The sequence below is a fragment of the Cnephaeus nilssonii genome, assembly GCF_951640355.1.
Source record: "Cnephaeus nilssonii genome assembly, chromosome: 7".
NCBI lineage: Eukaryota > Metazoa > Chordata > Mammalia > Chiroptera > Vespertilionidae > Cnephaeus > Cnephaeus nilssonii.
This window is the reverse complement of record NC_137078.1, coordinates 26516303-26804660: the sequence shown is the minus strand read 5'-3', so window position 1 is coordinate 26804660 and position 288358 is coordinate 26516303. Positions and strand designations below refer to the sequence as shown.

General features: G+C 39.1%; 1 pseudogene across 1 annotated transcript; it reads left to right on the top strand.

Annotated features, from left to right (window-relative positions):
• Positions 1 to 61961: 61961 nt before the first annotated feature.
• On the top strand, positions 61962 to 62333 carry LOC307103653 (ubiquitin-like protein FUBI; annotated as a pseudogene). Its single transcript has one exon. The product of its transcript is annotated as a ubiquitin-like protein FUBI (transcript).
• Positions 62334 to 288358: the final 226025 nt, after the last annotated feature.

Here is a 288358-nt window from a genome sequence, read left to right as displayed (position 1 = left end):
GTAGAACCAGCCCTCTGATGGGCCTGATCTCTTTTCAAAATATTTCTTACAAATTCATATATCCTGGGATCCTTTATGTCATTCTTCAATGACCATTGCCAATTCACAGAGAAATGGTCTTAGCCCAATAGAAAGCACAAAAATTTTACAGAAATAGTAATAGCATCATTGATGGTGATATGTAATTAAGGATATGGGAAAGAGGGTATTCAAACTTTAAGATGCTCCTTAAGAACCTTCATCTATGTGGGCTAATGGTTTTATAGATAAAATAGGATACAAAATGCAACTCTTCCTTTTGACTCAAAGGAAAACGTGAAATAGGACATAGTACTTTACAAGTACTTCTAGACACAACTTATCTCTTAGCTTGAGCATTAAAAAGTTGTCCAGGCTAAGTATCTTAGTCTCACTCAGAGAAATAATCAAAACTGAATGCTTATCCGATGTAAAAGTTTCCATTATTCAAGATGAATGTGTTCTAGGGATCTACAACCTAGTGCTCATAGTTAACAATAGTGCATTGTGCATTTAAAAATTCGTCAAGAGAGTTGATCTCATGCTAAATGTCCTTACCACAATGAAAAAAAAATGTTCCCTCCCTTAGATCAGACCACTTTTAGGCTGAGAAATTGATGAGGAAGTCCAAGGCACATTCAGTTTCCTTGCTCTTAACTAACCCTAACCCTAGTTCTAAACTTTTCTCCACCTCCTTGCTCATCAATATGTCTAATTTCTGTCTCTGTAGGGGCTGGATTGCAAGAAGCACAGAAGCTGAAGGGTTAATTGTGCCTACTTGCAAGAAAGGCAGTGAATCCCTTAGTATCCATAAAATTGCCCAAAAGATAGACTCTCTTTTGGACATCTGCCAAGTCTAGGTGGCACCAGCCGAAGATCACAGAGGTACCAGGTAGGGAAGACTCTGCCCTTCCCTATTAATTCCCTTATCATCCCCTCCAAAGCCAGAGGGGTTAAAAACTACAGCTAGGAAGTATTGAAGAAATGACCCTGTTTTTTCCCTGTACTCTAGGTTCTCATGCCTGGGTCAGGCCCAAAGTTGGCAAAGGAAGAAGATTTACTTGGATGTACAGTTGAAGTCTTGATTAATATTCTGGACTGGACTGGAGTTGTGTGATTATTAGATCAGACTGAAGTTTTAATCTTCAAACAAGGGACCATTTGTTTATCCTCTAAAAGGTAAGACCTGCCTAAGGGTTCATCCAGGGGCAGAAAAAGAACTAATCCATAAAGAGTGCTTGAAGGAGCTGAAGACACAATTTGAAAGGAAAATTACATTGTTTTATGTTTGTATTCTACAGAGTCCAGATTATTCAGTGAACCAGCTACACCTTTATTTCATTTTGGTGGAATACCTGCCAGCACAAACTAAAAGCACATTCTCTTCTTCATTTTCACTCAACCATCAATACCTCCCCAAACACCTTTTCACACACAAAAAAACCCCTCTTTAAAACCCCACAATTACCTGTCTTTATTCTGCCTTTATAATAATATGGGCATGCTTAAATTTGGGAACTCTAATAGATTAAATAAATGGACAAAATGTAAGTACAGAATTGTAAAGTTAAAAGTTGTCTATATGTTCATTCTGGTTTAACCATACTTACGGAAATTAGGCTACACATACACTAAGAAACCGGCTACTGAGATGTGATCATGTTACAATGAGGAAACGGGAGCTCAGCTAAAGAAAGACATCAGAGCGTACACAATAGCAGCTTACCACAGGGTTTCCTAGTCTAATAACCTTGCTCCTGCCTTTCTTTAGTTCTTTTTTGCACCCATTAAATTTTTTATTTTATTTTTTTGCTTCTTGCCAGGAGTGTGCAGTTTAGACCACACATGCAATAGAACTATAGATTGTTTATGTTCTTATTGTCTAAGGCAGAAACAAATGTGTATATATATATATATATATATATATATATATATATATATATTTCCTTCCCTATGGTTTAGACAACTGATCCTTTCAACAAATCATAATGTAGTGAAGTGTTTACTAAGGGGAAACTCTCTATGCAAAACTCCCAAAGCACTGTGCTCAAGACACCATTGTTAGAGTAGCAAGAGTGCCATTAGGCTGCCATTTTAGACACGGCACATAATGTGCACATAGATCATTTCTGCCCTGAGTACCCTATAAATCTTGCCAAATTAGATTTACTTAGTGCCAAGTTTATGGGTATTGCCAATTTCTCTCTCACCCTGGAAAATTATAGGATTTTCTTTTTCTGATGAAAGAAAGGACTCGTAAGCAGAATTGCGAGCACCTGCATCCCGTTCTTGGCCTGCCTCTTGCCTTGAGAACCACCTTGGCTGGCCTGTAATACCTGTGGGGGCTTCAAGGACCATGGGCTCTATGAACATTATAATATCCATCCTACCTGCTGTTGTTGTTTTGTTTTTTAAAAAAATTCAAAATATAACCTGCTTAGAGGAGAAGTAATTTCTTTCAAATAATTGAACATCTGGGGATTTTAGTGGGGCATTTGGTATCTTTAACATTTTCAAACATAATGTGTTATTCCAGTTCATTACTAAAATAATATGCGCAGCAATTTATAAAGTGATAACAGAGCAGCTATTATGCTTGGAGACAGAATCTTTGACTGGATACATAAGTAGACCTGAGTCAAGTGCAGTGTCAGTGTCCCTACTCTTTAATACTGTAAGCCACTGATCTCTTGGACATCTTTAAATTTTCATGTATTTGGACTGGGGCCATTTGGTTCAGGTAGCCTTGTTAAAAAGGGATTTGCAGGTCTTTGCAGTGTTATAGCCCTGCCAAGTTAGGATAACTCAAGACAAGGTCAATGTCTAGGACTCTCTTGTATTAAATCAGCAAGTAAGCTTATATGCATTGCAGATTCCTTGCCCATGAGATCTCTTGTCTAAAGCAATCTGCTGAAAGGTGATAGGGTTGAAGCATGGGCTAGACAACATGCATATGGCAGAGAGTTTGTAATATTCTAAGTGGCATCAACAGTGTCCCCTTGGGTCAAGATAGGAACAGTATTGGTAAATCAATAGTTTAATACATCCAAAACAAGATTATTTATCAAAACTATTTCTTATTAAGCAGAATTCTGCAAAACAACATCCTTTGCTGACTTAGTTGTCAGGAGCCACCTTGGATCATATGGCATATCCTACCCACACTGAAATGCTAATCAACAGCTACAATCTCCTTGCATTTGTGCTCTGACAGAAGGTTTGCTAAACAGACCAAGTGTTTCCCTTATGCTTAGGCACATGGCTAGTAAGTAAATTCTGACAAATTAAATTGTACTTATGGAAGATTTGGAGAGTAATGACATTACTGAAATATTAAGTCATAACTCAAATCATTAAATCACATGCAACATTCAAATAATTTTCTGAAATATACAATGGTTCATCTGTAACTTAGAAAGAAAATGTCTTTATATAATGATTGGCCAAATATATGGAGAGAGAAAATTTAAAACAGTCTTTATAATGAAACCTGACTGGTTTTCTAAACAAACAAAAAACAGGGTAGGGGGAGAAAAACAAAGGGATAAAACACTCTATAGGTTCTCTATTGGTTCTAAAATATTCAGTGAGTTTCTGTAAAAAGAATAAAAAATTAAAACATTAGTTTTTATATATTGGAAACCTTTCCTGAACTTTCATTTTCTCTAAAGAATGAGAGATTAGTGCAAAAACAAAGAAAATCCTCCTAGTGACCTTATAAACCAAGAGCAAGTTTCAGTGGCAGATTTCTCAGTAGATTGATTTCCTCACATCTCACAGCATCTTCCATTCTCTGTGCCCATGGCTGGGAACTACAATTACTGCTGAGGGATAGAATTTTTTGAACTTCCTCCAAGGTATCATTCTGCAGGGAGCAAAACAACCACAGTCACCCTTATAATTCTACGTATGGGCAAATTATTCTCTCTGCTTCCCACCTCACTCTCTTATAAACTTCTATCAAGTGAATATTTCTCAACAGGTACAAAGGACATAAGCTTTCCAAGACATTGAGCAGCTGAAGGTTTACAAATTATGTCAGCCACACTGTAACACTAACTCTGCTCTTGCTACTTGAACAAGAATGTGGGTTTGCTGATGATACATTTGGTTCAAGGATCAGAAAAGCATATTGTTCATAAATATTCCTTTAAATTTAAGACAGATGGTTAATGTAAGTTCTTCAACAAGGGAGATATTGGAGATAGAAGCCTACATAAAAAAGGGTAATAGCCCAACAAGAATTTATCTCCTTTCTCAATCCTGATGGGATTTTACCTGCTTAGCATGCGTTAGCAGCGGAGGAATGTGAAGACAAAGGAAAATCCTTTGTCAAAAGATGAGTTGCATTTGGTCCTACACTGTGTAGCCTTCTCACTGACAGGAAGTTCTGTATCACTGCCTAAATAAGCCAAGTATCCATAGTGTTTTATGCCAAGTATGTATGTATGTGGTGATGGTGGCAGTGGGTTAAACTTAAGAACACTAGAAGGGAAATCGGGTCAAAATGACTCAGGAAACTCCATACTGTTTTCCACAGTGGCTGCACCAGTCTGCATTTCCACCAGCAGTGCATGAGGGTTCCTTTTTCTCCACATCCTCACCAGCACTTGTCCTTTGTTGCTTTGTTGATGATAGCCATTCTGACAGGTGTGAGATGGTACCTCATTGTTGTTTTGATTTGCATCTCTCAGATGATTAGTGACTTTGAGCATGTTTTCTTATGTCTCCTGGCCTTCTGTATGTCCTCTTTTAAAAAGTGTCTATTGAGGTCCTTTGCCCATTTTTTGATTGGATTGTTTATCTTCCTTTTGTTAAGTTGTATGAGTTCCCTATAAATTTTGAAGATTAAACCCTTATCAGAGATAGCATTGGCAAATATGTTCTCCCACGCAGTGGGCTTTCTTGTTGTTTTGTTGATGGTTTCTCTTAAAAATGGGACTCCCATTTGACCTAGTAATCCCACTTCTAGGAATATATCCCAGGAAATCAGAAATACCAATCAGAAAGGATATATGCACCACTATGTTCATAGCAGCAAAATTTACAATAGCTAAGATTTGGAAACAGCCTAATTGCCCATTAGCAGATGAGTGGATTAAAAAGCTGTGGTACATCTGCACAATGGAATACTATGCTGCTATAAAAAAGAAGGAACTTTTACCATTTGCAACAGCATGGATGGGCCTGGAGAACATTATGCTAAGCGAAATAAGCCAGTTGGAGGAAGATAAATATCACATGATCTCACTCATATATGTGATATAATGAACAACATAAACTGACGAGCAAAATAGATCCAGAGACAAAGAAACACCGAACAGACCATCAAACCTCAGAGGGAAGGCAGGGGAGGGGGGGTGAGTAAGAAATCAACCAAAGGACTTGTATGCATGCATATTAGCATAACCAATGGACACAGACACTGGGGTGGTGAGGGCTTGTCCTGGGGGGTGGTAGTGGCCAGGAAGGGGTCAATCAGGAAAAAGGAAACGTGTAATACTTTAAACAATAATAATAAAAAAAAGGACTGAGTATCCTTGGAAGAGTGGTGTGAAAGATAGAAGAGATTCTGTTTCTGTGTGAGGTTGTAAAGTTTTGAAGTTGATTAAATGGTATCACTCTCCGAATATGTGTTATCAATAGCTTAAAATATTTGTTACCTCTGTAAAATACAGGGGCCTTGGCTCCATTTATGGCACCCTAGGAAGAACTCTGTACACAATGCTAAGTCAAATTAAATTTCTCAGGCAAGTAAGATTGGTATTATCTCCTTCAACTATGTGTATCCTGGGTGTACCCAGATTTATAGCTCAGGAATCACCCAGATGAAAGATTCATCGAAAATAAATAATTTGAGAATTTCATACTTTTATCTTCTGGAAATCACATTAGAGTTGAGCTCTAGAATTAGAGAAAAAGCACAGGTATTTATTCATATCTCCACTGTTAGCCTTCGATGTTCCAGCAGCAAATGCTTATCCCTGCCCTGTTCTTCCTAGTCTCTTTCAGACCCTCTGCATCCTGAGTTCCAATTGCAGCATCCCTGTAATCACTGAGCATCAGTGGCTGGGCAAACCCTAGCACACTGTCAACAGCTTCCCAGTTTCTAGAAAGATTAAATGCCCAGTTCCTCTATTTTCTGGTTCTGGAAGCAGAGGAATCAGCGATTGTTCCCTAGTCTAGTACTGGATCTCACAGTCATGTCGCATCCACCATTTACCAAGTGCGTTCATGAACATTTTCTTATTGGTTCTTCACACAAATTCTGTGAAGTAGATATGGTCATCTCTGCCTTATGAATAGGAACACTGAAGCACGGACTCAGACCCAGGAAATTTGACAACAACTCTTCTACAACTGCCTCTCATGTGTCAGAAATCCTCAGTTTATTTACAAATAATTGAGTACACTGTGGTTTATGCTCAGTAAAGATGTGATTCTAAACTGGATTTTCTTTGGTAAATTATAGTTTCTCTGGCTTCCTAACCTGCTTCCACCCTTAGTCAATTTGTGCTCAGGCAATACAAGCAAATTCACTTTATCAGTATCATAAGCAAAATTTAATCATGAAGGTAAAAAAAAATCATGAGGGAAAAATGGTTCATACAAATGCATGAGAGCTCATCTAATCTTTACACTGGTAACAGCTATGGAAAAGATGGGATTCCTTCCATGAAAATATGTACCTCTAAATCATCTCCCCCAAATAGTTGTGCACAAAATAATTCATTCATTGGCCAATAATTTTGAGTATTGGAGTACTGTCTTTTTTAAATATGTTTTTATTGATTTAGAAAGAGAGAGGGATAGTGAAATAGAAACATTGATGAGAGAGAAACATCAATTGGCTGCCTCCTGCGTGTCCCCTATTGGGGATCATGCCCACAACCCGGGCACGTGCCCTGCCTGGGAATCAAACCAGTGACCTCTTGGTTCATGGGTCAAGGCTCAACAATGAAACTGGCCAGACTGGAGAACTGTCTTAAGTACTAAGATATAACAGTGAATATAATATAGTTCCTGCAGTCAAAGATCTATAGTCCAATAACCAGGCAACTGGAGTAGAGTTATACACAGAAACCACCCCAGGGACCACAAGTACAGACAGAAAGGTCCTGTGCAAGTTTTTGAGGGTCTAAAAATAAATGGCCAGAAAGCCATGTTTGCGACAGGAAGAACACATAGTAATGTGGTATGGAAATGGGCAGTGGGAAGCTGAAGCTGAGCTTTTTTCAGCTTGGATACTAATCTGTGGCCCAGGTATTTCTCTCTTGGCTGCACTCCAACTTTCACCAGCCTGGTTTTTATTCCCATTTTATAAACTAGAAAAGGCATACTAAGAGAATTTGAAAGACTTATCCAAGGTCACATAGCTAGTGAGAGATCCAATAACTAATACCAAGTCTGTAAGACATTATGGTTTTAGAGAAGAAAGCATCAGACTTAAAGTCAGGCAAATGGAATTCTATTCTGTCACCAAATCCCTATACAACCTTCAACAGGTCACTGAACAGCTATGCTCTGCTTCCCTTATCTGTAAAATGAGAGGATTTAAACCAGGTGACCTCTAAAGTTTCTGAGTTTTCAGTCTGATACATTTAACTCTTTCTTGTCTCCTGCTCAGATCAATTCAAGTTCAAGAAAATCCTGAAAAATAAAGAGAAACTGCTAACCATAATAATAGATATAAAAGCAATAACCTTCCCTTTCATACACATAGAGGGGGAAATATACCACAATTCTCTCTAAAGCCCAATGTAATTTTTGACATCATGGATGTGCCATTTTGGACTAACCACTCTTTTAGATTAACAGAGGTCATTGCAAAATGATTACAATATGATTATATTTCACTTCTACCATTGTTTCAAGATAGTGAAGGGAGCACCTGAACTACCAAGAGATTTTTGTGGCTACATCTCATTTGTTAAGTTTTGCTATGTTTTTATTTTTAGTTATTAGGTAGGCTGTGGGAAAACCAACACTCTAAGTATAATGAATAAGATCTTAAGCTTCCTTGAAAAAAACTCATGTACCCAGGCAAATAAATTATTTAAACACATAAAAATGAAAGAAGGCAGAAAATATTTGTTCAAGAATGTTTATGAACAGTTGAATTTTAAGGGTTGTACTGGAGATCATTTTTTAAACTAAAATCTTGTTATGAACTATTTTTTAATAATCAAAAGCATTTATAACAGTTTTAAATTTAGCTTCTCCTTAACACTGCTTTAGAAATATATATTTTAAATATATCTTCAGACTTAAAAGTTAAAGTAATCTTTATATTTCTATAGCAATTCATCCTGATATAATAGATGTCAGAACATTTTTCACATGTATTATCAATTTTTTACTTTATAATATCATGGTATTTAGGTAATGTATTTGTTTCCTAAGACGGCTATTACAAATTACTAAAAATTGGGTGGCTTAAAACAACAGGATTTAGCCTGGCTGGTGTTGCTCGGTGGTTGAGCATCGACCTATAAGATCTATGAACTAGGAGGTCATGGTTCAATTCCCAGTCAGGGCAAATACCCCAGTTGTGGGCTTGATCTCCAGTAGGGAATGCCAAATAGGGTGTGCAGGAGGCAGTCGAACAATGATTCTCTCTCATCATTGATGTTGATATATATCTCTCTCTCCCTCTCCCTTCCTCTCTGATATCAATAAAAATATATATATTTTTAAAAACAAACCATTTATACTCCCATAGTTCTGGAGGCCAGAGTCAGAATTAAGGTGTCCTCCAGTCCATGCTCCCACTGAGACTGTGGGTAGGATCCTTCCCTGTGCCTTCCTAGCTTCTGGTGGCAGGCTTTGATCTTTGCTGTTCTTGGTCCACAGGTGCCCTACGTCAGTCTTTATAGTCTACATGGCCTTTTCCCTGTGTCTGTGTCCCAATGTTCCTCTTCTTATAAGGAAAGCAGTCAAATTCAAGTAGAGTCCACCTTAATGACCTCTTAACTTGATCACATCTTCAAAAACCCTATTACCAAAAAATGGTCATAGTCACAGTTTAAGGATTCAATATATTTTTGAGGATTATAATTCAACCCATATTAGGTAGCCTTGGTGTGGTTATTATTTCCATTTTTTAAATAAGGAAACTAAGACTTGGACACATAAAGTCATACAGAATGTTACTAGCAAAAAAGACACGGGAGATTATGTCTTCTAACACTTAAACTAGGCTTATTCTATCAAAGAAGTATTAAGGTTTTCAAACAAGTTAATTATTTGCCTAGAATCAGAACTTACATCACTCACTTATCTAGACAGATGTCTTGCCTCAAGTCCAAATTGCTTCAGGCTCTTGAAGAACGCTTGGGTACATGCTAAATTATTATTTGTGAAAATCAAGTCCAGTCACCTTTGAGTATAATTGTACCTCATTATTGGGAAAATATATTTTCTTGCTGAAATAGATTTTATGGTGTCTATTTTCAGCTAATTTATGCACAGAAATAATAGGTCATTCTTTAACTGCCTCCATTAGTAACCCCAAACATTCTTTGGCTTCTATAAATTGTGCTGAAATAAACCTGGAATATTCTGCGGTAAATGGGACATGCTGGAACCTTTCTCTCAAGCACATATGCCAAGAAATACTTAATTTGGGATCATGGAATAAGAGCAGCAAAATTAAAACACAGATGCTTCAAGTGCCAGCATAGGTGTCCCAAGGAAACTGAGTCATCTTTCCTTTCTCAACTCTCTGCCCTATTTGTCAGCAGTTCTCTCTAGCCAGACAAGAGTCTTCTTTTCATAGGCATCCTACTCCATTCTGGGATTTCATTTATTTACTGCCGTGTTGGTCCAGCTGTGAAAAGAGGCTGTGGGCCAGGGTACAAAACATAAATTAAACCATCCCTTGGACTCGCCTCTCTAACACATGTGATTGTTTTCTAATAAGAAGCTATTTGAAGGAAATTCCCCTGAAACCTCTTGGCACATGGCCAACTGCCTGCTGGTCAAACGAATAACTCCTGATTGTATGGAACTTCACTGTGATCCTGGATGTTCTTCTAACCTAGAGATGCAGCAGCAGAAAGAGGTTCGGGTGACTAACAAGATACTAGTACTAATGGTAAAGATCAGTAAAGACAGTAAAAAATTAAAACTCTACATGCCTTTTGATTGTGTATCTTACTGGCAAGTCTGGATCAATTGACTTTTCATGATATCCTGTAAGCTGTACTTAATTTTAATAAATAGCCTTTATTTCATTCATTTATTAATTCCTTCATGAACATATATTGAGAATCTACTACATTTCAGGCATTATTCTGGCACTGGGAATGCAGTGGTGAATGAAAGAGACAAAGACCTTCCTTTTATGAAGGTAGACACTTTCCATTCCAAAAAAAATACTGTAATGTCCCCCACACAAGGAAGGGTGAGATAGAAAGGTGACTCATCTGGGAACTGAACAGCCTGCCTCTGTCACTGTCCGTGTGCCCTCTGCTCTCTGGAGCTTTGGTAATTTGTTTACAAAGTGAGAGAAAAGATTTTTTTTTTAAATTGAAGACTTCCTTCCATTCTTCCCCTCCTATTAGCTACTTCTCTACCGTACCCGCACATGCCAGATGCAACAAAGTGTTGTGAATACCAGGAGTTTACAGTAAGGCTTTCTCCAGAATGCAGACATTACAAGGAGGCAAGCAGCACTCAGAGCTTAAAGTACAAAGTCAACACAAAGGTATATAAGCCCCTCCTCCAGGAAAGAGTATTTCTCCTTGACTACTGTAATAATATTAGTTGAGACTGTAACACTGCTTATTAATAATAGCATATCATAAACATGTATTACAAAAATAAATGATCCTTTTAATCCAAAAATTATATGATATTATGGCATTGCATAAAGGTAGCTTTTTAAAGGAAAAATTTATTTAAACAAAAATACCTTTTTATCTCAAATTTGATTACTTCTTACTTTCTAAAATAAAAGACTATACTATTTGGTTATTCATAAAATTACCATGAAGGTAAGGACTGTGTAAATCTTGTTCATCACTAGAACCCAAGACTTAAGATAGCTTCTAGCACTCTGGAGATATTGACAGAATGAATACGTTAATAATAACTAATGAAAAATAATCATTTACAAACAACATCTCAAAGGCAGCTTGACCAGTCCAAGAATCATTACAATACCTATATAATAAAAACCTAAGTGACCTTTACGGTAGAATGACCAGTCGCTAGGATGTGCATGACCATCAGGGAGCAGACGCTCAATGCAGGAGCTGCCCCCTAGTGGTCAGAGTGTTCCCAAAGGGGGAGCGCCGCTCGGCCAGAAGCCGGGCTCATGGCTGCAGAGCACAGGGGTGGTGGTGGGAGTCTCTTCTGCCTCCACGGCAGAGCTAAGGAGCAGCGAGCAGGCGGGCAGTAAGGAGCGAGGGGTCTCAAACTGCGAGAGGGATGTCTGACTGCCAGCTTAGGCCCACTCCTAAGCCAGCAGGCGGACATCCCCTGAGGGGTTCCGGACTGTGAGAGGGTGCAGGCTTGGCTGAGGGACCCCCCCCCCCCCACCCCACCCCTGTGCACAAATTTTGTGCACTGGGCCTCTAGTTCTCTTATCAAAGGCCAAAACAAAATATGCTGAAACAATCTTAAATATATATTTAAACAGAGATTTTAACACATGCCTTGCTCTTTTTTCCCCTTTCATTCCTACCTGCCCAGTAAAGGATTCTTCCCCATTGCCTTCCAGTGAGGTCTGTGGGGCCCTTCTATAGTGCCTGCACAGCCAGCTGAGGGACCCAGAGGGAAGTCAGAGGCAGCCTGCATCCATTGTCGGTGCCAAGCACTTAGAGGGCTCCTAGTTCTCAGTTCCCTGTTCACCAATATTAGGCCTTCTTATTAAAAACACTGATTTCATACTCCACTGTGTCCATGAAATAAGGTATAAAAAGGTCCTTAAAGGATTTTGGAGAACATTATTTAAATAGTGAAGAACTAATTTCTAGTCAAAGGTCTCATAAAAGATCAAAGACATGAATATATAGATACAGATATGTTATCAATGTACCCTCTTGTTTCTATAAGGGTCCTAGTGCAGACTTACACAATGTCCCTAATCTAGTATAAATACCCCATTATACATCACAAGATGTGGAATCCAGAGAGAGAATATTTAAAATCCTATATCTGGTCATTGTAGAAGTCTTCAAGGTATCCAGTTAGTTACACGGCACTAATTATTCAAGAACCTGCTTTGTAACTATCAATATGAGTAGGCTAATTTTTTAAGACAAAAATTTATGGTTAAAAAGTGAGACCTCATTGGCTGTATTGCCTCCACAAATTCTATTTATCAGGAGTGGAGATTCTTTGGTCCCATTTCTACATCTGTAGGAGCATCTGCCTTGATGCAAGTCAAACCCAATTGACAAATAGAAATTTTCCAGCATGCTTGTCTGTACTTAAATCTAGTTGACCAGCAGAACAAGTAAAAATAAAGACCTTACCTTTTGTCAAACTAACAACTAAATATCTATTACTTTTTCCAGCATGAAAGTGCATAAAGTAAAGACTGACCTTGATTTGTAGATAGAGAAAAGGAAAAGTAAGTATGAACTAACAAAACAAATGCAAAGACAAAGCACACAATGGACCTGGTTATTGATCCTGTATTTCTTTCCACTAGTGTAGATCTTTACGGTATTACTGTCTGTTGTGGCTACTGAGGTATGAGTTAATACTTTAAGAGTTAATTCATTAATTATCACTCAAAATAATGTTGTTTAGAGTATTGGGCACAGAACTTTATAACAAGAAAGAAATACTCAATATATGCTTTTAATTAGAAGAATCTAAGACTAGTTGCTTATTGGAAGATGAAGAGACACGGTGAGGATAGCATTATCTTCTATTATTTAATCCTTTCAAGTTAAAAAATCAACATTTGGTCATTCTTAGAGAGACTGTTACTTGGTGGAAATCATTTAGACTGGGGGTCAAATAGACTACGGTTAAAATCTCAGTCTCTCACTTATTTTCTCTAAGCCCTTAATTCAATTCTCATTTCTTATCTATTAAATGGGAAAGACACACCTACCTCCCTAAATTGTAATGATTAATTCCAAGTGAAGAATAATATAAAGCATCTACTACATAAGTGTTTGGTTTAGAGATGTGATAAATAGAGTATCTATAGTTTTTATACTTTTGGTTCCAAATAGCATAATTAGTGATGCTAGTGGGAGTATTCAGAGGCTCATTTCAGCTCAGTGAAGAAGATAATTTCTAAGACTTAGAACTGCCCGAAGACCATTTTCAATCAGGTTGCTTATTATGAGGTGGTGACTTCTACGTCATTGAGAGCCTTCAAGCAAAACCTAAATGACCTTTACCAGGCAGGCATGATTAATAGGGAATTGAGTATAAGGCTTAAATTCTACACCCTTTTCAATACTAAGTCTCTATGATGCCTTGAAATTTCAGATAGATTCTGAAATGATGAACACGATTTTTCTGATTATTCTTGAAAAGGAAAGATAATGACATTAGACAGAAGGGGGGAAATTTGTCATGAAGCATTGAGTTTGACTTAAATTGTATCTTTGCATGTCCAAAAAATTAGTGTTCAGATTCATGATTTTTTCCCCCAGCAACAGGCTTTAGAAAAATAGAAAGGTCTAAATGTTCTCCAGCCTCTGGCTTTCAGTTGTCAATTTAAATAGTTCTCACTGTTCCACTTTATCTTTTTCTCTCTAGTTGAGAAGCAAACAATGCAAAGGTAGTTAAGCAAGTGCTGTTGATTAGCCCTAGGAAAACAACCATTTACTTCTAATTCATCAGGATATGTCCTGGGAATTCTTTTTCTCCAACCCCCTCAGTTTCTCACTTAAAAGTTCTGTCTCTTCTTTCTCCAACCAGAAAGAGGGAAAAAAATATCTTCTTGTCTCATGCACAGTTTTCCTCTCAACTCTGAAGACTCAGTGCACGCAGCCCTATAGAGAATTGCCGAGGGTCTCTCAAGGCAGATTCCCAACAAGACTATTCTGTTACCAAATGGAAGTGTCATACCACCCACCAAACCAATACTACAAGACATGTTAAAGGGCCTACTTTAAAAAAATAAATTAAAAACAGTAATAATAAATAATAATTAAAAAACAAAGATAAGAATTGAACAAATAAATCACAATACATACGTACCTATCAATAATCATTTTAAATGTAAATGGCTTAAAAGCCTTAGGGCAGCTGAATGGATAAGAAAACAAGAACCATATATGTACAAAAGACCTACCTTGAAACAAAAGTTGCACACAGATGAAGAGTAAAGGGATGGAAAAAGATATTTCATGCAAATAGAAAGGAAAAAATAAGCTGGGGTAGTAATATTTATATTAGGCAAAATAGACTTTAAAACAAAGTCTATAGACTTTAAGAGACAAAGAAGAACATTATATAATGATAAAAGGAGCAATCCAAAAAGAGAATATAATCCTTGTAAACATTTATGAACCCAACATAGGAGCCCCTAAATATATAAAACAATTATTTATGGACATACAGGTAGAGACTGACAGTAATACAGTCAAGTAGGGAATTTTTAATACCCCATTGATATCAGTGGAAACATCTTCCACATAGAAAATCAATAAGAAAACAGTGGCCTTAAATGACACACTAGATCAATGGATTTAGTTGATATCTTCAGAGCATTTCCATCCAAATCAGCAGAATATACATTCTTTAAAATGCACATGGGACATTTACTAGGATAAACCATGTTAAAACACAAAACAAGTTTCAAATTTAAGAAGATTGAGATCATACCAAGCATCTTCTCTGACCATAATTATATGAAACTAAAAATCAATCACAAGACAAAAACTGGAAAACACTCAAAAACTTGGAGGCTAAGTAACATGTTACTAAACAATGAATGGCTTGACAATGAGATCAAGGAAGAAATCAAAAGGTATCTTGAAACAAATGAAATGAGAACACAACATCCCAAAATCTAAGGGACATAACAAAAGTAGTCCCAAAAGGGAAATTCATGGCATTACAGACCTACTTCAGGAAACAAGAAAAATCTCAAATAAACAATCTAACTTTACACTTAAAGGAACCAGGAAAAAAGGCCCAAAGTAAGTAGAGGGAAGGAAATAAAGATCAGAACAGAAATAAACAAAATAGAGTAGAAAAAAAAATAATACAAAAGATCAATGAAATCAAGAGCTGATTCTTTGAAAAGATAAACAAGATTGACAGACCTTTAACCAGACTCATCAAGAAAAAAAGAGAGAGGACCCAAATAAATACAATCAGAAATGAAAGAGGAGAAGTAACAACTGACACCATAGAAATACAAAGGGTTATAAGAAAATATTATGAACAATATATGCCAATAAATTGAACAACTTGGGTGAAATTGACAAGTTCCTAGAAACATACAATCTTCCAAAACTGAATGAGGAAGAATAAGAGAATCTGAATAGACAGATAATTACTAGTGAAATTGAAGCAGTAATAAATTAAATAAATAAATAAATAAACAACTCCCAACAAACAAAAGTTCTGGGCTGATGGCTTCATGGGGGAGTTTTACTAAACATTCAAAAAATAGCAAATACCTATCCTCTCAAACTATTCTAAAAAATTTCAAGGGGAGTGAAGACTCCCAAGCTCATTTCATGAGGCTAACATTATCCTAATTTCAAAACCAGATAAAGACACTAAAAAGAAAGAAAATCATAGGCCAATATACCTGAGGAACATAGATGCTAAAATCTATATATATAAAGAGGTAATATGCAAATTAGCCAGGACACCATAACAGTCACGACCGGCTCAGGAGGAGTCTGAGTGTGCAGATGGGAGGGAGGGGACTGCATGCACGGTGAGTCAAGCCACGGATGGAGCAGGCCTGGAGCAGACACACACAAGGGGGCCTGCCCCAGCTGCTGTGGCAGGCCAGCAGTCCCGCCTCTGCAGAAGAAACACCTTTTCTGACCGCTCATTGGCTAAGCTCCCTGTATGCCACTTGCAGTGTTCTTGGTAACTTGGATAATAAGAATCCAAGAAGATGATCTAGGGTTTTTCCACCTCACTGATAGAGGAAAAAATGAAAGTCCGCTGCTAGAGGGGCTAAGAAATGTCATATCCTGCCCTAGCCAGTTTGGCTTCGTGGATAGAGACTTGGCCTGTGGACCACAGGGTCCGGGTTCGATTCTGATCAAGGGCACGCACCTAGGTTACAGGCTCCTCCATGGCCAGGGCCCAGGTCAGGGCTCATGCAGGAGGCCACCAATCGAAGTGTCCTTCTTGCATTGATGTTTCTCTCTGTCTTTCCCTCTCTCTTCCACACTCTCTAAAAATAAATGGAAAAATATCCTCAGGTGAGGATAAAAAAAAAAAGAAAGAAAGAAATGTCATATCCTATGAAAGAGACATCTTGAAAACACCTAAAGAAAGTTGTCATTTTTTTTGTGGTGAAGGAACTGGAGTCCATGTTGATGAAAACACCTTGGCTGCTGCGGTGGCCAGCAGTGGCAGCAGCAGTGGGGTGATGGGGGTGGCACCTTCCCCTGATCAACCCAGTCACGTCCTACAGAGGGAGGCCATCAGTAGGACATCCCCTGAGGGCTCCTGGACTGTGAGAGGGGGCAGGCTGGGCTGAGGGACCCCCTTCATGCATGAATTTTATGCACCGGGCCTCTAATTTTCAATAAAATAGCAAACCAGATCCAGAAATACATTAAAAAGATTATATACCATGATCAAGTGGAATTTATTCTGGGGATGCAATGTTGGTACAATATCCATAAACGTAAATCAGTAAATGTGAACACAAAATACACAAAATGAAGAATAAAAACCACATGATCATATCAATGGATGCAGAAAGAACATTTGATAAAATCCAGCACTCATTTATGATTAAAACTCTCAGCAAAGTGGAAATAGAGGTAAATGCCTCAACATAATAAAGGCCATATATGACATACCCACAGCCAACTTCATAATCAATGGGCAAAACTACAAGTGTTACCCTTAAGATCAGGAACAAGACAGGAATATCCACTTTCAACACTCTTATTCAACATAGTACTAGAAGTCCTAGCCACAGCAATTAGACAAGAAAAACAAATAAAAGGCATCCAAAAAACTGGAAAAAAAGAAATGACATTGTCATTATTTGCAGATGACATGATACTGTTTATAGAGAATCCTAAAGACTCCAACAAAAATCTATGAGAACTGATAAATGAATCTAGTAAAGTAGCAGGATATAAAATAAATATTCAGAAATCAGTTGCATTTTTATACACCAATAGTGAACTTTCAGAAAGAGAAACTAAGAAAATGATTTCATTTATGATTGCATCAAAAATAAATAGATATAATACCTAGGAATAAATTTATCCAAGGATTTAAAAGACATATATTTGGAAAAGTATAAGACACTGAAGAAAGAATTGAAGAAGATACAAATAAATGGAAGCATATGCATTATTAAAATGTCTATATTACCCAAAACAATCTATAGATTCAACACAATTCTTATGAAGATACCTATGGTGTATTTCACAGAACTAGAACAAATTTATATGGGACCACAAAAGAACACGAATAGCCACAGCAATCTTGAGAAAGAAGAACAAAGTTGGAGGAATCATGCTACCTGATAACAAACTAAACTACAAAGCCATAGTGATCAAAACAGGGTGGTATGGGTTTAAAAACATACATATGGAACCGAATAGAGAGCCCAGAAATAAACCCACACCTTTAAGGTCAATTACTATTCAACAAAGGAGGCAAAAACATACAATGGGTTAAAGATATTATATTCAATAAATAGTGTTGGAGAAATTGGACAGATATGTGCAAAAAAATGAAAGTAAACTATTGTCTTAAACCACACACAAAAATAAACTAAAAATGGATTAAGTATTTAAATGTTAAACTCAAAATCAAAAAATCCTAGAAGAAAACATGGACAGGAAAATCTCAGACATTTCTCATAGCAATAATGATTCTGATATATCACCTCAAGCAAGGGAAACAGAAGAAAAAAATAAACAAATGTGATTACATCAAGCTAAAAATGTTTTGTATAGCAAAAGAAACCATTGACAAAATGAAAAGATAGCCCATTGAATGGGAAAACATATTCACCAATGATACATCTGATAAGGGGTTAATATCCAAAATTTATAAAAAAAACGTATACAACTTAACACCAAAACCACAATCCAATAAAAAAATTGGCAAAGGACCTGAATAGATGCTTCTCTAAAGAAGACATACAGATGGTCAATTGACATGTGAAAAGATGCTCATCATTACTAATCATCAGAGAAATGCAAATTAAAACCACAAGGAGATATATCACCTCACACCTGTCAGAATGGCATATCAATAAATCATCAAACAACAAGTGTTGGCAATGATGTGGAGAAAAGAAAATCCTCGTGCACTGTTGGTGGGAATGCAGATTGGTGTAGCCACTGCGGAAAAAAATTAAAAATGGTACTGCCTCATGATTCATCAATTCCACTTCTTGAAATATATGGGAAGAAACTTGAAACACTATTTAGGAAGAATATATGTACCCCTTTGTTCATTACAGCGTTGTTTACAATATCCAAGATTTGAAAGCAGCCCAAGTGTCCACCAGTAGATGAGTGGCTAAAAAAACCTGTTAGATTTACACAATGGAATACTTCTCAGCTATAAAAAAAAAAAAAGAAGAAGAAGGAAATCTTACCTGATCAACCGTGTGAATGAATCTGGAAAAATATTATGCAACATAAAGTAAGAGTATTATGCTAAGTAAAATAGATTCATATATGAAATCTAACAAACAAAATAAACTAACAAATAAGATACGAAACAGACTTATAGCTAGAGGACAGACTGACAGCTCTCAGAGGGGAGAGGAGTTGCAGGACTGGGTGAAAACGGTAAAGAGATTAAGAAAAGAAAAAACAACAACAGTATGGTCATTACCAAAGGGAAAGGAGGTTTGAGGGGAGGTAGGTAGCCGAAAGTAAAGGGATGATAAATGGAGATGGGAGACTTGATTTGGGGTGGTGAACACAATACAGTATACAGATGATGTATTATAGAATTGTGCACCTGAAACCTATATAATTTAATTAACCAATGTCACCCCAATAAATTCAATAAAAAATAAAAAAGATGGTTTATTACTAATGTGACTGACATCTCAGCCACTCTCTCTCTCTCTCTCTCTCTCTCTCTCTCTCTCTCTCTCTCTCTCTCTCTCTCAGAAGAACATGTTGCTTGGGCTTCTGAAAGCACTGTTGTCTCAAGAAAGTCACAGTTCTTGCATGATGCTGGCTTCTAAGAGGGTGGAAGCAGAAGCTGTCAGGGAAGAGCTACACCCAGAACTGGCACAGTCACTTGTGTTGTACTCTTTTGCTCAAAACAGTCAGCCAGCCTGCCCAGCTTCAAGGGAGAGAGGGAATACACTCCACTTGTTGACATAGGGCTGGCAAGGTCACATTGCAGAAAAGTATGTAGGATAGGACATATTTTTGCAGTCATCTTTGGAAAATGCAATCTGCCACACTTGGGTTCTCATCCCAGACAACTGTAGTCAACCTTTTGTAATGCTCCCAAGTCACTCCTACTACCTGCCACCTACTCTTTGATTAGAAAAAGCGGAAATTGAACCAGAGTTCTACTTAGGATTCTTTTATTGCAAACACCAGGGAGTTAAGTTATCGTAAGAAAAATATAATTCACATTGGAAAACACAACAGATTGCCACTAAAACAAGCAAACTCTCAGGCACCAGCTATGGAACGTTGGAATGTGTGATTTTCCTCTTGGGAGAGTGGTGTCCTATAAATCTCTTTTCATCTTTGTCCTAACATTTCCTCACAAGTCCTCATTCGGTACAGCCTATCAGTTTTAATGCCCACCCCAATTTAAACAATTACATCCACTCCCAGTTGCAGATTAAAATTCAACAGAAAATATATTGCCCCCTCCCCTACCCCTTTACTCCTTCACATCTTTCTACTATAGGCAATCGCATAAACCTCTTGCTACTCCAAGGATTGGCTCCATTTTTGTCATTTATATCTTTTATCTAATCAGCAGTAGCGGTTAAGGGGTGGTTGGGATTGAAAATAAAGATTATATTACTTGGTACAAAAAAAAGGCCATCTAGAAAGCATGGGGATCCATGAGTAATACAAGTAAATAATCTCCAAAGTCATTCCAGCTCCAAGTGTATATGGATTTTGTAAGGGTAATTTCCATTAGCTTGTGCAGTAACACAATAGCCTACTCATTTCACAATGCCTCACAGAGTGTTCTAAAAAAAAGGAGCTACTGAGCAGCTTCCATTCCCTAGAGAGAAGAAACAGTGCTCTGGGGACCCAGCCTAATTTCCTATAGCCATTCTATTATCCCAGCTGTATCTCTGGTTTCTATTAGCCCTTCTGTGCTATTGATCAGCCTGGTCACAATGAAAGAGCTTTATTGAATTCCAAGTAATGGAAACTCATTACATGGCCTAGATAATTAATTATCAATTCTTTCCTTTTAGTGAAATTGAAACTGACTGTGGAGAGCAAGCTGAGTAAGCTCAGTAATGCAGCCTGTTTGAAGCTTTATTTAATGTGTATGAAGAACACTCTACACTGGCCTTGGAGATATGTTTGATCTACTGCAGACCCTTGATATAACCCAAGTACTTTCTTTTAAAATAAACCATCTTTTCAACAATTGGAAGGAAGACTCACTTAAACCATAATAAGTAAAAAATCAAAAGAAAAATATAAATCATATAAGGATATGAATGTAGGCATCACGTCACCAGTACTGTTAAAACAAGTTAGCAAAATGTTTGTGTTTGTGTTTGAGTAAGTTGGATATAGGAATTGGGTTCATATCTTCAATCTGTCCTTTATTCTCCCAACCATATATGGCTACTAGGTACATTGTCAATGTAATTTTCAAGCAGGTGTTAATATCTAAGATATGTAGAGAACTGATAGCATCATCATTGGATGAATTAAAAAATGAGGAAGGTGGTTAATAGTAATAGTTGGTATGGATTGAATGCCTACTATGTGCCAGCCACTGCATGAGGCCTTTTACATATATTATTTTATTTAATTCTCTGTAATCTAGGTTATATTAATATCTATTTGGGAGGTGAGGATAACAAAGCTCAAACTGCCTCAAATCACAGGGCTATTATTCCATAAATCCAAATTTAGGTCTGCCTGAGTAAGCCCACTCAATCCATTATGCCGTACTATCTCTCCCAGAATTAGTATGATATGAAGACAAACCCTTTCAAAAATCATTTACAGGAAATACTGAAAAAGACTTATATAGAGAGATCAAAGTGAAACATAGAACAGGCAATTATGCCTAAAGTTTGAAGCATAAGAGGAAATAGTTGTTATTACCATCTCTTCCAATGGAGAATACTGGTGGCAAAACAAAATGTAATGTTAATTTGTTTTGTAAAACTTGGTCGTAAAATATTGAAAGCCTGGATGGCAAATATAAAAACTAGAAATGATAGACTTCCAAAGCCCTTTTCAATCATATATGTTATAAGAGGTGGATATTTATAATTATACTGATGAACCTAAAGACATTTTTTCCCTAAAAGAAACACAAGTCAGACTCCAAGAAGCATTGAACTGGCTTTGATGTTCTTTCTCTGTTTCAAACTGCATGATAACTATGGCACATTGAACACTTGCAGATAGTATGCTGGTCTTCTCCCCAGTACACTGGCATTCTTCTGCTGCCACCATGTAAATTCTCTGCTTACCTACAGTCAGTAAGTGTCTCCCCAACACTGCTTATACCAGTTGTACTTGTTTAATTTATTATTATGTAAACCAATGAAACGGGAAGTGTGAAAAGTAATAGTGTTGGTTATGCTGAAATAGCAAACAAGGTTGAATGCTTTGCAACACATGAATATTATTTAAAATACTAGAGGCCCAGTGCACAAAATTCATGCACAGGTAGGGTCTCTAGGCTTGGCCAGTGATCAGGGCTGACCTGTGGGGCAACCAGCAGGGTGAGCAGGGGGCCCCTGCTGACACCACCTTGGCCAGCCTGGCACCGCAGAGTCTCTGGCCCTGGCCCCCCGCTGCTGCCGCTGCTGGTCACCTTCCTCTGTGGGAAGCAACTAGGGGGATGATCTGGGGGAGGCGCTGGCCAGCTCGCCAGCCAGCCCCACCTCCCACCACCACCTGGGGTCTGCAGGCTAGGGGCAGCTCCTGCATTGAGTGTCTACCTCCCCGCCCCCGGTGGTCAGTGCACATCATAGCAACTGGTCGTTCCACTGGTCATTCTGCTGTTTAGTCAATTTGCATATTAGGCTTTTATTATATAGGATTGCTATTGAGTTACATGTGAGTGAGACGACTGTTAAAGATTAGAAATGATCTCAAAATATACAATCACTTCTTACTTAAATGACTTTGCAGGTACTTCAAAGGGTTCACGTCACTTTAAAGGAAACAAAATTTTAAATTGACTAATAATGGGTAGAGTTTATGTAATAAGATAACTCAGATATTTTATCAGTTTACTCAGCTCATTCATAGTCCTTGGCTCTACCTCAAGGTATGTGCTTTCACTTCATTTAAAATAAAAACTCTTATATGAAACACTAGAGACCCGATGCATGAAATTCGTGCACAGGTAGGGTCTTTAGGCCTGGCCAGCAATCAGGGCCGATCTGTGGGGCAACTGGCAGGGCAATCAGGGGGCCCCTCGCTGGTACCCACCTTGGCTGGCCTGGGGCCTGCGGGCTGGGGGAAGCTCCTGCATTAAGCATCTGCCCCCAACTGGTCAGTGCATGTCATAGCAACTGGTCATTCTGCCATGCAGTCAATTTGCATATTAGGCTTTTACTATAGAGGATGATTTTAATCCACACAATAACCATATATTTTTAAAAATTAATCAACCTGTTACCAGTCCAGCTTGTCTGGGCTAAGAGGATTTTTAATATGTCACAGATATTTAACAAAGGTTTCTTCAGAGGAAGCAAAGTAAGACTTTATATAATACACACTTTAAAAGAATTCCTAACATCCTTTATGGACATCTTTTCCTTATAGGTCCACTCCTTCTTGCAGCTGTCATATATCTATCTAAGTCCCCCAACTCCTCATTCCTCAGCCATCTGACTGTCACTTGCTTTCTACCTCCTATTGTCTCTCCTTCACCTTTCTCATAGAGATCAACTGAGGTGCTATGGCTCTCTCCAGTTATCCATCCCTGCCAAGTATCTAATTAGCTTAAGAAAGAACAAGGAAGCCCCCAAAACATAAAAACAAAGGATCTTCTTTTAAAAATGAAATAAAAGAAAATGTCACACCTGCATATATTTTAATATTTTATCTCCTTTACATTTGAATAACTTATTTGAGCAACCTCTATTCATTTGGAAAAGCCTCCCCAATGGGCCTTTTGCTTGAAAAATATAAAGCAAAGACTCTTGCTAAAATAAATGTCTTTGAAGAAATCTGTCAACATTAAGTAGCCCAAACTCTACTTTGAGGATGAGGTGAGAAAATTCAAAGGTACTCTGAGGGAGAGAGAGAATTACATGCAGGAAGAATAATATAGCTTTTTTGAAAGATGAATCAAGTGGTGAGGAGAAAAGATCAGGGAGGCATTGACCTGGAAGCTTCTTAGTTGAGATCTAATTTCTAATGGTTAGAGTGGCAGAGGCCAGAAGCTGACAGAACAGCCCTTGAAGGATTTGCTGTAGTTCTTGACATAAGCAGGCTTGGGGAGGAAAGGAATATCTGCCAGGAAGGTGGAGGAGCTTGTAGATGTTTTCTAGTTTATAGAACGTGGATGAGGGGCCTGAAGCAAGATGTGATGAAGAGAGCCAAGCAGCTATTTAGATATCTCTGGGAAGAATATCTCAGGCAAAGACAACTCCAAAGTGCAAATATCCCAAAGCAAAAATGAACTTGGTGTGTTTGAAGAACAGCAAGGAAGCTGAGGTAGACTGAGCAAGGAGGTTAGTGGCAGCAGAAAAGATCAGAGAATGGGGATGACCTAGCCTTTGTGGGCCACTGTAAGGCCACTTTTACTATGCTATAATCAAGAAGACTTTAAACAGAACTGTAATACAGATTTCTAAAAACCATGTAAAACTGGTCAGGCCAGTATGGCTCACTGGTTGAGCATCGATCTATGAACCAGGAGGTCACGGTTCAATTCCCTATCAGGGCACATGCCTGGGTGGCAGTCTTGATTCCCAGTAGAGGACATGCAGGAGGCAGCCGATCAATTATTCTCTCTCATCATTGATGTTTCTATCTCTATCTTCCTCTCCTTTCCTCTCTGAAACCAAAAATATATTTTTTTTAAAAAAAGAACACACATAAACTGAAAGATGAAAAAAGATTTTCCATATAAATAGAAAACAAAAAATGTAGGGTTAACTATACTTATATCAGAATAAATAGATTTAAGCCAAAGACTATAACAAAAAATAAAGAAGGTAATTAGTATATCATGATAAAGAGGGTCACTTTATCAATAAGATATAACAATTATAAATATTTATGCACCCAACATTACGGCACCTAACTATGGAAAGCATATATGAATTATCCTAAAGGGAGGAGAAATAGACAGCAATACAATAGTAGTAGGGAACTTCAATACCACATTTATTGAAGTTAACCAGACAGAAAATCAATAATAAAACATTGGACATGACCTATACTTCAAAATGGACTTAACATATATTTACAGAACATTCCTTCCAACAACAGCTAAATATACATTCTTCTCAAGCACACAAGGAACATTATCCATGATAGATTATATGTTAGGCCACAAAACAAATCTTAAAATTTAAAAAGACTGAAACCATAGCAAGCACCTTTTCTGACCATAGTGGCATAAAACTAGAAATCAATAACAGGAAGAAAACTAGGAAGTTCATAAATAAGTGAAAGTTAAACATGCATGAACAATCAGAAGGTCAAAGAAATAATCAAGAGAGGAATAGAAAAATATCTTGAGACAAATAAAAATAGAAGCACTACATAAACTTCCAAGTATTGAACAGGAGGAAACACTTCCAAACTCATCTTATGAGGCCAGCATTGCCTGAAAACCAAAGTCAGACAAGTATACTAGAAAAAAAGTATAGTCCCGTATCCCTCATGAAATCATATGTGAAAATCCTAAAGAAAATATTAGCAAATTATATTCAACAGCACATTAAAAGGATTATGCACCATGGTCAAGTGGAATTTACCCCTGGGAGGTAAGCATGGTTTAATATATATAATTCAATAAATGTGATATTAACAGTAAAAAGGATAAAAATGATGATGTCAATATATGCAGAAAAAGCCTTTAAAAAATGCAACATCCTATCATAATAAAAACTCTCAACAGATGAGATGAAGAAAGAATATACATCAACATAATAAAGGCTATATATGGCAAGCCCACAGCTAAAATAATATTCAATAGTGAAAAGCTAAAAGCTTTTTGTCTAAGATCAGGAAAAAGACTAGGATGCCCAGTCTCACATAGTACTGGAAATACTAGCCAGAGCAATTAGGCAACAAAAAATATATAAAATAAAATAAAAAGCATGCAAATTGGGAAGGAGTAAAATTGCCTTTTTCTATAGATGAAATGTTTTATATACAGTATACAAAATCAATCTACAAAATTCAGTTGCATTCCTATACACTAACAATAAAATATCTTTTATATAACTTAAGAAACCAATCCCATTTATAAAAGCATCAAAAACAATAAATACTTAGTAATATATTTAACCAAACAGGTGAAAGATATGTACTCTGAAAACTCTAAAAAACTGAAAAGAGAAACTGAAGCAGACACAAATAAATAAAAAGATATCTCATGTTTGTGGAACAGAAGATTTAATATTGTTAAATTTTCCATATTAGCCAGGCCACTGTTGCTCAGTGGTTGTGCATTGACCTATGAACTAGGACGTCATGGTTCTATTCCAGGTCAAGGCACATACTCAGATTGTGGGCTCAATCCCCAGTAGGGGGCATGCAGGAGGCAGCTGATCAAAGATTCTCTCTTGTCATTGATGTTTCTATCTCTCTCTCCCTCTCGCTTCCTCTCTGAAATCAATATATATTAGAGGCCTGATGCACAAAATTCATGCAAGGGGCTCAGTCCCCACCTCGGCCCTCGCAACCCGGGCTTCGTCTGGAAGGTTGTTCGGAAAGATTCCAGAAGGATGTCTAGTCTAATTAGCATATTATGCTTTTATCCTATATAATAAAGATGTAATATGCAAATGATTGTTATGCCATGAATCATAATGACCGACTACGTAATGACTGGATCATGGATCAGCAGGAGGGTTGGACAGCAAGCTACAAGCGGGCAGCGGAGAGCTACAGGAGGGGGCAGGGCAGCAAGCTATGAGGGGGGCGGGGGCAGCGGAGGGAGCTACAGGAGGGCTGGGCAGTGGGTGGAGAGCTACTGGAGGGTGGCAATGAGCTAGCGGGCAGTGAAGAGCTACAGGAGAGGGCAGGGCAGCATGCTATGAGGGGGGAGGGGGCTGGGGAAAGCTACAGGAAGGAGAGGCAGCAGGAGGAGAGCTACTGGAGGGCAGCAGCAAGCTACTGGCGAGCTACTGGTGACTAGTTACTGGGCTACTAGATATATATATTAGAGGCCTGGTGCATGAAATTTGTGCATGAGGGGGATGTCCCTCAGCCCAGCCTGCACCCTCTTCAATCTGGGACCTCTCGAGGGATGTCTGACTGCCCATTTAGGCCCATCCCTCTCACAATCCAGGACTGCTGCCTCCCAACCGCCTGCCTGCCTGCCTGCCTGATTGCCCCTAACCGCTTCTGCCTGCCAGCCTGATCATCCCCTAACCACTGCTCTGCCAGCCTAAAGGATAGCCTTTTCAAAAATGGTGTTGGAAAAGCTATATATCTACATGCAAAAGAATAAGAATGGACCACAATAAACAAACAAATGAATTCTAACTGCTAATAAGAAGAGAGAAAAATCAAAAATGAACTCCACTACTATCCTTTGTGCAATCAGACAAGCTTGGGTTCTTTGCCATTTAGTAGCAGTGTTACCTTGATTACATTACTTACTTTTACTGTTAGCCCTATACTGTAATATAAACTGTCTTCATAGTTTTTCCATACCTTGCACATGCTTCAATTCTTTTATTTTACAAGCTACAAATTATAAATGAGTAGCTACTTGATTTCCTAGGTCACTTGGCTAGTTATCAATAGAACCAGAGCTAATATTCTGATTGTCGAATTCTTAGTTCTCTTTCTTCTCTATTATGTTTAACATGAAATAAAGTTGTGGACAAATTGCCATAGAGATAATGATTGAACAGAAATAGATGATTTATTGCTGATAAGAAGCAGACCAAATCAACGACCAGAGCTCTAGGAAAACTAAGAAATTGGAGGCATCTGTCACCACAGCAAAGTGAAAGCTTAAATAGGGAATTGTATAAAAGACTGTAAAGAGTAATTGGACCTTTAGGTTATCATTGCCACTCAAGATAGAAGGCAAAAACTCCACCCCACATTGCAGGAGAAGATGTATAATCACTAGAGATCGTGAGCCAGAGAACTCTGGATCCTGCAACATCAGCACAGGGAAGTTTGTGGTTGAGGCAAGAGTCTGGAATCAAAGTCAGACAGACAAAAGAGTAAATTTTGTATAATTCCATTTATATGAACTTCAAGAACAGGCAATACTAATCTAGAGAGATAATCAGAATAGCCAATGAGATTCCTGGCCAGGTACCATAAGGTTGTGGGTAGGACTCCCCAGTCAATGCACATAAAAGAAACAACCAATGAATGCATAAATAAGTGGAACAAGTCAACATCTCTCTCTCTCTCTCTCTCTCTCTCTTGCTCTAACTGAAATTTTTTAAATAACCAAGGAGAGTGTAATCATTGAGAGGAAAAGGACCTAAGGAAACTCTCTTGGAGGCTAGTAATATCCAATTCCCAATTACTTGGGTGCATGCCTATGTAAAAATTTGCGGAGCTATGCACTCAAGATTTGCATATTTTGCTAAATATAATGCAAACCTCAATTTATCTTTTAAAGAAAGGATATAGGATTTTTACTAAACTGTACAAAGCATGGATTTTTGTCAGGAAGTACTTCTTTTTTTCTTTTTTTTTTTAAATTTCTTTATTGATTAAGGTGTCACATATTTGTCCTCATCCCCCCATTCCCATCCCACACACCCCCCACGGAAGCCGCCACCTCCCTGTTGTCCTTAACCATTGGTTAGGCTCGTATGCATGCACACAAGTCCTTTGGTTGATCTCTCCCCCCTACCCCCACCCTCCCTCTGAGGCCCGACAGTCCGATCGATGCCTCCTTGTTTCTGGGTCTGTTCTTGTTCATCAGTCTATGTTGTGCATCATTTCCCCTAGATGAGTGAGATCATGTGTTACTAGAAATATACTTATAAGAACCGAATGTGAGATGAGCAATAATAGTTATGCTGACAGGAAAATGAATCAGTCTGTAGTGAGTTTCTTTCTGGACCAACAGTTCTTTTGAGACCCAATTTCAATGTCCACCAGTTCCTTATGTGTACATGTTGGCACTGACTTTTCAGTTCTGGATGGTGGACAAATGGTGGTAATGCAGGTCCGACTCCCTCTGGTTTGGTCTCGCCTGGATCCAGGGGTGTGGCCTCACCTGGACCCAGGAGCGCATGGCCTCACCCGGACCCAGGTGCACGCGGCCTCACCCGGACCCGGGATCCAGCCTCACCCGGACCCAGGGGTGCGTGGCCTCACCCGAACCCAGGGGCGCGCTGCCTCACCCCGTCCTGGGGGCACGTGGCTTCACCTGGTCCCAGGGGCGTGTGGCCTCTCCCGGACCCAGGGAGGAAGTACTTCTTGATATCAGACTTAGAGCATATAGAGCAGGCATCCTCAAACTATGGCCCGCAGGCCACATGCGGGTGTTTTTGCCGTTTTGTTTTTTTACTTCAAAATAAGATATGTGCAGTGTGCATAGGAATTTGTTCATAGTTTTTTTAAACTATAGTCCAGCCTTCCAACGGTCTGAGGGACAGTGAACTGGTCCCCTGTTTAAAATGTTTGAGGACCCCTGGTGTAGAGATTAAACTTTCTACGTCTGAGAGAGCCAGCATCAAATCTAAGCCTTTCAAGATCAGTAAAATTTTCAAAGAAACATAAGAAAAGAAATTCCCAACTATAATTGGTTCCCTTGTTTTGGTTCTGCTTTTTACCCAGAACACTTGGTTCTCAACTTTTCATAAGTGGGAAAACTTTTTCCTGAGCTTATTAAGTCACCAGTCCTTGTTATCCCAGAACTTTCTTTAAAATTCATAAAAATTAGTACATCACCATTCTATTTCCTCAGTCCTAACTATTGCTTGTAATGATATTTAAATCTACAAGTTTTGAAAGAATATACATGTTATTTGTGACCTCTAATAAGCCAATCAGGACAAACTTCCCTTTCACTACTCACTCCTTTGTCAAGGTAACTACTATTCTAACATCTGTCACCATAAGTTAATTTTGCCTGATATTGAACTCCATATAAAAGGAACCACACAGCATATACTATTTGGTGCTTGGGTTCTTTCATTCAATTTAAGAAAGAAATAGTAGCTTGATATATACAGACAGACAGACAGACTCAACTGTACAAAACTGGAAACTCAGGAGACTCAGAATCTAGAGTGAGTTCTACCCAGTGTTATACAGAAGGTCCCGAAACACCTGACCCACAAGGTTCTGTCACTAAACCAATTTGATGTCTCTAATATTTCATTCTAGATTCAGGCCCCAAGTAAAATCATTTAAAAATCTGAGGGGACACAAAAACTCTTAAGTTATTTGAAGTTATTTTATTTTGTAGATGGGAAAAGAAAACAAAAAAGTAAAATATAGGAACTTTCAGATTTGTATGTTTTCCCAGTTAAAACATTGCACAATAATTTGGTAATGTCTAATTTTAAGGTACAAAATTTTCTTGTTATCTTTCACATTTATCCACATAGGGGCTTTATCATTATTTTTGCAGAAATATAATTATTTCAATGTTGCTCTTATATTTTTACATTTTTTATGATTTCCTTCCTTTGACAATAGAATGAACTTCCTAAATTCATAATTTTAAAAGAACATTCTGTGGTTTAAAATCTTGGCCATGTGTATTTATAACATAATTTGTTTTCTCTTCAAAAACCACAACATACTTTCAAAAGTTAAGATATTTTCACAACCATCAGTATATTATAGTTTTTCCCAATGTCACATTATTAAGTGTTCCAGTTCCATGATCAGTAAGTAGGCCTTAGGTGTCAAAGCAATAACTTTGATATAATATCAAAAACAAACATACCACAAGGACTAACTGACAGTGTTTCCGAATCTACTCGGCCATTTTACAGTCTCTTCTCTATCTCCTTTCCATAGATGGTAGGGATGAAGTTTTGTGTTGATTAAACACTGCCTCCACTGTTGTCAAGTGAGTAGCAATAATGTACAATCTGAATGTGACTCACAGAGGGTATGAATTATTCTGTCCAATTCAGAACATATCAGTGATCCAAGAGAGATAGAAAATGCCTTACTTCTTGGTGAGAAAAAGAAGGTATGTTCACCTCTACTTGAATCATACAAAATCTCACAGAATCTCTGAGACTCGGAAATTAATATTTGACTCATCTGGATATAGAACAAGAAATAAGACCAGTAGTGTTTTTCTTATTATTAGTATACGAGGTAACACTGTAGTCAATTTTGAATTCCTAATTAAACTACTCTTGGTTTTGAAATTGTTTTGTTCTTTAGTTTTACTGAAATACCCTCAGGAGGATTAAACTTTGCTTAGATGAATTCCAATTATCATAAAACTTCAACAAGCCAACTTATGAATATTTAGTTTTCTCCTGATGTTCAAAAACATCCAAATAAAGATGATAATATAAAGAAATGGCCCCTAACAGGCATGATTATCAACTCTCAAGAAATGTCAGTGACTATGGATTTGAGTTATGAAATGTATTTAATATTTAAAAGACTCTTTAACAAGGTAGGAACTTTCTTCTTCAATTAATTATTGATCCAGGTACTTGTCTCCCTTTCATTTGAAACTTTTAAACAACGTGTCTTAAGCATGTGGGTTTGGTACAAGAGGAGGAGGCAGTCATTGATGAGCTGTTTGGAGATGTGATCAGAAAGGGGTTTTCACAATGTGAAAAATAACCTGTACAACCATCTTCCATTATTCCCACATTCGATACTGCTGGTGCCATCAAGCAAACACTAAATAACAACAAGCAAATTCTGTTGAAACGTTTAGCTAACTGGAACCAAAACAGTCACAGTAGATAATGTTATAAATACATTAATTAGAAAGGTCTTCAAATAGCATGTGATTTTGAATTATTAACATAAAACACTGCATTATAAATGACTGCAAATTGCATTCCTAGTGTTCTCCATGCTTAATTTATTATGCCGTAGGAAAATTTTCAAATTACTTTACTGTCTCATACTTAATGGCTAGTTTTACGTGTGTGTTATTACTTTAAGATAAAATTAAATCACAGTGTACATACGTGATTTTGGCATAAAACAAACAATACCCAAAATTGGGTTAAAAAATGGCCAATCTCCCTTTTATATGAGTCCTTTGCTTTTACAGTGATTAGTTTTTAAGATTTCACTTAAGCTCAGGCCACACTCCTCTGTCTCAGCACTCTCTTTTCTTTCCTTAATATGCAGTCCATTCATAATAGTACATGATTTTCACTAACCTGTGTAAAGTATGGGTTTTTGTCAGGAAGTATGTATTGATAACATACTTATAAGCATATAAAGATTTAAGTTCTCTAAGTATGAAAGAGCCAGGAATCAGGCCAAATTTGTTGGATGTTCTCATTCACCTTATGTGGAAAAATTCTGAATATATTTCTTTATTTGAGATTAACAGTCTGCATGAAAATGTTTAAATATTGTAATTTACCTATGCAGATACCTTTCCACTTCCCTACTTTTTATTATTTTTATTTACATTTATATTGCTGTTTTATCCAAATGCTTTCTAAAAAGTGGTTTTCCACTTATTCTCTCTCTCTCTCTCTCTCTCTCTCTCTCTCTCTCTCTCTCTCTCTCTCTCTCTCTTTAGCTTTAGAACACCTTTATTATGTAAAACTTAAAGGCTACTAATCTCAGTCTCAATGGAGTAAAACTTATCCAGATATTTGAGAAGCTAACATAGTATGGATTGTAAAATTATATACAAAAATGATTTAAATGCATTTTGGTGTATGCATCCAAAGAGGCATCTTCTCCAGGTTCTCCCTTCTAATACAGGTTCTTTTCCTCTTCTAGGGATACCAAGATATTGACTTGCCCACATTTCTATAGAGTGGTCACTGTAGTTATAAAGCCTTGCACTGCACTGTGGTTTTCTACTCATCTTCATCTTCCACCTGTGTTGTCAGAACTATAAGGTGAACTCCACTCCTCTCTTTGTCTTGGATACATATTATAACCAGTGGTATTATTCAGCTCTTAGTTACAGGACAAGAAGAGGCCCTCGGGCCTTATCTAATATAGGCCATATGCTCCAGCTCAATTCACTGGTGTCCTGAAGTAGAAACTCAGATGTAAACCAAGCCAAAAATGGAATGTTTTCCTTTAATATTGAGTTCCAGGCAATTGATTATTCATTATCACAATGTTTTAACTATTACAGGGATTTTAAAATAATTATGATTAATATACTAAAGTATTGGGGAGGCGACTGGGCAACGTTTATAAACAGATGAGAAATGTAAGAGTAAAATGGAAATACTAAACAGAAAGTAATTATAAGGAAAATGAAGAACCCTGTTGATAGGCTAATCAATAGGCTAGATATAATGGAGAAAAAAAATATTGAACTTGAGAAAGATCAAAAGAAATTATTCAAACTGAAACACATAATTGTGAAATGAAACAGGGTTTCCAAGAGTGAATATATATACAAGCAAAGACAGAGAGCAGGCAAAAGAAATATCTGATGTGATGATGGCCAAGAAATTTCATTTTTATAACATTCTCAAAAGGGATAACTATAGAAATAGAAAAAGATCTGTGATTGCCCAGAGCTGGGAGTAGAAGAGGGAATGACTACAATGAGCAAAGGGTATATTTTATTTAATCTATGTATTGATTGTAATGATGGTTACACTGCTGTGTATATTTGCCAATTCTCACAGAACTGTACACTAAAAAGAGTGAATTTTACCATATTTTTTAAAGAATAAAAAACGTATTTAAACATGTCATTATGAACTTATAGATGCAGATCTGGAAAGAGCATTGCTCCCAATGTTATGACAAGAAACAAGCTAAACAAAACTGAAAATTAATTTTTATTGAACAGATGGGTCTGACCCTAAACCCACGAATGTAGGGTAAATAACAAAACCTGAAATATGAGAACAGAGAAAGCCAGGGAGAAATAGTACCCCAGTATTTGCTAACCTAGGAAATCTACTACTGGATACCATATAAGCTAGCAAGATTCAGCTAAGCTTTTAAAAGAATTTAAAAAATACAAGAGCATACTACTGTGAACCACTGGTTGCTACAGGCATATGAAGCTCTAACCCTCTTGAAGACTTTTCATCCACAAATATTACCAGGTATTCACAAGAAAGATTGAAGAGAATCTTGAGAAATATTTCTTCAAAGTGCTGGCTGGGAAAGGAGAATTAGCACCCACAGCTGAAAGTCCACTAGACCCATCCTTCCTCTCTGCCATCCTATATAACAAAAGGCTAATATGCAAATCGACCGAACAGTGGAATGATCGGTCGCTATGAAGTGCACTTACCACCAGGGGTCAGACTCTCAATGCAGGTGCTTCCCCCTGGTGGTCAGTGTGCCAGAAGCCAGACTCACAACTGGCAAGTGCAGCAGCAGTGACGGGAGCCTCTCCAGAGCTCCGCCGCAGAGCTAAAGATGTCCGACTGAAGGCTTAAACCCACTGTCTTCCAGGGAGTGGGCCTAAGCCTTCATTCGGACATCCCCAAGGGCTCCTGGACTGTGAGAGGGTGCAGGCCAGGCTGAGGGAACCCCCCCCCCCCAAGTGCACAAATTTCGTGCACTGGGCCTCTAGTATTGAATAAAAACCTTAATCTAGAGAAAGGAGATCACCAAAATAATAACCTTAGGATAATAATGGCACACATTAAAGCTATGGGAGGGAAAAATATACTCTACCACTAGGGAAGAGGCAAGCATATGTGGTGCTAGAACCAGTATTACATTTAGAAGAGAGGCAGCAATACTTGTGAAAGCCATCCTGGATATTCAGAGTCATAGTGCCTGCCTTAGACTGAAATTTCATTGGAGCATTAGAGAACTTACCCTCCACTACTCTCCATCAACACATTAACAAGCTTCAAGTAAAACTGACTGTGGAAAACAGCTGGTAGAGCTGCATAAGACAAATTCAGGGGAGTAAAGCAAAGGGAAGTCACAAGTAAAGAAGAGACATTAAGTAAATTGTCTAGCAAACTAGCCTACATGCTAAGCACAAGATATCTCTGAGTGATTTGAAGTTTGTTGTTCACAGCAGGTAACCATAACAACAAAAATTTCTATCTCAGCTCACCTCTATATAAGATCAACATAAACTCCCAAACTAAAGCCTTACCATAAGTAAAGCCATGCCTATACTTATCCTCATCATCACTAAGAATAAAAACCATTTAATTCAATACAACATTTCCAGCTTTTAACAAAAAAATCACAAAGCATACAATAAAAGCAAGAAAAACTATCAACAGAATCAGACACAGATATAACACAGATGTTGAAAATATCTTATAGAAAAAGTAAAATAATATTTAAATTAATATGTAAAATGTCAAATAAAAAAAGGTAAAACTATGCATGATCAGATTGTCATTTCACTAGAGAGATAGACACTATAAGAAAAAAATCAAATGGAAATTCTAAAAATCAAAAACACAGTAACAATGACAAAGAAAGCCTTATTAATAGAGGTAACACAACTAGAAAAGAACCTATGAACTTGAAGAAATGCAAAGAGAAACACAAAGAGGCAAAACAAACAAACAAAAAAATTGAGCAGAGCATCTAAGAGCTGTGGGGCAGTATCAAAGGGTCTCTAACATATGCATAATTAGAATACCAGAAGGAGATGAATAAAGAACAACAGAAGAAATATTTTTTAAAATAATGAGAGAGAATATTCTAAATTTAATAAAAGACACCAAACTTCAGGTCAAGCTCAGAAAAAAAAAATCAAACTGAATAAATACCAAAAATAAAACATAGACATTGTCATATTGAAAATGCTAAAAACTGCCGAAGCCGGTTTGGATCAGTGGATAGAGCGTCAGTCTGCGGACTGAAGGGTCCCAGGTTCGATTCCGGTCAAGGGCATGTACATTGGTTGCGGGCACATCCCCGGTCGGGGGTGTGCAGGAGGCAGCTGGTCGATGTTTCTCTCTCATCGATGTTTCTGGCTCTCTGTCCCTCTCCTTTCCTCTCTGTAGAAAATCAATAAAATATATATTTAAAAAATATATATTAAAAAAAAAGAAAATGCTAAAAACTCAAATAAAAAGAAAATCTTGAAGGATTCAGAAAAAAAGGATATATAGAGAGAGGAACAAAGATAAGAAATACAGCATAGTTCTCATCATCAAGCATTCATGCAAGAAAGAATGGTGTGACATCTTTAAAAGTGCTAAAATAAAAAAAGTTTTTACCCAGGAAAAACATACTTCAAAAATAAAAGAGGAATACAAACTTTCTCAGACAAACAAAAACTGAAGGAATAAATTACTTATAATATTATATAAGAAATATTAAAGGAAATTCCTCAAGAAGAAGAAATATTATATAGATCAGAACCTTGGGTCTACACAAACAAATAAAGAACTCTAGAAATGGGACATGCCATTATTCAATCTCTTAACAGCAAAGAAGAGATTCAAGAATGATTGGGTGCATAAAACTTCAGAATCATAGGTCATCACATGTTTCATCAGCAAAAGTAGATATTAGAAGACAGTACAGTGAGTCTTACTAAGAAGAAAACATACTTTTAATCTAAAATTATATATCTAGCCAAACACTCAAAACTTAAATCAGAATAAAAACATTTCATTTTTTCTCAGGATTTTTTTTTTGATACATTCCTACAATTCTGCAAATAAAACAAGGCAAAGAATGATGGGATCCAGTAAACAATGTATAAAACCAAGAAGAGTAGTCAGTGACATTCCAGGTGATATTCATTCAAATCCTAAAGAGCATCCAGTCCAGACAGAAGCAGAAAGAAATATGTCTAGATTTAAAATAAATCGAAGGGTAAAATGATTAACAGTTTGGGAGAATTTGAGATAAACTAGCTGATGGATTGTATAACAAAATGAAGTATTAGTAGGAGGTCATTTTTCTATAAAATGGTGGAAATTTTTTTATTTTTGTTAATCCTAACCCAAGGATATTTTTCCATTTATTTTTAGAGATAGTGGAAGGGAGGGGGAGAGACAGAGAGAGAGAGAGAAACATCAATAGTAGAGAGATACATTGATTGGTTGCCTCCCGCATGCCCTCTGACCAGGCCCCGGGCCTGGGGAGGAGCCTGCAACCAAGGTACATGCCCTTGACTGGAATCAAACCTGGGACTCTTTGGTCTGCAGGCCAATGCTCTACCCACTGAGCCAAACCAGCTAATGCAACAGTTTGTTTTCAAAAGCAAAAAGTAGCCCTGGCCAATATAGCTCATTGGTTGAGCTAGGGCCCAGCTTCATTTTCTAATTTTATACTAGAAAAATTCTCATTTAAATAGCACTGAGCCCATAGCAAAGAAAATACAATCCTACCACACTATGTAAAATAGAAGAACAAAATAATCTGACTAATTTTTTAAAGAATTACTAAATGGATATGCTAATTGTATATATGAATCATAAGAAGAGAAATCAGGTTGACTATATAAATTTGAATTTCAATAGCATATAGATGCAATTTAAAACCATAAATTGCTAAAAAAAAATAAAATATATTTTTATTGATTTCAGAGAGGAAGGGAGAGAGAGAGAGAGAGAGAGGAAGAGAGGAAGAGAGAGAGAAAGATAGAAACATCAATGATGAGAAAGGATCACGATAGGCTGCCTCCTACATGCTCCACACTGGGAATTGAGCCCGCAACCTGGGCATGTGCCCTGACTGAGAATTAAACCATGACCTCCTGGTTCATAGGTCCACATTCAACAACTGAGCCACACTGGCCAGGCTACCTTAAATTTTAAATAAAGTCAGAAAATATATTTTTTTAAATATATTTTTTTAAAATTATTAACTGGGTGAGATCATCTGGGAAAGTCATATAGCTGGAGATCAGAATGAATAACAGGATTGAGCCTTGAGACATTCCACATTAGAGAGATCAGTTAGGTAAGCCGAATCAGCCAGTGAGGGAGGAGGGGCATCAAGTATCCTGGAAGTGAACAACAAAATGGTTTAAAGAAGTAATAACCAACTGTGTCAAAACTAATATGCATGAAGAGGAAGACTAACATGAGACCATTGTATTTAGCAGAGAGAGATAAATGATAATCTTCATGAGAGCGCTTCTGTGTTGTGGTAAAAATGAAGACTGGAGGGGGTTCAACAGAAAATGGGAGGAAAGAAAGTAGAAAAGCAAAAGAAGTAGAATATACAGCTCCTTTTTATGTACCAGCTTTATTGAGATATAAAATTCAAACACCATACAATTTACCACTATAGAGTGCAAAATTTAATGATTTTTATTATATTCTCATATACAACTATTTCCAGAAATTTTATCTTTAGATAAATGGAAAATTGGCTTGAAAGATAAGTCAAGAAATGAAGTTTTAAAAACTTACATTTAAAAAGATGTAAGAACTTATAGATTGTGTGTATGTTGATGCAGTGATTCATAGGAAAGACTATGATGTAAGAGATAGAGGGGACAATTAATTGTTGGAGCAATGTCCTGAAGTAGGAAAAGGCTGATTGTGACTAGGATACAAGTAGAGAGGCTGGCTTTAGATAAGAGCACAGAGAGTTCATTCATAGTCACAGAACAGATACTGGTAAGATGATGGTCAGAGCCTTTAGAAAGTCTCTTGCCATTGTTTATAATTTCCTAGTGAAATTAAAAATAAACTAATATTTTGAGAGCAGCTATGAAGGAGTTGAAGAATTGAGGGCAAGATATAAAAATAGTGCTTATAATGGTAAAAGTATCAATAAGCTGTGGAAATATAATATGATTACTGGGCAACAGTAAGGATATCCTATATAATAAAAGGCTAACATGCAAATAGACCGAACAGCAGAACAACTGAACAACAAGTCATTATGATGTGCACTGACCACCAGGGGGCATGCACAGAACATGATGGGTGTAGGCAGCAGGTGGCAGAGTGCAGAACATGGCAGGCATGGGCCATGACGGGATGATGGAGCAGGTAAATGGGGGCGCCAGACCAAGTCAGGGTGCCAGTTGCTGTCATGGGGTGAGCCTCTGGTGGTTACTGAAAATTCTTTGCTCCCGTGCACCATGGTCCCGCCTGGCACTCACACCTGCTGCCAGCACCCGGCACCAGTCCCGATTGCTTGGTGCCATCAGTGGGTGCAAACAGCAGCTGCCAGCCCCAATCGCCCCTGAGGGCTTCTCCACCTTTCCCTGCTCCTGAGGGGCAATTGGGGCAGCAGCCGCTGCTCACACCTGCTGATGGCGCCAGTCCTGCTTGCACCTGCTGCTGGTGCTGGCCCTAATCACTCTGCTGTCAGCAGGTGTGAGTGGCGGTGGCAGGAGGGGCTGGGCGGGGACACAGAGGATGGGTCGAGACCCGCCCCTGTGCCCACAGCAGCCTTGCGGCCCACAGTTCCTTTCAAGGTGCACAAATTGATGCACTGGGCCCTTAGTCTATAATAATAAAAGCATAATATGCTAATTAAACCAGACGTCCTTCCGTACAACCTTCCAGATGAAGCCAGAGCTTTGAGGGAAGCCCAGGTCCCAGGTGCCAGAGGGAAGCTGGTGCCAGCAGCCAGGGGAAGGAAGGCCTATTCTTGCTAGAATTTCATGCATCAGGCCTCTAGTATTGTATATTAGTGGTCATAAAAGCAGAGTGAGACCATTCACCTCAGTTGTACATTTACCTTCAGACATGTACAAGCATGCAGGTACTGACAAGAGCAGGTGAAGATGTAGATATAACCGGGAATGAGGCTCTGCTGTATGAGTAAGACAAAGAGAAGAGAGGAGAAAATTATAAAGGGGAGTTGCTATCATGATTAAATCTAAACTAGATAAGTAAAGAATTGAATCTAATCAAGCTAAGTAAGGAATTGTGGCCATGAGGGATAAGTGAAGGTGAAAAGATAATAGAATCAAAACTCTGTAGTTCTCAACAAAAATAGTGGAAATCACAATACCAGAGGGAGTTGATGTTCTATAGTCAACTAATAGGAAATAGTTACAGTACAAAATAATAATGTTAAAAAGCTTGATTCTATACACGCAAAGTTAGAGCTGAAGAAATATTTAAAGTAATAAGAAGGATGTAAGGTGGAAAGAAAGCAGGATATAATAGTCCACAGAATATAAGTTAAGAGGCACTGCCTATGGTTAATGGAAGAATAAATAGAAACTCAAGTGTATCTTTTGAAATTGTAGTGATAGTCAGTATAGAAAGACTGCATAATTTGAAAGGGAGGAGGAAACAAGTTGGGGTTATATGAGGAGGTTAAGTCTTCATCTATTATTATCACCAATAGATAATATCAATTTAATAAAAATGTATCAGCATGTTTGGGGATAAATAATACAATATTATGCCTAAGAGTTATCCTTCCATATGGCTGAGAGAATAACTAAAACCAGTGTTTTCCCCTAAGAAGCAGGAAAAATGGCAAGAATGGGTAAGACAAGAGTATGTTGCTTTTCATGAAAAGGTCGTTTGCACTATTTGAAGTTCAGCCCTCATAAAGCATTGCTTTAATTTTTTAAATGTATTTTAAAATTCACAGATCTATAAATCAGCAGTCAGATCGATGATTCAGTTGAACTTTATCTTAAATATATAGAAAGAACACACATTTTCTGATGTTAGAAAAATGCTGTTTCATCTTGAAACTAAGAGAATAAAGTAGGCTGAACTCATAACTCTCTTATTTGTCTAGTCTTATTAAGAAATCCAAAGACAGTGTCTTCATATCAAGTTCTTTATTTCACTTCTTATTCATAAGGGAGAGTAGGAAAGGTTTTGGCAAATTTCTAAGAAAATTTTTCTAAGAAATGTTACTTAGCAAATAGATTTTACCCACAAACATTTTGATGAGTCCCATAAACATTTTGATGAATCCAGTGGAAACAAACCAAATGTCGTAAAAACTAAATGTGGTTTGTGAGGGTAAAGTGTTAGAAAAACACATCTTGCTTTTCCTTATTGCAAAATATTTGAAAACAAATTTGTGACTTTGTTGAATGTGCAGCACAAGTAGACTCTCCACCTCCAGCTTCTGGTTTGTTTGCTATATGCCAGGATTTGGAGAAGAAGAATATGGGAATTATTGGCATATGGGATATAAGACTGTTATCATGCCATAAATTCATCGTATCTCTCTCAAGAAAAATCTGATTGTTATTTTTTAAATTTTATTTAAAAGTTCCAAAGAAATACAAATTTAAAGAGAATGGTATAATGAACTTCATGCACACATAATCCAGCTTAAGCAATTATGAAATCATGGTGGGTCCCTTTTCAAATATACTCCCACCCACACACCATATTTTCTTATTTTAAAGTAAACCTCAGACGTATAATATTTCCTCTTTAAATATCTCAGTGTTTATTGCTGAAAGCTTAAGTTTTTTAACTTAACCACATATTATCACATAAAAAATTAGAAATTTCTTAGTATCATCAAATATTTAGTTAGTGTTTACTAACCGCAAGCCTACAGTTTTTTAATAATATGTTCAAATTAGAATTCAAATAAAGACCATATATTACAGTAAGTTAATATGCCTCTTAAGACTTTTTCATGTAGAAGTTCCCAGTAAACCTCTTTTCCCTTGCAATTTTTTTGTTGAAGAAACTCAGTTGTTTGTAGTGGTAGCATATGTCACCATTTTGATATCACATTCCAATGGAATCCTTTAAACAAGTTTCTCTCCTTTAAAATGACAGCTCAATCTAGAGGTTAAATCAGATTCAGCATCAAAAGTTTTAACAAGATTAAAACACCACAGTAAACAATCCTCTGGATGCCAGCTAACCTACAATTCAATTCATTTCTGACACTGTCTCTTGGAAATTGCTTCAGATTCTACAGGTTCAGCTCTCACTCCCACAAGATTGCCCCCCTCTGCCGAAACCGGTTTGGCTCAGTGGATAGAGCGTGGGTCTGCGGACTGGAAGATCCCAGGTTCCATTCCGGTCAAGGGCATATACATTGGTTGCGGGCACATCCCCCGGTGGGGGTGTGCAGGAGGCAGCTGGATGATGTCTCTCTCTCATCGATGTTTCTAGTTCTCTATCCCTCTCCCTTCCTCTCTGTGAAAAATCAATAAAATATATATTTTTTTAAAAAAGATTGCCCCTCTCAACTTTAGACACCACTGGAAAGCCCAGATTATTAACTGCGCCTCTGACTGACCAGCTACAAGTTGGAGGTTCCAATGACCCCTTCCAGCTCAGGATGCCAATCTCAAGTCCAAGTTGTTACCTGTACTTTTGACTGAATGGCTATAGCAATAAGAGGTTCCCATGACCCCCTCCTCAGGTTCTATTATTTTGCTCACAGTACTCAGAAAAAGTTTACTTATATTTATCAACTTATTACAAAAGGATATGATAAAGAATACAGTTGAACATCCAGATGGAAGAAATTTGCAGGGCAAGGTATGTGGCAAGGGTGTGGAGCCTCCATGTCCTCCCCAGGCACACCCCTCTCCCAGCACCTTCACATGTTCACTCAGCCGGAAGCTCTCTGAATTGGTCTTATTTAGGTTTTCATGGAGGCTTTATTCCATAGGCATGACTGGGAGGTCTGAGGTGAGACTCAAAATTTCAAAACTCTCATCTTACGGTTTACCCATTTTATTCCTTATGACAAGCCTATAAAGTACACATGCCATTACTGATTCCACTTCTCAGATGAAGAAACTGAGGCACAGTGAGTTTAAATAAATTGCTCACGTTTACACAACTATTGTAGTAAGTGGCAGAGCAGAGTAGCAAAATACACCGAGAATTCATCCTCTCAGTATGAACAGAAAAATAAACATGCTTAATTTAGTAGATAATATACATAGCTCCTTGCACAGAAGGAAACACAGGCTCTGTACTATGTTCCTATTCATATCAGGTCATATGAAGATTTGGAGATATTTCATCTTTTATGGGCCTCTCAGCAGTGTCATATTGTTTCCTACATTTACTGAATCATTTGACCTAGTCTTTTCTCATCACCACTGCCGGACCTATTCTGATTCCTAAACTCCTGCTTTGAATCATCATCAGGACTATCCCATCCATCTCTTCTCCTTGTTGACTCTCAGATCATTCCCCATCATTCCTGTACCTCCCAGCTCACTCTTACTCTAACCTCCACTCCTGGTCATGATCCTTTCAGTAGTCTGGCCTCTCCATTCCTTGTATTCCTCTGCACAGAGAGCCTGTCTTCCTATTCTCAATCATGCATTATCGCACCCTCACCTTGTCTTTAGCAATAATTGCAAGTACTTTTAAAATCTTTACTCCCATATACCTCTATTTTACCCCAAGTTCCTAACTTTTTCAGTTTATTTTCCATAACATACCTAATACCAATAATCTTTAAACGACATTGTGACAATCTAAATTAATGATCAGTGTCCCCTCTCATTCCTTACCCAGATTAAATTCCATGGTTAACCACTACAAAGTAGCTTTTTGCAAACACTCTCAACTCCTTTATTCCTTTCTCATTTTAAGGTATTAGCTTGATAAACCACATTTTTATTAAATTCAACTGTTCATTATGTGTCTAACATGGTTAAAGCAAACCGCACAGCCATTATGTCAGGGCTCATGAACCTCAAGTAAGACCTTACTACAGCCAGAATTCATACATTTTCCTTGGCTATTGTCCCCTTTTTTCCTAACTGACTGTTCCTTTCTTCTCTTGTTCACACCCCCAACACTTCTTATCTTTATTCTCAGCAGATGACCAAACTTTCCTAAGAAAATTGAAACAATCACAAGAACGTATACCGTCTCCCACCACCCACACATCTACCAACCTACCAGATGTGCGCCCCCATGCTCCTCCTTCACCTTCCTGCTGTTACTGTGCTCCTAGCACCAGTCCAGCCATTATTGCCGTCTTACCTACTCAAGGATGCCAAAACTCAAGCAATTTTTCTATCTTCATGTTATATTTTTTGTCCTTTTCTCACCTATATAAGACTAGTGACCTGGTGCATGAAATTCATGCACATTAAAAGGGGATTAATTAGAGGAAATAATTTAATATTGCTATTTGCACTTTCTCTATAATAGAAGTGTCAGAGATGAAAGAAAATTAGTAAAATGTATATGAAAACCTTCCTCCTGTCAGAGTCTGGGGCTCACCATGGGACCCAGAGTCAAGTCCCCACCTACCCACATGCACCTCAAAATCACGTAAGACCCAGACTCGGCTGCCCCTGCCCTCCCCCACATTAGGCTAGATCCAGACCCGGCCAGTCCCACCCTGGTCAAGCCCTGCTGGGCAGGGGGCATAGCCTCAGGTCCCCTGGCCCAGTGCCAAGATAGGGGGCATGGTGTGAGGTCCCCCAGCCCATACTGGGGCAGGGGACATGGCCTGAGATCCCCTGTCAAGCCCCACTGGGTGGGGAGCATGGCCTGAGGTCCTCCATCAAGCCCCGCCAGGCAGGGGGCGCAGCCTCAGGTCCCCCAACCCAGCACTGGGAGGGGGCGCAGCCTCAGGTCCCCTGTCAAGCCCCACCAGCAGGGAGGCACAGCCTCAGGACCCTGTCAAGCCCCACTGGGCGGGGGCGCGGCCTGAGTTCCCCCAACCCAGCACTGGGGGTGCACCTTGAGGTCCCCCGTCAAGCCCCACTGGGTGGGGGGCATGGCCTGAGGTCCCCTGTCAAGCCCTGCTGGGCAGGGTGTGCAGTCTGAAGTCCCCCGGCCTGGTGCCGGGGTGGGGGATGTGGCCTGAAGTCCCCTGTCAAGCCCTACCTGGTGGGGGACACGGCCTGAGGTCCTCCAGCCTGGCGCTGGGGCGGGAGGAGCAGCCTGAGGTCCCCTAGCCCAGCACCAGGACGGGAAGTGCACCTTGAGGACCCCCATTAAGCCCCGCCAGGTGTGGAGGTAGCACAGCCTGAAGTCCCCTGTCAAGCCCCACGGGGGCAGGGGAGGGTGTAGCCTCAGGTCCCTGCTGATTGCTCGTTAATGCTCCTTATGGGAACTTGGCCTCAGCTGTGGGTGCAGCCATCTTTGTGATAGAGTGATGGTCAATTTGCATATCCCCTCTTTATTATATAGGATATTTGACTCCTCTGAGAACCTGGTATAAATAAATTCTTTAAAAACATAATTATTCTTAGCTACAGTTTTAACAGTTTTTATGTTAATGATCATAGAATCAATACTAAAGTTAGAGTTCCATTATGCAGGTTATTTAGTGCAGGTAGCTCTGTAGCTGATTAACTTCAACAGTAGGATGGGACAGCTAAATTACTCACCAGGCTCTGAGTCTGAAGAATTTCTGTGAATCCTTACAATAAACGTGAAGTCAACAATCCTTGTATTTACTCAACAGACACTGGATTTTCATTGTGTCCACCTACCACAGTAGACTTTGAAGCACAAAACAAAGATGACACAATTACCCAGGAGTCAGAAGCACACACATTATGTCCCAACAAGGAGACACTGGATTATTTTCACTACTTTTTCTTTTTTTCCCCTTTTTCTTTTTAAAGAGACATTTTGACTATAATATCACCATTGCTTCCATAGTACTTATCCTGTGGAATTAGTCTTCATAACTAGTGCTCTGAGGAAACTTGAATTATCTGCACCCGTGTTAAGGAATGTATTCAAAACAATTTTCAACTTCCAAAATGCTGTTAAAAGTTACTAGAGCCAGCTTTGACTCATTTGTGACACTGAGTTTAGCTTCTAAAGAGTATACTCATCAGCCCAGTCAGTATGGCTCAGTGGTCAACAGTTCTATTCCTGGTCAGGACACATGCTGGGGTTGTGAGTTCGATCCCTGGTGAGGGGCGTGCAGGAGGCAGTGGATCGATGTTGATGTTTCTCTCATCAGTGTTTCCATCTCTCTCTCCCTCTCCCTTAAATCAATAAAAATATTTTTAAAAGAGTATATCCATCAAAATTTAACAAGTTTCTGAGGTCCCTGAGTAAATGAGCATAGTCAGACTGATTAGTGAATTGGCTTCATTCAGATCATGCTCTAGAGAAGGTCAGACCTCAAAAATATCTACTTGGTATTACTTTGTACGGGTCTCTTAAAGTGGACAGTAAAAGCCTTACACACAGGGCACCCAACAAATGTTAGATTTTATTTGTCTATATCAGTTGGTCTCACACTAAAAGGAATCCAAATCAGGGACCTATCCTAACCCTTGCACCTGAGTCAGTGAAATTTAGCTTTCTTAGCAGTAGATATTTCTATAAAGGGAAAAGAGGCAAAATTGTTTTTGACTGTATGGACAAAGTAGAATGTGACACCAATCATGTTTGCCCTCACAATGTTAATTCACCCTTCAAAAGTCACAAGACAGCAGGATTACACAGTTGGGTGGCCTCTACAGGTGAGTCCCTACCAAGCTTCTGTCCAGGAAGAGGTGAAGGGCTTGAATTCATTGTAAGGGCATCTTCTGAGTAAGAAGGATATGCTGGTCCTTTAGGCAAAACTCATAGCTGTGGCTCAGATTTCATATGTTCCTTCTTCTGGCTTTACTCTATCAAAACTAGGTCTGGCCGTGGCCGAGGAGCTCTGTTGGTTAGAGCATCGTTCTGATACACCAAGATAGCAGGTTCTATCCCTGTCCAGGGCACATATAAGAAGCAACCAGTGAATACATAAATAAATGGAAAAACACGTTGGTGTTGTTGTTGTTTTCTCTCTCCCTCTTTCTAAAATGAAATAAATAAATTTTAAAAAGAAACTATGTCTACACCTCCCTGGTCCATCTTCCCAAGGTTGCTATGTCAAAGTGGACTTAACTTCTTCACTTCAATTAGAAGAAGATGGAACATTCTCAAGGATAGACCATATATAGGGTAACAAAACTAGACTCAAAAATTTAAGAAAATTAAAACCATACCAAGTATATTTTCTGACCACAATGCTTTAAAATTAGAAATCAACTGCAAAAAGGAAGTAAAGAAACACACAAATATATAGAGATTAAACAGCATACTACTAAATGACTTGGTCAAAGAAAAATAAAAGGTGAGATCAAAAGATACATAGAAACAAATACGAATGACAATGCGACATATAAAAACTTCTGGGATGCAGCAAAAGCAGAAATAAGGGGAAGCTTATATCATTACAGGCCTATCTCAAGAAACAGGAGAAATTACAAGTAAACAATCTAACATTATATCTTAAAGAACTAGAAAAAGAAGAACAAAAGCAACCCCAAATTTGCAGAAGAAAGGAAATAATAAAAATTAGAACAAAAATGGAGTATTAGAAGCCAGTTAAATAACTCTTAATACTTCTAAAAAAGATTCGAGTATTTAAAGAAAACATGGTATCTTTAAAAATTTAATGTTCTGCCTGGCCAGCATGGCTCAGTGATTGATAAAAAAATAAAAATAAATAAAAATTAGAACAAAATTGAATGAAATAGAGAACAAAAAGACTATATAAAAAAATAAGACAACAAAGAGCTGGTTCTTTAAAAAGATTGATAAAAAAGAGAAAAGACTAATATAAAAAAATCAGGAATGAAAGAGGAAAAGATACCACAGACATCACAGATATTCAAAGGATCATGCTAAAATACTATGAAAGACTATATGCCACAAAACTCAATAATCTAGAATAAATGGATAAGTTCCTTGAAATATATAACCTTCCTAGACCAAATCATGAAGAATTGGAATATTTAAATAGACTGATCAACAGTGAGTGAGGAAATTGAAACAACCATCAAAAACTCCTCAAAATAAAAACCCAGGACCAGATGATATAACTAGTGAATTCTACCAAGCATTCAAAGATTTGATGCCTATCCTCAAATTCTTCCAAAAAAATTGAAGAAGAGACAATATTTCCTAACGCATTTTATGAGACCAACATAACCCTAATACTAAAACCTGGCAAGTATAACACAAAAAAAATAAAACTACAGACTAAGATCTCTGATGAATACAGATGAAAAATTCCTATACAAAATACTAGCAAATCAAATACAACAATACATTAAAAAAATTATATATCACAATTCCAGGGGCATAAGGATGGTTCAACATATGCAAACCGATTAATGTCATACACTACCTTGACAAAACAAAGTATAAAAATCATATGATCTTACAAATAGATGCATAAAAAGTATTTGTTAAGATACAACATTCATTTATGATTGAAACACTCAATAAAATAGGTATAAAAGAAAAGCACCTTAACATAATAAAGGCCATATATGACAAACCCTCAGCTAATATCATACTCAATGGTGGAAAACTGAAACCTTTACCTCTAAAATCGTGAATAAGACAAGGATACACACTCTCACAACTCTTATTCAATGTAGTTCTGGAAATCCTAGCCAGAGTGATCAGGCAAGAGGAAGAAATAAAAGGTATCCAAGCTGGGAAGGAAAAAGTAAAAGTGTCATATTTTTCAGATGACATGAGTCTGTATATAGAAAACCCTAAAGACTCCACCAATAAACTATTATAAACAATAAACAAATACAGTAAAGTTGCAGGATATAAAATTAATGTACACAAATCCACTGCATTTCTGTATACTAACAATGAAATTTCAGATAAAGAAATGTAAAAAAACAATACCTTTTGCAATTGCAACAAAAAGAATAAAATATCTAGGAATAAACTTAACAAATGATGTGAAGCATCTATATTCTGAAAACTATAAAGCATTATTAAAAGAGATTGAAAAAGATACAATAAAATGGAAAGATATTATGTGTTCATGGACTGTAAGAGTCAACATAGTTAAAATGTCCATATTACCCAAAGAAATATACATATTTAATGCAATCTCCATCAAAATCCCAATTTCATTTAAAAAAAATAGAATAAGTAATCAGTAGATTTGTATGGAATCACAAGACCCAAAATAGCCAAAGCAATCTTGGGGAAAAAAGGACGAAGCTGGAGGTATCACACTACCTGAGATCAAATTATATTACAGAGCTATGATAATCAAAACAGCATGCTATTGGTAGAAAAACAGACACACAGACCAATAGAATAGAATTTGGAGCCTAGAAATAAAACAATATGTATGTGGGCAAATAATTTTTGACAAAGGAGCCAAAAATACACAATAGAGAACAGAGAGCATCTTCAATAATTGGTGGTGAAAATTTTGGAAAACCATATGCAAAAGAATGAAACTAGATTATAGTTGGTCCCCATGTTCAAAAGTTAATTCAAAATGGATCAAAGACCTAAATATAAGACCTGGAAAAAAAACAATAAATGACATTAAAGAAAATATAGTACTAAACTTATGGACCTTGGTTGTAGAGAACATTTTATGAATTTGACCCCAAAATCAAGGGAAGTAAAGGCAAAAATAAATGGGACTATATTCAACTAAAAAGCTTGTGCACACCAAAAGAAACTTACAACTAAACAAAAGGGCAACTAACTGAAAGGGAGATGATATTTGCAAACAACTCTGACAAGGTATTAATATCCAAAAATACATAAAGAACTCATACAACTCAACAGCAAACAAACAATCCAATTAAAATATGGGCAGAGTACCTCAACAGACACTTCTCCCAAGAAGACATACAAATGGCCAACAGATATGTGAAAAGATGCTCAACTTTAGTAAAATGGAAATCAAAACTACAGTAAACTATTAGTAAAATGGAATAAAAACTACAATAAGATACCACCTCACACATGTCATAATGACTATTATCAACAAGACAGGTAATAAGTTTTGGATTGAGGAGAAAAAGAACTCTTATACACTGCTGTGGGAATGTAAACTAGTACAGTCACTTTGGAAAATAATATGGCAGTTCTCATATGAGCCAACAATCCCTCTTATGGGTATCTACCAGAAAAACTTGAAAACATTTATTTGCCCCTGTGTTTATTGCAGCACTAGAGGCCCAGTGCATGAAATTTGTGCATGGGGGGGGTGCCCCTCAGCCCAGCCTGCACCCTCTCCAATCTGGGACCCCTCGAGGGCAGTCAGACATCTCTCTCACAATCCATGACTGCTTGCTCCCAACCGCTCGCCTGCCTACCTGCCTGATTGCCCCTAACCACTTCTGCCTGCCAGTCTGATCATCCCCCAACCACTTCCCTGCCAGCCTGATCGACGCCTAACTGCTCCCCTGCCAGCCTGATTGCCCCCAACTGCCCTCCCCTGCTGGCCCAGTCACCCCTAACTGCCCTCCCCTGCCAGCCTGGTCACCCCTAACTGCCCTCCCCTGCCAGCCTGGTTACCCCTAACTGCCCTCCCCTGCTGACCCAGTTGCCCCTAAGTGTCCTCCCCTGCAAGCCTGGTTCCCCCCAACTGCCATCCCCTGCAGGCCTGGTTGCCCCCAACTGCCCTCCCCTGCAGGCCCAGTCACCCCTAACTGCCCTCCCTTGCCAGCCCGGTCGCCCCTAACTGCTCTCCCCTGCTGGCCTGGTCGCCCCCAACTGCCCTCCCCTGCAGGCCTGGTCCCCCCCAACTGTCCTCCCTTACAGACCTTGTCCCTCCCAACTGCCCTCCCTTGCAGGCCTGATCACCCACAACTGCCCTCCCCTGCTGGCCATCTTGTGGTAGCCATCTTGTGTCCACATGGGGGTGGCCATCTTGTGTGTTGGAGTGATGGTCAATTTGCATATTACCTCTTTATTATATAGGATTATTCATAGTGACCAAGACATGGAAATAACCAGTGTCCTTCAATAGAGGATTAGATAAAGACTTTATGGTACATATATACTATGGAATACAGCCATAAGAAAAGATGAAATACTGCCATTTGTGACAGACAATATGGAGGCACCTTGAGAATATGCTAAGTGAAATTAGTCAGTCAGAAAAAGCTAAGAACTATATGATTTCACTTATAAGTTGGATATAAAACTGAAACACATAGACACAAACAACAGTATGGTGGTTTCCAGAGGGAAGGGGGATGGAGAGGTAGTAAAGATGAAAGGGGGGCAAATATATGGTGACGCAAGATGATTTGACTTTGGGTGGTGGGCACACAATGCAATAAATGTACAGATCTTGTATCATAGAAATGTACACTTGAAACCAATATGATCCTATTAACCAAGGTCACCCCAATAAGTTTAATTTTAAAAATAGAAGAAGAGGGAAGCAAACTGGCTTATTTTGCTAGGCAATAGAAAATCTTGAAGTAATAGAAGAAAATGCTCTTATAATCAAATCTTGCAGACCAATCCAAACTATCTCTACAGGAGTATATTCTGAAGCCTAAGTTAATAGCTCACATATATTCTGTTCTCAAGATAATCACAACAATGATCTTTAATAAAATTCCCCATTAACCTTTCTTCTTTCTTAATTTTCCCCATGACTTCCTAAAGAAACCAATGATAAATAAAGGCTCTTCTTCCCAAAATGGGATACAAATAGGCTACACAGCTGGTTTTGTGTGTGTGTATGGTGTGTGTGTGTGTGTGTGTGTGCGTGTGTGTGGTGTGTGTGTGTGTGTGTTTTCAGATAACTCATTTGTTAATCATTACAACAAAATATGAGGCTTCTTCCTGTATTCAAATATTTTGGGGAAAAACACTTAAGATTAGAACAACCATGAATGCATGGTTAAATAGAATGGAAAATTCACATTAACTGTTAAGATAAAATATTAGACTTCAAAAACATTTTTTCTCTGCTGCAGCAGCTGGCTGCTGACCACAATCACCACTACCCCCCTCCATTCTCTGCTCTCTTTTCTCTGCCATTGAAAATGCTTTAAGATTACTTCAGTAGAAAAGTTTGAAAAACACAGTTTATGGTAACATCTTAAGGTGAATAAGAGCATTGTAATTTTACCATGTAATCTGAGACTTTTGGAAGACATATAGAAATCTGAAGACCAAAATGTTTCCTGAGTATTTTATCTTTTAGCCTTTGACAAGTCCTAAATTTTGGGGAGTTATGTAAGCTTGCATTTTAATGTCTGCACATTGATCTCTGTGAGGAAATTCTTAATTAATTTTAGCTACTTTTCTTGTACTTTTGCACAATTTTGGACATGCAACACACACATATACTCCTATACAGACAATTTTTGAGATAATAGGCCCAAGAGAGTAAACGTGGAAATTTAAAAGCTAAGGCCTCCTGATGAACATAGATACAGAGACATAGAAGCATCAAACAGACTGTCAAACCTCAGAGGGAAGGCAGGGGAGGGTGGGAGCAGGGGTGGGGGGGTAAGAGATCAACCAAAAGACTTGTATGTATGCATATAAGCATAACCAATGGACACAGACAATAGGGGGTTGAGGGACATGTGCTGGGGGGTGGGAACGGGTGGGGAGAGGTCAATGGGGGGGGGGGGGGAGGAGACATATGTAATACTTTCAACAATAAAGAAATTAAATTAAAATAAATAAATAAATAAATAAATAAATAAATAAATAAATGCTAGGGCCTCACGAATACTCTGCTAAAGAGAGTGGTGACCTACAGCGAAAACATGAGTCCTGTAACACTGAGCCCTAAGAGTTTTCAGGAAATGTTTTCCTACAGCTTCAATGTTTCTCCCCAACCCTAAGCAGCCATGCTCTGCCTGGCTTCCTAGAGTCCCTAATGCAGCAGAACACCAGGACTCCAATAGACTTTCTTACTCTTCACCCTAGTTTAAAATGTATCCATTGTGTGACCTAGTCAATCAGGACACTGCTTTCCCTGGGTTATTAACAATGCACGGTCATATTTTGCCTGTTTTTATTTTATATTATTTTATTTTAAATATAAAATATGTCAGTTCCTACTGATGTATGTATTAATTTGTTTCCATTCTACAGTGCCATAATTCTCAAAATGAAAAAACAAGCATACCTGCTATACACCATGGAGAGACAAATCAAAATCTCTGGCACAATGTTGAAAAATTGGAGGTAAAAGTGACAACAGATTTTTAAAAAGTTATTTCACTTTCTGTGGGGCCAAAAAGAACTTGAATTATCCTGGGGAGAGGGGTGTTGGATATCTTAACCTATTCTCCACTTCCATCCCCTATTCAGAAACAGCACTTAATGATTAAGGTTACTGATGAGTATGTTGCCCATAGGAATGACGTGATGGTAGAAAATTAAAGATTGTGACTGAAGTCTATAAAATATTGAGCATTTCAGACTCTGATTTTCAGTCAACAGAGCCTTTTGATATCTCATACTTGCCTCTAAAAAAATGCCAGGCACTTATTAACTGCTCAATAAATTTTTGATGGAGTAATTCTACCTAGAGTTATACAGAATTTAAACACAATAATTAACCACTACCAATAAACATGAAGGCAAAAATGACAATGTTCTGTGAATAAAATTGGCAAAGCTGGAATAGTAAGAAACCAACCCAAATAACATATCTTCTGAGAGAAGTGATTGAAAGTATCTCTGGCCACCACACAACATAACATGCCACACAATCTGGGACAAGGAAGAAAAATGATAAAGGAGATAAACAGAAATGGGTTTAAATGAAATTCAGATGGATGACTTCTTGTTTTTCCATTGCCACTGACCTGATTAATTAAGAGTGTAGGCTCTATCCCAGGAAGTACCTTCCAAACTGTTCAAAGCTCTAAAATCTCAAAGTCTACTGCCTGCTTTGGAAAATCTCAAAATCTGCTGTCTGTTTTTATCAACTATTTCTCTTGCACTGGTATCTGGGAGAGCAGCTTGCCCTGGAGCCCTAAAATTAGGAAAAAGAAGTCAAGTGGGAACATTTCTCCTATTTCTATAACCTGAGGAGGTATACTGTGTTGTAGGGGGAGGGAAGGGACTTTAATCCATTTTAGATTCTTGATACAGATGGTAGAGTTCAACATCAGCTGTCCCAGTGGGCAAAGTTAGGCTGATGTAGTAGATTCCTGTGGAATAGGGCCTGGAGTCTATAAAGCAGCAATTTTCAACCAGTGTGCCACAGACACATTGGTGTGCTGCAATAATTTTTAAAATGTGCAATGCCTGACCATTTAGTCAGGGGCGCTGACATCCTTTCCCTTAGATTGTCAAATGAAAAAAAAAAAAAATAACAACAGCTAATACAACAATAGCCATCCAGTATGAATGAATCAAATTATAACTAATTTTTTGCCAGATCAGCAAAAAACAAATGTATTTCTTGGTGTGCCACAGAATTTTAGTAATTAGTTTATGTGTGCCATGGGATGAAAAAGGTTGAAAATCACTGCTATAAAGGATTATCAGGAGAATGACAGGACATCTCCTCCTGTCATTTCAATTCTACTTGAGCTCTGTACTCAAAAAACTCATGCAAAGGACATACCACAATGGTGCTTCAGTACAATATGAACTGAAAGGTACAATACCAAGCATAAAGAGGGCCTGATGGGTTTGTTTGTTTGTTTGTTTGTTTGTTTAATTTGCTATTGGTGTATTTGGATGTTTGCTGTCTCTTTGACTTTCAACAGTTATTTATTAAATCAACTTGACCTTAAATCCCAACTGAGACTGTCTATGAGGCTGGGGTTAGGTTTACTGATGGCCTTGCAAATCAACCAGTAAGACCATTATCCTGTCAAAGGGGAAAATCCGGGTTTATACATCCATAACTCTCTATACGCTTTGATTTCATAAGCTCCAAAACCCTCAAATTTTTTGCCTTCCCCACCAATTTACTCTCCCCCAAATCCCACTACTAGAACATCATGTTTTTAAGTGTAATGTAGTTCCTTATAAAAACCCAGTGAGGAGTGACAGTGCAAAATGTTTCAGCCATTTTAATTTGCTTTGCATTCAGAGAGCTGAAGAGCAGGCTTTGGTCGATTGGAGAAGAGAAATGAGATATTCAGCTCTACGGAGGAAGGAGCTGAAGAAGACAATCAGAATGGGACGCAGTCAGCAATGAAAATCTATTTCTTATGTCCCATTTGTAATGAAAATACGAATATCTAAGAGGGATGGTATGCCCAAATCTCTAATACATTAGGCAGCAGCATATTACCCCCAGAAGAACAGACCTGCCTAGAATATATTCTCAAGGTCAAGATATCAATCCTATATAATAAAGAGGGTAATATGCAAATTGACTGTCACGCCCTGACACAAGATGGCCGCCCCCATGTGGTCACAAGATGGCCACCACAAGATGGCTGGCAGGGGAGGGCAGTTGTGGGCGATCAGGCCAGCAGGGGAGGGCAGTTAGGAGTGACCAGGCTGGCAGGGGAGGGCAGTTGGGGGTGATTGGGCCAGCAGGGGAGCAGTTAGGCATCGATCAGGCTGGCAGGGGAGTGGTTAGGGCAGTGATGGCGAACCTATGACACGCGTGTCAGCACTGACACGCATAGCCATTTCTGATGATACGTGGCCGCATGCCAAGGATGAAACATCTGCTACTCCTGAGGATGAAACATTTGCAACTAGAGTCTTGGAGTTAGTTTTTTCCTCAAAGTGACACACTACCCGAGTTATGCTCAGTTTTTTGGCGAAGTTTGACACACCAAGCTCAAAAGGTTGCCCATCACTGGGTTTGGGGGTGATCAGGCTGGCAGGCAGAAGCGGTTAGGGACAATCAGGCAGGCAGGCAGGCAGGTGAGCAGTTGGGAGCCAGCAGTCCCAGATTGTGAGAGGGATGTCCAACTAAACCGGCAGTCGGACATCCCCCGAGGGGTCCCAGATTGGAGAGAGTGCAGGCTGGGCTGAGGGACACACACCCCCATGCACAAATTTCATGCACTGGGCCTCTAGTACCATTATAAGTTTTATTTTATTTTGTGCATAATGTTTTGGATCTATTAAGACATATAACAGTATCCATAACAACCAGAACTTATTGAACTAGTTTCTCCTAGTAAGTTACCTCCTAGGAGTAGGACCAGGTATCCTGGGACATCTCATGAATTCTTTTAGACTCCCAGGGTCCCATTAAATGGATTACTAACTCTCTCTCTCTCTCTCTCTCTCTCTCTCTCTCTCTCTCTCTCTATATATATATATATATATATATATATATATATATATATATAAAAAATATGCAAAGAGACTGAACTGTGGAACAGTGGAACAACTGAACAACCAGTCGCTATGACGTACACTGACCATTGGGGACATGCATGGAACATGGCGGGCATTGGCAGAAGTGGGCAGAGCGAAGAACATGGCAGGATGGTGGACCAGGTGAGCAGGGGCACCGGACCTGCTCATCGGGGCAAGCCTCTGGTGGTTACTGAAAATTCTTTGCTCCTGCGCACCATGGTCCACCCATCAGCAGGTGTGAGCGGTGGCTGCTGGCCCCAGTTGCCCCTCAGGGCTTCTCCACCTCCACCTCTGCTCCTGAGGGGTGATCGGGGCTGGCAGCTGCCTCTCACACCCACTGCCGGCGATGGCCCCGCTTGCACCCGCTGCTGGCGCTGGAGCCGCCACTCTCACCCCCTGTTGGTGCCCAGCGCCCGTTCCAATCGCAGCCACTTTTTTCATATTCTTTCAGATATCATCTCCAGATATCATCAAAGCAGGAACCTGCATTTAAAGCTGTTTATTATTCTGAACAATGTAGAAATTCAAACCACTTTCGTTTTCTTGTCCTCTCAGTCTGCCTTTCAGACTTGTTTTTAAACCAAATCCCTTAAGCCTTGCGCCTAAGTACCCTGGATATCCTGTTTTCATGGAAGCACCCACACAGCCTCTCATCTCCTTTTCTTCGCAATTCCCACAAAAACCTTCCATCACTTCCGTGTGGTATTCTTTGCTCAGCTAGCCCAGCAGCTAGCTTGTTCTTGGTAACAGAAAGTAAAGCAGAGAAAACCCTTTCTCAGAGAAGGCTTGCTTGCTGCAAGGCTCAGACATAATGAACACACCCTTTGAGTTTCACTGTCCTCCACAAGCATCCAGTGCTGTCTGTTTATTACCCTTTAAAATTTTTTTGGAATGTGGTATGTTGTTGTTGGTTTTTTGTGGGGTTTTTTTTGTGTGTTTTTTTTTTTCATTTTCTTGTCTCTTTCCCACTCTTGGGTGATTTTGTTTTTATCTTACCCTCTTTTTTCTATCTTTCCTCTCTCTCCCTCTTGAAAACATGGCCCCTTTTTTTTGCTGTGAAATATAATTACTAAATAACGTAAAATATATGGCCATGTACATTCTAAAGGAACAGCTGCAAAATTGCTAATATTAGGTCTAATTTAGCTACAATAAATTAGCAAATGTGTGGAAGCACAATGATGACAGCATAATTATAACAAAAAGTCGATGTGTTGAAGTATATGGATGACAATACATACTAATTTTAGAGAAGGAAAAAGAACCCTACACCAAATGAAATGCATGCGATGAACAGACGGGACTAATAGCTCAGACACATATACTTAATGTGGCCAGTCACTGTAAAAACAAAAAGATGGATGAAGCTGTTCAAAAATCTAGCGCTAACAAGCGATGCAGTCTGAAACCATTAACTGTCAGGGGTAATAACACTCCAAGTGTTGAAGTGCACTAACAGCAGTGCTTTCCAGGGCTGGTGGCGGTGGGACCCGTGCACACCTGTGAAGAGGGCGCTGAATCCATCCTCGCATTCATTATAACAGAGGGAGGAAAAACAACACTAATAATGTAAAGTATAAACGGAAATAGCAGACAGCAGAGAGTGACATTTGCACGGTCCCAGTCAGCTTGTTAGCTGAAGTGGGTTTTAATTAGCTATTTTCCAGCAAGCAAACGAGCAAATTAGTGGCAGCTATAAACAAGAAGAGACAATCAGGCCCAAAGAAAAGGAAAAAATGATCAGGGTGCCTTTGCAGGGGTTGGAGAGGGGAGGGCATGGAAATACAAAGCTTTTATAGAAAACGTTTCTCAATCATAGAATTAAAGAATCTTTTCTCCTGAACACACCTTAGGTGTTATCCAATCTCTCCTTCTTTTACATGTGAGGAAACTGAGGTCCATAGGAGCTAGCTCACTGCAAGGTCACACTTCTGACCAAAAAAAAATTAATAAATAAAACAAAACAAACAAACAAAAAACAAGGGTATCTTCCTAGTTTAGGTTTTCTAAACGTCTGCCTTTATAATAGTGTCAGTGGATCAACCCCTGAAGAACAGAAACAAGTACAGAATCATGTGTAAAATTCGCATGATAATTAAGGTGTATTACTGGCTGTATATAAATTTAGGTTCAACTATGCTGAGATAGGAAACAAAATGAGAAATATAAGAAACAAAATAATGACTCCTTCCCAAAGCCAAAAGCACCTTTGAAAAAGTTATTATTCTGGAAGGAGATTTGACTTTGGGTGGTAAACACGCAATGCAATACACAGATGATGTATTTACAAAATTGTACACTTGAAGCCTATATAACTTTCATGAAGCAATGTAACTCCAATAAATTTAATAAAAAATAAACTGATTTCTGAAGATTAAAAAAAGTATTGTTCTGAACAAATACTCATCACATAACCAATGAGCGTTTATTCTGTGCTAAGCACAATATGAAATGCTGAGGATGAAACTTTTGCTATCTAGTAGGATGTGTAGACAAGTACACAGACTTTACAAAACAGTGGGATGCAAACCCTGCACAGCAGGAGAGAGTGCTGCGGGGACCACCAGTGGTGCTGCTAAACTGAATTTGGGGAGTGGGCAGGATCATTTGAGAAGAAAGGCCATCAAACCAGGACCTGAAGGATGCACAGCAGGATCTGGCCTCCTCATAATGCCACAGTAAGTAAGAGCCTATGTACTTAAGGCAGCCATCTCTGCCAAATAAAACCACCATTTGTCTCACTGGACTAGATAAGAGAGGAGCTCCCAAATGCATATACAAAGGGATGCATTATAAGTTTTAATCTAATCTGATTCACATCTTGAAATATGCTGTTAAAAAAATGATTGGGAAATAGATGAAATCTTAAGGGGGATAATAGCAGAAGCCAGTGGATTTAATCCAGTATGCCATAAATTTGATTGATATATTAAGAAGATTTAAATGTTTTGAAGCATGATATAACCCAAACGGATGTAGAGAGGAAATATAATGACCAGGATAAAAGACTGAAGCAAACATCACCACAAACATTTGTTAGTGTTGTAGATAATCAACTCAAGGAAAGTTTATATAAAGACATTAGGAAACATGGAAGCTATATTTACCAAAAGACATCAACCTCCTAATCATTATAGCTTGCATATCCAGAATCACATCTGTAAGGGAGATATTGCACAGGAAAGAACATAGGGCCTGCTTCCAGACTTCACTTATCCAAAGAACAGCTTCACATGTGAGGTACAAAAAATATGGATTGATATTGGAAAATAAAAAGAGTGTATGAGACTGCCATATCTTAAAGGGAAGGCAGGGGTGGGTGGGTGGGTGGTAAGAGAATTAACCAAAGAACTTATATGCATACTAGAGGCCTGGTACACGAAATTCTTGCACGGGGCAGGAGGGTTCCACAGCCGGCCTGCACCCTCTCGCAATCTGAGACTGCTGGCTCCTAACTGCTCACCTGCCTGGCTGCCTGATAGCCCCTAACCACTCTGCCTGCCTGCCTGATTGCCCCTAACCCCACTGCCTGCTGGCCTGATCACCCTTAAACTCCCTCTCCTGCTGGCCTGATTGCCCCTAACCACCTCTGTCTCAGCCCCCACCACCATGGCTTTGTCTGGAAAGAGGACTAGACGACCAGAAGATGTCTGGTTGACCCAGTCTAATTAGCATATTACCCTTTTATTAGTATAGATATGCATAACCCATGGACACAGACAACAGTGTGGTGAAGGCCAGGGGGGATGGGGAGGTGCAGGCTAGAAGGGGTCAATAGGAAAAGAAAGGGGACATCTGTAATACTTTGAGCAATAAAGATAAATTTTTAATAAAAGAGTGTATGTACTCTGTCAATGGCACAGTTAAATGGGATGCATATGCAGTGTCATTAATTTTTCATTCATCCACCAAACATTTATTGAGCTCCTACTCTATACAAGGCATTGGATTAGACACTGGACATACAGACATGAATGATTCTAAAGGACATTCAGGCATGTCTAATTCCTCTCCCACAGATTTTCAAACACTGAAGACAGTCATCATGTTATTATTATTTTTATATTAAAAATCATATTCATGTCATCTTTTTCCATAAAATATTCCCAAGTGCTTTTAGACTCTTCTCTAGCATTTAGGAAATTGTTTTGTTTTTGTTAATCCTCACCCGAGGATATTTTTTCTATTAATTTTTAGAGAGAGTGCAGGGAGGGAAGGAGGGTGAGAGAGAGCATGGATGTGCACTGATTGGGTGCCTCCCAAAGGGCCCCAACTGGGATGGGGATCCAGCCTGCAACTCAGGTACATGCCCTTGACTGGGAAATCAAACCCAAGACCCTTTGGTGTGTCAGCTGATACTCTAACCACTGTGAAACACCAGCCAGGGTTCAGGAAATTGTTTCTATTCTGTCAAAATCAGGATGTTCAGAATAGTATTGTCTGTGTATTGTGAAATTAAACATAATTTCCACATCCTTTGGTTTAGGTATTACTTCATTAATCTAACGCATAATCACATCTGCATCTTCAGCAGCCACACACATTAACTAACTTTCTGTTTATTATTAACCAACTAGAGGCTCAGTGCACGAAATTCATGCTCAGGGAGAGTCCCTCAGCTTGGCCTGTGCCCTCTTGCAATCAGGAACCCCTTGGGTAGGGTCCCTAGGCCTGGCCAGCAATCCAGGCCTATCAAGGCTTTCCTTCCCCCAGCTGCCAGCAGCTGGCTCTGCCCCCATCGCTGCCACTGCTTGCCATCTGTGCAGCACTGTCCCCCCTCCCCCACCACCAGTCGCCTCCTTGTGCAAGCGACAGGCATGGGGTGCGATTGCTTGGCTGCCCTGGGCCTCCCTCTGCAGGGTGATTGCTGGCTGGCCCTGCACACCCGCTACAGTGTTGCTGGCCGATGGCCTGGGCCTCCCTCTGAGGGGTGATCATGGGGTGATGGTGGGGCCCCCCCGACCAATTGCATCACACGCACCTTGGCTGGCCTGGCGCCAGTGCGTGTCATAGTGTGGTCATCCAGAAGGTCATTCTGCTGTTCAGTCATTCGTTTGATTTGCATATTACGCTTTTATTATTATAGATACATCCAAAATTTTATCAAATAATGATAATCACATATTTAAAGAGACTCAATTACAGGGTCTTAAGATATTAATGTAAAATTTTGTTAGATTTTATCCATTTTCCAGCCTATTAAAAACTGCGTGGCCCCCGGGTCTGGGTGAGGCTGCGCACCCCTGGGTCTGGGTGAGGCCACGTGCCCCTGGGTCCGGGTGAGGCCGCGCGCCCCTGGGACCGGGTGAGGCCGCGCGCCCCCGGGTCCGGGTGAAGCTGAATCCTGGGTCCGGGTGAGGCCGTGCGCCCCTGGATCCGGGTGAGGCTGGGTCCCGGGTCCGGGTGAGGCCATGCACCCCTGGGTCCGGGTGAGGCCATGTGCCCCTGGGTCTGGGTGAGGCCACGCGCCCCTGAGTCCGGGTGAAGCCGTGCCCCTGGGTCCGGGCGAGACCAAACCAGAGGGAGTCGGACCTGCATTACCACCATTTGTCCACCATCCAGAGCTGAAAAGTCAGTACCGACATGTACACATAAGGAACTGGTGGACATTGAAATTGGGTCTCAAAAGAACTGTTGGTCCAGAACGAAACTCAGTACAGACTGATTCATTTGCCTGTCAGCATAACTATTATTGCTCGTCTCACATTCGGTTCTTATAAGTATATTTCTAGTAACACATGATCTCACTCATCTAGGGGAAATGATGAACAACATAGACTGATGAACAAGAACAGACCCAGAAACAAGGAGACATCGATCAGACTGTCGGGCCTCAGAGGGTGGGTAGGGGAAGGTGGGGGTAGGAGGGAGAGATCAACCAAAGGACTTGTGTGCATGCATACGAGCCTAACCAATGGTTAAGGACAACAGGAGGGTGGGGGCATCCGTGGGGAGGGGTGTGGGATGGGAATGGGGGGATGAGGACAAATATGTGACACCTTAATCAATAAAAAAATTTAACAAAAAAAAAAAAAGTAAAACAAACAAACCAAAAAAATCTATGGTAGCCCAGTTGGAGGATTTGGCTCATGAGAGAAATCACAATTGATGGCATCTCCCTGGTTCCCTCCCCCCGCCCCCACCCCATACACACCCCAACTCCTTCTTTTCGTTCAAGTGTACTTCTTTGAAACCACTATCACACCTTGTAATTAAATACACACCTTGTAATTAAAAATAAATAAATAAATAAATAAATAAATAAATAAATAAATAATAAAATAAAAATAAAAACTGCGTGGAGTGGCATGAGATGCAGCAGCAGGCAGCTAGGACGTGTGCGCCCTTGCTCCTTAGTCCTTCTCGACTTCCTCTTCACGATAGGGGCAGAGGCCACAGTTCAGTTGCCAACATGCAGCACTTTGTCCTCACCCAAGAGCTACACACCCTCGAGGTGATGAGCCAGAGGATGGTTGCCCAGATCAAGGCTCATGCCTTGCCAGAGGGCATCTCTCCAGATCAAATCTGCTCCTGGCAGGCATGCCCCTAGAGGATGCCGCTGCCTGGGCCAGTGTGGGATGGAGGCTCTGACCACTCTAGAAGTAGCCGGCCACAGCATTGTTCCCTGGCCTGGGCTGGGAGAGAGAGAGGTAAGACTCCCAAGATTGCCAAACAAGAAAAAGAAGAAGATTGGTTGGGCCAAGTGGCGGGTGTAGTACAACCGGCGTTTTGTCAATGTTGTGCCCCCTTTGACAAGAAGAAGGGCCCCTATGCCAACTCCTAAGTTCTCTGTAATCCTGGCTCTTTCTAATAGAGCCACTTAGTGTAGTTTAAAAATAAAATAAGCGTGGATCCTGATTCTGAGTGTCAACTAATATATTCATTATATCTCTCTTAAACCAGTGCTGTCATCTTCAATTTTGTTAAGAAACTTTCTCTATATTTATTCAGGCATTGATCAAAATTGAAAAAGGTGAAGCAAAAATACCTTCAAAGGGTATAATTAGAAACTGATTGTAAGCCCAGTGCTGTGGCTCAGTGTTTGCATGTCAATTTATGAATCAGGAGGTCACCGTTTGATTCTGGTCAGGGCACATTCCCAGGTTGTGGGCTCAATCCCCAGTAGGAGAGTGCAGGAGGCAGCAGATCAATGATTCTCTCATTGATGTTTCTATCTCTCTCTCCCTTTCTCTTTGTCTCTAAATTCAATAACAATATATTTTTTAAAAGAAAGAAACTAATTGTTAAACATGACTTACATAACCCAATTAGCAGTAACTGGTTTATGAAATGATTCAGTTATCCTAGAATCTAGCCCATAATTTTCCATGTCTTAGGTTGGCTTCTTCCAAGAAATAGACCCTAAGACTAGGATTTGAGGAAAGGTGGAGTAGTGGGGAGGTTTCCCTCAGAAAGCGCTGGTGGAGGAGAGTGGTAAGTGAGACAAGGAAGGAAGGAAGCTCACATAAGATGCTCTGTGGAGGGATGAGGAACCTGGGGTATGGAGCCACGGAGTTGTCTCTCACTAATTGAGTGCTATTCACAGGGGGTGTTAACTCCCTGACCTGTATATGGGCCAAGCACACTGCTGGGGACAGAGAAGTCCTCAGGCAGAAAGTGGCAGGTGTTTGCAGTAATGAGCTATCAGAATGCTGAGTACTGAGGGGATATGGACGGAGCACCAACATCTGCTATCTGCTATGCTGCAGCTCATCTGGTAAAACTGCACAAGACTTCTTTTCAAATGTCTCCTTCAAATTGAGATGCATAATATCAATCCCATCACACATTCTCTCATTCACCCACTTAAATTTGCTGAACACTCTTTGTTACCTAATATAGTAGATGCAATGCTTATGTCTGGTGTTCTATTATATGAGTGACCTTGTCCAAAAATGATATTTATCTTATAACTTATATTAAATATTTCGATTCTAAATCCTCATTCTTTTTTCTTATTTATTTCCTACTAACGTGTATAATATTCCATAGATCTGACAAAACATAATATAGTACCTATAGGATACTTTTTTGTTTATTATTTTTATAAATTAAGCATCTCCATTATTAAGTATTTATTTTGATCTTTTAAGTTTTAAGTCCCCAAGAGTATGTCTCTTTCAAAGATTATGACAGACTTGGTATTTCCCCATGACAAACAATTAAAGAAACTAGAATTTCTGAGGGAATAAACATAACGAATATCCTAATAAATGCACAGCTGAACTCTCAGGAACCAAGATGCTAAAAATCAGAGTGCTGAGCAGGCTGTAAATCTTTGACTTCTTTGAGAGTATTTGTTAATCTCAGTAGTCAGGAGGCTTGGACTTTATGGCATATGATGGATAGATTTTAATGGAATACTGTGGGAAATTTGGGCTCACACAAATTGATAACTTGAAACTACCCCCTGTTCCCAACTTGAATTTAGCTTCAGAAGGCTAGACCCTTACTCAAAAGTTTGGCTGGATAAAAATTCTCCTTGTCACCAAAAAGAGATGAAAAAGACAAACAAACAAAAAAAACCTGTTCAGTCTCATCATGCAATCTAAGTACAATAAAATGGCCTCCTTTAATAATTTGAACCTTGCAAGTTTGGGGCTAAAATATACACTATGACCCCAAAAACCTTAAGGCAGTATAATTACTTTACACAATATTATAATGGCAGATACATGTCATTACACACATGTCAAAACCCAATAGAATGTACAATGCCAAGAGTGAACCCTAATGTAAACTATGGATTTGGGGCAATAATGTGTCAATATAGGTTCATTGATTGTAACAAATGAACCACTCTGGTAGGGGATATTGATAGTGAGAGAGGCTATGCATATGTGGGGGCTGTGGTATATGGGAAATCTCTGTGCCATCTGCTCAATTTTGCTGTGAGCCTAAAATTGCTCTAGTTAATAAAGTTTTTTTAAAAGAAAAGAAATAAAATTATAACCATTAAATGCATTGATTTAAAAGGGTTAAAACCCAACTATACCAAAAAATAAATAAAAATTAAAAACTGAAGTCTGAATAATTATAATGTTGCTTTAATCAATCAAGGAAAGATAAAACTCCAATTTTTACATAAACTGTTCAAGGAATAAAAAATAAATTTTAAAAATAAATCTACTTTAATTAATTTTATGAAGTAGATTGTACCCTGACACCAAATAAATAAATAAATAAATATATAAATAAATGATTCCCGAGTTAAAAAAATAAAACAGGTTAATTTGGCTTTTAAAAAAAGATTTTTTAAAAAAATCCTAAATACAATGAAACTAACAATATATTAAAACAGCTACCACACATCATGGCCCAGTTAGATTTATACCAAGAATGCAAGAATTTATTAAAATTTAAATATCTGTCAATTTTTACCAGTTGAAATAAGAAAAAAACACACTAACATCTTAATAGATATAAGAAAAGCAAGTCTAATATTCTGAGGTCTATTTGTGTTTAAAAAGAAAGTCCTAGAAACTGAAAAAAGGAGAAAAATTTATAATCTCATAAAGAGTATCTCAAAAAAACCACAGCAGACAATTGTTTAAAGGTTAAAATTTGGAAATGAAAATGAGGGATGAATGTTCTACCCAGTTCAAAATCTTTAAAAAATGTATTAGAAGAATTGCAAAGAAGTAGCAAAATGTCACTTTCCTGACAACAACAACCAAAAAACAACATTTTTAATTTAAATTTGAATTAATAAGAGCTCAGCAATGTCATGGAATCAATATACAAATTTATCTCATCTCTATAGTTCAGCAAAAAAAACACAACAGAAAATATAATATCAGTATCAAAATATCAGCAGCCATTCAACAATCACAGTAATATGACCAGTGATGGCCCTGGGACAGAGTGTTTCTAAACTGGGAACTTGCACTCATTTTTGCATTTGTATACTCATGCTCTCTTTACTTACAGGCTTCCTTCCTTATTTTGTATCCTGCTACTTTACTGAATTCATATTTCAGTTCCAGTAATTTTTTGGTGGAGTCTTTAGGGTTCTTTATATACAGAATCATATCATCGGCAAATTAAAGCTCTATTCTTCCTTTTCAATTTGGATGCCTTTTATTTCTTCTTCTTGTCTGATTGTGTGGCAAGGAATTCCAGTACTATGTTAACTAAGCGTGGTAAAAACAGACATCCCTGTTCTATGCTCAATCTTAAGGGAAACTCTTTTAGTTTTTACCATTTTACCCAACAGCTGAGGGTTCGTGATGTATGGCCTTTATTATGTCAAGGTACTTTCTTTCTCTACCCATTTATTGAGTGTTTCAATCATAAATAAATGTTGTATGTTATCAAATGATTTTTCTGCATGTATTGATAAGATTATGTGATTGTTAAACTTTGTTTTGTTAATGTGTTATATTACATTGATTGATTTGCATATGTTGAACCATCCTGGCATACCTGGAATAAATTCCACTTACGCATGGTATATTGTCTTTTTAATGTATTACTAGATCTGTTTTGCTAATATTTTATTGAGGAATTCAGCATATATGTTCATCAAGGATATTGGCCTGTAATTTTCTTTCTTTGTAGTGTCTTTATCTGGTTTTGGGATTAGGATAATGTTGGGCTTGTAAAATAAGTTTGTGAGTCTTCCTTCCTCTTTAATTTTTTTGAATAGCTTGAGAAGGTTTAGTTCTTCTCTGAATATTTGGTAACATTCACCTGTAAAGCCATAGCATTCAGGACTTTTGTTTGTTGGGAGTGTTTACTGCTTCAATTTGATTAGTTGTAATCTGTCTACACGTATTTTCTGATTCCTCCTGATTCAGTCTTGGAAGATTTTATGTTTCAAGATTGTCCAATTTGTTGGCATATAGTTGTTTGTAATATTTTTCTTACAACCCTTTGTATTTCTGTGGTGTCAGTTATTACTTCTCCTCTTTCATTTCTGAATATATTTATTTGGGTCCTATCTCTTTTTTTCTTGATGAGTTGGGTATCAGCTGAGGGTTTGTAATGTCATTGATCTTTTAGACTCTATTTTGCTTATTTCTTCTCTGATCTTTATTATTTCCTTTCTTCTACTCACTTTGGGCTTTGTTTGTTGTTCTTTTTCTAGTGGCTTTAATTGTAAAGTTAACTTGTTTATTTGAAATGTTTCTTGTTTCTTGAGCTAGGCCTGTATGATATTTATTTCCCTCTTAGGACTGCTTTCGCTGTGTCCCATAGATTTCGGGTTGCTGTGTTCTCATTTTCATTTGTTTCATTTGTAATCAAGACACTTTTGATTACTTCCTTGGCCTCATTGTTAACCCATTCATTGTTTAATAACATGTCATTTAGCCTCCATGTCTTTGTGTGCTTTTTCGTTTTTTTCTTGTGATTCATTTCTAATTTTTATACCATTATTGTCAGAGAAGATGCTTCATATGATTTCAACCTTCTTAAACTTACTGAGATTTTTTGTGTGTCCTAGCATGTGGTCTATTCTAGAAAATGTTCCATGTAAACTTGAAAAGAATGTATATTCTGCTTCTTTTGGGTGAAATGCTCTGAAAGTATCAATTAAATTCATCTGATATAGTGTGTCACTTAAAGCCCCTCTTACTTTGTTAATTTTCGGTCTGGAAGATGTATCCATTGATGTCAATGGGTTGTTAAATACCCCTACTATGACTGTGTTACTGTCAATATCTCCCTTTATTTTCATCAAGATTTACTTTATATATTTAGATGCTCCTATGTTGGTTGTATACATTTTTACAAGGGTTATATCCTCTTGTTGGAATGTCACTCAAATTTTGGAGGTGGGGAGAAAAAAAAGACAGTAAGGATAGAGAGTTTATACATATCAAGCAAAACTTGACTTTTAAAATAAGATAATACACAGGAATGTGAACACTTTGACCATACTTTCATAACTGTCCCTAGGTGAATAAAAAATGCATTGTTTAAATATTTTTCATGACTCAAAGTTGCATAATTTTATAACAATATTGCCTTAAACAAACTTTCCCAAAATTGTCGGCTCTGTGGAACATTTGAAATGTTTATTTACAGATGCCAACTATTTATCTACATACCCGTGGTCTCAGAGAACATAAGCCTGTGCCTATGGCAGATACAGTTAGAATTTTACCAACATATAAATGTTTTTATTCAAACCAAAGAAGAGTAATTGGAAACAAAAGGAAAGTATATTTAATATGTATCAGGACCCATTGCCAATCATATCTTGTTTTTGTTTGTTTTGTCACCAGATATGAACTGTGGTATGAAAGTTTTTAATGGGTAAGAACTATTAAACCATGTAATACTTTTACAAATTCTGGACTGTTTTATAAAAGGCATTCTTTAAAAATACACTACAAAAAAACCCTCTTGCCTATAAAACAACCTAGACTGATTTTTGAGCTCTATAAAATACAGTCATATGTTAGAGATGCTTATACCTTCTTCAATAGATATTGAAGGATGATGTCACCAACACCAAAAATGTTTGAACAACATGGACTTTAATTAAAATTCACTCTTCCTTCTGCCTAAATTTGAACAGAATCTTCATCCACAGCATACAGCTAAGGCAATCATAGTATTCAAGGGCTGAGCATGTTTTAGTTTTATTCCTGATATTTTTTTCATTACTACTCAGAAAGTATAGTATGCCAGATCCAAATATCTATATATATAAAACCCTAATATGCCAATAGACCGAATGGCAGAACAACCGAACAACTGAACAACTGAACAACTGGTCACTATGACGTGTGCTGACCACCAGGGGGTGCATGTGGAACATGGCGGGCACCGGCAACAGGCAGGATGGTGGAGCAGGTAAGTGGGTTGCCAGACCAAGGTGGGGCAATGGTCGCTGTCATCAGGGCGAGCCTTTGGTGGTTATTGAAAATTCTTTGCTCCCACATGCCACAGTCTGGCCTGGCTCTTGCACCTGCTGCCAGCACCGGCCCAGCTCACACCCGCTGCTGGTGCCCAGTGCCGGTCCCGATCGCTCGGCACCTTCAGTGAGTGCAAGCAGTGGCAGCCAGCCCCAATCACTCCTGAGAGCTTCTCCACCTCCCCCTGCTCCTGAGGGGCAATCGGGACAACAGCCACTGCTCACACTCACTGATGGCATCGGCCTCAATCACTCTGCGTAGTCAGCAGGTGCAAGCGGGGCCGGCACTGTCAGCACATGGGAGCAGTGGCGACAGGAGTGGGGCTGCTGGGAGATAGGGGACCAGGGGCCACAGCAGGAGGAGCGTGTAGGATGGGCCGAGACCCACCCCTGTGCTTACCGCAGCCTCATGGCCCACAGTTTCTTTCAAGGTGCACGAATTCCTGCACTGAGCCCCTAGTATGAATATAATTTAAATTGTTTCTGAAATCTTGAATGCAATTTTGTTTTTTTAATTTAATATGCATGCTTTTATAGTTAATTTGATGTTTGCAATCTCTTTTCTTTTTTCTTTCAAATGTCACAGCCATTCTGTATCTAAAATTTTGTAGGTTTTTCTGTCTCTCAGGATAAACATATTTCCAATTGCTTCTACATAAGTTTTGGAAAATTAAGGAATGCTATTTATGGTGGAAAAGGAAAAATGCATATACCATTTATTATATCTAGCATTAATATCTCATTTTCCATCATGTGCTGTTACATAATGATATAATTGTGAGGTTATTTTCATAACTGATATTATTTGCCCTAAAGGCCATAAGTTTTCTGTTATGGCTCCAAAGATGTTCCTGATAGCTATTATTCTGGTCTATTAGGCATTGTAATTATGTAATTAGATGTTCTTTAAAAACTATCTTAGGTGCTTCACAGATTAGAATGGGTCCACTGAAACATTTACCAGGTCTGTTATGTAATTACATAATTAAGTCCATGTAGTAAAAGTCTTAACAAAACTCTTTAAAGAAATAAACAGTCTGCACTGAGGCAACAGATGATTGAAAGTGGTAAGAAAGTGATAATATATCCAATGTCAAGAGTAAAGGTCTCTTAATAATAATTTTTATTTTTGGAGCTCACTCCTCAAAGGAAAGTCAAGGGAATTGGATCTGTCCTCTGACTCATCCAGAGCATTGGCTGATGGTTTCATTAACAGCACTTCAAGAGAATTTCCTCTCCATAAATTTGTCAATGAAGACTGTCCTCAGAGACTTTCATAAACTCAGTAGAGTTTGGGAGCCACCAAAAATGACAAAAGGTGGCTAAGACAGTACTAAATAAAATGAAATTTCTTTACATTGTCATTTTGTATAATTTTAAGTCAATTAAATTCTGACACATCCTATGTAGCCCAAACATATAATAATCTTGTTTTAAAATATATTTTTATCAATTTCAGAGAGAAATGGAGAGGGAGAGACAGTCAGAAACCTCAATGATGAGAGAGAATCATTGATAGGCTGCTTCCTGTATGCCCCCTACTGGGGATTGAGCACACAACCCAGGCTTGTGCTCTTGACCAGAATCAAACTTGGGACCTTCAGTCCGCAGGCCGATGCTCTATCCACTGAATCAAACAAGCTGGGACACCCAAACATGTAATCTTAACTGCCAGTTACAAATAAAGCAAATTAAATAATAAAATAAAATGTGTAGTTAGTACACACCCTAAAACTCACAAGATGATATTTTTTAAAAAACACCATTGGAAGCTAAAACATATAGACATGTTAATAAATTACCTTAATATAAAATCAATATATGTGAAATATATAGACACTGCCCCTAGATATTGTCCTTTATGGAACTATATGAGACAGAAACAAAAATCTATCAATCAATCTATAATAAGACAGACAGTCAAAACAAAAAGGTGTTTAACTTTTCATTTTTTCTTCCAAAACATCTTATCTCTTAGACTCCCCAAATCCCCAAGCCACCTCAACCCTTGACATGCATACTGTACCAACTGATTCTTAATGACTACGTGACCAAGCCTCTTTCAATTCTCTCTGCCATCAACCCCATGTGAAACCTTATGCCCTGCTCATTTATTAATTGCCTTTCACTTCTCCACTCTCATCATCAATTAATTTGGAAATGTTATCTTCTATGACTTCATTTTGACAAAAAGTATCAGTGACAGAGCCAAAATTTACTTGCTGCAAATTTTCAAAGAAGGAGTATTTCATTTGCTCTCTGTATTTCCTCTGTATTAATTCATTGTACTGATTTTCTGTTACTACACAACAAACCATCCTAAAGCTTTATAGTTTAACAGGGATGGGGGATGTCCCTCAGGCAATATAATGCCCACAAAATCATTTGGCCTGGCCCTGAAAAGGCATTAGGGGTGAGTTAATTAAATGTTGGACCAAATATACCAAACTAATCTTTAAGTTGACAATTTTGTATGGCCCTTCAATGATGTTATAAATATCCAAATAGCCCTCGGCAGAAAAGAGGTTCCCCACCTCTGATTTAAAACAATGATTTGTTATTATTGCTTATGGTTCTGTCAGTTGACTATGTGTTGGGGAACACACGAGACTTGGTTGGAAAGTTTGTAAGGAGGACATTTTGAGATAAGAGAAGTTTGCTGAAGGTGGCCTGTCCTGTTTATCAGAATTCTGACTTAGGGGAGTGCTGAAGGAGGTGCCGCTAATTATTACTTGACTTTTCCAAACAAGTCTGTACATGTGCAGACCCCTGGGTGTTTACTGGAATCCTTATGCTTAATCTTTGGGTGTCCTTGCTTAAGGGACACTGCAAACACATGTGTCATCCCAAGATTACTTACACTACTGATTGTATCTAAAAGATAAACTTTATCTCAAACTGCTGTTACAATAAAAGCCTAATGAGGCAGGCGATCAAGGCTGTCTGGTTCCTTTAGCCAGGCCGTCCCTTAGCCCTCTCTTTCACAGCAAACATTGTGTCAAAGTAATCATTCATCCATTGCTCAGGATCTGCTAGTCAACCCTGGCAACTATTCTCACCTGGGTTGCTATCACTTATGTTCTTTCCTTTGGTCATGGTTATACAGTGGCTGGAGCTAGGGTTAAGTGGAGATCTGACTAGACTTTAATGTCCAATGTGGCTTCTACATTCACCTTTCTGGGGCCTCAGTTATAACAATTGGGAAAAATAGGAGCTGGATAATTCTCTCTCTACATGGCTAGCTTGGGCTCCTCATAGCATGGCAGTTTCAGGGTGATAGCTGGCTTCTGACCAGAGTGCATATACCTTCCAAGAGTCCAAGGTATAAGCTGCCAGTCTTGTTATGACCTACCTCAGAGGTATGCAATGCAACACCACTCTGTCACATTCCAGGGAGAGGCTATAAAAGGGTATAAGTATTGGGAGATGTGGTTTCTTTGGAGATCACATTTAGATAAATGGGTGGTCTACACTCATTAAATATGTTACCTTACTCTGAGTATATGACAAAACATGATAAACAAGCTAAGGAATATGATAAAGCAGAGAATAAGGTAGTAAAAACATCCCTGAAGTTGGCAGCATAATGATAAAAACATTTATAAAAATAACAGATCCTTCCACTTGGTATGAGCATACAAACTGCTCCAGCCCCATTGATGTTGGAGTAAATCAATTTAGTTTCTCATTTATTTATTTCTAAGGATTTAAACAGTGGCAGTGGTATAGATATTTTTTAAGAAACCTGAACTCATCTGGAATTTGTGTGACTCCACATACACACTACTTGTTGGTAAAAGTGTGGTGAAACAGTTATATTCATACCAGGATGATAGAAATATAAATCACTACAACCACATTGGGAGGAAAAATGACATTGTGCTTGACTCAGTTATTCTACTTTTTGTTTTTCAGATAATTTAGAAAATCAGCTAAACTATAGAAAAATATTTTCATACAAAGATGCTAATCCCAAGATTTATAAAGGTAAGAAAATTATAAGCAACCTAAATGTCTAAACATAGAAGAAAAGATAACAAAACTGTAGCATATACCAAGGATAAAACTTTATGCAGTCATGTAAAATTATATTCCTGAATATTTTATAATGATGGGGGAAATATAATAGTTAACATTTGTTGAATACTTGCTACATGCCAGGAAAATATGGTATATGAATGCTTAACATACATTATGTCATTTGATTCTCCCAATAGTTCCATGAAGTAAATATCACTATTATATTTATCTTATGGGTAAGGAAACTAAGAATTAAAGCAGAAGAATCACTTCCCCATGTTTGCAGATGTAGGGGAATCAAGATTTGAACCACACACTCTGCTTCCAGAACCCACATTCCTGCACTCATGTCCATCTTGCTATGCCATTTTTGATGAACAGCATTAAGTAAAACAGACAAATAATACTAACACACACACCATTTTAGAGAGAATACATATGCAGCTATTTTCACAAAGTAATATATGCAGGCAATAGCAAGACTGGAAGGATATAAACTAAACTTAAATGGTTGCCTTTAAGTGGTGATATTCTAGGTTGTTGCTTTTTCCTTTTTATGTTTTTTATGATGTTCTAGAATAAAACTGGTGTTTTAGTTCTGTTGGAAAGAGGAGCATTTTTAAAAATCCTGAGCTGATATTCCTTTTAGTACAGAAAATGAGCTTAGCTGTGTGCATATCTATCACAAATAGTCTGAGGATGTAGAGTTTTATCATAGCTGGTAAAGTTGGAATTAAGAAAGAAACCTAGGGAGGTCTTGGGAAGTTAAAGATAAATACCACCTTTCATTTGATAAGTGGTAAGCAGGGAAAACATTCTTTCCGGAATGAGGGTGGTTTAAGTGAAGGTATCCAGCAGAAGGAAGACTCCAGGGGCTTCGTCATTGGTCAAAATGCAGTGGCACCCCAGAGTCCCCAAGAGTCCCAGAGTCAGATTCACCAGTGCCTGGAAAGAACCAAGGCAGCAGAAGCTTTTCAAATATTAGTTACAGATTGTATATAAAGTGTGTAAACGAACCTAGGTTTCTTGTCAATCATGATTAATTGATTAATTAACTCTTGCTCTAAGCTATCACAGATTTGACAATATAAAAATTGATTAAATATTTATGTTCACTGCTTTATTAAAGATTAATTTTCTAAGTAACAATATATTGAATGAAAAGCAGGCAAGTCATCATTTTCTCATTGAGAGCATCTGACCTTTACAAGCTCCAGGACCCCATCCTTCTGGTAGTATATTTGAACATGGATAGGGTAACTAGGAGAAAATTAATAGGTCCGTGGATATTAGCCTTAAAAACTCAAATCTCTGCCCAGCCGGTGTGCCTCAGTGGTTGAGTATTGACCTGTGAACCAGGAGGTCATGGGTTTGATTCTGGTCAGGGCATATGCCCAGGTTGTGGGATCAATCCCCAGTATGGGGTGTGCAGGAGGCAGCTGATAAATGATTCTCCCTCATAATTGATATTTCTATCTCTCTCCCTCTCCTTTCCACTCTGAAATCAATAAAATATATATTTTTTAAACCAAATCTCTGCTAGCAGCAAACATCACGGAACTATAATAAGTAACATGAGATGAAAGGTACCTTCTGCTATCCTTCCCTGTATTTGCACCTCCTTCTTTGGCGGCTTCAGGGGCAACAACTAGGGGAAGGGGGAACTGTATAACAAATAGGCAAGAGCTCATAGATTTATCGCTTTCTTTTAAAACATCAACCAAATGAAAAAAACCTAGCCTTGTTCAGTAATTTACTAAATTCTAAGGTAAATTGACATAAACTTCACATAAATTTGATTTACTTGATGAGTGACAGGGGGATTATATGAGAAAATATGCACATAACCAAAGGAGGCTCCATCAGAGGAACAGATGGAGACTGAGTAGCCCATGCCTGCATTTCCTATGGCTTACCCCTGTAATCTTCTATTCTTCCTATGAATGACTAAATTGAATTTCATTTGGTTTCTTGAAGAATTTGGAAATCCAGTTCTAAAACCTTTATTCTATATAGAAATATGGTACATTCTATGGTGTACCACAGTATAGTACACACTAAAAATTATAGACCCAGCTTAGCATGCCTTCTACACTGGCTTCTCACATAATAAATAATGCTTATGACTTTTTTTTCTGGTTTCTATTTCACTCAGACCAACTTTGCTGTGTGGATACCTTCTAAAAATTTAAACCATCTCTATTGAGTAAATAACATTCTAACTGTAACAATGGCTTACAATTTACACCTTACTTTACATAAATGTTTGATTTCAAGTATAATCACCAAGTTGGGTTCCAATATAACTGGCTTAGCACCTTCTTTAGGCATACAAACGTTGCCTATAGTAGTTTCACAGGCTTGTCCCTCTGGTATCTCTGGGATTGGTGCCAAAACCAAATTAACACTGAGAAATTTCAATTTTAGAGATAAAGGAAACTTGGACACAATGAAATCTGCCTCATAATGACACTGTTGCTTTTCTGAGCTGAGGAAGTTAAATTATTGTTGCTTTTCTCAGAGTTTGCAGCATGATTGTGATCATCCTTAGGAAATTAGAGCAAGTATCTCCCATTCCTGAAAGCTGAGTTCCTTCACTATTCTCTTATTCATCATCCACATCTAGATCTTTTTCTTCTCTCTAGCTAAGTATACTCACCATTTATAGTCAACCTCCATTAATTCCTGACATGGCTGTGGGTCATTTTATCATTCTATCCCACAACAAACGATTACATCATTTTTTGTTGAAGATATCCGGTCTAATTAGCATATTACCCTTTTATTAATATAGACTAGATGCCTGTTGCACAAAAATTTGTGCACTGAAGGGGGGGTCCCTCAGCCCAGCCTGCCCCCTCTCACAGTCCGAGAGCCCTCAGGGGATGTCCTACTGAGGGCTTAAGCCCACTCCCCGGGGGTAGTGGGCCTAAGCTGCAGTCTGGCCTTCCTCTGCGGGAGGCCACCAGGCTGATTCAGGGAAGGCACTGCCCCCATCACCCCCCCCCCCCCCCGCCTACTGCTGCCAATGCCACTGCCAGCCACTGCAGCTGCCAGCCCTTGGCCCTTGCAGCCGCCAAGGTGTTTTCACCAATATGGACTCCAGTCCCTTCACCACAAAAAAATGACAACTTTTGTTAGGCATTTTCAAGATATCTCTTTCATAGGATATGATCTTTCTTTCTTCCTTCCTTCCTTTCTTTCTTTCTTTCTTTCTTTCTTTCTTTCTTTCTTTCTTTCTTTCTTTCTTTCTTTCTTCCTATCCTCCCTGAGAATATTTTCCCATTGATTTTTATAGAGCATGGAAGAGAAAGGGAAAAACAAAGAGAAACATAAATGTGAGAGGGACACATCAATCAGTTGCCTCCTGCATGAGCCCTGACCTGGGCTCACAGCACAGCAGCCATGGGAGCTGCTGATCAGGCCCTGCCTCTTTCTCCGGGTCTCATAGCAGCCCCTGTGGCAGCTGATCAGGCACTGTCTCTCTCTCCAGTCCTCACAGCAGCTGTGGCAGCTGCTGAGCAGGCCCTCCCCCAGTGCAGGCATGTGGAGGCCCCTGTCACAGCCCCGACCCCGGGCCAGCCGCAGAGGAGGCCTGTGGACCTCCGTGTGCCTCAGGACCCCCGGCGCAGGGGCGCAGAGGCCTTCACCATGGCTCCTCCCCTGACACTGCAAGTCCCTGCCCACCCACGCCTGCTGCGTGTGCAGCCTGCTGATCGGTCATTACTGTGACGGCATCCTGACCGATTTGCATATTACCCTATTATTAATATAGATAGAACAGAAAAGAATAATTAGCATGATCAGTACTCTAAAGGCAGGTGCCATTGCTGAGATCCTAAAATAATAAATAAATAATTTTAATTTTAACAAATGTTTTGAAGGACAATTATAGAGTTTGACTTAATTTAACCCTTTGCACTCGCTTGCTTTTTTCTCAATTCCTTTATTCTAATGATAACCATGTCGAGTCACACTCAACATCCGAGTGCAAAAGGTTAAGTTTCTGGGGTTAAGAAAAACTTTCCTGAGGAAATTAACAAGTAAATTCAAATGTGAAGGGTGAGGAGAATTTGGCATATGAAAAGGTCAGAAGAGAACATTCCTGGCTGAGGGAACATCAACTGTAAAGGCTCTGATTCAGGGAGGAGTTAAAAGGAAACAAAAGAAGTCACCCGCCAAGCTCACTCATCAGTGAGAACACAATAGCTTGAGATGTGGCTGGACAGTCACAAAGGGACAAACTGGAATGCAGTAAGTAGAGTTTAAGAGTAGAGAATGAAGCTTTTTAAAACTTAAATGCTTTTTAGAATGTACTCTATTTACTGTTTAGAATAGATCACCGAAAGGCATGAAGAAATGACAAGAGAACAATTTTCTTCTGCCTTCTTTTAGATCAGGCATTTTTATGATTCTATTTTATCTCCACCTTTGGCTTATTATTTAAAAATTTTTTGTTGTTGCCCTAGGGCAGTGGTCGGCAAACTGCGGCTCACAAGCCACATGTGGCTCTTTGGCCCCTTGAGTGTGGCTCTTCCACAAAATGCACGTACAGTGTGATTGAAACTTCATGGCCCATGTGCAGAAGTCGGTTTTCGGCTCTCAAAAGAAATTTCAATCGTTGTACTGTTGATATTTGGCTCTGTTGACTAATGAGTTTGCCAACCACTACCCTAGGGTTTACAATATATACACTTAATAATATCACAGTTTCATGTGTAGTTTAAAGATCTCACAACATTACATTTCCAAATCCTTCTTTATGCTATTATTGTCATTCATTTCATTTTTCATGTGATATAAACATACAATACATATATACTCCTCTTTCTATTAAGGGAGCAATTAAAATTAAGAAAAATAAATAAATTTACATTCACTTTCATGTATGCCATGTCTCATACTCTTTATTTCTTTGTAAATCCAAGTTTTTCTATGATATAATTCTTTGCCAAGGACGTCCTTTGAGATTTCTCATACTCTGCTACATACATTTTCTCATTTTTTTGCTGGTCTGAAAAAAAAAGTGCTTATCTTTCCTTAATTTTCCCTGGGTTTAAAATTCTCAGTTGGCATTTTTTTTCTTTGTTTTGTCTTTAGCATGTTAAAAATGTCACTCAATTGTTTTCTAGATTAATAGGTTTTTAAAGATATGTTTGCTCTTTTGTACATAATGTGTCTTTTTTCTCTGAGTACTTTGTCATTATCTTTGATTTTCAACAGTTTGAATGAAAACTTTTTAGATATATCTGGAGGGAAGAGTATTTATTTAGCATAGTATTTTCTGAGCCTCTTTTTTGTGTCTTTTATTGATTTTTGAAAACTCTTGTCCACTATATCTTTAAATGTTTCTTCTGTCCTGTACATTTTATCTTTTCCTTCTTAGATTCTAACTAACCTTTGATATTATTGCAAAGCTCCTGGAGTCTCTCCTTTTTTTATTTTACTCCTTTGTGTGTGTGTGTGTGTGTTTCTGTTTGGGTAATTTCTATTGACCTATCTCATGCTAGCCCAAATTTAGCTTTCAGAATTTAGTAAACCTTTTAGCTGAAGTCTTCTCACAAGATTGTATGAAGTCCATCTCTTTTTGGAGTCCCTAGTCTTTCTGTAAAATTTACATAATATTTTTGCTCTGAGACCTCAACTCTCTAATAATTTAAGAAAAAATGTGAATTTTCAGATTACATCGTTTTTTGTTCTTGTTGTGGAAGAGTAGAAATGGCCTCTTTTTACCTTTCTATATCCTAAGTAAAAAAAACAGTACTTTCCACCTCCCTTTTAGTTATTGAATTTCTCTCCTTTTTACAGTAAAATCCCACAAAGGTGTTGTCAATACTCCCTGTATACAACTTATCTCATGTAATTTTTTATGTTTTTGATCTTACCAAATGTATAAATCATAGTATTATCTATGACCTACATGTTGCAAATCCCAAAATTAATATTTAGTCCTCAATCTTATTTGACATATCAATAATTCTTGACCCAGCTGACCTTTCTTGCCCCCTCAAGATAGTTTCTTATTTGCCTCCAGAAGATCGCACTCCTGGGATCATCTCCTTCCTCAATGGATACCCCTCTCAGTTTTCTTTGCTGAAAAGATTCCTTACCTTCAGTCTCTAAAGGCTGTAGTAGCAGAGGAATCCCTCCTTGGACTTTTTCCCTTTTGTCCACAAGCATTTATTTGATCTCGCCGAGTCTCAAGGCTTTATAAATGGATAACCCCAGATTTATATCTCCAAATGTATAACTTTAAAGAACTTTCCTCTGAACTCCAGATTTGCATGTGTAACTTCCTACTTGATATTGCCATTACTTGGTTTATCTCAAAACCATTTCAAAATGTTTTTGAAAAACTAAGCACCTGATGTCCAAAACTAAGCACCTGATCTCCAATAACACTGCTCTTTCTATAATCTTTCCTATCTTAATAAATGGCAAAGTCCATCCTTAGTTGCTTAAGCTAAAAATTCTTGCGTAACCACCAATTCCTCTACTTCTTTCATACCATCAACATCAGATATGCCTTCAAGACACAGCAGAATATAACCACTTACTGGTATATTTGTCCGGATGACGACCTCATGCTGGCAATCAATCATCAGATCCTGATAAAGTGTAAGTTAAAAATCTCATTTCTGGGCTCAAAATCCTACAGTGACTTCCCATTTCACTCAGCATAAAAGCCAACATCCTCACAATGACCAAGGAGGCTTCACAAAAAGAGCCCACAGCACAGGCCTGACTTCACCTTCTGTTTCCCCTTGGTTTCTCTCTGCATTATCTTCACTGGCTTTTTGTTGTTCTTCAGATATACCAGACAAGTTCCTGCTTCAGGGCCCTTGCAATTGCTACTCTCTTTCTTGAAATGTTTTTCGACCGAAATTCCACATGTTTTATTCCTCCACCTTCTTCAGGTATTTCTTTACTCAAATGTCACCTCCTTGGAGGCCTTCTCTGGCCCCCCTACCCCAAAATGTCAGCCTCTCCTCCCACAACTGCCTCTTGCCCTCATACTATTCTCCTTAGTACTTACAGTACTTACATACTACACTTGATATTCTCCTTAGTACTTACAGTCATCCCACCTGCTATATTTAAATTATATGTGTTTATTGTCTTAATTTATCACACAGGAATATAAATACTATCAAGGCATGGAATTTTGTATACATTGTCTACTGCTGTATCTTCAGTCTCAAAAAATATACCTAGCACATAGTAGGAACTCAACAATGATCTCTTGCATCAATGAAATTGGTCACAGTCTAGAGTTTTTTTAATGGTTGGGAACTTGGTTCAGCCTTTGATTGAGAGCCACTAGTCTCTTCTTTTCTTTCTTTTCTTTTTTTTTCTAAAACCCTGAAATAATGCTGACATCCTCCTAATGCATCAGGACATTAGAAGAAAAAGTTTTATCTGCTCCTTGCACTGGCAGTTCACATGTTCAGATTTACTGATCTCTAAGGGCACTTATGTACCCACTGTTTGTTTATTTGGAATTATTTTATTATCATCTTTACATGGTTATAAACCGCTGCCAGGATGGAATGCCCTCAGAGGACTGTTATTACTCATCCGTAAGACTCTCTCTGACCTGACCTTGAGCAATAACTGCAGCTCCTTGCAGAAGCTGAAGATAATAAAATCATTCTTCCTTGCTCTGGGCCAAAGAGATTTCTACCCAGAACCAAGAACAGGCTGCTGCTAGCCAAGAAGTACTGTAAGTCTCAAGAATCACACCTCACCTCAAGCCCCTCAAGAGGCACACCCTCCCTCCCATTAGTGGAATCAGCAACTGTCAGGTATCTCTGAAGGTTTTGTTCATGTGTGTGTCTCCCTCCCCACAACAAGCAAACAAAAACATGATCCCTGCCTTCATTCTTTTTTTTAGAAAAGGAAGAACATTATTCTAAGAAACTTTCAAAAATGAAACAAGTTGCTCATAATCACATCATTCCAAAACAACCAACTTCTCCAGTTTTGTATATAACCTTTCTGTCTTTTTTTAAATTTTATTTTCTTTATTGATTAAGGTATTACATATGTGTCCTTATCCCCCCATTGTCCCCTCATCCCTCCACTCATGCCCTCACCCCCCTGGTGTCTGTGTCCACTGGTTAGGCCCATATGCATGCATACAAGTCCTTCGGTTGATCTCTCTCCCTTCCCCCCACCCTCCTTTACCTTCCCTCTGAGGTTTGATGGACTGATGGATGCTTCTCTGTGTTTGGATCTGTTTTTGTTCATCAGTTTATGTTGTTCATTATTTCCCATAGATGAGTGAGATCATGTGATATTTATCTTTCTCTGACTGACTTATTTCACTTAGCATAATGCTCTCCAGGTCCATCCATGCTGTTACAAATGGTAGGAATTCCTTTTTTACAGCAGTGTAGTATTCCATTGTGTAGATGTATCACAGTTTTTTAATCCACTCATCTGCTGATGGGCACTTAGGCTGTTTCCAAATCTTAGCTATTGTAAATTGTGGTGCTACGAACATAGGGGTGCATATATCCTTTCTGATTGGTGTTTCTGGTTTCTTGGGATATATTCCTAGAAGTATATATGGGTCAAATGGGAGTTCCATTTTTAGTTTTTTGAGGAAACTCCATACTGTTCTCCACAGTGACTGCACCAGTCTGCATTCCCACCAGCAATGCACGAGGGTTCCTTTTTCTCCGAATCCTCGCCAGCACTTGTTGTTTGTTGATTTGTTGATGATAGCCATTCTGACAGGTGTGAGATGGTACCTCATTGTCATTTTGCTTTGCATCTCTCGGATGATTAGAGACTTTGAGCATGTTTTCATATGTCTCTTGGCCTTCTGCATGTGCTCTTTCGAAAAGTATTTATTTAGGTCCTTTGCCCATTTTTTTATTGGGCTGTTTATCTTCCTTTGTTAAGTTATATGAGTTCCCTGTAAATGTTGGAGATTAAACCCTCATCAGAGATAACATTGGCAAATATGTTCTCCCATGCAGTGGGCTTTCTTGTTGTTTTGTTGATGGTTTCTTTTGCTGTGCAGGAGCTTTTTATTTTGATGTAGTACCATTTGTTTATTTTCTCTTTAGTTTCCATTGCCCTAGGAGCTGTATCAGTGAAGATATTGCTACAGCATATGTCTGAGATTTTGCTGCCTGTGGATTCCTCTAAGATTTTTATGGTTTCCCATCTTACATTTAAGTCCTTTATCTATTTTGAGTTTATTTTTGTGTATGGTGTAAGTTGGTGGTCTAGTTTCAATTTTTTGCATGTATCTGTCCAATTTTCCCAGCACCATTTATTGAAGAGACTCTCTTGACTCCATTGTATGCTCTTACCTCCTCTGTCAAATATTTATTGAGCATAGTGATTTGGGTCGATTTCTGGGTTCTCTGTTCTATTCCATTGGTCTATATGCCTGTTCTTGTGCCAGTACTAGGCAGTTTTTAGAAGAGTGACTTTGTAATATAGTTTGATATCTGGTATTGAAATCCCTTCTACTGTGTTCTTCCTTCTCAGGATTGCTGCAGGTATTCAGAGTCTTTTTTTATTCCAGATGAAATTTTGGAGAGTTTGTTCTAGGTCTTTGAAATATGCCGTTAGTATTTTAAAGGAGACTGCATTGAATCTATAGATTGCTTTGGGTAGCATGGACATTTTAATGTTGATTCTACCAATCCATGGACATGGTGTGTTCTTCCATCTGTTTATGTCGTACTCTATCTCTTTTTTCAGTGTCCTGTAGTTTTTTGAGTACAGGTCTTTTACCTACTTAGATAAGTTTATTCCTAGGTATCTTAATTTTTTTGGTGAAATGTAAATGGGATTGTTTTTTTAATCTCTTTCTGTAAGTTCATTATTGGTGTATAAAAATACCATAGTTTTCTGGGAGTTAATTTTGTATCCTGCTACATTGCCAAATTTATTTATTAAGACTAATAATTTTTACATATGAACATTTTACAATTGTAAGCATAATGTACATGCAATTGCATATATTTTTAAGTAAATATTATAATTCCCCATTTATCAGGTTGGCTAACAAAAATTCAATGAGCACAAACAATGAGCCATGTGCTCTTCTGGACATGTGACTTACATAACCAAGAACAAAACCTTGTCTTCAAGGGACTCAACCAGAGGTTAACAATGTAACAATATAATGTGAGGCCACATATGAAAGTTCAAATTTTCAAAGAAATGTATAAAATTAAATGTATTGATATATTTTGCGTAAACCATTATACTAAAATTATATCATTTTAACATGTAATCAATCTAAAAATCTATATATTATGTTTATAATTATTAGTAATTATTATAATTGCTAATAAAGTGGGGTACCTTTTTGGTACCAAATCCTCAAAATCAGTATCTATTTTAATTCTTGCAATATGTCTCAGCTTGGGTGAACCCCATCGTCCGTGCTCAAAGGCCACATAAAGCTGGTGGTCACTGTACTGGAAAGGGTAGTTGCATTTTGAAAGGGCACTTTTTCCTGTTTCTAAAAGTTGTAATCTTTACAGTTATCATCTTTCAAGCCTTTGTAATATGCCATTGGGTTTACTTAGTCATCCTCTTTTTATTGAACCTTTAAATTAGCTCCATTTCCCCCCACAATTGTAAATCATACAGCAATCGATTTATGTTTCCATAATTTGAATTAGTATTTAATTAGACTACTCTTACAGATGTGGAATGAGTAGTCTAATTAAAGGTTCAAACACAGTAATGGATTTTGGTACATATTTTCAAGTTGCTTTCCAAAAACACTGAGTGATTTTACCCTGCCTCTGGCAATGCATGGGAGTCAGTAACAGTGAGCACACCCCAGCCCAGCCTTGCATTTCCACATCATTCCTGACTTCCTCCCAGGCTTCTTAGGCATCAGCTTTCCAAAGTTTGTTACTGTTGTTGTTATTTTGTTTGCTTCTGTTAATTTGGTTTCTTTGGTTTTGCTTGCTTTCCTTGATTTCAGGTGGTATGTATAGTTTCATTGTTGTTGTTGTTTTTATATTAGAAAATAAAATCCCAATTCTATTTCCTCTCACTACTAACACATAGAATTGATCCTCACACTGTACCAAGCCCCAACAAGAAAATGCAGATTCAAAGTAGGATGGGATTTTATCTCATCATCTGCTGTCTTTGTCTTTGTTCTCACTCCTGGGAGAATATCTTCTAGAATGGGAAAATGCCTCAAACTTATGCTATGAAAGACAAAAAAATAATTAGCAAGAGATATATTAGGTAGTTTATTGTTTTATGAGTCTCAACAATGTGAAAAGCCATAGTAATTGGGCCTGCTTGTTTGAATGCCAAAGACAGCAGCAAGGTAATGTGGGACCCAAAGGAAGAAAGAGACCCCTGGCCTGTGGCTCAGTTGGTTGGTGGGTCATCCTGTACATCCAAAGGTTGTAGGGCATATACCTAGGTTGCTGGTTCGATCCCCCATTGGGGTGCATAAGTGAGGCAACTCTTTAATAGGATATTGATGTTTCTCTCTCTCTCTCTCCTTCCTCTCTGTCTAAAATCAATAAACATATCCTCGGGTAAGGATAAAATAAAATAAAATAAAATAAAATAAAATAAAATAAAATAAAATAAAATACACAAAGGAAGAAAGAGAGAAAACAATAGAAGGGAAAGATAGAATTCTGTACATTCAAAGTAGGTATATTCAACCCTAAAAAAAAAACAAAAACAGGCCAGCCAAGGTCAGCATAATAGAAATATTTATTAAAATATCTTCTTGATTTGAAGAAATAAGACAAGCCAAATTTGTTATTTCTGGTTATAGACTGGGTTTGTATATCTTTCTTGTCATTGTGAGTCAAAATAGTAGGGCCACATGTATATTTGGTATTTCATTCGCAATCTTAAGAGAACAAATATTAAATATTTCCTATAACTTCGTTTCTGGTTTGTGTATACATTTTTTTACTTTTTATTTTGAAATAATTTTAGACTTACAGATGGAATTCTCTATACTCCCTTGTGGCAAAGGGAGTATAGAGAATTCCCATATACACATTCCCAGCTTCTCTGATGTTCACATGTCACATAACCATGGTAGATTTGTTTAACATGAGTACAATACTATTAACTAAACTACAAATTGTATTTGGATTCTATCAGTTCTTCCCCTAATGCCCTTTTTTTGTTCCAGTATCAAGTTCAGGACACCACGTCACAATTAGTGACCATGTCCTGAATCTTCTCCTATCTGTGACAGTTTCTCATTTTCTTTGTATTTCATGACCTTGACACTTCCAAAGAGCATACTGGTCAGACACTTTGTAGAATGCCCCTCAATTTATGTTTTCTGGTGTTTCCTCATGATTAGACCTTGGTTGTGAATTTGGGAGAAGAAAACCACAGAGAAGTGCCATTCTCATTGCATCATATCAGAGAGGTACCTGATATCAACATGACTTATTCCTGATGGTCTTTGTTGTAGTTTCTTTTAGTGTTTTCTTGGCTTATTTTATCTGTGGTTTTTCTCCATGATTACTGAGATCTTAAAAATTTTAAAGGAGAGAAGAGTGACATTTGAATACAAACAATGGTTTTTAAGGACATCTGAACAGTTAACATTCTAAATGTTATTGCCTTCAAACTGGTCACTGTAAGACTTCATTTTCCAGTGAATATCCACCATTTTTCCCACTTTTATAAATTTTCTATTTAATATTTAAAATCATTTTTGCAAGAATAGTACTAATACTTGTTTTCCTGGGGTATTTAAGAGTAAGTGGATGTCATAACATTCCATTGTCCCTGATCAAAAATAAAGATATTCTTCTATCTAACCACCATACAACCATCAATAGAAGTTAACATTGTTATTACCATCTAATCCACAAACTCCAATCAAGTCACCTATTGTCCTAATGCCATTTGTAGGGGAAAAAAATCTCCCAGATAAACAAAGTGCATGTAATTAACATGTCTCTTAAGTTACCTTCACTTTGGAATAGTCCCTCAGTCTTCCTTTGACTTTTAAATTTGTGACACTTGAAAATTATTGGCTATTAAATTTATGGAATAACCTCAGTTTAAGTTTATCACAAGTTTCCTCGTGATTATATTCAGGGAAAGAAGAACACAGAGTGATGCTGGATTCTTCTGGTTACATCTCAACATACAGCACATGATCTTGTTATGTTTCATTACTGGTGATGTTAACTTTGGTTGCTTGATTCAGGTTTTGTTTGCCAGTTTTCTCCATTGCAATGTTTTTCCCCATAAGTAAAAGGAGACACTTTGAGTTATGATTATCCAGTTCCTCATCAAATGTCACCCATTCATTTTTAGCATCCATTGACATTTTTTGGTTTAATTAATTATCATGATCAGAGTTGCCAAATGGTGGTTTTCTAATACCATCTCTTTTGTACAATTATTAATTAGTATTCTGTTGCAAGAAAAGCTTATTTCCTCCCCATTGATTATTCTCTTCTTTATTTATATCAGCATGTACTCATAGATATTTATTCAATTGGTTATAAATTATCACTATTTTTGTTGTTGTAGTTGCTCAGATTGTCCTGGTCTTGGCCATTAGAGCCCTTTCAAGGTGATTTATATTACAGTTTGATGTGTTTCTACCATTCCTTAAACACCTTACTTTGTGTACAACAAAATATTGTAAGAATTTCTATATACTTTCCCTGTCCATACCCTGAAATCAATCATTTCTCCAGAGAGTTCTGACACTTGAGAAAGGAATTTATAACTGATGATCTGGGTATTTGGTGTATTCATAAATATTAGGTTGTCTCTGTACTGGGTTCTATCAATGGAACAAGCCTCAGATACACATTCACACCTGTGTTTATTTCTATCATCCTATATAATAAAAGCGTAATATGCAAATAGACTGAACAACCAGTTATGGGGGGCAGGGCCAGGGAGCAGGAGGCACCAGGCTAGCCAAGGCGCATGCGAGCAGGCAGAGGGAGGGGACAGTGATGGGGGGTTGGCAGCGGCAACCAGTGGTGGCTGAGGAGCGATGGGGGGTCGGGAGGCAGGGCTGGCCACTCGCCAGCTGATGCCATTTCCTGATCAGCCCGCCCAGTCGCCTCCTGCAGAGGGAGGCCACCAGTGGCAGCAGTGGTGGGGCCATGGGGGGTGGGGCCATCCTCTTGCCAGCATCGTCCCCTGATGGGCCAGCTGGTCGCCTCCCACAGAGGGAGGCCAGACTGCGGCTTAGGCCTGCTCCCCACAGGGGACATCCCCTGAGGGCTCCCAGACTGTGAGAGGGCACAAGCTGGGCTGAGGGGCCCCCTCCACTGCCCCCAGGGTACGAATTTTCATACACTGGGCCTATGGTAGTTATATACATTGAAAACTGAGATTTCACACTGATAGCACCAACTATAATCTAACTTTATGGGGTTCATTTTTGTTTTCTCTACTTCCTAATTTGTAATTCCTGTCTCTGAGAGTGAAACTGACTCTCATTATCCTCAACTTATTATTTATTAGATAATTCTCTTTCAAATGTGGCCAATCTTCCATTGCTGCTACCACTGCTAAAACACACAGACAAACACCCTGCTTTCCTGCTTGGACTCGGACACTCCTCTCCCAGACACTGTGATGCAGATGCCTTCCCCACCCTGCTCAGATGACATTGTCCTGCACTAGGCCTCCACCTGGTGACACCCCTTACATGGTGCACTACTCCCCCCACTCAGGCTCTGACGCCTATGCCAGGTGCCACTCCCCAAAACCCCCAGGAGTTCTGCCTTGCTCAGCCCCATCTAATAGCTTTTATTAGGAATTAATCAGGAAGGAAAGTAGAAATGAGGCAAGAGGTTAGCACGGAAGGAAGCATGATCTGAAATAGCTTTTTATTCTTGCAAAAAAGTACATGAGTTATGCCCTGGCCGCATGGCTCAGTTTGTTGGAGTGTCATCTCATGCACCAAAAGGTTGCTGGTTTGATTCCTGGTCAGGGCACATACCTAGGTTGTGGGTTGGAACCCCAGTTGAGGCATGTACTATAGGCAACTGATCGAAGTTTCTCTTTCACATTGATGTTTCTCTATCTCTTCCTCTCTAAAAATCAATGAAAACATATCCTCAGGTGAGGATTTTTAAAAAATGTATATGACCAGTATTTTTAAGGTTCTCCTTCCTTTATAGTCACATTTTGCCATAGTATTATTCAGAAAATTCTCTACCAATGATCACTTATTGCAATCATCAAATCTAACCTCAAAAGAGAAAAATCACTGAAGATAATCAAAGGAATATTATACAAGGTCTGACACCCATTATAATGGCTACTATTTAAAACACACACAAAACAAAACAAAACAAAACAAAAAAACAGAAAATAACAAGTATTGGCAAGGATGTGAAGAAATTGAAATAGTTGTGCAGTGCTGGTAAGAATGTAAAATGGTACAGCCAGCCCGGCCAGCATGGCTCAGAGGTTGAGTATCGACCTATGAAACAGGTGGTCATGGTTCCATTCCCAGTCAGGACACATGCTTGGGTTGCAGGCTTGATCCCCAATGTGAAGCATGCAGGAGGAAGCTGATCAATGATTATCTCTCATTATTTATATTCCTATCTCTCTCTCCCTTTCCCTTCCTCTCTGAAATCAATAAAAAAATATTTTAAAAATAAAAATAAAATAAAATGATACAGCCACTATGGAAAACAGTAAGATTCCTCAAAAAATTGAAAGTAGAATTACCATATGATCCAATAATTCCACTTCTAGATATATGTCCCAAAGAGGTAAAAGCAGAAACTCAAAGAAATATTTGTAAATTCATGTTCATGGCAGCATTATTTAAAATAAACAAAAGGTAGACACACCCAAGTGTCCATCATTATAAATGAGTGAGTCTTAAGGAAATAATGCTAAGTAAAATAAGCCAGTCACAAAAAGGACAAACAGTATATGATTCTACATCTTTGAAATACCTAGGGAAATCAAATCCATAGAGACACAAAGTATATTAAAGGTTATCCCTCACTGAGGGGAGAGGAAATGTGGAGTTATTTAATAAATACAGAGTTTCAATTTTGCAAGATGTAAAAAGTTCTGAAGATGTATGGTGTGATGGCTGAAATACAATGTGAATTACTTAGTGCCAGTGAACTATATATTTTAAAAATTTAATTATGGTAAATTTTATGTTATACTAGAGGCCCGGTGCATGAAATTCATGCACGGGGGGGGGGGGTCCCTCAGCTCGGCCTGCACCCTCTCCAATCCAGGATCCCACAGGGGATGTCTGACTGCCGGTTTAGGCCCAATCCCACAATCTGGGACCGCTGGCTCCTAACTGCTCGCCTGCCTGCTTGCCTGATCACCCCTAACCACTCTACCTGCCTGCCTGCCTGATCGCCCCTAACTGCCTCTGCGTGCTGGACTGATTTCCCTTAACTGGTCCCCTGCCGACCTGGTCGCCCCCTAACTGCCCCCTGTTGGCCTGGCCACCCCCTAACTGCCCCACTGCCAACCTGGTCGCCCCCTAACTGTCCCCTTGCTGGCATGGCTGCCCCCTAACTGCTAACTCGCCAACCTAGTCACCCCTAACTGTCTGCCTGCTGGCCTGGTCACCCCCTAACTGCCCCCCTGCCAGCCTGATTGCCCCTAAACGCCTCTGCCTTGGCCCCTGCCTCCATGGCTTTGTCCAGAAGGAAGTCGGACATCCAGAAGATGTCCGGTCGACCTGGTCTAATTACCATATTACCCTTTTATTAGTATAGACTAGAGGCCCGGTGCACGAAATTTGTGCACGGGGGTAGGGGGGGTGTCCCTCAGCCCAGCCTGCACCCTCTCCAATCTGGGAACCCTCGAGGGATATCCGACTGCCTGTTTAAGCCTGAGCCCAGGCTTCTGGCTCCCAACCACTCGCCTGCCTGCCTGCCTGATTGCCCCTAACTGCTTCTGCCTGCCAACCTGATCACCCCCTAACCACTCCACTGCCAGCCTGAGTGATGCCTAACTGCTCCCCTGCTGGCCCGATTTCCCCTAACTGCCCTCCCCTGCAGGCCTGATCGCCCCCAACTGCCCTCCTTGCAGGCCTGTTCCTCCCAACTGCCCTCCCCTTCTGGCCTGATTGCCCATAACTGCCCTCCCCTGCCGGCCATCTTGTGGTAGCCATCTTATGTCTACCTGGGGGCATCCATCTTTGACCACATGGGGGCAGCCATCTTGTGTGTTGGAATGATGGTCAATTTGCATATTACCCTTTTATTAGATAGGATATTGTCTTATTTCTGTCTGCTATAAGAGAATACTGTATGAACTGGGTGGCTTACAAACAATGCCAATTTTCACAGTTCTGGAGGTTGAGAAATCCAAGATCAAGGCAACAGCAGATTGGGATCTGGTCAGTTCCCATTTTCTGGTTCACTGATGACCATCTCCATGTTGTGTCTTCTCATGGTGGGAGGGGCAAAGGAGCTCTCTGGAGTGTCTTTCAGAAAGACACTAAACCCATTCATGCGGGCTCCACTCATGATCTAATCACCTCCCAAAGGCCCCACCTCATAATACCATCACATTGGGGGTTAGGTTTTGTCATATGAATTGCGGGAAGGATACAAACATTTAGTCTCTAGTTTGTATATTTTGCTACAGTAAAAATTTTAAGAATATTATATAAGCTCTATTATTTCAAGAGATATTTTAGAAAAGTCCTACATATGCAAATATCAATGAAGCAATTGTATTGTTCCTGTTCAATGCCTATGTTGAAAGAATAATACTCATATTTCTATACTATCTCATAGAAATGTCTTTATATTTACAGTAATCATAATAGCTATTTTAAAATATAATAGAATAAATCTTAGAGGAATAATATTCTATTCTGGTCTTGGATATGTTAATACAAATTCAATGTATCCATATTTTTTAAGAAACATATTTTCATGACAATTTTAACTAAACACATGTCTAAAACATCTATAAAATATCCTCAACCATACATATCAACTATTAGTGAAATATAAAGATCTAGTTTCTACTCCAGTTCATCTGATCCAAAATTCATACTCTGTCTCCAATCTTACCATGATGTATTAAATTAAACCAAGCTGCATCACACACTGAAGATAGATGTGGGAATAAATAATTAAGCCCACTATAACACAAGTGATACTAAAAGTACTCAACAACACAGAGAAGTGACAGAGAAGGAGTGATCAACTTTACTCCTTGGAGTGGCTCAGACATGCCTGAATAAAGTGGTGAATTCTGCAATGCAATTTGAAAATAGGTAGGAATTTTACAAATGGACAGGGAAGAAAGAACACTCAGTGACAATTAGAAACAGCCAAAATACTTTTTGTCTCTGTCTCAGGATTTTTGCCTCTGGTAAGAATTATCCTTATTTTCCTTCTCCCTAACTGAATCCTTTCTCTCTTTGAAAAACTGGACCGAAACACAGCATTGCACAATTCTGTCTCTAATTAAGATGTCTTTTCTCATTTATTCACCTTCCAATTCCCTCCTCTGGTCTGTAGCTCACCCATAAGAAGGTAATCCATTTGTGTGTTGCTTATAAATGTTCTCAGATCTTTGCCAAATGACGATGCCAGTTTCACTGTTCCCTTTACATAAATAGATGCTTACACGTACATGTCTTTGATGATGTTCTTTATTTTTGTAATATATTTATACCGGGATATCTTGGTGTGTGTCATATGTATGCTGCAGCATAACATCTTCTGTCTCTTTTGCCTCCCTATACAGTGCCTGTAATAGTTTTCAGCACATAAGGGATGCTCAGGAGAGATTATTAATTGATTTGTTTTATCAAAGAACATTTATTATCATTATGGCCACAATGGAAAAGTGTCAGATGTCAATGTCTACTTGGTAGAAAGAAATTGACTTGTGAATGTTAATACCCTGGTAAACAATGTTAATACCATAGATAGCAATTTTTTAGGAAAATGCTCTTTTGATGTAATGTCTGCACGTTGACTCATTCTTTCTCTGGGAAAAAAGGCACGCCTACACCACACACCTCCCAGTCTGGATTAGTGATGGGGCTAATACAGATGCCTAGAACTACATCCCTACCCAGAGCTGACATTCTTTTTATCTATCACACCTCAAGCATCAGATCACTAATTCATGTACAGGATAAGACAACTGCCAAATTACTAGACTACAGAGAGAAGCTCCTCAGACACCTGTCATGTTGATGAAAGCAGCACCATCCTCTGACCTTTGACGGTTCAAGGTCGATAATGAGACAAGTCAGGCAGGAAGAGCAGCATGTGCAGACTCCATTATCATGCGCTATGTGCGCACTCAGGAGCACCGAGTCTCCTGTCAATTAGTGTGGGGAGACTGCGGACTGCTGATTACCGGAGACGTGGCACAGTGAGGCTCAGGTACCTTCACTACTGTACCTGCTGCATTTCAATTAGGCCCAGTCCCTCAACGATTTCTTCAGTCTTCGTTATTGCCACCTTCAAGAAACTCAAGTAGGGCTTTTACACTTTTACATTTCACATCATTAATTGGAAGAAACGTTGAACGTGGAGTTAGATGGCACTGGACTCTGGATAAAGGCTTTGCAGGGCTCTGGGAACAATACAGTCATGAGATGCTCAGAACTGTGGGACCATCAGAGAACCACAAGGAGAGATGGGCTGTTTCCCGCAGGGAAGTTGTGGGGATGCAGCTAGGAGTAAAAATAAACACGTGATAGTGCCTACACAGACTGACATGTCCATGTAAGAGTCTGTCTGTACTCTTACAAAGAAAAAAAAAAGCTACAAACAAGCAATCTTTGAATCCACAAATAAAGGAATAAAAGGAAGGAATCTAAAAAGCTGAAAAGGAAAAACTCTTCATACTTTTCATACTTCTTTCTTTATAAGAGAAATTGCTTAAACCTTTGCAAAAAAAAAAAATCATTCTGTCCAGATATACTTAGCAGAAAAGTATTTCAATATTGAAGTCATCAGACTTTTGTTCTCATAAACCAACACTGTGGCCCTTAGTGCTTTTCAAACTAGAGTGAACATCAGGGTCACGTGGAGGGCTGTGAAAATGCAGGTTGCTGGGTTCACACCTCTCCTCCTTCAAGTTTTTGACTCAGTAGGTCTGGGATGGGCTAGAATTTGCATTTCTAGCAATTTCCCAGATGATGCTGATACTGCTAATGAAGGAAAGGGACCATACTTTGAGAGCCACTTTCCTAGAGAAAGCTATCCAAATAGAAGGTCGGAATCCCTAAAAGAAATAATTACTCACTGTTTTAAAAAAAATAGATTTTTATTGATTTGCGAGAGGGGAAAAGAAAAGCGAGAGAGGAATAGAAACACCTTGCACCCTGACAGGGAACTCATAACTTGGGCATGTGTTCTGACCGGGAATCAAACCTGTAACCCTTCGGTGCATAGGACAACACTCAACCAACTGAGTCAAACTGGCCAGGGCTAGTCCTTGCTTTATGAAACAAAATGTTGCCCTAGCTGGTTTGGCTCAGTGGATAGAGTGTCAGCGTGGGGACTGAAGGATCCTTGGTTTGATTACAGTCAAGGGCATGTTCCTAGGTTGTAGACTCAATCCCTGGCCCTGGCCAGAGTACATGCAGGAGGCAACCAATCAATGTGTCTCTCACATCAATGTTTCTCTCTCTGTGTCTCTCCTCCTCCCTTCCACTCTCTCTAAAAATCAATGGAAAAATATACTTGGGTGAGGATTAGCAAAAATAAAATTTAAAATTAAAAAATGTTATACATAATCACCTTAGTAAGTTATTTAAAAGTTAGCATAAAACGCTTTATATGTATTAACATCATTATTTTATTTACTCACAATAACTGAAAAATTTGTTTGTTTTAGTGAAATTCATTAGTGCAAGAATGTTTATAAACAGTTCATTCATAATGTAAAAAGGGACTCTCTTGCTTAGGACATGACTCCTTAATGCCATCCTCTGACCCTAAGAAAATTTGTCTTCATTTATCTAGGATAAAGGATAACTAGCCATACACTGAGCCATAGGAACAATGACCTGATAAGTATTTGAAGTCGTTAAATGCATATGTGTGTTGATGTCACAGATTATTTGTCTATTCTAGTCTTTGGTTTATCTAAAAGTATTCTGAACTAAATATTATACATTACCACTATGACTAGGGATCAATTTGTTTTAACCTATGTAGACTTCAGTTACTTGCCTGAAAAATGTGATGTGGAAACCCACTTAAAAACCTTGGTTCCTGGTGGGAATGCAGACTGGTGCAGTCACTGTGGAAACAGTATGGATTTTCCTCAAAAAATTAAATATGGAATTCCCATTTGACTCAGTGATCCCACTTCTAGAAATATATCCTAAGAGACCTGAAACACCAGAAAGAATATATGCACCCCTATGTTCTAGCAGCGCAACTTACAATAGATAAGATTTGGAAACAGCCTAAATGCCCATCAGCAGATGAGTGGATAAAAAAGCTGTGGTACATCTACACAATGGAATATTATGTGGTTGTAAAAAAGAAGGAACTCTTACCATTTGCAACATCATGAATGGACCTGGAGAGTATTATGCTAAATAAAATAAGCCAGTCAGAGAAAGTATCACATGATCTCACTCATATGTGGAATCCAATGAACAAAATAAACTTATAAACAAAATAGATCCAGAGACATAGAAGCATGAAACAGACTGATGAATTTCAGAAGGTAGATACGGGAGTGGGGGTAGGGGGTAAAGTAATTAACCTGGGAACTTCCATGCATATATGGACACAGACAATAGAGTGGTGTAGGCCTGGGAAGGGTAGGTTCTGGTGGAGGGGTCAATGGGAAAAACAAACAAAGGGGACATCTGTAATACTTTCAACAATAAAGAAATTAAAAAATTTAAGATTTCATAACATGGATCCCGGTTTTCTTCTTGAGTCAACATGTTTGGTTCCTGGTAAGAATTCAGATTCGCAGCTTTTTAAAATTCTGAGCTCAGTATCTTTAGCAATTTGTTTTTAATTTGGATCAGGACCAAACTGAAAATACCTCTTCCCTTGTATCTCGTCAGTGTTCCCGCAGGCAGAACTTCAGAACTGCACTTCACGTTCCAAAACAGCTACCAACCCAGCTACTCCTAGAGTAAGTTATGCATTAAGGACGGTCCCATTCTGTACCACAGAGAGAACAAGCCTTTAGAGAAATTATTCCCATGGCAGAAAGTGTCTGTCCATTGAAATCCTTGGAAAGAGCAATAGGAGATCATTACATCCAAATTCAACGGGAAACTCGCTTGAAATTCACAGATACTTTCTCCATCTTCTTTATTTCGACCTAAATTAGAATGTCCAGTGCCACCTATTAAATACCCTAGTATTCTGAAGCTAGTGAACTCTAAATTCCCCTTTATAACATCAAATTTGCTGAGAGCTTCCAATCAATTCTGAAGTTCATGCTAATTACATAGAAAGCCTGTTAGTCAAAGCCTGACTATACTAAGTCTGGATTATCAATTTTTAAAATGAGAGTGTAAAATTCTTGAATTCAGCAGTCACACATATTTACAGTGCTCACAAAAAATGAGTCTACTGACTTTTCATATCTTATATATCCAAAATCTCATGGCCCAAGTTTCATTTTCACCATGTATTTTGGTAGCTTCTGAGACAAGGCCAGCTAATGTTATTGTTTTCTTCAGACTATGAGAGTAAGGGTCCATATACTCCTCACACAAGCCCAGGGAAGATGGTCAGGTCTTCACAAATCATATCAACACACCGTGCCCACACATAAGCAATAGTGAAAGGAGTTTATACAGTAAAGTTCTTTAACCACCTACTCTCTGAAGCATCACATTCCTCCAGAAAGCTAGTTGTAACAGAAGGAAAAGAGGAGTGTGTGTGTGTGTGTGTGTGTGTGTGTGTGTGTGTGTGTGTGTGTAGGATCAGACTGCCCTCTGGTGTACATCATTTATTTCTTTATGGTTTTAAGATACAACAAAGGAGAAAGATAACCAAGAAAGAAAGGGAAATTAGAAAATGAAAGGAAGAAAAATGGGGAAAGGAAAGAATATAGAAAAGAATAAAGTCAAAAGAAAGATACTGGAGAAAGAGAACCAGGGAAATCAAGAATAATATTTAGGTTGAAAAAGGGAGGTAACAGTGAGGATTATGATAAAAACAAAGAACAAAAAAATTATATTTCACCTTACCATTTGATCAATCCCAGAATTATTTATGGAAAAACAAAAAAAATTATAAATGCTGAATATATAAAGCATATGAAGGATTTTTTTCAATATATCTGCTTTGTACATTTAAACTATGTTTCAATAGCAACTGTTAGATACAAGAATTAGGAAAACATGTTGTGAAACTTAACTGAGAAAAATGTTTAGAAATGAAAAATTGCTTTTTCTTGCACTATTTTAAGTTGCATATAAATACCAACAGAATATATAAGTCACAGACATACAGTGCTGGGTCCTCTACATATAACCACAAACGGGGCAGGGGAGTGTGATTTTTTTTTATTTTATTTTTTACTTTTTAAGTTAGTTTTAGAGAGAGGAAGGGAGAGAGAGGGAAAGAGGGACACATTGATCTGTTGCCTCCTGCACGTGCCCTGATTGGAGATCAAACCTGCAACCTTTTGGTGTACAAGACAACACTCTTACCAACTGAACCACACTGGCAAGGGCTGTTTTGTTGTTTTTGTTTTTATGGGTGGTTGTTGTTTTTTTGACACATTGAATTTGCTCACAGAATTTCTAGCTATTTAGAAGCCTTGCATGGGAAATTAATACAGGTTAAACTATTTATTGTACAATTTAGGATAAACTGCCTTTTACAAATCTGTGTTATTACATAAAGACTACAGTAGAAACTGAAGTCTTATTGACAATTGTCAATGTTTTCCCCTATATTCCATCACCAAATTCTGGAATATGTAAGAGAAAGCTCACAGCACCATCCTCATCATCACATTCCTACGTTTCCCAAAAACATCAACCGCAGTAGCCAGCATATCTCTGTCTGGGGGTACAAATGAAACTTCCACTGCCCACCCATGTGCAAGGGTTTTAAGAGCCCAGGAGAGGGGTTCCAAAGCCCAGCCCTGCGTCTCTCACCAGCCTATACCAGTGTAGAGCCCAGTGTCTTCTGAGCACTGATTATCACCCACGTTTCACCACTGAAATAAACACAGTGGTCTCCACCTTGTTGGATTCACAATCTCTATCTATTACAAAACTAAACCCACTTAAATAGTCATGGGGATACTTTGAAAAGGGTCAAAATTAATTAGGTTCATTGAAAGCCTTCAAGACATCTTGAGGCATGTAACCGAACTACACACTGAGTGGCCAGATTATTATGATCTCTGAACACATAATAATCTGGCCACTCAGAATATATATATATATATATATATATATATATATATATATATATATATATATATATATATTAGAGGCCCGGTGCATGAATTTGTGCATAGGTGGTCTGGCCAGTCTGGCCAGGGGGAGGGGACATGGGCGGTTGGCCGGCCTGCCGGCTGGTTGAACTCCTGGTCGAGGGGACAATTTGCATATTAGCCTTTTATTATATAGGATATACACTGAATGGCCAGATTATTATGCGTTCAGAGGTCATAATAATCTGGCCACTCAGTGTATAGCCAAATGATGGAGAAAGGAAATGCATACACATCGAGTTGTGGGAAGAAATCACAAACATAGATATAACAGAAGAAGAAAGCAAATGTCAGATTATTATTTTATGGACAGATTGCTTCCTTCTATCCCAGGTAGGGCAGCCAAGGAGACCACATGAGCAGCCCTCCTTGCCTACAGGTAAGATGAGGATGTGACTACACGTGCCTCCTTCTCACAGGTGCACCTGGACACAGTGGCATCTCCTGGGCTCATTCTTGACTGAGCTCCTGCTCGTGGGACTGAAGGGAAATTCAAAGGGCAGTCAGGTTCCAGAAGACAGACAGTAACATAGAACAAGTGGCCAACACTTGGCTTTAATGCTTGGCCATTGCATTACTTTGAAATACTGAGCACACTGACTGATTAGAGACATTCTCATTAGTTGCAGACCTAAAGATGCTGGTAATTAAAATGCATTTTGTTTCTTAAGTGTTCAAATTCTAGGAAACCATGTCCTGTCACCTCTTGCTCTGCACAAGGTACATAATAATATGAATCTTTGTTTATTCCTCCTCCTTCTCTCTCTCAATTTACTCACTACCATCATGTGTTTCCATATTAACAAGGAAAACCTAGTTACCTTCTCTAAGAACCTTCATTTTGCTTAAGCATGAGAAAAGGAGCTTCCCACTCTGCCAGCAGTAGCCCCTGATCAAAACAGGCATCTGTCTCTCTTGAAGAGCAAGATATATTACATTCAGGAATCGCAGGAGCGATGGCTCCACACGGTGAAGCAGCAATTTTAAATATCATGAGTGAAAAAAAAGTCTCCAAACTTTAACTTGGTAAAGGTTTAATATCCAGAGTGAAATCTATTTTCCATATTTAAAAAGTTTTAACTTGGAAGATTATTGTTAGAAAGGTTAGCTTTGGGGGGGAGGCATTGTCAACTACAAATGTGTTTACACCAGGAGGTAAGTCACCAACTTTAGAACCAGACTCCAGCGAAAAATTTTCCCAATGTTTTCTTTAGAGAAATTACAAACTCATTAAAACCAAAAATGTGAAGTTTTTTCTTTCTCACTAAGATAAAGGGGTCAGTCTTACCAAATGTCTAAATCAATTCGTGATTGCAAATTGGACAATAGCAAAAATATTTTAAAGTATAAAAATAATGTATTTATTTTTGCTTTGCAGTAATTTGGGGTGTTCATAAACAGTAATGCTAATGGTTGACATTTATTAAATGTGATGAGTATGAGTCAAATACCTCTCTAAACATAATCCAGATTGCTAATGCCAAAATGATCAGCTCAATTTTAAACTATTTATAATACAAACTTCAGCAATTTCAGAAAAGCAAGAATGATTGCAATTTTTGAGAATTACATCCTATTTAATATAACTAAAAAAAATGAAGCTTCTATTAATCAAGTTATTTAAAAGAGCATTTCTATAACTAGATTAAAGCATGTGATTATCATTTTTAAGATTAATTTTACATGAGATTTTTAATTATTTCCTTTGTAATCACTAGCTTAGACCCACAGCTATTGACTCTAAAGTTGTTTTTTTTCATTCAGAAAACATGTATTGACTGTTCGATGCAAAGAATAGAACATTGTTTTATTTCTAATAGATATTTTTCAGATGCTGACATTAGACAAAAGAGACAGTATTTAATATAGTTTTATAAATGTCTTGACCATCTTTTTACAGTTGCACAATAGAGAGCCACCTGATCAAACCTTGAAAAATCAGGAAGGCTTCCTGGAGGAGGTGACATCTCAGTGGAGTTTTAAATATTAATAATGATAATAACAACTATGCTTTCTAAATGTTCCACATTTCTTTTTCCATTTAACTTTTACAGCAGCCCCATGATAGATTACTAATATTATCCCATTTTATATATAAGGAGCTAGGGGCAAAGGGGGTTAAGTTATTTGCCCAAGGCAATACAGAGAGAAAATTGAAGTTTCCAAATATGAATCTAGACTAGCCTGAATTTGGAACCCATTCTTAACTACCCATTATAATGAACTCTTTACTATTTCAAACAGAGGGAAGAATGGGTTCAAAGGCCCTGAGATCTAGGAAAACAATAAGCATTCAGAGACCAACAAATATACCATTATAGTTAAAGCATAGTGTATATGGTAGGCAATGAGCACCTAAAATCAATCTAAATTTATCCATAAGGATTGCAGTCTCTGTTGGTTCAAGTGATTGTATTAGTTAGGAAAGACTAGGCTATGCTGCTATAACAACACAGCTCCAAAATCTCTGTGGCTTAAAACAGTAAATGTTTATTTCTTGCTCATATGATATGTCCAATATGAGAAACTCTGCTTATGAGAGCTACACAGGAATCAAGGCTAATGTGGGCTCCACCTTAACTCATGGCTTCCAGAATTTTTCTGGCATGAAAGAGGATTGTAGCGTCAAGCCCCAGCAGTTAAGTGCTTTGGCCCAGAAGTGATATATGTCACTTTCACTCATATTTCATTTTGCAACAATAGTTACATAATCTGGCCTAACTTTAAAAGGGCAGGAAGTACACTTCCACTTGCACTTTGAAGTCGAGCAGTACTGGATATTAGTAATTATGAGTAATGCACACCATAATGATATTTTTTAGTATTGAAAGGTAATAGCATGCAGCATATAAAAATATTACTTTAAGTCATTCATAACTAGGTTAGAATCCTAACTCCACAACTCATTAATTTGTTTTATTCTGGTTAAGATACTTAACCCTCAAAATTGAATTTTTTTTTGGTAAATATAGGGACATTACCCTTTCAAGACTGTTGTGAGGTTTAAATGAAATCATATATTAAACACATAAGTGTTTATGAAATAGTATGATACCAATAAATGGTGCTTTTATTTTGGATTGGTCAAGAAATTACAACTTAGAAAAAGTCAAGAGCAAGTTTTACAAAAAAAGATTGTAAAAAACAGCTGGTTAGAGTGATTACCTTAGATTATATAATGAAATATTCAGTGAAGCAGAAATAAATTAGAATTTATATGCCATAAACAAGGGACTCTTTACCTTGTTTCTTTCCTATATTAGATTTTAGGTGCTGCATAACAAATTATCAGACCAAGCAGCTTAAAACATTTTCCAACTGCATTGGCTCACATGTCACAGAGTTCAGGTTTTCCTCCAATCTTACATGGTTATTGCAGAATTCACTTCCTTCCAGCTATGAGACAGCTGTCAGTCAAGAGCTGCTCTCAACTCTTAGAACTGATCACAGTTCCTTGCCACATGGCCCCCAGAGGCAGGTCACAACATGAATGTTTGCTTCCTTTCAGGACAGTGAGAACACTGCTCTCTGACTTCTTCCTCATGATCAGCCAGTGAAAACCATATGCTTTTAAAGGGATCACCTAATTAGCTCATGCCCACCCCAGGTAATCTCCCTTTTGCAATATAACACAACACAATCACAGGAGTGATATCTCATATTCAGAGGTTCCCACCCACACCGACAGAAGAGGATTATATAAAGGTGAGGGTCATTGGCAATCACTTATAATTCTGCCTACCACATCTCTTCACAGTTCTTACATGTTGAGCATAGCAGTGTCTCAACATGTGATTCATGGAAGTGAAGTACAGGAGACATCTATGGAATATAAAATACAATCCTTAGTGCCAACTAACCTATGATGAGAAACATGGCACATACAATCCTTAGTGACAATTAATACAGCTTTCCTAGGAAAAATTTTTTGTTCTTTTTTTTCATTTGAAAATCCGTGCCTAAGGGAAATCTTCACATATTTGTTGTAAGACAATTCTCCATATGTTGCATTTCCGCACATGTTGCAAGCAGAGAGGTAAATACTACCTTTTGTAGTATTTTTAAAAACACATTTGTAGAGAAAACAATCTTGGAAGATAAATATTGTGTCTCTCTCCAGAGGAAAGGGCATGTTTGCTTACCAGCACGTATAATAAAAATAATATCTCCTTCCAAAGCAAAAGGCAGGCATGCTTCCTGCCCATTATAAAACAATCAGGTTCCCAAGTCAATATCCCTTTCCTGGAACACAGATCGTTGTATATGAGACATTCATCGGCTAATTCTCTGTAGAACATGGGGCAAAAGGAAATTGACCAATCAGCTTGGCTGCTGTTATTGCTGTGAGTAGTAAACTGCCCTTGATTTCTGACCTTGGCATCTCATGTCATCTGCCAGTACCCATGAAATCATGTCAAGCTAATATATTATCATGTGAGTAGAGTAAAATCTTAGACTTTTCATGGTTCTTGGCAATATTCAATGTTTTATAAGACAGACTGTAAGGAAAGGACAGTGAAAAAAGAATCTATACTCAGAAGAAAAAAGATGATTTACTTATAAAAAATTAAATATACATATTTTCCCTCTTAGGTGATAAGCATTCTGGCAGGATGCACTTAAAATATATATAGAGATTGATAGACAACTTGAGTGATTTAGATGGCATGGGTTTTGTTAATTAGTAGAAAATCATGCATCTTACATGAATATTTTCAACATATGTTCATTTTTCTTTTCTTTAGCATAGATCATATTATCTATATTTGTATAACAGATTTTTAAATCTCTACAATGTGCTATAAAAGTTGCAATTCCAAATTATTTCCAATTTTTTCGTAAAGGCAGAACACTTGTAATCACAGATCTTACTTTTAAGAAAATATGCAAGTCAATATTAGAAGAAACCATTCCACTATACCTCAGTTAGATGAACATCTTTCTGTAGTTGTTTTTAAAAACAAATAAAATGAAGGAAATTCTTGTAAAAGTCTGATTCATAACCAAACATTTTCTCTACCTCTATTCATTAGTTCTACTGCATACTGAAACACACACACACACACACACACACACACACACACACACACACACCACCTACATTCCTATATAGAAAAGAAAATTTATTAAGAAGCATGAATTTCTTTTATAATTCACTGAAATACAAGCTCATATCCAGACTGATAGTATTGACATGCATTGATATTTCTTGCATACATTTACTCCTCATTTTCTAGCATTAGATTCACATTTTCAATGGTACAAGCAATACCCTGGCCTCAGCTACACTAGTCAATTTCTAGACCTGGGAAGACCACAAGGACATCTCTATACATTCTGCCCAAGATTATTTAGTCTGGCACAATTTGTTAGCTCATCACACTTAGTATTTTTTTAGTTCAGTTATGGGTATGACATCAAATCCTTGTTTATGTTCAGTTTGGGTGCAGGATAGTCAAAGTTTGAGAGTCAAAGTCCCTGTTTCAGTCGGTTCAAATTTAAATGATAAAACCCTTTTCCACACCAGGCCTCTATTTACCATTAGGTTTTGCCTCATCACACACTGAAAATCACTAGCTTGATTCAGAATTAAATCAGAAGGCATATGAAAATATTTTCTGCAAACATGAACATGCATAGTTCATAATTTACAAAAAGTTCATTTTTCAGGGAGATCAAAGACTGAGTCATAATCTCTTAGATTAGAGCTTTTCATGTTTTCTCCTGTTACTCAGTTTTTCTTTTGGAAACTTGCTGACTCTATAAGACATCAATTCTATTCACAATAGTATCTCTTCTACATCATGGCAGCCAGGATAAATGTGTCATTCTTTGCCCTTTTATTAATTTGAGAAGTCAGAATCATAATACAAAAATAAATCAGAAGTCAGATGTAAAACGGATAAGAGAATGCATGACATATAAGTCATTTTAAAAATCTCAGCTTTGGAAATATACTATATGAATTAGATTTTGGAACCTAGAGCACAAGTTTTAATTCAGTTTTGTGAATGTAAAATAATAGGTAGAGATAGAGATATGCATGGCAATATTTAAATTTATTATGAAACTTGAAACCTTGAAAAATATATGCGGAGAAAAAGGAACCCTCGTGCACTGCTGGTGGGAATGCAGATTGGTGCAGCCACTGTGGAGAACAGTATGGAGTTTCCTCAAAAAACTGAAAATGGAACTCCCATTTGACCCAGTAATCCCACTCCTGGGAATATATCCGAAGAAACTAGAAACACCAATCAGAAAGGATATATGCAACCCTATGTTCATAGCAGCACAATTCACCATAGCTAAGATTTGGAAACAGCCTAGGTGCCCGTCAGCAGATGACTGGATCAGAAAACTGTGGCACATCTACACAATGGAATACTATGCTGCCATAAAAAAGAAGGAATTCTCATCATTTGCAGCAACCTGAATGGAATTGGAGAACATTATGTTAAGTGAAATAAGTCAGTCAATGAAAGAAAAATACCACATGATCTCACTCATTTATGGATAATAAAGATCATTATAAACTTGAACAAAAAGATAGATACAGAGACAGTAAAGCATCAAACAGACTGTCAAATTTCAGGGGGAAGGTTAGGGAGAGGTAGGGGAGATAAGAGATCAATCAAAGGACTTGTATGCATGCATATAAGCATAACCAATGGATGCAAAACTCTGGGGGGGGAGGGCATATATGCGAGTGGGGTGGGGGGGGCAATGGTAAGATATGTACACATATAATACCTTAATAAAAAAATTGGGAAAAAAAAAACTTGAAACCTTGAAAAATATAGAGAATTTGTAATCCATTCAGTATCATATCACCGATAATAATCCCTATTAACATTTTGGTGTAATTTCACCCAATATTTTTTCTAAATATGCAACACATATATATGTATTAGAAACTGGAGTATTGCTTTTTATCAGTTTCCTATGACATGAATATTGTTGAAAGTTGTTCTAAGAATATACATGTTAAATATGTAGGGGAAAGTTAGTGTGGCCACATGAGGAAATAAGAATGAGGTCTGGAAAGAAGTTTTTATAGTCACAGGATGCAGAGTTGAGGTCTCCACGTGCCAAGCAGGGCCACAGGGAAGCCCATGTTTGGTCATGAGGCATAAGACAGGTGTGGAAAACCAAGACCAGAGTCCTTACTGGGGTTTCGATAGGAAAGAAAAGGAAGAACAAAGTAAACAGCTTAGAATGGATGGTTTGAATGATTCTGGCGGACTTTGAGGCATAGAGGTGGTCTTTGGTTTCCGGGTACCTAACCCCATGTTGATTTAGGGCACAAAGAATATTGGTTTGATGTTTGAGAGTGTGATAAGGAAGTGGTTGGCGAACACTGAGCTTGGGGTTGGTTGGTTTGTATATGAAAAATGTGCTCTGGACAGAGTCCTTTGTTATCTTTAAAAATTGGCTCATAGCCCTGGCCTGGTAACTCAGTCACTTGAAGTATTGTCCTGTACACCAAAAGATTGCGGGTTCAATTTCAGGTCAGGGCACACACCTAGGTTGTGAGTTTGATTCCAAGTTGGGGGCCATATGGGAGGCAACCAATTAATGTTGTTCTCACATCAATGTCTCTCTCTCTCTCTCTCTCTCTCTCTCTCTCTCTCTCTCTCTCTCTCTCAAAATAAAAGTAAGAACATAAAAAAAAAGAAAAATTGGCTCATAGATTGCCTTGGATGGGAAGTTTCTCCTCATCAACAAAGCATAAAAATAAAAATATATAGCATATAGCCCTAGCCAGTTTTCTCAGTGGTTAGAGCATCGCCCTGTGGACCCAAGGGTCCCAGGTTTGATTCTGGCCAAGGGCACGTACCTTGTTGCAGGCTCCCCTCCAGCCCCAGACTTGGTTGGTGCTCATGCAAGAGGCAACCAATCGATGTATTTCTCTCACATCGATATTTCTCTCTGACTTTTCTTTTCTCTTCCACTCTCTCTAAAAATAAATGGAAAATATCCTCAGGTGTGGATTAAAACATATATATTAGTTATGGATATAGCATCCATATTCATATATATCTATACATATATAGTAAATATAATTGGTCTTACGATAAATGGGTGCCAAATAGACAAATATAGAATCTAAGAAAACAGAACAAAAGTCATGATTCCATCATGACTGCCTAGTAATTCATCACAGTAATATCCCATGATTTAATAGTAATTCTGCTATTATCAGATGAAAATAAATAAAGGCATTTAAAAAATTTGTCAATTAATGGACAAAGAATACAGGAAAAAAAGATGAAATGTTTTATTGAAAATATTACATATAGCCCAGCCAGTGTGGCTCAGTGGTTGAATGTTTGACCCATGAACCAAGAGGTCACCAGTTCGATTCCCAGTCAGGGCACATGCCCAGGTTTCAGGCTAAATCTCCAGTAGGGGGTGTGCAGGAGGCAGCCTGTTAATGACGTTTCTCTTTTATCAATGTTTCTATTTGTCTATCCTTCTCCCTTCCTCTCTTTCTAAAAATCAATTAAAAAACATATTTTTAAATGTCATCTACACTAATAAAAGAGAAATATGCAAATTGACCGTACCTCTGTGACACCCACCAGCCAATCAGGAGTGAGTATGCAAATTAACACAACAAATATGGCAGGTGAATTTGCATATACAGGCGTGGAGTGGCTGGGCAGGGCAGGATGCCTGCTATGAGGGGGAGGGCGGGGGGCAGAGGGAGATACAGGAGTGGCACTCTGGTCGGAGCAAACACTGAAGGCTCTGGCCGGAGTGAAGGCAAAAGGTGGTGGCTGGAGCAAAGGCCTGGGTCCTGGGTGCCAGAGGAAAACCGGTGCCGGCAGCCAGGGGAAGGAAGGCTTCTTCTTGCATGAATCTTCATGCAACAGGCCTCTAGTATATAAATAAATATATATGTAATTTTTAGACCTATTGAGATACTCATTAATCTTTTTGTTTCCCCCTTTACACCAATTAACTTGATTATATTAATAGTTTAAAAATACTAAGTCATTCTTGCATCCTTTAAATACAACTAATATTAATTTTAATAGATATATGTAAAGTTATGCCTAATTCCAGTTTGCTTGTGTTTGCCTAATATATCTTTTTCCATTTTTCTCTTTAAATCAGTTCTGATTTCTTGGTTTTAAGTATCTCTTTTAAATAGAGTTTGGTTAAAAATTGAATCTGAGCATCATTTCATAACAAATATATGTTTATTGCCATTACTCAGATATTTAGTACTATTGGTAACATCATGGTTTATTCATTAGTTTCCCTTTAATGTTAACTATCTAGTTATATCATCTCTTAATTTGTTTCTCCCCCTCCACTTTGACATCCAACTTATCTTAATTTTCTAGTGGTTAATTTAATATGTTAAAGCTATATCTAAACTCTATTCTAGAGTGACCAAGAAGGAAACTATCAACATCCTACTAAGCAAAATAAGAAATTCAGCATACATGTACTCCTCAGCCGATGATGACTTCCATAAGCAAGAATTGCTCATTTTTGTTCAAGATAATTTACTTGTTTTTATTAAAATATCTTCTCTTTTAATAATTATTTTTCACATTGATTCTAATTTTTTTACTAATAATCTAATTCACAATATTTTACTAAAATGGGACATGTGGAACCTTCATCTATATACTATTATTTCTTGTCCTAGGTATATTTGGTATAAGCCTGTTCACTGCAATCATCAACAAGTTTATTAGATTATGCTGGCCAGCATGGCTCAGTGGTTGAGCATCGACCTATGAACCAGGAGGCAATAATTCAATTCCCAGTCAGAGCACATGCCCATTTTCAGGCTTGATCCCCAGGAGGGGGTCTGCAGGAAGAAGCCAATCAATGACTCTCTTTCATCATTGATATTTCTATCTCTCTCTCCCTCTTCCTTCCTCTCTGAAATAAATAAAAAAATATTTTTAAAAAACTTGTTTCCCATTATGTTTAAAGAACAAGGTCTTTGAACATGATATAAATATTTCTGACAGGATATAATGATTGGTATTCTTTTCAGTTTCAAAGGGCTTTTAGATCTGGTCTACAAGAATACTATAAAATACTTTGCTTAGATGATTGATGTTTCTTTTTTAATTTGGTAGACTCCAATGGATGATCATTCACTAAATATATGGCTTCTCCACAGTACTTCCTTCTGATTATTTGGGTGGAAGGATGGTAGATGGGAGTGGGAGGCAGAGATGGAGGAAAGGGGGGCAAGGGATACAGGAAGGAAGTGGGGGAAGGGAAGCAGAGAAGAATGAAGAAAATAACAAAAATGTAGCTTCAGTGTAAACTCTAGTAAATAACTTGAAGTTGGGATCTCAGAATAAAGCAATTGGTTTTAAATGGACACTGAGAAGAACTTCAGGACTAATCAACAATTATGAAATATTTAGTCAATGTAAAACCAGCAATACTGTTCTTCTTCTTAAGAACCGATAGTGCTTGAAACAAGGGCTTTATTGAATGATGTTAAAAGGCAAATATAATATCACTGAGAAAATTCTGGGTTTTTTTTAAAGGATCAAAATGCTCACAAACAGAACCAAGAATTTTGTTATGATATATAGAAAGTCATCATGGACAATTGCTTCTACCACAGAAACTAGAAAGAAAGCAGAAAAAAGAAACCAAGTACCAAAGAATAGATGGGACAAATATGAAGAGATGGGACAAATATCAAATTGACAGACTTAAACTCAACAATATCTGCATTATTATGTAAATGTACTAAACAGTCCAAGTAAAGACAGAGATTGTCAGAATGGATTCCAAAAAATGACCCAACTGTATTTTTTTTACAAAATAAATACATTATTAAACATGTATCACAGATATGAGATACATGGGTTTATAGTAAGGGAATGGAATCAATAATCTTAAAGTATGGCTATATTATTATCAAGCAAAGGAGACCTCAGGACAAGAAATATTGCCAAAAATCAAAGTCAGGAGGCCATAACAATGCAAAGTATAAGTGCATATAACAACATGACTTCAAAATACTGCTGAACAGAGGTTCTAAAGCCAGTTTTCTGGCACCTGATTCTATTAGGGAGCATAGACTACTCAAAGTAGGAGTCTTTCTCTCCAGCAGATTTGTATTGGTATTAACATATTTCTGAGCATAAAATATCCCTGGGAAGGTGCCTCACTCATGATTAATAATGATAAAAACAGCAACTGCAATGACTGCTACTGGTGTTTGTATGCTTCATATCTTCCAGGTAATATGCAAAGAAGTTTCCCTACATTTTCCACAAAGATATTATTAATTTTTCAAAGATGAGAAAAGTAAAGATTACAAAGAGGTTAAAGGATTTTCAAATGGTAATATTACTAGGAGATGACAAGTCTAGGGTTTTAAGTTCTTAACTGTTCACATTGACATTTTAAAGAGAATTACTCCAATGAGCCAACAGGTTTTCTCTTTCTAATAACTATTTAAATAATTCAGTCATTTGATGTGAGATAGAGAAAAAGAGAAACAAAAAATTAAAGAATGGGAACTTTGGCAGAGAGCAGGTTAAATGAAGGGAATGTTAGGGGATGTGATGTACTAGTAAAGTCCATGAATTCCTATGAATAAGGAAGAATTGGATCATGATGGTGGAATAAAAATAGGAGAAAATCACAAAAATAAATAATTCTTCCTCTGTGTCAGTGTTTCCAACATTTATATACCAACCAACATTGGCACAGTAAAATCACCTTTGGTTGTTGATTACTGCCTAAGACTTCCCTTGAGGTATATGTTCCACTGTATGACATTTTAAAAAAATGAAATTCTAAATTAACCCTGAATTGGGAAGATAACTGTGGTTAGTTATATGGATGGACACATGCATTTATGATTACCTTCTTCCAAACCCCACTAAACTGACAGAAATAGGATAAAAATGTTTAAAATCCTCATAGACAAAGAATAGGAAGGGGATGACAGCTAACTAGAAATATCAACCAATTTCAGAGGATGGAAAGAGGATACAGGAGTGATAGTTGTCTTAAATCAGAGCAAAGGAAGCACAAAACAGTCCCAAAAGGGTAATATCATTAAGAAGCAAATTGGTTCATCCCTAAAGAAACTTTAAAAGGTTCACGAATTACAAAACAACGTATTACACAACAGGAAGGTTAAGTTTGGAGGTGAGAAAAGGGAACCTGACTTATATGCATAATAAGCAATTAAACACTCAGGGTCCCTCTTCTGCCTCAAACTTTAAGGTAACTACCCATTGTCTAGTCTCTCTCTTTTTTTTAAGAGGAACATCAAAGCAAGAGAGACAGATCTATTGGTTGCATCCCCATCCCCCTCACACACCCTCACCATGGATCAATTCTGCAACCCAGATATGAGCCCTGAATAGGAATTGGACCTATGACCTTCTGGTGCACAAGAGGACACTCCAACTGAGCCACACAAGCCAGGTCACCTATTTCCTATTCTTATATGACAACTAGAAGCCCGGTGCACGAAATTCGTGCACGGCGGGGGTTGTCCCTCAGCCCAGCCTGTACCCTCTCCAATCTGGGACTCCTGGAGGGATGTCCGAAAAATGATAGAGATTAAATCTCTGTTTACTGAAAAGGTGACATGACCCTTACAACCTCTCCCTCCGTCCAGTTGCCAGAATGCCCGCAGACTGGATAATGCCTCTTGGGCATTGTGGTTGGCAGCCTTCCAAAATAGTTCCAAATAAGCCCTCTCTCCTAGCATTTATACCCTTATGTAATAGTCTTACCTTGTATGTGGGCTGGACCAGGGACTCACTTCTATAAAATAAAAAATGTAAAAGTGGTGGGCAGATTAGGTTATAAAAGACTGTGAGTCTCATCTTGCTGGCACTCTGTCCCTGGTTTTCTTTTCCTGCTTAATTTAATGAAGCAATTAATCATGTTGAAGAGACTCATATGGCAAGTAACTGGGGGCAGCCAACGGACAGCAAGGAACTGAGCTGCTCGGTCCAACAGCGCACCCGGAACTGAATCTTGCCAACTTCCTTGTAATTAAACTTGGAAGAAGATCCTTCCCCAGTCGAGTCTTGAGATAACTGAACCCTAGCCAGCACCTTGACTGCAGCCTGTGAGAGACCCTGAACAGAGGTGACAGTTAAGCCATACCCACATCCCTGACATAGAGAAATTGTAGAATAACAAAGGTTGTTGTTTCCAGCCACTACATTTTGGGGTGTATTTTTAGGTGCCAACAGATAACTAATAAAAGCATTTGGGTCCATCCCACTAGCAAAGAATTGAGTGACCAAGAGTAAAGACCCAAAGATATAGACATATGATGGACTCTCAATCATCATATAATAAACTATACACACTGATACAGATCTACCAAACAGCTCCTTAAATAAACAGGCAACCAAGGATCACCAGAAGTGGACTGAAACTTTTATCTCTGTAATTAGCAAGCTAATGTCAATAATAGGAAGAAAGCAAAGGGGAGGCCAAACATTATCAGCACAGTCATCTAGGAAGCTTCACACTCCCCAGGGAACCACTGATCATTTCCTGCAGATCACCAGAGGAAGGAATTGAACACAGGAGAAGATGGGTGCGTGCACAGTGAAGTTGGGGTGACATAGGAAAGGTGCTTGTCTATCAGTTTACCTGGGAAAACAGAGGGGTGGAGCTAATGCAAGCCCGTGAAAATCTGGGAATACAAAATCTCTAGACAAAGAATTCTCTCTCTCTTGTGCTCTTGCACTCTTGTTTCTCACTTGCTCCATGACCCTAACCCACCCATGCACTAGCCTGCCATGTGGCCTTAGCAGCAGCATGGCCCATGGCCATGTGGAGCCCACATGGAATGGCCTGTAACTGGGAGCACAAGCTAACTCAGCCAGATGCTGGACTGGACTGTGCTTTAATATGGAGCACAGTCTTGGGCAGTGGCTTTGATCTTAGCCCTGCTGAAGACAAGGGTGGTCATATTCCATGGCAAGATGAAGGGAGATGGACCTTGGAAGGGAACCCCCTTAATGTTACATTATCAATTACACTTTCCACAATACTTCATCTTTCCATGGGGGCCTCGGGAAATTATTTTCCCCATGGCATCCCAAGAACTCCACTACCACCAGCAACAGGTGCAGACTCAGAGGGCACCCCGCTGATAACAAAATATCCAACAAGTAAGGGAGGCTAAATAATACAAATATACAAAAGAAAGAAGCTTTAAGAAAATAGAAACAGTTCAGAAAGCAGGTGAAAAGTTAAACTACAAACAAACTAAAATGACTATCCTCAGAAAGATAAAAAGAGATACTGCATCTAGAAAACAAGGAGAGAATTGTAGACAAGGAGGAAGAGGAGGAAAAAGGAGAAGGAGGAAGAGAGGGAGGAGGAAAGGGAGGAAGGCAAACAGAACTGGTTCTTAGAAAATAAAAATGACTGATGAAAGAAAAAATTTAATAGGATTGAAAATGTCACTGAGGAAAATCTCAAACCATAAAACAAAAGGGAGAGAAATGGGTAATATGAGATAGAAAGAAAAAAAATAGACAATCAATCCAAGAAGTTTAGTATCTGATTAATAGGAGTTCCAGAAATAATACAAAAAAGGGAATTATTAAAAATAATAAATTAAACCTTTCCATACTAGAAAGTATGCCATTTTAGACAGAAAGAGGCCCACTGAGAGTTAAAAACGTCAGAAATAAAGCACAGTAAGATATATGATCATGAAGTTTCAGAACATCAGAGATGAAAAGAACCTAACAGTTTACTTGGATGGTAGATATTGATCATTTGCAAACCATCCAGAATAAGAACAGAATTGGAATTTTCAAAAGCAACATTGGAAACCAAAAGACCAGCAATGACTTCAAAATTCCATGGGAAACGAATTTTCAACCAGAATTCTATACCTAGCCAATCAATTGATTGTGAGAGCAGAACACACTGATATACAAGGTCTAAAAAGGATGTACACTAAGTACCTCTATATAGGCAGCTATTGAAAATTGTGCACCTATAAAATGATTAAATAAATCAATAGAGGAGAAGAAAGTCCAGGCTAGAGAAGATTCAATATAGGAAAAAGGATAAGATCATCTCTAGAATAAAGATAAAAAGAAGTACCAGGACAACAGTTGTATAGCAGGTCTATAAAAGGACACTGCCCAGACTACTGCAAGTTAATTGAGGCTCCCAAAAGGAAAAACAGGCCCTAACAGATTCCCTGATAACTATATTGAACAAATGTTGGAAATATGAGGGGAAAAAGCTGTTGGATATATGAGAAGAGTTAGAATTAGATTATATAAACTATGCGAACAAAAATATTTGATACAATATTTAACTGCAGGAAAAAATGTTCTAGAAGAATCCTCAATCATAGGATACTATATGATTCACCAATGAACAGTATCTCATAATCATAAAGTGTATACTCTGAAAATGTTTTAAATAAAAAATTTAGAATATAATTATAGTAGAAGAAATGGAGATGAAATGTAGTGACAGACAAAGGTGAGACAGCGGTGCAAGAGAGACAAAGCCTTAGATACCATAAAAGGAATTTGATAAAATACCTCCATAAAGGATAAACCAAGAAATGGTAGTGAAGGAATATTATTGATAATGTGTAATGGAGTAATCCATCAGATAGATAAAATAAGTGAAAGTGGTTTTTTAGGAGAAGTAAGATGGGTGGAGGAAAGTACTAGTGTTCTTTATTATAAGCCTTTTATTTGCCTTTATATACGTATATTACTTTAATTAAAAAGAGCTTTAAAAACAAATCAAACAGTAACACAAATCTGTTTCTCTCAAAGGATCTTCCTAATCTACAATTAAATAGAAAAGCCATGGTGCATTTTAATTTAATGTGTTGTAAATGTCCTAATTTTCACAAAATCAAAAAGAAATAAATACACTTCGTATGTATATAAGTGAAAGAGTATAGAAAATACAGAAAAATACACCCATGTTGATTCTGATTTATTTGGGGAAAGTAGGATTGGGGGGGAAACAAGGCTTTAGGAAATCAGAGCTTTATGTCTGTAACTTATTCTCAATCAATTCATTAAAAATATACATAGATGATGGATGGATAGGTTGGTGATGAATGGTGGGTAGATAGATAGATAGATAGATAGATAGATAGATAGATAGATAGATAATTGATAGATATGAATAGAGATAGAAAGAGAGAAATAAAACAGGTATGATCAAATTTGGGAGAATGTGATAAAGAGTTTCAGGGAATTCTTTGTGCTATTTTTGTAACATTTTAGTACATCTAAATTTAGTTCAAAATAAAAGGTAAGAAAAAAACTAGCCATGTGAAAAAAGATTCTTAAGGTGCTCTCAGGAATATATTCTTGAGATTGGGACAAAAATACTGTCTTTTTGTCATAGTGTTATTAGCAAAGTTCCACCATCAGATGTTCATTACAGGAATCATTTAGGAATCAAGACATATCATGTCTGCATTCTTCCTAAGACAGAAGGAAGTTAAAATGACAAATAACACTCAACACTCTGAAGTGGTTTAAAGAAAATGCGCTATAATTGTTTTAGAAAGAATTATTTGGGAAGGGGAATATTTTTTGTTCTGCCTCTCATATTGCATCTATATCAGACAAGTTGATCTTATTAAAGATAATTGAAATTGGATTTTAAAGCATACATTTTTAGTTGCTTTAAGAACCCTGAATAAATTGTTATGAAGCCAGTTCCCTCAGACACATACTTGGAGTAATTGTTTTCAAACTTTATTGAAGGCAATTCTAAACTAGGTCAGAGTTTTGTGTGGGTTAACTTCTAATATTTTACTCTTCTTCAAGGGCAGCCACTGATTACTAAGTTAAATTTAATGGTGTACAAGCAAATAGAATTGGACTATAAGCTCTGTTTACCTGCTTATCAAATCTATCCACTGAAAACTGCAATCTTTATATTAAAAAGTTTGGACAGTCACTTATAGGCATATATTATCTCTGTTACAATGTACTTCTCTACCATTGCTTTATTTATATATGTAATAAGTATGATGTGTGGGAAGTGTAATTACTTAGCTAGATAATTTAGGTAACCCTATTTGTTTCTCTGAATGTCACTTTTCTTCATAAAAAGCAATAGAGCCTTGGCTGGTGAGGCTCAGTTGGTTGAGCATTGTCCCATGCACCGAGAGGTTGCTGGTTCGATTCTTCACCAGAGCACATGCTAGGTTGCAGGTTCTATCCCTGTAGGAAGCATGAAGGGTCAGCCAATCAATATTTCTCTCTCATTGATGTTCCTTTCTCTCTTTAAAAGCAATAAAAACATATTTTTAAAATAGCAATGGACTAGCTGACTTCAAGTTCATTTTTATCTCTAACAACACTTGTATTAGTCAGGACTCTCTACAGAATGTGTGTGTGTGTGTGTGTGTGTGTGTGTGTGTGTGTGTGTGTGCGCGCGCGCGCGCACGCGAGTGTGTGACACATATAAAGAGACTGAGTTGACAAAACTGGCTCACACAATCATGGAAGTACAAGCCCAAAATCTGCAGGATAGGTTGGCAGTCTGGAGACCCAGGGAAAACTTGCAGTCTAAACCCAAGGCAACCTGCTGGCAGAACTCCTTCTTGTTCAAGGGGAGGTCAGTCTTAATTCTAGTAAGGCCATCAACTGATTACATGAGGCCCACCCTCATTATGGAGGGTATTATGCTTCACTCAAGGTCCACCAATTTAAAAGTTAATCACATCCACAAACACCTTCATGCAGTAATGTTTAACCAAATATCTGGTCAACATGGCCTGGACAAATTACACATAAAATTAACCATCACAATATTTTATGTTACATTGATAATTATTTTAAAGTTTAAAAGACAAAAACAGTGTGAGAAGCATTTGTTACATTTCTCTTAGAGAAAATTCTAAGAAATTCTACCACAACTCCTGGGAAACATTGCATTTTTTTCAACAACTGAGATGCTCTTTATTAATATGTTTGAGCCACAGCATGGAGTGAAATTAGCTCTTAAATAGCATTTCTAGTTACCAACAGGATATCTGACACTATCAAAATACAGGGTCTGTAAGGAAAGGTACTGAAGCCTATTATTGAATCAACTTATATGAACACAAGATGGTCTGGCCTGAGCCTCAGAGTGTAGATCTGGAAAGGATTCAGAGGCCCATTATCTGTATCCTTTCTTCATAGAATTGTACTAACCTCCTTAGTAGGGATTCCAACCCATAATTTTAGTGTTGTGATATCATATTTGGAGTAAGAGTAACTCATAGCAGTACTCCCATCCCATCATAAAGAATTTATCTCAGCAATAAAAATGCATTTACTAGTAATCATGTTATCACTTATTTAAAAATAAACAGTATTTTAGAATTAAAGGCATAATAGCAATGTTATATTAATACTATAAAGAAAAATATAAATCTCTTTTATTTGTATTTGATTTTTTATCCAAGGACTCTATTAGTTTTGGGAACCAATTGTAAAACAAGCAACAGTCAGGCCTTCACTAGTATTCCCTCATTATCACAATATAACTCTGAAAAAATTCCTTTTTAATCATCGCAGCACTCAAAGAGAAAAAGTGAGTGAAATAAAAAGTAACAATTTGTGAACATAGCACACCCTAATCTGTACATTTCTTAGTCCTTTGCTCACACATGAACCTGACTTTGGTTATAAGGCAAGAAGAATCCATGTGGCAGTCTAATTCCAGAATTGCCAGCAACAATTGTGATTAAAGGGAGTGAGGCAAGACCTTCAGAAGGCCTTTTGGTTTGCTTGTATGTCCTCAGATAAGTTTGAATAAAGACAGTGGAGATAAGTCTTGAGCTGCCACCCCATGTGTTATTTAATAGGGGTTGAACATGGGGTGGCTATTTGAGGAAGGAAAAACCTGGTGGACCTCATTAATGAAATATCTTCCAACTGCTACTACGTAGCCTACACCTCATTACCCGCACCCCATATTAGTGAAAACACTCTTATAAATCTGAAGGGCCTCGTTGAGCATTTTGTAAAGCCGTGGTTACCTTCCTAAGGTGCAGCTATTCTATGAGCAGGTCCTTCCTAGGGGGGGGCTCTTGCATGAGGAGGCACAACCTAGAAAGCCTAAACTAATTTTGTTTTCTCTTGTTTGCTAAGCCTCAGCTCTCCACAAACCAAACCTAATAATAAATTGTCAAGTTCAACAAAATGACCGTTGTAATATACACATATATCTTATCATTATGTTGTACAACTTTGACTAAATAATCTTATCTGTCAAATACATCTCAATAAACTGGAGAAAAAGCCATATAACATCCATGTTCCCACACATTAAGAGAGATTGTTCACCTGCAGTTTCAAGGGCAAAAAGTCATTAAGGTCATCATGGCCAATACTGAAGGGGAATGATACAAAAGGCATGAAAAAAAGTTCTTCAAGTTGACAAAAGGGTACAATAACTGAGTGCAGTTATAAGCAGATTCAGGGGAATACAGGAAGAAGATTGTGCCACCCCTTCTTTTATGAGGTGCTAATTGGAAGAGGAGATAGAGAGAATGAATCCACCTTCACACCCAGAAAATGAAAGACAATGCTAAATGGGTGATTGGTCAAGGGCCCAGGTCAACAAAGTTCCATGTGGCGGCCCTTAAACCACTACTGCCCCAAACATGAGTGTACTGAGAAGGTGTGCTGGGCTTATAGAGCACAAGGATTCCCTTCCACCACCACCACTCCCAAAAAACACTGGAAAATACCATTGCCACCCAATGAGACAGGAGGTTAAAAATCTCTCAATTAACAAAATAAGGGCTCTCTCTTAACCTCTTCACAGGGACATTATGAAGAAATATAAAGGTATATATGTTTTCACACATGGAGTTGGACTGGTCATTGAAATAAAAACAGCTTTGTATCTGTGTGGTGGTGTGACAGTGACACAGGACACATTTCTTCATTCCTGGACTGCTCTCAGTTTTAAAAAGAAATGCTTCCGTAGAAAGAGAATTCACTTCGGCTGCATGGCATGCACCCCTAACCCACTCGTTGAGATTGGTACTCAGCAATTTTGACTCAAAGATTAATTTACTATAAGCAGATATGGGACTTCAAAAAATGTATTTATGCCATTTGGACCAGTAAAAACTATGCAGATGGCAATTACTTTGCACAACCAACCTGGTTCTTGGCAAACAAAAACAGCCATAAGAAATCTTAGGTCCTTTCACACAAAATGGTCAAGCATTGTTTGCTTCGCATCTGAGGAATCAAATGTTCACAAATTTAATTAAACTCCTGCTTCTATGGAAAATAAAAGTAGTAAACATAAGAATCGAACTCTTGGAAACTCGCTGATCAAAGGTAATTCATTGTCACAACACTATTACTCAAGTACACAGATTTTCCTGTGACTTTTAAAAATAATGTCTGTAATTAATATTAATTATAGGGTACTTGAAAAGGTACTCAGCAGTATATTAAACATTTACTCTCCCTGATGGGTTTATGATCTATAAAAATATGTTAATCTAAGTTTTTCAACATTTACTTTGCCAGCCCCTCCTCTCTTCACCTTCACTCTCAACCATTATCGTCTTTCTATAAATATCCATTCATAAAACAAATCCACCAAGCCTCCTACACAGGAAGCACATATGTCTCTCTTCTCCACCTTCTCGATAGCTTCGTCCTTTCCTCTTCTCTTGACGTTTTTTCCACGTTTGCCCTGTTTCCATTTTCGATCCTCTGCCCCCTGTCTCTTCATGTCCTCTTCTCCCCTCCTCTGAAGCCAAGTTCCTACTTTTCACATCCATTTTGTTCAGTTGTCTGATATTTTTAAATAAACATTTGAAGAACAGGAACTTTCCAGAACATTCACTAGGCAGTAAAAATAAAAGGAAAGAAAGAACTTGAAAAGTGGAAAGATGGCATTACTTGAAGAATAATTGGGGAGAATAATTGCAAGTAGGAGACCTTGCAGGCTTTATCTATATTCCTCCCTTCTTTTCTCCCTCCATCCCTTCCTTCCTCCTTCTCTTTCTCCCTTCTTTCTTTCATTCTGTACCTAGTTTTTGTCAGCTACTGATCGATGCAACCAACTCACCCTCTGCTGAGCTCTGACAGCCAGTTTTAGGAACTGATAACTTTTGGAAAAGTTCTTCTGTGTGCAGTTAGAAATATTTTAGAACTTGGAAACTCAAAGGACAGAAGTAATATTCCAGAATCATGAAGGGCAACCCAGCTAAATAAATAAATAAGTAAACAAGTGTGGTGAGGGGAAAATATGGTTTCATTACTAAGGCCTTTCTGGTAAGAGAAAACTAAAGAAATACTAGGAGAAATCAACCAAAGGAAAATTAAGAGCCACAAAACTGGATATAAAGTAGAATTAGAGGTAAAAGAAGCAAAGATAGGATACAATCTAGAAGGTCAATTGATAAAATGTGTAGCAAGCACTGAACCAACACCAATCAATATGGCTCCATATGAACCGAATCACAGCCTAATAACCACATCACATCCATTTTATGGTCCTATCTATCACACGAACAGCAGGAAGCAGTGGCAATTCAACTGACTGCACACTCCAGCGAACTGGCTTCCAAGTGTCATGTGAAAGAAACAGTGTGGTAGTCGTTGCCGCAATAAAGGGATAAGGGAGCAGAGACGACTTGTAGAACAGCCTGTGAACCCCTGTAAATTCAGATCTGGAGCAAGGACGGGGCAGAGTAAGGGATACATACAGGGAAGCAGTTGAAGCATGCCTGCTCAGATTCCACTCCGAATTAGAGAGTTCTTTTGGATACTGTGAAGGAAGGAATCAGTAGTAATCAGAAGCAGGAGGTGAGCGAGAGAGGAGGGCTGGGGAAAACTTGAGTCATTAGTAGAATTATGAAGAAGCAGAGACTTGTGTGCTAGTCAGATGCCTAAAGCTAAGATGAATGGACAATGGTTTTATTTAGACTCTGTTTTCTTCTATCTTTACATCAATGTGGCATTTTGACTTTTCTGGGGGTGGGGAACAATTCTGAAAGAAAAAATACAGATCATATACATTCTTCAAGCAAAATTCAGAGTGCATGCTCTATACTCTCTTATAAAGGCTGTTTGCTGGCTGCAGGGTCATCCTCAACACCATCCTCCATTTCTCCTTGTCTCCTAAGAGTCTGGGCTCTTCACCTGGGGCAAGGGTAGCAAAGACAGCCCCCAAATCTTCAAGGATTTGGGTGATGAGCAAACTCCAAAATTTTAAAAACAATTTCTTATAAGAACTCAGAGTGAGTCCTCTTTTTCTTAATTATTATCATTCTCTATCATAATCAATTTATTTTCAGTTTACTGCTTTTTGACTTATTCTCTTAATAGAAATGCTAAATCTGAGTAGAGAGGCACCACACAGATGCTTCAGAGAATTAAATCCATTGCAGTGTTGGAGTGCAGTCACCTTAACTATGAAAAGGGACAGATTGAAGCCTTGTCTCCACATTTGCTCTGATTACTCTGGGAAATAAGTGAAACATTTAAGTTGGTCAATCAAACCACACCTACCTTGTTAAGCATATATGTAATAAAGTATGTATAATAAAAAAACTATTTTCACATGATATATACTTGGTTTTTATTAGCTACATTAAACAAAATGTTCAAGAAACAACCCAGGCTACTCTACAAGGAATGCAAGATTCTACATAGGAACTTAGTCAAGGTGTTTTACGTAGCCACAGGTCCTTACCGTTGGTGTGCAGACATTTATCTATGTACAGTTTAGTGTCCTCAAGATTTTGGTAGGGACATTTGCAAAATATCCTCCCTTAACTCAAAAGCATCATTTTCCAAGGAGTTTACATTTGTCCCTAAATTATTTGACAGCCAGGGTAAAAATATAACAAATTTCTTCTCTCCTCTCTTTGTAATGGATGCGAAAGTTAGAGGTAGATAACAATAAAACCACAGACTGTGAAACTGAACATTTCTGGAGCCAAAGCAAACAAACTTCAAAGACTTCAGTTTTGCCCAAATTTAAAATCTGGAGTTTAAATCCGAATTCCTAAAACTATATACTTTTGTTCTCCAAGATCTATCTTCAACCTCCAAATATAAGCAAATAGACATTTTTCCTACAAAGACCTTTTAAACATGTTATCTGTCTTCTCAGATAAATTTTCATGTTCAATTTTTTTCCAAATTACATCAAGTTAATTATTTTTTTAAATGAGACTTAAAACACTCCAACTTCTCTCATGTTTCACTTAATAACAGAAATGTGCATTTCTATTATAATTACCCTGAAATCCTCAAAGCTGTGTCTTTTTCCTATGTACATATGGTTTTTATCCTACCATACCTCATGCATTGTCACATTTTAATGTGCTTAAGTGTTATAATTATGCACTGTATGGGAAGAAGATACATGCAGGTATGAAAAGTAAAACCTGAATGGGAAGAAATAAAAACACAAAAGTAGGAAAATTAAAAATGAGAACAGCAGTTAATTAAATAAGTTCAGGTGCCCAGATTGAAAAATAAAACAGAAAGGGAAATGACTCTTAAATATATATAGTGCACTGTCTTTGTTGTAATCTTGCAATCTTGAAGAAATAAGACTGGTATTAATAATAATTTTAAAAAGAAGTAGACAGGAGGTGGACAAATATTGTTCTCCCTCAAGTTAATTTTAAGGTGGAGTCTGGGAATTATTGACCTGTTTCCTTGATGTTACCCTCTTACATGGTGATTAAAACCTAATAAGATTTGGTTCCAGAAAATCAAACGCACAAGCACAAGTTAGGGAGACCTAAATTGGACAATACTTCCCCAAGGTGGAGTTATGATTTAAAATAAATTACAGGCTCAGAAATCCTGTGTTCTTTTAGTACCGATGTGTTGGTGATACTGACCCACTCACTTAAGTTCTCTGACTCTTAGTTTCCTTGTCAGTAAGACAGACACAATAACACCCACACTTCTTGCCTCAAAACTACTGTTGATATCAAATGGAATGTATGAAAATGCTTTGTGAACTATAAAACCATGGAAAAATCCAGGTATGTAATTACCAATACATGTACATGAAAGAAGGTTTTTAAAGTTATAGTTGACTTTCCAATAGGAGTGAGTCAACATCTGATGTGACTAATATAAAGTTATGCCAACCTGAATGGCCCTACCAGAATAGCAGTGAGGAAAGTAATCCTTTTTCATCCTCACTGATTAGACTGCACTGGTGGAAGACCTTAGAGGACATGATTTCTATCTTTCTATGTCTGGAAGACTGGCAAAGAGGAAGGACCATGTGCCTTACTCTGTGCAGAAAACAGAACTAAAACAGCCAGATAGAAACTGGAGGGAGAGAGAGAGAGAGAGAGAGAGAGAGAGAGAGAGAGAGATTCAATGGGTTAAATAATTGACTATAAATACCTGTAGTTGTTTTCAAATCCAATATCTTAGAGTTTTGTGTGTGGGAAAGGAAGAGAGAAGTTGGTCATTTGGTAAGGAATCCACTGACATAAATTTTCTATGTGAAAAGTAGACTCCTAAGATAGAGGGTCCACAGCCCTATAAGGCAGGAGCTCCTTTCCCCCATTGTGAGATGGATGAATTTTTATGTACATATATACATAGAGGGACTCAAGAGTTACGAAGTCCACCCCTTAAATAGCCATCCCACAGATCTGTGAAGAACACTTGCTCTCCTCCCTAATTCTTAAGAAACAATTTTCCAGAGTGGTCACTTGCCACTTCCTGACAACCTTTTCCTCTTGTTCTATGAAAATTGCCCCTCACCACAAATTGTCCCTAAGACTAGTGTGTGAAATGAGGCAAATAAAAGGACACCCCTCAGCTATTCCCAACTACTTCAGCTTGGAAAATACAGTGATAACTTTGTCACATTCAAGCATCCACATATATTCAAAGGCCTTTGGCTTCTTGTAGTCAAATTGCCAATTGTTTGCCTTGGTTGGTTATGTTCAGTGGTTAGAATGTCAGCCTGAGGACTGAAAGGTCCTGGGTTTAATTCCCGGTCAAGGGCACATACCTAAATTGCAGGTTCATCCCCACCCGCCATGGGGGAACATGTGGGAGGCAACCAATCAATGTGTTTCCCTCACATCAATGTTTCTCTCTCTCTCCCTTCTCTCTCCCTCCTACTCTCTCTAAAAGTCAGTGGGGGAAAAAATATTCTTGGGGGGAATAATATTGCTGATGGTTTGAATAGAATTTAAAACTGAGGAAAAAGAAACACAGATATAGTTGACCAAAATCTCAACTATAGTAGCTGACGGCTAAGGAGAAAAAAGGCGATGGGGAGAGTCTGTCAGAAATGGAAAGCTGTCCTCACACAGAACCTACCAGCTTGCTCAGTTCTGTACTAACCTAAAGCCATGTGGCTGGGAAGCAGAGAGATTCCATGCTGAAGTTGTACGCAAGGTGCCAACTCGTCTGGAGCCAAAGTGTGGCCAAGGAGGGAGCCATAGTGCGCTGCTCTCTGTGTTTTCACCTTCAGAGGGTATGCCACATTGCTCCAACTGAAGCCTGCCTGTCTTGGCATGGGTTAAGAAATTCTCACAAGCTCACATCTTGCTATAGTGTGAAGAATGCTGGACTCACATATACAGGTAGTCCTTTATCCAAGAATTCTACAAGTATGTGCAACAAATATCAAACTATACATAAGCTGAATTTATTCCTTCAGTTATATTACTTGCATTCTATTATGTAAACTTTCCCTTGTAAAAAAAAAGTAGTATTTAAAAACCATATTAGAACAGGTAAATCATAGAGTTTCTAGTAGAAATTGGGAGAGAGGAAGGACCCAGGAGCAATTATTTTAGGAGTACAGGGTTTTCTTTCGGGATGATGAAAATGTTTGAAACTAGATAGAGTTGATGGCTGTACAACATTGTAAATGCACCAAATGTCACTGAATTGTTTATTTTAAAGTGGTTAATATTTTATTATTAAATATTTTTTTCACTCAATTAAAAAAAGACATATTATAATGGGTTTGAAGATTCTGAGAGAAAAAGGCCTATGTTCATTAGAAAAATCAACCTCCCGCCATAAGAAAACACACTTCCTTTTCTGTATTCTTTATAGATAAACTCTGTCATAGTCACACTCAGAGGCATATGAAATCATCTTTCATGACTCAGAGAAGATTTGGCCCTGCAATCAGTTAGTCAACAATGACTATTCCTCTGGGGCCTGGCAGTTGGCATTTAATATCTTCCTTCCTTTTGAAGCTCAGAAAACAATGGAAATACTGTCTTCCATTTTCAGACTTGTCATAACTCTAACAAAAATATCCCTATGAAGAGTTTTTGTCCAATGCACTGATTGAAGTGTGTCCAATTATTATTGATATTATACTATTCTTCAGACTGACTTATTAAATGACATAATTATAGGATTCATTAAACAAAACCTTTAAAATTCATCTAGCCTCTCTTAAATAACAGTTAGCTTCCAAGCAACGACACTTCCCATGGAAACAGATGTATTAAAAAAAAAAAAAGAAAAGAAAAGAAACCCACACAAAACTCATAGAAAAAGAGATCAGATTTGTGATTACTACAGGCAGGGAGTAGGGGAGGGGAAATTGGAGGTCAAAACATATTTCCAGTTATAAGATAGATAAGTACTGGGAATGTATGTACAACATGATGACTACAGTTAATGTTATATGATATACGTGAAAGTTGTTAAGAAAGTAGATCCTGCCCTAGCTGGTTTGGCTCAGTGGATAGAGCGTTGGCCTGTGGACTGAAGGGTCCCTGGTTCAATTCCAGTCAAGGACATGTACCTCAGTTGCAGGCTTCTTCCCGGCCTAGGCCCTGGTCAAGGCTGGTGCAGGAAGCAACCAAACGATGTGTTTCTCTCACATTGATATTTCTCTCTGTCTTTCCCTCTCCCTTCCACTCTCTCTAAAAATCAATGGAAAAATATCCTCGGGTGAGGATAAAAAAAAAGAAAGAGGATCCTAAGAGTTCTTATCACAAGGAAAAATTTTGTTTTTCTTTTTATTGTATCTATATGAGATGATGGATATTAACTAAACCTACTGTGGTAATCATTCCACACTATATGTAAATCAAACCATGATTCTGTACATGCAGAGATATATGTCAACTGCTTCTCAATAAAACTGAAACAAAAGAGAAATGGATGTGTTTGATTTGTTAGTACCCAATGTACTGGCAAAGGTTCTAAAAGAAACAGAATCAACAGGAGACATATATATATATATATATATATATATATATATATATATATATATATATATATATACTAGAAGCCCGGTGCACGAAATTCGTGCACGGCGGGGGGTTGTCCCTCAGCCCAGCCTGTACCCTCTCCAATCTGGGACTCCTGGAGGGATGTCCGACTGCCCATTTAGGCCCGATCCTGGTGGGATCGGGCCTAAACAGGCAGTCGGACATCCCTCTCACAATCCAGGACTGCTGGCTCCCAACTGCTTGCCTGCCTGCCTTCCTGATTGCCCCTAACCGCTTCTGCCTGCCAGCCTGATCACCCCCTAACCACTCTGCTGCCAGCCTGGTTGATGCTTAACTGCTCCCCTGCCAGCCTGTTTGCCCCCAACTTCCCTCCTCTGCCAGCCTGGTCACCCCTAACTGCCCTCTCCTGCAGGGTTGATCACCTTCAACTGCCCTCCCTTGCAAGCCTGGTCCCTCTCAACTGCCCTCCCTTGCAGGCCTGGTCCCTCACAACTGCCCTCCCTTGCAGGCCGGGTGCCTCCCAACTGCCCTCTCCTGCTGGCCATCTTGTGGTGGCCATCTTGTGTCCACATGGGGGCAGGATCTTTGACCACATGGGGCAACTATATTGTGTGTTGCAGTGATGATCAATCTGTATATTACTCTTTTATTAGATAAGATAGAGGCCTGGTGCACAGGTGGGGGCCAGCTGGTTTGCCCTGAAGGGTGTCACAGATAAGGGTGGGGGTTCCCTTGGGGTGTGGGGCGGCCTAAGCAAGGGGCCTGTGGTGGTTTGCAGGCCGGCCACGCCCCCTGGCGACCCAAGGGGAGGCCCTGGTATCTGGAATTTATTTTCCTTTTACAATTGAAACTTTGTAGCCTGGAGCGGAGCCAAGCCTGGGGCTCCAGCAGCCATTTCTGTGGCAGTTAATTCACCTTCTACAATTGAAACTTTGTAGCCTTAAGCAGGTGAGCCCGGCCAGGGTGTGCGGAAAGTTTTGCTTCCCCTGTTGCCGCTGGCAACCCTGGCCTGTTCTCTCAAGCTCCATTCTGCCGCCATTTGTTTGAATTTGTTTACCTTCTATAATTGAAACTTTGTAGCTTGAGTGGAGGCTTAGGCCTGCAACGGCTATGGAAAGCTTGGCTTACTCTGTTACCCGGGAAACCTTGCTCTCTGTGGCTGTAGCCATCTTGGATTGGGGTTAATTTGCATACTCACCCTGATTGGCTGGTGGGCGTGGCTTATGTAGCAGAGTGATGGTTAATTTGCATATTACCATTTTATTAGAGAGGATATATATATATATATATATATATATATATATATATATATATATATTTGGTCATGAGAAATTGGCTCATATGATTATGGAAGCTGAGAAGCCACAAGATATGTAGTTGGCAAGATGGTGACTCAAGAAAGCCAGTGATGTAGTTCCAGTCCAAAAGTCATTAGGCCTGAAACCCAAAAAGAGCTCAAGTTTTAATTTTCAGTTTGAATATGAAAAGACCAATGTTCCAGCTCAAAGCAGTCAGGTAGTAGATCTTCGGTTGACTGGATGGGGGTACCCACATTAGAGAGTTTGATTGGCTTTACTCAGTCTGCCAGTTCAAATGTCAACCACATGCAGAATATGCTCACAGACACACACACTCTGTGGCCAAGTCAAGTTGACACATAAAATTAACCATCATGGCTTGTCACAGAATTTTGGACCAAATGTCACATACCCCATAGCTCCCAACTCACAGAGAATTACAAAAATAAATATAGAAACTCAAATATATATTGAATAGGAAATGTAGATGTTTTTTGTTTCAGTTTATTTAAAATGTGTTCAATACTTATATGAATATATGGACCCAGACAATAGAGTGGTGAAGGTCTGGAAGGGATGGGTGTGGGATGGAGGGGTTCAATGGGGAAAAAAAACAAACAAACAAGGGGAACATCTGTAATACTTCCAACAATAAAGAAAAAAATAATATAAATAACTAACTAAATAAATATTCAATAAAAATATTCAAGTAGTTCCCAAACCAAATGAAGCATTTAAAGTAAACTACATTGCCCGGCCGATGTGGTTCAGTGGTTGAGTGTCGACCTATAAACCAGGCGGTCATGGTTTGATTCCTAGTCAGGGCACATGCCCAGGTTGTGGGCTCAATCTCCAGTGGGGGGCATACAGGAGACAGCTGATCAATGATTCTCTCTCATCATTGATGTTTCTATCTCTCTCTCCTTCTCTCCCCCTCTCTCTTCCTCTCTGAAATCAATAAAAATATTTTAATAAAAAAAATAAAATAAACATTAACTTTATTAGCTTTGGATGAGGGTGTAACTGTTTACAAAAACGAAAACGAGAAAGAGCAAGTATGGAGCTCCTGATGGCCATGGCCATCTTCTTGATTACTTTTCAGACCTGTAGAAGTGCCCAGAGATGGGTAGGTGAAGAACTGAATGAGGACTCATCCTGGAGAGAGCTGAAATAATGCAGACTAAGAATTTTTGTTATAATGTGTTAATGAAACTAGCATAATTGAAAGCAATTGTTCTACACCATCATATAAAACATAAAACCATGCTCATTTACAAGTGGCACAGAGGTTTAAGGCATGGACTTTGGGGAGAAACAAGTAGGCTGTTTTTGGCCCAGACAAGGTTTTGAATCTCTGTCAGTTTCTTTAACTGTAAAACAGGGAAGCACTTGCCTCATATGGCATCTGATTGAATCATTTACTTAACATAACATAAATGTTCCATAAACATCAGCTATCTTTTAACTATGTGGGCATACTGGAAAAATATCACATACACAGCTAAAGAGTTCTCTTCCAAGACTGAAGACTTCAGCACTTCGATGGACCATAGGATGGCAGGCAGGAACCACAAACACAGCTGCACTATAAGATTAGATTGAGATTCCAATTAATCTACCCACATTACAAACTTATTATAGGCAACATGGCCACAAGGAGCAGAGGCAGATTCATCTTGTCTCCATGGACCTCAGGGAGCCTATCAGGGAGCCTCACATGTCCATGCACTACCCACACAAGAAAGGGTTTCACCAGATCCAGAAGCCCTTTTCTTGTTGGGGACAAGGAAGAAAACATAAACAAGCATACACCAACCATCTCTAGGTCACTAATAAAAATAACGAACACTCATCTAACTCCCAACCTCAATCCACGCTCAAGCAGTGGTCAGAGGAAGAGCAGAGTCCATTCCCATGGACCTCTGAACTGATCCTCAGCTTGATTCAACAGCTTCCTGGGAGGTCAACTTCCCCAAGTTTCAACTGCTGGTCCAAGTGTGGCCCAAGGGCAAAAGTCCATTGACCATCTTCAACCTAAACATAACATTCCTTATACTTCTAAGACTTTCCATTGTAACTTTCTTGAATCAAGCTTTCCATCCTCCGTGTGGATAGATCTACCCATAGACTACGTATAAAGGGCAATGTAAAGGGTTTTAGAGACATTTGGAGCAGGCTGCTGCTGCACTCCTCTTTTCACAGTATCTTTCCCACTCACCTGGATTGAAGTCTGAAGGACCCCAGTAGAGACAATTACTTGGAGAATGATAAAATTTGTTGTTGTTGCTAAAATTCGAATATCCAGCGAAAAGAGACTCTCAGCCCCTATGAATCACTTAACATGATGTAATTTGAGAGAAAACAGAAAACAGGTTTTAGGAGTAGATGAAGATGAGGAGTGAAAAAGGAAAAAATAGAATAAACACCAGACAAGTTCAGGGCTCAGGAGCACCAAGAGATACTGGCAAACTGATGTTAAAAAAGAAAAAGTCAGAATGCACTCTATGGGTCACAAGAGAGGAAATGTAATGTCTCACAAGGTTCATTGATAAACAATCAAACCTTTTACGACATGGGGAGGGGTGATAAAAGCTTTTAATTGCCACATAAATTTTAAATGGTTCTTCAGCTCTAATCTTAGCTGCAAGCACTGGAGTTGCAGCTCACGCCCACAGCTTGCCTCCACAATTCACCTTCTTGCATATGCCTCTCTATGTGCAACCCGAGTGGATTACCTCCTAAATAATCAAAGCCTGACTTTTGCTGTGGGCCTGGGCCAACCTGAAAAACTAGCATCCTAATGTGTCGAAAATAATGCTATACCCCTTCTCCCCTACCACGCATACACCTGTTTTAATGGAGAACTTAAGTGCAGGGTCTGAGTTTCTAGTATACCAATAAATTTTAATGCAGCTAGCACCACATTAAACAGAACACTCAGATTTTAAGATAGAGGAACTTTCAATAATATCAGTCATTTAGAGTGATACATCTCAACCATTCATGTGCATGCAAATCACCTCCGGATCTTGTTAGCCTTCAGTGTCTGATTCAGTAAGTGTGCAGGTCTAACATGGTCCCAGGTGATACCGATAATGCCGGTCTAAAGTCATCCTTTGAGTGGCAAGGATTTGTAGAGCAAACATCTGAAGGTGTTACACTAGGCAGTTAGATAGTAACAAAAGAGAAGGGAACCAAGCATCTGATTAAGCCAGATTAACTAGGAAAGGACAGTGTCACAGTCACTCCGGCATACAAGTAGGCAGGAAAGTCATTTTTCAGTCACCTCAGGGAGCAATTGGCACCATTCCACTGGATTAGCATGGGAGGTAGAAAACATGAAGGGAAATTCATGGGCAGGATAAGCCAAATAAGGAAGCAGAACTATGAGGCATGCTTCATAGAAGCCAAAATGGGGACCACAAAGGAGAAGACATGCCTGGGAAAACCTGAGGGAAGGATCGGATAGGATAAGGGCAGGAAACCCCAGAAGATCCAGGAAATGATTGAATAGGGGGAAGGCACAAGCACAGCCCGGGAAGAGCCAGGAAAGAAAGCCTGCTGCTCTTTTCAAACCCAAGAAAATATATGAAGGCTTAGCAAGAACCTCGAAGCAGCCGCTACTATAACCTTCCCACTATTTGCCTCTCCCAGAGTGTACTATCTCTTTTCACTCTAATAAAACTTGCCACTATCGCTTAAAATCCCCCTATGCATGTCTTTCTGAAACTCCTTTCCTGTGACACCACAGAAGAATCCTATTTCCAGACTGCTGGGCAGACCCTCCTGGGTCCCACACCTCCTCCAGTGACAAAGGTATATAGCTTGCTGGTGGACTAAGAGTGATATTAATACTGCTTCAAAGAAACACGGAGTTAGAGGAATCCTTGATGATCATAAGCGTGTAAGCATTCTTGCGATCATTCAAAAAGTCCCCAGTAGAGAAGGAGCCTCTACCAACTTCTAATTCTCAAGTCAACTTATGTTGCATTAAAATGTAAAATCCGAAATGTAAATTTGCACATTTGAAACCAATCCTTTTTCATGCGCATTTTAACAAACTGTTCAACTGCAAGGCTTTCGTTTTTCACTTACAAAAAAGAAATTCAAGTTTGCATTTTCGGTTATAGTTTTATTCATTTCAAGATCTTTGGTGGAATGGTGGTAATGAGGGTGTAGGGAAGAGGGCATTCTCATAATCTAAAGACTAGATTTAAAAAGAAAATTGCCTAGTTTCACTCTCTGGTGTGATTAATAAGTAAATTTGGCCCATTTTGATTACCTCAGGGTCAGGTAGCTAATCACTGGAGAATGTGGGACTAAAATCACTAACTCTTACCTCGCAATTCATTGCTTTGACTTCTGTAGTATTAAATAAAACTTTACATTTTTAACTTTTACTTTTGGATGAGTATTTTACAATTACAAAACTTTACACAAAAATGAAAGCCACTGGTTCTAATAGAGGTTTGGCATCTCAAATAGCTTACAAGCAAAAGGCAGACCTGATTACCTCTTTACAGGACTGTCCAGCTTTGATTGGTAGGAAAATCATGTCAGGAGCAAGAACTAGCTGTTTTGAAAACTATAGTATCAGTTATGGGTCATTTGGCTTAGAATGAGTAACCTAAAGAACTAAGTGAAGATGTATTTATTAGGCAAAGCCAAGCTCTCAGGGAACTAGCTGAATACAGGAGTTATCTCAAAAATAAGGATTGTGTCATCCAACATCAAGGAAAACTACTAAGGATGCTTCCTCTTACATAAAAATCATTTGCTTGCACTTGTGTTAAACAGAATAGAGAATTTGATTAGAGCTGTTTCAAACCAGGCAAGAAACTTTATATGAGCCCTCGTCCTGTTGGGAAATATGTTACCAATTGACACATATGATAATTCTCTTTATCCTGAATGTATTGCATTTTAAGTCTTTAAAACAAATCTCTTAATGATGTTGGCCTTCTGCACCATTATTAAACATTTTGGTGCATTAACTTTTTAAATCCTTGAGAAATACTTATTATGGAAAAGTCAAGTTCTAGATAGCAAGGACAGATATAGAGATTTAAAGCCAATCCCTTACCCTTAAGAAGTTCAATGTCCAGTTGGGGAAACAGATATGCACACAAATAAGTTCATGAAGAGAGTGAGGAAGCTGGTCTTGGCTTAACATGAAATGAGATAACCCCACATTTTCCAAATGAAGTGTTGTATAACCAAGTGGTTAAGAACAGACTCAACTCTGATGTTAGATTCTCTGTCTTTAAATCCTGGATCCCCAACTTATTATCTATACTAGAGGCCCAGTGCATAAATTCATGCACAGGTGGGATCCGGCCGGCCTGGCCCCAAGTGGGACAGATCGGGGCTGGACCTGTCAGGAGGAGAAGATGGCGGGAGGTTGGCCGACTGGCCCAGCCCCAATCGGGCCTGATCAGGGCCGGATCATCTGGGAGGAGGGGCTGAGGGTGATTGGCTGGCGGGCTCCACCCTCGAATTTGGTGGAAAGGGCCCATCAAGGGTCAGAAGCTGGGGGAGGGGCTGTGGGAGGTGGGCCAGCCAGCCCCACCCCCATTGGTGTGTGTGTGTGTGTGGGGGGGTGATCAGGGGCAGAGCTGGCTGGGGGGAAGGCACTGTGGCCGATCTGGGTGGTGGGGGCCCATCGGGGGTGGGGCTGACTGGGGGGTGGCCATAGGCAGTTGGCCTGTTGGCCCTGCCCCTGATCCAGGTTGGGGGACTGATCTGGGGTGGGGCTTGCTGGGGGGAGGGGCTTCAGGAGGTTGGCCAGCGGCCCTGCCCCCTAGTGGGGTGGGGGAGCAATCAGGGGCGGGGCCAGCTGGGGAGAGGGGCTGCAGGAGGTTGGCCGCTGGCCCCACCCCCCAATCGGACAGGTTCACTGGCTGCAGTGGGCATCATAGCCGCCGGTCATTCTGTTCATTACGGCGTTATGGTTGCTGGCTTTCTATATATATAGATGATAGTGGGCAAGTTACTTAAATTCTTAGAGTCTCAGTTTCACCATCTGTAACATCGTTTAAGAATAGTACCTTCCACCCTAGCTGATTTGGCTCAGTGGATAGAGTGTTGGCCTGCGGAGTGAAGGGTCCTGAGTTCAATTTCGGTTAAGGGCACATGCCCAGGTTGAGGACTCAATCCCTAGTGGGGGGCGTGCAGGAGGCAGCCAATCAATGATTCTCTCTCATTATTGATGTTCCTATCTCTTCTCCCTTCCTCTCTGAAATCAATTTAAGTATATATATATTTATATATATTTTAGTACCTTCCTCATAGTGCCTGGTGCAGAGTAAGTGTTACCTAAGTGTAAACAACTTGCATTACTGTTCTGAAGAGGCATCTGTTTGATTCCCAGTGACTCATTTATTGTAGAATCCTCTGGGACCCACAGGGTAGGAGAGCAAACCAGAAGAAGGAGCTGTTCTTAATTTGGTCACGTAACTGACATATGCCTGCTACCTTTCATGGTCTTGAGAATAGTAAAACAGTTCATCTCCAAATGTCACAAAAGCCTAAGAAAATGTTGCTCTGTGTGGTTAATATTTTCCCCTCAGTCATGTGTGCCATACCAACTGCAGTAAACTGACTCTGTGTCTCCAAGCACTGAAAAGAGGCTCAGCCCAGTGGGCTTCATCTGTTACACAAAACCTTGGCAAGGACTTTATGCTCAGAGCGTGGTTGATTTACAGTAGGGGGGAAATAGAAAGAAGAAATATTAAAATAAAGTGCAATCATGTTTCTATTTAAAAGTGGTTACTGCCAACAGTATTGCAAAATAATGCTGGCCAGCAACCAGAAAGCTGCACCTGCACAGATTCCATCTGTAGAACCCTGGAACCCTCACTGTGATTGCTCAATAATGCTTCTATTTAGCACCACTGGCAAAAATTTGTCAAATCTTATATATCCACAAACACACGCTCATACTCACATTCTCACAGATACATGGGCAATTTGTTTAGCCTCTGTGTCCTTAAGACATTATTCTACTTAGGATGGTCAAGATAGTATTCTGTATAACTACTTTTTTCTGCTACTATTTTTTCTTATACTCTCTGAATTAAAATTATACACAGGTTTATATCCAACCACATTGAGCTCCTCTTAAATCAGTGTGGTCTTTATTATGCATGTGCCTTTATTTCTTCAATTTAACATCTGTACACCTTGAGAAAAGAGAACTTGTCTACCTTTAGGAATAGCCATTAAAAAGTGAAAGGTTTGAATTCCTTTATGTAGTACCCATTTTTGAGGAGCTCGTGGTATAAAATGTGGCAATAATAATAATACCATAACATTTAGAACATTTGTGGCAAATTCAAGAGCTCCTCTTGGTGTCTAAATTGGAGTAACTTGAAGGAGTACTGGAGCAGGAAGACCAGGTGTTAAACATTAGCCCTACCGCTCACCACAAGCAGCTGTCTGACTGCCTGCCCTTGGACAAGACACACTCTGTACCTCAGTTTGCTGCACAGGAGGAATTAAAGACCCTTTCCTGCCTGGTTCATAGGTTTTCTGTAAAATATACAATGGCAATATACATGAAAACTACCCAGCATCTCATGTATGCCACCCAAGTCATCCTACAGGGACTTACTTAAAACCCCATGAAAGCAACTCAGAAAAGAGACAGCGTGTGGATCTCCATTTTTCCTTCCTTATAGGAATCTATCTTGGTCACTTCCAAAATCAAGTATTTTCTCTTCCCAGCAAACATTCTCAAAATATTCTATAGCATGGCTGTGAAAGACAAGATACTACTGAAGGACTAAATGTTGTCCTTATAAACATGCGTTTTGTTTGATAACTTAGATGTTACTTAAAAGTCAATGACTGACAGGAGAGAGTGTGCAGGGAGCATGCACAGAGTCTCTAAGACTTTCTGTTAATAAGACCAGAAGGAAACTGGGAAAACGGGAGGGAGCTTTAAAAGAGAAAGAACAGGAAAAATATGATAGAAAGACTTAGATTAATTTGGATTTCTTTAAGATACTGTTTAAAGTTCTACTGACAAGAGCAACCATTTTAAATACATGTACTTATTTCTTTTCTTAGTATTGTATCCTCAAATAGAAAAGAACAGTCATGTACCCTGAGTAATTTCAATAAAATGTGCTAAGTGCAGTGCCAGAAAAGTACAAAGGAAAGATACTTACCACAGCCCTTACAGATTAGGAAAGCCTTCTTAAAAAAGGAAATTCCTAAACTGAGCCCTCAGGGGAATGGCAATCCCCAAGAAACAATATCCTTTTCTATTGTAACCAATTCCTATTTTCTCCAATAAACTTTGGAAAAATATCTTCCATGCTTCCTGTCTAACTTCCTTCATGCTCACCACCAAAGGAAAGGCCTAAAGAGCTCCTGCCTTGCTTGCCAATGCAGAAAATTTACCCACAATAGCATGAAGGAAAGTCATTGAAAACTAATAAAACTGCGCACCTAATGCTGTGAGTAGAAATCAGAGACGTTCTGAAATATATTTCTAAACTTCTAGTCTTGTCAGGTAATGACTAAAACCTTAGTCAAGTTTAAACTTCCATGCCTCCATTTACCCAAAAGCAGAATTACCTTAGTAATTTATATCACATCAGGTTGGTCTGAGAATTAATGTTTAATGTGTTCTGAAACTCTAAAATAGAAAGTGTATTTTTCAGAAGAATCCAAATTTTTAAATAATCCTTCATACCCTTAAGATCTCCTTCAGATGGTTATTTTCATCTATGTTCTGTTTACAGTCCAGTTAGGTGGACCAAAAAATAGACATTTGGACTCAGCAAGCCCAAATACATGTACACGGTGAGTTCAGAGATATTTGCATCAGTGAATGTTGGATGATAAACTCTGAAGGAACACAAAAGCCTTCTGATGCCTCTTCCATATGCAGCCTCTTTGCATTGCAATAAGCTGGGCTACCACGTTCAAATAAGCAAACTAGGCACCTTATTTCAGAAAGGAACGTAGCAGAAATTCGTTAGTAAGGCAGTTAGTTTGACCCCAGTATCTGATTAATACTTTTGTTCCTAGGTACTATACATAATCGGAATTTAATATTTCACAAACCACAAGAAAATCATCTAGAAAATAATTGAAATTTGGTTTCAACTTTCCCAGTAGCGTCAATTCTTTTGAAAATATGTGAGCCTTCTCTATATGTTCAGCTACTAGCATATAACTGAGAGCCCAGAGCATGATATTCTGACAGTTATTATAATAAGGTAAAAATGGGGTTACAGAATTCATTTTCAAAGTTTCTTTCTGCTTAAAAAAAAAAATTAAATTGGCACTACCAGATTTAATGACAAGGCTACCCTGCTGAGTTTGGAGCCCAGAAAGCTATTGTCTCCTGGTCTATGTATCCTAGTCTGCTCTAATGTTTCCTATAATGCGACTAATAACCAGCCATCAGCAATAAATGCCTTGTCATCTCATTGTTGCACACAGCAATAGCTGGAGCAGTGGTACTGACAAATGAACCTGCGTAATCACTTTGGATTTCTTTGTTACGTCTCACAGTGTGAAGAAGGCTTCTGCTCAGCATGTCCCCAAAAAACAAACAAGCACTACTGCAGTCTCCTCCATCAATCTCTCCTTATTGTTGCCATTCAAACCCCTGTGCTGCCCTCACTACCACCCATCTTCTCAGAAAAGTGAGAAGTCCCAGATCTTTACTTTTGACATCTCTCTCCTACTGTTCCTTTGCCAACTGTATCACGAAGAAAGAAATGGAAATCCAGAGAATGAGGGATAAAAAGAATGTGAATTTTCTCTACTTTCCAGGCTTTTTCCTTAAGAAAAGAAAAAGAAAAGAAAAAAAAGCTCATTAAAATCCAGTTGAGTCTGACATTTTCCCTTTTACCTTTTCAATCTTTTTATAGTTTCAAATCATTAACTATCAGCATGAAGCTCAAAGGTAGCTCTCGCCATCTATGAAATGGTGACACATTTGACAATAATGCTTTTGAAGAGCCTGTCACATTCTCTCCCCAAACAAGTCTCATTAATGCTCAAACTGTCTTTCTTTCCTCTATGCTTCTTTTCTCCTGATTTCTCTCTAATTAGCTTTTTTTTTTATGTTCCCTCGTTCCACAGTTTGAGCTTAAAAAAAAAGGAGGTGGATGCCATTTCCATGAACCCTAAGGCCAAGTTAATCAGCAGAATTAATGACTCTATTACCCATTAGACTGGGGGCAGTGGCGCTTAACTCCAAGCACCCAGTGTTCCCCTTCCACTGTGCGTCTTCATTTTGCTCTGACAAATGTAAACTTCTGCTCTACCAAAACAAACTCTGAGATTCAAGTTATCTGTATAGCATTTCTTTTCCTCTTTAGAGTATGAATCAAGAGGAGAGGTTGAAAGCGTAGCCACCTCTCTCCGCAGTGTTCATGCTGAGAAAGTATTATGCCATTAAGTGAGGATGGAAAGGAAGTCTCGGGAAGACTGGAAAAGAGTCATAAACTAGTGTTTCCTGTACAACTCGCCTTAATCAATAAATCCTTCCCGTAGAACATTTCATAGTTGCAGCATCACAGAAAAATGCCCCAGTATTTTAAAAAGCTGAACTGTGGAAGAGAAAGCTATGTGAAAATTTAAACCAGCAGACAATTTTCAAAAACAAAGCATGATTGGAGGTTGAATAATTTTTGAAATTAATTTTCATTGGATGGAGGGGCAAAAATTTCAAAGAGTTGTTTCCTCTTTGAACAAGGACTGAGGAATATATCATTTTATCCTGAAAGTCAACACTAACACAAAAGTAAACATTTTGTATGTATTCAAATGTTTTATTTTAGAAGCATCTAGCTAGAAACTGTCAGGAGAGTTTTTACCTTTCATAATGCAACAAAAACATCCTTCACAGAAGTTCTCTTTAAATTTTTAGTGATACTGCTATCAATAAGAAGCAAAGAAGACTAATACAGATTTATCTGGGTACTTGAATAGGCTTCCAAGGAGCAGAAATAACAAGGTCATTTCAGAGAAAAGACTTGCTTTCATTTTTCATCAGTTACAACTCCACTCTCATCTAATACAAAAGCTTTTGGTATCATTTTGGTGGGTGATCTTTACGTAGAGATTATTATCAGATCTTTTTTGTTGAAAATCCTACCCTAGTTGGGTTTGAAGTATCCTGAACCACAGAATTTCTGTGCTTATGCCTTCCAGCCTTTCCTTATCCTTCACCCTCCATTTAGTCTACAAAATAAACCTGAAAGGTTATTGGCAAGAATGATAATCTTAACATTGACTTTATTATTTTGCTCTATCTATTCATAGAAAACAATCCCCATTCTTGTTAAGTGGTCTTTTTTTTTTCTTTTTCATTATAAAGGGAAATCCTCAGGGCATAAAAAAAGACTGAGTCAATAGCAGAACTCAAACTTTCAACAAAAAAAATTTAGGAAATAAGGCATTTCAATGGTTATTAATGAGAGTTTTGTGTTACAAAAGGACGTTTGCAATACTTGGAAACAAAAGGAAGGGTATTTGCAATGCTTGGGAACTATCCCATTAAGCATAACTATCTTCAAATATTGAAAATACAAGCCATCCAACCTTGCTTTGATGTGTAGATAATCATCAGGTGTGAAATAAAACATATCATAAAATAAACAATAATGAATATTTACATAACAAAGGGGCCCCAAACACTTCATTCTAAGTCATTGATCATTGTCCCAAATCTGAGATTTAGGGAATAAGAATTCTAGTCCCAACCTGCCAACCTCTAAGAAAGATTATGGGAAAGTGAGGGGTGGGGATGGGTAGTGCAAATTTTATCTATTTGCTTTATCTCCACACTAAGAATAACAATAATGAAACTAGATTACAAGTAACTAAAAAATAGTACACAAAAGTCATTTCAAAGATTCCTACCACACCAGAGAGAAATTAAATCACAGGACATCATTCAAAAACTTATACACAAACTCTGTCACAAACACTTACTTTATCCAATATCTTCTTTATCTTCTCCTTGATGGTGATACAAGATAATAATAGTCTTTCAGAGACTCTGAAATGTCTTTTTGTTGGGTTCTTTTCCTAAGTGTTCTCAGAGCATCCTCTAGTTATCTTATGGTAGCATTTATCTCCTTTGTCCATCTCTGTGCCATTAGAAAGCAACAAAGGCAAAAACTGTTCTGTTTTCAGTTGCACCCTATGTACCCAATAGAGTGTCTAACTCATTGTGACATGAATTATTTATATAATACACAAGTGGGGGGAAACTGAGTTGATCAAGTTAAACCTAAATTAGCATTTATAAACTTCATGTTTTTTATAGAACCATTTGCAATTACCTCCAGATTATCTAAAAACTTAAGACACATCTGAGAATATATAAAAAGTATAGAGATATTTTCATGTTAATTTCCCCTAAGTTAAGTTTAATGGGAAGAATACAAGCTCAGGTCAGACATATTACTTTACTGTTTTAATATCCTTGACTCCTTTTAATATTTACAATGTCAATAAGCAAACATATAAAGATAACATTCAGATATTTGTACTTCCATGTTCATTGCAGCATTATTCACAATAACCAAAGTATGCAAACAAACTAAGTGTATATTGATGGATGAATGGATGGATAAAGAAAATATGACATATAAATCAAATGGAATATAATATTAAAATAAGGAGATCCTGTCATTTAAAACAACATGGATGGACCTGAAGAATGTGCTAAGTGAAATAAGACAGACATAAAAAGACAAAAAACTGCATGATCTCATTTATATGTGAAATCTAAAAAAAAAAAAAAGTCAAATACACAGAAGCAGAGAGTAGAATTGGCAGGAAAGTGGGGGAAATAGGAGATATTGTTCAAAGAGTACAACAGTGTAGTTATGTAGAATGAGATCTAATGTGCAGTATGATGACTAGAATTAATAATACTGTATTAAATACTGAAAATATACTAAGAAAGTAGATTTCAGGTGCTCTCATTAAAAAAACAAAGATGGTAACTATATGAGGAGAAAATATTAACTTGACTGTAGTAATCATTTATATTTACATTTACATGTATATTTACATTTATGTTTATGTTTATATTCATATTTCCAGGGACAGAAATAATGCTGTGAGGCACTGATGAGTTTGGAAATGCAACATAATTTCTACCACTGGGAAACATGGGTACACATTTCTCATTTCCAAAGCTAGCTGAGCATCAGAATCACCCAAGGAACTTCTTAGAAATGCCTATCCTGAGGCACCACAAGTGACTAACTGAATCAAGAGCAGGGGTCCTCAAACTTTTTAAACAGGGGGCAGTTCACTGTCCCTCAGACCGTTGGAGGGCCGGACTATAGTTTTAAAAAAAAACTATGAACAAATTCCTATGCACACTGCACATATCTTATTTTGAAGTAAAAAAACAAAACGACAAAAACACCCACATGTGGCCCGTGGGCTGTAGTTTGAGGACGCCTGATCAAGAGCCTCTGGTGGTAAAACCCTGCAATAAGCATTTTTATCAAACTACCTAAGGGATTCTTATGTGTTCAGCTTGCTAATAATTGTTAGACCTACAGAGATAAGGGCAAGAATCTATAATAATAAAAGCGTAACATGCAAATCAACCAAATGGCTGAACAACAGAACGATGGTCCGGACTACCACACTATGACACCCACTGGCTCCAGTCCAGCCATGGTGGGTGCAATGAGATTGGTCGGGGCCCCGGCCATCCCCCTATGATTGCCCTGCAGAGGGAGGCCCAGGCTACCAGCCAGCGGGGCAATCAATCGGGGGGAGGGGGGAGGAGGCGGGGGCTCCACGATAGCCCCAAAGAGGGAGATCCAGGCTACCCTGTGGTGGCACTGCGGGGGGTAGCCTGGGCCTCACTCTGTAGGGGCAATCTATTGTGGAGCCATGGCTGAGTGGGCAGGGCCTACCTCTTTGGGGCAATTCATCGCAGAGCCCCGTGATCGATCACCCCGCAGAGCGAGGTCCAGGCTACCTGGCCGGCGGCACTGCGGTGGGTGGGAAGGGCCTCCCTCTGCAGGGAAATCGATTGCGGGGCTCCTGGACTGTGAGAGTACACAGGCCAGGCTGACAGACCCACCCCCCTAGTGCATGAATTTCGTACACTGGGCCACTAGTCTATATATATAAAAGCCTAAGCGGCCGGTCAACTGAATGACCAGTCAACTGGTCACTATGATGTGTACTGACCACCAGGGGGTGACATTCAATGCAGGAGCTTCACCCTGGTGGTCAGTGCACTCCCACAGCAGGAGCACGGCTCAGCTAACCAATGGACGCCAAATGCAGGGCTCACGGCTGACCGCCGCAGCTCAAGACTTCAGCAGGGCAGCAGAGGCAGGCGCAGCAGGGCCAGGATGAGCAGGAGTGGCAGACGGCATTGGACTGCCTGTTTTACCCAATTGCCACAGGCCACACCGAGGGACCCCAGCGGTGCACAAATCCATGCACCAGGCCTCTAGTATGTCATAAATACATAGAACATCAAATGTATTTCATTCTGAAAGCAAATCCTTCCTATGTACAGAAGAAAGGCATCTGCATTGGAATTCTAGTTTCACCATAACTAAATTATGTGCCCATGAGTAAGTAACCTAACACCTCTGCACAGCTGAGAAAATGAAGATAACAAAAATATGTCCCTCGTGGGTTGCTGTGAACTGCCCAGCAGTGTATAGTGCAATATAGGTGACCAATACTTATTCTTTGTTTTTTCCCCTTCCTCTCCTATGTAATATGACCAGAGGAAAAAGAATAAAAGAAATAGGAAAAGTAGAAAGGCTGACATATAAGAAAAAATAAACATAGGTTATCAAGAACATGTGATTCATTTCCTTTAAATCTAAATCATTTCCAATAATTAAAGGGTAAGAATCTCAATACTAAATTTCTGTGGGATTCAAACTATATGTGGATTAAATGATTTTCTGTAATATTTAGCTTAACTCATGGCAGAGCCATGTTTAGTTGATTTTGTAAAGGGTTTAGAAACCATTCAGAAACTAACTATGAATCATAACAAATTCATGAAGGCAAAAGAGATTCCGTTTGAAATTGCAGGTGTTGATCATGAAAAAGAAAGTTACAGTTAAATCAGGTCTCTCTACCTTCTAGTTCTCTAAGTAGTTCACTCTTCTCAGAGGAAAGAACTTGCCTTATATTCCTTTATCAATAATATAAAAAGTTAACTGCTCTGTGAAGTCTTTCCTAAAAATCCTCTTCTAAACAAGGTGAGTTCAATTCAACTAATAGTTATTGACCAACTTCTGGGTTAATAGCGAATCTCCAGAATTATTCACATGAAAGTCAAGAATAAAAATAAATAGTAATCTCTATTATTAACTCCATTATTTAGCACTTATATACATATACAATTAAACACTGTTTAAAGACATAATTATGGGAAAGGAGGAAGGCAAAATTACATTGTTTTTAAAATAATATATTTATACTAGAGGCCTAGTGCACGAATTCGTGCACTGGTGGGGTCCCTCTGCCTGGCCTGCATGGATCGGGCCAAAACTGGCTCTCTGACATCCCCCAAGAGGTGCCGGATTGCAAGAGGGTGCAGGCCATGCCAAGGGACTCCACCAGTGTACAATCAGGGCTGGGGAGGGACCGCGGGAAGGCTCCAGGGCGTGCCCAGCACATCTCACCCAGTCCCAATTGGCCGGACCCCAGCAGCAAGTTCACCTACCAGTCGAGCATCTACCCCCTGGTGGTCAGTGCACATCATAGTGAGTGGTCGAACGGTTGAACGAATGGTTGGATACTTAGCATATTAGGCTTTTATTATATAGGATACCTGAAAGAAGCAAAAGATTTCACTGAAAAAAAATTTGAAATTTAGAATTAAGTAAGATGATCAGTTAGAAGTTTAATATGTGGTCCTAATTCTCCCAAGAAGTTTAACTATATTGGCTGCTGGCTTTCCTGCCCTAAAATGAACCCTGAGTAAGTATCGGAAAATAATGACGACAATAGGGAGGGGCGGGGTGTGAGAGGGAAGGTAAAGAGAGGGGAGGGGAGGGGAAGGAAGGGGAAGAAGGGGGAGGAGAGAAATGAAATTCTAGGTAGGAAGGAATGTAATTTTGAAATGTTGTTGCATTGGTTGGGATGGGGTGACAAAGGAACAGGTAGATTTGATGTGAAGCAGGAAGCTTCTAGGCCTGGCCATGAGGGATAGAATAAAAGAGGAACCCTGCCCTGGCCAGTGCTTCTCAGTGGTTGGAGCGTCTGCCTGTGCACTGGACGGTCTTGGGTTTGATTCCTGGTCTAGGGCGAGTATCTAGGTTGTGGGTTAGATCCCAGGCCCAGTGGGGGCATGTGTGGGAGACAACCAATCGATGTGTCTCTCTCACATCGATGTTTCTCTCTTTCCTTCCCCCTTCCTCTGTCCCTTACACTCTCTCTAATAAAAGCAATGGAAAGAATATCCTTGGATGATTTCCAAAAACAGCAAAAAAGGAAACCTTGGCATTCCGATCTTCATTCTCCTATAGTATAGGACCTAGGGGAACAGAAAGTGAGGGGGGGGGGGGGACAAAAGGTAAAACACTAAGTAGAAGAGTTATTTTATAGTGTGAAGAGTTATTGCCCTGGTTTCTAGGTGCCGAGGGTTCTCGATTTGGAGGCTCATCTGTATCCACCCTTTAGTTCATTTGGGATGGCCTTCTTCTATTTGACTGAGTAGCCAATACCATAAGAGAAAAATGAGCTCACAAGCCAAAGTAACAAGGCATTTGAGGATCTTTAAGTATTTTCTAAGAACTAAGTAACAAATTCCATCAGAAGCAAATCATTATAACAAAGAATTTTAAATTATCCAATTAACTATACTAAATAAGAGAAAACATTACAATATGAAGTAAAGAACAAGAAAATTTAAAAAATAAATGCACATAAATCTTAGTCATATATATGTAATGGTTAAAATAAAAAACACAATAATTAAGATAATCAGCAAAATGGGACACCTGAGGAATAAATTTGTGAATTTACACAAGCTCCAAAAATAAAAAAGAAACTAAGACAAAAATATAACAGAAAAAGTAAGACTTATGAAAGACAGAGAAAGAAATGATAATATTGGGTCATCAGAGTGATAGAAATAGAGGGAGATAAAAATGGAAAGGGACTATATCAGCAGTAATAAGATAAACTTCCCAGAAAGAATTATGATTGAAAAGACCCATTGACTTCTGCTCCCAGCCATGCTGGAGTAACAGGGACCACATTTACTGGCTAATCTTAACTCAAAAAATAGGCAGTATACTGTATATTAAACGGTCTCCAGACATTGAAAAACAGGCAGTGAAGCACAATGATTCTGAAGAGAAGGAAAACAAACACAGTTTGCCCTATGATTGCCCCACTTACATCTTGAGGGGTCCCAGATTGGAGAGGGTGCAGGCTGGGTTGAGGGACACACACCCCCATTCATGAATTTCATGCACTGAGCCTCTAGTATAATATATAGTATATACAGTATTTTATAGTGATATATATCATATAATTTTGTGAGTGTGTGTGTGTGTGTGTGTGTGTGTGTGTGTGTGTAGTCTTTGCATGATTTCATTTTATAAAAACTCTTGCCTGTAGGCCGGCCACTGGGGAGTTAAGCCTTTGAGAAATAGCTTGCCATTCTCCTAGGTAGCTCCATTCCAAATAAAATAGCTTATCTTTCTTCACTGAAAAGGCAGTTCTCCCTGACTCACTGCACATGGTTAGCCAGGAACTCTCACTTAGTTTGGTTACAGAATCTCAACAAATCCCAAGCTCAGGGAAAATGACGAAAATGATACGTATGCACATTATAAACAAACTACTTCAAAACAATGAAAAAGAGAAAAATCTTAAAAGCATCCAGAGGGGGAAAAATGTACATTATTATAGAGGGAAAAAATAAGAATGACTGCAGACTTAGAAACCATGCAAGCAAGAACACAATGGAGCAACATTTAAGGTACTGAAATTAAACAACTGTCAAGTAGAAATCCTATACCCAGATAAAATATCCTTCAAAATCAAAGGCAAAATAATGTTTTCATACATACAAAATATAAAATAATGCATGGCTAGCAGATTAGCACTATGCAAAATGACAAAAGAAGTTCTTCAGGCAAAAGGAAAATAATACCAAAATGAAATCTGTAAGCAAAGGAATAGAGAACACTAGAAATAGTAAATATATATGTAGATGTAAAAGATATTTTTCTTATTTTTCTAAATCAGCTTGAAAGATAATTATTTAAGGAAAAATAGTAAAATGTATTGTGAGTTCATTATATATGTAGAAGTAAAATGTATGACAAAATCAGCACAGAAGAAGATAATAGAAATATATAGTTATAAGATTCTTGTAAATTATATGAATTGGAATAATCTAACAGGCTTTTTTTTTAGAAACTGACATGCTAATTCTAAAATTTACTATTCAGAAATGCAAAGGACTTGTAATAATTTTTAAAAGAAGAACAAAGAATATTTACACAACCTGATATCTAGACTTCTTATAAAGCTACAGCAATCAAGACAGATAGACACATAGATCAACAGATGAGAATAGAGTCCAGACACAGACCCACACATATATGTTAAACTGATTTTTAACGAAGTTCCAAGGCCACTTAATCAGAAAAAAAAGTATCTTTTCAATAATTGGTGCTAAAACAATTAATTAGATAGCTTTGTGCAAAAAAAAAAGGAATGAAACTTTATTCTTAACTTATAACATAACTAAAATTAATTCACATAAGAACTAGAACAAATGTAAGAGCTAACACTCTAAAACTTATAAAATAAAACATAGATAATGTTAGAGACCTTGTGTTTTCTAAAGATCTTTTTTAAGTACAACACCAAAAAATCATGATCCATTTAAAAAATGATAAAGTGGACTTAAAGTATTTTGTTCTTCAAAAACCAATGGAATGAAAATGAAAAGACAAGATACAAACAAGGAGAAAGTATTTACAAAATATATATCCAACAAAGAACTTGTACCTAGAACAATGATTTCAACCTTTTTCATCTCATGGCACACATAAACTAATTACTAAAATTCTGCAGCACACCAAAAAAAATTTTTTTTTGCCAATCTGAAAGAAAAATAGGTATGATTTTGATTCATTTATACTAGATGGCTATTGTTGTGCTGACTATTGTCATTTTTTTTATTTCACACTCAAAGGAGAAAAAGGTGAGTGCCCCTGACTAGTCAGGTATTGCATGTTTTAAAAACTAGTGTGCCTGCCACAACACATATGTTAGAAATTGATGGCCTAAAATATATTCTGATGTTGCAGAACTCAAATTGTAAGACAAGCAACTGGGCAAAATATTTGAACATACCCTTCACCAAAGAAGATACACAGATGCCAAATAGATTAAAAGATGCTTAACATCACTATTCATTAGAGACATTAAATTAAAGCCACATGAGCCAGTGTTGCTCAATGAGAGTCTTGGCCCGCCTACCAAAGGGTCACAGGTTTGATTCCTGGTCAAGGGCATGTACCTGGATTACAGGTTGATCCCCAGCCTCCTGGTCTGGGCATGTGCAGGAGGCAACCAATTGATGAGCCCTTCTCATCTCTCTCTCTCTCTCTCTCTCTCTCTCTCTCTCTCTCTCTCTCTTTCTGTCCCCCTATCCCACTCTCTCTAAAAATCAATGGAAAAAATATCCTCAGATGAGGATTAAAAAAAAAATTAAAGCCACATGAGATATCCCTACACACCCACTGGAATGACTGAAATTTAAAGAGCTAAAGCCACCAGAATAAATTAATATGTTTTTGTCATAAAAACCAAGAAACATTATATAAAAAGAGTGATAAACTTACTACCCAAAATGAAACACTTCCTTATATTAGAAAAATAAAGCCACTACAAACGTATCTGTAAAATAAAATCAACCTCAGAAATAATAGTTTTTATAAAACATATGACAATGGGTTTCTAGCCTTAATATGCAAATAATTCTTATGAATTATTTTTAACTCAAAAGGACAAAAACTGGCAAGTCCCCAAAGAAGAAAGAAAGTGATCAATAATAATATAAAAAGATGTCTTTCTTAAGTTATTATCAAAAAAATAAATTTATAAGTAGATACTATATTAATAAATTGGCAAAATGATTAGAAAGCCTGCAACACTCTACTAAAAGACATAACAGAAGAAAAATGTTAATAAGTAAAAGAATAAATGTTTTCTTGCGTAGAAATGCATTATAAAAACATAATTTTCTCTAAATTTTCATATGCTGAATTTAAAAAATTATAGTTATGTGTTCCAGTGCTCATTCAAAATTCCAACTAAATAACTTTGAAAACTTGACAAAATAGAGTTCAAAAATACTTCCAATATTGTTCAATAAAGTCATTGGGGCAACAAGTTGATTATTTGGTAGTAAAATATTGTCAATTGTTTAAGATAATAAACTATTCATTTGGAGACAATAATAATAATAATGCTGGAACAGTACCTCATGTTTTTCTTTTTAATATGTTGTTATTGATTTCAGAGAGGAAGGAAGAGGGAGAGAGAGGTAGAAACATCAATAATGAAAGAGAATCATTGATCAGCTGCCTCCTGTATGCCCACACTGGGGACCAAACCCGCAATCCAGGCATGTGCCCTGACCAGGAATCAAACTGTGACCTCCTGGTTCATAGGTCAATCTTTAACCACTGAGCAATGCCAGCCAGGCACTCATTTTTTTTTTAAAGAGAAAATTAAGCGATAAAATTGCTAGCTGAAATTTAAAAGTTTTTTTAAGTAATCATAAAGTGGGGATAATGTTTTAGCATATCATAAAAACTCAGACCCATAAAACAAAAACACTGATAAACTGACTATATAAAACTAAATACTTCATTGTAAGAGAAAAATAAAGCATATTAACATTTTTAAAATAAAAATACCAACTGAGAAGTAACATTTCTAAAGCATATGACAAAAGATTATTATTCTTATGCAAAGAGCTCAAAGTTTTCTTTAGGATAAAAATTGTAATGTGACAAGAATAGTCAATTACTCAAAAAATTTTAAATGGTCAGCAATCATTACATGGTGTTCTTTCTTATAATTAAAGATATGCAAATAAAAGCAACTATATATTATAGTAGTGGATTGGCAGAGATGAAAAGTATCAAGATCTGTATTAAAAGGAGAATAAAATATCAAGTACTTACGATTTATTGATGAAAATTTCAATTCATATGCCCTTTCTAGAGATCATTTTAGCAGATGCCTAGCAATGAAGAAAAGAAAAAAGGAAGGACCGGGTTAGGGATGGATGGAGGGAGGAAAGAAAAGGAGAAAGGAAAGAAAAAGAATAAATAACTATAATTTTTTAAATTCAGCATATGAAAATTTAGAGAAAATTATGTTTTTATAATGCATTTCTACGCAAGAAAACATTTATTCTTTTACTTATTAACATTTTTCTTCTGTTATGTCTTTTAGTAGAGTGTTGCAGGCTTTCTAATCATTTTGCCAATCATTCTTTTTCTCTTAAATGTTATTTAAGTAAATTATGGAATAAATAAGGCAATACCCTGTAGCCACTAAAAAATAATATAGAATCTTTCTGGTCATTAATGAATGTTTAAAATCAGAATAAATATATATGTGTATTTGGTAAGTATACATAGAAAGAGCAATATATATATATATATATATTAGTGTGATCCCAATTACACAAAATGGGTGTGTAGGCACACTGTGTGTGTATATGTGTGTGTATGCATTCATAGAGAGATATCTAAAAGAGTTTCCACCAATATATTAACAGTAGTTATACTTTGGTGGAGAAATTCCATGTGATTATTTTTATGCTAATCATTATACTTTTACTAGAGGCCCAGTGCACGAATTCATGCATGGGTGGGGTCCTGGGGGGAGGGGACAGGATGCAATCAGCCCTCCGGTTGGGCAGTGAGACATCCTTGCCAGCCTGGGATCCAGATCCTTCCCACTGACATTTATGCTGGTTATTGGGAGCCATCTGGAGGACGCTTTTATATCCTTTCTTCCTTGCAGAGCATCTAGGGAGGGGAAGAAGCCATGGTGCCCGAGGCCGACTTCCAGGAGGCCAGCAGCGCTATATCGGGATTGTACTAGTGGCACTAGTCTGTTGGTGCCTAGCCCATTCTCCAGAGATTGGACCTACAGGACTACTAAGGGAGTGGCTGCCGCTGGGCATGTGGACCACTGGGACGGGTCTGTCAGCTGAGTGGTGCTCCCACTGTGGGAGTGCACTGACCACCAGGGGGCAGCTCCTATGTTAAGCATCTGCCCCCTGGTGGTCAGTGTATATCATAGCGACCGGTCATTCCAATCATTCCAGTCATTCCAGTCATTCCAGTCATTCTGGTCGTTCGGTCATTTGGTCGCTTAGGCTTTTATATATATAGATAACAGAGTTTTTAAAATAATTATTGTTATGGTTTTAAAATAATAAGCTCTTTTTTTAGCTCTGATTCATCCATTCAGATGAGATAAATTGTTTAATAGTAATGTGATAATTGTTTTAACTTAAGATTATATATAAATTTACTTAAAAACATGTCTTCTTTGAACAATCTTTAAATTCAGTTTCTTCAGTCCTCTTCCTCTTCCCTTCAGAGGAGACAAGAGAAACAGGAAGTAGGCAGCATTTTATAATATGCCAAATAGGAAACAATTATTTCATTTTTTTAGTGGTTTTGGTTTTAGTAACTGAATTTCATTTTAGGTCAAAATCCTTTTTGATATTTAGAAAGAGACAAAATAGAGAGTAATATTAGTATGTCATCAACGTGGTTCAAGTATCCACTAGTGTCCAAGCAAAGCAAAGCATTTGCTATGGCATGCAAAGGAAAGGAAAGAGGCAGAAGGAAGCAAGACAACAAACATTTATCGTGAGTAGGTGGAATAGAAAACCATGAGATATTCTAAGGGTAGAGTTGAAAACAGGAAACGAATGAAAATTCAAAATCAGGAACTACAATATAGACTTGGAAGAGTAGTCTGAAAGAATATTTTAAATAAAGTAAAATATTCATAAATTAGTGTTCATACCCAGTGTTCATTAATTTACCCTTTTGGTCCAGATCCAATCAGATATTATCTCCAGGTGCAATATTTGGCACTGATATGAACATTAAAATTAAATATTTATTGGTGCTTTAATGTCATCAGAGCTTTGTTCCATCTATGACCCAGGTTTGAATCCATCAGGAAGTACTATATGATGCTTAGTCCTGGTCTCCCTAAAATCAAATATGTCATTGCATTCTTAATTTTTTCATTTTCACGTCTAGTGTCAGTTCCAGAATGCTGGCTGACTATTATATTAGCTACTGACCATACCATACCCTTTAAATATTGAGGTGAACTTGGATTATTTTCACTCGAAGGTAAATTTAACCAGTGGGGCAGGTAATGACTATCCCAGACACTAGATACTTCAAAAACATATTCTCCATGACCATACATTTCAGATGCTTAAAACTTTCACCTAAACATTTTAATTTTAGAAATTTCCACTAAAGAAATTATTGTGTAGGTATACAAATACTTATTTACAAATTCCAGACAAAATTGTTTTTCACAAGGAAAAACAAAAGATATGAAAACATGCTGTAGGTCTGAACAATAAGAGACCAGATAAAGAAATTTAAATATAGACATTCTATGCAGTCATTAAAATCTATTCAAGTTATCTTTAAAATGTCAATGTTCAGAAACAACCTATGGAGTAATAGTTGTCATCAAAAGGGTAAAGAATTTTCACAGCTCCTTTTATGCCTATGCCTTTAAAATGTTTGATAATCACAATCCATTCTATGTTGCAGATAGGGAAGGTTGAATTGTGTGGCTGGTATTTGAAAATTGTCACTAGACTGCTATCCTCAAATTTACACAGGATGACTCCAGTTATCTTCTCCTCACAAGTCCTATTGCTGTGTACCTCCTTCATTTTGAGTTTTGATCTCAGATTCTTTCCAGGTTCATCAAGTTGTATAATGAAAGATAAAGGTTCTTAAATTTATCCATGTTTTAAAATGGGTTAGGAAATGTTTGGGTATACATTAATACAGGAAAAACTGAGTGTGTAATAATGTTACAGAAAACTGAAGAAGAACAAAGTAATACTTAGATGGAGTTACATTTATTACGCGCGGGTCCAGAGGAAAATGTATCTCAAATTCTGGGCCTCAACATGCAGGAATTTTCCCTATTTATATGTTTTTACCTTCTTTGTCTCCCAAATATGGAGTGTTTCCGGCCCCTTTTGCAAGTTCTTAAAGAGCCCGTATGTACTGGGGCCTTGAGACCTCAACTAGAGGCCTGGCCTGGAGCCAACACTGATAACCTTGTCTGGGGAAGGTTTAATGGCCTCTCTGAAGTGGGAGTAGTCTTAGCAAGCAAGAATTTACAGAAGCCAAATAGCAGGGTTAAAATTTCAAACAGCAGTTTTTATATAAGATGGATGCTTCAATTCAAGCTGCCATATTGAGATGCCTGCTCATAAAGGGTGCATGTATGGAACAGTCTTGACATTGTTCCAAAGGGCTGTCATCACATTATGTAGGTCACACCACAAGCAATGTACTTAGAAATTGTTGACTCCAAGGTTTTGGATATAGAATACATTTTGATCTAAAATTGAACATAGTATTTATAAAAAGTGGAATTTTACATGCCACATTATTGGGCATGACCCAAAATACATATTTTTTCTCTATCATGGAAAGTAACTAAGAAGTGATGATTTCATAATCACTTCGTAAGTTCAGAGGATGATCTTGTTGATTATGACTAGCTTATTTTTAAAGAACTAATTCCATCATAAACCTATGCTGCAAATATTGAGCCAATTGTTTGGAACACAAATTTCCAGACGACCTAGAGTTGGGCAGTAGTTTTTCATCTACTTAGTTTAGTTCAAGAATTCAATTTTACAATTGCCACTCTTCTCATTCAAGCAACTAGTCAGATTCCAACATTAGCACAGAATAGGGGATATGCTTTAGTGAAAGACATTTTCCTACTTCCTCTGTCACTTCATATTCAACTATTGTTAAATTACTAATGGGAAGCTATTTTGAGTCTTGCTTTGAATGATTCCAGACTTATTTGGGAAGGAACAATATAATGGCAAAATACCTGGATTTGAATACAATTTATTTTATGTAGCCCTTGAGTTTACCCATCTATGCAACTGAGATAAGGTCTACCTCTGAGGACTGTCATAGGATTAAATAACAATGTGGTGAATAAACCATAAAAACTACATTAATATTCATTATTATTTCCACTTTGTCACATCCTTTAGGTAGGTATGGCATTGATGGTTAAACCTCAGCAAAACTATTAAAAAACATTTCTACTAGAACCATATGACCTAGTTCTATTGCTGCACCTCTCATTAAGGGATGATGTCTATTTCTTGAGTCTGAGCTGGTCCTTTAATTGGTTTTAGTCAATAGACCATGGAGGAAGGGATACTGTGAAACATCTGAGCCATAAGAGATTGGCAGCTCCCTCTTAGAATATTTCCTCTTGGGAGCCACGTAAGAACGTCTGATTTCCCTGAGACCACAATGCTGTGAGTAAACTTAAGCAAGCTATATGGAGAGAAAGAGAAGCATATAGAGGTGAAATGGAGCACAAAACATAAGAGTGAAAAATTTTTGCACTTTTATCTTAATCTACTCACCAGCTGAATGCAACCAAGCGGATGTTCTCCGCTGACACTACATGAAGCAGAAGAACCAACCAGATGACCCTTGTTTAAAATATTGACCCATAGAATTGTGAGCAAATAAAATGGTGGCTGTTTAAGTCACTAAGTTTTAGAGTTAGTTTTTATGCAACAACAGAAGCTGAAATTATAATATAGAGGAGAGTCAGCCTGCAGGGAGAGGGATGAGTCAGATTTATTAGCCACTGAACAGCAAGCTGATAGCCCTTCTCTTAGAGAAGATTATAAAAAGAAAGCCAAATGTTCATATTATATATAAAGCCACTATCATGTCTTCATTTAACAATCAAAGTAGATCCATGCATACCTTCCTTCAAAGCACACTGTGGAACTCTTGGGGCCTCACACAAGCATTTGTGAAGAGGAAAATCTGGAGAGGATTTTTTAAACTCACATTGAGAGTGTGACAGTCAAAGATGGTATTCTCTTTAAAACCATTTATCAGGCCTTTAAAACTGTTGGTTGTGGAAATTAGGCAGGATATAAATAATTACAAAAATATTTAATAAGAACACTTGTTGCTCATTAAAACCCAAGATGCTATTGGACTCCTACTTTTAAGACCAGTGGCAAAGTAAAACCAAACCATTATGATATTTTAATTGTGGTTCAACAAGAGTGTCATGTTATTTTCTCCCAACCCCCTATTATTTGCCTTATCTTAGAATCTACTTCCTCATGGAAGCCCTCTGTACTCCCAGCTGGGTGAGCTATCTCTTCCATATACTTTCATATCACCTTATACACGTACTCATGAAAGCCCCTATTATACTCTGCTAGAGGCCCGGTGCACGAAATTCATGCATGAGGGGGTCCCCTCAGCCCAGCCTGCACCCTCTCCAATCCAGGACCCCTCGGAGGATGTCCAACTGTCGGAAGTTGGACATCCCTCTCACAATCCTGGACTGCTGGCTCCTAATTGCTCACCTGCCTGCCTGCCTGGTCACCCCTAACTGCCCCCCCCCCCCCCAGCCAGCCTGATCATCCCTCATTGCCTCTGCATGCCAACCTGATTGCCCCTAACTGCCCCCCCAGCCAGCCTGGTGGCCCCCAACTGCCCCCCTCTGCCAGTCTGGTTGCCCCTATCTGCCCCCCCTGCTGGCCTGGTCACTCCCAACTGCCCTCCCCCCCTCCCCCCCCGCTAGCCTGGTCACCCCCAACTGCACCCCCTGCTGGCCTGGTCACTCCCACTGCCCCTCCCTGCTAGCCTGGTCACCCCCAACTGCCCCCCACTGGCCTGGTCGCCCCATGCAGCCTGCTGTTCAGTCGTTTGGTCGTCCCTCACTAACCCCCCTGTTGACCTGGTGGTAGGCAGCCAACTTGTGAGGCCATGAGAGTTAATTTGCATATTACCTCTTTATTATATAGGATTATAATTAGCCATTTACCTCTCTGTCTCACCAACTAGACATTTTATTCCAAAATAAAGACCCCACTTGACCTACCATTGAATTCCCAGCACTTGGAACAGTGTCTAGCACAGAGCCAGCTGTGCAATGTTTGTTGGATTAATTAATCATCTTTCAATAGCATAATCCCATTAGACCTTGACTACAGCCTTGTGAAAGAGGTGAGGAGGCTGACATGGATTGACTCAAGGACATGTTTCATGGCTGAACCATGGCCAGATCTCCTGACTTTGTGACCCATTGGTATTTTCTCTTCACTGCATCAATATCTGTAGCATACATAGCAGACAACCATGTATTCTTTCATGCATTCTACGACTTTGTCTTCTGTGCCATTAAAACACAAAGCTCAGAGCTTACAGAGTCACAGAATAGAAAGAGTCCTAGAGATTGATTGATTTTAGTTCAACTCCAGCCTTTTACACAAAGGAAGCCAATCCAAAGAGAAGTGACTTGGGCCAATCCTGGTCTAGAACTCAGGCCTATCAGCACCTCTCCATTTTCTGGACCTTGATAGGAAAATACAACAGTATGATACTGGATTAACAAATGCACCTTTTTGCCAGATTTGAGCCTTCATCCCAGGCCTCCTAATGGTGTAAAAAGAACATAATTTTCATTCATCTTTCCATTCCAGTTCCACATGCGGCAAATGGGAACCATTTGGTGTGGGCTGTAGAGGTGAGAAGAGAACCACGACGTGCAGTTCTGCATCGCCGCTCAGCAGGGCTGTCAGTAATATCTTACTTAACATACTATCACAGAATCTTCCTTCAGTGTCACCTCGGTTGCTACTGTAACACTCCACAAGAAATAATGCCATCTGTTAAAATACACAAGGCAGGGAATCGCAGCTGCTGTCATCACACAAAGATGGAATTAACCAACACAAAGCAATTACTTTCCTTTTACATTTCACAATTAGAATTTTAGTCTTGCTTTATTTGTATCACAAAAGTCACCACAACACTGTGCCTGTTGAAGTAATAACACCACTCTCTTGATGAAAACATGGAGGAGGAGGAGTTTAGTTGGGGATAATGGTAATTGTCACTCTGTTGCCTTTTTTATAAGTATTTTTTTAAATCCCATTGGGTAGTGTTAATTATAGGTAGCAGTACTAAGAATAATGGGTTTGTAGATAGCATTCACATTTAGGTTCAATTCACAATTAAAGAAAAAAAAAATCTACCAAGTGAGGTTTATAGGTGATGGAATGATTGTTGTGCTATATATCCAATTTTTTTTTTCTCTCCTTGGTGGTAGAAGATTTTAAAGAAAGAAGTGACCCCACTCACAGGAGACAGGTTTCTAATTTAAACAAAGATGAAATTCCGCCTCTCAGCTTTTATTTCATTCATTGGAAGGGAGCAGATTGCTGGCTAAGTAACAGAAGGGTGGACCTATTCAGAGCTTAACTGCTAAGCTAACTCTTCAAAAAGCTGTAAGAGATCAACAATTGCCTTGGCCATACTCCATTATGAGGGTATGAGGGTTTCAGCAAGCTGGTGTTTCTCTCTTTGATGCATTTTTTTTTTTTTTGCATGGGAATTATATGTTTTCTGGGGGCACAGCAACAGACAAAACCTGCCTTAACTGGTTTTTCTGTTGGGCAGAATTCTTTTACAGGGTGAATCAAAATCAATAAATGCAACAAGGGATTAAATTCTCAGCTTTTATCCAATGTCTGATCTGTTTATGAATCGCACAATGAGACCACAATACCGGTGAAGTCATGGGTATGGAAATATCTAAACACTGATTGGTTCTCAAGGGGCAGCCTCAAATATTCACCCTTCTCACAGTACCTTTGCTAACTCTTTAACTTTCAGTACATTTCCCATCCATTTGCTTTTAATGATCTTTCATAGCTGTCTGGTTCATAAATACAATGATTCAAATACCAGTTCTTAGACAGAATGGCTCTCAAACCTCCTGGTAATAACACTTAATTTCACTTTAGTTTAAGTTCATTCTAAACTCCGCCGTCAAGGCATATGTCTTTATTGCAAAACTACTTTTTAAATATCATACCCATGGCACTTTATCACAAAATATCTTATAAAATTGGTTATTTTATAAATCCATATGGAGTCTGACTTCCCAAAGACTGCAGATTCCTTTAGGACTGAGACCAGGCCTTACCCTATTGGATGTCCAATCAGATATAACACAGTGCAGTCAGTTTTAAAAAAAGAAAAAAAAAAAGCCCAACTTTTATGGATTAACAGCTCCAGACTTTAAAAACCAGTAAGTTTCACTTTGGAATCATGTGTGTCCATTGGGGCAAGACAGGGGGAGGGTGCCTAACACAAACAAAATCTGGCCAAATTTATTCCTCACACACATGGATTTTGCCTGCCATGTTGACCAAAATCTTGACAAATACAATGATAGCTGATGTGTTATTAAATGGAGAAAACACAATTTTATCACAGACTGCAAGACCCTTCAGGTCCCTGATTACAAAGGGCCCTATTTAGAAAGAGATTGCAATCTGAAAATATAATTCACAATCAAGGCTCTCAAAGTCATAAAATAGCAATGACTACATCCGTGATTGCTGATTGAATCAAGCACAACCAGCACTCCGGTGACCACCAACCAGACACAGGCAGCCTCTGGACCACACTTGTCTGCTCTTCGCACCACGGACACGTATCTGGGCAGTCTTCAGTTCTGAAAGATGCTGTTTCAGTTTGTAGCATCTGTAAAAAGAGGAAAAATGATGTTCTAGGCACTATGCTAACTTAGTATGCAGTAATATGTGTAGTTTAGCACTAATAGCATTTATCATGATTAATAATGTGTTTTTCCTGGCCAGTTTTCAGTCACCATATTGAGCTCCTGTATTAAATTACCCCTTTGTTTCTGAGTCAAACTTAAAAAAATATGCAGCAATGATGAAAGTGCATACTTAAGAAGTTCATATGAAAGCAGAGATTATTGTCCCCCATGCAATGTATAAGAGATCTTGGGGGTCTCAGTGAGGGAAATATATACACAATCTGCTCAAACCACCCAATTTCTCATTTAATCCCCTACTTGCCCATCTCATACTAGCTCTTCATTTTTTAAAAATCCCTCGTTTTTCCTATCCTCCTAATGTTGTTCCCTTTTGGGTCCAATAGACTCACTATATAGCCACACCAAGACTCAAGTTCTCACAGATATTTAACATAATCACTTCACATAACATATGAACATTGCTCAAAGTAGCACATGGGGGAAAAATATATACAAACTTTTTCTTCTTGATTCAAAGCAATAATTGGGGGAAAACCTCTAAGTTTGAATGAAATAAAATCTTTCCCACTTTAGAATTTAGATTTTTCTCAGCTATCACGGCTTTTTTTTTTTTCCCCATTCCAACAATTTCCCTAAAAATGGACACCTTTATGTAAGTCAAAAAAAACGGGGGGGGGGGGGGGGGAAGGAGGCTTAAAGATGAGTGGAATCGATTAGGACTTTGGTTTTAATTCTGTCTCTGAACCCAGGTGTTTATGAAGTGGTAAATAAGAAACGACTTAGACTAGCTGAAGACTCCAGTGTCAGCTGGGGTCTCACCTCCTCCTACTCACACACACATACCAGATGGCGCCTTGGCAGTCTGCAGCTGGAATACACAGGATTGCCCTGTTTAAAAAATATATATATCATGTATTTGTATTGATAAAAGGATTGGGTCTTCTGAAACATGCAAGTTTACTTTCTTCAAGTTCCTAAAAAAATTTCAAACCTAGTGAACAACAGTCCCACCCCATTCTAGCCAAACAACTTTCAAATGCAAATTGAGAGACATTCCATTTGAATATGTGTATGACAATTTCCTCCTCTAAAATATAATGTTTATACGGATTCTTAAATGAGACCTGACCATCAACATGTCATCATGTTTTTATGTTTGCCCCACACTGTCATATTTACACTAGAGCAGCCAATTTATCAGAATCTATGTGAAGGTTTTTAAAAATTCCAACCCACAGTCAATTATTCTAGTTGCTTCCCAATGTTTAAGCAACTTTATATCAATCGAACTCTAACTTCATACCAATTTAGCTTATTCTAAGTATTTATTAGTTTTTATCCTGTGTACAATATAATCATAACCATATTTACTTAATGATTTTAATTTTTTATTACATTATTCAGCCACTGAAAACTATTACCCATGTAGGCCCAATCATTCCTCCCAAGATGCCTGAAAAGACACAAAGCAAGGCAATAACTTAATTCCTATCTGATTCTGCCCAGTTATTTTTTATTTCAATAACACAAAAGAAACCTTGTAACTTAGGTAAATAAACACAATTTTCATCCTAAAAATGTGGTATAAAAATGGAGTGCAGTGGAGAGTTTCCAAATCTTCTGGTCCCAGCAATGTGTGAGTTATTTAACAGTATGCAAATGAATTAACAAGAATACATGCAGGGTTCCTGGGGTAAATAATTTCCATTTCTGTCACTGTCTAGAAACCATCATTAATACCTCCTAAATATTCATGCTACGGAAATTAGGCAATAAAATGAATTAAGGAGACCATCTCTCACCCAACAGTCTCTCTTTAAAAAAAAAGAAGGATGAGAAGTAGAGAAAGAGAATAGGTGAGAAGGAAGAAAAATAATGTTTCCACAATTTATTTTACATCTTTTTGTGAAGGCTTCTACTTGGGCATTGTGGAATTAAGCTAGTCTCATGGTAAATTTAGGGACATCATAGCCTGATGCTCATTGAAAGCACAAAGCTTCTGGAAATGTTGAAAAGCAAACTCCTTTTAGTTACATGTGACTAGCTTTGCATGTTACCTTAGACAAGTCATTATGTTAAAAAAAAAAAAAAAAAAAAAAGTCTAACCCCAATTTAAATTATCAGCATATGTGTGCGACATTGTGCAAATCAACAAGAGAAGGCCATGCACTGAAATATACTACCAGGCAAGCAATACATTGGCCCCACAGGAATTTTGACATAACATATATCAACATCTCACATTTTTCCTGTGTGGAATTGAACAAATCCATTAAGATTTAAGCAACTTTTCTCCTCACCCTTTGTTATAGACTGAATTGTGGCTCCCCAAAATTAATTACAGTGCAGTCCTATTTCCCAATGTGACTGTATTTGGAGATAGGGTCTTTAGGGAGGTAATTAAGGTTAAATGAGGCCATAAGGGTGGAACCCTAATCCAATAGGACTAGCATCCACATAAGAAGAGGAAGAGAAATCAGAGCTCTCTCGCCATGTACACAGAGGCCATAGGTGGTTGTCTATAAGCCAGGAAGAGAGGCTTCACCAGAAATTGGTTTTGATGGCACCTTTTATTTTTAATTATTTTGACATAGAAATAGCTGTACATAATTAATGTATGCAATTTGATAAGTTTGGAGATAAGTATACACCCATGAAATCATCACTCGAATCTACTCGTATTCCATAAACCTATCCATCACCTCCAAAAGTTTCCTCCCGCCCTCTTATTTACTTTTATCTGATAAGAACATTTAACATAAAGATCTACCTTCTTAGCAACTTTTTAAGTATGCAATAGAGTAAAGTTAACAATAGGTATTATGCTGTAGTATAGATCTCTAGGGTTTATTTATCTCACATAACTGAAACTTTGTGTTCTTTAACAAATATCCCCCCACCTGCCCTCCCCACCCCCACAGGCCTAGGCAACCATCATTCTACTCCACTTCAGTGAATTTGATTTATCATGTAAGTTGTATCATATATTATTTGTCTTTCTGCCTCTGTATGTAAGGTTCCAGGAGCAGGAAACGGAATCAGAGACCCAGACAAGTTAAAAGAGGAAGTTTATTCTGCACTAACGAGCAAGATTCATTATGAAAGAGGGTAGAAAAACCAGGATTAGAGGAGAAGGAGGACCCAGCCGGGCTGTCTCAAAAGGGGAGAACAGCAACACGTGCAGAGGTGAACACTCCTGGGATTGGGCCCAGGGAGGAACGGGAAGGGGTGGGGCCCAGGGCACTCGGCACACGCTGATTGGTGGTTCAATGTCTAGGGAATGTCCTGGCTGCAGACGCAGGTTATGTCATACTCCACCCACTAGCTGGGGGAAGGGAGGATCTATCACTGTATATTTCACTTAGTATAATATCCTCAAGGTTCATCCAGGTTGTCACAAACAGCAAGATTTGCTTCTTTCTCATGCCTGAATAATATTTTAAGATAGATAGATAGATGGTAGATAGAAGATAGAAACAGAGATGACAGAGATAGAGATGATTATAGATAGAGATGATTTTTAGAGAGTGGAAGGGAGGGAAAGCGAGAGAGAGAGAGAAGAGAGAGAGAGAGAGAGAGAGAGAGAGAGAGAGAGAGAGAGAGAGAGAGATCACCGTGAGAGAGATATATCGATTGGTTGCCTCTCACATGAGTACCAACCAGGACCAGGAATCAACCTGCGACCCTTAGGTTCCCAGGCCAATGCTCTAACCACTTAATGAACCGGCCAGGGCTTACCACATCTTTTTTATCTACTCACCATCCATGTATAGTTAGGTTCTTTACATATCTTGATTATTGGTGAATAATGCTGCATTGAACATGAGAGTACAGATATCTCTTTGAATTTCTGATTTCAGTTTTTTTGGATATATACTTAGAAGTGGAATTGCTGGGCCTTATGATAGCTATATCCATACTATTTTTATATTATCTGCAAAAAATTACATTCCCACCAATCTTGTACAAAGATTCCTTTTTCTCCATATTCTTACAAACGTATGTTATCCTTTGGCTTTATTTGATCAAAGCCATTCTAACAGGTATGAGGTGATATCTCATTGTGCTTCTGACTTACATTTTCCTGGTAATTAGTGATATTGGGACACCTTTCCATATAGATATGAAATATCTGTTGGTTTTTAGAAAAATGATTATTCAGTTCCTATGCCCATTTTTTCTATGAGGTTATTTGAGGGTGTTTTGCCATTGAAAGTTCCTTATATATTTTGGAAACTGCCCATTATCAGATATATATATATATATAGTTTGGAGATATTTTATCCCATTCCATTAGTTGTCTTTTCATTTTGTTGATTGTTTTTTTTCTGTGCAGAAGCTTTTTCATTTGATATAATCTTAACTTGTTCATTTTTTCCCTTTGTCACCTGGGCTTTGGTGTCATATATACCTAAGAACTCATTGCCAAGGAAATCCTGACAGCATCTTGATGTTGGACTTCTAGCCTCCAGAACTGTGAGGGGAAAAAATTCTGTTGTTTAAGTCAACTAGTCTGTGGTGTGTTTGTTTTTATGGCAGTCTGAACAGATTAATATATCCTTGTTTTATTAGACTTAAATTTTGTAAAATTACCTAAATAAGTACCACCAGTCTTTATCAAATTTACAAAATGTGGAAGTAGTTGTGGAAGTGAAAGGTCCACATGGGCAAGATCTTATTAACACACACAAAAATAATTATTGAGTGCTTTGAATATGTTAAACACTGTTCTCAGCATTAAAGATACAATAATGACCAGAATGGAGAAAGTGCTTACTCTCATAGAGATTGCATTCTAGTGAAAGAGACAAATAATAAATGTGTAAACACATAAATTAATAAAATAATCTTGATTAACAATAAAGAAAAATAAAACAATGAGAAAAATAAGACAATGCAGTATGATACAGAGGGAGACTAAGCGGGGAGGGTCCAGGAGATGGAAGGTCTCTCTGGGAAGGGGGCATCTGAGCTAAGACAGGAATGAAGTGATGAAGCCGAGCAAAAAGAGAGGAGGACAGAGCATTCTAGGTTGGAGGGAAATCATGGGCAAGGACTCTGAGGCAGGCACAAGCTTGATTTGCCTGAGGGTCAGAAACAGCATGAGTGTCCCTAAGGAATTGTGTGCAAAAGGGTGGGTAAGGGCCAAATTATGTAAGACCAAAGGCAGAAACTAACAGTTCACAGTAAAATACAAAGTAATGGAAGCTACTGGAGGGTTAAAAAATGGGGGAAATTGGATAATTTTATTTATATTTTTAAAGATCATTTTAATTAATAGAAGATGAATTTATTAAGGAAGACAATCAGTAATACTGGGAGACTTGTTAGGTGGCAATTGTAATAGATTAGGTGAAAGGTGATGGTAACTTGGATAAGAGCAGGTAGATATGGCAGATTTGGTGTAACAGATCCAAGTTAAATATTTCGAAGGTAGAGTCAACAGATTTCTGATAGCTATATGTTGGGGGAGGGGGATAAAAAATGACATTTTAGATCCAGGTTTAAGAGAATAAGCATAAAAAATAAATAAAAATAGTTGAATCATGAAAAAAAGAGAGAGAGACCAAGCATATAGTGATTGGCTTATATGTCTTATTCCATTCTGTATCTCCACAGCACCATGCCTGGCTCAGACAAGGCACTCAGTTGAGATTTGTGCAGGTGAAAGAGGGAAGGGAAGGGGGAGGGAGGATTGTTCTTACTATAACCTAGTCCAAAAGAAAACATCACATTGTTTGCAAATACCCAATTATTTAAATAGAACAATATCTGAGTTCTATTATACTTCATATACATTCAGTATAAATTTCACAAAAGTTGATTAGTAGTAAGTATTGTTCCTAATAATAACTGTAAAGTATTGCAAAATTCTGAAAGCTTTCTAAGTCAAGGAAAGATTTTTTCTTCAATAACAATTTAGAATTAAATATACATTATACTACCCATGCTACATGGCCCTTTCCAGAGCCAAGTTTGTTTAACCCAAATATCCATTATCTGAACATGTCTTAGAATAGTTAGTTTAATGTATTACTAAATGTGAAGACAGATTATTTTGGAGACTCAGTCTTCAAATATGTCATGTTAGGATTCAAGAAATAGAAAGTTTACTTTAAAATGAACCTTTTCTTCAGCCTATTATTTGTATAACCACATTCTTTGTTTCCTTACTAGAAATCACTAGAACAACCATTAACTAAAAGTCTTTCCTCTTTTTAAATGATGCATAAACATATAATAGTAAAAATTTGTAGAAATTGCCATGGCCAAAAGATACTACCTATACAGATAACGTTAACATCAGGATTTAAATCTGATATATTTCTCTGTCAGTGCTTTAATTGGCAAAATCAATGGTTTCACATTGCAAGTAATAAAGAGGATTAAACAATGCCTAGGGTGAATTTAGAAAGTGGGGAAAAAAAAAGTCAGTTTTGATCATCAGCTCAAGAGACAAACATTGTCTGGCAGGGAAAGGGCAGGAGAAAGGGAGCTGAGGAAGCTGCATGGCGGCAGCAGCTTTAACACCTTGGAGAGCAGCACAAGGCCCACAGCCTGGCCCACGTTAAGCGGAACTGTACTGAATAAGGCTAGTCAGAGCTATAAAGACTTATCCAGTGCAGAAGCCCATGCAAGGTCACCATGTCTAGTAACAGGTATTTAATTTCTTAGTTCCTTGGTGGCAAAGGTATTCTTTAATTTTGCCAGGCGCTAAGAAGACATATAAATGTTAGTGCCCAGTTCAGTGTGGTTATGGAATGGTGAAATTTGGAAGAGTCACTACAAAGAGAAATGATCAAGATGCCCTAGGTCTGCAAGCATATTGTATCTGGGCACACTGCATCTGGCAATCCGTCGTCTCCTATCTCCACCAACCAAAGAACAATTTATGTATATGCCCACAATTCAGGAGCCCAGTGGAAAACATTTTCTTCATAAAATGGTCTTTAAAAATCAAAACTTAAACATCCAGGTAATCAAGGGAATTAAGCTATCACTTCAGACATATGGCTGAATTCCAAGAATTCATCGGAAACACCTCTCATTCACACCCTATTTCTTCAGACTCTAAAACCAGGATCTGGTGTGAGATGTTTCCATGGCAAGTTCCAATGTGTCACAGGACAAATCTGTACTAATCCCTGAGGCTCCTATCTCTCCACATCCCTTTCATTGCAGACGGAACTGACAGCTGGCAAAGAATGTCCAGATTCTGGCCTCCTTTAAACAACTGAAGGAAGTTCTTTTTCCAAACGTCCCAATGAGAACATGTGAGATAAATCCGGCCCAGCAAGAACACTGACCAGGCTTTCTATAACCCAGCCCCACAGAACAGCCTTAGAAGCCTTCTGAACAACAACAACAACAACAACAACAACAAAAATTAATTCCTTGAGTACGTTTGGGTATTTACTATCTTCCTTTGCCCCTACATACAGCAGCATTGTCAAAGTACCGGTCTCACCTTATTGACAACTGATTTTATGACTGACTCTACAAGTTCACTTTCTGGACTTCTCGGAATAGAAGAAGGTGTTTTATTTTATGAAATACTATCTAAATATTAAGTACCTAGAACTATATAAAAATACAACAAAAGCAATACGGTCTAGATAATTGCTTTCCTTCATACCATGAAGACAGACCTTATTTTAAATTAACTGACATATGCCCATTTTAAGTACCTATTTTTTCAATTCACATAAGAAGAAATATTGGAAAATCTGTGACTTTGGCAAATGCATATTTTGTTCCCATTATTGATTACTGGGGGAAAGTGGTGTTGAGATTGGTGGGTATATTCAGTCCTCCAAAGTACAAGAGAGGAGGGGGGGAAGTCACAGCAAAGATTCCTAGGAAATATGCCCCTGTTTTGCAGCATGGCAAGATTAACCTCTCACACAATACCACCGGCTACCATGCTGGGAAGAGGCATGTGATTGTTGTTTGCCTTTAGAAAAACACGGGAAAAAAATATGTGGCTTATAAAACAGAGCAGTCAGGAAATTTGGGGCTCATTATCATAAGAAATATTTCATATTTTAATTCAGCAACAAAAGCAACATGGGTGGCAATTAGGGTTTTAGACTGCAAGAATGCAAAAAGGAAAGAGAAATGGCCGGTTCGGCTCCATCCCCACATTTTGTTAATGTGGGCTCTTTCTTCATGGACAAGTGTATGAAAAGCAGTTTTACTAAAGAATGAGAGAGAGAGAGAGAGAGAATTGAGAAGGGCAGCTTCCTCTCCACCTCGCCTTCTATCAATTTCCAGAGACACAGGAAGTCAATTATGTACCCCAGCATCACCTCATGCAATTCTATTCCCCGGCTGACCCTCTTTGAACACACTTCCCTGCAGGATGTCTTGACAAGTTGCCCTGCACATCAGCAGAGAAAACTTGCACTACCTGTAGATCTAGAGAAGCTCATTAAAAGCACACCGAGTGTGACATAAGGTTGTAAATTACCTTAAAACTCTCAGATTTTTCTCTTTTCTCTCAAATCCTACATATCGACTATTAAGCTTTGTCACAGAAAAGTGGATCAAAATATCTGTTACTATATCACAGATTTATCAAGCTGTCAGTCATTATCTACCACAAAGAAAACAAGTTTTATGACAACACTAAAAAAGTGTTACCTTGGTACAAAGGGAGGGCAGGAAGGAGGAAAGGGAAGAAGAAAAGATAAAAACTATTTACTGAGTAAATAAAGAAAAAATTAACAATTAATAAACCAACATTGACTGCACTAATTAGTATCTCCTATAGGGATATAAATGTGTTTATATCAGTTAAAGACTGTCTGCTATGACAAGAAATACATATCTAACATCAAAGGCATTTTTCTTCTTTCTCTTCCTCCCTTATTGTAGTGAGCACATGATGAGCACATGAAGGTAGAATAATTCATTATTTTGTCTCCCACTGCTTTGTATCTTCAACATTTTTTTGAATAAATACAAAGTCATAAATTAGCTTGTAGCAAAACAGAATTAATTGAATGTCTTAAGTAGGATCATCAAACCAAGGTTTGAATCAATTTATCTGCCTAAGATTTAGCTAATGTAGTTTCAGCTCATTAGGGCGAGAGTTGATGCTAGGGATGGGACATTATTAGACAGAAAGGGAAAATATGACTTTCTCTGTTTTCACAAAATAATTTCTTGAAGGTTATCTGATGTGTACTAAAGATTATAAAACAACTCCCCCCGCCCTCACACATACTGGCACTGAGAAGATCCTATCCTTCATTCTCTCAAAGGTTCTTCCAGGAAATGTCTTAGAAACCCTGCACAAAACAGCAAAAGTGTGTGTGTGTGTGTGTGTGTGTGTGTGTGTGCGCACCTGCAATACACACATACATGTATAAAATATATTTAAGGAAAAATAAAATATATTCTACATATGTGTGTTATATATAAGTAGAAATACATTATTTTGATTGGTGCCTTAGAAAACACATTTTAAGGCATCTAAGTAAGACAAAAACGTTGTACCCAGCGAGAAGAAACAACAGCAAAGGTGTGGGAAGGGAGACTTTGCCTGCATTTCCAGTGAGGGAATCAATAATAATCTGTGATTCTCCCAGCACAAAGGCTTTCCCCCAGGAGAATTTATGAAAGTCACTGAGCATTCCACTTGACCCGGGCCAGACAACAGTTGCACAAATGCCCAGTTCGGCTCCATCCCCACATTTTGTTAATGTGGGCTCTTTCTTCATGGACAAGATAACAAGATCTTGGAACCCCTGGCACAACTGCTTATAATAAGTTACAGTTAAGAAAAGCTAAATATTAGACTAAAGCTTAAGTAATATTACTGGGGCCCAAAGACTCCAGGTGGTTGAGTGGATATTTCATTTGGTTAATCCAAATATTAAAGAATCCACACAAAGGGAGCAAAATGCCACCAAAGCTGTACAGCCAGTATAAAATAACCAGAAGTAATTCAAAGTCTGGCTTTATAGACAAATGAAGTCACTTCCTAGATTTGACCACAGTCAAGCTGGGCAACCTCTCAGCTTCCATGTCCCCATCTGTAAATGCAGAGAACAGCAACTTCCATAATACAGGTCTGCTGTAGGGATGTGTTCAAAGCACGTAGCCCAATGCCTGACACACAACAAGCACCAGATACATGTCAAATATGCTACTTTTATTATTCACTAGATAAATTCTCACCTCTCACTTTATTTACCTTTTCAGTATACCCTACCATAGTGTCATACATGTTAAATATCCCCAGGAACTTTGAACACACACACACATACAGATACACATACACACACACACACACACACACACACACACACACACACAGATATACCCTTCATCGTGGTTTAGAAAACTTAACTGGTTTTAGAAATTGGGATTAAAAACTTAACTAGAAAGACTTTTCCTTTCTCTTCTGTGGATGCTGAAGCAACCTCATTCACCAGAAAGATCTGTGACATGTTCCACTTCACGTGCACAGCCTCAGATAGTCACAAGGTTAAGCATGCTGAATTTTGCAATGCCAAAAATAAAAGTGTGGATATGCATATGTATGTATATGTGTACAACTATGTAAATTCCTATCATTTGAAAGGCATTATATAATCTCTAAGTATGGAATATTATGTACAACTATCACTTTGTATTTGACTGTGGCATCCTTCTTTAAAAAAAACTGTGTTTTTATATTTCCAGTTGAGTTGAAATTGTAATTAGTGTGAATTTCTAAACTTTATACTCTTGTAATGGAAAAAGTCTCACTATTTTCCAGAATTATAGATGACCTTGCCCAAATGGGGGAAGCAAAAGATGGCTTATTTGAGGTGAATTTATATTTATGGCCAGTGAAATATTTCTCTGGTGCTCGGAATCCTCCTCTCCGGTACTATGAGAAGGCTACTTTGGTTAGTTGCTCCCATTCACATCTGAGCAGAGCTGCAATAACAGCAAATGGCCCTTGGAAATCACAATCACATTAGGCTGCTGTTCAAATAGCTTTTAGGGTTGTGATAATAGGAGCCATTCCTAATAACTGGTGACTCTGTGAGACCCTGCCCAGAAGGCCTCCAAATGGCAGCACACAATTTAAATTTTAATCTGGAAACAGTGGAAATGATGAGATTCCAGCTGGGGACCTTCTGGTCTGAGGGCCGTGTTCAGCCTCCCCATTATGTGCCCCAAAGCTTCGTTGAGTTGATGAGTAAATGCCCCTACTCTTTTTACACTTTCCCGTTCCATGCTCTTCTCCCACCTGATTCTCCAGACAGCAGGAGGTTGCATTTCTCTGCTTCCAGAGCGGCTGCTTTGGGGCTGATGAAGCATTCCCACATTGCCATGATGCGACCAAACACATCTGTGCTTGACATAAGTGGAATGATACTTTTATCATTCTGACAAGTGATAACTTTCTGAACTTCTTCTTTCCATGTGCGGGGTGGGCTTTGGGACATGCATTTCCATTTTGAGCTTCAAATGAAAGCTGACAGATGCATGCCATGGGCAGGAGGAAAGCACTTAATTTTTTCCTACAATAAGCAATAACCCTTAGTATAATAACACAAGTTAAACAGCTAAAGGGAACATTAGTGGGACCCTATCAGCATGAAAAGGAACAGCTGGCCATGTTAGTAACCACTGCGTGTCATTACTTGGGAAGTCCACTCCCAATTCTACTACCGACTTGTATTTCCTGAGTGTTAGGCGAAACACTTGACAGATGAGAATGCATCGTAATGGGACGTTGGAGGCAGAGCTCTAGATTTCAATATGTGGCAATGCCAGATTTGGTTTCCAATAAGCAGAGAGGAAAAATCTGACTAAGTGAAATAAAGTTAGAAAGAACATTTTGAAGACCCCTGCAATAGCTCTCTCATATCACTGCCTAAATCCTTTTTTTAATAGGAAACTTTTTGCCCAATGCATATCAATGACTCCTAAGAATGCTGATTTGTCTCTCAGACTGGGAGTGTGGATCTAACTAAAGCATGGACATTAATATCTGGATGTGGGGAATACTCAGAGTGCAAACTCAGCTGCTTCCACTGGGCTCCATCAGGAGACCTAATCCAGAACCCCGATACCATTGGCAGCAGAATTAGAAAGTTGTTTTGATTTAAACACACACACACATACACACACACACACACACACACACACACAAGCAAATTTCTGCAAGGTGGAAATGGGAATAAAAACCAGTGTTTCGGAATTTTTTCTTTGCAGGTAGTTATCAAATGAGGTACAATATTTGCTAACTGAGGGTAATTTGAATTATCCATGGATAGTTCAAAAACACAAAGAGTTCATTACCCAGATATCTCTATTTAAAATAGATTTGCTTTTGTTCATCAGTGTAGTGCACATGGCTGGGAAATGGCAAAGTGCCAGGATGAAACTGCTCCTAATTTTCAGAGGAGGCCACCAGCTAATTACACAGACTGCAGGTGTGAAGAGAGAAGCTCAAAGTAATCAATAGCAGTAATTAATCTGCTAGACTGGAGCTAAAGAGCTAACAGCTGGACATCAGAAATGGACACATGCAACAAGATCAGCAATAATTACCTCTTTAAATATTGAATTTCCATAGCAACAATTAAGCATATAAATAAAGGCTGGAAACCAAGGCCTCAAGGCATGACACTGCATGGCAAACACAACATTCCCCAAATCAACTCTTTTAATAAAACACCAACAATATGCTTGGGCTGGGCTGACCAGTTTCCAGGGTTGAAGGAAGATGACTAGCTCATACAGCCTCAGCTTTCTTGGCAGCCTGTCATTGGCTATGGGATCCTGAGTCACAAAGATAGCCCTAGAAGTTTGCTTTGGGCAAGACAACAATGCCTTTTCATGTCACCTATTTCAGCAGAGCTACCAGCTATGAGACACATTTCCCATCTGTGCAATATGTTGATTTTTTTTAAAGTCACAAACCCTATAGCCAAAACTCCTAGCTAAAGTGCTGAAACCATTAGTTTTAAAGAAAGCAATTGAGCCGTACTTTTTTAATATGATTTTTTATTGAATTTTAGAGAGAGGAAGGGAGATGGAGAGAGAGAGAAACATTGATGCCAGAGAGAAACATTGACAGGTTGCCTCCCACATGCCCCCTCAATGGGAATCCAGCCTGCAACCCAAGCATGTGCCCTGACTGGGAATCTAACCAGGGGCATCTTGGTGCATGGGACGATGGTCAACCTACTGAGCCATGCCAGCAGGGCTTGAGGGTGTTTTAAAGACCAATGTGACAAACAAAAGATGCACACAGTGAGGCTTCCTTGACATTCTTTTTTTATGAAAAGAATAAAGAAATCTTTTTGTCAACTGGTTTTGTATTATTTTTGAGCCAATGGGAAAGGAAGGTTAGTGGTGATTAAATGTAAACTGAGTACCTGGCGCTATGCTACACACTTTATGCTCTTCATCTAGTTGAGCCTAATACTGTTTGTCTGATGAAGCAAAGAGGCATATGGAGGCTAAAGCTAGTAGATGGGAAAAGAAAGAGCTATAATTTGAACTCAGTCCTTGGAGTGTTTACGATGTTTCAGCAAAGCATGCTGAAGTCTTTGGGAAGAGAATCTGTTCTTTAAAACACTGCAAATTACTGTTATGATTTGAAATGCAATTTAAATTATGCTGTTTATGTTCTACCACTGTCACAAAATCAGTGTTGGTTTACAATATTCAAAAGATTTTTGTTTAATTTTCTTTCCTTTCATGTGTATTAGTTTTGACTTTAGTTCCCAACTTCCATGGCCTTTATTCAAACAAATAAGCATTCCATAAACAAATATGATGAACAATTACCAATCATTTACTCACCCAGAATCATATAGCAGGGTAACTTTGAAATATGGAGTTAGCCAGCCACCTTTCAACTTAATCATCATCAAAAGAGAACAGTTATTATTGAGATCCTATTCTCTGCTGTGTACTAAGCAAGGTACTTTTCGTGTATTATCTCATTTAATTCTCATGACAATATTATAAACTATATAATTAATACCCATTCAAAATCGAAAAAAAAAATGAGGCTCAGATAGGTTAAGCAATATTCCCAGGCATATGTCTATCAGTTCAAGCTTCCTTATGTTAGGACTTACAGTCAATTTACACTCTCTCCACCTCCATGCAACAGCCCCTTACGTTGTCCCTTTTTTAAGGCATTAAGTCCTAAAACATCAGTAGTGGCATTCTTCTGCCCACCCAAAGTATGATGATTACAGTGGCAGCTTTTGCTAATGAGCATTTTTTAAAATATAGTTAAGAGCTTAGACCCTAAAGTTAAACTCTGGATCTGAATTCCAGCTCCAACAGCTGGTAGCTCTGTAGGTTATTCACCTCCCTGTAAAGCAGCAGAATAATAGACCCTGCACCGTGTTGCACATCATCTGAGCTAGCATTTGAGGACCCCTAAACTAAAAGACTCTCAGAAACTGGTACAAGTCTATCCAATTTTCCTCAATGTCAGTAACAACATTATTCTATTAATCTCAGTATTTAACAAACTCCTAATGTATACCCAACCCTCCAAAGCAAGTACACTGAAGATTCAACAGAAACTAAACTGCGTCTGATTATAAACTGCGTCTGAAAGATGAACAGTCTGGGGATTGAAGAGAGCCTCGTTTTGGACAGATGGATTATGACACTACACAGGAGGAGGTATTTTAGTGCCTCCCTTTATTGATCCATGTAATCAGTGAGCAGAATTTCTCCATCTCAGTAGTCTGCCATATCTCTTTAACTCAGCGTCTCCAAAACCTCTGACCTATTGACAGCTTCCCTACTTTTCAGTGTGCACTGTTTTGTTCTGCTCTGCACCTTCTGAGTCTGCTCATCGATTTCACTCTCCTTCTATCTTCTAGGGATCTCGTGTCTTTCAGTCCATCTTAACATTAGTGTGTGTTCAATTCTGAGAACATAAAGGTGAAGTCTATCCACTCCTTTGTCTCCTTTCAGGTGGTTGTTTTTTAACTCTCTGCATGAGCCTGTAGATAACATTTTCAACATTGTGGCTATGTGAGCCAAATTGCAGTGGACCTAAATATCATAGAAATAGCACACACCATATCCATTAAAACAAATGTCACTTAATTGCAATCTCTTTGGATAATAAAAGAAAATATTCTAGCCCAATCAACGGCCCTCTTACTTCAGGCAATCTTCATCATGAATTAATAGTACAACTGAAGAATTTGGATATTCCTTAGATATCATTAATAAATGGACTAGAGCTATAATTGATTAGGGCTAAGATCATGGCAGCAGTATATAACCAAAACCATTAACAATTATAAAAATTGCTTTTTAATATGTATGTAGTAGAGTCAACAATATTCAACACAGCTCCTAGTAGGCACTGAGAACACAGAAATGAGTGCAGCATAGTCCAGTGATCCTCAGCCTTTTTGAGTTTGCGGAACAATGTGAATGTTGGAATTTTTGATGACAGTAAATGAGCTGCAGTTCATCCACTACACACTTGGTCATCATTTATAATTATGCAGGTGTTTGAGTAGAACTATGCACATCCCTGACCGTGATTCTTTTATCATCCAGTGGGAAAGTTCTTACACATTTCCAGAAGGCAAGCCATCTTTCTTGATTTGGCTCGGTGTTGTACTCGACCCAATTACATAATACACACTGTGCACTGATTTATATAACTCAATCCTCACCCATCACACAGCGCTAAACAGTATGGATTCCCAATGGCAGCAAATATGTTCACATCCAGATTAAAAGCTATTGGTACAGTTGTGAAAGGTTTGAATATTTTATAGGAAACAAATGAAGTTAATATTTAACCTTTTCTTCCTTCATGACTGAGATTTCTTTTCTCAGACTTTAGTTATTATTCTAAAATCTTCCAAAGCTTCTCTAGTACTAAAGACGGTTTCCAAAGGCCTGATTTCTTGCACTTTCCGAAGTTTAGCTGCTATATCTGTCTTTTTTTTTTTTTTTTCAGGCATCCTATATAATAAAAGCCTAATAAGCTAAGTGTACAACCAACCATTCGTTCAACCATTGGACCAGTTGCTATGATGCACACTGACCACCAGGGGGCAGATGCTCTGACTGATAGGTTAGCTTGCTGCTGGGGTCCGGCCGATCAGGACTGGGCGAGATGGGCTGGACATGCCCTGGAGCCAACCTCCTATGGTCCCTCCCCAGCCTCTAAAATATTTCATCTAATTAATTTCCTTTCAATGTGCATTAATCCATGCACTGGACCTCTAGTAGTATTATAATGAAAAGTCTGTGAGCTTTGAGATCAACAGACATGGTTCCAAACCTAGATCATCACTAATTAGCTGCATAATCTTGAACAACTTTATTAAATTCTTTGAGCCCTTCTGTCCTTACCTATAAAATGCAGATATTAACCTTCCTTTGAGAGTTTGTCTAGGAATTAAAGATTAGAATTTAGAGTATAAAATGCAGGGTTATAAATAAACACTTCCTCAATAAAAAGCAGTTATTACCATTTTTTATTATTAGTCTTATTTGAATTATTGCATTAGTCTCCTCTGTAACTTCTATATTTATAACCTGCTCCCTTCTTCAATTGACTCTCTTTAAAATCATTATTAATACTGCTACTACTACGGCTTTTCTACAATACGGTCCTGCTTCATTTCCTTCCCTGCCAAAAGTCATTCAATAGCTGACTAACACTTTATCCCAAATGTATCTGAACTTGCAGATCCCTGCGAGGGACTGTATTAGCTCCCTATTGTGAGGGACTGTATTAGCTCCCTATTGTTGCTATAACAAATTACCATGGACCAAGTAGCTTGAAAAAACACAAATTTATTATCCCACAGTTCTGGGGGTCAGAAGTCTAAAATCCAGGTACTGGCAGGGCTGCATTTCCTTTGGTGGCTCTAGGGGAGAGTCAGTATAGAATTTTCATATCTCTCTGTGTCTATTCTCCTTTATTTCTCCCTCTTCCACTTCAAATGATCCTGGTGGTTACATTGGTCTCATCTGTACAACCTGTAATAATCTCCAGCTGTCTTTTCTGTGTTTGGAATTGAGCTCAGTTCCACACTGAAGTCTCTCTCCCCTACTGCAGTAGCTCAAATAAAATCTGCCTTGTCATTTACCAAGTGCTTGGAACAAAATTTATTTTATAAACAAATGCTAAGAAATTTCAGACAGAGTCATCAGAAATCACTGCTTCCCAGCCCTGGATTCACGGGAGATGTAGTCTATCCCTGCTCCCATGGTTGAGATTCAGCATAGAATACCACTTGTGAGCAACTCCTTGAAGGATTAACTCAGGGTCAGGCAGCAAAATCACACAAGAAATTCACAGAAGAAAAAGGAGCCAACCACAGAGTAGGGCATGTCTAGTGACCATGATATACCAAAACTGGTCCCATGGCATGAGCATGGCTATTGCTAATATGCCCTGGTTTCCAGTCTAATTCTTCAGCATTCTTGTTGATTCTATTGGCTGTTTCTATCATTCTAACAAATTTTATTTTAGTATATAGTTAAAATAGCCAATATCAGTTTCTGTAATTTGCAACCCAGAAACCTGATCAATAGGCTTCACCATTACCTAGTTTCAATTTTATTTTTATTAAAATTAACTTTTAAATATGCAAAAGAAAGAAATATTAGTTTCCTAGGGCTGTGGTAACAAATTACCACAAATTGGGTCACTTAAAACAACAGAAATTTATGTTCTCACAGTTCTGGAGGCTCAAAGCCAATGTGTTGGCCAGATTGGTTCCTTCTAGAAGCTCTAAGACAGAACCTGTTCTGTGCCTCTGTCCTAGTTTCTGCTTATGGCTGGCAATTCTTGGCATGCCTTGACCTGTAGGTGCATCACTCCAATCTCTGCTTCTGTCTTCACACCGTGTTCTCTCTGTGCATCTGTCTGTGTCCACATTTGCCTTTTCTTGTAGGGACATCAGTCATTGGACTAGGACTCACCCTAATACATTATGTCTTATTTTAACTTGCTGACATCAGCAAAGACCCAATTTTCAAATGAGGTCACATTCACTGGTACTATGGATTAGGACTTGAACATATCTGTTGGAGCGGGGAAGAAGGGGACACAATTTAACCACAACACAGAGAAATTATTTACCATGTACTTTCAGAACTGAAAGCCAGAGTAAAGTAAGTTGGGTCAGAGGTGGAAGGTTAACATAGGAAGACGGTATAGGTATAGGGTGGTGGAGAGGTCCTGGGAGACAATGCCGAGTCACAGAGCATGCTTTACAAGCCAATCATCTTCAATTTTAATTACATTTACCCTCCTAAATTTAGGTAAATTTTATAAATTTTGTTGTATTTTTCTACACTAAGCAGTATTAAAGAAAAACATCAGCAAATGCAGGATAAAATGAAGGACAAAGGGGAAATGGGCATCTGCTCCATTCTTGATGAAAATGGAAAGTAGAAGTTTGTTTAAAAAAAAAAAAGAGGCAAAAGAAGACCTTATTTTCAAGTGTCTTAAACCATAAATCAAGAGGCATAGAATAAAGATGAGAAGTACTCTAAAGGGTTAAAGTTTTTAAAAAAATAGCACCAGAAAGTATTGCCACCTACCTTTGGAATCTTGGGAACAAGATTTAACCATATATTTAATTGAATCCTCAATGCTGTATTCCTAAGAAGAGGGTAGGGAACTACAACTAATAAAGGGGAAAGAGGTAGAAAAAGACAGTTATATTAGGGTAACAAAGTTAAAATTAGACTGACAATTTGAAGGAAATAGAGACCCAGCTTCATAAGAATTCAAAATAAATATTCCAAAGCAAATATAACAACAAGAAATGCTATACCGAATAGTTCACATAGAAAATCAAAACTGTGTAGCGTAGTACAAATGTGCATCTAGTTTTAATGAGTCACTGAATAAATACATTCTCATGAATTACTCTCATATTTGACGATACTGTTTGCTAGAAAACCAGTCTCAAGACAATTGTACACAACAGAAGGAGCCAAGGAAAGACCCCAGGCATTAACTTTCTAAAATTGTGGAAACTATAAATGAGCAAAACTTTGTTCTTGGGATTGAAATGACTGCTGTTGTCGCTCTTTGGTTTCCCTTCATTTCCTTTTGATGTCTCCACAAATCAGTGACAGCTACAGCACTTCTGCTGAGGCAGCACTTTTCTCCCAAGTGATCTCATGTCTGAGAGAACGTTTGAAACTTTGTACACTCCTTAATTTGCAAAAGAAGACCTTATTTTCAAGTGCCTTAAACCATAAATCAAGAGGCATAGCATAAAGATGAGAAGCACTCTAAAGGGTTAAAGTTTTTAAAAAATAGCACCAGAAAGTATTGCCACCTACCTTTGGAATCTTGGGAACAAGATTTAACCATATATTTAATTGAATCCTCAATGTTATATTTTTCTACACTAAGCAGTATTAAAGAAAAACATCAGCAAATGCAGGATAAAATGAAGGACAAAGGGGAAATGGGCATCTGCTCCATTCTTGATGAAAATGGAAAGTAGAAGTTTGTTAAAAAAAAAATTTTTTGGAATGTTCAATTATTCTATTTCATCAAATTATTTTCTTTATATTTCTTTCTCTTTCCATCCCACTCTTCTGATCAAAAGAGTACTCAAAATTTACACAATCTTCACAACTGGTTCTTGTGAGAGAATAGATCTGAGAGGTACAAAGCAGATGGACGCTTGGAGCCCCATTGGATGGAGACGTATTAAAAGATTTCAGGAAGAGTGAGTGGAGCTTTGAAGTCTGCTCCTTGGCTAACTGGCTCATTATCTCTCTGTGGTGGTTAAATGCATTCCTACTTCTCTACAGCCAAGGGATGCATAAGTTGCTGTATTCCAGAGTCATGACCTCCAACGTTACCAATGGTAGCAGCCACTTTTTATTTCACAGAAACGTAACATGGAGGCAACGTGCCAGTGTGAAAATAAAGTTCTTACATAGAAGGGAAATGTTCATGGACAGTATGCAAGTAGAGGTTTCCACTGAGAAATGACCTCCCTATTCCAGATAACCCTAGGAAATGATAGGGAAACGCTAATGGGATGAGGAACAGGAAGATGTGGTGAAAATGGGCTGGAAAGTCTATCAGGGAAGGGTCAAAGACCTACATACAATTTTTGCAAAAGATTCCTTTTTGTAGATTGATCCCAACATTCTTTGTTCACCTTGAAAGAATAGCACCCTGATCCCCTTGTTTATCCGATTTTAAGCACTTATCATCTGTTTTCTGTCTCCTTTGCTGCACTGAAGTAGCCAATGACCTTCTGAACACCAAATTCAATAGTCTTGCCTGTCTTCCTCCTACCGAGCCACCCTGCTGCATTTGACTCTGTTGGTTTTATCCTTCTTCAAACTCTCTCTTCCTTATACTTCACTGAATACATCATCCTCATGGTTCCCTATGTCTCTGATTACTCCTCTCTATCCTTCAATTTATCTTCCTTTTCCTAAGTGAAGAAATCTCCATTTTGCTTTTGTCATTACATTTTGCTTTTCTCTCACTCTACTGACTCATTTCCTTCACAAAGGCTGTCTTCACCCTACTTCCACCTAAATTTGAACTACTTCTCTTTGAATCTCTATTGTTTTTAAACCATCTCTTGGCTTATGGTGGAGTTTGTTAGCTACTTGTACATGTCTTTTTTCTTCTTCTTCTTACAATCTATTAGATTCAAGCAGTTGGGAGTATAGATAGACTCTGTCATTTATCTTTGCATCTCTGGAATTTAAGCCAGTGAAAATTTTTCTAATTGAATTGAATCTGCTTTTCTCTTACAGAAATGATAGTTTAAGTAAATAATGGACAGAGGTTTTTGTGGATGCTTTCAAATGGCATTTAAATTCAAAATCAGTCCTTTTTCTACACATAGAAATCATTCTTCTGTCTTGTAAGAGAAACTTTCATCCCACTGATCAAAAAATTGAAACCAGTTATCCTTTTCAAACACTTCAAATGGGCTGAAATAAGGAAGAAAGCAACAGGGTAGCATTTTCTAAAACACATACATACATTGCTGTACTACTAGAAAATCATGGTGACGTGTGTTTTTTTTTTCTCCTCCATTAAAAAATAAAGAAAAACCTTATTTCTTTGCCTCCTTGAAATGACATACAATATGTACTTAACTTGTAAGATGTTCAAACTCCTAAAAACACCACCCATTATGGCATGGCATTTTCCTCATTCTGTCAGAAATTCAGCTTACATCAATAGAAAAACTGCTGTACACTTTTACCTAGATATTTGAATAGTTCCAAGCAAAAGCATCTATCATTTCAGTGCATTATTCTCCCCCCACCCCGCCCCTTACCACCACCACCAAAAAAAAAAAAAAAACAGGCTGTGATGAACTCCTATCAAGACATTCCAAGATACAGTCTTCAAATGAACAATTTTACAATAACTTGAATAATATTTGCAGATGAGAGAAGCCAAGAAGCCTGGCAAGATGAGTGAACCTCTTCCCCCAGACCTAATAGCCCGGCTGCAATCTAATTTTCCATCACACTTTATTTAACTTTTCTTTACTTATATCGCATAAATTAACTCAGCAGCCAAGCAGAATAATTTTGCTTCATTTAGATCTTAATTAATGAATGTGATCACAAAGCCATGTGTACAATTTCAATGGAGATACACTATAATTATTCTATTGTATGGGTTAGCGTTTCAGCCGTGCATTAATATATTTTGAATGTGTAATATATGATGCTTTTGTTTTCTTCTGCCATAGCACCCTACTGAAATATGTCTACCAGTTAAGAAATACTAAAATAAATTATTAAACACAAAGAAAGGGAAAAGAAAGGGGGTAAATCAGGAGGAAAAAAGAAATGACAAAGGAAGAAGTATGCTCCCAGTAACTTATTTCCTCATATAAATTTTATTTCCAAATCGCTTCATTAAGTAATGCATTAGGTTGTGCTACAATCGATCATATTTCTTTACCAGCCTTTAAGTGAGGGGTTTTGCAGATAGGGAACTCTGGGCATGTGAGCATATGTAAAAAACAGAAAAGAGAAATCACAAAAGAACACAGGCACTTATGTCTGCAGTCAGTCATGAGTTACACCAGTAAGTACCAGCTTGAGACCATGAATTATTTCTGCCCAGGCCATACAGTTTATGGAGTCCTGCTCAGGGAACATTACACCCGTAGGGCAGGCAATTATATGTCTTAGAATTAATCCCAAACAAGACAGTGATTTAGAAATAGACACATTCTTTTTTGAAGAGCTTTTAGTTATAAAAAGTCATTTTTTTCCTTCCCTACCCTGAAGGCCTTCTAATCACCCCCTCTCCTCTCCCCTCCTCTATTAAAGGTATAAAACAGTGCTTCCACCTGCTAGCACTCACAGACCAATAACTTTAATTTTTGGCACTTATTTACAGGCTGAATAGACCCATCCACACCTGCTTTCCCCTTAATTAGCTGGCTATCTAAAGGCTGCAGATTGGAGGCTGCCAGCTTCCTGAACCAAGAGGAAGATCATTTAGTTGCTGATGTAAGAGAACTGAAGGTGGGGAAAGGAGGAAAAATAATCTTTTTTTTAGAGAAACCAGAGAGGAAAACATTAGTACAAAAGAAGGAATCATTGATGAAGAATAAGAGAACAAAATAGACATGTTATTACATATATCATTATATATACACTAGAGGCCCAGTGCACGAATTTGTGCACCAGTGGGGTCCCTCAGCCTGGCCTGCACCTTCTCACAATCCCCTCGGGGCATGTCGGAGAGCTGGTTTTGGCCTGATCCCGCAGGCCAGGCCGAGGGATCCCACTGGTGCACAATTGGCACCGGTGAGGGACACTGGAGGTTGGCCAGCCAGGGAAGGACCGTGGAGGATTCCCGGGCATGTCTGGCCCATCTTGCTCAGTCCCAATCAGCCAGACCCCAACAAGCTAACCTACCAATCAGAACCTCTGCCCCCCAGTGGTTAGTGCATGTCATAGCAACTGGTCGACCAGTCAACTGTCTGCCCTCTGGTGGTCAGTGCATGTCATGCGAGCGGTTGAGCGGCCTTAGCATATCATTAGAATATTACGCTTTGATTGGTTGAACAGATGACCAGACACTTCGCATATTAGGCTTTTATTATATAGGATAATATATTGTGATATACATCATATTTATATAACTTTACAAAAATACAATAAGTATCTTTCATTTTTTAGGCAACTTCAAACCAGAAAAATAAACAGCAGCCCTGATAATTAGTAATGATATAATCACTTCTACTTCAAAACATCTGAAATTTTTCATGGTATCCAACTTTCTTCCCAATTTATTACCTAAGACATCACCCTATATAGCCCTTGCAGATGTGAGGAAAGAGACCCCCAGAATAGAGTAAAAAAAGAACTGGGTTGGGTTCAGAAGCCTCTGGGGCTCTGGACTTCAATGTGCTGCTGACCCACTGAAGAATTTGGATAAGTCTCATAATTAGTTCTCCTCAGTGTCCTCATCTGTAACACATGGGGATGGATAAGGTGGTCTCCAAATTATTCTTCTGCTTGACTATCCTGTCATTTCACCCCCTCTCTGCAACAAAAACTACCACTGAAATCACCCAGTGACAAGGGAAAAACAACAAAAAGAAGAGTGTTTAATGAAACTTACTCACTTTTCACATCACTGTAATGTTTTAAAAAGTTTCAAACCACAGTAGGTGAATTTCAGAGCTCAGCGGAAACTTTAACGATGATCTTCTCAACTTCCTCATGTAACAGATAAAAACAAGGCCTAAGATGGTTTACTGATTTGTTCCAGGTTCACAGAGCACAGTCAAGAATAGAAATCAAATTAAACTGTCTCCCGGGTCAAATAACGGGTGATTTTATAATGAAACAATCTAACCGTACATACACACGTGTCCTGAAGTTTGCACCAAAATAAAACTGGACTCATTAAACAAGAAGGGCATGCTGCACACTAAATTTTAGTTGCAAGTTTCTCTTTCCTTCATATGGTTTACAAACTCTTTATAAATGCAATGGACGCTCAATATAAATTTGGTATAAGTAAAAATGTACTCTCCAAAGGCCCTTCAAGATGAGTCCCAGACCAGCATGTCTGTATACTCCAGATAAATTGCAAGCATGCCCCAGATGATTGCACTTCTCTACTTAAATCACATCAGTAGGGTCCACTGCCCTCAAGATGGTATCAGACTCCTCACAGGAACCTAGGAAGCCTTTGCAGCCGACGGCTGCTCACTTCTCCAGCTTTATCTCCACCTGATGCTCACCCTGGCAAATTGTATCTCTCAGCCACATGGAGCTATTTGCAGCTTCACAAGCACAGGCTGTTCTCTCCCACTTCTCCCTCCCTCTCTCATTTTCGCCTGCACTGATCTATTATTCATCCTTCAAGTTCCATGTTTTGCATCACTTCTTCCAAAAAGTTTTACATTTGACCCTCCTATGGCCGACTCAGCACCGCTCATGTGCTCCTGGTGCTTCCCTCCACCTGGTACAGCTGACCCTTGAACAACAAGGATTTGGAGTGCGAGTGTCCACTTTTATGTGGATTTTTTTTCCAACACAGTTGGATCTTCTTATCCACAGCTTTCGCACTTGTGAACTCAGACAACCGAGGATGGAAAACGGTATTGTCACATTCCCATCCGCGGATTTCCAACCACGGACTGAAAATACTGTCTTCCATCCTCGATTGGTTGAATCTGCAGTTGTGAAGGACTGATTGTAATTAAGTTTTGCAGAGTCAAAGGTTATATGCAGATTTTCAACTGGTTGCTGGGGGCGGGTGGGGGGGGGGGGGGCAGCGACCTAACCTCTGGTGTTGTTCAATGGTGAACTGTATTACCTCACTCTACTGTACTTGCATTTCATTCTGCTCTCTCACTGCATTGTAAGCTGAAGAGAAGGAATTTTCTTCTTCTGGGTTAAATGCCCCATAGTCCTTAGCACTGTGATAGCTACTCAAGAAACGTTTGGCAAATTTATATATATAAAAGCCTTAAGCAACCAGCCGACTGTTCGACCATCCGACCAGTAGCTATGACACGCACTGACCACCAGGGAGCAGACACTCAACGCATGAGCTGCTGAGCTGCGATGACTTGGCAGCTGTGGTTCTCAGGTGGCGCACCCAGAACCAGAGAGGAGGGAGCCTGATTCCGGGGTGTGTCACCCAAGAACTGCCCTCTCGCAATCTGGGACCCCTCAGGGGATGTCGGAGAGCCAGTTTTGCCCCAGTCCCCACAGGTGAGGCCAAGGGGCCCCACTGGTGCACAAATCTGTGCACTGGGCCTCTAGTACATTAATATTAAGAGAGCTGAAATTAGGAATACATTACTATAAACTAATTTGGTCATGTATATTTTAAAGAACTGACCATGTGTCTCTATAATTTACCTAAAGTGTTAAAGTATTTTCCTTTATGCTCATGGACTCATTGACTTGCCCAGGATTCTTTGAGCATCCTCAAATTCATGAGATTTACTAACTGAGGTACAGGTATGGATGCAGAGCTGTTGGCTGGGATGACTCAATAACTGAAAATGTACTACTGCACTCTAGTCTTGTAGGATTATCAGTTTCAATCCTGCCCAGGAGTCTATAGAAAAGAGTGGTTAAGATATGAATTCTGGAGTCTGATTACCTGAATTGAGTCTGATCTCTGTTACTGAATGTAGCCTCAAGCAAGTTCAAGCTCTACTTTATAGACTTAAATTAATCAATTATGTAAAAACCTTAGGAAAATATTGGCACATAGGAATTGTTCAACACTTGCTTAATACTTTTGTTATGATGATGATAATCATAATCATTATCCCTAATCACTTTATATATGTTGTTGCCTCATTTAATCTTCACAACTCAAGGAAGGCATTGTCTCCATTACGAATTAACACAAGATGAAACACTATAACATCATTTTGGAATATGGGATGTTACAAAAGTTGTATCTACAAATGTCAAGATTCCTCACCTCACTTCCACACTCTAAAGACAACTTGTCCCTCAGATGTCCCTATTAATGTTATATGTATGATTCTCTCAGTTACCCACAAACACAAAGCACTGGAATTTTCTTCAATTTGCCTCTCAACCACAATACACAACCGATTCTCTTCTACAATATCTCTTGCATTGTTCTCACCTTTTAATTCTTACTCCTACCCTCTTTATTCAGGTCCTCATTGTCTCAAAAATTAGATGACTCTACACTTAATAACTTTTCTTTTTTAGGTTTTAAAATATCAATTTTGCAGAGACAGAGCTCTGCTTTCAGAAATTAAAATTTTTTAATGTAATCCAATAAAAGCCAACCACAAACTTCTCCCAATTTCTGCATCTCTTCCCCAAAGCCAATAAAAAATTTTAAATAAGTCAAAAACAAACAGAAAAAAACTCTGATCCAATGATTTCCACATCAACCACATCATACAGAAAGCTTTTGAAATAATCCACATGTCTTATTAGGAATGTAAATTCCATACCAATTTAACTTTGCAGTTTCCTAGTGTGGGGGCCTTGTCTAGAGTATGCTGGATGTTCAAGGCCAATCTGAGCATGGGAATCCTAATCAGAGTGTTCAAGGCTAGTTTGCTATACACAGATGCAAAGGCCAGGACGCAGCAAGCTATACACTGCATAGGTGTGCCTTTCTGTAGCCCAAATACTGATGTCACTATTTGGCATAAAGTCTCTTTTGTTTGAGCTTGTTTGAACTTGTATATAAGTTGCCACTGACCAGCCTGTTGCTGCCTACTTTGTTTGTAATAAAGCATGTCCCATTTTCCTGCTTGTTTTTTTAGTTTCCTACCCCCAGAAGGGTCAAGTCCCTGGCTGAGGAGCTGGCCCTGGCACCTAGTGACTTATTTATGTGTGTTTTTTTTGTTGTTGTTGTTGTTTGTGTTTTTGTGTTGTTGTTTTTTTGGATAGTTAAGCAAAAGAAGACACTTAGTGAAGTGAATTAACTTCTCTTCTACAATTTGGTTTTCATGATACTGATAGCTTTTGTAAGACCAGGTATGCTGAGATATCAACAAACCTTTTTTATCCTCAGCTCTTAGAAATAAACAAAATGAAGAGAAATGTTTACCTCAATTCTCCTTAAGAGTTTGTCAGTTTTCCTTTTGACTAAAACTAAGCTCCAATTAGATTTTTCTGATTCTTGTGACCTCTTGGTCAGGACAAAATAAGAAAAGAAACAGTTCCCTGGCTAATAAATTGGATTGTGACCTAGAGAGCATTCCAGGGACTAACCTCTGAGAACTCACAACTCTTGGGCAGCCACAAAGTTTCAATCACCGTCATAGCCTGGGTGGATGTCCAATCCAGTAGACCAAATTCTATTTATCTTCTTAGAAAGTATCTCAGAGCCAGAGATGCATGTCTATACTGTTCCCTGTTCCAAACAGTGCATCACACACAAAAAAAGGAATGCTCCTAATGTTGCAGGCATCCTGTCTACAATTCAATAGTACTCATTTACTTTATTGATTGGCAGGTTTTGAAAGATGACCACCTCACTGTGGGGTTTTCCTTTACCCTGACTATGGCTATGCTTAGAGAATAATGGCTCCTTTGGTCAATAATGACTCAGAATACTTTTACAGGTATAATTTTATTTATTCTCAAAATACACTGAGTGGCCAGATTATTATGATCTCTGAACGCATAATAATCTGGCCACTCAGTGCATAGCCTATATAATAAAAGGCTAATATGCAAATTGTCCCCTCGATCAGGAGTTCGACCAGCAGGCAGGCTGGCCAACCACCCATGTCCCCTCCCCCTGGCCAGGCTGGCCAGATCCCACCCATGCACCAATTCATGCACCGGGCCTCTAATACATATATATTAGAGGCCCGGTGCATGAATTATCATGTGGCCAGATTATTATGTGTTCAGAGATCATAATAATCTGGCCACTCAGTGTATATCTGTAATCCAAGAGTAAATTGTGAAAACTTTGAAACCAAGGAGTTAATTCAAACCATTTTCCCCAGATTTGAGTTTGAGGGTAAATGAGAGAGAAGGAATGGAAATTTGAGAAAAAAATAAAAATGGACATATCTTTGTATTAAAGGATACCTTTTAAAATATATAGAGATATTTTATTTGAAAATACATGTTTTTCTATAAAATTATCATACGTTATATATTTTAAGATAGTGTACATAAATAATAATTATAAAATGATTGTTTAAATTAGTTAGCCTTTCTAAGTAAAGCCAATGTGGATGAAAGGGACCACATGCTAACCTGACAAACTCAGGGAAGGCTGCAAGGTGGTCTTGCAAACTCAGAGACCTAAAGTAACCACAAAGGATGGTCTGAAATTAATCTTTAACTAAAAGGAGTTATGGTGAGTAGTTACATCCTAGGCGGGTATCTTCATTGACAAGGTCAACCTTTAACTGAGCCTATCTGTCTTTTTGCATCTATGTTAACATATCCTTGAAATGCCTGGGTAACTTGTAACTTCCCTTTTTCCCAGACCCCTCAGGCCACAACCAAATGCCCTGAGTACCAGGACAGGAGACCATACATTAACTTCATTGTTATCATGTTAATTGTTGACTGTTGGCTATCCAGCACCCACCTAAGTATGTGTCTATCATTTTACTTTTTATCCAATCCCAGAGGTTCCCCCTCCCCTCTGCTCCCCCACCCCACCCCCACCCCCCACCCCCCCATCCCTGCTTTGCTTTCTCCTGCCTCTCTAATCTATCACCAATAGATTTCAGTCCCCTCCTTTGATTGCAATGTATAAAAATGGATGGAAAAATAAAACCATTCTCTGGAGCATTATCCCAATACGTTGAGATTTTGCTTCCCGGGAATTGTCGACAGTTTGGCTCAAATAAACTCACAAAAATTATTTACAGGTTTGAATGTTTTTACATTAACACTAATCATTAAAAAGTAGAGAAAATCTTCCTAATAGAGGAAACTAATTTCCTAGTTTTAAAAAGATAAACAAAAAATGTAACAAATAAGTTTGGTTTTCTGGACTTTAGTATTAATCACTTTGAAATGTTTCATTGAATTTACTGAGGAGAAAAAAAGGACAGGGGAAAAACTCCCTGATACCTGTTTTTGCCATAAATATTCTTTAAAATAATCTCTTATTCTGAGCTTTCACCTTTAGAATCTCCGAGTCCTCTAATGCGCCCATCTTATCACCTCCAGTCTTTTGAAAATGGTCTGATGGTTCTAAGACAAGTGTCCTTCAAAGTTTCCCAACATGTGATTTTTCTAAATCCAGACAACTTGCTTTTATGTTGCAAAAGATGAGAGTAAAACCAGATGCAAGCCAGCAGGGGACTCAATGCTGGGTCGTGCAGAGGGCTTGTTGCAGCAAGCCATGGCTTGATAAACTCTCAGGCTATGTCCTTTGACAAAGGCCCCAATGTGCATTTTATTTTGCAACAGGACAATGAAACCTTCCACTTCCACCTCTGAGGCTTTGTTTCAAACTAGTTGAATAGGTAGCAGTCCGTTATCCCATTTTTGCTTTTGAAAATGGAAGCTACTTCAGACTGTGCTGGATCTCTTCTGTTATCCCATTCAAGTCCACTATGCACTCTTCCCCACCATGTCCTGGGAGGCTGACCATGTGGGCCACTCTATCAGCAAGCTTCGTGCACTCTAGCTGCTAATTGGGTTTTCTGGGGAGAGCCCATTAGAGTAGACAGGAACTCAGAGAGTAGACAGAAATCAGTGTAGACTCCATCAGCAAGCTTTTTGCACTCTCCCAGAGGAGAACCCACTAAAGTAGACAGGAAATCAGAAAAAAAGGAAAAGATGGAGGTGAGGTAGTCATTCATGAGGTCCCTCTCTCCAGTGTCATCATAGGATAGCACTGTCCCTAGACTGAAGGTCACAGCCCCTGTCAAGCATCCTTCTTCACACAGTTTCTTTTAGGGCTCTGGAAACTCTTCCTCTCTTCAATCATCCTGGATTATAACTTGTGGTTTCTCTACAGTCTGAACACACTGTTGTGAATAGTCCCCTTAATAAACTCTGTTCAGATTACCTAATTTCCTGCCAGGACCTGGACTGACACAGATTGTATTCAACTCCCACTCTGAGAACAAACAAGAGGATGAAACCATAGCTATGAATACAAAGTCAACAAAAGGAAATCCACTAGTGCCTTTAGGAAAGCACAGCATCCTAAATTGAGAAAACAGTGGTCTGCCCAAGCTAGAAAGTATCCAACTCACTTTTAAAATGTTACCCGGGCCCAGCCAATGTGACTCAGTGGTCGAGCATTGACCTATGAACCAGGAGGTCACGGTTCAATTCCTGGTCAGGGCACATGCCTGGGTTGTGGGCTCAATTCCCAGTAGGGGGCATGCAAGAAGCAACTGGTCAATGATTCTCTCTCATTATTGATGTTTCTATCTCTCTCTCTCCCTCTCCCTTCCTCTCTGAAATCAATAAAAATATATTTAAATAATTAAATAAATAAAATAAAATGTTTTTCTGCTATGCTTTCCTGTAAAATAGAAATAACAATACAGTATTTCCTAATAAATCATGCCCAAAATAGTTTTAAATAAATGTATTTAGGAATAGTTTAGTAGGAATAAATTTTAGGTAGCAAGATTTAAAATACTTATCCTAATAATGATTTTATAATTCTGAAATATTTATAGTTCTTTAAAATATTTCAAGGGGAAAGTAAGTGAAATCTTTATGTTTCCCTCCATTTCTTGCCCATTTGTATGTTTTTTAAGGCTTCATGTTTCTAAATAGGCAGAGTTATTTTTAACCCTATTTGAGAACTAGGAAAAGCTGAGGAATGAAGAGATGGCTTGATTAACTAGTGTTGGGGATAAATTTCCATGAAAGATCATCCAACTCCTAGAATTCATAACTCTCAGCTTAATCTCTGAAAAGCAAGTATAACAATATCAAGACTCAAAGATAATGCCAAGTAATTCCTGTTAGAAGCATTCCTCTGACCCATGATGCTGATAGACTTATTTCACACTCACATTTTAATAGTCCATTTGGTCCTAATCCAAGACATAGCCCTAGCTATAGCCCTAAATGAATTCCCCTACACTTTTCATTTCTTCTGGGGAATTGGACTAATTATGGTGACTACTTTGGAGAGAGCAATGGTTTGAAACCCTTGCCTGAGGGATACAAAAGTTGTTTTACTTCATAATTAGGCATTTCTGTCCCAGGGGCATTTTATAGTCATAGTTTGAAATAACAGCCATTATTTTATTACACTTTTCTATTTTTTGCACGTAAAAAATACTTAGAACATGTTTTCAGCTGAGTTTTATTAGTCATAATGCCAGAAAGCGCCTGGTGTTATGGATGATGGAATTATCTTTGAGGGCTTCCCTTTAGTGTTATTTCTTCCTTATAGTCTACATTCTCTGCGTGTTTGGTACTAGAAGTGAAATACAGAGTGAAAATTGAATATTCTATCTGTTCCTGGAAGTGACCTGTACACAAGGATAAAGTGAACCCCACCCATACGTCTTCCCATTCTCTTGTCCCTAGTACGCATTATATCTTCTTTGCCACATGGGTAGCTACTTCTATCTTGGGTAATGCCATATTAACAAGAACTAGGAATGTGGAATCAATTCAGCAGGCACAGAAGTAACCATTCAAAAACAATTGACATTAAATAATGCCCCTATCAGGCAATGGGATTAAATGTCTCTCCTGGGGATGTAATAAACACAAAGTTATATACATGCACTGGCACACATGCATACAGAAAGAACAGAATAATGAAGTCATAGAAATGGAAGGGATTGTCTAATATAACTAGACAATTATTTAACATAATACAGAAATCGCGTCTATAATATCCATCAAGTTTCTGCATAAATTCTTCTAGGGACAGGGTACAGGTTACATTACAGCACACATCACACTGCTACTCTATGAAAATATTATCCCTTATGTAGAGACAAATGATGTTTCCCCTTCACTTCTGCCCAGTGACACCAATTCTTCCCTTTGGTGGGACATAGAAAGATCCTAGTTCTTTCCTTACATTACAGCCCTACTAATGCTTGAAAAATAGTTACCAGGTCCTTTATAATGGTGTCTTTTTTGCTAGCCAGTACTATTCTCCCACCTTCTTGTGATAATAGCATCTAATTTTCCTTTAGCCAGACCTTGCTCACTCTTTTTTTTTTTTTTTCACTTTTGACACTATTACAGATGTCTCCCATTTCCCACCTTTGGCCCCCACCACCCAGTCCCCAGCCCCACACCCCTCCCTAGGCCTTCACCACATTCTTGTGTGTATCCACAGGTTATGCATATATACATATATGTTCTTTGGCTAATCTCTTCCAGTCCCCCCACTTCTCTCCCCTCTGAAATCTGTCAGTCTGTTCCATGTATTCATGCCTCTGAACCTAATTTGTTCATCAGTTTATTTTGTTCATTGTATTCCATATATAAGGGAGATCATGTGGTATTTGTTTTTCTCTGATTGGCTTAATTCACTAAGCATAATAATCTCCAGGTCCATCTATGCTGCCTCAAAGGGTAAGGATTCCTTCATTTTTACATCGACATAGTATTCCATTGTGTAAATATACCCATCCTTTTTTATCAACTCTTCTACTGATAGGCACTTGGGCTGTTTCCAGATCTTGGCTATAGTAAATGATGCTGCTATGAACATAGGGGTGCATATATCCTTTCTGATTGGTGTTTCAGAATTCTTGCTCACTCTTAATCCATGTGGTTGTTTGCAGGGTGGGTACACACACAGGAATGGGTATGTGACCCAGACTTGCCAATAAATACATAAGAGTTTCCTGCCTCAATGCTTAGTTTATAACTGGGAACTTGACAAAACTAAATCAATGAGACACAATTCCAGTTGTTTTTATAGAATCTTTGAGAAAGAGAAGTTCTCTTTCTGGTATTGGTTGTTAGTTTTAGAATGATGCAAGCTCAAAGTTTCAGGTACTACCTCATGGAGTGATTTTTGCCTGAGAATGAAGCCAAATAAATCAGAGCCAAGAAGCAGAGGAAAGAGATACGATGACATGGTGTGGGTATAAGGATATCAGTTGAACCTTACGCCAGGTCTATTCCTGGACTTTTTACTTTATGCTTGAGTCACATTCCATTTCACTCTTTGTATAAGTCAGTATGAGTCATTTCCAACCAAAAGAATTGGGTCTTATTTTTTCTGAGGAGCATTACAGCTCCTCCAAATATTCTTTAAATGGAATATTTTCCTACCTTTTTACCATCTTAATCAACTAGAGAACTCTGACTTACAAATACTAGTAAAATGATATCATACTCTTTCCTTGTTTGGAGTTCTCAGACAGTTAAGACACTCAATTATTTTACTTGCATAAGACTCCCCATCTTATACTTGTTAATTCATTGCTTTAAACTAAGCTTATTTTACTCTACATGTATGCATACTATCATGATTTCCATCAATTAGATTCCTTCATTTAGCATATTCATTAAGGTTCCCAGTTTGGGACCTACGCACATTTGATAAGAAGGCTTTGATCTCTTCATCTTAGTAATTAGAAAAATGTTTATTAAACTATAGCGTATATTGGAGCCTTGTTGAACACAACTTGAGGCTCCTATCAATCAGTATCCTATTATGTGAGCTCTTTAACCATTTGTTAATCCATCTAACAGAATATTATTCAGCCCATACTTCTCTATTTTGCCTACAATAATGGTATAAAAGTTTCCAATAAATTCTCTGCAGAAATAAAATTGACTATGTTCACAGAATTCTTTCCATCTTTCAATATAATAACCCATGCAAACCAGTTACTTTTAGCATATTGTTTATGGACTCATTCTGGTTCTAACTGGTCACTGTTTTCTTTTGTGAAGACTTCTTATAAACAATTCATGTAGAATTTTGAAAGAGCACCATCAAAATAATAGCCTAGTAAGCTTACATTCTATAGTTTTGCTCATTTTTTTAAAATACCATCTTCTTCAAAGATGAGCAATATTGTTCCCATGTTTATATTTCCAAGTTTTTTCATTACCTTTAAAGGTATTACATCAGGGAAGTGGCTCCACACATTTGAAGGTGCAAAGTGCTTATCACCTTCTTGAACTTTAGTTAACTTTACTCATGTTAGTTTCACTCTTTACAGTTTAAATGTTTTTCTCTTTGGTAAAGAAGGAAAAGATAAAACTGGGTTAAGTGAAAGGCAAATAACCAGGAAAAAATAGTGTAACCGATAAAACAGCAAAATGACTTTTATCTTTGTTCTATTAAAAAAATTGATACTTAAACTATCAAAACTCCAAAACATAAGTGAGCAAAGGATATATAAATATTCATGGAACAGGAATTATATCTGGATCATAAAACATGAGAAAGGTTGTACCTTCATAGGGTTCCAATAATATAAGTTAAGATAAATGTTTTATTGTTTGTTTAATCTCTTCACCTTTTTCACCCAGTCCCACAACTGCCTTCCCCTCTGACAACTCTTAATCTGTTCTCTATATCATGAGTCTGTTTCTATTTTGTTTTTATTTTATTTGGTTCATTACATTCCTATGAGTGAAATCATATGGTACTTGTCTTTCTCTGACTGGCTTATTTCACTTAGAATAATGCTTAAGGGAGATGGGGGGAGTAGAAGAGGGTAAAGAGTGGATAAATGGTGATGGAAGGAGACCTAACTTGGGGTGGTGAACACACAATTCAATATACAAATGATGGATTATAATATTGTATACTTGAAATGTATATAATGTTATTAACCAATATCATCTCAATAAATTCAATAAAAAAGAAAAAAATTTACCCTGGCCTTTATGGCTCAGTTGTTTGGAGTATCACCCCATACACCAAAAGGTGGGTTCTATTCCTGGTCAGAACATACTAGTACTAGTATACCCAGTTTTCGGGTTTGATCCCTGGTTGGGCAAAAGAAGCAACCAATTGATTTCTCTCTCACATATCTCTCTCTCTTCTCTCCTTCTCTCTCTCTCTCTCTCTCTCTCTCTCTCTCTCTCTCTCTCTCTCTGCCTCTCTCTCTCTCTCCCTTCCTCCCTTCTTCCTCTCTCTAAAAAATAAATAAAATAAAATGAAAAAATAAAAACAATCATAAAAAAATAAACCGTTTTAAGCTCAGCCTATAAAATTAACAATCTTTTTTTTTAAATATCATACACATTGTTTATAGGAAGCTATCACCTATATTTTTACATATATTATGTAATCACATATATTGATAAAAGAAATATAACTTTCTACTACTTTCTTGTGAAGCTATTTATCAATATTTATAACATGCCCCAAGGTAATATTTTGAAATGCAGGAAAACCTTTAGTTACAAATTCATAATTAAAGATAGACACTATCCATATAAGCAAAAATAAGGAATGTGAAATAAATGATGCCTTATCATTATAATAGGATCCTGTTTAGACATTAAAATATAATTACTATGAATTTTGTATAAGAGAAATATTTATGTTATACTTTTAGGTTTAAAAAGCGAAAATGTGTGTATTCTAGGTAATAATAACTATGTAATACAAGTCAGCAAAACTCTTTATTGACCAATAAAGCATAAGAAAACATACCAAAATGAATGTGGTTGTGACTCGCCAGATGCTAAATTTCTTACAAAGAGTGTGAATGATTTTTATAAGTGAAAGAATGGTAATAGGTTTCATTTTTGAAATGGAGTTGAAAGGTTCTGTTGTCTTTAAATTCAACAGAATTTGGGCATATTTTTTTAATTTAATTTTTTTTATTGTTTAAAGTATTACATAAGTCTCCATTTTCCCCCACTGACCTCTCCCCATTTGCTTCCAGCACATGCTCTCCCCCAGCACATGCTCTCCCCATCCCCCTGTTGTCTGTGACCATTGGTTATGCTCATATGCATGCATACAAGTCCTTTGGTTGATCTCTTATCCACTCCCCAGCCCCATTCCCTTACTTCCTTCTGAGGTTAGACAGTCTGTTTGATGCTTCTGTGTCTCTGGCTCTATTTTTGTTCATCAGTTTATGCTGTTCATTATATTCCACAAATGAGTGAGATCATGTGATATTTATCTAGCTCTGATTGGCTTATTTCACTTAGCATAATGCTCTCCAGTTCTGTCCATCCATGCTGTTGCAAATGGTAAGAGTTCCTTCTTTTTTGGAGCAGTGTACTATTTTATTGTGTAGATGTACCATTGTTTTTAATCCACTCATCTGCTAATGGGCACTTACACTGTTTCCAAATCTTAGCTATTGTAAATTGTGCTGCTATGAACATAGGGGTGCATATATTATTTCTGATGGATGTTTCTGATTTCTTGGGATATATTCTTAGAAGTGGGATTACTGGGTCAAATGGGAATTCCATTTTTAATTTTTTGAGGAAACTCCATACTGTTTTCCACAATGGCTGCACTAGTCTGTGCATGAAGCTTCCTTTTTCTCCACATCCTCACCAGCACATGTAGTTTGTTGATTTGTTGATGATAGCCATTCTGACAGGTGTGAGATGGTACCTCATTATTGTTTTGATTTGCATCTCTCAGCTTGATTAGTGACTTTGAGCATGTTTTCATATGTCTCTTGGCCTTCTGTATGACCTCTTTCAAAAAGTGTCTATTTAGATCCTTTGCCCATTTTTTGATTGGATTGTTTATCTTCCTTTTGTTAAGTTGTATGAGTTCCCTGTAAGTTTTGGATATTAAACCCTTATCAGAGATAACATTGGCAAATATGTCCTCCCATGCAGTAGGCTTTCTTATTGTTTTGTTGATGGTTTCTTTTGCTGTGCAGAAGCTCTTTATTTTGATGTAGTCCCATTTGTTTATTTTCTCCTTAGTTTCCATTGTCCTAAGAGATGTATCAGTAAAGATATTGCTGAAACATGTGTCTGATATTTTGCTGCCTATGAATTCTTCTAAGATATTTATGGTTTCCTGTCTTATGTTTAAGTTCTTTATCCATTTTGAGTTTATTTTTGTGTATGGTGTAAGTTGGTGGTCTAGTTTCAATTTTTTTTTTTGCATGTATCTGACCAATTTTCCCAACACCATTTATTGAAGAGACTGTCTTGACTCCATTGTATGCTTTTGCCTCCTTTGTCAAATATTAATTGAGCATAGTGGTTTGGTCGATTTTTGGGTTCTCTGTTCTGTTCCATTGGTCTATATGTTTGTTCTTGTGCCAGTACCAGGCAGTGTTGAGAATATAGCTTTGTAATATAGCTTGATATCTGGTATAGTGATCCCTCCAACTTTGTTCTTCTTTCTCAGGATTGCTGTGGCTATTTGGGGTCTTTTTTTATTCCATGTGAATTTTTGGAGAGTTTATTCTAGGTCTGTGAAATATGCTGTTGGTGTTCTAATGGGGATTGCATTGAATTTATAGATTGCTTTGGGAAGTATGGACATTTTAATGATGTTGATTCTACCAATCCATGAACACATATCCTTCCATTTGTTTATGTCTTCCTCTATCTTTCGTCCTGGTGGTCTCGCAACTCTCTCCAGCCCAGATCCCCAATCCTACCATTTTCAAGGTGTCCTCTGCCCTTCCTGGCTGTGAATTGTCTCACCAGCTGTGTCTGCTTTGCCAATTCCAGATGGATGTTATTCTATTTAGTTGCTCCTTATGTCTGTTCCTGGATAAGGCTCAGGACACGTCTGCCTATTCAGTCAAAAATTTTTCCTCCAGGCATATTTTTTATAAAAGCCATTTAGATAGTCAAGAAAAATCATGAAAGCAATCACATTTTCAGAATAATAATAGAGGGAGAAAGAGAGTGAGTCAGTGAAATCACGGCATGATTTGTGAGATCTAAGAAAAGCCCTCCCTCTGTCCACCACCACCACCCATGAACACACATATCCAACACATGTGGTGTCCACTACGAACCACCTTCCCACTTGTGTTCTGCCATAGGTATATATATATATATATATATATATATATATATATATATATATATATATATATATATATGAAATTGATTTCAGAGAGGAAGGGAGAGGGAGAGAGAGATAGAAACATCAATGATGAGAGAAAATCATTGATTGGTTGCCTCCTGCATGCTCCCTACTGGGGATAGAGCCCACAACCCAGGCATGTGCCCTTGACCAGAATCAAACCAGAGACTCTTCATTCCACAGGCCAACACTCTATCCACTGAGCCAAACCAGTCAGAGCATGCCATAGGTTCCTTCCAGCTATAATTAAAGGCATTGTAGCTATTCCTCAAAAGGTTAGCACTCAAGCTTTTCAGTCATGAATTAATGGTTAAATCCCAGTCAGTTGATAGCAAAGCCTTCTGCATGCAACAATGATTAATTTGGTTGAGGAAGGGAGATAGAAGAAGATCCATTGCCATATGTAAAGTAGTCAACCTCTTCACTTCTGAAATATGCCCGGGAGTCCTGAACACAGAATTCATGTGAATACAGTACATCTCATACACACTTAATACTTTGAGTTCCTATTATGAAACCATGCTTTCATAATTAATACCATTCTATGCTTAGCAGGAATGAGCAAAGCCATTCTGACTTAGGCCTTACAATACACTAGGAATATCCTTGAGCATTCTTCCAGTTATAAAATGACATGAGATGTTTAATATTTCAAAATGTAGAAATATGTAGGATGAGGTGAGGAAAAAAGCAATTCCTATCTAGAAGGAAGAGAGAAACTAAGATTGTACTGTGACCCAACATCTGATATTTATTATTAAATCTACATCACGGTGAGAAAACTAAAGACCAGATACCACATTTTTTTTTAATAAAGGCAGTTTTTTAATGCCAACAATGCATGACATACTGCTTTGAGTGATTCAAAATTGACTTCTAAGTTACCATATTTTTCCATGTATATGACATCCCCATGTATAAGATGCCCCCCACTTTTCCAACCCAAAATTAAGAAATCAATATTTTAAACATCAAACAGAACATATTTTTATTTAGTAATTACCGCAGGTAATGTTTACATACCAGTACTATGCAGTATATTACTTTATTTAGCCTCTGTTGCATCACTGCTCTCTTCTTCATCACTATTAGTTCCATACATATCAATTTCTTCAACTTCTATTGTTCACTGCTGTCTTCTGAGTCATTGTCTATATATGTGAGATCATCCTCATAAACTGGTGGCTTTTTTCTGAGCTAACCTTGTTCATGTTCTCATGGCTAACCCTTCTCTCCTCATGAAATTGAAGCACCATTTTGCCTTTCCTGTAAAATCAACAATGTTCATTTCACTTGCAAACATTTTTGCCTAACACTGAATAAGCTTGGTTGACACACATAAACCATTCTGGTGCTGCTCCATAATCCAAGTCTTAAACCTCTGCTCCAAGTTTGCCCATTTTGCTGTTTTTCCTCTTAAGGCCTTCTTTTTTGGCATCTTAAGGAGTTGTTCTTCCTGTTTTCTCCACTGTCTGATTATACACCAAGTGGGAGGAGATCCAAATGGTCTCTCTGCAGCTCTATTTCCATGCTCTTTTGCATAGCTGATTACATTCATTTTGAATTTTGCAGAGTAAGACAATCACTTACTGGTATTTAGTATCTTTTTATTTTTTGACATCTTTATGGGCTCAGAATGCTCTGGTCCCTGTTTCAGTGCACTCCCCACCTCTACCTCCAATTATGCCATCAGCTGATGTCAGTAACAATAAGGCTCATGATTGGAGGAAGCCTGTTTGACAAGGTATGGGCAGCTATGCACCCGCATGACCCTCACCTTGGCTGACTTCCGTGTATAAGATGCCCCTCAATTTTTAGTTTAACGATTTTGGAAAAAACAGTGTCCTATACACAGAAAAAATACCGGTATGTTGACTGCATGATTCTTTCTATAACAAATATATAGGATTCTCCTGTAAGATGACTTTTTTCTCACCGTTTTTCATGGCTTTTAAGATTTATTTTTTTTTAATGTAAATGGCACATAAAGATTTATTTTTTTAATGTAAATGGTACATTTGCATTTCTGCTTATGTAGAAGAAAGCCTTTGTTCTTAGAAGACACATCCTATTTAATAGTGATGTTTCCAACTTCCTTTCAAATGTCTTAGCAAACAGGAAAAATAAAGTGTAAAAAAATGATATACATATCCATACGCATATATACATAGAAATGGAGAGAAACCAATACAGAAATATATTAAAAAATGATAAAGAAGATTATATTAGTTTATTGGTGATCATAGTATTTACCATAGTTTTTCTTTTAATTTTTCTACAGAGTTTTTTTTCAAATAAGTTGGGGAAAAAAGACATGCAAAGCAAATATATAACCCCATGACATAGTGGGGGAGTTTAGAAATCCAAAGTCTGTGTTTTGCACACCTCTCTGACAAATATATATTGGTGACCCTAGGCAAGTGGCCTAACTTCCGTAAAATGACATGGATGAACTGAATGACCTCCAAGGCCCTTTCCTGAAATATGAGTAAGAATTTGGCAATAAAAATAGTCATATGCCCATGCATGTTTACATATGCAGATAGCATAATAAACTTGCTATCCTTCTTCATAAAATTACTCCTTCTCAGCACCTTATTGTGTGTGCTTAATGATATTTGCCTACTTGGCACTAAAATCGTGTTTCTTGTTCTAAGAACAAGACCTTTTATCTATCTTTTTAAAAAAATTATACAAAATAGCAAGAAATAAAGGAAGAAAGCAAGAGAGAAAGGAGAAAGGGGAAGAATAAAAGAGGAAGAGAGGAAGGAAAAGAGAGAGGGGTAAGAGAGAAAAGAAAAAAAGAGGAGGGAAAGAAGAAGGGAGGAAGGAAGAATTCTAAGCTGAGGACTTCTTCAAATAACTATATATTTTAACACTGAAGCTGCGTTGTAACATGGGAATTGAGATTTCTATTTAGTAGCACATTAGTATTTCTAATTGGGAGTTGGAAATGGGACCAGCAGCCACTCCACTGACCCATGAATATACATATGTAACACATGTGGTGTCCACGAGGATCCAAAGGAGGCTGTGAATAGAAGCAATAATGGATAGTCCTGAGAAAGAGAGTAGATCAGTTTTTTAAAATTGTATGTATAATGCTCCCAAAACTTCACCGGGTGGACCATTTTCCAAGACTAGAACAAGTTTCTAAGGCTATTAAGAAGAAAACCAATTTAACCAATACTCTTAAGCTTAAAAAAAAAAAGAACACAACAAAAGAACACAACAAAAGAACACAACAAAAATTAAATGCATATATTTGAGATTCCTATTTATTTAAAAAAATGCAAGAAAGCTGCACAAAACCACTATGCTCAAAAAGTTAAAAATTTTAAAAAGTCACTATAAGTCAATTTTTACTATATATTCTTTGGTATATTCTATTTGTTTGGGGATTTTTTTTTAGATAATATGCTTTTTATGGCTGTAAATGCTGATTTTTTTTTTATCATGGCCATGGATTAACTTTAAAAACAAATTTAAATTTTTAAAAGGATGAAAGAAAAAAACTCCATGTAAAATGGCATTATAACCTACTTCTGTTTGATATGAAGAAATTTCCAGGACTATCATAAACTGAGGCAATGAATACATTGATATTTATAAAATGATTCTTTGACTGGAAATTTTTTGAAACACGAGAGACTGTAATAAATAACATGAGAGTGTAGTTATTTTTCCTGTCATTGGGTTGATTCTGTTTACTTTTCACTATTCTTGATGACTTGTGTTGGGAGTTGCCATGAACCCACTGAAGAACTGATTTTTTTTTTAATTCCAACATATGGATACTTGACCTTATAATTAGCAAAAAGAAAAATGATTGTGGCAGAATAAAATCTTACTCTCTTGCTTCCCTAAGGGAAGTCAAGCCTACCCTCTCCCAATCTCACTCTCTTTGTCCTATCATTTTTCATCTATATAATAGCAGCAACAACAACAACAATAAAGCCCATAAAAAGGATCTTACCCTCCCACAATGACAGATCTCAAATGCAGAATAGATGAGAACTTACTCTATAATAGTGACTGTTGGCATGGAGCACACCCACCCAGAAGATTTAAGCTTGTCGAGGCAGCTTTCTGTTTGAGCTCATACTCCCTCATTTGGCCTAATGTGAAATCCAGAAGCTTGCTTAGAATAGTCAAAAAGAGCCCACCCAGATCAGGAACTCATCAACACTAATAGTTTTAATAAAATGAGGGGATATGTTAAAATCAACGCTGTGAAATAACACCCACGTGCATACACTAATGTGAACCCACAAGAGGAATTATACAATGTCTCCTAACCTCAATATCCAGTTGTCTTCTCTTCTCCAACCTGAATTCTTCCAGAGTGTGCATGTCCCTATCTTGCTCTGCAATGGTTTCCATATGCTTATCCCAAAGAGTTGTCCCCCAGAGCTCAGGATTTCCATCCACAAAGACTAAACACTCATTTATTACTTGATTTCTCCAGGATGTTTTTCTCCCATCAATAGGCTGTGCAAAATATGCAAAGTGTGCACAAAGTTGCCTGCTGCCTTCACTTATTGAGGGGAAGGACTGCTTGATGCTGCAGCTCTCTCACTCACTTTTTCATCTACTATCCCAGTGATCGGCAAACTGCGGCTCGCAAGCCACATGCGGCTCTTTGGCCCCTTGAGTGTGGCTCTTCCACAAAATGCCACGGCCTGAGCGAGTCTATTTTGAAGAAGTGGCGTTAGAAGTTTAAGTTTTAAAATGTTGGCTCTCAAAAGAAATTTCAGTCATACTGTTGATATTTGGCTCTGTTGACTAATGAGTTTGCCGACCACCGTACTATCCTAATGCATCCCTCCTCCACTGTGATCTGTATTGTGCATGATATGACAATGAGAAAAGCATTTTAAAACCCTTTGGCTGGGAAGCATGACTTCTCATTTGACCTTCACTGAGTAATATCATGACTATCCTTGGGTAATATGCCCCCCACATTAGCAGCAGTCTGAGATTGTTACTTAAAAGCATCACCTAATATATGGAGGCTACACTGGCAAGCGTCCCAGTCCAAGCTGCTTTATAAACCATTTCTTGTCTCATGCAGGCTGATTGATGTTCACATGCATCCTGATCATCTTCTTACTTTCATGAACACTTCTCCCATCTCCACTGGCCTTCTTCCTATCAGCTCAGGTACTAGCAGTTTGACACTTCGATAGAGATGTAACTATATAACTGCTTAAGATATAATTAAAGCACCGATATGACTTGAAGGTCACCCGTATACCCAGCACAGTTCTTCTTCACTCCTTAAAACTCGCCATTGAATACATTGTCTCACTCTACACAGGCAAATACTAGTCACATCTTGTTTAAGTTATCATTCTCATATCACTTCTATATCAAAGGTAAATTACAGACTCTCTCCTCACCACCCACCAGCATCCTCTGGCAGATCTCAAACAGTAGAATTTAATGTCAAAATACAGACATTGTTCAAGGAAGAACAAACCTAGTGGCTCTTCCTGTGGTAAGCAGCCAATCATAACAGTGGAGCCAGCATAAAGGGTGTGGCCCCACGGACAGGGAAAGAGTTACAGCTCAATGAAGAAATCTTTTCTACCTCAGCAGTGATAGCAGCAGTTGAGAATTATAAGAGTTCATATAAACAGCCCCAACCGGCTTGGCTCAGTGGATAGAGCATCAGCCTGGGGACTGAAGGGTCCCAGGTTCGATTGTGGCCAAGGGCACATGCCTGGGTTGCAGCTCCATCCCCAGTGGAGGGTGTGCAGGAGGCAGCCGATCAATGATTTTCTCTCATCATTGATGTTTCCACCTCTCTCTCCTTCCCTCTTCCTTTCTGAAATGAATAAAGAAATATATATTTTTTTAAAAAAGAGTTCATATAAACAAAATAGTTGGAACATTTTGGGCAAAGTAAGGAGAAACTACAACCATTTGCCAAACCAATAGACATATAGTTCTGAATAACTGCTTCATTTAGACAGCCAGAGTCAAAATACTCATCAACGTCAAGGGGAACTTGAAGCAAAACCAGAGCACAGGCCATTGGCTGATTGCAACACAATCATTATACCTTCAAGGTTTTCTCAAGGTACGGTATGTTCTGAATTTTTTCTTTTAAATACATATAGAAACTACACGGGGGGAAGGGAATGCATCTATTTGTAATCAATATTTTGATAGGTTATATGAAATAACCAATCCTGCACAAAGGCTATAGCTAAGTCTCATTCACTGCTGTGTTTTCCCTTCAACTTACGCTTACTTACTGGATTGTTTGGCCATTCTCACCTAAGTGAGATTAAGGAAAGACAAAGAGGCAGAACTTTTAGAATTAGATAAAGCTTTTTTACCTTTATTCTTGAAGGTCCTTCTTTAAAAAAAAAAAAAAGATTTTAGTGATTTTTAGAGAGAGAGGAAGGGAGAAGGATAGAGAGATAGAAACATTGATGAGAAACATCATCAATCGGTTGACTCCTGCATGCCCCCTACTAGGGATCGAGCCCATAATCAAGGCTTGTACCCTGACAGAGGAATCAAACCGGTGACCTCTTGGTTCCTGAGTCAATGCTCAGTTGCTGAGCCACACTGGCTAGGCCCAACGTCTTTCTTTTTGATAAATTGTATTTTCCTGCTTAAAATAAGGTCTCCAATGAATATGCCTGTCATTCTCTTAAAAATAATAATAACTGGTTGTTAAGGAATAAAAAACACAAAGCATGTGTATTTATTTCTCTGCCTTTCCCTTCAACTCAATGGCTATGAAAGGGCAATGACAGTCCCACAGAAACCAGGATTCTTTTACCTGCACCAGAAAATGCATGTAAAAAACCTCAACAAGCCAGCTGCGGCCATATCTTTGTTTGGCAACCTGAGTATTCTCTTCGGTTGGTCCTGCTCATAGCAACACACAAAGGATTCCTCTGCAGTCAGGGATAATAGCTGATCCCATACTCTGGCACTAACACTTAGAAAGATTAATTACCCTATTACAATCTTAGACATTACTAAGAAAATCTTTGTGTAAACCTTTTAACGCACAACAAATGCAGCCTCCTTGGTGCCTTCAGTTTGTTACACAATATAGGTCCTCACCCTCCCACCCTTGTTCACCATCTGCATCCTCAGGAAGGTCCAGATACACACACACAAAGGTGCACACACCTCAGCAAATCCACCCCCCACTATAGAGTCCAAGCTGCTTCCTGATATGGAGGCTTAAAGAGGGAGTGTGGTTGGAACAGATAAAGTTAAAACCCCTCCCGCCTGTAAACTGGCTGCTTCCGAGATTAAGCGGCAGGGAAAAAAACACTCTGTGATTCAAAGGCTGCTGCTGTGTCAGAAACCAGAGGCACCTAAGAAGATTCAGGTTGTAATCCCCACACAAATTATATACCCAATAAGACGAGGAGGGTTGACTTCTCGATGCATGGTATTAAAGTTTCCCTTGAGTGCAACACTAGCTGTTAGACTTTAGGGCTACCTCTCTGTTTTTTCATCTCCACCCTTGCTGTCTACCTGCCATGGTTCCTTTCTTCCCCAGGGATGTTTCTTCCTCAGATTTCTTATCACACTTTCAAGGAGAACCCATTGGGTTCAGGACATAAACTTAATCAAATGGAAGAGGAAGCAGAGGGCCAAGCAAATAGGTTATAAGTCACTTATAGGCTGAACAAAGGAAACATTTAGCCATCTCCATATCTCTTATCAATTATGATATTTCACTGTCATCAAACAACCTTCAAATGTCATCCTCAGAAAAATGCTGGGATACTGTTGATAGTAAATTGGCTAAGAGCATGGCACAAAGCCTTAAATCCCAGCTCCAGCAGGTATTGGCTACATGGACCTGGCAACTTGTTATCTAATTAGCGGAAGCCTCCAATGCTCTGCCTGTACAATGGGAGTGATAGTGATACCAAATGCACCAGGGTGCTGTGGGACTAAATGAGGAAGTGCACAGTGTGCCTAGCACAGCACCTGATGCATAGTCAGTGCTCAGAAAATGCTAGCTATCCCTGTAATGATGGTGCTGGCTACTCAGCTCCTCACAGAGTGATTTCAGGCTGCTAGCCCAGAGGCACCTTAAGACTAACCAGTCACTTGCCCTTAGAGCTAGTGAGTTGATCAGGCTCCTTTGCTTTTCTTAAGCAAAGTTTTGACAAATGTAATGACAGGGACTTACAAAGATACTAACTCATGAGGGGTGGGGAATTGTTTACAAAATTGGTAGAACTAGGAAACGCGAGGCACACTTCACTTTCCTAACCTTATCATCCCTATCACCTAAGAGCTGGTCTAGTTTATCTATTTCTCCTGCTGCCATTTGTTGCTCTAGTTATACCTACTGTCTCATAGACCACAAAGTATAAAGACTTGCCTTTTTTTTAATCCTTATTTTATTGATTCTAGAGAGAAAGGAAGTGAGAGGGAGAGAGAGAGAGACATCAATATGAGAAACATCAATCAATCAGTTGCCTCCCATACAAGCCCTGACCCGGGAGCAAAACTAGCAACCTTTACAAAAAAGTCTTTAGTGTTGAAAGTATTACATATGTCCCCTTTTGTCTCCCATTAACCCTTTATAGCCTGCCCCCCACCCCAGGCCTTCACTACCCTATTGTCTGTGTCCATGGGTTATGCAGGGGACAACAGCTCCAACCAACTGAACCATAAGGCCAGGGCAAGACTTCTCTTTTTTTAATGGCAAATGATAATTATTTTAAAAATCTAACTTTCAGGAAAACCCAAAACTGCTCCAGCAGTACAAGCACTTCCCATTGGGAAAGTTTGTTTTTACACAATTGCCACCCCCCCCCCCAAATATGTGGAATCATAAATGGTATAAATAATACAAGCATGAGGACTTTCTTTGTAGTCAATGAAGCTACTGAAAAAAAAAAAAAGTAAAAAACGTTTTCCACTCACTGGTCTCATAGGGAGGAGTTAAGAGCTTTCTACTGGTTCTTTTTATTTTATTTTTAAAATGTTTTTATTAATTTGAGAAAGAGAGGAAGGGCGAGGGAGAGAGAGAAACATTGATGTGAGAGAGAAATATCAATCAGTTGCCTCTGGTTCACTCTCCAGCCAGTGGCCAAACCCCTAACCTGGGCATGTTCCATGACTGGGAATCCAACCAGTGACCTTTTGGTGCCCTCTGCCAGGGCGTGTAATGGTTCTTGATGAATGTGGAACTGTAGACCCCAATCCCTCACAAAGCATGTCTCTCCGGATGGGTGGAGAGCTGAAATTTATGCTTTATCCTGTTAAAAGTAAGCAAAGTCAGTCTGTTTTTCATGTATATAGCAATCTTGCTATTTAGACACTGGAAGAAAATTTCAAGTGATTAAAATAAGATTCAGTGTGAAAGTAGTCTGGATGTTCAAATTTCTCCTCCTTGATGCTGTCGAAACAGTGACTTTCTCTGGTTCTATAATGTTTAATTTCTCAGGTGTTGCTATCTAACAATCTCACATAAACAAAAACCGTTACATAAAACACACAAACAGAAGTGAGTGCTCCAGGGCTGTCCAATTCCAGAGTAAAAGTGAAATCCCAGTGATATGAGGGGTAGAGGGGAACTTGGAACCAAAGCCCTCAAAATGTATGACATTCTTTTAAAGACACCCACATCACCACTTTTCTGAAGTATATTTCTACAAATAGGCTTGAATTTCAAACTTTAAATAAAGGACAACAAAGCCAGCTTACCAAGATGATCAGTTTCTAGTAAAAAAAAAATAAATGTCTGATTAAAACATCTACAGAGCCTGGCCGGTATATCCCAGTGGCTGAACATCAACCTATGAACCAGGAGATCACAGTCTGTCTCCCAGTCAGGGCACATGCCTGGGTTTTGGGCTCCATCCTCACTGTGGGATGTGCAGGAGGCAGCTGATTGATGATTCTCTCTCATTTTCGATGTTTCTATCTCTCCCCCTCCCTTTCTCTCTAAAGTCAATAAAAATATTTTTTTAAAAAAATCTACAGGCATGTACTGAAGTCAGAAAAAGTTACTGACCTCTGATTACTCCCCTGCATAGATTCTCTTTCAATTTATAGATCAGACATCAGACCTGTGGTTGGGAAACCCTCCTGTTCAAATGCCACAAAATCTACCATTAGTACATGCCAATATCTTCAGGGTTACAAGGACAAAATGCCTACAATCCCACCTATTAGGTATATTAGAGCCTTCCAAAAAGCAATTTGGTGCAGGTGCTAGGTGAAGGAATGTCTAACAGCCAGACTTTCTCCTTCCCTGGGTCTTCTTTTACCTCTCAAAGTTCCTTTTCAAACATGAGGATTATGGTAAGCAGTTAGAGGATTGTTTTATCCTGACTGTGAGGAAAGCTCTCCAATTTTCCCGAATCCTTTGGCCTCCTGGTATATTCCCAATGCCAGCAATATTAAATCCATAAAGATCACCTTCTAACATATTTATGCACTTCTGAGTAGAGAAGGAACGGCCTTTTGGGAGCCTCTGATACAAGTGGGATATAGGTTTTATTTCATTTACCAACACCAATCAACTGGTAATGACTTCCTGGCCAGCAGTGTTGGGACAAATTCTGAGCCCCAGGAAAGTATACTGATCTCTATTATTCATGCCTTCCTTGGACACAGGATGGTGGATTAGCCCCTTGCTTGTACTTATTTGCCATCCTTGATCTAATTCAATGCTTTCATTTTAAAAAAGAAAACTGAGCCCAGCCAGCATGGCTCAGTGTTTGAGCATTGACCTATTAACCAGGAGGTCATGGTTCAATTCCCAGGTAGGGCACACGCCCTGGTTGTGGGCTCAATCCCCAGTGTGGGACATGCAGGAGGCAGCTGATCAATGATTCTCTCTCATCATTAATGTTTCTGTCTTTCTCTCCCTCTCCCTTCCTCTCTGAAATCAATAAAAATATATTTTTTAAAAAAGAAAACCGAGACTGCAGGGGCTTTTCCAAGGTCATGCTGCTCTAGTGGTAGACTTTCAATTCTAAATCTGGTGGAGTCCCACACACCACGTTATTTATTAGTCATTTTTTGTTTTTAGTTCTTTAGTACTGGAAACTGATGTGTATCATGGGCTTCAGTGTATCTAATTTAACAGGCAAATCCTCAAAGTTTTGGAATCTGCATTACAATGCTGCTGTAAAGTTTTGAAGATCCCATTACAAAAATAATCATCATCATAATAGCACTCAACAATGGTTCCTAAGTGTTAGGCATGGTTCTAAGTATATTGCATGTACTAACTCATTTAATCCTCCCAGCATTGCCATTTTACAGATGAAAAAACTGAGGTACAGTGTTTATGCAAATTTACCAAGGTTGAGCAGAACCAGGGGATGGTGGAACCAGGTTTAAATGCAGACTGGATCCAGAGTCCATGCTACCCCTAAGCTTCAGGGAAAGAGCTTATATTATACACATAAAAACTGATGGCAGTCAATTCAAATATGATGCTTAACTGAAGAGAATGTCATAAGGAGTAACCTCCATGTTAAGTCTGTTTCCTTCCCATGGACAATTGGCCTCTTACATACTAGTACATACTCTGCATTTCTCAAGCAACTTCTATGATGTCTTCCAATTCTGGCAAATCATCTGTAATCTATGTGTAACCTCTTGGCCATTCCTAGAGCAGACTGACTGTGATCCAGAACAGCCCTGAGTCCACCACCTATCTCCTTATTCCCACACCCTCTCTCAAGAAAGAAGTGACCTTGTTTCTAGAACCTCTGTTGCCAAGTATATTCCTGTCTACAGGAAATAAGGGTATGGGGCAGGAAGAGAGACAGTCGTGGAACAAAGGGTATTAAAGCAGAGTCATCATAAGAGGAAATAAGGCAGGAGCTGCTGATACTTTCAAGACCTACTCCAGCTATTACTCTTACCCAGTCCCCTCACTCCACTCTTTAGCAGCCATGAACACCAGGCAGTGTATTGGATACTAAGGATGAGACGATGACTAAGCTACTCTTCCTGCACTCAAGGAAATGACATACTAGAGTAGAAGGCAGATGCACAGGAAGATAAGTAAAAAGCAATGTCTCGGTGACAGAACAAGGTACACTCACAAGTGGTTTGTGGGACTGTGTAGGAGGAACTCCTAAATCAGCACAGTCTTGAGGAGTGAAGGGCCAGGATGGGGCAGGAAAGCTTTCTCTGATTCCCAAAAGTCTGCTTCTCCAGCAGACTGTATTTCTACTTTAGGCTCTGTCCAGTTTAGATGCTGAGCTGGATAGAAACATGTAGTAGTCACCTGAGAAGGCAGTTGGCTCAGTGCTGCAGATCAGACTCCTGTACTGAAACACACAGTCTCTGGAGACAGATGGGTCTGCATTCAAACTTCTGAACCATCCTTTACTTGCTGTGGACCCTGAGTGAGTTATTTTACCTTTCATATCCTCGGGTCCTTAGCCGTTAAATAACCAAAATGCATAGTATTCCAAAGGTTATTATGAACAAGATATCTTTTAAAATTATTAACAAATAGAGGTTGCTAAGTAAATGTTAGCTTCCTTCCCTATTCCTCATCCTTTATCTCCTGCTATCAGGGTTCCCATGGATCTAAGGCAGTAGGGGAACAGGTTTGGGTCTGAGCAGAGGCACAACTCCATCCTTCGAAGTCCCACACAGGCTCAGAGCCATCTGACTTTGTCCTCTTCCCCAATTAGTCTGTGGCACCAGCAATACCACCACCTTCATTTCTATCTGAATCGTGATCCATCTGGGCTCCTCAGAATCCATGGGCTCCCACGCAATTCAGCAACAACTCAGCCTGGATCACCACTATCCTATCACTTAACCATGCACTAGCCAACAAGACAGTCACAAGAGGTCTTCCTGTGAAGGAATTTTCATTCAGCCTGCATTCCTCCCTCCTCAAAAGTGGGAACATCACTACAGCTCAAAACTGGGGCCACCAGAAGATCAAATTTGTTATGAGACAACAACAAACCTTGTCATAGTGGGTCTTCATTATGGCATCATCTAACTTTTTCATTCTGGCTTGGAGAAGCTGAGTCCAGGCTTTATGAATCTAGGAACTCATAGCAACAATGACAATGAATTGAGACCCTTGCTGATTATGTTACATGAATTATTTTATTTACTCTCATAACAACTCAGTCAGGTACTGTTATTAGGCCCATTTTACCCATGACAAAGGGAAAATTGAAGCCATAAGCAGCTGATTAACTTACCCAAGGTCATACAGCCAGAAAGTGGTGATATTTGAGCCCTGCCATCTTTACAAGTGAGCTTAACCCCCACACTGCATCAGATTCTGTTTTATAATCCCAGGTTGTGCAGCTAGAATTCACCTCTTCAACAATATTTATTGATCATACACTGTGTACAGTCACTGCCCTAGTACTGGCAATAACACAGACAGAACCCTGTTTTCATGGAGCTTACCTTCTATTTGGATTAACAGAAAACAAATAGATAAATATACACTGAGTGGCCAGATTATTATATTAGAGGCCCGGTGCATGAATTCGTGCATGAGTGGGGTCCATCCAGCCTGGCCAGGTGGAGGGGACATGGGCGGTTGGCCAGCCTGCCTGCTGGTCAAACTCCTGGTCCAGGGGACAATTTGCATATTAGCCTTTTATTATATAGGATATACACTGAGTGGCCAGATTATTATGCATTCAGAGATCATAATAATTTGGCCACTCAGTGTATATTGTAAAATACCAGGTGAGGATAATTGCTATGAAGAAAAATATTCTATAGATGGAAAGTACTATATAGCTAGGGCAGGCAGATGATCATCTATTTCAACCCTGTGTCTTCAGGTAGAAAATACATTACTATCCCCACCCAGACTGGATAATAATAAGTTTAAAAGCTAAGTGACTTGCCCAACATCCCAGAGCTTTCAAGAAATAATATACAAAGTAAAAGCTAAGTCTTCTACTTTCCACTGCTTTTTAGTATGCCATATTTGGTTTGTCTAATAATATTTCAACCTGAAATTACCCTTCTATAAATGTGTGCTTTTAAGCACAGATAATCCCTGAGTACTCATTTTTCCTTGTTGGTCCCAACAAAATGAGATCATCTATAAAAACAGAGTGGGAAGGGGAAAGGGCATCTAGAAAAGAAAGCCCTCTAAACTTATGAATAAGAAACTAAACTGTCCAAACTGAGACCTCTCAGCCTCACTTTTAAATGCCTTGATTAATAGATGATAGTCAGGATGAGCTTCATTATAATACTCAGGGATTTGGCTCTCACAAGTAGAGCCAATCTGAATCCAACACTTCAATTATTAAGGGAACTTAAGAGCCCAAAAATCACTACTAACAGCATTGATATAATTTCCAATCCTGCTCTTTTATTTGTTTGGGTAATAAACAAATGAAATTTTAGTGATAAATTGATTGCTCTGTCCTGTGCTGTAAGGCTATGAGCATACTAATGGGATGAATTGTGATTATGTGGTTTTGACATGAAAAATATTAATCAGCTTAAACTCTCTGAAGACTTTTTGGAAAACATGACCCAATAGGGGGAAATAAACCCCATTCTTGTAACTGATTAAATGTCTTTATGGTTTTCTTCCCTTGCCTATATTTTTAAAATATTGGCAGAACAGATCATTGACAATTGCAAATCTCAGCTACAAACTGTATTACTTAGAACAAGCAGGGAAAGACTAAACCTGTGAACTGATAAAAATACAAACTTTGGATGGAGCTTTTTCCAGAGCTGGGCATTTGGTTAGCCAAAAATCAATTACATATCTGCCTCTGTAAAAGTGCAACTATAACACAGACCTTTACTGGGGTGATGCTGCCTTTGATATTCTTTTTTTTTTTAATTTTTCGTTGTCATTTTCTTTCTTTTTTTAAAAAAATATATTTTATTGATTTTTTACAGAGAGGAAGAGAGAGGGATAGAGAGTTAGAAACATTGATGAGAGAGAAACATCGATCAGCTGCCTCTTGCACACTTAACACATCTCTTGATACTTTAGAATTATAATAGCATAATATACAATTATCCCAAGCAAACATACAAACTAATTCTTTGAATGTCTGGCAGCAATTTAAAAAGGACATGTAAGGATTTAATCCTTTTCATTGTGTAGAGGGCCTCCTGGGAAGGCACCTGAGCACTCTATATTGGTCCCTCTTACCCTTTAGGCCAAGAGAGATCCTCTTCTCACAATTCAATTGCTCACAGCTGTTGCATGAGCTCTCTGTTCATGTCGAGGTTGAAGTCTCATGATGACTGGTGCCATGAATCTGTCTCTCACCCAGTGGGGCGAACTGAGCCCTCCCTGGAGAAGAAACCCGGGTTCCACAAGATATGTGATCAGTGCTGGGGCCCCGCCAGCAGGCGAGGGGATCCCAAGGCAGGTGCTGGGCATGGAGGCCATGGGGGCATAGGCTACCAAGGAGACAAAACTGAACCTCACGTCACCCTGCTTGGCCCCGGAGGATGGCTGGTTAGCCAGAGACGGGTAAGATTCCTCAAGGAAGGAACAACCTAAGACAGGCACAGTCGCAGAGGGGCCATCAGGAGAGAATTTGGGGATCAACAGAGGTGGGGCACAGACCCTCACCCCCCCAACATTGCAGGGGCCTGAAACCTAGCCACTTCTGAGGGAGGTCTCCTGCCCCCATGGCTGCTTCGTGCTTCCCATGCCCAGCTCAGATCAGGACCCAGGTGACTGACAGAGACTTGGCCGACAGCAGCTGCCCTCTCACTCCAACAAGAATTGTTTGAGTTGTCTTGTACCCATGGTGTGAGGAAGTGGGTTTACGATATCTAAATCCAGCCTACCACCAGGAATGCTCAGGACCTACTCAAGAAGGCAAATAATCCCTTCCACCAATATTTACAGAGTAAAATAAGATTGTTGTTAGAGTAATAAATTTGACAGTAAAATAGTAGTCAAGTTTTCAGGCAAATTTAAATTGGCTAGTTGAAACAAGCGAATATTCTAGAAAAATTAATTGTACTGGACAAAAAGGTGTTCCTAAAGTGTTAACTAAAATTTTTATTGGTACTTCATCTCATGATAAAATTGTGCACCATGTAATGAACCTAAAACAGTAATATTATAGTGCAAAAAATTAAAATTTAAAAGCCATCAAGACTACATTATAAAATTTTCAAAAGCCTCCTAACATTTAAATCAAAAAAGGAGGGGATAGTAGAGGAATATCATGTAAGGAAAAATATCCTGTAAGTAAATTACATCTAGAAAATTAATACTTTAGAAAATTAATTGTAAGGCTAAAAGCAAGACACCCATGAAAAACACACAAGGTGACAAAACAAGCCAGAGGAAAATCATTTGGGCAAAAAATGAAATAGGATACCAAGTCAAATTTATAGAAAATATTCCTTTATTAACTTTTGGTCGAGAATATGTTTGTATATTTTCAGAAAACAACTCTGAGACCATGTGGATTCCAGCAACAGAGAGGAATCGACAGGACTACTCCAGCCATGAAGACAGAAGAGAAGCAGTCCAGAGACGGAAGACGCTGATGTGGCCTTCCCATACTAGCAGTTAGCAGCTGTGCATCACTGCAGGTAGCCCAGGACCAAACCAGAGAGAGTCAGACCTGCATTACCACCATTTGTCCACCATCCAGAACTGTAATGTCAGTGCTGACATGTACACATAAGGAACTGTTGGACATTGAAATTGGGTCTCAAAAGAACTGTTGGCCCAGAAAGAAACTCACTACAGACTGAGTCATTTGCCTGTCACCATAACCATTATTGCTTGTCTCATTTTCGGTTCTTATAAGTGTATTTCTAACTCATCTAGGGGAAATAATGAACAACATAGACTGATGAATAAGAACAGACCCAGAAACAAGGAGGCATGGTTCAGACTGTAAGGCCTCAGAGGGAGGGTAGGGAAGGGTGGGGGTAAAGGGGAGAGATCAACCAAAGGACTTGTGTGCAAGCATATGAGCCTAACCAGCGGTTAAGGACAACAGGGGGGTGGGGGCATGTGTGGGGAGGTGTGTGTGATGGGAATGGGGGGATGAGGACAAATATGTCATACCTTAATCAATAAAGAAATTTAAAAAAAAAAGAAAAGAAATAAATATATTTTATTGATTTTTTACAGAGAGGAAGAGAGAGGGATAGAGAGTTAGAAACATCGATGAGAGAGAAACATCAATTAGCTGCCTCTTGCACACTCCCTACTGGGGATGTGCCCGCAACCAAGGTACATGCCCTTGACTGGAATCGAACCTGGGACCCTTGAGTCCGCAGGCCGATGCTCTATCCACTGAGCCAAACCGGTTTCAGCTGCCTTTGATATTCTGATTTCAAATCTCATTCTGACTGCAGTGGGGAGTCCAGCATGCTTCTCGGTGTTTCTGGGGATTCTTGGGAGACATGTTTTACCTTGACATCTTTGCTTCCAATTCTCTTCTTGTGGTCATTTCCTTCTCTCCTCTTCATGTCAACCCATTCATGAAATGTAATACTCTTTTCCTGATTTTTCAGAAGGACTACTCACACATGGCAATGGCATATAGTAAATTCTTTCCTAACAATTCAAGGTAATGTCTGTTTAGGAAGTGGGATGGTTATATACCATGTAGCCCAGATCAGCAGTAAAGAGAATTTCTGTGGCCACCACCATCAAGAATTTTTCTTGCCTTCCATTAAGACTCTCTCTCCATGACTTAACACACACACACACACACACACACACACACACACACACACACACACTTAATCTCCTGCTCCTTCTCCTCTCTACTTCACTTGCCCCTATATTCCAAATGTTCTCTTCAATTCTCATTCAGCATCATTCAACTAAGACTTCCCTCCCTTATACCATGTGGGCATGAGAGCTCTCTTTTTCCAACCAAAATGGTCAACTGACATATCAAGCCAAAAAATGGAGCCTTCCCATAAAAGAAATTATGTGGGAAGCTCTTAAAGCAAAATCAAAAGTTTTTCTCATCTACACATATGATCCAGCTAATATTATCTACCACCTCAAAGGATGAAGAAAAGAGCATTATCTACCTGCCTTTACCGCAGTCATAGCCCATGACAATTCTTGTGACTCTTCCTTCTTATCCCCCAACACACTTCCCAATGCTAATTCATGTTGTACTTCACCAGCTGTGGTATTTATGTCTCTGTAAGACAGGCTACCAATATGAACTAAAGACAGGCTTATAAACCTCATCTGTTAAGCTGTATTGCCCCAGTTGGCAGGCTTCCAATTCATGGCAGAGTATGTTCCTCCAAAAGGTACTGGAAGTCAAAATATTGTTAAAACAGATCAGAGTTGCCTTTAGAAACTATTTCATAATATCGGTATATTTCTGATCAGGAGCCTGATTCCCAAACTTTATTCAGGACTATTCAGTCACCCCTTTGATTGGATGTAAAAGAGACATATATCAGGTGTTATCTAAATATAAAATCAACTTAATGACTATTTTTCATTATATGAAAATTTTTTCTAGAGGGTAGAGGAGACTAGAAGGGGTCAATGGAGAAGAAGGGGAACATATGTAATACATTCAACAATAAAGTTTTTTCCTAATTATAAAAATAGTATATGTTTGTTGCCAAGTGTTTTACAGAAATCAAAAGTTATCTGCAAACTTACTACCAACAGATACTGGTAACCACTGTGTACATTTTGTTATAGGTCCTATAAGTTTACTTTCTCTGCATATTTTTACAGATATGAGGTCACTATAGTACATAGTTTTGTGTTCTAATCTTGAAACTCATTATTATATTCTAAGCATTTTCCCATTTGTAATCATAATTAGTAATGTCTGCATGTTAATCCATTTATATAAAAACTAATTTACATCACTTCAGGTATCATCCAGCACTTAGGATTTTATAAATGCTAAGTTAACACGATGTTAAATGAACTGTTTGATAAACTATGATAAAATGTGTGTATGCACATTAAAATGCATGTACAAAGTCCATTATAGTACAGAGGACAACACAGTAAGCAGCCACATGCTTTTTTTCCAATTGTTTTAATGTGGTAAAATGTGCATAACATAAAGTTTACCATCTTGCCGAGACCGGTTTGGCTCAGTGGATAGAGCGTCGGCCTGCGGACTCAAGGGTCCCGGGTTCGATTCTGGTCAAGGGCATGTGCCTTGGTTGCGGGCACAACCCCAGTAGGGGGTGTGCAGGAGGCAGCTGATCGATGTTTCTAACTCTCTATCCCTCTCTCTTCCTCTCTGTAAAAAATCAATAAAATATATTTAAAAAAAAAAGTTTACCATCTTACCACTTGTAAGTGTACATTTCAATGATATTAAATGTATGCATAATGTTGTGCAACCATCACCACCATCCATCTCCATAACTCTTTCTATCTTGTCAGACTGAAACTCTATACCCATTAAATAATAACTTCCTATTTCTCCCTCTCCACTCCAACCCTGGCAACAAACTTTCTCCTCTCTGTCTCTATGATTTTAAGTACTCTAAATACCTTATGTAAGTGAGATCATACAGTATTTGTCTTTTAGTGACTGGCTTATTTCATTTAGCATAATGTCCTCAAGGTTAATCCACGTTGTAGTATATGTCAAAATTTCATTTTTAAGGCTGAATAACATTCCACTGTATATACCATATTTTGTTTATCAACTCATCTGTTGATGGACTCCGGGCTGCTTCCACCTTTTAGCTATTGTGAATACTGCTACTAGGAACATGGGTGTACAAATATCTTTTTAGAGACCCTATTTTCCATTTTGGAAACTGCTGGATCATATGGTAGCCCTTTTCCACAGAAGCTATACCCATTCACATCCTCACCAATATTGTACAAAGTTTTTAACTTCACCATATCCTAGTGAGCACTTGCTATTTTTTTATGAAGTATTACGTATAGTATTACACATGTCTCCTTTTTCCCCCATTGTTCTCCCCCGATCACCCATAACCCCCTTCACATGCCCCTCACCCCCTCTAGTGTCTGTGTTCATTGCTTATGTTTATATGCTTGCAATCTAGTCCTTTTGTTGATCTCTTACCACCCCCCAACCCTCCCCTGCCTTCCCACTGAAGTTTGACAGTCTGTTCGATGCTTCTCTATCTCTGTATCTATTTTTGTTCATCATTTTATGATGTTCATTATATTCCACAAATGAGTGGGATCATGTGATATTTATCTTTCTCTGACTGGCTTATTTTGCTTAGCATAATGCTGTTGTGAAAGGTAAGAGTGCTTTCTTTTTTCAGCAGCATAGTATTCCATTGTGTAAATATACCACTGTTTTTTAATCCACTCATCTGCTGATGGGCACTTAGGCTGTTTCCAAATCTTAGCTATTGTAAATTGTGCTGCTATGAACATAGGGGTGCATATGTCCTTTCTTATTGGTGTTTCTGGTTTCTTGGGATGTATTCCTAGAAGAGGGATTACTGGGTCAAATGGGAGTTCCATTTTTAATTTTTTGAGGAAACTCCATACTGCTTTCCACAGTGGCTGCACCAGTCTGTATTCCCACCAGCAGTGCAAGAGGTTTCCTTTTTCTCCACATCCTCACCAGCATTTGTTGTTTGTTGATTTGTTGATGATAGCCATTCTGACAAGTATGGTAACCTCATTGTTGTTTTGAGTTGCATCTCTCGGATGATTAGTGACTTTGAGCATGTTTTCATATGTCTCTTGGCCTTCTGTATGGCCTCTTTCAAAAAGTATCTTTTTAGGTCCTTCATCCATTTTTTTATTGGGTTATCATTTTTTTGTTAAGATGTATGAGTTCCCTATAAATTTTGGAGATTAGGCCCTTATCATATATAACATTGGCAAATATGTTCTCCCCTTCAGTGTGCTTTCTTATTGTTATGTTGATGGTTTCCTTTGCTGTGCAAAAGCTTTTTATTTTGATGTAGTCCCATTTGTTTATTTTCTCTTTAGTTTCCATTGCCCTAGGAGCTGTATCGGTGAAGATATTGCTTCGGCATATGTCTGATATTTTTCTGCCTGTGGATTCTTCTAAGATTTTTATGGTTTCCTGTCTTACATTTAAGTCCTTTATCCATTTTGAGTTTATTTTTGTGTATGGTGTAAGGTGGTGGTCTAGTTTCATTTTTTTGCATATATCTGACCAATTTTCCCAACACCATTTATTGAAGAGACTGTCTTGACTCCATTGTATGCTCTTGCCTCCTTTATCAAATATTAATTGAGCATAATGGGTTGGGTTGATTTCTGGGTTCTCTCTTCTGTTCTAGCACTTTCTATTTTTGTTGTTGTTGCTAGTGGCCATCATAATGGGTGTGAGGAAGCATCTCACTGTAGTTTTGATTTTGCATTCCCCTTTGATTGGTGATGTCGAGCATTTTTTCTTGTGCTATTGACCATTTGTATAACTTCTTGGAGAAATGTCTGTTCAAGTCTTTCATCCATTATTGAATTGGGTTGTCTGGTTGATCATTGTTGAGTTTTAGGAGTTCTCTATATGTTATGGATATTAAGCCCTTATCAGAAATGTGATTTATCTAAGCATAGCACCATTATAATTATTCTTTTATATATATAGACTTTTCAAACTGGAATATATAGAAAATGTTATGCTGGTAACAATATCTAAAAATGGTAATTCTACCCTTATCTAATCCCAATTTCATCTCCTTGTCAAAATCCCAAATCCTTTCTTACCACTGCTGGCGACATCGAAGACTGGGACCTACAATACTCCCAGAACTGTGGAAACTCGTCATATTTCCCTTCAAATGCTCTCAGTAAAAGGTTCAACTAAGAGTTCATGATGAAATTGCAATCTTTCATGACAACATGTGAAAAGACGCTTTTCAAGGGGAATAATTATTAGAATCACATTCAGACTCATAAATCAAGCTAAAAGGATTTGGAGGGGGAAAAACAAAGCCTAGGGAACAAGTTTGTGCCCCAAAAACTTGCACTGTTTTTTTATACAAAAAAAAACCAAGCACCTAGTATGTGAATATCCCAGCCTCCCAACTTCACTACTCTTAGTAGAGTGTCCTACTATCATGTGAAACAACTGAAAAGGAGCCATAACCCAGAGACAAATCCTAAAAAGACTGTATGAGAGCAACTGGCTTCACACATGGGAACCAAAAGCACAGCATATTTGGGAGTGATATAATTGTGTGATGCATTACAGTCAGGGCCAATAAAACTAATGCTGTGCTGAATAAAGGGGAATAAAATAAATAAAGTGAAATAAAAGGCCATTAAATTCTGGGACTCCACAGATTTCTCTCCCAGTGAGCTCACTCTAAGCATCCACATGGCAAGTGGGCTGTTCAGAACTAAGCAATGTGTTGTAACCAATCACCTGTCTTCTGAGGCACACAGAATCAGCCAACAAATCTATCATATGCTTTCTGCTTCTAAAACTTTCCTTGGTATTAGAAGCCAGAAAACCCTACAAAAGACGACCAGCATCTTATCAGAAGTCCCTATAAATGAGTAGTCTTGGTATTTTCCTGAGACTCAGGCAAAAAAAAACACAGGCAAATCAAAGCAGGGCACTCATCCTTCTCCATAGCTGCCCCCTCCTCACAACGCCTGTTTCACCTGGGTCTAGCACCCCTGGTTTATTTCTGGATTTTCCTACAAACCTACTAAAGCTCCCAGCTAATTCTCACACTTCATTGGAAATTTGGCCACAAGAGTACTATGAGTGTTACCATCTGAGAGACTGTTCATTTCTAAACCTGGGAATTTATCAAAAGGGCGCGGACGGGGCGGGGTGGGGGAATCTCTCACATGAAGAAAGTATAAGGACTGAGGAAGGGGAAATAAACTTTATTTTTATTTTTTTAAAATATATTTTATTGATTTTTTACAGAGAGGAAGCGAGAGGGATAGAGAGCCAGAAACATCGATGAGAGAGAAACATCGATCAGCTGCCTCCTGCACACCTCCCACTGGGGATGTGCCCGCAACCAAGGCACATGCCCTTGACTGGAATCTAACCCGGGACCCTCCAGTCCGCAGGCTGACGCTCTATCCACTGAGCCAAACCGGTCTCGGCATATTTTTATTGATTACTTTAAACAAACTAGACCAACTAACCAATATCCCAAAATGATAAATTTCATAGTCCTTTACTTTGATTTGGAGATAATTCCATAGAAGTCTCTTGTTTCATTGTTTCTCAATCTAGGTTCATTTCCCAGCCCAGCTCCCTCTATGCTCCTCACCATATTTTTAAATTCCCCCTCTGGCTTCCTGGAGAAAGAACTATCCTAAAGGCCTCCCTGGAAGCCTGCCCACTCACTCTGGCCGGGGGGCCCAAACAGAGACCATCAGGCTGGGGCTGGTGCACCCAGGAGATGAAGCAGGAGGGGCTGGCCCTTTGGTTGGCGGCAGCTGGTTCAACCTTAGCAGGCAGCTGGTAACAGCCTCCTGTTTGCAGCCGGGGCAAAAAAACAGTGATTCCAATATCCTCTTCAGCATCAACCAGCTCCATCTCACATCTTCCGCCCATAGCGCTCCTGTCACAGTGATTATGGAGGCAGCAGTTGTGCAGTAATTAGGATCCTCCTGGGCCAGCCAATCTCAGTGAGAGCAGAATGCCAGCTGCTCCATCGCCAGAAACGTCTCCTTGGCATCCCTTCCTCCTCAGCATTCTTCCTCTCTCCCAGTTTCTATCCTGTCCCCAGCCACCGGAATCACTCGGTCAGTGGACAACTTCTCTTCTGACCCAAATAACCCAAAGGTTATGTATTTGCTTGGCTCACTGGAAGCAGCCTCAGCTCAAAACCCGGAGGGAAAGTGCTGGGACATTCTCTGTAACCCTTTTGCTGAGAGTTTCAGAAATCAGCTGAGCAGTTTTTGTTTCAATTCTCTACCTCTTGACTTTATTGCTCACATAATATCATAGGTTCTCTGGGTTACTGGACATTTTCAGTGTCCACATTTCTCCCAACAATCATGATCCAGGGGTTGTTTCAACTCCAGAACCTGTCATATTCAGGATCTAGAGAAGATGGCCTTGCTGATGACAGTGTCCATGGGACACCTTCCTGTAGGAGGGCGTGCTCTACAGATCCCAGAGTTGCCTCCCCTTCTTAGTTCTTATTATTAATACCCCTTTTCTCTTTTTAGGATCTCCAATATGCAGAAGATGGCCAAAATGATCCTATATCTGTCTTCTGATGAAAAACAGGGACTCACCTGGCAACGTGAGAAATTGTCCCTCTCTGTTTCCTTATTCCAAGAGCCAGAAAGGAAATGCAGTGATAAGATCTGATTATGCTGAAGGAAGACAGAAGAAACGCCTGGAAGACCACGCCGATCTAACTGCACTGCTCAAGAACCAACAAGTCTATTTTCTTACTACCACCACTTCCATTTTCCCATCTCATTGTTAGTCAAACTGACCAGAATGTAATATTTCTATGTTACCAGGGATAATGAGTATTTTAAACCTCATTCCCTTCCCTATGACCCAAAATAAGAACTATATAAATGTATGCCCTACTATCTATTCCCTCAAGCCAACCCATCCAGCTCCTTGACTCACTCCAGAAAGCTAGCCAGACTTAAAGGAACAGAAATACAGCAACATCAGTGAGGTCTGTGAACCCAAGCGTCCTGGGCAGAGTGCAGGGTGGAGCAACAGGATTTTCAAAGGCCCCCAGCCTTTCCTTCAGATGCTCTTTGAAGTGCCTCAGGCACCACTTTCATCCTGGATAGATGTGCGAAGGAGTCTTGGGGAAGCGGAGAAACAGGAAAAGACCATAAAGAAAGGGCTGGATTGTATTTAAGAAATGGTCATTCTAATACTCTATGCCTGCAGGCTCTGCCATCTCTTCCCTTACTAGGGGAGGAAATGACCAGCCCTTTCCAGTATGCTGAGTGAGCAGCCCACAGGCATTCACAAATAAAACAGACCACTCAAGGGAAGCCAGCAGAGCAGACAAGAGGTCACCCGGGAAGAAATATATCATAGGCTTCACCTGGCTCTAAGCCGAGGCTAATTAGCATGTGGCAAATGGGCGTATTGGTGGTGAAGCCTGGGAAGTTCACACTCCAGAAAAGAAAGACTTAGCCAGTTACTACGTCACTACCTGATCAATCAGCCAGGGTGAAGGCATATAGGAGACCTGTCCTTGGCACCAGGTGGTTGAAGAAATAGCTCAGATCCATATAAGAGAGAACCTATCACAACCTAGGATGATGTGACATATACATCCACAATGGTACAAAGAAGAAATGTGACAATATGGGCTACAAATGGCATTTTTTATAGCAAGTATCACACAACCCTTTTACCATATTATAACATTAGGAAAATGTTGGTCCTATAGCTTCTTGTGAAATAATAGAAGCAAATAATTCAACTTAGGTATAAAAACCTAGAAATTTTTTTTGGTATAAAGACTCAGGCTAGCCCAGCCAGTGTGACTCAGTGGTTGATTGTCAACCCATGAACCAGGAGATTAGGGTTGGATTCCCAGTAAGGGCACATGCTGGGTTGCAGGCTCAGTCCTCAGTAGGGGGCATGCAGGAAGCAGCAAATCAACGATTCGCTTCCATCTATATATATAAAAGGCTAAATGACTGGCTGACCAGCCAGTAGGTATGACGCACACTTACCACCGGGGGCAGACGCGTAACGCAGGAGCTGCCCAGTGACAGCAACTCCCACACTCCAGGACCCCTCAAGGGATGTCAGAGAGCTGGTTTTGGCCCAATCCCTACAGGCCAGGCCAAGGGACCCCACCTGCCAGAGGGACCCCACTCACCCCCCAGATGGCCACACTGCTGCCACAGATGTGGCCAGCCGGGGAGGGACTATGGATGTTGGCTCCAGGGCATGTCTAGTCCATCTCACCCAGTCCCACCCCGTCAGCCACATTCTAACTAATTTCCTTTCAATGTGCACGAATCTGTGCACCAGACCACTAGTCATTAATGTTTCTCTCTCTCCCTGTCTCTTCCTCTCTCTGAAATCAATAAAAAAACAAATAACCCCAAAAAAATAAAAACACTCGGGCTGAGCATGACACTTGCTTTAGCCATCCATGGCTTGAAGTCTGTATTGATTTCTAAGTGAGACTATTCTGTCCATCATACCTGCAATATTTACACCTAATTTAATCAATTAATAAACCACTAGAGACTTTGCTACTACCTTTTTTTGGAGGGCCTTCTCAAATAATTATTTTCACTATTTTCTCTAGTGCCAGGTTATGTAATGACCCCTCACTGCTGCCACCACCACCACCAACAACACCATGTGTGCCACTTCAATACACTTGCCCAATCTTGGGACCTAGTTGTCAAGACTGACTGAGTCACTGTATCTGCAGTTGCACACGGGGAATCAAAAGAGGCCCTAGCCTTTTTTAGTCTTGCCAAATATCCTGGTCTCACAAAAGGAATCCTAAACAGAACTTAGCCTTTTGGGATCAGCTTGGGGGAGGGGGTGGTGTGAAGAAACAAAACTTGACATTGACATTGACTTTCACTTGGCGAATAAATAAGAATGAAGCATGGCAGTTCACTCCCTACCTTTTATATCCTTTTGCTCCCTCTCTTCCCAACTTGCTCCTTCTACTGTGTTAGGTTAATAGATGATTATTTTCATGAAAGCAAACCTGCTCAAAGCTTCAAAAATCTTTCAAGAAATTGTTATTGTGATTTAATCTTTCAAACTTTGCTGTGTTAACAATCCCTTTAGACTCATAAAGAGCTTACTGGAACCAGCATTAGAATTAATTGAATTTGTAGTCTCACCAAACAACTCCATTATTAGTATTAAGATAATTATGGTAAGTTTTAATATCATTGCATTCTCTTTATTAAAGGGGCAGTATCAAATTAAACACAAAGCAGTCTCAACTTTATTCTTATGTCCTCATTCATAGTTCTTCCTGTGACTCAATCAAAAGCAGGATATAAACCATGTATTTAGTTAAAGTCTATATCTTCATTATTAATGGCTCTAAACTGATAACAACAAAGTCTTCTTATTCCGTAGTTTATTTTTAGGCATTTTTGTTTCCTTTCAGAATTGTGCTGTTCATGGAAAGCTTACTTTTTAAGTCCTAGTTCATTTTTATTTAGGAATATTTTCCAACAGAGCTTACTTTACAGATTCTAAGTCCTTACATAGTTTGACTTTAAAATCTGATAGAAAAAAATCAGCTTCTAAAAGCCAGGGACAGCTTGCACTGATATTTCTGCTATGAGAGGTAGCAGAATGGACTCAGAGCCAGGAAGACCTGAGTTCTCATCCCAGCTCACCAATAACCACCAGTGTGATTCCTCAGCATCAATTCTTCCTTTGTTTAAAGGAAAAAAAAAAAAAAGAACACGCAGAGGAAGGGGGATTTTTAATATCACTATCATCTCTAAACTTTCTAAGTCTTCCCTTTTATGATTATAATTACATGATATTATAAGAGATCTATAAATACCTCTCTCACTAGTGAGTCACAAATAGTTCTTTTCTAAAGAATATTGTACTCCTCATTATTGCTATATGAAGATAAGAAATACTTTTTTTTCTATGATTGCTTGTTGCCTAACACAATGTCGTTTGGTAAAAATGTTTGCCTTAGAATCTGAATTTGTGTTTGTTGTGTGGGATATGTGTGCCTATGATAGATACAAATTTGTATGTATGTTGGGGGAGGTGGCTATAGTGAGGATAAAAGGAGTACTATTTCCATTTTTTTATCACTATTTTCCTGAGTTTCAACAGATTAAGAAAATATTGAGTAAATATAGTTATATCCCTTGAGAAACTATGTTCTATGCTTTCCGGTGTTCCTACATGGTAAATAAACATCTAAACCAGCGGTTTTCAACCTTTTTCATCTCATGGCACACATAAATTAATTACTAAAATTTTGCGGCACACCAAAAAAATATATTTTTTGTGGATCTGACCCAAAAAAAGGTATAATTTTGATTCATTCACACCAGATGCCTATTGTTGTGTTAGCTGTTGTCGTTTTTTTATTTGACAATCTAAGGCGAGAAGGGCAGTGCCCTGAGTAGTCAGGTAGTGCATGCTTTAAAAATTCTTGTGCACACTGGTGTGCCTGCCATCACACATGGGTTGAAAATCACTGATCTAAATGAGCCAGTCTTAACAATCATGACTTTTAGTGAACATCTCCTAAGAAATCAGCCTTGAAAGCAGATGTTATATCTAAGTCATAGTCATTTACCCTCAAAAGGTTAATACTCCAGTTGAGGAGGGAGGAATCATAGCATTTTAGAGTTGAGAAAGTTATCAAAGTTCTTCTATTTTAAAAGTTATCCCATGAAATTGTCAAAAAGATTCAATTCTTTAACTCAATAGAGATAATCTTATAGTGGAAAATCCTTGCACACTGCACAGGGCATGGCAGAGTAGGAAAAAAAAAGGTCATTTATTCCTTCAATTCTGTGCTTAGTGAGGTTTGTAAAAATAAAAATAAAAATAAAAACCCACACTATACCCCCATTGAACATAAAAGATGGGACTGATATGCATTGGTAAAACACATTCCCCTATATTTATACTCCTTCAAAAATCCGAAGAAAATCAGTATTTGTGATAGATTGATTTCTTGTGAAGACCAGGGGGAGGAGGCCAGGGTGACTATGTGGATTGGAGAAACCACTCCCTTAGCTGAGTTAATTCCACGTAGTTGCCCTCCCTCTAGTGGTCAAAGTAGAGATGGCAGCTTTCTGTTTCAATCTTAAGAGTCTGGATGGAAAAAGGAATAGGGGTTACCCAACCCCCAAAGTTTTGCCTGTCTGTTTTAGAACCTCAGTGCTACGTTATAGAACAAGTTGTCTTACAAAGACTTATTCTTAATTAGAACATCTTGCTTGTTTATAATGATCATGGCACTTACAAAAGACCATATGTCTTTGAAATGCTGCTTGGCAAGACTTTTCCAATGTTTACCAAATCTATTTTGTATCCCATGCTAATAATAGTGCAGTGGGTCCCCAGGCAGAGCGATGGGGACTGAGGACTTCTTGTTTCTTCTATTACTCAGTATTCTGCCTCCAGAATCTGAAAGACCTCTTAGTTCCTGTGAAAGGACTGAAACAGAGCTCAAAGTTTCCCAAATGCTGTTATTTTGGGAAACGTTTATTTCAAGCACTAAATTGTAATCTTTTGACAAATCAACATTGAGCAATGCTCTGCACTTTGTTACACACATACTTTAAATTATTCCTTTTAAAGGAAACTCAAATGTGTGGTCAACCTTTTTGTTTATAATATTCATAATATAACTCTCTAGAGCCATGGCAATTTAGTTCAAGAGGGAAACTGCAGAGGTACACTCCGATTTTAGAAGTTGGAACTTATGCCCAGTGTTGGTAATAACTAGTTCAAGGTCACACAGCTAGACTCTCCCCACTAGTACACCCTGTCTATGCCGTGCAATTAAAAATGAATTGAAAGTGAGTGGCTGCACCTACATTACCTATCACCAACATAGCAACACGGCGAACAATTAAGCAATCAATTTATTTTATTTCGTTGACAGAGCAATAAATAACATGCTCGGTTTATGTTTTCACTGCATAGGTCTGATTTTGGCCCTCTGGAAGACTCAGCTCTTATTACTCATTTTGGTAAGCTTCAGTCCTCTGCCTCATCCAAGACCTGCTTCACTTATGAGAGCCCATCAGATACCTCCTATGGGCGGAATTTGTATCTGATACTAAAGCAGTTTTCCTTCAGTTAAGTTTTTGTGAACATATAATGAAGCCTTAAGAGTCTTTCTTTTCTTAATTGTGATAGCTCTATAGCTCTAGGTAGCTTAATCCCTCATTGTAACATACTTTATGTAATTGGAATGTCTATTACCATGTCCTTCTCTCTATCAGGGAAATGGTGGCAATACAGCAACCAATTGGAAAGAGCTTTGAAAGAACTCATAAAGATGAGAAATGATCATTGAAAATAACTGCCCTTGTGCCAGCCAGTATTCCAAATGCATTATCTCTATTAGTTCATTCATTCCACACAATAAACTGATGATAAAACTACCATCCGTGCCCCCATTCAATAGAAACATTCATTTTAGTCAAGGTATCTTCAAGTTTTTTTAAACACATTATCTCATTAATTATGCCAATATTCTTGTGACAGTACTAAATGCCTCACTTTATATCTTCTTCACAATACCTGTTCCATATTCCTTTTGACACAATACTGTGTTTTAATTTTTCAATGGCTGTTGATGTCTTAAGTTCCTTAAGGGGGGGAGGGTCTGTGATTTATTTCCCTGGATTTTCTTGTTATAAATAACTACTATGTGCAGTGGGCTGTTTTTCTGAATAGAATTTGTCTCTTTACATCTAAATTTACTACTAAAGTTTCATTAATCAATTGGAAGCGTTTGCACCATAAAGATCCCTTATTTCCCAAAGAGGAAAGCAGAATTTCATTGAAAGTTTATGAAACAGCAATTAAATTTAACTCTGAGGGCGTGGAGCTGCTTCTTTCAGCTATAAAAGAACTTCGAAATTAGCAGGCACTGAGGGGAAAGAAGTCGGACCAAGTTCTTCTCTGATGTGACTATGTATTCTTGGGAGACACACACAAAAAAGTCACAATACATGTGCTGGTGCCAGAAAATGTAACAAGAGTGAACAGTGCGGGTGAGTCAGCACCTAGGGGCACAGCTGTTCCTCTGGGAAATTTGAATTGAAGCCAAACTTAGAGGGGTGATATGGGTCTCAGGTTTCAGAGGACAAGACCGCCTTTCCCAGGACACAACAAGTTTTGCCTAAAATAATAGGCCACGCACACTACCAGGTTATTGTTATTTTTAATCAGTTTGCCTAAACTTCAACTTACGTTTCCCCTAAAGCACAGGCATGCACCTACAAACCCTCGTGTGCTCCTTTATGCTTATGATTTTGATGGTTTATGTGTCATCTTGGGAAGAGGGGGAAATTATTTTGCATTATACAGCTGGCTGTGTCTATGTAATTTCAAAACCCCATTGAAAAATGGGAGGGAGGGGGAGGATTTCGTCTAGTAAACAGATGGTTTAATTCCAAGGTATATTAGTGTCTTCAGTTAATAATTTGAACAACTTCACTATGAGGGCTCTTGGTTGGAAACCACTGAGGAAGCAAAGTCCCACCTCTTAACACGGGAACAGCCTAGGAATTCCAGGAGGTAAACACCGAGGCCCAGAAGGGAGATATACTGCCCGCGTGTATCCATGTCCTTGGGCGGCTATGGGAATGCAGGGAGGATGTGCCTCCAGCCACAGAAAGATTTCATGGAAGGTGTGAACTACTAGCTGATCATTAAATAGTGGTTAAAATTTAAGTAGGCGGAGCTGGGAGAAGACTGTCTATGTAGAGTTAACCACGGGATCGAAGGCAGAGAGGAGAATGCTCAGGGCATAGAGGGGGAAAATAGTCACGCTTCAAAGAAAGTAGTGAAACGTGATCATGGAAAAGGAATTTTAGAGTCAGGCTAACTTTTTCAATCCATTTATAGTGTTCTGCAGTCACAGATTAAAACTCGGAAGAACAAACTTGTAGTGAAAAGCCGGTTCAGAAAGGATCCGACAGGTAGTGAAGTTCACATTATTCAGGGTGAGGGGCAGAACAGGGAAAAAGGAACCTTTCCATATCAGTTAAAGTTCTGGGGACGTTAACACAAACAAGGCAATTAGGACAAATGCTGCTTAAGAGCCTGTCTCTGTCTCTTGAGACAGAGCAGGAAGACTCAGCTAATGATACCAAGATGAACTCTAAAGAATTGGGTGTGGGCATTTTAAATGAGGAGCCTTTGACTCCAGAACTATCTCTAAATGAGTTCAGCTTTATTGGTCCTTGGGGCACAAGGTCAAGACCTAAGTCCTCTGCAATTATAATGATGATGCTTGTTATTTACTAACGTCGTAGATTAATTTTGAGTGAACACACCCAGTGGTTTGCAAGATAATGAGAGCATCTTCCACTAATCAAAGAACCACAATATTGGAATGAGGGATTCACTCCTTTCCAAGAAAAAAATAAAAGTTTGTTTTCTCTGGATTTTTAAATGACTTAATTTTGGGAAGAAAAAAAAAAAAGCTTAGATGCAATATGTGAGCACAATGAGACAATTGGAAAATTAAAGGGATCCTGTGTTAATTCTTTCACTCCAATGCTCTTTTACATTAAAAATATATTTTTTTTTCTAAATCTTAAGGGTAGAAAATATTTAAATCAAAAAGAAATTTGTACCTTTAATACAAAACACGACAAGATTTTGAAGCCGATGTGTCATTTGATCAGCTACAGCCATAACCACAACTAACTATGTCACATCATGTCCAGTTAGCTCTGTTGTGTTCTGGAAAGTTCTCTGTATTTCAGAAGAACAAACTGAGTCAGTTTGAGATTACTTCCTACACATGGCTTTTTGCCACCTTTATTCCTTAGTGCCATGGAGACACTCAAATGTCATCTGCATGTGTGCCTCTACACTGCTGCTTTGGTTTGTGTTTTTGTGTGTGTTTGTGTGCTCAGCATCCACATCCTATCTAATAAAAGAGTAATATGCAAATTGACCGTACCTCTGCTACACCCACAAGCCACGCCCACCAGCCAATCAGGAGCGAGTAGGCAAATTAACCCAACCAAGATAGCTGTGGCCCCAGAGAGAGCAGGAGGCTTGGGTTTCCCCAGAAATGGAGGAAGCCAAGCTTCCTGCACACCCTGGCCAGCCCTGGACTTCACTCAAGGCTACAAAGTTTCAATTATAGAAGATAAAATAAATCCCAACAAAAATGGTGGCAGCCATGGAGCAAGCAGGAGGCTTGGCTCTGCTCAAGGCTACAAAGTTTCAATTATAGAAGATAAATAAATCCCAGATACCAGGGCCTCCGCTTGGGTCACTGGAGGATGTGGCCGGCCTGCAAACCACCACAGGCCCCTCGCCCAGGCCACCCCACACCCCAAGGGAACCTCCACCCTGATCCAGGACACCCTTCAGGGCAAAACAGCTGGCCCCCACCCATGTACCGGCCTCTATCCTATCTAATAAAAGAGTAATATGCAAATTGATCGTCATTCCAACACACAAGATGGCCAGCAGGGGAGGGCAGTTGGGGGCGATCAAACCTGCAGGGGAGAGCAGTTAGGGGTGACCAGGCCAGCAGAGGAGGGAAGTTGAGGGTGACTGGGCCTTCAGGGAAGGGCAGTTGGGGGGGACCAGGCCTGCAAGAGTGGGCAGTTGGGGGCGATCAAGCCTGCAGGGGAGGGCAGTTAGGGGTGACCAGGCCAGCAGAGGAGGGAAGTTGAGGGCGACTGGGCCTGCAGGGAAGGGCAGTTGGGGGGGACCAGGCCTGCAGGGGAGGGCAGTTAGGGGTGACCATGCCTGAAGGGGAGGGCAGTTAGTGGCAATCAGGCTGGCAGGGGAGCAGTTAGGCATCAATCAGGCTGGCAGGGGAGTGGTTAGGGGATGATCAGGCTGGCAGGCAGAAGCGGTTAGGGGCAATCAGGAAGGCAGAGCAGTTGGGAGCCAGCAGTCCTGGATTGTGAGAGGGATGTCCCAGATTGGAGAGGGTGCAGGCTGGGCTGAGGGACACACACACACCCCCTGTGCATGAATTTCGTGCACCGGGCCTCTAGTTCATTTATAAGACTCACAACTATTGAGCACTTACTATGTGCCAGGTACTCAATGTACTTGTTCATTCTTTTTCTGTTATTCTCACAACCCAAAATTCTTCAGCTATTTCTATTGATATAATTTGCAAGTTAACTTTCAAGTCATCCAAGAGTACATGTTTCACATTTTGCTCAAAGTAGTACTTTATTGAGGAAAGGTTAGAGAGAAAGCAAGGAGAGACATATACTAAAAGATAAGAAGGACTGCTATGCAACCACTTTATACATAAGGATATTACTTTTTTAACAAAATTGCTCAAAATCACTGAATTTTACCCCCTCTAGCTTTAAGCAAATAATTCTTGGGAGCATCAGTTAAAGTATTCATCTTATTATGACTTTATATTTAAATAATCCTGTATTGCCAAGGATAATACTGGGTTAATCTGAATTATCTACCATCAAGATAGGAGAGAAAGCACTTCTTTTTCTGTGTCTACTCAGAATGAAGTTAAATAGAGATCTAGCAGGGAGCTGCTTTGTCTGCTGATCAATGTAGAGGACCACATAAGAGAAGTTTCAAGGGATGCCGATTCTCTGCACAGATAAAATAAACTGATGACACCCTATCTGTCTCCTTCACAATCCTTGGCTAATATTCACTCTAGCCAAGTTTGTTAGAAAATATATACTCAATGTGTTAACTACCCTTACAGTCCGTTTCCCTAATCTTTGCTCAGCAAAATAGAACAATCCCAGTTTTTCATATTTGTTTACAAAAGACTAAATCAAGAATTAGAGGTAATTGAGAAAAAATGCATAGGGTTTAAATGGACCAAAAAAATGTGAAGCCAGTGACTTTTTAAATATGTTATTAGTGACTCTTAATAAGTTATTGAATGCCCACCATATATAACATGGGGGGGGGAAATATTTATCTATTGGTTCAGCAACATATATTGAGAGCCAATTATGTTTCAGACTCTGTGCTGTGCTAGATGCTGGGAAGGTGGGAGACAATCTTTATGTTTGAAAATACTTCAGGCTGACTAGAGAGTCGAATACAGACCACATTTCGGTTAACAGAGGAGAGACATAAACAATAATGCTTCAAATGGCCTTTTGCCACCTTTCTGAGCAAGTCTCCCAAGGCTCATGAAGTGAAGAGCAATTTCACAAAATGAGCCTGGAGCAGTGCGTGGGCAAAAGCGATCATGCTCTGCTCTGCCTCCCCTCGCCGGCTGTCACTTCACAACTAAAATGAAATAAACTTGTCAAGGTTCTTCTCTAATTGCCCCAAACCTCTCTGGCAAGGAGAGCTGAGGCAAGGAGAGCCATGCTGAAGGAAGAACAACGGAGAAACTGACCAGTGAGTCAAAGTGGACCAAGAAGGTTTTAGGGGACTACCTCCTACATACCCATTCGAACTCATCGCTTCTCCCATGAAGATGAAGAAGAAATGAGTAAACAAGCAAATCTAAAAGGTTTACAAACCTATGTCCTGAGGGCAGGAAGAGGCATTTATGCAATTTGGGGTTGCAACAAAAGTAAAAAATACAAATTACAAAACAATAAAAAATATATACATTGCAAAATAATGATAAAGGTTGAAATCCCAGTGCAAATTTTCTAACCATAGCTAAGCAAAAATAAATAAAAGAATTATGAAAGAGACTTAAAAAAAAAAGACATGGAAAAAGTAAATGTTAGATGGTAGACAAAATCTGAAATGGACATTTTAAGAAAAAGCACAGTAAAATCTGTGGGCAGATCTTGACACCGACTCATATTCCATCCAACCTCTCTGAGAAAACCACAAGTTTTCATTTATCAACTTAGAATCTGAAATAGCAATGCTTGTAATCCACCACTAGGTAGAAAAGTAAGGACGTTTCTGATTTCAAGGGCCCAAATCCACCAGAAAGATTTAGAATGAGGAGCAGCAAAGCTGACTGTCACTGTTGATTCAGTGGTGCATTTTCAAAGTATTAAACGTGACAAAGGGAAAGATACAGTCTCAGAAACTTTTTTTTGCTTTATTTTTATTGTTGTCACTATTACAAATGTCCCCATCCCCCCACCTTTGTCCCCCTCCACCCAGCCCCCCATCACCACATGGGTTATGCATATATGTCCTTCACCTTCTTTCATGGGAGTAAATGTCAACTGAATTTTAAAAAAATCAATGGGGGAGGGGAGTCGTGGAGGTGGTGGGATGGTGGGGAAAACATAATCCACTGATTCAAATGTAATTGTTTAAGAAAAATAAGGTTGATGTGGAGTAGAGTGCTCTAGAAAATCCTTAGCAATGCGGAATACTCTACAGAGGGCAGGCCATTGGACAGCAATAATTTTCTGAGGTTGGTAAAGAGAATTGCAGGAATTTGAAGGGATGGGACATACATAGAAAGATCCTTAATATATCACCAGCCTTCTATCTTCAATTCTTATAGAGAGGTAGTTTTTTTCATGTTGATTAATCCTCTCTCTCAAATACACATACACCTGATACCCAGCTTCCCCATTCCTTTGGGTAAATTCAGTTATCTTGCCAGTTCCCACTTCTATGCCAAATGATTTCTGTCTAATGATAGTATAATCTGGTTAATCGCAATGAACCGGCAAAATTTAGGGTTTAGTTCTTTAAAAAAAAAAAACAGCTGGGGACATAGGAGTATGGTACATTGGAGAGCTATGTCGTGAGAAGGTGAATGAAGGCGAAAGAAAAGAAAATATGACATGTTACCAGCCCCTATATAATATCAGTCCCTGCCTTCCTCAGCCTGTTCCTCTGAATGCCCTTGGTTTGACATTGTTTGGGGCCTGAGCTTGTCCTGACAGCAGTGTAACCACTAGAATCAGTTCATCTACGGATGAGTATCCTAAACAAGCTTCTGACCCAAGAGCAATAGCAGGATTTGGAAAGAGTGATGCTTGTTTCTCTGAAACACTGCATTCCCCACTTGTTCTGAACCTAACCAAGAATGGCCATACAAACACCTGCCCAGCCACACAGGATCCTTGCCAACATAAGGACTCAAAGCCTTTCCACATTAGGTTTCAAATCCATGTCTCTTTACCTTTCCCCCGTGGATGTTCATATATTTCTTCCTATTCTGTGTTCTACCCCTCTCTTCACATGCTTTGATGCTGCATACCCCTCTCTCGAATGCACACGCTCAGGTGGGTATTTCCCTCTGCCTTGGGCATGAGCTCAGGTGCAGTATCTGCTCTATAGCCATGCTGCCCTGTTCTACAGGTCTATTGACCATAACTATGTGGTTATATTTTTACTGCTATGAATCCACCTGCCTCCTGGCATATCCAGCTTTTGAGCAATAGTTTGCTTGCACTGGTTTCCTACTATGAGGTTTATCTCCTGACTCATCAGCCATCCCCATAGTGTTCACTTGGAGAGAATATGCCTCTGTTTGTCTGGCATTAGCTGTACCAAATATATCCTTACAGCTGTGGAAATCCCCCAGCCCTTGCCCCAAGGAGACCTCTTCCTTCAATGGATATTCTCTCTTTATCCTCCCCCAAAAACCCCTTCCTCATCTGCTTTATGAAGCCTCAATTCCCTTGCCCAACACTCCACACTCCTCCATGAAAAGTGAGAGTAAATGATTCAAACACACGAATCGAAATACATTGGCTAAAATTCACAAACGGTCTCAGATCAGGTCATCCTCTGAGAACAGGTCGTGGGGAAAGGAAGGCAAGATGATGGACACCCTGTGTACTTAGAGGGGCGGGGGGAGGGGCGGGGGATCATTTGCACCTTGCCTGGCACAGAACCGCAGTCCCTCCGGCACATGACTGCAGACATCGTCAGGGTAACATGGCACAGAGGCACAAGCCCCAGACTGGCATGGGTGCTAGTCTCTGCTCTGAACAACTATGGGACTATGCCTCCATCAGCCTCCATTTCCCAATCTTTGAAATGATGGCTTAGAAAAGATGATCTCTACGGTTTTTTCCATCATACAAACCTGCAATTCTGCTAATTTTTTAGGGGAAGAGACAAGACATTTTCATAGAGCCTGTGAGGTCACTGTGCAGGAGGAACGCACCATTGAGTGCATGGAGAGAGCAATTTATCTCATTTTATTTACTTATAAATTTATTTATGTATTATTTTATTCATTTATTTTAAAAAAACTTATTAAAAGATGCCCTGTTAACATTTCTTAGAAGACATGAGAGTTGTCTTCAAATATATGTAAGACTCTCACATGGACACCCTCTTCCTCAAGTAGAATTGTTCTATATAAACCCATAAGGTAGACATGAAGCTGATTAGTAGAAGACAGATTTAAGTGTTTTTATTTTGTTGTTGTCAATCCTCACCTGAGGATAATTTTCCATTGATTTTTCACAGAGAGTGGAAGGGAGGGGGAGACAGAGATGGGAGAAACATCAGTGTGAGAGAAACACATCGGTTGGCAGCCTCCTGCGTGCACCTGACCAGGGCCAGGCATCAAGCCTGCAACCGAGGTACGTGCCCTTGACCAGAATCAAACCCAGGATCCTACAATTTGCTCTAATCACTGAGCACCAGCTAGGGCCATATTGAAGTTTAATGTAAAAGAAATGTTTTACTCATTTGAGGGATGGTCCAAAAATAGAATCAACTAAAAGACTTACACAAACACATTACTTTCTCCCAAAAAGGTCTCTAAAAATGGGAGTATTTGACTGCAAGTATTATTTGGTGACTTCAAGTATTTGGTGATTGCTCTTGTACTTTCTAAGAGAGAGGATCCTTCCCAATGTTTCTTACTGCTGCCCGCCTCAGCCAACATCCTGTACAACAGAAGGACTCTTTAGCTCTCAGATCAAAGCCTCCCTGTGTGCAAAGTGCCCATTGTTCATTAGTGAAATGTGACTTGCACCTGCTCCACTGCCGTGTACTGCTTTCACTGGGTCCCTCTCGGTTTCAGCAGGCTGTAGCGAGATCACAGGGACAGTCACTTTGGTGACGAAGGAAGCCACGCTCTGCCAGTCAAAAGCTGGACCAGCTGTGCTAGTCCTGTGTGAACCAGGTGCCTACTGCTTCCCCAGGAACCTGGTGCCAAGCCTTGGCAGCAGAGTGGCCCAGCAGCTGCTCCTCCAGCTTCAGTCTTGTCTCTCTCTCCGCAGTCTGAGAATCCAAGAGCAGTCCCATGGGAGGCCTGTTACAAAGAGGAGGAAAGAGAACTTTGAAAGAAGGAGATGGAAGGGTGATGATTACAGAAGGTTGGCTGAGGGCAATAAAAGCAGGAAACACAGTCAATGGGTTTCAACCAGTCTCAGCTTCTCATATTCTGAACGGCATCATCCTTAAGAGAGGAGAAATTCATATCAGAAAGGCAGAAATCACAGTGAGAAAATAATGTGTTTATTAATAATATCATTGATATTATTGTTATGGATCATAGATTTCAAATCCATGACAACATTGCTCCAAATAAAACAGTGATCATGCCCTAGCTGGTTTGGCTCAGTGGATAGAGCATTGGCCTGGGGACTGAAGGTCCCGGGTTCGATTCCAGTCAAGGGCACATGCCCGGGTTGCAGGCTTGATCCCCATTAGGGGATGTGCAGGAGGCAGCCAATCAATGATTCTCTCTCATCATTGATGTTTCTATCTCTCCTTCTCCCTTCCTCTCTGAAATCAATAAAAATATATTTTTAAAGAAAAACAGTAGCCCTAACCGGTTTGGCTCAGTGGATAAAGGGTCGGCCTGCAGACTGAAGGGTCCCAGGTTCCATTCCAGTCAAGTGCATGTACCTTGGTTGCAGGCACATCCCCAGTAGGAGGTGTGCAGGAGGCAGCTGATCGATGTTTCTCTCTCATCGATGTTTCTAACTTTCTATCCCTCTCCCTTCCTCTCTGTAAAAAAACCAATAAAATATATTTTTTAAAAGAAAAAAAAAACAGTGATCATGATAAAAACGAACAGCCTCAATTTAAATTATCACGCAATGTCATGTGCCTGCAAGGATGTTCATTTGCATGGTGTTCTATGAATTAATATGGACAATAGCAGCAGGGAATATGATTACCATTGGTTCCTATGAGATTTCCCAGTTGTAGGTTCACTTGGTATTATGACTCAGGAAATACTATTAGTCAATACTAAATTTTAGGAATTTGGGTCTTGAATTGTATGTTGTGTGTGCTTTTTCTAAAAGATTTAATTACCACTAAGCCACTCAGCCAATTATCTATGACCCTTAAATCCTACCATCTCCTCATTACTAAACTAGGTGGAGCAGGAGTGAGCAACCCATTTGCCAAGTAAGTTACTTCCATCCCCAAGAGGCTCTTCCTTGCACACTGTCCTTGGAGATGTGGCAAAGGGCTCCTTCCCAAGCAGTGAATTGCCAAGCAGTCTGGAGGAGGTGGGGAGGGGATGGAGCCTAAATGACACCGTTGTGCAGTGACTCATCCCTTCACTGACTTCATTCGCTGCTGTGTCTGCAGCCAGTTGGACAGCTATGTTGGCCATGTGAAGTCAGAGAATTGTTTTGTTCCAAAGACAGGAAGATGGGGGAGAAAACAGATAAAACAGTGGATGCGTGTGTGTGGAGCTATAATTGCTACATGACTTCATCTTCTCTGACCAGCCACAGTCACAGCATTAGTCACCAGTGCTCAGAGGACGAGACAGGCCTGGGTGGATTCCACATGCAGTGACACAGGCCTGGCAATTAGGGCTCAGGCCCGGGAAAGGGCTCTCACTGTGCCGCAGTGAGGTGATGGGTAAATGCCTACGGCCAAATGATATGGTCATTAGCTGGAAACTGAGAAAAATTAGGCTACTACAAAAATTAGACAAGGACCTTGCCCTCAAAATGTCCACCGTCTAGGGGGAGAGACCCCTGTGATGAGCCAGAAATGGAAGCAACGCTCTCGGATCACCGAGGAAGTAACTGGAAAAACAGTAGAGGCTTGAAAAACAATATAAATGGGGCTACCACCAGCACATTCTTTCTAATGTGAGCTGGACCCTCAGCTCCACCTGTATGCTTTTCCTTGTCATTGATCCATACTCACTCTCTGCTGTTTCCCACAAAGACTATTCCAAACCTCCAGTACTCATGCTGGAACCCAAGCCTCAGCCCTCTAATAATACAAGGGTCAGCAAACTATGGCTTGCAGACCAAATTCAACCCACTACCACTTTTATAAATAAAATTTTATTGAAACACAAATTTTTTTTTTAATTCTCATTTATTTTTGGCTCTTGGGCAATGTCATTTTTTTTCAATGTGAAAAAGAAAACAAGTTCAACACAAAATAGAAATGTGAAGTGTAGGATAGGACAAAACCAAGGACAGGGGGTAGGGGGATACAACAGCCAAAGAAGATAAATGAGATGCTACCAAAAGACAGAGGATATCCTGTCCCCTTTCCTCCAGGGAATGACTCCAACATTTAGGTGCAGTACATACTTTTTCATACACGTACAGCAGGACTGATATTCCTTTTTAGGTAAGAAAAGTTGGGGATGGGCAGGGCCTTTCTGGAGGCTTAGGGGCCAGGACTGGTCTCTCTCTATCCCTTTTACCCCCTTCTCCAATCAGACAAACCCGAAGAGATCCAATGTGGGAGGAAGAGGAAATGGAAGAAGGAAGAATCCCACCTGACAGAGAGGGGCAGACCCTGCAAAGGAAACAGAGTTTGGAACAGAGCTGGGAGGGAGACTGAAACTGGGATAACACTATTAGCACCTCCTCCAAAACTGAGAGAGGAGCAGGGAAAAATACCTGAATCCCACTCTCCAACACTGGTCTAGAATGGGAGATCCCACCCATTCCTTAAAGGGACTTCTACCGCTACATTTGGCGTGGTTCCCTTTCTTCTTGGCTACGTTGGGGGCTTAGGATGATGTTACAGGACACAGTTCTAAATGGGATCTGGATACCATGGCTGGTGTGGCTCAGTTGGTTAGAGCACCATCCTGTACACCAAAGGGTCTCCTGTTGATTCCCAGTCACAGCACACGTACCCAGGTTGCAGGTTGGATTTGGTCAGAGTGAGTAGGGAAGGCAACTGATCAACGAGCTGCAGAATGAATGTCGTGTTAGCAGGCATGAAAACAATATTAATCTCTTGTTTATCTTCCATTAGAGCTCATGGAGTACCAGGTACATTGTCAATGAGCAGTAATATTTTGAAAGGAATCTTTTTTGCCAAGCAGTAGGTCTCAATAATGGGCTTTCAATATTCAGTAAAGCATGTTGTAAACAGATGTACTGTCATCCAGACTTTGTTGTTCCATTTATAGAACATAGGCAGCGTAGATATAGCATAATGCTTAAGGGCCCTAAGATTTCAGAATGGTAAATGAGTATTGGCTTCTACTTAAAGTCACCAGCTGTATTAGCCCTTAACAACAGTCAACCTGTCCTTTGAAGCTTTGAAGCCAGGAGTTGACTTTTCCTCTTTAGCTATGCAAGTCCTAGATGGCATCTTCTTCCAATAGAAGATTTAAGCACAACTAAATGTCTACTTTGAAAATCTGTTGTTTAGTGTGGCCACCTTAATTATCTTAGCTAGATCTTCTGGATGATTTGTTGCCGTTTCTACAGCAGCACCTGCTGCTTCACCTTGCACTTGACTTCTTTTTTTAAACCTCATGAACCAACCTTTGCTACCTTTAAACTTTTCTTTTGCAGCTTCCTCACCTCTCTCCACCTTCATAGGATTAAAGAGAGTTAGGACCTTGCTCTGGATTAGATTTTGGATGAAGGGAATGTATGCCTGTTTTGGTCTTCTATCCAGACCACTAAAACTTTCTCCATATCAGCAATAGGCTATTTCACTGGAGTAGCACTTTTAATGTCCTTTCAAGAACTTTTCCTTTGCACTCACAACTTGGCTAATTGTTTGGTGCAAGAAGCCTCACCTTTAGCGTATCTTAACTTTCAACATGACTTCCTCACTAAATTTAATCATTTCTAGCTTTTGATTTACAGGGAGAAACATGTGGCTCTTCCTTTCACTTGAACACTTAGAGGCCACTGTGGGATTATTGATTGACCTAATTTCAATATTGTCATACTTCAGGGAGTAGGAAGGCCCAGGTTGAGGGAGAGAGATGTGGGAAAGGCTGGTCCATGGAGCAGTCAGAACATACACAACCCTCATCCATTAAGTTCACTGTCTTACATGGGTGTGGTTCGTGGTGCCCCAAAATAATTACAATAGTAACTTCAAGGATCACTGATCACAGATCACCATAAATACCAATATTGTGGTAATTCTCACAATATTGTTTAAAATATTGTGAGAATTACCAAAATGTGACACAGAGACACAAAGTGAGCAACCCCTGTTGGAAAAATGGCACCAAAAGACTTGCTCAACACAGGGTTGCCACAAACCTTCAATTTGTAAATATTCAATATCTATGACGTGCAATAAAGCAAAGCACAACAAAATGAGGTATGCCTGTAACGACAAAAAAATCAAATGTAATAGAACACAGTGGAACTAGAGGCAGCACGTTTTCCAATTAGCTCTACTTTACAGGTAAACCTAAAAAAAAAAAAAAAAAAAAAAAAAACAACTAAAAACCTGTGAGGTGTTTGGAACATAGACAAAGAATAGAGAAACAAAAAGAATAAGACATACATAAAAGAGTTAATTTAAGATTGTATATTCAAGAAATCTTTCAGCTACATGTAGCTTCTCTGGCTGACTTTGGTCTGAGCTGTGCTAATTAAAAAATCATGAAGACGCATATCCTCAACATACATCTGGTCTTCTCAGGCATCTTGGCTTGAAAGAAAACCCAAGGTGTCAGGAACCTGGACTGAGAAAAAAGGGGATGCTTAGTCTTGGAAGTTACAATAGTAACTTCAAGAATCACTCATCACAGATCACCATAAAGACCACTAACACTTTCTCTGTAGTCTTTGGTTTCCTGTTCACAGTAGCCTAGGCAAACTGCTGCTTGGAGTGGCCCTCTCTCCTCTGGCATCTCCTTAAAGTTGGGCCCAGAGATGGAATGAAAGGAGGGAAGAGATGAATTAGACCAGGAATTCACACCTCCCCTAAAGACTCCCCACTCAGGAGTTCACTGCCTCGCCTCAATGAACCAAAATTATCCTGTGAGTACTCCATCCTAGCACTTTGCACATTTTACTGGTACTATTTGTTTGTATCCATTTACCCATTTCATCTGAGCATAGCATACTGTACAAGATTAGGATAGGGTTGGATAGGATAGAATAGAATGCAATAATAAACTCTGAGATTTCAGTAGCTTGGTACAGGTTTTTTTGTCAATCACACAATGTCTGATGGAGGTCGGCAAGAATTTCCTCCATCTGGTAATCATGGGCCCAGACTACTAGGTGTACCAGTTAACAATGCGGATTTTGTAATCAAAGAAAATACAATAATTTCAAGAGAAACATCAAAAGTGCTTTATTCAAAGTAATGTCCATTGCTAGCTACACATTTCCCCCATCTTTAGGTAATTTGTGGATACCATCCTAAGAGAACTTTTCTTGTTTTGAGGAAAACCATTCAGAGACCCAATTTTCCATTTCTTCGTACGTTTTGTGTGTTTTTTTGTGTTTTTTTTTTTCACAAGAATTTACTTTTTTTTTTCCCCAATTTTTTTAATAAGGTATTATATGAGTACATATCTTACCATTGCCCCCCCCATACCCCACTCCCATATATGCCCCCACCCCCCATCTTCGTACGTTTTGGAGTGCTGCTCAGAAAGTGCGTGTGCCATCGATCAGAACAAGTGGTAATCTGAAGGAGCAAGGTCTGGTGAATACAGTGGGTGGGTTAATACTTCCCAGGCAAGATCTTCTAACGTGTCTTTAACTGGTTTTGAAGTGTGTGATGATGCGTCATCATGAAGCAAAATTACTTGGCTGTGTCTTCTGGCACATTCTGATGGTTTCGTGATCAAAACATGGTTCAACTTGATTATTTGTTGTCGGTAGCGATCAGCATTAATGGTTTCACCTGGTTTTAGAAGCTCATAATACACCACACCTTCCTGATCCCACCAAACGCAGAGCATTGTCTTCTTTCCGAAGCGATTTGGCCTTGCAGTCGATGTTGATGGTTGACTTGGATCAATCCATGATTTTGTGCATTTGGGATTCTCAAAATAAATCCACTGTTCATCGCCAGTCACAATTCGATGCAAAAAAGACTTTCATGCCATTGAAGCAACATTTTACTGATGACTTTTCAGTTTTCCATTTGTCTTTCATTCAGTTGATGTGGCACCCATTTTCCTTCCTTTAAAGTCTTTCCCATTGCTTATAAATGATTGGAAATCACTTGCTGAGCAACGTTTAACCTTTCTGCAAGTGTGTTTGAGTTTGACAAGCATCTTCATCCAATAATGCTTGTAATTGTTAGTCTTCAAACTTTTTCAGTTGACCTTGTCTTTCACATCGAAATCATCACTTTTAAAGCGTTTAAACCAGCGTTCACAAGTATCATGAGATGGAGCATGTTCACCATAAGCTTCCTGAAGTATATGATAACTCTTTCTTCAAAATAAAGTAATGAATTAAAATTTCCCACAAATGCTCTAAATTTTTTGGCACTAAATTCGACATTTTTAAGCGTAAAAAATATCTATGATGTTAACACCTTCAGCAAATTTGACATATGAAGTTTTGAAGTTTGTTGTCAATATAACAAAATAGCATATATATCAACATATGTGTTAGTCCATCTATTGAAAAAAATCCGCATTAATAACTGGTACACCTAGTATCTCCATTGTGTGAGGCTGTTAAGTCAACACACCACTCCTGGGTCTGGCAGCCTGGGGAAAGAGAGAGGAGTAGTTTACTGGCTCTTAAATGCTGTAGTCCATGATTTGTATTCACATCATTTGCATTCACATCTCATGGCTAGATCCAATTACACAGCACCATTGCCTACAAGGGACTTAATGATATAACCTCCTGGAAGGAAAAAAGAATTCAATACAGTAAGCACTGGGAGTTTCTACCACTTCAATCTCACTTGTACTTGTGACCTCAATTCCTTAAGAGGGGCAAGTGCATACTTGGTACTGAGTAAAAGGTTGCTGAATTGTGTTGACTCTGCCTGATAAACTTAAGGGAAGTCTTCACAGAAGATGAGTTCAGGAAGTCCCTTTCAAAGTCCTAATCCCAGGGAAGGGGTCTGAAACAAGAGAGGAACCAAGAGAAAGCATGGCTGAGGGATCCAAATGAATGAATTAAGACAAGAATAGTCAATAACATCACATGCCACACAGGAAATAAATAAGAACATGACTGAAAACAGGCCATTCGATTTGACAATTAGGTCATTAATGGCTTTTCTCTGGTACAGGCCAAATCTCATTATGGTGAGTTTTAAGAGGGAATCCAAATCACTTCAGTGAGCTAGAGTTTCATAGTATGAATGTTGCTCAAACAGATGGCTGTTTGAGATCTGTGGATGTTTTGTTACTCTGAGATTTTTAACCCTGATAAAATTTCTTGCCATGAAATAGCAATAATAAGAGTAGCTATCACTCACCATGCACTTGCTATGTATCTAGTGCTCTGCTAAGTACTTTATTCACATTATTGCTAATCTATAATAATAAAAGTGTAATATGCTAATTAGACCAGACATCCTTCTGGATGAAGCCGGGGCTGCAAGGAAAGCCCAGGTCCCGGGTGCCTATCGGCGGCTGGAGGGAAGCCCGGGTCCCGGGTGCCAGAGGGAAGCTGGTGCCGGCAGCTGGGGGAAGGAAGGCCTACTCTTGCACAAATTTTGTGCATCAAGCCTCTAGTCCTATATAATAAAAGTCTAATATGCTAAGTGTCCGGTCCACTGGTCAGCCGTTCAACCAATCAAAGCATAATATGCTAATTATATACTAAAGCCATTCAAACCTCACTATGATGTGCACTGGCCACCAGGGGCCAGATGCTCTGACTGGTAGGTTAGCTTGCTGCTGGGGTCTGGTCGATCAGGACTGAGTGAGACGGGCTGGACATGCCCTAGAGCCCTCTCACAGTCCCTCCCTGACTGGCCAACCTCCCACGTCTCTCCCCGGCCCTGATCGTGCACTGGTGGGGTCCCTCGGCCTGGCCTGAGCCCTCTCTCAGGACTCCTCAGGGGATGTCGGAGAGCCAGTTGGCCCAATCCCACAGGGGGAGCACCACTCAGCCAGAAGCCAGGCTAACAGCTGGCAAGCACAGCAGCAGTGGTGGGAGCCTCTCCCGCCTCTGTGGTAGCGCTAAGGATGTCTGACTGCCAGCTTAGGCCCATTCCCCCGAGGGCTCCCAGATTGCGAGAGGGTGCAGGCAGGGCTGAGGGATCCCCCCGAGTGCATGAATTTTGTGTGTTGGGCCTCTAGTATTTAATAATACTAGAAAGAAAGTATTGTTATATTCTGGTCCCACAGTTAGTATGTACTTCAGTGAGGATGAGGGCCCAGTTCTGCTTGGTTTCAACATTTGTACTCTTTCAACTACATCACAGTCTTGTTCACCCAAACATACAGTGGTTAATGCTGTGGAACAAGCATGTCAAACTAAAAGGTTAACATGGGCCAAATAAACAAGGTTTAAGTTTATGTGGGCCACAAAAAATCAAAAGCTTCAATTTTCATAGAAACATAGGTTCGTTTTGATAGAGACATGCTGAATACAAAGGGCTAAAATAAATGAATAATCGTTAACATAAAATAATAGAACATTTTAATAAAAATTAATATTTTTATTGAACATTAACTTACCAGACACTGAATAACTGCACAAATTAATAAGTATAATGCAAATAAACCTATTTTTCTTATTCTTCGAAAGCAAAATATTTCCTGTTGTGCACACCAAACAAGTCAGTCCAAGACTAATGACGTGGCAACCAGCTGCTAAAATTTTCGCTGCTAGTATTAGTGGAGAGAAACGGTGCGCCTGCACATAAGGTGCATAGGGAAATGAATGCAACACAATTATAGTAATCAGTGATTAGCGAACGTTGTAGTTCATTATTAATAATTATGTATAACAGGATATTGTAAAAATTAAGTTACAAAATTTTTATTAAAACGTTTCTTACATACCGTTATATTGGCTGGGCCACAAAAATATTTGTTGTGGGCCATATGCGGCTCCCAGGCAGCGAGTGTGACATGCTTGCTGTGGACATTAGATCTGGGGAACTCTGTCAAAGTGGAATGGCTCTCTCATGATGAATTAGACTATCCTCTTATCTTTAGCCTTAGATCATTCCATATTGATACAGAGTGATTATTACAGATATTCTGAATTATCATTCTGAAATTGCCCTCACTTAAAGAGATAAATTATGCAACGTATAAAGCATCCAAACTTCCTTCAGTTCTTTCCTGTTTTGTTTATTGTTCATCATTTCAACCTTCCTTTTAATTATGTAAGTAACCATTTTATAACCACAAGTTATTTTTTACATTGGTGAATCCTCAGATGTTTTCTCTTTGACACAAAATTGTAAACAGTGTGCTATATTTGGATAATGACATTTTCACAGTAAATTCATAATAAAGTAAAATGTATACTTCTCAAATTTTGTAGGGAAAACGGTGCCAATTGTAAATTGGTTTAATCGCAGTTGGATTGAGATAATATCTTTGGGAAATTATTTTTGAGTCAGTAGGGAATGAATAAGGAAGACTTGGAAATGCTGCCGTGGCCATGCCAATGAGCAAACAACTCAGAACCATAGTTCATCTGAAGCTCCCAGAGAAGCTAACAATTATTCTCACCCTCAGTTAATATAGTCCTACAGTTCTATGGTGCTTGATTGTTTAACAATCCTAAAATGACTGGCCAAGTTCCCTCTTTAAATTCATACTTCAGTTGAATTTCTACCTGGTTGGGCCCATTTAGAGTATGGCTTATGACCACAGTGTTCCATATACTCTTCGATATATGGCTTTTTATTTTATTGAAAAAATAACTGAACTTTCTGGATGAGGGACATTGAAACACCTAATACACCTTACCTATTAAGTAAAAAAATGTGTGCAATTTAACATTTATAAAGTTCATTGTCATTTTTATTCTAAGCTTCACCAGGTATTTCAAGTGTGTATATTACTTTCTCAGAGCCTGAAAACTAAATTAAAAGTACAGAATTATTTCATGTGGAACTTTAGGGATGAGTGTTGGAAAATAAACATTAAGCAGACTGGAATCTTATAGGTGTGTTTTATTTATTAATTTATCAAATCTTTATTGAATGAACACTCAAAGTGGGCCGAACACTTGAAGTGGGTCAAGTACTGGACTGGGTGCAATAGGAAAGATACTCCTTACCTTCAATGTGTCATAATATAGAAGGAAAAGGAAACTAAGTGAATGGATTTGTGTTAGAATCATGCAAAGCAATATATCCACAGGTGCACAATAATATAAAAGTCTGTCCTAAACTTCTGTAGACTATCAACATCCAATTTACGGAGTAAATAAAATTAGGTACCATTTTCACAGATTCATTCCAAGTTTTCCTTACACAGCAAACTCTTCTTATACATATTTCTACTCTGATTCTCTGAAAGCTTAATCTCCCACTCTATTCCATACATTTTTTCCTTACACTGCTGACCCTTACCCTACTCCTAGCTCTCTACTTTCAATTAATGGACTTGACTTTTACTTCTGGAGAAAATAGAAACCATCTTCCTGCATCTAATCTGCTTTTCCTTCTTAACTTTTATAAAATGAGGCAGAGAAGTATCTCATCTCTAAACAAGGTTCAACCCTTCAATTATATTTTGGCTCCTACCCTGCCACTGCTTTCAGACTTGACTAGTTGGGTTTTTTCTCTTTTGCTTTGAACTTTAATCTGCAATTAAATTTATACTTAATGCTCATTTCCAGTTTTTCACCAAAGTTTCCCCAGCCATTGTTTGTCTAACAGGAGTTCAAACTCTAAATTGTTTCCTCAAAACAGGCTTATATGAATACTAGTAATATTCCCTGGATTCTTGCACATTCAAAACTTCTCTTAAGTAGTCTTAGACATGAAAGACATCTTTGCCATATATAAAGTCCCTGGTTCATTCTTTCTTTCCTTAAATATCTTATAAGGATCGTTCCATTGTCCTCTGGGATTGATTTGTATCTTTAAAAAGTCTGATGCCTGCCAACTTTGTTCCACCATAAGTGACTTGATACTTTTACCAGCTGGCTCAAAATATTTTTATTTATTGTATTACTTTAGGTTATGTCTTGATATTGCGTTTTCTTGATAAATTTCCCCAGATGCATTGTAAGCCCTTTAAATATATAGATTCATGTCTTATTTTATTTTTAGAAATTTTTCATTCAATTCTATTTTTAAATATTTGTTCTGTTCTTTCATTTTTATTTTCTTTTTGGGAGACTCCATGTGTATATGTTTGCTTGTGATTTATTCCTATAAGTTTTTCTCTAATTCTTTTTATTTCCCTATTTTGTTCATTTCATTCTTAAATATATCGCATCCCCTACTGTGCTTTCAGGGATGTCTATTCTTCTTTTGTTCTATCTGAAATAATTTGGTCTTTTTGTTTCCTTCATGATTCTGACAAATCCCATTTCATCTCCTCCTTTAATTTATTCATCATCTGTTATCCAGTCCCGAGTCATTGTATTTCTGCTTTGTATACCTTCATTAATAACTGCTATTACTACATTAACTTTTTTATACAAGGAATATTAAGTCATAATTTTTATCTGCTTCTTGGCAATAGTTTTCCAGTACATTCCCTTCATCTACAGAAAAAATTTATTATCCTTTTCCATACTTTAATAGTATCTCTGTATAGGAGCTCTTCTACCTCCTTTCTTGGTACTCATATTTGGATGAGTTTAATTTTTCTGGACCACCTATTTGCAAAAGTTACTAGGGGGAAGAGGGAAGGACTAAGGAGTCCCAGTCTGCCAGACTTTACAATTCTTGGGCTTCCTTAATTTCCATCTGTTGCAATAGACTATTTCCTTTATAAATGATGCCTCTATTCAACCACATTCCCTTTTAGAAACTAAATGGCTTCTACCACTGTGATCCTCCAGTTTCTTCACCAGCCACTGCCACAGGGACACATCTCTTACCTTCCAAGAGAGCAGCCCCACTTTTTGTTGGTGCATTTTGCCCTGTACTTTCTCTAGTCTGCCATCTATGTGGCCCCCGAGCCTTTCTCATCTCCCCACAGTGCCACTCCCTCTTGCATCTCATCTAGGGTAAACAACATCCAAGTTTGCCCAGGATTGAGGAGGTTCCTAGGGCATGGAATATTTAGTGCTAAAGCTAGGAAAGGTCCAGGCAAACTGGGACAAGTTGATCACCCTGAATCCATTCTTGCTCACTGCAGTTGCCATTGCGGAAGAGGTCTCCCCACTACTTGAAGTGAACATTTACTGTGTTTTCTGTAATTCACCACAGCTAATGCCCTCCTCCCATCATTCTTCTCATTGCCTATCACCATTTACCATGCAGCTTCTTGCCAGCTTCCAATAGCCTCCATTGCTTTTGGCAGCATGCACATATATATTTTGTAGTTTAAGACAATTCTGGGTCTCCTGGTTTTACTGAAAATGGAATTTATAGATTTTTTTTTTCATTCAACTTTTTGCTCTGTACAGTTTCCAAGAGGACAAGTGGAAAATTGCAGACAAAGCCTCTACCATGCTTCCTTGGAACTCAATAGATAATTTTCTGTTGTTTTCATGGAGTCCCAGGTTGAAAAGTCCCACTTTTGTTATAACTGGAATGCTGGTTGGTGTGTCTAAGTTTTAAATAAGCCCTCTTTACATAAGAAATTGCTGTTTCTTGATTATGGCCAAATACATAAATATAAGTGGGAAATGGGCAGAATGATTTACTTACTATGTGCAAATCGCTGTGGCAGATGCTGTTGCATGTGTTATTTTATTGAATCCAAACAATTCTTCAAGGTAAGTGTGATGGCACTGAGTGTCAGAAAAGTTAAAATATCCAAGATCATGCATTAGCAAAAGCCAGAGCTGGGATTCAAACCTGGGTATCTCTGGGACCAATGCCCATGCTCTTCTTGCTACACCACCCCACCTCTTTTTGATCACAGAAAGAACTTAATGGAAGTTCAATGCATGGAAGAGAAGCATTGAGGGAGGTAGTAACTTAAAACAGGGGGAGTGGAAAGGGCAGCCATTGAGTTCTAACCAGATGTGGCAAAAGCTCAAGTGTAAATAGTGTAAGTACTGCAGGAACACAGAGGGAACAGGAAAGTCAGCAACCATATTTATAAAGATTTTTAATGCAATTGCTTCAACAAGCTGGAGAGACATTTAAGACTTGAACAACTCGGTGCATCTGGTTTCATCCCCTGACAGAAGCCCATTTTGACGAAGTGGGAATTAAATTCACAAATGTAAGAAACTAGAATAGTTTATCAAATTTCTTCCTGCTGTTATGAAAAATAATGTTGTGATAGGGAATGAGATTAAATCTCTCAAAAATCAAATTTACCTTTAAAAGAGAGAGAGAGTGTCAGGCTAACTGGTCTACCGGAGGGAACAGAAGTATGAAGTCTAATTCTCAGAAAATGGTTTGCAGAAAGAAGGTCTGATTTTTCATGTCACTGAAAAGGTACTAAAATTAGATAAGCTCCAAGCATTTGAAAATTCTTAGCCTATAGTCTCTTCCCAAATTACAGGCATAATGCATCCGAAAACTCTGGTGGTCAGGTTGACATCATTGGAATAATCTTTGTCTTAGTCAACCCTCATTGAAATTCCACTGGGAACAAAGCCCTGTATATGTTTAATCATGGCTTCTGAATAGTGTCACTATGAATAGGAAGAGCTTTTAGCTAATAGGAAGAAAGTACACCATGTAGGAAGCTAAGTGATTTGAGGAGACTTGACCAGAAACCTCCCTATAATGCCATAAATCTTATTCCATTAATTTCTAGCTATGCCAGTAAATTATTCAATAAGGAAATAAAACATTAATTCTTTATCTCCAGACACTGGTGCATGTGTCTTCCATTAATCTTTCTCTAACTACTACAGCACATACTGACCTCTTCTTTCTCTGAAAATTATTCCTATGGCTGACATAATATAATTGACCCTTCATTCCGTTTTATTGTGATTGTTTATGTAGGTAAATTTTGACTAAAACTAGAGGGTAAATTCTGTAAGCATTAGTTCTAAACATTGGAATAAGCCAAAGCAGACACTTAACATTTACTAATTCATTGAGCACAAGGGAATGGAAATTTTAATGGAAGGATTAAAGGCAAGGAAATAATGAAATGCAAAGCACGGAGAATGTTGATGAAGGGGAAGACTTCATGAAGCATTACAGCAATGGATTTTGGGCAGCCAGAAATTCACAAGGAATACTGGACACCTGGGAGAAGGGAGGGTAGAAGTAGCAATAAATAGAGGAAGATATGAGAAATGTTGATTGGTGTGTCTAACTATTTGTATGAACTTAACTAAACTCTGAATTGAAAGTCATCCTCTCCAATATCCTCCTGCATAGCTCCAGAAGAAAGAAATATAGCAATCAAAGAAAGAAAAACACAGGGTCAACCACAGGGGTTAATGTAATGACAGTTGTCAAAGACAAATTACTCTTTTATCCCAGGAAGGAGTATAGGAATATACCAAAGACAAATACAATTTGTCCAATAAAATAGAAATCAAACCTTGGTTATATCTTTAGACCACAGAATTGAATGTGTTGTCTTTTCCTCATTTAATTTACTCCATCCTTCATTGTAGCCTCTAGTTTCCAGGTTTAAGAAAGAAAAGTAGCATTTATAATTGGTGTAATGTGAATATTAAAAATGGCAGCAGAGTAGGTGGATGCTCCATGGACATGCTCCCAGGAACAAGCTGGAATTACAACTGAAATGCGGAAAGGCTTCCTGAATAATCAACGGAAAACTCACAGTAGAGAACCATAATACCCGAGGACCGAAGGTGGAGACCACACAGAGACTGTTAGGAGGGGCGAAGGCACCAAAGGGCTGGCTGGGCACCCACAGACAGCAACTGAAGTCCTGGAGAGATATCTCAGCTGGGCAGGGGGGAGCAGGGCAGGGACCACTGAGAACTTTGGGATCTAATCCCCAAGCTGGCCTCCCTAGCAGAGAGCACCAAATCTGAGGAGGGTACCCATATAATATCTAGCTGTGTAAATCATCTGTGTGCTGTCTGCCAGGGAGTGGCAGGTGAAAGTTCGGGCACCCTCTTGAAGGGACAATGCACAAAAATTCCTTGTGGAGCCACCACCTTGTGTTCTGGCAGAGGGAGTGCGAAGTGGACTGGAGATGTGAGAGCAGAACCCAGGACTGGGGATTCGGGGAATAGAGCTCAGAAGGCAGACACCTCAAGTTTCCTGGGCTGAGTCATTCCCTCATGCAACAGAGGATATCTTTCCCACATAGACATTTGCCTTGCCTTGGATGAAGACAGTCGACACACCCTATTGGAAAACACCTTGCCCTGAGATCACTTAAAATATTAAAAGTAAAAATTAGCCTCCAGGCAGAAGCAACTACCTCACCGTGTTGAAAAAACTCTTGCTACACCTAAGGACGATGGTCTGGGAACAATTCAAGTCAGAATCTGATTAGTCTGTAGACAGATGCAGTCTCTGGAGGCTTTGAGTCTTTGCTTGATCCAATTAGTCAGTAACATCCTTTAACACTATCCTACACTAGAGATTGAAAAGTGTAGAGGATCTACCTAAAACATACTCACAAACCCAAACAGACAACCAAAATGAGGAGGCAAAGAAACAACCCCCAAATGGAAGAACTAGAAAATTCTCCAGAAGAAGAGATAAATGAAGCAGAGATAAGAAATTTATCTGAAACAGAGTTCAGAGTAATGATAGTAAAAATGCTCAACAATATGAAAAAAGATATATTAACTATGAAAAAAGAATAGTCTGAGATAAAGAATGACATAACACAAAGAACACATTGGAAGGAATACACAGCAGATTAGGGGAACTGAGGATGGAATCAGTGAATTAGAAGACAGGGTTGAAAATATCACTCAATCAGAGAACCAAAAAGAAAAAACAATTTAAAAACAGGAGGACAGCTTAAGGGAGCTTTGGGACAATGTGAAATGTAACATATTAGAATAGCAGGTGTGCCAGAAGAGGCAGAAAGGGAGAAAGGAATAGAGGAGGTGTTTGAAGAAATAATGGTAGAAAACATCCCTAACCTGGTAAAGGAAAAAGTCTCACAAGTTCAGGAGGCACAGATAACCCCAAACAAGAAGAACCCAAATAGATCCATGCCCAGATACATCATAATTAAAATGCCAAAAATTAAAGACAAAGAGAGAATCTTAAAGACAGAAAGAGAAAAGAAAACTGCTCTCTGCAAAGGAGTTCCCATAAGGCTAACACCTTATTTCTCATCAGAAACTCTACAGGCCAGAAGGGATGGCATGAAGTACTCAAAGTAATGGAAATCAAGGATCTGAGACCAAGATTACTATATCCAACAAGGCTATCTTCCAAAATAGATGGTCAAATTAAAGAGCTTCCCAGACAAAAAAAAAGGCTAAAGGAGTACATCACCACCAAGCCAGCATTACAAGAAATGCTAAAGGGATTGCTGTAAGGGATTGCTGAGAAGAAACAGAGAAAGAAACCTAGCCATACAGAATTACAATGGCTATAAATAAGTATTTCTCAATAATAATCTTAAATGTATATGGATTAAATGCTCCAATCAAAAAGTGTAGGGTAGCTGAATGGATACAAAAACATGACTCAACTAAATGCTGTCTACAAGAGACACACCTCAAAACAAAAGACACACACAGGATGAAAGTGAAGGGATGAAAAAAAATTTTCAATGCAAATGGAAAAGAAAAAAAAGCTGGAGTAGCAATACTCATATCTGACAAAATAGACTTTAAAATGAAGGTCATAAATGGGGGGGAGGTTTGGGAGGGTAATGGGAGAATAAGTACACATATGTAATATCTTAATCAATAAAGAAATTTTTAAAAAAAGAAAAATAAATAAATAAAATGAAGGCCATCACAAGAGATAACAAAGGTCACTACATAATACTAAAGGGATCAATCCAACAAGAGGATATAACCCTGGTAAACATATATGCATCCAATATAGGTGCACCTAAATATATTTTTAAAAATCTTCTAGAGGACTTTAACAGAGAGATTGACAACAATACAGTCATAATAGGGGACTTTAACACTCCTCTGACTTCACTCGACAGATCTTCGAGACAAAAACTTAACAAGGAAACAGAGACTCTAAAGGACACATTGGATTAGATTAATTTAATAGACATTTATAGAACATTTCACCCCAGTGCAGCAAAATATACATTCTTCTCAAGTGCACATGGATCATTCACAAAGATAGACCACATGTTAGGACACAAAACAACTCTTTACATGTTCAAGAATATTGTAATCATATCAAGCATCTTGTCAGATCACAGTGGAATGAAATTAGAAATGAACTATAGTAAAAATATTCAAACACATGGAGGCTAAATAGTATGTTATTAAACAATGAATGGGTTACCAAGGAGATCAAGAAAGAAATAAAAAACTTCCTGGAAACAAATGAAAATGAACACAAAGCAACCCAAAATCTCTGGGACACAGCAGAAGCAATTCTGAGAGGGAAATTCATAGCACTACAGGCATACCTCAAAAAACAAGAAAAGCCCTGACCAGTTTGGCTCAATGGATAGAGCATTGGCCTGTGGACTGAAGGGTCCCAGGTTCAATTCCGGTTAAGGGCATGTACCTTGGTTGTGGGCACATCCCCAGTGAGGGGTATGCAGGAGGCAGCTGATCAATGTTTCTCTCTCATCGATGTTTCTAACTCTCTATCCCTCTCCCTTCCTCTCTGTAAAAACTCAATAAAATATATTTTTTAAAAGAAAAAAGAAAAATCAGTAATAAACTATTTAACTCTACAACTTCATGAACTAGAAAGAGAACAACAAGAAAATCCCAGAGTAAGTAGAAGGAAGGAAATAATAAATATTAGAGCAGAAATAAGTAAAATAGAGACTAATAAAACAATACAAAAAAAAATCAATGAAACCAAGAGTTGGTTCTTTGAAAGGATAAACAAAATTGATAAACCATTAGCCAGACTCATCAAGAAACAAACAGAGAGGACCCAAATAAATAAAATCAGAAACAAAAGTGGAGAAGTAACACTGACACCACAGAAATACAAAGGATTGTAAGAAAATACTATGAACAACTATATGACAACAAGCGGAACAATGTGGATGAAATAGACAAATTCCTAGAAAAATACAATCTCCCAAAACTGAATCAGGAAGAATAAAAAAACCTGAATAGTCCTATAATAAATGATGAAATAATAAATAAAAAAAACTCCCACAAAACAGAAGTCCAGGTCTGGATGGCTTCACAGGAGAGTTTTTCCAAACATTCAAAGAAGAACTAACACCTATACTCCTCAAACTATTTCAAAAAATCCAAAAGGAAGGAACACTTCTTTTTTTTTAAAATATATTTTATTGATTTTTTACAGAGAGGAAGAGAGAGGGATAGAGAGTTAGAAACATCGATGAGATAGAAACATCGATCAGCTGCCTCTTGCACACCCCCTACTGGGGATGTGCCCGCAACCAAGGTACATGCCCTTGACCGGAATCGAACCTGGGACCTTTCAGTCCACAGGCCGACGCTCTATCCACTGAGCCAAACCAGTTTCGGCGGGAAGGAACACTTCTAAACTCTTTTTATGAGGCCAGCATTATCCTAATTCCAAATCCAGAAAAAGACACTACAAAGAAAGAGAATTACAGGCCAATATCCTTGATGAACATGGATGCTAAAATAATCAACAAAATATTAGCAAATTGTATCCAGAAATATATTAAAAAGATCATACACCATGATTAAGTGGGATTTATTCCACAGAGGCAAGGCTGGTACAACATTCAGAAATCAATAAACATGATACATCACATAAACAAATTGAAAGACAAAAATCACATAATCATATCAATAGAAGCAGAAAAAGCATTCAACAAAATCCAACTCCCATTTCTGATAAAAACTCTCAGCAAAGTTGGAATAGAGGAAGCATATCTCAACATGATAAAGGCCATATATGACAAACCTACAGCCAACATCATACTCAATGGGCAAAAACTAAAACCATTTCTCCTAAGAACAGGAACAAGACAGGGATGCCCACTTTCACCACTCCTGTTAGACATAGTACTGGAAGTGCTAGCCATAATGATTAGACAAGAATAAGAAATAAAAGGCATCCAAATTGGAAAAGAAGAAGTAAAACTGTCATTATTTGCAGATGATATGATATTGTACATAGAAAAAACGAAAGACTCCATCAAAAAACTACTAGACTGAATAAATGAATTCAGCAATGTAGCAGGATACAAAATTAGCACCTGGAAATCTATGGCTTTTTTATACACCAACGAGAAGCCCAGTGCACAGATTCATGCATGGGGGTAAGGGGGTCCCTCAGCCTGGCCTGCACCCTCTCACAATCTGGGATGTAGCAGTGCGCCAAGCAGCAGGCAGTCAGGGAGGAGCCTGAGCCAGGGCCAGGCGCCATGCTGCTCGTGCTCAGCCCAGCCCACTGCGCTTGCCGCCGCCACTTGGTAGCACTGCCACAGAGTAGGGAGAGGCTCTCACCACCACAGTTGCATTCGGCAGCCATGAGTTCAGCTTCTGGTTGAGCAGCGCTCCCCCTGTGGGAGCACACTCACCACCAGGGGGCAGCTCCTATATTGAGTGTCTGCCCCTTGGTGGTCAGTGAACATCATAGAGACTGGTCAACCAGTCGTTCTGCTAGTTCCGGTCATTAGGTCTTAACGGTTGCTTAAGCTTTGATATATATATAAACTAGAGGCCTGATGCACAAAATTTGTGCACTTCGGGGGGTCCCTCAGCCCAGCCTGTGCCCTCTTGCAGTCTGGGAACCCTCAGAGGATGTCCGACTGATGGCAAAGGGAGCGGGCCTAAGCCATCAGTCAGACATCCTTAGCTGCTGCGCTCGCTAGCCATGAGCCCAGCTTCTGCTTTATCGGCGCTCCCCCTGTGGGAGCACAGTGACCATGAGGGGGAAGCTCCTACGTTGAGTATCTGCCCCCTGGTGGTCTGTGTGCATCATAGCGACCAGTTGTTCTGCCGTTGGGCCAAAACCGGCTCTCCAACATCCCCCAAGGGGTCCCAGATTGTAAGAGGGTGCAGGCCGGGCCAAGGGACCCCACTGGTGCACAACTGAGGCTGGGGAGGTATTTAGGAGGTTGGCCAGCAAGGGAGGGACTGCGGGAGGGCTCCAGTGTGTGTCCAGCCCATCTCAGTCCCAATCGGCCGGACCCCAGCAGCAAGCTAACCTACCGGTCAGAGTGTCTGCCCCCTGGTAGTCAGTGCATGTCATAGCGACTGGTTGACTATCTTCCCCCTGGTGGTCAGCGCAAGTCATAGCAAGCAATTGAGTGGCCATAGCATATCATTAGTATACTAGAGGCCCAGTGCACGAAATTCGTGCAGTGGGGGGGGTTGTGTCCCTCAGCCCAGCCTGCACCCTCTCCAATCTGGGACCCCTCAAGGGATGTCCGACTGCCCGTTTAGACCTGATCCTACCGGGATTGGGCCTAAACGGGCAGTCGGATATCCCTCTCACAATCCAGGACTGCTGGCTCTCAACTGCTCGCCTGCCTTCCTTCCTGATTGCCCCTAACCACTTCTGCCTGCCAGCCTGATCACCGCCTAACCACTCCCCTGCCAGCCTGATTGATGCCTAACTGCCCTTCCCTGCAGACCCAGTCGCCCCCAACTTCCCTCCTCTGCCGGCCTGGTCACCCCTAACTGCCCTCCCTTGCAGGCCTGGTCCCTCCCAACTTCCCTCCCCTGCTGGCCTGATTGCCCACAACTTCCCTCCCTTGCAGGCCTGGTCCCTCCCAACTGCCCTTCCCTGCTGGCCATTTTGTGGTGGCCATCTTGTGTCCACATGGGGGCATCTATCTTTGACCACATGGGAGCATCCATCTTGCGTGTTGGAGTGATGGTCAATTTGCATATTACTCTTTTATTAGATAGAATAGAGGCCTGGTGCACAAGTGGGGCCAGGTGGTTTGCCCTGAAGGGTGTCCAGGATCAGGGTGGGGCTTCCCTTGGGACGTGGGGCAACCTGGGCGAGGGGCCTGTGGTGGTTTGCAGGCCAGCCACACCAGTGACCCAAGGGGAGGCCCTGGGATCTGGGATTTATTTATTTTCTATAATTGAAACTTTGTAGCCTTGAGTGGAGCCAAGTCTCCTGCTTGCTCCACAGCCGCAGCCATTTTTGTTGGGATGTATTTATCTTCTATAATTGAAACTTTGTATTCTTTAGTGGAGGCCTGGGCCTGCCAGGGTGTGCGAAAAGCTTGGCTTCCTCCATCGCTGGGGCAACTCAAGCCTCCTGCTCTCTCCAGCTCTGTGACTGCTGCCATTTTTGTTGGGATTTATTTATCTTCTATAATTGAAACTTCATAGCCTTGAGTGGAGGCCTCAGCCTGCAGGGTGTGTGGAAAGCTTGGCTTCCTCCATTGCTGAGGAAACCCAAGCCTCCTGCTCACTCCATGGCCGTAGCCATCTTGGTTGGGTTAATTTGCATACTCGATCCTGATATCATACTATGTTAGTACAGTTTTGGTAATATTACTATACTTAATAACCTTTTTTCTTGAAATATTAATGTTTATTGCATGTAATGTTATTATATTTAAAATCATTTTTCTTGACATATTAATGTTTATTGCATGTAACATTATTATATTTAAAATTGTTTTTTCTTGAAATTTAAAAAAAGCAAAGAAAAACAAAAACAAATGGTGTAATGTGAAATTTCATTATATACACACACACACACACACCCACAGCAGGTCTTCAAATAACATTTTTTCATTCAACATCATTTTGTTATAACATTGATGTGATGCTGTACGAATTTAAGTCTTTATATCAATTAGCCTATGGTAAAATTGGTTTCATTATACGTTGTTTCAATTAAAGTCACAGGACTTAACAAAGATATTGAGGACTTACTGTGTATGTGTTTATAGCAAATCATTCTCCATTTTCAAGATTTTTTAATCACATAACATTAATATCACTTCTGTTAAGTGAGCAAAAATGCTAAGGAGCAGACAAGTTAGACCATATGGAAAACAATTTTCATTCATAAAAAGCCTAATCATTACAAGGAACACATTAGAAGATGGATGTATTATGAAAGCTCCAGATGACTTTAATTTGTCCTCTCTAAGCCTCCTATTGGCTTTCAAGGGGAAAAGGCAGTCCATGATAAAGCTTTTAAAATTGAATAATGCTAAATTCTGTTTGACAACTCTATACTTAATATTTAGAAATTCTGAGTTGCATTGCTGAAAGGTGGTAGAAAACAAATATGAAGCAGGTAATCAAAGGTAAATAACGGGCAAGCCTTGTTTCTTTTATTCAGTTTCACCAATGTCTCTAGATGTTTTTCTAATTTAAAAAATGTATCTAACTGGTTACACTGGAGCTGGGGAAAGGAGGAGAAAGAGACCTGTGATCTACTAAATCTACACTCAGAAAAATGAAAGTGTATCTCTCTACTTTCCAAAATGGTGCCTACTCTCTGTTCACTTTTTCTCCTATTCATTTAATCAATATAAAATTTATTGCATATCTGACATAGGTAATGGAATCTGAGTTACAAAATGAACCTAAAGGAGCTTATCCTATCTAATAAAACAGTAATATGCAAATTAACCATCACTCTGCAACAAAATGGCGGCGCCCATAGCAGACGCTGGTGGCATCTCCGCATGGAGGGAGGGGAGGGGCATGTGGGGACGTGAGCCCAGCCAGGGGTGACACGAGCTCAGCGTCCATGCCCCGGCAGCTCCGCGTGGAGGGAGGAGAGGGGCCTGTGGGGATGCAAGCCCGGCGTCCCCGCCCCAGCTGCGCAGAGAGAGGGGAGGACCCAGAAAAATGGATCTTTCCAGTTCCTGATGCTGACAGAGCCCTATGGGTGCCGGGGTCCTTCGCTTGAAGCCCCCAGTCGCAGCCCGGCAGCCCCAGTCACTGACTGGAAGCTCCCTGCCCGCAGTGCAGACGCGGCCAGTGTGGTGCCGCGGCAGGGGGGTGTCTGGTGGGCATGCTACAGACATCAAATCACTGCCTCCACGGCGGCCCCCTCCCCCCGCACTTGCAAGTAGTATGGTCCAAGGGGGCGACTCCTGAGGCGCGGCTCCCATGGCAGCTGATGCGCACCACGCTGGGCAGGGAAGCCGAACCTGAGAGCCCAAGCCCCCGAGTACCCGAGCTGCCAGGCATCGTGGGCCAGGCCCCTGAGGAGGCCCCAGGACAAGCATCTTCCCAAGGGCTGCACGGAAGGAGGGGAGGAGCCTCTGGCTAGAGGCCGGGGTGAGGGATGCTGGCGTCGTTGCAGGCCAGGCTGAGGGACACCCCCCACACACACACACACCCTGTGCACTGGGCCTCTAGTAATCAGATAAAGGAGAGATTCTGAAAATAATCTATATATATAAAACCTTAATATGCAAATAGACCAAACGGCGGAACAACCAAACAACCATTCGCTATGGCATTCACTGACCACCAGGGGGCATGCGTGAAACATGGCAGTCGGCAGCAGGCGTCAGAGCACAGAACATGGTGGGTGTTGGCCGTGGCAGGATGGTGAAGCAGGTGAGCGGGGGCGCCAAACCAAGGTGGGGTACCAGTCGCTATCATCAGGGTGAGCCTCTGGTGGTTACTGAAAATTCTTTGCTCCTACGTGCCGTGGTCCCGCCAGGCGTGGGGCTGCCAGTAAAGAGAGGACCAGGGGCTGTGGCAGGAGGGGCCAAGCAGGGGCACGGAGGATGGGCCGAGACCCACCCCTGAGCCCACCACAGCCCCCGTGGCCCACAGTTCCTTTCAAGGTGCACGAACTCATGCACGGGGCCCCTAGTTATAATATAATTGAAGGTGGTAAACACAGGAAGAGCAAGGCAAGAACAGTACTGAGTGTAGTTTGAGGAAGTACTACCCAGGGCTCCAGACTAAAGTATCAATATTTGTTTCACTGTATGGGTTGCCCTCAGTTTAATTATTTGGCAACTATCTTGCAGTTTTTCTCGTTACCCCATATTCTGCCATTCTCTGAATGACTTTGTTATCTTCAGAGCCAATCCAATTTTAGAAACTTCCTCTTCAATTTCATTTTGGCTACCCTCCTCTGTAACTGATAGAACTCAAAACTGTCCCATCTCTGAAACTACTCATTAATATAATCCCTGACCACAGACTACTATCATTCCCGCCGACACACTCAGTTACTCCCAACACACATATTCGCCAGTCCTATTAAAACCTCCCGGGCACTCACTGCTTTACTTTGTCCTTTTACACCCCTTCCAGGCATCTTTCCTTCCTTTTTCATCTAAGAGTCTAGGCATGTAATGTGATGATTTGACACACATGTATATTGCGAAATGATTAGCACAATAGGGTTAGTTAACCCCTCCATCATCTCACATAATTACTGTGTGTGTGTGTGTGTGTGTGTGTGTGTGTGTGTGTGTGTGTGTGTGTTTTGAGAACATTTAAGATCTACTCTCTTAATAACTCAGTATATAATACAGTATCATTCACTATAGTCAACTTGTGGTACATTAGATCTCAGAACTTACTCATTTTATAACTCTAATTTTATATCCTTTAACCAACAGCTCCCCATATTCCTCCCCACCATCTCTCCCCCCAGACCCTGTAACCATCATTTTACTCTCTGTTTCTATGAGTTCAGCTTTTTTAGATTCCATATATAAGTGATATCATACAATATTTGTCCCTCTTTCTAATCTTCAGGAACTTCTTTGCCTCTCTATCTTTTAGTTACAACTGATAACAAAATTCCAACATTAGATAAATTCCAGTATTCCCACATTTCAGTGGATGCCTCATAAGTTGTTAAGTATTATCAGAGGAATTCATCCAGGCTGACTAGAACCAACCATATCAATAACTTCTCTTGACACTTGAAATCTGCCCCAAAATATTTTCATCCCTATCACCAAACTTTCTCATTCTCCACTTCAATTTCAAAGTTTCTCAAGTATCCACAACACTCCACCACCACAATCTTTCCTCTATCATATAGAAGAATAAAAAAATGTTTGATTATTTAAAATATTGCTAAAAAAACTAAATGAAATAATGCCTAAAAAACTAATGGGAAGCAATGAAAGAAAATTATCAGAAAAAAACAAATATAAATTCAGAAGTTGAAAAGGATAGTAACTGAAATGAAAAATTTTCTAGTATAGGCTCTGGCCAGCTCAGGTGGTTGGAGTATCATTCCATACACCATGTAGCTGCAAATGGCAAGATTTCATTTTTATGGCTGAGTAATATTCCATTATATATATATACCAAATCTTTTTTACCTATTTGTCTATCAATGGACACTTAGGTTGCTCTCATATATTGGCTATTGTAAATAATGCTGAATTAACATAGGGGTACATAGAACTTTTCAAATGAGTGTTTTAATTTTCTTTGGATAAATACCCAGATGCTCACTATGGTATGTAAATTACATCCTATATAATAAAGAGGTAATATGCAAATTGACCATCACACCATCACAAGATGGCTGCCTACAACCAGGCCAGCAGGGGGGTTAGTGAGGGATGACCAAACGACTGAACAGCAGGCTGCGTGAGGTGACCAGGCTGGTGGGGGGGCAGTTAGGGGCAACCAGGCCAGCAGTGGGGGGGGGTGCAGTTGGGGGCAACCAGGCTGGCAAGGGGGGGCAGTGAGGGGCAACCAGGCCAGCAGTTGGGGGGGCGGGCACTTAGGGGCAACCAGGCAGGCAGGCAGGTGAGCAATTAGGAGCAAGCAATCCAGGATTGTGAGATGGATGTCCGACTGCCAGCTTAGACCCGATCCCTGGGATCGGGCTTAAACCGCCAGTCAGACATCCCCTGTGGGGTCCCGGATTGGAGAGGGTGCAGGCTGGGCTGAGGGGACCCCCACCCTATGCACGAATTTCATGCACCAAGCCTCTAGTCTCAATAATAAAGGACTATGCTACTCAGTGATGCCATACCTACATATAAATTGTATGGAGAAACTCTCACAAAGAGATAGGTATAAGAATGTTAATTCTTGCACTGTTTGAGAAAAAATAGAAACAAATTGATAATCCATCAATAAGACAATGGGTGAATTATGATCTTATTATACAGTTGAATTCTCTATAGTAGTTTAAATATGTGTTAAGACATATTGAGTGAGAAGTTAGATAAGCATAGAATATATCATTTAATAAAGATGGAAGATAAAGAAACCCTATAAATTATTATTGGCTGCACATATAACTATAAAATATCCACAGGAACTAAGACTCCAAATTCAGGCCATTTCAGCATATGGCAGGAGAGAAATAGGATAGTTACAGGGACTTCAACTATTTCTGTAACATTTTAACTTGGAAGGGAGAAGGAAGGAAGGGAGGGAGAAATATCTGAAGCAGACAAGGAAAATTTTGTTATATGAATGACCTGAGTCATAAATATATTATTTTTGTTATATTAGTGCCTATACTTTTCTATATGTGTGAAATATTCTATAATAAAATAAAATATATGCTAATCTTTAAACATATATTTATTTATTTCTAGATCCATAGATATAGTTATAACCAAACCCTGAGAAAATGTAATTTGACTTTAACTCACCAGCTCTTCCAAGTGTAGAGATCAGAGAAATTAGAGCTACAAGGGGCTTACTAAAATAAATAAATAAAAATAAAATAAAAGGAGCTTACTAGTCTACTGGCTTTATCTTGATAATTAATTTTCTATAGATCTCTATAGAGATTTCCTTTTTATCTTAAGATTTCTTTACTGTTTGAAAAATCAATTTATGAACAAAGTATAAATAATGCAACATAAAATTTTACATAGCATACTGCCGAGAGATAGCCACTGTTTATATCTGGGTATATATTCTTTCAGTCTTTTTTCTATGAAGACATATATTTTTATATAAAAACTAGAGGCTCGATGCATGAAAATCGTGCAAGAATAGGCTTTCCTTCCCCCGGCTGCTGGCACCAGCTTCCCTTTGGCACCTGGGACCCTGGCTTCCCTCCGGCCACCAGCAGGCACCAGGGACCTGGGCTTCCCTCGCAGCCCCGGCTTCATCCAGAAGGTTGTCCAAAAGGATGCCCAATCTAATTAGCATATTATGCTTTCATTATTATAGATTATTATAGATTAGAGGCCCAGTGCATGCAATTCATGCACAAGGGAGGTGGTCCCTCAGCCCAGCAGTTGAACATCCCTCTTGCAATCTGGGACCACTGGCTCCTAACTGCTCACCTACCTGCCTGCCTGATTGCCCCTAACCACTCTGCCTGCCTGTCTGATCACCCTTAACCCCTCTGCCTGTCTGCCTGATCGCCCCTAACCACCTCTGCCTACCGGCCTGATTGCCCCTAACTGCTCTCCCCTGCCGGCCTGATCGCCCCTAACCACTCTCCCCTGCCAGCCTGATTGCCCCTAACTCCTCTCCCCTGCCAGCCTGATCGCCCCTAACTGTTCTCCCCTGCCGCCCTGATCACCGCTAATCGCCTCTGCCTCAGTCCCCACTATTGTGGCTTTGTCCGGAAGGATGTCCAGTCTATCCAGTCTAATTAGCATATTACCCTTTTATTAGTATAGATGGGATCATGTTACTCACATGTAAATTCTATGATTATTTGCCTGCTACAAACCTCCAATGCCTTTCTAATACCCTCATGTAAAATCTATACCCTTTACCTCAGAGCCTCTAAATGATCTAGGCCTGCTTGCCTCATCTCCTCTCACTATGCTCCATAACTATTCCATTTAAAGCTCACTATCCTTCTTGTTAGACCAAGCTTGCTTCCAATATAGGACCTTGGTACATCTCTTTCTTCCTAGGATTACCTGGACTATTATTCATCTAATATTCATTCACCTACCTTTCCTACTCTAGATAGAATACATTCCCCTGGCCCATTGATATTGGACTTGTCAACATCATTTGCTTTGGAATTTGCAATGGAATGTTAGCAAACATTTATCTTAAACCACTTAATTTTGAGATGTTTTTGTGCCAGTATTATTATAGCAATAGTTCATGGATATATCCCATTTTTTGTATAATATTCTTGTACTTCATTCAGATTTTGATTCAAGTGTTACCTCCATTGAATCACTTTCTATCCCCTTTTCTTTTCTTTATATTTACCCATAATATTGATCATAATCATATATGTATTTGTTTGCTTGTTGTCTCCCCCTCTGGAATGTAAGCTCATGAGAAAAAGACTTCATATTGTTCATTGCAGACTCTCCAATGCCTAGAACAGTGCATTGTACATTGTAAGTGCTCTAAATAATTTTTTAGTGAGTGAATATTTGGCCTTCCTAGTTGTGAAAAATGTAATATAATGTCATAGACTTTTCCTCAATTATTCCCATTTCCAGATCATTAGATATTTAGTTTGCTTCCTACTTTTGCTATTATAAATAACAATATGATGATAAATATCCTAATACATAAATCTGTCAGTATACCACTGATTATCTTCTTAAAATAAATGTCTAAATCAGAGTTTCTGAGCAAATTTGGGATTCTAAATATATTTAAACAAATTTTTCTCTCTAAAGTTTGCATAGAACCTCTGATGAGAGAAAGATTTTCACCAAACTTAGTGTTATAATTTTTAATCAATAAAATAGTTGAAAATGCTATGCCATTGTTTTCATTTGCATTCTTTGTATTATTAATGAGATTAAACTTTTTCCACATGTATGACACATTGTTACAAATTCTTCAAGAAATAGGTATTCTATTAGTATGTTAACTTCTTCACTGATACTAGAGAACTCTTTATATTTTAAAGTTATTAAGTTTTGTGAGTTGTCTCAAACATTACAAATATTTTTAAATGTTTTTTTCCCCCAGTTTAAGTCATTAAATATAGCTGATACAATGTTGGTTTTTGTAGTCAGGAAAAACTGAATTTGAACACCAGTCCTGCCATTTCATAACATATGAACTTGACCAACTCATTTATCTTCACAAGATTCCATGTCTCATCTGTAAAATGTGAAGAATAATACCCACTATGTAGGATTGATTTGAAGATTAAGATAAATAACATATATCTAGTCATTTAAGTAAGGTTCCTTGGTTTTAAGCAACATAAACTAATTCTGACTAATTTAAGCAAAACAATTAATGCATTGGAAAGATATTGAGATAGCTCACCAAATTATGGAAGAGGTGAACAATCAGGCCTTAGGAAAGGCAACAACCAGGGTTAGCCCTAGGGGTCAGCAGCAGGAGCCCTTCCATGGACTGCCCAGCTAAGGTCCAGCCATCACATGACTCAGCTCCATCTGCTTTTTGTCTCTGGTGTCCACACTCAATATTCAAACTCCTAGTTGAAAGAATTTGACTGGCCTAATCCAGATCATATGCCCCCCTCTATAATAAGAAAGTGGGCTTAATTACAGAAAGAAGGGTGGTAGTATGTCACACACACACACACACACACACACACACACACACAAATAACAACAAACGAAGGAGGAAGAGAATGAGGAAGGAAGGGAGAGAAGGAAGGAAGAAGAGGGAAAAGGAGAGGAATGGGGAGAGGGAAGGAGGAGAAGAAAGAAAGAAAGAAAGAAAGAAAGAAAGAAAGAAAGAAAGAAAGAAAGAAAGAAAGAAAGAAAGAAGGAAGGAAGGAAGGAAGGAAGGAAGGAAGGAAGGAAGGAAGGAAGGAAGGAAGGAAGGAAGGAAGGAAGGAAGGAAAGAAAGAAAGAAAGAAAGAAAGAAAGAAAGAAAGAAAGAAAGAGGGAGAAAGAGAGGGAGAAAGGGAAAAAAAGAAAGAGAGCAAAAAAAGGAGAGAGGAATGGAGAGAGGAAAGGAGGAATGGAGGGAGGGAGAAAGGGAGGGAGGGAGGGAGGGAGGGAGGGAGGGAGGGAGGGAGGGAGGGAAGGAGGGAAGCCAGCTACTCCTGTAAAGTGCCAAGCACTGTATCTGCTCCTTTAGTAAGCTCACGAAAGTAGTATTCATTCATAGTACCATGAAACATTTTTATCTGGAATTCATACATACTTAAAAAAGAGAGATTTCATTGACGTCAGAATCTTAAATAAATTTCTCAAGGTAAGTTATCTTTTGCTCTTCTTGAACTCATTCCCAAGAGAGCCAGCCCTAGACTCAAGCTGAAAATCTCAGCACTCCACAGGTCTCAATGGCTCCTAGTAACCATAAAGAAGCAGCGGGCCTCTTCCTTGACACTGCCTCCCTAGGATACACTAGGCATGGTTAATTGTACTCTTGAAGAGAACAGGATCCTGAACGGAACAAGTATTTGAAGATAACCTTTCAAAAGTTCCAAAATTTCAAAACCAAAATAGAAATGTCAGAAAATAAGTTTTTATGTTTATACAATACTAGAGGCCCAGTGCACAAATTCATGCATGGGTGGGGTCTGGCCAGCCCGAACCGCCCCCCCACTAGTCGGGGGCAATTAGGGGTGGGGTTGGCCAGGGGGAGGGGCCGTGGGCAGTTGGCAGGCTGGCCTTGCCCCCTGGTCGAACTCCCGAACTTCCAGTCAAGGGGACAATTTGAATATTATCCTTTTATTATATAGGATAACCATGATGGAAAAATCCTCCAAAGATAGTTGTATCCTTGGAAGGGACTTAACCCTTCTTGAGACTTAATTTTTAAGTGAAATAAGCCAGTCAGAGAAAGACAAGTACCATATAATTTCATTTATATGTGGAATCTAATGAACAAAATAAACAAAACAAACATATTCAGATACAGAAAACAGACTGACATCTGTCAGAGGAGAGATAGTTTGGGGGGCTGGGTGAAAAAGGTGAAGGGATTAAGCAAAGGGAAAACAAGAAAGACTCATGGACACAGACAACAGTATGGTGATTGCCAGAGGGAAGGGGGTCGGGAGAGATAGAAGAAGGTAAAGAGCGATGAATAGTGATGGAAAGAGACTTGACTAGAGGTGGTAAACACACAATACAATATGCAGATGATGTACTGTAGAATTGTATACCTGAAACCTATATAACTTTATTAACCAATGTTACCCCCAATACATTCAATTTAAAATTTTTAAATAAAGATAATGATTGTATATATAAAGTAAAAAATAATAATAAATAAAATTTGAATTATAGACATTAAATTATTCATATGATATAAACATGTTGGAAAACCCTCCAAAGAGATCCATTCTAAAGTATCTCTGATTTGGATAAAGTCATAACCCTAAAAGATATTTCCTCAAATTCTCTGGATTAGAGCTGAAGAAATATATATTGCACTTATCTAACTTTCCTTTTCGTTTTTGGTAGTTAGAGATAATTTTTTTTCCAACCAGGATTAGTAAATAGAATCAATCAGATTCTTAAGGGGAACACTTAGAGGGCTTCAAAATGCACATAGCAACACTCCTCTCTTTCTAAGGCACACCATCCAGCTAACTTCTGAATGAGGGAGGGCTCCAGCAGGATTGGCATCAGCCCCACCCACCCCTGGAGGAGTCTTGTTATTAAATTATTTTTCAAAGATTCATCTTCCCCTAGTCTTCAGAGGCAGTACAGCTGGGAGTCATTAGCTGTAATCAGTGGGCAGCCAACAAAAAGAGGAAGCAGTGGGGGAATGCTCTGTCTTTCTGTAGCAGCCATCTGGGCAGAGGGAATTTGGTTTTAAACCCTAGGGGGTGGAGGAAGTTATTGGGATCTTGTTATATTTGGACTTGACTTCAGACCCTAAACAAAAGATCTTTTTTCCCCTCGAGCTTTGGCTTCTGGAAATGGGACTCAAAGATAGCAGTGGTAAGCCAGTGGCCATCTCACAGGACATCATGGTCAAAGCAGGCAGACAGTCTGAGTACAAAAGCCAAACGCTAGCTGGTGGGGAGCCTAATTCAAGAGTGTTTGAAAGAACGGAGGAGCTCGCCCTACTGTGAGCAATCTCCTTTTCTCTTTCCTTCCTCCCCATGCTCACAGAGAAAAGCACTCCTCTTCCACTCAGAAAAGAGGATTATGCTTGTCTTTTTAACTTCTCCATATTGAGAGACCATTTTTTGACCCATTTCAAAATAAAAGTACCACATTTTTCATTTTATCGTGTCTCTCTCTGCTCTGAGGATGTTGGTAATGTGGTGTAAAAAAGAATAACAGCCCTGGCCAATTTGGCTCAGTGGTTGGAGCGTCAGCCCTCAGACCGAAGGGTTACGGATTTGACTCCAAGTCAAGGGCATGTACCTCTGTTGTGGGTTTTATCCCCAGCCCCAAGTCGGGGTTCGTTCGGGAGGTACCAATGTTTCTCTCGTTCTCTCTCTCTCTCTCTCTCTCTCTCTCTCTCTCTCTCTCTCTCTCTTTCTCTCTGTCTTTCCCTCCAGCCCCCCTTTCTCTAAAAATCAATGGAAAAAGTATCCTCGGGTGAGGATTAACAAAACAAAACAAAAACAAAGATTATGAGTACAGTCGGGGCCGGAAGCCTCAGTTTGATCCTGGTTCAGTTGCTAACGGAAGATGCAGCCTTAGCAAATCAGGGCAACTCCGGGCCTCAGCTCCCTCATCTATAAACTGAAAATAACAATGGCTCTTTCGCATACGTTTGCTAAAGGAATTAGTAATGATGTATATCGGGCGCCTAGTATCCTCTCTAGAACATAGCAGGCAACCGACAATTGCTTACTATTTTTATTTGTGATATTTACACCAAACTTTCAATAAAAGTGGCAAAATTGCACCAAATCTTTTCAGAGGATTTTGAGGCAGTATCTTAACAGAATTAGTTAAACACAGTTCAAACCTCCAAGTCAGAGGTCCCTACCTTGGGGATTTATGGGACCAAACAGCACTATAGATGTGTGTGTGTGTTGGCCTCACAGGGTTTAACATTTTTTAACTTACTTTCAGCATCTTAAAATGCAGATTTCACATTAAAATCTGTATTTCCAGCTTCCCTTGAAAAAACTGGAAATTTAGGCGCGCTGGGCCAGCACTTCTGAGTGGCAACAAAGGGCTAGGGCTGAACAGGGGCTTTCCCTTTCAGATAGGAAATGTGCTCGTCAGTGTCCCCTCCCTCCGAATGCCGGCTTCTGGCCCTATTTCACTAACAGCCTGCCTGGCCCTTGTAGGCATTTGAATCTGGTGGTACCTTACCTAACCCTCTGCCCCTAAGTACAGACGGTTGAGAATAAGAGACACGAAAAGGTGCTTCATAGAAGGATGCTGAGTTAGTAGTTGCTGGGCATGGAGTGAGAGGAAGATCATGTCGCATCTTGATTAGTAGGACAAGGGGCACCAGACCCAGCGACTCTTCCAGGAACTGGGAGACTTGTCATTTAACTTGCACAAGTCTCAAGTCCCTGACGTGTAAAGGGCAGCTAATATTTACTCTGACACTTCACAAGGTGGGTATGATAATATAATGCGTGTGAGAAAACTGGAAAGTGCGGTGTATAATTATAAGGCAGACTATCAAAGAGAATGAACACCATATTTTAAAGGACAAAAATTATTTTACCAGCCCATCTCCAATATTACATCTTCCTTGGAAATCACACAACTAAAAGGGATCTTTAAAATAGTTTCATCTAGCCCTCAGTTCTGCAGATGAGCCATCTGAAATGCAAGAAGCAGCTTTAAGAAGCTTATGATACAATGAAACAAGACAAAAATCTATGAAGAGGGTGCTCACTGAACAGATACCTAAAACCATGTCAGCCTCCATGAAGGCCAGGGGTAGAAATAACAAATCACCTGAAGGAGATTTTTTTAGGAAGAAAATAACTTAAACTGCTTCTGCCTTGGATTTCAAACTGTAAGGGTAACAGTACCTCCTTGCTCTGGGGAAAGGACGTACCGGGACGTAGGTACTATAAGCAGACAGAGAGGTCTCCCCTTGTTTGCCAAGTCAGATGGATGGAGTAAGACAATTTGCAGAGAGAAACTCTGAGTCTTCTGCAAAGGGAAAAACTCAACCCAAACTCCCTAAGATTCAGAATAAGGACATTTGTCATGAAGGACCAAAATGTCCCTTACCTAAGGTTTGCTGGAAAGAAAGGGAAGCCCCAAAGGGGAGCTTACAGGAGAGAAGAAGTGTGGGGTCAAAACAAGTCTAAGAGTCTGGAAAGTATGGGGTGAGCCTGGACATCCTACCATGTCATTTTGGATCTCCCTAAAAACAGATCCAGAGAGGATTAGATAGGCAAGAGATTAATTGGGAGAAATTCTCCTCAAGAATAAAGGGGGAAGGAACAAGAGAAGGAGAGGAGAGTCTTCAGACCATGATACAGGACAGACACTTGTGAAGGGAGAAGGAAGCAAGTGGGATTAAGGTCTGAGGAAGTCTCAGCCAGGCTGATAGGGAGCACCTGAGCTAAAGTTGCCTGTTAGAAGCATCTGTGTTGGGCAGAAATGTCCCGGTTCTAATACCCCCTCCCCAGCCCCATCTCCATCAATCTAAAGGTGAGACTTGGGAGGCTATCAGTCAGCTATGCTCCCCACTGCGTGTTTTCTGGAGGGAGATCTGAGCAGGTCAGCTCTACGCCTGCCATAAACAACCTGGCCAAATGGCATGCTGCCATGCTGGGGGACTCATAGCTTCCACCACCTTATAGACATCTGGGCCTGCAGAGGGATTAATCCTGAACGCAGAAGTGCCCACCAGGCTGAGAAAAGCACTAACTGGGATTTTCTGTCCTCTCTCTCTGCCTCTCTTTTAGAAACAAGGCTTGCCTTTTTTTAACTAAATAAAACTTTTGTGAGTTGTTGTTTTTTAGTTTATTTATTTTTATTAAAATATAGTTGACATACAATTCGTTTCAGGTGTGCAACATAATGATTCAACTTCATATACATTTCGATGTAATCATAGGAAATATATTCAATAATAAACCCCTTTCTTTTCAAACATAGAGAAGAGGGCTATTTGAAAATTCCTAGAGAGAGATAACAGATTTCCTGCTAATAATAATTGGCAAGATGGGGGTGTGGGGGTAGGTCAAGCAATGAATTCGAAAAATAACATGTGAAGTCAATATATTTGTACCTTGGCTAGGGAACTTAGTTGTATTGGTTACATATGGATATAGGAAGTGTTAAATAACAACAGAGACTTTTTATAGAGTCAATCATTAGCAGAGATAGATAACAGCAGTTAGGATAACTTATACCTGTATAGAACTTTATAGATTACTTTATAAACTTTTACATATATTACATTTTATTAATCCTATGACAACCAGGAAGAGGAAACAATTAAAAAAACAGAAGCCAGTGGAGATTAACACATTTTTCTGAATCCATTAACCCCGCGCCACACACACACACACACACACACACACACACACACACACACACGCACACACCCCTACCTCCTTCCTAGCCTTTCCATTCCCTAGGTTGACTCCTTAGATTGCCAGGTCAATGCACTTGACAATAAATCATAGGATGTTAAAGGAGGGGACTATCTCATTTGGCTGCAGTGCTCAGGGAAGGCATTCCAGAGCAGGAAATATGGGATCTGCCTCTTGAATAATGGGTGGGATCAGAGAGAGGGGGGCGGGGAAGAGAATGTTGTCCCTGCTGGGGAATGCAGGATATTGTAAGAGAGCAAATAAAACAACAGCTTGACAGGTACAGAGGAACCTGGAAGATCAGAGCTGGTGAGTTGAGACTGGGGAATGTTACCCTGAAGGAAGAAGTATCAGGTTTTGAAGAAGAGGGGATGCCATCAAAGCCATTGACCAGAGCCCTGTGCCTGGTTTCAAAGACAGAGAGATGGACCTCAGGATTATGACATTAGTTTACAAAAGGACTGGGACCTGATTATTGTAATGATGAATATAGAAGTGCTGACTGTAAAGAAGTAGAAAATGAGACAATTCCCATCGCAGAAATCACAGAGATGGTTTCCAGAATGAGGGACTCAAGAGACAGGATCAAAGAAACAGATAAGAAATCACTTTAAACAGCTTTTATCGTAAGAATTATATATTCGGATCAATCCTGAGGCAAATGAGGTTAAGAAATGTTTATGTTAGAAGATTTGCATGTAGAACACTGTTTTCCTCTTCTTGGTTTCAGGGCAGCCAGACAGAAGAAATTAAGTGTAATTAAATATAAAAAGTATCAATTAGCACTGATTTTCCCATCTACAGAGAGAAATGACCAGTTGGGAATGAGTGATCTAATCTTTTCTCAGCCTCAGAAGGCACAGAAACCAGTCATCTAATCACATGGGAAGACATCGTAGGAAAGTAAAGAGATCCCAATACACAAACAAAATTTTCCCCCCAAAATAGCCCTAGTTCAGCATGTCATTATACTCTCTAAAGGAATAATATTTGATGTCTTGGTAACTTATACTCACACAAATCTAACAGCCTTGGGGAAGAAGGAATCTCAGTCCTGAGTGACATTTCACCTGCATCACTTAAATATTTAAACCTTTACATATCTAACAAAAACAGCATGATTATCTGGCAGAATAAACACATTTAACATCCATTCCCATTTAGATTGCTTTTATCAAATGGGTTCAAACCAACCACTTCTCCATTCTCAAAATGACTTTATATTTCAGTACTGAGTATAATATTTCTAGATTATAACTTCCTGTTCCTTCTGCAATCATCCATAGTGGGTGCCACCAACAGCTTTACCATTCTGCCTGTCCCATTTCTCTCTGCTCCTTGTTTAATGAGAATCACATCTATGCATCACCAGTCAATGATTTTATGGCATTTTCTAATTGGCATGGTTTCCCTCCACTTTCCCCCGTCCTTAATATCCACCCTCTCCCCCAAAACATACACTCATACATACACAGCCTTTTAGGAACAACCTGAATATAGGACAGGTGCTTTGCCGAAGAGTTATATTGAATTTCACAACATAAAATAAATTTGGTGATTGTTATAATAAGCTGATAAGTCTCCTCAGTCAAGCACTCCCAAACCCTACCCACTCACCCCGATTCTGAGTGCATCTGATTTTACTCAAGTGCACAGACACCTCCAGTCTGAATAACACTCTATTCTTATGGGATAATTCCTCCCTTAATACCTAGACAAAGCTCCCAGGCCAGAAGTCTAGAGTCTCTCTCAGGATCTGCCCCTGCCTCCCCTGAATCAGTCCACTCCACAACCTGCCATCCCCTGCTCCGCTATCCCTGGCTTTTAGGATGGATATCCTCTTGCCAACCACTTCCCCCACAACCATACTGGACACTGTGCCTTTCTGCTTTCCCTGAAGCGGCTCTAACACAAAACTGTGTAGTTGAATTTTACTGACGCTTGAAAGTAACAGAGGACAGTGCAGAGAAGGAAACAACTTCCTTTCAATGTCAGGCAAGGGTAGACATGTATTAGCGATTTTTTACTACAAGAAATTTTTCAGGAGCCATATTCCTCCATAGGCTACATGCAACCTTCTCCATGCTCTTGGGAGCTCTCACTCTTACCCTACCCTCCTCCCATGCCCCCTTCCCTCTCCATTCACTGACCCTATCTCTTTCACTTGATGATGCAGACCTATAAAGCATTATCTTTGTCTCATTTTGATTCCTCTTCAACATGCCCAGGAAGTTTTGTCCTTCTTAATCTAAAGGCCTATCAGGGCTTTTTCCAAAGCAACAGAATCACTCCCCTGGGAATAATATATTATGCTATTGCCCTGGAATATGGAAACATAACCAATTTTCATTTGTTAGTAACGTTTTCTTGCTCTAGTCATAATGGTTAAATATGTGGAAAGTCTTTTAATTAGGGCACAACTCCCTGAAGCTCACACTGCAATGTCCAGGGAATGCTCTCCTGCAGTCCTGAAAGATCTGGAACCCAGAGGTAGTCAGGTGGACTAATTTCACCTGCTAGCTGCGGATTGACTTCACCCTGAAACCCATTCACAAGACCACCAACACCGTTGATTGTTCCAAGGCAAGTGAAATGTATGTTACTTCCTTGCCAAGCCATCTTTTATTATTCTCCCAGAGGTACCCTGTTCTAACCCTTTGCCAGGCAGTAAGACATCCTTCCCACTACCTGTGGTGGCCTTGCTCTCCAAACAATCCACACCCACCTCTCTTTATTCTCCCACAACACACGGCCATGAGCTTGCCATTTACATCAGTGTGACCATTATTTGCCATGTCAAAGCTCTGAAAGATTTACGTACCTCCACTTTCCAAAGCACTCCCTAGGATGTCCTTGCCATCTGAACTTAATCAGTCCTCATCTGCTAACCTTGCCCACTTCTCTGTCAGTATTCATCTTTCCTCGCCAAAAGCCTTGTATTAGTTTGCCAGGGTCCAAAATTTAGGTGTCAGCCGGACTTCACTCCGCTGAAGGCTCTCGGGGGAGAATCCTTCCTTGCCTCTTCCAGCTTCTGATGGCTCCAGAATTTCCAGGTCAGTGGCCACATGATTCCAATCTCTGTATTCATTTTCACACAGTCTTCTATCTTGGTCTCAAATCTCCTGCCTTTTCTCTTATAAGAATCCTTATCTTTGGATTTAATACCCAATCAGATAATCCAACAGGAGATGATCTCATCCTGAGATCCTGAATTACACCTGCAACGGCCCTATTTCCAAATAAGGTCACATTCAGATCTGGGGAGGCATTTCCTTTGTAGGTGAGGAAGCCCACCATTCAACCTGCTTCGAGCCCCACAGTTCTAAGAGCCTGACGGTTGACTGTGGCGGACGTCCTTCAGAGCCCCTAGGTTCAAGAAGGAGATTCATTGCATGGACTTGAAGGAACTCTGTTCCCTTTGCCTTGGGCAGGTAAATACTATCTCTCCACCAAGAGCATTGCTGCCAGAGATCCAGTTTCACCTGCTAGAAATCTACAGTGGTGTAAGGTGGGGAACGCAATCAATCTCATTTGACTTTTCCATCTCCCGCAGCAGAATGGAAAGTTTAACTTTCTCTTCTCTCTCCTTCCCTGGAATTTGTGCATAATATTGCATGACAGCATTTTCCAAACCATGATCTGAAGAACAGGAAATGTCACTGAGTGTTCCACAGTTTAAATGCTCTGAGTGACCACGCACGCAAGCTTATCAGTGACTCTGAGAAGCTACAGACTTTACTAAAGTAGACTTTAGTAAAGAAACCTGGTTAACCTCATTTAACCCAATATTTTCAAAACTCTCTTGCCCTTAAAGACCTTTTGTTTTTTAAATATGTATTTTATTGATTTTTTACAGAGAGGAAGTGAGAGGAATAGAGAGTTAGAAACATCGATGAGAGAGAAACACCGACCAGCTGCCTCCTGCACACCCCCCACTGGGGATGTGCCCACAACCAAGGTACATGCCCTTGACCAGAATCGAACCTGGGACCCTTCAGTCCGAAGGCCCAGGCTCTATCCACTGAGCCAAACCAGTTAGGGCCTTTTTATTTTTTTTAACAGAGTATCTTTTAAGATTTCATGGAATGCTAATGTCCTGCAGAACACCATTGGGAAATGTCTTTTGAAAATATTACATAAGCAACAGTTATTGTCTTCTCGTTTCCAACATTAGAATATGTAGCCGTATTTTGTTATCTTGGTATTAAGGAGCTAAAATTAAAGTCTTCTCTGACCACTTTTGGTTTTTCTACTTAGAGCCGAGTACCCTGAATTAGTTGGCACCTGTAAAGGAAGAAGGCACCAAACCAACAGAATAACCATCAAGATATTTTTGAAGGGTTATTCTTCTTCTAGCCTCCTCCTGATGCCGGTACCTTACATGTAACGAGCACTCGCTGGCTGTTCTATGAGAGCAAAGCCATGCTTGTGATGCTCCTTGCACGAATGTAATGTTTATGTCAGAAGAATAAGCCCTAATTTTTCTTTTATTAAACATAGCAGGACAACATTTCAATGATTATTTATGTTCTTATATAAATGGGAAACATTACAAGTTATAAAACATAATTTGCAAGAAAGTTTTCCATGAGTCATTGCAAATTATAGAACTTGATAACTTTAAGCCTGGATACCACATATTGTTCAAAAATAGGAACTAACTGTGTGCCAATGAGCCTGATTCTAGGGTGAAGGGAACTACTACCTGAGAAGGTAGTCTGGATGTTAGAATGGACACTGACTCCAAGTCAGAAGACCAGGTTTCAGTTCTACTTGCAAAACCGCAGACAAGACTTTCTGAACTTGGAGTTTCTTACTTGAGTTTCCAGATACATCAATGGACATACTAATACGGTTAATCCTCATTATTCAAGGATTCTTTACTTACCCACTCACCTGCTCGGTGATATTTATTTGTAACCCTGATATCAGTACCCCTGGTGCTCTTACAGTTATTCACACACATGCACAGGTGACAAGTCATTTGAATTGCCCAACATGTGTGTTTCCAGTGGAGGTGGAACAAGGCAACACTCTGCCTTCTGGTTTCAGGTCTCATACTATAAACAAGTGTCCTTTCCCAGGTCTGTTTAATACAGCATTTTCACACTTTCTGTGCTTTGTTGGTGATTTTACTGTTTAAAATGGCCCTGAATGTAGTGCTGAAGTGCTGTCTAGTATTTCTGAGCACAGGCTGTGATGTGCTTAATACATGTGTTGGACACATTTTGTTCAGGCATGAGTTATAGTGGTATTGGCCATGAGTTCAACAATATATACTAAATAAGGTATCTTTAAACAGAAACACATATAAGTATTGATTAGGCTAAATATTGATTAGTTGAAAGTGTTGTGAGCAGAAGCTCTGAGGGACTTCACCGTGTATTTGCCTTAGGAGCAATAGCTCAGTATTTACCAATTCAGGGCAGAAATAGGAGAGCACACGGAAAACGTTAAAGCTTTAAACAATATATTATTATGTTAACTTTAGGTTAATCTTAACAAATGTTCCTGGTAGTAAGACTATTTTAAAATCCTTTGCCTTCAAAACGTAGACTTTGTTTTTATAGGACCAGAAATAGATTAATAAAAATAATGTTTTCACAAAATGCTTCTAATTTAAGCCACAAAGGGTGAAGAAGAAGAAGAAGAAAAAGAAAACCTAAAACATTTCAAGAAAATTTCGTGTTAGATCTGAATTATAAAAACTTTACAATATAGTACAATAGTTATTAAGCACAGAATCTGCATAGCATTTTATAAAGAGAAAAAGATCAAAATTCCCACTAGTCTTAGAAAATTGAATTTGCCTCAGAGAAACAATGGATATATAGCAAAGGAATACTGGGTTTCTGAAGGGTCACTTGGTCCTATGTGCTCAGAAATCTAATCAAATATATAAAACAAAGATAATTCTGATCAGGGTAGAAAGCTGTAAGTAAAATCAAGAAGGTACAAAGGTCAAACTAGGAAGTTCACCTGGATATTGATGCCCATCTCCACACCATTCCAATGATAGCCCCTAGGGTATGAGAGAAATAGCAGCAGCCAGGGCAGCCCAAAAGGCGCCGAGGCAAAAGCCAGTGAGGGTATTGCACCCATTGGGCACTTGATTGGGCCAGTTTAACCAATGAACCATCAGCTCTATTTTGAAGAATGTGGCTAAAATGTTCCAGGTGTTAGAGTGCCATATTGAATGAATATGTAGCGTCTCCCAATCTACTTTCCCCAACTCCACTAACAACTGATTGAAGGAACTTCAGGTTTTGAAAATCTAATGTGCCTCACTCCCGAGGGTGGGTATGTTGCTATGTAACAAAGAACATGCCAGTTCATCTTCCCCTAGCACTAGGAGCAGCTGGAAGGAAAGAAAAGGAAACCCATTTTAAAACATTTTAAAGCTTCTCTCTATTCCAGACTATGAGACTGCTCTGTTTAGGATCTAAAATATGCTTACTTTAACCCATCTTTGTTGACACATCCACAAACTTCAGCAAATACTGGAACCAGACTCAACTGGATTTCTTAGAAACTTTCATATGTGAGCAAAATCCCCCTTTGATTTTGCCTAATGTTCATCTGCTATAATTTTTACCACGTTCTAAAAAGGAAATCTTCTAGCATTCTCTATTCTGTATTTTGCAGTAAAAGAAAATGCCAATTGGACAACGCTTATCCATTTCAAGTGATAGCAAATTGTGTCTCTTCATCTTCTCAAGAGCTATTTTCTGATAGTCCTCATGTGTTTCTATATTTTATAAGCAGTCCTTCTAACCTATGGAACTCTCTCTGACTTCCAAAGTACAGTACACATGTAATGAGGATAATGAGACTCACATTTGCAGGGGGGGAAAAACAAACAACAAAACAGAAGTTAATGCTTTAGGTTGGAAGAGCAAGGTTGGGTTCAGAGGACCATGTTTTTTCTCAAAGAGCCATAAATGTGTTCACAGTTGGCTGACTCTCACTGGGAGAAATGTGCTGTCCTGTGCGCAAAGCTGAGGGTTCATGAACCCTGGCCTTTGTCCTCAGACCTGCTCTCTGACCTAGCACCATGCAGAGAGCCAGGAGCCTCTTCTTTCTCATGCAGCAACCAGCAATGTAACCTTGGCCCAATCTCTGGTAACTTCTCTGAGATTCAGAATCTTTGTCAGTGAAGTCTGGGTAATACATTCTCTGCCTAATAGCTTGGAAGTAGACCTTCCCATTTTAGATCTAAGATTCCTAACCATGTTTTCAAGATTCTAAATGTGAACATTCCTAACACCCCTTTCCTCTCCCTACTCATCACCCTGGTCCTCCTTGAATGCCATCCTGTCTCTAGTGGGATGGAGGACTCCTTGACCCCCAGGTATGCCCCTGTACTTACTCATCTCCATGTCCTGTTCCAGCCTCCTTCTCTGTCTAGATTAACCTCCTTCTACCTATACTAGTCAGACCCATTTCCCTATTCCATGAAGCTTTCCCTGATTTCCTCCAGTAATAAGTTCTTTCTCTCATCCACTCCTTCCTTACAAAACTTTCCACATTTGTTGTGTTATTAGTTATTTACATACAGCCACATATTCTCTATCAGATGTAGGCAGAGACCTCAGTTTACCCATATTTCTATTTCTTCTCCTTCCCACCTAAGGCCCAGACAGTCTTGATTTCTAATAAAGGTTCATTAAATACCTATTAGAATAATAAATGAAGTTTATCAATTACATCACTGATAGTTTCTCTTTATATGTAAGTGGGCATAGAAAGGATTGATCATATTTGCTAACTAGCTTGAGATCATTTAAAGTAAAAGAAAACAAATATTCACTATGAAATCAACAGTGTCCTATGATAAGGATAAGTCCAGATACAGGGACATCCAAATCGTGTAGTCTCTTCTAGTCCCTTGATTCTACTGAGGAAACTTTGGGGAAAAGCAATGAGTGGCTTTTCACACTCATCCCCTGGTGACCCTATTCTTTGGCACATCCCCTAGGCTAAGCTTAATCAGCATGGTGCAAGGTGCTCTCCACTTAGAACAGCTGAGACAACCTCGGCCACTTTTGGTACCTGAAACTCCTCTCCCTGGCATTATAATAGAGCACATTCACTACTACAAGTATTGGGAGGAAGGGAAGGATCTTAAATATGTGACGATATATCAACCTTAAAGTCAGATTGGGGAAGTCATACATTTTAATGGGCCTATATATGAATCTTCAAGTTTTAAAAATTGGTCTTGTTGCACATACATAATGAAATATTCAAGAAACAAGGGCTTCAAAAAGGTGTAGACTCAGGCAACCTAAATCTGAAGCCTCAAGTACACAGCACACGTTCACAATCCTATTCTAGTTCTTTGTGCAAGAGGCATAGCCCAAGAGCCCTCTCTGATCTAGTCCCAGTCACCCCACATTCCCGGGCACCTGCCCGATGGAGCCACTCACCGTTGTCTGGACATAGTGAGCATCTTCTCAGCTTTATGCCTTACGCAGGCCTGGCACCCTGTTTTCTCTTCTCTGCTAGATGAAGCCCTTTATGGCTCTGCTTCAACTACCTCACTCCTGAGTCCACCCCGGAGTGAGTTATTTGTCCCTGCATCTGTGCTCACATACAACTTAAATTAGTACTTAGAGATCATGCTTGGTTAGTTGGGTACCCATCCTGAAGGACATCTTTTGACTCCAGAAATTAGCATTGTGCCTGACACATAATTGTCTATTCATACCTGTCCTCCCACTTCCCTGGGATAGCACTGTCACATTGAAGTGTCTATTCAGCTAAGACTAAACCTTTTGAAAGCCCGCTTTCATCTACATAGGACCATCTAGGTTTTCTCGGTCCATCAGCCAGAAGCCAAGGATTCCAAGGCCTGGCAGGGTCACAAGATAGAAGGAACCTGAGTTCCTGAGTCACTGCATGGAGGAAAGCCTTCCAACAACTAGGAATACTTTTATTACATGAGCAAGAAATAAACTTCTATTGTGTTAAGCCACTGCAAACCGGGGCTTTATTTGTTACAGTTGCTTTACCCTAACTAATACAGATTCTCAAAAATATATATTTTATTTAATAAAATAGTTGTATGGAATGAACTATATTTAGTCCCTCTAAGGTCTAAGTCATAAAACATAGATAAAGGAGAGGGACGGAAAAGAAGGATGAAGCAAAGAAAAAAAGGAAAGGAGAAGGAAAGAAAGAAGGATAGGGAAGAGAAAGAAAGGGGGAGAGAAAAGATGATATACACAATGTATACACCTCAAATGTAAGCTGCCTAAATCCTCACCATCAACTGGGTGCCTTAAAACCAGCTCATTTGTTAATTTTGCTGCTGTATCCATGGTGCCTAAACATTCCCTGAGATACAGTAGGTGGTCAATAAGTATGTGCTGAATTAATTAGTGAATAAAATTATGAATGAATATCATGTATATGTTTCCTTATACAATGACCCCAAGAAATCACATCTCCTTAAGCCTACTATATGGTATTTAATCCAGTATTAAATAATATCTCTCTTCCAAAAATTTAAGAAGCAACACGTAAGACTTTAATATGCATCTGAATGCCTATGAACATGAATTCCATGTGCCCCACAGAATTCATGTTTCCTGGAAGCTTTTTTTTCTAAAATAATAGCGTATTTCTTATTATTAAAGAGCTGAAACTTAATGGTTGGCTCTGAACTTGATAAAAGGCAGAATTTTTCTCCCTTTCTTATACTAATCTCCAAACCAAGTTACTTATTATTATAAGAATTTTTAGGAAAAAAACTTCCGAAGATATTTTTGAAAAGGGAGATAAGGGGGAAGTAGAAAGAGAAAAAATAATCCAACTTTAATATCAAGTAAGGGAAGAAGAGACCACATGTGGTGATGAGACCAATTTAATCTACATCCTATGGTCCAATGGTCCAATTATTGCAGTATACATATATAATGCTAAATTTTGCCCAGTCCTGCTAATCAGACAGCAGCTCACTGTGTCTGTTTATCTCTAAGCCATTACCCAGTTGTACAGTAAATCTGCAATTCCAGAGATGGTCTAAAATAGAAACCCATGCTGGCTAAATTTGTTTTGGGACATATCAGGCAACAGCTAGAAATTTTTAAATGACCAACTTGTATTCCGCTGAGGCACTGAATGAATTGATTAGGGAAAAGCTAAAAATTGAATAGTATTTTCTGGAATAGGCTAAGGTTAGTGCTGCCAGTGAAAATATGTAACCACAAAGAGAATAGCTATCAATCAGAGCTGATTTTATAATAGAAATGTGAAAAAATTAGATTAAATCAGGAAAGGGGGACTGTCTTATTTTCCCCTCTATATGCCCCTTTCTGACTAGGTCAATGATATAAAGTTCTCAGGAATATATGCAAACTCCCACCACTAAAATTATAGTAGGAGATAAGTTTTCCCACTGGCCAGAGGTTATTTCTCAGTTGAGACAACCTCTGATCAGAAGATGGGGACATATACCCTGGAAAGGGCTGACACTCAGTGGACCAATATCGTGTGATTGATTGGTTTCTAATATGGAGTGTGTGGTGCTGCCTTTGAGAAAAGGGCTCTCTTGAGAGACAAGCCCAGCTATTGTTTGGCTGCTCTCATGTTAGCGAGTGCCCTGCGGTAACCCTCGTGCTCTGAAATACTCATATTGGTTATTTCAAAGTTGGGTGCAGAATTGTGCTTTCCCGTGTCTGTCACTAATGACTTGCAGCTGTTGCTAATCTGTGCCTCTGATTTCCTTTGATTACTATGTGTATTGATGCCTGTGGTAAATAGGCATCTGCCAGGTGCCAGCACAATCAGGGGGAAAATATAAAAAGTTCCCTGTTTCAAATTCAATGTGACATTGTGCAAGTTGAGAGGCAGCCATTTAACTATTCAGAGGAAACAGCTTCCTGGGGCACCTCCGGCCTCCTGGCCAGGGACATTCCTCCCATTCTTCCCCCGCCCCCAGGATGCTGATTTTCCTTAGGATTGTTTTGGGACACAAGAAGAAGGTTTCCATACCACATGACATCAGCAGAGCAAAATATCTAAGACGAGTATGTATGACCCAAGTTTCCAGAGAGCAAGTGTCTCACCCTTTGGCTGATTTAAGATTTAAAGGACCTCACCTGCCCCATCCAGTTCCCAGAAACTTCTCCGTAACAGTGGTCCTGTGTTTCTCCCCTTGAGGAGGCACCTTACTCAGGAAACACCCTGGGCAGTATCTATCACCTTCTCCTACATCTGGAAGGAAACAGCAAGGTGCAGGGTTTCCCTGGAAAGATGCAAAAGTGGTCACGATCCAAAAGCCACAGCTGCAGGTCCAATGAAAGTAGCTTCTCTGGAGCACGTTTTCTTATTTTTTGTTTTTTTGGTTCTTAGAGAAGCTACAGACAAAGGGAGAGTTCATCCACTTCTTACTCTTACACAGAAATCTTAGAGAACATCATAGGAGACAGGAAGGAGCCTCTGGTGTCCATGTGGGGGGGGGGGGGTGTCTCCCTCACGGCTTCCTCCACCCTCCTTTCCCTCATGCAGAGTAAGAGCGCTGTCCCCCTGGACAGCCACAGATGCTGGCTCTTCTCAGGCAAGACGGGGAGCGACTCTGCTTGGCACTGGCATCTCCTCCTTCCACCTGAATGTCATGAAGACAAGAACACTTTGACAGGTTCATCGTCATTTCCTGTCCTAAAGAGAAAATCTTCAGTGTTGATGCCCGTTCATTCATTTATCATTGCTAGAAACAGAGCGAGAAGCAGGTTGTTAGTTGGCACATTTTGGCACCTGAGGGGGTAACCAAATGAATCTTAGAATGTTGGGATAAAAGTCCATGAGATTCCAAGATATTTTGAATCTTTCAAAAACATGACATAAAAATGAGCACCTGACAGGTTGTTTTAATCCCTGCTTGGGCAATTTTAAAACCCAGACTGTGGTTTGGATATTGATATAGAAACACATCCCAAGAATGTTTGGTCTTCTTCCATCAAACTGGCACAAAATGTCCACTCTCAGCATTTAACCCCTAAGACTTCAAAAATCAATCCGTAAAACAGTAGAGACATACTTCGGAGATATGTGGGTTGGGTTCCAGACCATCACAATTAAGTGAGTATCACAGTAAACTGTCATAATTATTTTGCTGGTGGAGGGTCCTGCTTTCATTTTGTAAAAAACACATCTCTGAAGCACAATAAAGTGAAGTACAATAAAATCAAGTCTATCTGGATGCCCCAACAGTCGGTAAATCAGTTTGAAAATAAGTAAAAGAGGATGTCATATCTAAGTCAGAAGAAATCACTATAAGTAAATGCCTCTTAGCCCAGTGATTAAGGGGAACAGATGTGTCAGAGTAATCACCTGGGCATTGACTGTAGGATTCAGAAGGAAACCTCAGGGTCAAGCAAAGTACAAAAATAATAATAAGGGGATATAGGATAATAAATCAGCCAAATTATGAGTCAACATTCCTTAGGTATTCAGACAACAAATACTTAAAAATTTTTTTCACTACACTGCATTTAATCTATTTCAAGACAATGATTTAAAAAGAAAATTTTCAGATCCAAACTAGAAGCAAGCAAACATCTAAAAGAGTCTTGATATATTGAAAAGGAAGAGTTTATTGAGATACAGAAAATGTTGGCAAGGAGACTGCTTGAAGGTAAAAACATCAAAGAGATTTGAACCCTTTTAAAGGTTCACAAAGTAAGCAAGAGCATCTCTCACTGACAGAGAACAGATGGAATGAGATGAGGTGTAGAGGTGATCATCTAGAAAAGGTTGGCTAGGGACAGCTATTACTCTCTTAATACCAGTCCACACGGCCACCTCCCCACCATCTCCATTCCCCCAAGAAAAGCAATGTCAGAAATAACATACTCAACTTCACAAAATGCATAACAGAGAAATCCTTGGTTTTCCAGCTTCTTGAAGTGACCTTTATAATTACCAGTAATCTTAGTAGCTGGCTTTATGTTGCTATCAACACATCTGAACACACTGTATTCCAGAGAGACCTGTAAAAGGAGCCGTCTTCTGGGGGCTCAGGCAATGAGGTCGAGCAGAATCCTGCGCTGGCAGCAAGAGCTAATTGCAACCTAATAAAGCAACCAGCTGGGTCTTTTGTCTAGCAACCTTCCTACTTCATCCTCAACGAAACTCTCGCCCGCCCGGTGACTTGGAGGAATCAGAGAAAGCACAAAAGAAATCCACTGAATGTGAACTTGAAGCTGTCACCCTAAGTATCACTTTCATCATTTGGGTAAAGATATGTAAGTGCTTAGTGGTACCAGTTTCACATTTAATTCAGGTCATTAGAATGGCAAATGCCTTTTTTCCAAACATTTACATGGGAGTCTTGTGGCTAGGTTTCTAAACAGTGATACAAGGGGAGTTATCACTGTGAGCTGCTGTGCAAATTAAAATAAAACGTAAGATAATTAAAACATAAGGACAATTTTGAAAAAATGATGAATATTGTATGTTCCCTTTTAAAGAGTCCTGAAATACATTAGCACATTATGGACTCTGAGGATCAATAAAATTGAACAATTCAATATAGAATTTTCTAAATGTATTTGATGGGAAATTTTTTTATATAGGCAACACCTATAAATACACCAGAAAAAGTATTTCATGGCCATGCAATTTTAACATATTTGTTGATCTACATCAAAATAGGACATTTTATTATTTACAATGGAGGGAGTACTTTAATGATAGATTGTCATATATATAATCTGGTCCATAACCTGGCCATAATACTTAATTAATAAACCTTGGACTGTTCATTTGAAATCCTGTGGCATGATGAGTTCACTTAGGGTCTTCATTTCTTAATTGTTTGTTATATGTTTTGTGGAATATTTCATTTGTATTAATAAAAGTGGGCAATGTTATTATTTTTGCCAAACCCCCCCCCAAAAAAAAAGTGATATCAGGGAAATTCTACAAGTGTTTTTGTAATAGCATTCATACTCTATTCCCCACTACACCCCAAAAATATCCATGTAAATAGTTAGTAAAATGAATGCTAAAGAAGACCTGTGTGAAAAGCATGCAATAGAATCTGAGGATTTGTGCTCCTTGTTTTGGAGCTTGTTAAATTTAGTATGAGACAAGATGACTATGCTAATAATTAAAGGCATAACACTATAGATACTATAAGAGAATAAAAGAGGGTTAATTTCTTTATATATATATATTTTACTAGAAGCCCGGTGCACAAAATCGTGCACTGAGGGGGTGTCCCTCAGCCCAGCCTGCACCCTCTCCAATCTGGGACCCTTCAGGGGATGTCCGACTGCCAGTTTAGGCCCAATCCCACAGGCCAGCAGTTGGACATCCCTCTCACAATCCTGGACAGCTGGCTCCCAACTGCTCGCCTGCCTGCCAGCCTGATCACCCCCTAACCACTCCCCTGCCAGACTGATCAATGCCTAACTGCTCCCTTGCTGGCCCAATTGCCCCCAACTGCCCTCCCCTGCCAGCCCGGTCACCCCCAACTGCCTTCCTCTGCCGGCCTGGTCATCCCCAACTGCCCTCCCCTGCAGGCCTGGTCCCCCCCAACTGCCCTCCCCTGCAGGCCTGGTCCCCCCCAACTGCCCTCCCCTTCAGGCCTGGGTGCCCTCAACTGCCCTCCCCTGCAGGCCTGGTCACTCCCAACTGCCCTCCCCTGTAGACCTTGTCCCCCCCAACTGCCCTCCCCTACCAGCCTGGTCACCCCTAACTGCCCTCCCCTGCAGGCCTGGTCACCCCCAGCTGCCTTCCCCTGCCGGCCCGGTTGCCCTCCACTGCCAGCCATCTTGTGGTGGCCATCTTGTGACCACATGGGGGAAGCCATCATGTGACCACGAGGGGGCAGCCATCTTGTGTGAGGGTGTGACGGTCAATTTGCATATTACTGCTTTATTATATAGGATTGATTTCAGAGAGGAAAGGAGAGAGAGAAAGAGAGATAGAAAAATCAATGATGAGAGAGAATCACTGATCAGCTGCCTCCTGCACACCCCCTACTGGGAACCAAGCCCGCAACCCAGGCATATGCCCTTGACGGGAATCGAAACTGGGACCCTTCAGTCCGCAGGCCAACGCTCTATCCACTGAGCAAAACCGGCTAAGGCAAAGACGGTCAATTTCAACTGGTAATATCAGGCAAAGCTTCATGAAGTGAATGCCATTTGTGTAGAGCCCTAGACAATGAGTTGATCATTAATAAGTAGAGATGAGGGAAAGAATAGAAAAATATCAAATGACTATTGAGAGATATCCTATCTAATAAAAGGGTAATGTGCAAATTAACCGTCACTCCATCACAAAGATGGCGGCACCCAGTCCCCTCAGCCTCGCCTGAGTCCTCCAGTCCTGGGGGGGGCTGTCACTGAGCGTGGGCAGTGTGAGTGGCCTGGCGGAATGCTTGCTTTGTTGCCATGGCAACGGAGGGCCTCTGGGCAGCAGGCGCAGAGCGGCCGGGGCAGGACGCTTGCTTTGTCACTGTGGCAACGCCCCAGCCACAGAGGGCCTCTGGAGGACAGGGGGCCGGCCTGCAGCCTCCGCAGCCGAGCACAGGCCCGGAGAGGAATGGCGGGCCTGCCTCCTGTGGAAGCAGCGCAGCTCCAACGACACGCTGCGGTTCCCGCCGGCTCCCGGGGAAGCAGCGAGCGGCCTACTGCGCGCAATATCGCATGATGGGCTACTAGTCAAGAAATAAAAAAGACAAGATGCATTTAGATTTTTTAGGGTCTTAATTAGTACTGAGGACATTTGAGATGTTAAAATAAATTTAGTAAACAGTGAAGGTCCATGAAGTTTTTGAAAGAAGAAATGCCCCTGAAATGGTTACATCCTGGGAGCAACATTTAGAATGGGGAAAGGGAGCAGTCTAGAGCAACGGTTCTCAAGGTGTGGTCCCCAGGGCAGCAGCAGCTGGGGCCTTGTCAGAAATGCACATTCTTAGACTCAGATAGTGAGGCTCAGGAATTCATGTTTTAACAAATCCTTCAGGAGATTCTGATGCGAGCTCAAGTCTTAGAATGACTGGTCTAAAGACAAGGAAATCAATGACAAGTTCATTTTAATTGTCCAGATAACTGGTAATGAAGACTTAATCCAAGTAAAATAATCACAGTAAGAAAGTAAAGGATAGAACAGATGGGGAGTAGGCAGCTGATTTCACCAAATGATCAGTGATCTGAAGGATGCAGATCATCATGTCTCTTCAAATTCTGTCCCTAATTTCCTAGACAGATTACCACTGTTTACTTTTATTCCCCCAGTGTGCAAGTGAATTGTAGAAACACAACTGAAGAACTTCTGAGAACTAGCTAGATATAAGGAATAGAGAGAATTTAAAATAACTCCAAGTCTTAAGCCTCAGAATCAGACAGTTTAAAGAGGTCTTTAACAAAGAGATAAGAAAAGCAGAAGGAGATGCAGATGGAAAATGGAATGGGTCCATGTGTTTAGTTTTTAATTATTTATACCCATATCTAGTGAAAAAATAATTTACAGAAGCTTATAAACATGTATACTACACATAAGGTAAAATAGCATAAGATAAAATAAAAATGAGAAAGAAAAAATGAGGCCAGAGAAAAGTAAGTATAGAAAAGGAAAATTATAAGTGAGCCAGGAAAGGGACAGGAATCTACATTTAGGCTTCCTTGTAATCACGACCCTGAAAGATTCACAGGATCAGTGAGAGCAAAGCAAATCAGTTACTTAGGAAAAGCCCATTTCTTCTTTGTACTGAAACTGGGGAGAAATTTCTACCCTAGACCATAAAAAAAAGGAGATGTATAATGTAGAAAACAATGTTCTCAATACTGCCCTTGGAGACAAATAATTTGGTTTGAGAACATCACATGAATGTGCCCTTAGAACAATGAAGTAAATATTTCCTGCGAAAAGTTGAGAATGTGAAACTCAGGAAGAAAATCAGAAATAAAAATGTGAATGAATTTGGAATTTTCCTACATAAAAGAGCTGCCTGGTGGGTAAATGACAACACAGTAAGAAAAATAGAATTGAAAGGTCCTGTTGCTCTTAGAGTTTAAGTCTATGGTGTAGAAAGCACTGCCTAAATAAAAATGTAATATTTTCACTAAGAATGTATATTAATAGGCTTCAAACATGAATGAATTTTACTTGAAAATATAAAATGTTTCCCTCTTAGAAAAAAAAATCAAATTTTAAATATATAAAACAGATGAATTATTAACATTCTAAAAGATTCAACATCAAGAGAGCTTTGAGATGGTGGCAAAGTAGACGGATGTTACACTCACCTACTCCTAGGACCAAACTGGAATTACAGCTAAAATATAGAACAATCAGGCTCTGGCTGGGTAGCTCAGTTGGCTCAGTTGGTTAGAGTGTTGTCCTGATACACTCAGGTTGTGAGTTCGATCTCCCGTCAGGGCACATACAATCAGCAACCAATGAATACATAAATAAGTGGAACAAATAATCTCTTTCTCTCTTTCTCTCTCTCAAGTTAATGGATAAAAATATTAAAATATAGAGCTATAAACCTGAATAGCCAACTGGAGACTAGCTGAAGAGCAGTCTTATAAGCAAGGATTTACAGAAGAAACCACATTGAGACTGGTAGGAAGGGTGGAAACACAAAACGTCCTGGCCCTGCTCCCACAGGCAGCTGCTAAGATTCCAGAGGGATATGTCATCTGCTAAGTTCCTCCCTGAGGGGTGTGAGGTCTCAACCCCAGGCAGTCTCCTTAGCCCAGGGCACCAGAGCTGGAAAGAGGTACCCACATAACATCTGGCTGTGAAAATCAGCGGGAATTCTGTCTGCCAGGGAGAGAAGGAAGTCTGCTAGTGTCACAAGCAACCTCTTAAAGGGTCAATGCACAAAATCTTGTTCACAGTCATTCACCCTGGGCTCCGGCAGAGAGAAGGCAGAGAAGACTAGAGTTGTGTGAGGAAAAACTAGGGTGTGTGGCTCTAGGAAGAGAGCTGAAGGGATAGCCACCCTGATGCCTGTGCTGAGTCACTCTCCCGCACTGCAGATGCCATGTTTTTTGGATGGAGCACTCCCATCCTTGGAGCATCAGCCTGAGGGAAAGCAATAGCCTCAACCACTGGACTCCCTATCACCCTGCAAAGCTTGCTCCCTGATGAGGAGTCAGCCGCCTAGGCTGGGATGTAGAGATTAGGGTAGACTCAGGGAGTGTCAGTGACTGAGTTTTGTGGCTTTGGGACAAGGACCATTTCCCCACACACACTTTCCTGTGAACCTGACTGGTGCTTCCCCCTTACAGAAGATCCACAAGCTACAAGCTCCCAACTTCTAGTGGTTCCAGCCTACTGAGGTCTGGACAGAATCTGGGACAGACTAAGTTGTGTGGCTCTGGGGTGGGAGCCTATCCCAAGACTGACTGGCATCTCCCCCTCAGGGGAGATCAACTAGTCCCATCCTCCCAACTCCAAGTTGCCCCGCTCCTGGCAGAATTTGGGACAGACTAAATTGTGCGGCTCTAGTGGGGGGGGGGAGGGGGCATTTCTTCCTCAAACACCCAATCCGTGCAGAGCCCACCCTTCACATCACCAAATATTGGTCTGTTTGAGCCTGAAAAACTCTGTTGGCCTCACCCTGATACCTCCCCAAGACCCTGACACAACACAAAGGTGTGTAAGCACCCAACAGGTGGCAGCTAGACTTGGTATACCCTGGGACATTTGCTGAGTGGCCTCAGACCCAGAATTAACACCAAGTTTGAACCCGTATCGATCTGATGAGCACCATTCACCCCTAACTGGTGACTCACTGGACCACCAGAGGCTCCTTAAGTGACTGAGCCAGCAGGTGAGGCAGGTGAGGCAGGTGAGGGCAGATCTCAGGGTGCCTTAAGACTTTTGTTGACCTGCCCTCGGGCCTTGTGTTGGTAAAAGCCAGCCTGGCCTGGCCGGTTTATCTCAGTGGTTGACCATTGATCCATGAAATAATTCACTGGTTCGATGAGTGATCAAGGCACATGTCCAAGTTGTGGGCTTGACCCATAGTAGGGGGCATGCAGGAGACAGCCAATGGATGTTTCTTTGTCATTGATATTTCTATCTCTCTATCCCTCTCTCTCTAAAAAAAAAAAAAAAAAAAAAAAAACAATAAAAACATATTATTAAAAAAAAAATGCTGGCCTAGGTGTGCAGCTTGGTCCTTCCTGAGCACACCCAGGCCCAGCAGAAGCATCCACAAACTGTGAATAACTTTATAACTCCAAACAGGTTGCCCATGGCCAATCACCAGCACCATCTGACATTGGCCAGCACTAGAGTTCCTCCCAAGAAGCCACAGAACCAGCACACTCAGTGGCCAGCTTCAGACAACATCAGAGCAGGATCCAATTAGCTTCACAAGTGGCATATCCAAAGAGAGATCTCAGAAGGCACCAGACTGCTGAGGCAAATTCCACTTCATTTAGTCAGCAGTTGCAAAGCAGTTCATATACTATGGTGAAGGTTAATCCTCATAGTCAGCCAGGCTGAGGGTCAACTCCATGCACAAAAAGACCAGGAGCAATCAAGACCAAGAGCAAACAGACCAAAAGCAAACAGACCAAGACCCAATTATAACAGAAGGATGCACATAATCCATAAGAGGGACATTGCTGGAGCACCCAGATCAGGTGATTAAGGAGACAGCACCTCTGGGTTCCACAGGAAACCTACTACATAAGATCACCCTAACAAGACTGGGAGTCATAGCATATCTACCTAATACATAGAAACAAATACAAAAGAGCAGCCAAAGTATGGAAACAAACAAACATATTCCAAGAGGAAAAAAACAAAAACAGGAGTAATCTCCAGAAAAAAAGCTAAATGAAATGGGATAAGCAATTTATCAGACATAGAGTTCAAAAACAAGATTATAAGGATGCTCAAGGAACTTATTGAGAACTACAACAGCATGAGAAAGGACACAGAAATCATAAAAAATAACCAGTCAGAAGTAAAGAATACAATATCTGAAATGAGGAATATACCAGAAGGAAAAAAACAGTAGGTTGGATAAAGCAGAGGACCCAATCAGCAATTTGAAAGAAGTACCAAAAAACACCCAACCAGAACAGATATATATATATATATATATATATATATATATATATAATGAGGATAGTCTAAGGGACCTCTGCAACAATAGGAAGCATAACAATCCACATCACAGGGGTAACAGAAGAAATGAGAGGCCAAGGAATCAAGAACCTGAAATAATGGCTGAAAACTTCCCTAACCTTGTGAAGGAAAAGGACACACAGAGTTTCAGAAAGCAGAAAGCACAAAGAGTTTCAAACAAAATGAATCCAAAGAGGCCCACACTAAGACACATCATAATTAAAATGGCAAAGGTTAAAGACAAAGAGAGAATCTTAAAATCAACAAGAGACAGTCACCTGCAAGAGAGCTCCCATAAGATTGTCAGATGATTTCTCAACAGAAATATTTCAGGCCAGAAGGGATTGGCATGAAATATTCAGAGTAATGAAAAGCAAGGGCCTACAACCAATCATCTCTACCAAGAAAGGCTATCATTCAAAATGTAAGGTGAAATAAAGAACTTCCCAGACAAGAAAAAGCTAAAAATGTTTGTTACCACCAAATCAGTATTACAAGAAAGGTTAAAAGGTTTTCTTTAAGAAGAAGAAGAGAGAGAAAAACAGTTATAAAGAATAAAATGGCAATAAATATGTGCCATAAATAATCACTTAAAATGTAAATGGCTTAAATGCTCCAGTCAAAAGACATGGGGTAGCCCCCACCAGTGTGTTCAGTGGTTAGAGCATCAGCCCATGCACCTAAGGGTCGTGAGTTTGATTCTTTGCCAAGGGTGTGTACCTGGTTGCAGCATTATTTACAATAGCCAAGTTTTGGAAGCAGCCTTAGGTCCCATCATTAGATGAGTGGATAAAAAAGCTGTGGTAAATTCACACAATGCAATACTACTCGGCAATAAAAAACAATGAAATCTTACCTTTTGCGACAGCATGTATGGACCTGTAGAGTATTTTGCTCAGTGAAATAAGCCAGTCAGAGAAAGATTAGTACCATATGATTTCACTTATATGTGGAATCTAATGAATAAAATAAACTAACAAACAAAATAGAAACAAAATTAT